The sequence below is a fragment of the Sapajus apella genome, unplaced genomic scaffold (genome assembly GCF_009761245.1).
Source record: "Sapajus apella isolate SASKATOON/1434 unplaced genomic scaffold, GSC_monkey_1.0 scaffold3, whole genome shotgun sequence".
Lineage (NCBI taxonomy): Eukaryota > Metazoa > Chordata > Mammalia > Primates > Cebidae > Sapajus > Sapajus apella.
The window spans coordinates 20,483,688-20,719,005 of record NW_022436943.1 but is presented as its reverse complement, the minus strand read 5'-3'; the positions used below and the strand labels follow the sequence as shown (position 1 = coordinate 20,719,005).

Genomic DNA, 235,318 nt, shown 5'->3' with positions numbered 1-235,318 from the left:
AGCCGAGATCGCGCCATTGCACTCCAGCCTGGGTAACAAGAGTGCAATGGCGCGATCTCGGCTCACCGCAACCTCCGCCTCCTGGGTTCAGGCAATTCTCCTGCCTCAGCCTCCTGAGTAGCTGGGATTACAGGCACGCACCACCACGCCCAGCTAATGTTTTGTATTTTTAGTAGAGACGGGGTTTCACCGTGTTGACCAGGATGGTCTCGATCTCTTTGACCTCGTGATCCACCCGCGTCGGCCTCCCAAAGTGCTGGGATTACAGGCTTGAGCCACCGCGCCCGGCCCCTAGATGTTAACTTTCTAGAGATCAGAGAGATCTCTTTGAAGCTCTCTGTTGTGCCTAGAGCAATGTTGTACTCAAGTTTGGAAGACAACAAATCCTTATTGGTCTATGTATGCTATTTTCAGTTAAAAATACCACATAGCAGGTAAAAAAAAAAAATATGTACAGACCAGTACTTAAAAACCCAAGAGAAGAAGCTGAGCTTCATTCATTTTAGTATCTTGCTAGTGATAAAATAGACTTGAAGCACAGAAGGTACCCAACAAATATTTGTTGAAAGAATGTGTCAGAAAAATGGACTAGACTAGAGAGGACCTCAATAAGCATTTTGGTTAATAGATTTTTAGTTAAGATTTGAAATTGTGATACAAAGGTATGGATAGGAAAGATCATAGCTGAAGTTGGAAAAAAATGATCTTTTTGCAGTTGAAAATTAGTTTCAAAAGTAGAAAAGAATAGAGCTAGAATAACTCCTATCACACTATGAATGGAATAGCCCTTCAATCAATGAAGTAGGTAAAGTTTGCTTTAAGTTCCTCACCTTTTTAAAGCCCCTCTTTCTTGGTGCTTCTTGTCTAGGATATTTTGTCTTCAATAAATCTTCACCTGTGACAGCCTACCTGTATGCTTTCTGATTATCTCAGGCAATGAGAAACTATCACTTTTTTCCCCTGAACACTTAGAAAATTTTATTTTTACTTCAAATAAAGCTAGCAAAAGCTAACTCGAAATGTACTTTCTCAATCTAGAACTCTTTCAAGGGAATTATTTTCTTATGTTTTTGATGAATATTATCATTTTCTTAGGATTACCAAATGTAGGAATTATTTTTATATGCTAAATTGTGGTAGGTCATTCCTCCGCTGGTCATGAAAGGAAGAAATGTCCCACATAGTGGAGGTGATAAACTGAGTTCTCACTGAGACTCAGAGTCTCATTTAGTTGTGTTCTGCAAATGAATGAGAACCAATGGCTCTCTCTCTGAAAGGGGTCTGGAATTTGGTGGGATTCAAGAGATTGGAGCTTTGAAACAAGAAGCTATATTTAGCTTGCTCCTGAGCAGATCCAGATCTATTCTGCACATTTTTGGAATGTGCAGAATAGATCTGGATCTGCTCAGGGGAATGGTGGATGAAGGGAATATAATGCAAAATGGAAAGAATCATGGATATGGTGTAATAAAACACCTATACAATATCTATTTCAATTAAGTACTAGTTTTGTGATCTTGACCAAGTCAGAAACATCTCTGAAACTTTGTTTTCCTTTTTGTATGATAAGGAGATTGGAAGATCTCAAATTCTTATTGATATATAAATGTTATTATCAGTTGCTATAAGTAAAATTTTGATACTGCAAAATAAATAGCACTCGAAGATAAATCCTCTCAGCAAGGCAGTTTACTTCTATAGAAAGATACGGTGCATGAATGGAGCAATGGTGCCTGTACAAGGAGGGGAAAAGGTACTTATGCCTGACGGGGGTCTCCTCTACTACTGTGCCGTTCCCCTATTGGCTAGGGTTAGACCACACAAGCTAGACTTATACCCATTGGCTATTTTAAAGAGAGCAGGGGTCCGAGCTGGAGTGGCAGGTTGGTGGTTTGGCGGGAAGGGTGATTAGGAGCAGGGCAGAGCAGGTAGCCAGGGGTGACCTAGATCAAAGGAGGTGACTGGAGCAGGTTACTGAGGCAGGTGACCATTATGAGTCGGACAGAGCTGGGGCCCCGGGGAACACATGTGTACTACAAGGAAGTTGAACTTTAAAATAGAGAATTAAAGAATAAGACAGCTGAACATACCGACATACTGATTCTTTGAAGAGAAACTTGGGGTTCACTATATCTAACACAGTTAATAAGATCACATGGCTGGTAAAAAAAATATGTGCAGATAAGTGCTTAAAAACATGAGAAGAAGCTGAACTTCATTCATTTAATAACTGGTAGTGATAAAATGGACTTGAGGCACAGAAGGTACTCAGCAAACATTTGTTGAATGAATGCATTCCGAAAAATTGACTAGACTGGAGAGAAAGTAAAGTCATGATACAGCGCCTAGACCAAAGAGACTCTCAAGCTGGGCATGTAGGCGGCAGAGGAAAGAACTTATCAAAGGCTGATAGGAAGAAGTCCTATTTATCCAGGGGTCAGAATCGGAAAAACTGCAGGAGCCAGGGTAGCTGTAGCATAAAAGTTCTGAAGATACCAATACCTGTAGAGAAGACTAGCAATCATGTTTTAGAAAATTAAGATTCACAATAGAAATGCGTACTCAAATATATGTTAACGTGTCTAAAACTTGAGTTTACATTCGAGGCAGCTATAATAAAAGGCAAGGCAAGGAAGGGGAGTGATGAGCCCATTTAAATCACCATTGGCTTTGGAATTTAACAGACAAGAGTATAACCAAGCTCTACCATTCACTAATGATACAAATATTGACAAAATATTAATTCTCTGAGACATCTAGAAAATGAAAATTTTTATTCTGTCGGATGAAGATTGTAGTATCTACTTTGTAGACATCTTTTGAAGATTCATGAATTTGTAAAAGGGACCTGGCCGGATGGGGTGGCTTACGCCTATAATCCCAGCACTTTGGGAGGCCGAGGCAGATGGATCACGAGGTCAGGACTTTGAGACCAGCCTGGCCAACATGGTGAAACCCCGTCTCCAAAAAAATTAAAAAATTACCCGGGCACGGTGGCGAGCGCCAGTAATCCCAGCTACTTGGGAGGCTAAGGTGGAAGAATCGCTTGAACCCCAGAGGCGGAAGTTGCAGTGAGCCGAGATCTCGCCACTGCACTCCAGTCTGGGCGACAGAACAAGACTTTCGTCAAAAAAAAAGGACCTAAAACATGCCTCACATGATTTATTCTTTATGACTATTATTATTTTTATTGTTTCTGTAGATTTTATTGCTGAATAACGTATGAGCCAATCAATATTCATCTTGCCTTCAGTGAAGTAACTTGTAATTTGCAAAATAATGGCGTCTTTATTCTCCTGTGTACTTTTTTCCTCGTTAATGCTCTTTTAAGCCCTTTCCTTCCCACCCAAAATTCTATTTTTGCCATAGTAGCACTAAGGGGGAAAAAAGGACCTTTCCTCACTCAGTCTAGAGTAGCTTAACAATAAAATTAATCCGAAATTTGCATAATACTGGTAGCTTGCCGGTAGATACGCTATAGTCAACAAACAATACAATTTGTTTATAACTCCTAAATCAGATTTTCAAAGAAATGTAGCTTTGGTGAATTGTAAGCAAAACCATTAAAATGGTCTGAGTTCGTTTTGAAGTTACCTTCATCTTCAGGATGTTTTAAACTCTGTTGGAGACTGGCGGACCTCATCCTGTCAGGTTATTCCCCAATTCAACTTCCCCGATCAAACATTATCAGGCCAGGCGACTGTTTCGGTTCAAGTATAGGCCCAGGGTAGGCAAAGAGTAGAAAACGGAGGGAGGACTGGGTGTCACTTCTACATTTTGACCCAAGCTTTCATATGAGGAAATTATTTTCAAGGGCTTACCGCAATAGCAGTTCCACAGGTAGAAAGTATTATTTCTCCAGAAAAAACGTGTCTGAATCTACGAAGCTGTGTGTGAAGAACAAGTCTAGGGAATACGCTCAGGTCAAGTCATGCGACCAAAGAGCGGAAAAGGGAGCGTCCTGCATGCAAGCGTGCTGGGCGTTTGTTTGGTTTGCTTGCTTGCTTAAAGTATCCGTTCGGAGGGATTGGCGGCTAGAAGTCAGAGGCACAGACTGATGAGGAAATGCTGAAGCGCAGCCCATGAGGTGCTGAGGTACTCAAAATAGGAGGATAAGGTATGAGGGAAAACAAGGTTGGAGTCTAACAAAGGCGCCTTTGCGTCGCAGAATGCAACCTGAAGCGGCTCGCGGCTCCCTGGGGAGTAACCTCGAGAGACACAGCGAGGTAGGCAGAGAACCCAGGAGCCGCGCCTCCGCCGCGGCCCCGCCCCCGCGGAGCCACGCCCCCCAGCACCGGAACCAATAGGAGCCCGGGATATTAGCGGGTGGGAGGTGCGGCTGGGTTGCTACAGCCAGAGCTGGGCGGTGGCGGGCGCTGCTGAAGGAGTCTCGCTGAGCTCAAGGCGGCGGCGCAATGGAGGGACTGGAAGGTGAGGAGAGGAAGGGATGCTGGCAGGGCGGCTGGAGCGGGCCCGGAGCAGCTGGGGTCCCTGGACACCAATAGCAGGGAGGCAAGGGCAAGCTTGGAGCGGCGGACTCCGCCACGTTCCCGCCGCGCCTGTGGAGGCCGGGGCCAAAGGGATCCGGCCAGCCCAGATGCGGTGGAGCGAACGCTCCCAGGCTGCCCCGCCTCGAGCGGTCTTCGGCTGGGCTTGTCCGCCCGGAGCCCGTTCCTGTTTCTGGCAGCGCGCCTGCACGTCTCTTCCTACAATTTTCTGATCTTGCCTGACTTCTGAGTGCCCTTTTAGTGATCCCAGTCTCTGGCCAGATTTTGTTTTCCTTGCAGACTGGACTCTATCCATTATTGTCCATAGCCTTAACATCGCCAGGCCAGTTTGTGCTGGAGCCCCGGGGTGTGTCTCCAGCCTCGAGCTCCTGACACCTTCCTGGGCCAATCTCCCTAGGTAACCGGTTTTTTTTTTACATTCCGACAGCCTTCTGTCGGAGGGATGTCAGAGCATCAACTAAGGAAGTGTCACTGGCCAGATTTAAAGCCGGTACGATAGATTACCAGAAGGATTTGATAGCTTCTTCACGACCGCTGTGTGAGGAAGAGCCTGTATTGGTTCCTTATCTTTGGGTTTATCTTTGTGCTGTAACCGTGACTCCAGATTTTGCTTTGTTCGCAGTTCTTTCACTTTTCCTCTATTCTATTTACCCATTTTATCCTGTGTAATGAAAGCATTCACCTAAAAACAAAGGAAGAAAAAACCCCACAATAACTAGCACTGGCAACAACAGTTACGAGATTTTATTTGTTATGATGAAGAACAAACCTACAGAATTGAGATCCTGTTGTCTTGACTTAGCCGCCCCCCCCAGCCCCGTCTGCTAATTTACATGGATTCAGTTGGAATTAAGAATGAGCAGAAGCGTTGAGTCTTGTGTATTGTTGCATGCCAGAGAGTAAAATATTGTACATTGTGTAATGAAGTGAAAAGTGGTAACCGGTAACTTTTTCAGTCATCTAAATTCATCGAAAAGCAAATGTAATAACATGAGTAGGAGTTTATTTCGTGCTTTTGCTCTGAGGTTAAGCTCTCATATTAAACACCTTGAAAATGATAAGTAAATAATTCGGATAATTTTCCATTTGTGGACAGCTGCAGTATGCTATGAAGGCCTTTTTTACTTACGTGTTTTTGGAAGATAATTAAAGTTTCCATAAAATAAGGAATTGTAATTATAGTACAGTATTTTTTAGTTTCAAGATACTTTTGTGTCTTGGTGGGATTAAAGCACAGTGGATAGGAGCATGGGTTCTGGAATTCCTTTAAGATTATCCTTATACATAATATAAGGTTTTATTATATATTATCTATGAAGTGTTTTGGAACAGTTTGCAGATTTTTATTTTATTCAACATTTGTTATTAAGAAAAAGATCATCATCTGATTTTTGCTTATGTATGTATGTTAAGCACCTAAAACAATGCCTGACACAAAGTAGGTCCTCAATAAATATTTGTTGTTAAATAAATGTCTATTATGGGCATCTTTTTAGGTTCTAGGATGCAGCAAAGAATAAAAACGATAAAGCTTTACTCTCATTGAACCTACGTTTCAGTGAACCTTACATTTTAACAGTGCCAAGATATTACTATTGAAACCTTAACTAGGAATGCTTTTCAAATGTAATGGAAACCTATAAGGATAATCAGTTGCATAGGAGAACAAATAGGTGGATTCTGTATTTATAGGCATGTTTTATGGGCCCAGTATATGATGTTAATAGTGCTTGCTCTTTTTGATTTTTTTTTTTTTTTACAAAATAAGATGGTATCATTAACTATAATGTATTTAATTATGATAAATTGGGTTAAAATATATGAAATTGCTCTAAATTATGTAGGGCAAAACAGTTGAATTTTAGTAATTTCAAGTGGTTCGATTTAATAAAAGCTCTGAGAGTTTTCTGTTTAAGTTAGGAAGGTGGTTTTTCCCCTTTCTCCTCCTCCACTCTCCCTCCTCTAAGAAATCACCCTTTGCAGATATCAAACTCTGAGTCTTAAGGTTACCATTCATTAATTCATTCATCTATGCTTTCGTTCTATAAACATATAGAAGTTTAAGTCTAGTACTTTGAAGATGTCTAATAAATATTATATTGCAGTATCCAGTAAGAAATAGTCAAAAGTTTGCTTAATGTGTGAGAGTAATTGAGTAAATATTGTATTCTGGCATTAGATATGTTTCTAGTTGAAACCAGTTACCAGACATTAATCTTGGCTGTAAAACTAGAAAATATATGGACTCTTGAAAAATTCTGTTGAAGATGATCTTACTCTTTTTTCATAACTTTTACATTATTTGTATGTAATCATATACCATTTATATTACTTGTGATCTTTTGGGTCTTTATGCTTCTTGAATATTCAGTCAATAGATGAGGTATTAGGCTCAAACACTATACTTTGAATCTAAGTACAAGTTATTTATGTTTTTGTATAATCAATATCTCAACAACTCTAAATTGTGTGGGTAATTTTAGCAAAGCTTAATTCCTTTTCATCTGAAAAGTTTAGCCCTACAAATCTAAGGATAATAGAGGTAGTTCTAGACTTGGGAGAGTTCCAATCTCTTATAAGCTATTTTTATTTGTAAAATGAAGAGGTGGTAAAATCTAAGCAGATTTTATCCTTGTATATAGTATTGTCATTCCCTTCATAACCCTGATAAATGCTTATAAAAATTGTGACTGAGATCAGACTGTCTGTTCCTCTTACGGATTGTTGACTTATTAGATTTTAGTACTGCCCTCTAAAACTTGATTGGAAGACTGATTGCTCTTCAGTGTAGCTCTTGGTTTAAAGACAGTCATGTCTCATCAAAATTTCTGTTTTGTTGGTGGGGCGTGGTGGCTCACGCCTGTAATCCTAGCACTTTGGGAGGCCGAGGCGGTTGGATCACCTGAGGTCAGGAGTTCAAGACCAACCTGGCCACCATGGTGAAACCCCATCTTTAAAAAAATAAATAAAGAAAGAAAAAATGTTTTGTTTATCTTTTTCTAGTATAAATGTATACTAATTGACTGAATAATTCTTCATCTTTATTTGTCTAGCATTTATTGCTTTGTGATACTGAGTTAGTTGCCAAATATTTTAATAGACAGTATATTGGAGAGGACTGTGTTTGAATCTTGCTTTCTTTTTAGTTTTATGATTTGGGGAGTTTACTTAATCTGAACCTTAATTTTCTCTGCTGTGAAAAAAATTGAGCTATTAAATATGTAACTACCTAAATTATATTAAATATTAAATGATGTAATATATATGTAAAGCATTTAACTAAATGCCTGATGCATAGGAGACCCTCTCAGTATGTGTGTTTGTTAAATGAGGAAAATCACAAAAGACATGTTAACAGGTCCAATATAGGTAAAACATAGCATGCTTGGGAGGAGAGAAAGAAATATTGAAGCCAGGTAAGAAAGGACTTTAAAGGTGATTGGTATTCATCAGCAGTGCCTCAGACTGTAGAAAGTCCTGGTAGGATTGGGATTCAAAAGAGAGCTTCAGATTTGACAATTAGTAAATTCATGGTAATTCCGTTTTAAAGTCTTTATTGTCTCCTTATTAAACAAACTTTTCCTGATTATCCATACTTCTCCAAGACGGCATTGTGACCATCTCTTCTGCCCTTACTCATTTTATCTTAATTCTGCTTATCACCATGTACTATTTTACATATTTGTTTTTATTTATTTATTTTTCCTATTAGATCAGTGAAAACTCTGTAAGATCAGTCTTTGTTTTTTATCATCACCCTGCCTCCTAGAACAGTTTCTGCCTCATGCTAGGTACTCAACAAATACTTACTGAATCAAGGAATGGATGTATTTCTTTCTTTTTTTTTTTTGAGGCAAGAGTTTTGCTCTTGTTGCCCAGGCTAGAGAGCAATGCCATGATCTCTGCTCACCGCAAACTCTGCCTCCTGGGTTGAAGCAATTCTCCTGCCTCAGCCTCCTGAGTAGGTGGGATTACAGGCATGTGCCACCGCACCCAGCTAATTTTGTATTTTTAGTAGAGATGGGGTTTCTCCATGTTGGTCAGGCTGGTCTCGAACTCCTGACCTCAGGTGATCCACCTGCCTCGGCCTCCCAAGGTGCTGGGATTATAGGCATGAGCCACTGCGTCTGGTAGAATGGATTTATTTCAATACGGTAGTTGGCCTGATAAAGTCTGCCTGCAATACAGACAGTGAGTAAATGAGAGGTAGGGAAGGACTAAGCAGAAAATGTAAGTCAGTGTTTCAAAAAATGTGCTCCTTAGGACACTGGTGGAGGACACTGGTCTTAGGAGTACAAAGGATAAAATAAATTTGGGGAAATAACAACATACTAAGTCTCTCTCTCTCTCTGTTTCTCTGTCTCTGTCTTTATGACTAAGGAAGTCTGCTCTAAGAGAACCCATTTAACTTTATTAATCTACCATTTTCCAAACACTTGGCCATGAAGCAAGGGATTCGAGAGTAATTCGTAGTATAAATATGGGTCATGTTCAGACTGGGTAGGAAGGGAAGTGCAGCCAGGTATTAGCTTATTAAGAAAAGCAAGTCGCTCTGAGATCAAGATACTAACTGAGAGAAAGGTAGAAGGTAGAATTCTACGGTTAAACAGGGAACATGAGTGTTTTAAAGTCCAGAGTTGGTTGTTTAGGCAGCAGTTTTGCCAAACTAGAGCACTAAAATGTGCTAGTGAAAGATGACTTCTTTCACTAAAAAGAAAGGTGAAAGGTGACTAAAATGCTTTGAAAAATGAGGTTGTGTGTAAAAGTAGGGTAGGCATTGACTAAGTTCAGACAAAAACTCTTCTAGGGTGAGCTGAAAAGGGTAAATCTTGTCAGATACTGGAGAATATTGATCTGAAAGTAGTTCAGTTTTGGAAAGGATATTGGGAAGAAAGTGGTATAACATATGTTGTGCCTTCAAAAGATAGGTTCATTGAGTATTAAAGGTTGAAGTCAAATGGGTGGTGATAGAATATTAAGATTTACTAGCAGTAAGGAGATAGACCTGCCACAAGGGAGGCCAGAATTGTTCTTAACTTCCAAGATTTATTTGAAAATGGTTCTCTCATAATTCTTAAATGTATGCATTTTAAAATGTCACAACTATTTAAATAAAATCATTATTTCTCATCACTTACAGTATTAGGTAAAGGTACCATTTCAAGTCTTATCATCATGCAGATTTTGAAGTTGCAAAATATAAGCAATGCATAACAGAATCAACAGTGTGTACCAGATGAATTTTGTAAGGAGAGATTGGCATCTTAAGAGTTCTAGAATATTAAAGTATTTTATTGACTTGGTTCTGTCCATTACCTTGAGTGCTTATTTTAATAGTATATGCTCTCTGGTATAACATTCACCACTCTGAATATCATATCTCTCTTGTATTTTTATAAGATGCAAAATTTGCTACTTTTTGCCATGTAGGAAAGGTTAGCAGAGTTTACTTGAATGCCTTGGAAAGTAGAATTTTTTTATTTTTGTAGGTTATGAAGCATTTTTATATGTAATAGTTGATCCTCTGAACTTTTAAGGTAAATTGAGCAGATATTAGCCTCATTTGCCTCATTTAACAGATGTTAAATTGAGTCTGCCTGTATGATTAGTAATACATTTCCTTCTAATTCATGTCTTAAAGGCTTTTCTAACAAGGAGTAGGTCCTTTCAGGTTCTCAGTTCTCTATGTAGATAAGTGGAAGTTAATTCCTCAGCATGGTATGTAGTACCTGAAGCATTCATTCTACCATCTGCAACTGGTTTAATCATTCTTATATATGAACTTCATTTTTAAAAAATCAGTAAGAAAGATGTCTTCCATGTACTTTTCTTACTAATGTGGTCTTAAGGTAGATTTTGTTAAATTACAGCATGTTATACATAAAAGGGGACCATATGTCATTTAACTTAAATTCCTTATTTTATATAAGAAAATCTAAACCTTAGAGAGCTTAAATATCTTGCCTGGGGATTCATAGTGCTCAGTGAGAGAGCTGGGGACTTGAAGTTAGATAATATAAGACAAATTCACTGCATTTTCAACTATACTGTCATGTCTTTTAATGAATTTAATTAGAGCAAAATATGGCTTTTGACTCTGAGGCCAAAGGTATTTATAATGATCTGGGTAGAAGTTTCCATTAATATGTTTTTTAAAAAAATTATTTTAGTAATAAAATTTGTATCCAGGCACATGATGATTATTTTAATTTTAATTGAGTGAAAGGTGTAGCCACTTCTTTATTATTTAGTTATGCCAATAAGGTCAGATATTTTAATTTCTTGGTCAAATTAATCTTAATATAATTATTACATATATAAAATAATTAACAATTCAAATAATACATGCAGTTTGCTTAATTTACCTTACAGCATTATACTTTCTAATATCTGGTGATAAAGAGAAAATGATTTTTTTTGCTCTGAAATCTTCACATCAAGTCAGTAAGTCACTGAACTGATTACCAGCAGTATTTTTTCATGCTTTAGAAATTAGTAAGATAAATTTTGTTTTTAACCTTAGTATTCTACCACAGAGATAGCCTTTAAATCAAGAGACTATGACAAATTGATTTTCTTAAAATAATTACAAGAAAACTAGGTATTTCCAACTAATCAGCTTGGTTATCCTTAAATTATGACTTTTCTTTGTTTATTGTGGTCTTTTTGCCCACTGATAACTCTTAAGCCCATTTTAGTTGATAATTTTGCTTATTTCAAAATGCAGTAAGAAATTTTTTTTTACAAGAACAGTCAACTTACCAATGAAACTAAGAGAAAACATTACAACGTGTAGTTTCACAATTTAAGCTATAGAAATTATTTGATTTATTTTTATTTTTTATTTTACTTTAAGTTCTGGGTTACATGTGCAGAACGTATAGTTTTGTTACATAGGTATACATGTGCCATGGTGGTTTGTAGTACCCATCAACCTGTCATCTAGGTTTTAAGCCCCGCATGCATTAGATATTTGTCCTAATGCTCTCCCTCCTCTTGCCCCCTACCCCATGACAGGTCCCGGTGTGTGCTATTCCCCTCCCTGTGTTCATGTATTCTCACTCACTCCCACTTATGAGTGAGAACATGCAGTGTTTGATTTTCTGCTCCTGTGTTAGTTTGCTGAGAATGATGGTTTCCAGCTTCACCCATGTCCCTGTAAAGGACATGAACTCATTCTTTTATATGGCTGCATAATCTTCCATGGTGTATATGTGCCACATTTTCTTTATCCAGTCTATCTCTGATTGGTATTTGGGTTGGTTCCAAGTCTTTGCTATTCTAAGTAGTGCTACAGTAAACATTTGTGTCCATGTGTCTTTATAGTAGAATGATTTATAATCCTTTCAGTATATACCAGTAATGTGATTGCTGGGTCAAGTGGTATTTCTGGTTCTAGATCCTCGTAGAATCACCACACTGACTTCCACAATGGTTAAACTAATTTACACTTCCACCAACAGTGTAAAAGCATCCGTATTTCTCCACATCCTCACCAGCATCTGTTGTTTCCTGACTTTCTAATGATTGCCATTCTAACTGGTGTGAGATGGTATTCTGTTTTGGAGAATGAAAGCATTGTCCAAATTGGAGAATTGTTACCTTGTTACTGGGTAGAAGTTCCCTCAGTAGGTCTTGACATCAGTACACATGCACATGCCATATTTTGTGAATTACAGTGCTATGCTCTATGACCAGCTAATATTAGAGGGCATTATAAATTTATATATATGTTATGTATATCTTTATTTTGGGTGAAGTAATGACATTCTTTTCCAAAAAGATTTTTTGAGGGATAATTGCTTTTGAATTATCCCAAAGTATCATTCTTTTAAAATGCTATTGTATCTTTTCGTGCCTTTTATTGATAATAATTTTTTTAAAAAACATTTTAAGCATGTTTGATAACTTCTGGAAATTAATTTCAAGAACTGGATTTTAGTATATGGTAATATTCTGGTTGCTGTTTTTTTTGTATAAAAATTGGTGATTTATTTCTTAGATCTATTTATTAAGTAAATTATATAGATTATGTTAGCTTTCCGAGAGGAATAATTATGTTATTCTTTTCTTGTGTTAATATTACTAAATGCATGCTTAGTATGTAGTTTTTCCATGTGCTGAATTTATTTTTCTCAATAATATATGGTGCTTTTTAATATTTTGTATTGATAAATTTTAAAATCATTGCTTAGTATTTAAAGGAATACATGAAAACCGTAAGCAAGTTTAATAGTTAGCATGTGATGTTATGTAGACCATCATTTTGAAGACATTCTTACCTGAATGAACCTAGTGGTTTCCATTTAGTAACTCTGGATTGTTAGTGGACTTAAGTGATTTAGATAAATGAGATTGTTCTCCCTAAATACCTTACCTCCTGGTATTGGAGAAGGGACAAATCAGGCAAATCTTAGCTTTGCTTTTGTAATGTTTACTGCTTAACTGCCACTATGCAACATTGCATCCATCTGAAATGACAGTTTGTCACTATCCACCAGTCAAATAGGGCAGTGGAGTAATAGGAAAATGAGAAAACAAAACAGTTCTTCTGTTACTGTATTTGAATGCATTCTTACCAATATCTATTTTGATTTGCCTGCTTAGTTCTCTGTGAACTCACTAAATGTCTTGGACCAGGCTATATGGAGTCATAATTGTACTTTTAAAAATTAGTTTGTTACTTCGAAAGGAAAATGTTTTATTTTATTTGTCTTTCATGTGATAAAAGAATTTTAGCATCTCTAAAATATTCATTAGAAAATATGGGGAAAATGTTACATGTTTAAGATTATTTTTAGGAAATTACAGGTATGAAAAGCTTATGTTTATTTTTTTGGAAAGAATGATAAAATGAATTATGTAGAATCAGAAATCATGTTTCTTTTTTATCTTTTTAGTAATAAAATTTGTTATATCCAGGTACACGATGGTTATATTAATTTTATTAATAATTGAGTGAAAGTTGTATCTATGCTACCTCTTTATATAATTTTGTTTGTAAGGTCAGAATATCTCCACTTACTAGTCCACTGACTCTTAATATAAGTATTATATGTATAAAATAATAATTCACATACTACATACAGTTTGTATAACTAGGTGATCTTAATCTTTGTGGTTTTTTTTTTTTTTTTTTTTTTTAAAGACAGAGTCTGGGTCTATCGCCCAGGCTGGTCTGCAGTGGCACGATCTTGGCTCACTGCAACCTCCACCACCCAGATTCAAGTGATTCTTCTGCCTCACCCTCCTGAGTAGCTGGGATTAAAGGCACCCACCACCATGCTAGGCTAATTTTTGTGTTTTTAGCAGTGACTGGGTTTCATCATGTTGGCCAGGCTGGTCTCGAACTCCTGACCTCAGGTGATCCACCTGCCTTGGCCTCCCAAAGTGCTGGGATTATGGGTATGAGCCACCTCGCCTGGCAGATCTTAATCTTAATGGGATTATACTTTCTATTGTCAGGTGATAAACAGAACGAGATTCCTTTTATTCTGGATTCTTCAAATCATCTCAGGAAGTCATTGAACTGATCACTAATGGTATTTCTTCATACCTTGGAAATTAATAAGATAAATTTTGTTCTTAAAATGTAATAATTTACCATAGAGATAGCCTATAGGTTAAGAGAGTACGACAGATTGATTTGCCTAAAATAATTACAAGTAAACTAGATATTTCCAACAATACCAGTTTGGATATCTTTAAATCATGAATATGTATCCTGACCTTTTCACCACTGGCAACTAAGTATTATGCTCATTTTAATAGATAATTTTGCATGTTTAAAAATGCAGTAAAACATTTTTCACGAAAACTAATAACTTACATATAAAGCTAAGAGAAAACATTAAAATGTGAAGTTTCAAAATTTTAAGCTACAGAAATTATTTATTAAATTCTTTCCTGTTTTAGAGAATGGAAGTGTTGTCCAAGTTGGAGAATTGTTACCTTGCAAGATTTGCGGAAGAACATTCTTTCCAGTAGCATTAGTGAGTAGACTGATTTTGTACCTTAACGGTTTTACACATCTGTAATTGTTCAGTAATTCTGGTCAATTCTTATGGAAAAAACTTAGCTGGAATAGTTTTTGAAGAGTTAATGGGTAATATTCTTTGTTCAAGTGTCTTGATTTCAGCTATGCCATTCTTCCAAAATTCTTTCTTTTCTTCAGAGTTTGGTCTTCAGGACTCTTCTATTAAAGTTTAAAGTTATTCCTAGTTTTATGAGACTTACCAAAAACAAGCAAAATCACACAAAACAGTACCTTAGAAATAAGTAATTATTTACAGATACAAAATAGTGTAATATCTGGGATTTGCTTTATAGTACTTCAGGAAAAAAGTAGGGATGAATGAAGCAAAATTGCCAAAGTGTTGGTAATTGTTGAAATTGGGTGATGAGTAGTAAATGGGAGTTAATTATCCTTTTTGTCAGTTCTTGTTTATGTTTGAAATATTTCAAAGGAAAAGTTTTTTTCAACATAAAAGTACACCTAAAACTTATTATGCATTCTTTAGATATGTTAGCTACTTAGTAAATATAAATAAAAGCACTTTTAACTAATCTTAATAAAAATCAGCTAACTAAATAGGTAATAATAAAAATTATGCCTATGTACCTTATGTATTTTAACCTCAAGCATAAACATTTATTAATACTTTGATGTAAGACATAATTTTTCTTTGAATGTGGCTTTACACATTAAAGTTCTGCCACAATCTGCTGTGCACCCTCTTACTATTTCTAGTTTGTTTCTTTAAAGCAAAGTGAGGAATTAATGATCCAAAGTGTCCTGATTGTTGGTACCTTTTAAACAGTGATGGCTTTTTTGTACTCTTTTAAAAACATCTTGCCCACACATTCAATGATTTTTTTTCTTATCATTTTGTTATTTTTCAGAGTTTTCACCCAAATTTCATGGCCAAAAAAAAAAGCCTTTTTTGGCCCTCATGTAGTATTTAACTGAATGATGTTATTAAAACAACTACATGTTATCATGAGTCATCATGTTGGGAAACCAGCACCACATATACTTGACATACATAACTCAGTGAGGAACATATGCATATGAGTCCATTAAATAATCATCTGCTATCCTCATTTTTTGTTAAATACTTAAGAGCTGTGATTATAATGCTTGTTTGTTGAAATGAAAACTGAAAATAAGCATGTAAAGCAGTTGATTACTAATTGTGTACTGAAAGCCTAAGAAGCTCCAAGACACCAAATAAACCAGTTTTGAGGTTTTGTTTTTCCCCAGAGAAAGTTTGACAGTTCTACCTTCTTCAGTGTTTATCAAAACACAAAAGAAAAAAGTGTGTTTAGTGTAACAGTGTCAGCGGTCATCATGCTTAATATAGTGGAGGGAGAATGTTTATCCAGTTGATTCATTGGAAGTCATTTAAGACAGCTTCCACTTGATTGTCCCTAAACTGAATGAATGAATGAATGAATTGACAACTCTATTTTTAAAAAAAGAAAACCTGTAAGAGTAGTGGAACACTAGATAGCTCAAGACAAATCCTAGGTGAAGAAAGCTGCAAAGTTTGAGATCCAGATTAGTGTGTGGGAAAGACACAAATCAGACCACCTGTACTATTATTTTGTGTTAAATTTATGTTAGCATATTACTATTATATTAACTTTAGGAATCCAAACTACTACTCATGTTAACTTTTGTAATCCTAAAACTAATGTATTCTTTTCATTTTCTTTTTCTAGTATCTATGCTCAGGCATTTAGTAAAGACATTTTCTTTCTTTTTCACTGTAGTGTCTTTGACTTTGCTACTATTTCTTATTCTTAGTGTTACAGGACAGAGAAATATGTTACAGGAAAGGGGTCCCAATCCAGACCCTAAGAGAGGGTTTTTGGACTTTGCGCCTGAAAGAATTTAGGGCACATTGGCAGTGCAAAGTGAAAGCAAGTTTATTAAGAAAGTGAAGGAATGAAAGAATGACTACTGCATAGACAGAGCAGCCCCTGGTGCTTCTGGTTGGGCGTTTTTATGGTTATTTCTTGATGATATGCTAAACAAGGGGTGGATTATTTATTCATGCCTCTCCTTTTTTAGACCATATAGGGTAACTTCCTGATGTTGCCATGACATTTATAAATGGTCAAGGTGCTGGTGGGAGTATAGCAGTGAAGATGACCAGAGGTCATTCTTGTCACCATTTTGGTTTTGGTGGGTTTTGGCCAGCTCCTTTACTGCAGCCTGCCCAGGGTCTTTATGACCTGTATTTGGTGCTGACCTCCTGTCTTATCCTGTGAATTAGTGGTCTAGGAATGCAGTCCTGTAGATTTCAGCTTCATTTTACCCAGCTCCTGTTGAAGATGGAGTTGCTCTGGTTCATACACTTCTGACATTTCTCATGTACAAACTAGGAGAAGAGTATTAAATAATAAAATGTTAGAAGAGTGTTTATAATTTCTTTTAGTGAGCAAGATAACTTAAAGCATGCGTTATATATATGTTTTAAAACTTAACTTTTGGTTAAGGCAAGGTGTATCTTATTTATTTTGCATTCAGATTTTTCAGTCGGTCTCAGAGTTTTAAACTGGTTTCAATGTAAATAAAGTTCTATAGTCTTACCTTCTGTAGAAAAGAAAATGATAGGCTGCATTTCTTCACCTTAACAGAAAAAACATGGACCCATTTGCCAGAAAACTGCCACTAAAAAACGGAAGACTTTTGATTCAAGCAGACAGAGAGCTGAAGGAACGGATATTCCAACAGTAAAACCTCTCAAACCGAGGGTAACTATATAACCTTTTGAACAGTATGAACCTTATGTGTGTTGAAAAATATTAAAATTATCTGTTACATTAAGATTAAGAATAAACACAATTATCTGCTACATTAAGATTAAAGAATAAATACAACTCTGTATTATGTGTTCAGCTTAGAAATTATCAGAAGCTTATAAAACAAATTTTATTTTAAATAAACTTTTAAACTCTTCAAAGGAGAGACCAAGGTGCTGTCTCCATCAATTACAGTGAGTTTGTTTTTTTGTTTGTTTGTTTTTTTTGAGAAGGAGTTTCACTCTATTTCCCAGGCTAGTGTGCAGTGGCATGATCTCGGCTCACTGCAACCTCTGCTGCCCAGGTTCAAGCAATTCTTATGCCTCAACCTCCTGAGTAGCTGGGATTACAGGCACCTGCCAGTGTGCCCGGCTAATTTTTGTTTTTATAGTAGAGATGGGGTTTCACCATCTTGGCCAGCTGGTCTTGAACTTCTGAACTCGTGAGCCACCCACCTCGGCCTCCCAAAGTGCTGGGATTAATAGCATGAGCCACTATGCCTGCCTACAGTGAGATTTTTATAGCATTGGAGAGCCAATTGCTACCCCACATTCTTTTCATTATTTAAAACTTTAGATATAAATTAAGTTTTGACTTATTACTATCTTCTACCATTTTGATAATCTCTAATGCAGAAAGTTAAGCAATTATTTATAGACATATTAGCGTAATAGATGCTGCTTATCTTGACTTAATGACTGGCAGGATTTGTAATCTATATTATGTTTCTAAGGAAATGTTTTGTCAGTTGTTCAGTGTCCACATATAGTTATTGTCAGCTTATTTTCTTTCTTGAAACCAAAGCTATGAAAGTATTGTGATAATCTCTCCTTAATATCTGTCATATATTATAGTAATCCCTTGGTTATCTGTAGGAGATTGGTTCCAGGACCAGCCTCTGATACCAGTGTCTGAATACTCAAATTCCTTATGGCATAGTATTTGCATGTAACTTATGCACATCCTCCCATATACTTTAAATTATGTCTAGATTACTTTTAATTTAATGCTATGTAAATAGTTGTTGAATTGTATCTTTATATTACTTTTTATTATTCTATGGTTATTTTTTATTTTTCTTTTCCTGAATGTTTTTGATTCATGGTTGAATCCATGGATGCACAAGCCACGAATGTGGAACCCGTGGGTAGTAAGGGCCGACTGTGTATTGCTAAGAATAAATTACATAAATACTTTATTCAGCATAGTTTTTAGGCATCATTTCATTGAAGTGGTCTAAGCTAAGTACCTGATTGGATAGGTTTTTGAAACAAAACCCTACTGTTAATGGTAATAACTTCTTCCAGTGGTATAAGAACATTTTCCTATGGGAAAATTAATCTTACTAATAAAATCATTTGATGATAGAAAAATTCGATGTTCATTTTTGTTTTTTACTGTGAGCATTTAAAGTAAGGGTGATGAAGTTTAAATAAGGTACATAAATCAATATATGAAGTTTTTCTTAGTTATCTGCTACCTATATTAGCTTTAATTTTCTTTAGTAGATATAATTGCCAAATCTTTGGAGGCAGTATAATATAGTGGGTGTTAAACTTGGCTCAAGAGTCAGACTGTCTGAATTTAACCTTCACTTTGCTACGTACCATGCTATTCTGGGCAAGTTAGTTAATGTAATTATGCTTATGCTCACTGTAAACTGGTGATAGTAGTAGTATTTATCTTTGTCATGTATGATTATTGTAGGAATTACATAAGATTATCCATGGCGATTTCAATGAATGTTAGTCATCCTATTTCTTTTATAAGGAATTGGGGTTGTAAACTTAAAAACTGAATTCTAGTAAAAAGCAAAGTAAAAACCATTACTTTGTATTAGGTGGTTTATTGCCTTGTTACCTAAAACTATGGCCCATAGAGCAGTAATAGCAGCAGTATTTGGGAACTTGTTAGACATGCAAAATCTCAGTCTCCTCCCAAAGGTACTGAATTAGAATCATTTTAAGAAATCTTGGGTGAGTCATATGCACATTAAAGTTTGAGAAGCAGTGTCTTAGAGGATTTGATTGCTGTAAGTGTAGTTCTTAATATATTTACCTGTATCAAGAAAATCCTACAAACTCATTAGCAGAGTGGGGCAAGGCAACCACAAACTTCATTTTTGGAAAAACAAAATGTAGGCATAATTCACAGATTACCCATAAGGACTGTCCAAAGCAGTTGAAATCCAGGAGAAATTACCCATAAGAGGAGGTACACAAAATTGCTTGGGGGCCTGTGGCTAGATTCTGGAAATCTGCCACCTTAAAGGTGAGGAGTTTCCTCATCTTAAAAGTGATTCCTTAAAGGTGAGAGATCTTATCAGACAGTGTATTTATCTCTTGTTTAGTACAGCAAAGGCAGAAACTGGGAGGAACTGTAGGAATTTGGATAGCTACCAGCTGGAATGAGCAAGGCTAAAATTGTACAAAAGCCAGGAAGGAGAGAATGGTGGGAGTAGGAACAGATAGTTGAGGAGGCCTAGCGGCAGAGGCCCTTAGAAAACATTAATGAAAATGCCTTTTCTGAAGATGAGGAGCCTAACCTAAAAGGCCATGTCCTTTTTTTGAAGTGATTCCCATAGGATCTGAGGGAAGCAGGATATAATCACACCAAGAAGCCTTATTTACAGGAACTAGTCTGTATCTGTTGCAACAGAGGAGGAGAGCTGCTGGTTTGTATAGCTACCCTGAGCCTGTTCTTCCTAAAAATTCTTGTAAATAGCTGTACCAGGAAATCCATGCTGAATAGTAGAAATGAATAATGGAAGTGATGCATAATAGAAAATTTATTAACTCAGCATTGATAAAAGATACCATGAGAATGAAGTTGGAAAAGAACAGCAAAACTTATTAGTAGATGATTAATAATCATTGTGGAACAGATGAATGTGGTGATCAGATATTTTGCTGTAAAATAAGAAACTTTAAACAGTAATCTCAGACATCTAAATTTACTGACATTTAGGATGTTTGCATCTATGTTCATAAGAGAAGTAGACCTGTAAGTCTTTTTGTCAAAGTTTTTGCTGCTCTCCAAACACTATTTGGAAAGTTGTTTCTTTGTTTTCTGTTCTCTGAAAGAGTTTGTGTAATATTGATGCTAGTTTTTCCTTATGTGTCTACAAAAATTAAAAGTTAAAGGCAGCTGAGCCAGGAGGTTTCTTTGTTGGAAGAAAAATATTTTTTAAAATAAATATGGCTATTATGAATTTATATTCTGGTATCTCTTTGTTGTGTTTTCTAAGGACATTGCCCATTTTGTCTTACCAAATTTATTGGCATAAAATTTCTTTATAATATCTTCTTTTCTGTCTCATATTTGTGTATTTTTCATTATTCCTTCATAATTTGTGTTCTCTTTTTTCCTTTTTTTTTTTTTTAAAGAGACGGGGATCTCACTATGTTGACCAGGCTGGCCATGAACTCCTGGCCACAGGTGATTCTCCTGTTTTCACCTCCCAAAGTGTTGGGTTTATAGGCATGAGCCACCACACCCAGCCATCTTTTCAAGTACCGTTTTTTGACTTTGTGGATTTAACACATAATTCTTTATTTTAAAAATACAGACATAATAGGAATAGTTGAGTATCTCAATAATATTACAAAATAAATCTCTGTAGCATGTGAGCCAGCATCATGTATAGTGGAAAGACACTGGAGGCAGTCCCATTAAAATCAAGGAGAAGACTAAACTGTAACCAATATAGTAAGTGCCAGCTGATACAGTTAGATAAGAAGAAGAAATTAGATGCATAGATGTATTAGTCCTTTTTCCTACTGCTGTTAAGAAATACCAGAGACTGGATAATTTATAAAGAAAAAGAGGTTTAATGGACTCGTAGTTCCATGTGGCTGGGGAGGCTTCACATCATGGTGAAAGGTGAAGAAGGAACAAATGCACATCTTACATGGTGGAAGACAAGAGCACGTGTGCAGGGGAACTGCCATTTTTAAATAAAAACTATCAGATCTTGCGAGACTTACTATCACGAGAAGAGCACAGGAAAAACCTGCCCTCATGTTCAGTTACCTACCAACGGGTCCCTCCCACATATGGGGATTATTAGAACTACAATTCAAGGTGAGATTTGTATGGGGACACAGCCAAACCATATCATTCTGTCCCTGGCTACTTCCAAATTTCATGTCCTCACATTTCAAAACCAATTATGCCTTCCCAGCAGTCCCCCAAAGTCTTAACTCATTTCAGCATTAACTCTAAAGTCCACAGTCCAAAGTCTCATCTGAAACAGGGCAGGTCCCTTCTGCATATGAGCCTCTAAAACAAAAAACAAATTAGTTACTTCCTGGATACAATAGGGTTACAGGCATTGGGTGAATACATTCATTCTAAATGGGAGGAATTGGCCAAAACAAAGGGGCTACAGGCTCCATGAAAGTCTGAAATCCAATAGGGCAGTCATTAAACCTTAAAGCTCCAAATGATTCCCTTTGACTCCATGTCTCACATCCAGGTCATTCTGGTGCAAAAGGTGGGCTCTCATGGCCTTGGGCAGCTCTGCCCCTGTGGCTTTGCAGGGTACAGCCCTTTCCCCGTGGCTGCTTTCTTGGGCTGACATTGAGTGTCTTCAGCTTTTCCAGGTACACAGTACAAGCTGTCCATGGATCTACAATTCTGGGATCTGGAGGTTGGTGGCCCTCTTCTCACAGCTCCACTAGGCAGTGCCCCAATAAGGGACTCTGTTTGGGGACTCCAGTCCCACATTTTTCTTCTCCAGTGCCCTAGTAGAGGTTCTCCATGAGAGCCCCACCCCTGCAGCAAACTTTTTCCTGGACATCCAGATGTTCCATACATCTTCTGATATCTAGGCAGAGGTTCCCAAACCTCAACTCTTGACTTCTGTGCACCTGCAGGCTCAACACCATGTGGGAGCTGCCAAGGCTTGGGGCTTGCCCCTCCGAAACCATGGCCCAGCTTGTACATTGGTCCCTTTTAGGCACTCCTGGAGCAGCTGGGATGCTGGGCTCCAAGTCCCTAGGCTGTACACAGCAGACGACCCTGGACCTGGCCCAAAAAACCATTTTTCCTTCCTAGGCCTTGGCACCTGTGATGGGAGGGGCTGCCATGAAGCTCTCTGATATGCCCTGGAGACATTTTTCTCATTTTTTTGGTGATTAACATTCTACTCCTTGTTACTTATGCACATTTCTGCAGCAGGCTTGAATTTTTTTCCCCAGAAAATGGCTTTTTCTTTTATATTACATCAGGCTGAAAATGTTCCAAACTTGTGTATTCTGCTTCCTCTTGAATACTTTGCTTCCCAGAAACTTCTTCCACCAGATAACCTAAATCATCTCTCAAGTTCAAAGCCAGAGATATCTATGGCAAGAGCAAAATGCTGCTAGTCTCTTTGCTAAAGCATAACAAGAGTCACCTTTGCTTCCGTTCCCAAGAAATTCTTTATTTCCATCTAAGACCACCTTAGCCTAGACTTTGTTGTCATATCACTACTGGCATTTTGGTCAAAGTCATTCAACAATTTTCCAGGAAGTTCCAAACTTCCCCACGTCTTCTTGTCTTCTAAGCCCTCCAGGTCTCTAGGAACTTCCAAACTTTCCCAAATTTTTCTGTCTTCTTCTGAGCCCTCCAAACTGTTTCAACCTCTGCTTGTTAACCAGTTCCAAAGTCACTTCTACATTTCTGGTTACTTTATAGCAGTACCCCACTCTACCAGTACCAATTTACTGTATTTTTTAAGTCAATTTTCATACTGCTGTGAAGAAATACCTGTGACTGGGCAATTTATAAAGAAATAGAGGTTTAATGGGCTCACAGTTTCACATGGCTTGGGAGGCTTCACAATCATGGTGGATGGTAAAATAGGATCAGAGGAATGTCTTACATGATGGCAGGCAAGAGTGTGTGTGCAGGGGAACTGCCCTTTGTAAAACCATCAGATCTCATGAGACTTATTCACTGTCATGAGAACAGCATGGGAAATACCTGCCTCCATGATTCAATTACCTCTCACTGAGTACCTCCCATAACACATGGGGATTATGGGAGCTACAATTCAAGATGAGATTTAGGTGGGGATACTGCCAAACTGTATCAATAGATATTTGAAATGACTAAGTAAAACCATTGTTATTAGAAGATAAGATATACCTGGAAAACTCAAGAGAATGAAGTGAGAAATTACTAAAAACAATAGGAATAAAAGGAAGTAATGCTGTAAGGTTACTATGCAAAAATTACTACGCTTCATATACTCAACAGACAGGCTCTTGAGACAACAATGAGGAAAGGACCTTCTGTAGAAGAACAACACAAAATATGAAATATTTAGGAATAAACTTTATAATAAAGATACAAGACTTCCACAAAGAAAAAAGAATACTACTGAAAGATGCAAATGAACTGTTTTTCAAATGGAAATAAATCTCATGTTTTTGTAGAGGTAGACTCAACCTAATAAAAATTTTAAGTTTGTCAGGTTGTTTATAAATGTGATTCTTACTTTTTAAAAATTTGACAAGTTGATTCAGAAGTTTATATGGAAAATTTTATATACATGAATAACTAGAAAAAGATTGAAAAAGCTTAATAAAATTGGATTACCCTATCAGGTATTAAAATATAAAGTCTCAATATTGAAAATACTGGTGCTAACACAGGATGATCAAAACCATGGAACAGAAGAGAAAGTTTAGTAATAGGCCCAAATTCAGAAGGGAATTTAGTATATGATAAAGGCATTATTTCAATTCTGTTGTGGGTGGGGGAAGAATCAAAGTATAGGACAACTGCATAGCCCTGTTACAAAAGAAAAAAGAAAATTTGATTCAATTTGTTACTCCACACAACAGAATAAATTCTACATGCATAAAATATTTTAAAAATTTTAATTGAAAGTGAAAGTTGTAGAAGTAAACATGGGAAAAATTTATTTTTCCTTGGTATGAGGTTGGGCCTGGCTTATGCAGATCCAGAGACCATAAAGGATCAGTAAATTAAACTGTAATTTAAAAATAATTATTCATATTACAAGATGACCCATAGATAAGATCAAAAGACAGATTGTTGGTGGGAGGGAGGGAATAGTTTCCTATAAAAAAAAAATACTAGAAATTTTTGCATAAAAGACCAATAACTCAACAAGTTGACCAGGAATATAAACAGTCCTCAGAAAAAGCAATACATTAAATGGTTCTTAACAATATAAAAAGGTGCTCACTGTCAATCATTATAAGAGAAAATCCAATTAAATCCACAGAGTGAGGACTATTTTTCATATTTCAAATCAGTTCAAATCTCAAATAATACTAGAGGATCTGTAGGAAAACAGGGAAGTACACTGTCTTAGTCTCTTTTCTGCTGCTATAATAGAAGACCACAAACTGGGTAATTTATAAAGAAGAGAAATGTATTTCTCACAGTTCTGGAGGCTGGGAAGTCCAGGACCATAGTGCTGGCATCTAGTGAGGGCCTTCTTGCTAAAAAATCTCATGAGAGCAGGCATGCGTGTGAGACAGAGAATATGGGGGCCAAACTTACTCTTTTATCAGGAGACCAACTACCACAATAACTAATCTGCTACTGGGATAATGCCATTAATCCATCATGAGGGTGGAACCATAATGACTTAATCACCTTTCACACATCCCACCTCATACTACTGTTATAATAGCAATTGCATTTTAACATGAGTTTTGGAGGGAACATTCAACCACAGCAACAGTATTAGTGGGAGAATAAATAGATGTAACACCTACAGAAGCCACTTTAGCAGTGTCTTTTGCAATGAGAATTGCATTAAGAAATTGAATATAAAATTGCAGTGCGGTTGCATAAAATTTCTCTTTAAAATTATAAATTTGGGAAGAATATCATTTAAGGACTCCTGATATGAGAATATTTAAAATGATATGGCATTTTCTGATGTTTTATTTCAATATACTAAAAAGATACTGTTTCTTGATTTACTTATAGCCAGAACCACCAAAGAAACCATCTAACTGGAGAAGAAAACATGAAGAATTCATTGCCACCATAAGAGCAGCTAAAGGCCTTGATCAGGCCCTCAAAGAGGGTGGCAAACTTCCTCCTCCTCCTCCACCTTCGTATGATCCTGGTATATGGAATATTGTTGACAGAAATATTCATGTGGAAAGAAAATAATGATAGGGTTTTTATAAATTTTAACTTGTTAAGCTTAACTTATAATCACGGAGTCTTATAAAGTATAATTTTTAAACGTTTTGGTATAAAACAGTGGTGGTAATCTAGGCATGTAGGCTTATAAGGACATTAATTTGGAACATAGAAGTGTATTGTGTTTTTATTTTAATACTTTTTTTTAAACACAAAGCATTATAATATTTAAAAAAATATTATAGTAACTATTAAATGTGAGCACTCCAGGAAATATTTTAGCCATGCTCACTGCAGATTAAAATGTAGTCATTGAATAGGAGTCATATAATTATGTTGCCTGGTTCCTTGATATCTTCTCGTGGGATTGGTGAAAAACTTATAATTTTTCTAAAATGTATAATTCATGTGGCTAGACTACATTTATGCCTGAAATTTGTATGTTGTTAATTTTTTTTTCATTGAGCAGATAAAAGTTGCTTGATTCATTGTTACCAAAAGCAAAGCAAGATTTTTGCAACCCTGTATGAGATACTGAAATACATAAAGACTTAAGGTGACAAAGTTGACACTTTTGACATTTGTTATTAGAGCAGCCTAAAGAGGTTGTTAATTTAACAGGTTAGCTGCGTTAATATTATGTTAGTACTCTAGATTGGGATTTATTTTCTAGCAAAGAGAAAGTTCTTTAGCAAATCTAGACATGATCATTTTTGGAATTTTATTATAGAAGAGAGATTAGCAAACTTTCTATAAAGGACTGCATAGTAAGCATCTTAGGTTTTGTATGCCATAAAGTTTCTGTTGCAACAAATAAGCCATAGACAATATATAAATGAATGAGCATAGCTGTGTTTCCATAAAACCTCATTTACAAAGAAAGGCAACAAGCAGACTGGATTTGGCTCATGGGTCATGCTTTTAGAAACCCAGTTCTAGAGTTTTAGTAATTAACTTATGTGAATGAATGTTTCTGGGATGCTTCAACTGATCCTGGGTCTTTTTTAATACTACCTTTATTTTCTTCACGAACTTGAGTTTTCTCTCTGCTTTGGAGGTATTTAGATATTGTGTCGTACTCTATATAGCGGCATTCCTCATGTCTAATATTTCTCGTTTCTCATGTCAGAGAGTGAGAGGGTACCAGTTCTTCAGGATCAGTTGGGCTGTAGAAGTTTTTTTTAATCTTGTGGGCCTGACAAAAACAACTTATTTCATTGTTATTAGAGGTTTTAGACCTATTCCAGTAGTAAGCACGACAAACTTCTGAGCTGCAGATGAATGTAAATTCTAAAGGGCAAACTCTCTGTCAAAAAGTAAACCGGTTAAAATAAATTAAGATTATTTTTTGATACTACTAAATTTTTACATTTATTCCCAGTGTCTCATTTAGTTATTTTACAGTGCTACAATATATGGTTCTGGGTTAATTTAGAAAGAAGTTTAATTTACAGTATGCTTTGCATTTTGGGAAGATATTTTATCTTGGAAACATTTGCTGTTTCTTAAATTTGAATTATGTCAGTTAGATATATTTTAATCACTTCTTCCATCTGTTGGGACTTTTAAGAGAAAATGCCACTTTAAAGATGAGTAAACGATTTCTTGAGAGTTTTCCATTAGATGAAATAAAAAAATTTTAATAGATGAGTTCATATTTTAAAATGTATTTTAATGTCATGTGTTATTACTTTCTAACTAGTCTGCTACATAAAATATCTGTTATAAATGAAAACATAGAGGCAAAGAAGAAATAACATTTTTTCTGTTTTTTTTTGTACTAAGGATTTATCTTTTGTTCTTTTTCCTTCACAAATTTGATTCAAAGCTAGGAAAAAATTGGGATTCATCATGTACTAGCAGACTTTTTTTTTTTTTTTTTGTCTTTACTAAGTTTAGACAAGTCAAGCTGGGTAGTTATAAGGATATGGGAGTTTTTTCTTATCAGACATTATTGCTTATATTTCTTGAATGACTGCATAGAAACTTATGATTTTTAATGTCTGTTTCAAGTACTATGCTGTTAATCTGTTTCTGTTTTTATCTGTTATAGATTATATTCAGTGTCCATATTGTCAGAGGAGATTTAATGAAAATGCAGCTGATAGACATATAAATTTCTGTAAAGAACAGGCAGCACGTATTAGTAATAAAGGCAAATATTCTACAGATACCAAAGGAAAACCAACATCTCGGACACAGGTGATAAGCTCACTTTTAATAATTGTTATGAATGAGAAACTGGCTCATTGATATTTATAGATTTTTGTTTATGCTTTTCATGACATTAGACTTTTTCTCGCCTGAGATATATATATATACGTTTTTAGATTATTTTATATATATATAAAATGTTTTATATGTGTGTGTGTGTGTGTGTGTGTGTGTGTGTGTGTGTGTATATATATATATATAAACATTTTTAGATTATATTCTTGGTCTTTTCTCAGATCTATATTAAGAATATTTTCTCCCATTCTGTGACTTGGCTTTTCATTTTCTTAAGGGTGTCTTTTGAAAAGCAAAAGTTTTAAAATTTGATTAAGTCCAATTTATTCTTTATGATTTATGTTCCCTATGTTGTATCAAAGAAATCTTTGCCTATACCAGGATTGCAAAGATTTTTCTCCCATGTCTTCTAGAAGTCTTATGCTTTTAGCTCTTATGTCTGTAAATAATTTCAGGCTAATATTTGTGTATATGTGAAGTAAGGGGTAGTTTTCCTTTTATTGTCTATGTGGATATTCTATTCTTTTAGTGTGATTTATTTAAAGGACTTTTCTTTCCCCAATGAATTGCCTACGCATCTTGGATGAAAATCAGTTGAATATAAATGTGTGGATTTATTTCAGGACATGATATTCTGTTCCATTGATTTATATCCCTGTCCTTTAGTCAATACTGCATTATCAGTATACTTAATAGTGTACCTTAATAAGTCTTGGTCGGGCGTGGTGGCTCACACCTGTAATCCCAGCATTTTGGGAGGCAGAGGCGGGTGGATCACAAGGTCAAGAGATCAAGACCATCCTGGTCAACATGGAGAAAACCCCATCTCTACTAAAAAAAAAAAAAAAAATACAAAAAAAAAAATTAGCTGGGCATGGTGGCACATGCCTGTAATCCCAGCTACTCAGGAGGCTGAGGCAGGAGAATTGCCTGAACCCAGGAGGCGGAGGTTGCGGTGAGCCGAGATCGCGCCATTGCACTCCAGCCTGGGTAACAAGAGAGAAACTCCGTCTCAAAAAAAAAAAGTCTTAAAATCAAGTTGTCTAAATTTTTCTACTTGAATTCCTTTTAAAATTTGCTTTGGCTATTCTTGATTTACATTTACATATACATTTTATAATTGACTTGTCATCTACAAAAAATGACTTCTAGTATTTGACTGAGATATTTATTTATTTATGAGACAGAGTGAGACTCTTCTCACTCTGTCGCCTGGACTTGTGTGATCTCGGCCCATTGCAACCTCCACCTCCCAGGTTCAAGTGATTCTTCTGCCTCAGCCTCCTGAGTAGCTGGGATTACAGGCACATGCCACCATGTGCAGCTAAGTTTTTGTATTTTTATTAGAGACAGGGTTTCACCATTTTGGCCAGGCTGGTCTTGAACTCCTGACCTTGTGATTCACCCTTCTCAGCCTCCCAAAGTGCTGGGATTATAGGTGTGAGCCACCAAGCCTGGCCTTTGACTAAGATTATATTAAATTCATAAATCAATTTGGGGAGATTGACATTGTAACAATATTGAATTGTTCACTTCATGAACTTGTTATATTTTCTGATCATTTAGGTTTTCTTTATCAGTGTTTTGTAGTTTACATTATATAGGTCATACACATATTTTGTTAGATTTTTCTAAGTATATCATGTATTTGGATGATCTTATAAATGGAATTTTATTTTATTTCATTTTTAGTTGTTTTTCGCTTGTTTAGAAAAACTGAGGATTTTTGTATATTAATCTCATACCTTGCTATTTTGTTAAATTCATTTACTAATAATAGTCTTGTAGATTTCTTAGGACTTTTCTATGTATACTGTCATGTTAACTGTAAATAAGGACAGTTTTATTTTCTTCCCTCCAACATTTTTGGATTTTATTTCTTTTTTGTGATTTACTACACAGGCTAGACTAATGTTGAATAGAGGTGATGAGAGTGGACCTCCTTGCTTTGTTTTTCTTTTCTTAGGTGAAAAGCATTGTTTTTTATCATTGTGTATGATGTTCCATCAGTTATTGAGGGAAAAATGTTAAAATTATGACCTTTTTACATTTCTCTTTAGTTTTGCCAGCTTTTGATTCAAAATTTTGAATTTCTCTTATTGTTTGCATATGTGTTTATGAATTGTTATGTCTTCCCCATTTATTGACCCTTTTATCATTATGAAGTGTTCCTTTTTGTCTGTGACAATATTCTTCATGTTGCAATTTCATGTGATAAGAATATAGCCATTTTAGCATAATTATGCTCCCTTCTTTTCTTTCTGTTCTTTAACTTATATTTGTGTTTTTGCATTGCTATAATTGGTTCTTGTATTTCTTTTTTAAAAATTGAATCTAGTAACTTAATCTTGTCGGTTGAAATGCTTGTCACTTACATTTGATACAGTTATTATTGATTTGGTTATGTTTAGGTCTGTAATCTGTTTTCTCTTTGTGTAAAAAATTCATTGCTGCTCATTTCTCAGCAGTGCTAGTGGCTTTGTGGTTTGGTCCTCGGACTGGCAGTTGCCACTGGTGCTGAGCTACTAGTAAGCCCTATTGGTCAGCTCGTTGGAGCTTAAACTCATTATCACCTCTCCAACTCACTGGCAAAAAAAAAAAAAAAAAAAAAAAATGATTGAAGCGGATCACCCAGGAAAGCGCTTCATTGGTGGGCTTAATATGGAAACAAATGAGAAAGCTCTTGAAGCAGTCTTTGGCTAATATAAACGAATAGTGAAGTCCTCTCGATGAAAGACCGTAAAACCAACAAATGAAGAGGATTTGCTTTTGTCACTTTTGAAAACCCAGAAGACGCTAAGGATGCAGCCAGAGACATGAATGTAAAGTCATTAGATGGAAAAGCCATCAAGATGGAACAAGCCACCAAACCATCATTTGAAAGTGGTAGATGTGGATTGCCTCCACCTCCAAGAAGTAGAAGCCCTCCAAGAGGTCTTAGAAGTGGAAGTGGAGGAGCCACAGGACCTCCAACATGGGGGAGGACACATGGATGATGGTGGCAATTCCATGAATTTTAATAAGAGTTCTTCCAGAGGACGACTCCCAGTAAAAAGAGGACCACCACCAAGAAGTAGAGGTCCTCCTCCTAAGAGATCTACACCTTCAGGACCAGTTCACAGCAGTGGTGGAATGGGAGGAAGAGCTGCTGTATCATGTGGAAGAGATAGTTACAGAGGTCCACCTTGAAGGGAACCGCTGCCCTCTCATAGAGATGTTTATTTGTCCCCAAGAGATGATGGGTATTCTACTATAGAAAGCTATTCAAGCAGAGATTACCCAAGCTCTCCTGATACAACAGATTATGTACCACCACCACGAGATTATACTTACCGTGATTATAGTCATTCCAGTTTATGTGGTGACTATCCATCAAGAGGCTATAGAGATAGAGATGGTTATGGTCATGATCATGACTATTCAGAACACCCAAGTGGAGGTTCCTAGAGAGATTCACATGAGAGTTACCTTAATTCACATAGTGCTCCACCTATAGGAAGACCCATGCCATCTTATGGTGGAAGCAGTCACTATGATGATTTTAGTAGCTCACGTGACACATATGGTAGAAGTCAGGACAGTTAAGCAGCTGAAGTGATCTCTACTCAAATGGTCATGGTTGGGTTGGCACACAAGAAAAAGAGGGCTTCCCTCTTCTATGAAAAAGGGAGTACCCTCCTCCCTGTGATTCCTACAGTAGTTCAAGCCATGGAGCACCAAGAGGTGGTGGCCCTGGAGGAAGCCAGTCTGATAGAAGGGGAGGCAGAAACAGATACTAGAAACAAACAAAACTCTGGACCAAATCCCAGTTCAAAGAAACAAAAAGTTTAAACTATTCTGTCATAACTACCCAAGGACTACTAAAAGGAAAAATTGTGTTACCTTTTTTTTTTTTTTTTTTTGACTGAGTCTCGCACTGTCACCCAGGCTAGAATGCAGTGGCACAATCTCAGCTTACTGCAACCTCGTCCTTATGGTTTCAAGCTATTCTCCTGCCTCAGCCACCCAAGTAACTGGGATTACAGGTGCCCATCACCATGCCCAGCTAATTTTTTTTTGTATTTTTGTTAGAGACGAGGCTTCATCATCTTGCCCAGGCTGGTATTGAACTCCTGACTTCGTGATCCACCTGCCTTGTGATCAAAGTGCTAGGATTGCAGGTGTGAGCCACCTCACCCGGCCTGTGTTACCTTTTTTTAAATAAGTTCCCCTCTGTAATTTTTATGTTCTTGTGAGGAAAAAAGTAAAACATGTTTAATTTTATTTGGCTTTATGACATTGCTTTTCAACAAGCAAATGTTAAATGTGTTGAGACTTGTTGTACTAGTGTTGTAACTTTCCAAGTAAAAGTGTCCCTGAAGGCCACTTCCTATCTGATTTTTCCCAGTAAATGAGGCAAGCGATTCCAAGATCTTTCACAAAACATCTAGCCATCTAAAATAGAGAGATGAATCATTCTGCCTATACAAACAAACTCGCTATTAGATGGGGGTTGGGGTATGCTACTCATAAAATTTCAGGGTGTCTTCCAGTCGAAATCTCAATGTTCTCATTATGAAAAACCTGAAATCAGATGCCTATGTAAGGAAAGTGCCTTTCACCCAGTAAACTCAAAAAAGCAAATGGATAATGCTGGTCATTTTGCCTTTCTGACATTTTCTTGGGAGTCAGCAAGAAAGAATCCCCTTTCCCCTCTCCCAATAGGACCATTTAAGTGTGTGTTAAACAACTACAGAACACTAAATAAAAAGTTTGGCCAAAAACAAGCATGAAGCTGCAAAGGTGCTTGCTCTTACTGTTTGAAATTTTTGCAACTCAGTAGTGTCTCACTTTCAAAGGAACAGCTTGATTGCAAAGAAGAAAATAAGTAAGCGATGAAGTTATCTCCAACTTCCTAAAGGCTTATGACATATTGAAAGTAAATCTATCAGCATTCATCAGATTTAAAACATCAAATGCCTGTGAAACAGCAAAGATGGTAAGCAAAGCAAACTAGTTTTTCCATCTAAATAGAAATTGAACACTTCCTTCCTCATAGTACAGTGAAACATACTATACCTCATAGCAATGGAAATGCCTTCTAGATTAAAAAAAAAACAACAACAACTACTTTTGGAAAAAACAAATATTCAACAGCATATTAGAAGACCTCCAAATTCAACACTTAGATTTTTTTTTTTTTTTAAGCATGTGCGACACCTGAAGGCTTTAATAATAGAGCTGTTATTTACCAGTAGAGATCTGGGGCTTGGGAGAGGGTATTTTTTCAAAGTCCATTTTTGATGAAGACCTTTAAACATGCTTCATATGTTTTAACATTTTTTTTTCAAATCAGTCCTTTAGTCAGCATAGGAAATGGCTTAAGTTTGTGTTCCCTCTTTTTCCTCTGTAAACCATTGTAAGCTTGACATTTAATAGGATGCCTGACTTATTTTTAGTCTATGAAACTACACTGTATGGAGAAAATCTTTTGTAAGTGGTCTTTAAAAAGCAAAACCTGAGGCAGCATGACCCAGGTCCAGCTATGAAGTTGAAAAAGATGCTCTTGAATATAGTAAACTTGAAGACCTCCAACTAAAAATCTTTATATTGCACTTATTCCTTCAAATAAGTTTTGTTGGTTTAACTTATGGATTTAATGTGGCAGTGCACCATTGGAACAGAATGATAATCCATAAGCCATGCAACTTAACCGTTTAAGCCATTCCAGTTCATCCCAAGCCAGTGAATCTTCCACCACTTAAAAGAAGTACTAGAACATAAAATATATTAAGCTGCAAGTCTGAACTTGCCTTTTCTTTCTGGAAAAGAGGATAGTAATAAGCAAGTTTTAAAGAATTTCCTTAAGAGAGATAACTAGTCTTCATTTGTTTAACTTTTGCAGATTGAGAAATATGCTCATTATGGTGGTGAAGCACTGATTTATTCAGTTTTAGAGAAATGTAATACCTAAGTTTTTGTAAGCCATTAAGTTGTTAATTTCTATTAGGTATATAAAAATCTTTAGTCTTCAGTATGTAATGGTACCAGGAACCCTTCTGCTATGTCCTGCCTGAAGACTTGACCTCTCAATGTGTAATAGGCCACATCAGCATACTTTGTTTATGCTAACCCTTTTGCTCCTTTTTGATTGCTTTCATAATTTTAGTGGATCAGCAGTCCTGTTTCCTAATCTAATTTTATTAATTGTGTTTTTATATACATACCTCTGATAGTTTGACAAATCTTTGTTAGATCTTATTTTCCCTGTTGCTATAATTTTAAGAGTCTTTTAAAATGTCTTTATTTATTTATTTTTAGTGGCCCAGATGTCCTTTTAAACCAGAAGCATCTCTAATGTTTTAAAAAAATCAGTATCATTATATGTTTTATCTCCTGAAGTCTCATAGACATTTGTTAATTTGAAAGACGTTTACTGAAGGTTTTGATTTTCTATTTTGCAGGTGCTGGTATAGTTGTGCAAAATATGCATGCTACTTTTTTGTGTGTGACCCTTTATCAAGGTTTAATTTTTTTTTTAATTCACATACTGAGTTAGTTATAATGTTTGATTTCAAAATTGGTTTTAGTCTGCTGTTTTTGGTAGTAGTGCATCTTAAATTTTATATTGATTATTGGTTATAAAATATGATTTTCATTTTGAAAATGATATTTAAAATTAATTTTCACATGAAATCTTGATAACTTATTGTGCTAAATTCCAAGCACATATGCAAGTATGATTTTCACCTTATGGTTGAAGCACTGGGCTAGAACCAGCATGAGTGTTAAATTCCTGCTCTGTTGTGAAATTGGGGCCTAACTCTGGGCAAGTTCATTTTGTTCTGTTGAAGCAGGTGATTTATGAGATACTTTTATACAGGGAAATGAGCAAAATTTGACTCAAAAAGAGAAAATAAAATTAATAATGACGTCTCTTTAGAGAGAGTAGAGAAATTTAAAAATCCAAGATAAACTGAAATATCCACTCTTATGTCAATCCATACTCCATTAATTTAAGATGGTCTGGTGAGAATAGAGAGGCCATAATTAGCTCTTTCTCTTCATGTCAGGGAAATCCGTAAGGCAGCTCTTATAAAACTTGTCCAAGTAGAGGGTAATATTGTGAATTTTTATCAATAGGAAATATGACTGAATTAATGTATATGGAATATAAAACCACATCCAGGAACGTGTAAAAATCTTGACCTTTAAAACTGCATCACCAAGTGAGCTTCACTAGTGTTTCTAAGGTTTTCTACTAATGTTTGTTTGGCGTTTAAAATCGTAACTTGAGGAAGTATTTTGCATCAGACCTTTTTTCTATTTCCTGTGAACTGGAAAATTTGCTCTTAGTTTGTTTTAGCAGTAGAACATCTGAGAGGGAGTCTGTTTTGGGAAACCTTTGAGGTGACATATTTTAATCTCTACTTCCTCAATTTGTGTAATTCAGTAGCTAATAAAAAGACTGTTCATTTAAGGGAATGAGAGCTGTTTCTTTCCTTTTTTTTTTTTTTAGTGTGGTATAATACATGTAACATAAACTTTACCATCTTTGCCATTTTTAAGTGTACAATTCAGTATATACTTACAAGTGTATTAATGATGTACAACCATCATCACCATTCATCTCCATAGTTCTTTTCATCTTGTAAGACTGAAATTCTAAACCCAAAGAATCTTAACTTTTGAACCACTACTTTACAATTCATAATCAAAAAGTGATGCTGACTTAAAAAAATTTTTTTTCATTATTTTAGTATAAGCCACCTGCACTTAAAAAGTCAAATTCTCCTGGAACTGCATCATCAGGATCTTCACGATTACCGCAGCCAAGTGGCACTAGCAAAAGTGTTGTAGGTAATGACAGCCATAAAGTAAATTGATTTGTTTTTAAACCATGTTGGTAGAGAAGGAAATAAGGATATTGGTCTATTCTGGAGTATTAGGATAGATTTCTAATTAAGAAGAGATATAGAGGATAAGTAATTATTTATAAAAATAAAATAACTTTCAGTAGTTTCTACTTTTAACTTTTTTTTTTTTTTTTTTTGAGTTGGAGTCTCGCTTTGTCTCCCAGGCTGGAGTGCAGTAGCATGATCTCAGCTCTCTGCAACCTCCCGCTCCCGGGTTCAAGTGAGTCTCGTGCCTCAGCCTCCCAAGTAGCTGTGACTATAGGCATATGCCACCACGCCCAGCTAATTTTTTGTATTTTAGTAGAGATGGGATTTCACTGTGTTGGCCAGGATGGTCTAGATCTCCTAACCTCATGATCTGCCCACCTCAGCCTCCCAAAGTGCTGGGATTACTGGCATGAGCCACTGTGCCTGGCCACGTTTTTGTTGTTTTTAGCTTAAATGTTTGTCCCTGATGTTGTTACTGATATGTCATCTATTCAGAATAGTCAGATAAGTTCTTTCTTGATTCTTTGATCTGGTATTTTCCTCTCATTTTATGCTAGCTCTTCATAGCTTTCTGAACTTTGCTATTGTTCTTAGCAGACAAATACTTAAGAGTTAGAAGAAGATATTGACCACTGACATGTACCTTTGTTTATATATAAATTGTAAGAAAGAAATTTAGAAATTAGAAATCAAGGATGCTATATGTTGTTTCTTGGAAATATCGGTTAAAAAATGTCTTTAATGGTGATTTATAGTTACAAAGATTATTACTAAAGCATTGTTTTCTTTGCTAGATGCTCTGTTTTATGTAACTTTTTTTGAGTATTGTTAAAAGTAATGCTTTTTTTTAATTATAAGGTATGCCTTCAGGTAAAGTGTCTTCAAATACCAGCTCTTTGGGAAACAAACTTCAGACCTTATCTCCCTCTCATAAAGGGATAGCAGCCCCTCATGCAGGGTAAGTCTACATTGGATATAATTTATTATTGGTGTGTAGTTAAATGATATTAAGGTTTTATTATGCTTTGATAATTGGCTTTTCGTTAATCTTCATTTTCTAAGTTCATTTGTCTTTTAACATTTTGCTGGTCAGGAGCACACTCATTGCTGTTGAGTATCTAAATTTGCATAACCATTTTAGAACCTAATCTGGTATTTATTAAAAGCCTTAGAAATCATAGTTTAAATTGAATAATTTTACTTCTGGGAATTTAGTCTAAGGAAATTTGAAATATTGAAGATTTTTTATTTCTATATTTTATATTAACTGTAATTTACTAACTACCATGTGTCAGGCCCTGTGCTAGACATTTTGCATATATTTTTGTTAAAACCACTTCATAATCATAGAATAAGAAGATCAGAGAAGCTGTTTACTCAAAGCCACATAGCTGTTAAAAGCTAGAAGCAAGTTTGATTGTAAACATTAGATTCTTTTTACATTTTTTTATAAAAACATTAAAAATAAATAAAATCTCCATGTGTACCTAAGCAGCTGCTTTGCCAAGACTCCCCATGTCTGTGTGTCAAATTGAAGGCCCCAGTGGAGTAGGTTTACGAGGGCATCTCCTGACCCAAGGGTTGCAAGTCACACGTTCGCCCACAGCTTCCCTGGGCCAGGCAGGTTCCCTTGGCTCTGTGTTGCTCCCAGGTGGGCTGTTGTCCTGCCTTTCTTTTCTTTGTTTTTTGTGGATCAAGTTGTTTCCTTGATTAGTCCCAATGCAGGTAAATGGATGTTTCAGTTGAAGGTGCTGTATTTACTTGCCTCTTTTCATATTATTTTCAAGTTTAAGTTATCTGTGGCTCACGTTCATTTTGGCTTTTATGTAGGAAGTACATGCAAAGATATCTGTCAAATGATGGTAACTACCTTTTGCTTCTAAATTCAGATTACGTAGAAAGTGGAAAACCTAAATGAAATGTAATGTAATTATCATTATAGAAAAGGAAAAAACAATCAACCAACAATATCTTATGAGTTAAGTGATTTTTCTTATCGCTGTGCTTCCAAAAAGAGAGGCTATCCATAAGAAAGAGACAGGTTATCAGTAGATCAGGTAGTTGAAAAGTAAAATATTCTCATCTTTTAGCTGATTTGATTTATTTTCTTCTCCAATGAATTGACTCATTGGATGGTTAAGTGAAATGTAGACATAGCAATATGTGCTTTAATTTTACAAAATCATTTTACCATATCACAGAGAATTGCCCTCCATGTCAGGTAATAATGTTTGTTCATAGTGTTGTTTATAGTTTCATTTACAGTTGATCATGGATTAAAAGCTGATATTTTTCAGTACTTCTGTATACTAGCAGTTTTATCAGTTGGCAATATTAAATTGTACTGACACAGTATTCCTAGATAGGACATGTAAAACTGGCTGATATAATGAAGAGAGGCACTGACCTTGGAGTTAGGAGACTAAGTTTCTGCATCATACTCTGCCACTAAATAGCTTTGGGCATATATCTCTCTGTCTGCCTCTGATAATATCTATGACTCTGCTTAGACCTTGCAACTGATCCAAGAAAATCTGACCAACATACCTGGTTACTAATGGAAAATATGCTTTTGCTAACAAGCAGAGATTTTGAGTACAGTAATTTTGTGAGTTGTACATTACTTATAATGCCATGAAGAATACATACTTTTGGTTGTCCCACATCATATATAACTGTCAATTATATCTGTTCAAATTCTGATTGTCCATTCTGTATAAGATACTTACAGATTAAAAAAAGGTTTCCAACTACTGGAAAGAGAGTGGTGGAGCTCATTTCTACTAATATATTACTATATTAACTGGAACATTACAGTGTTACTATATTAAATTAGAATCATTCAATGTTACTATATTAAATTAGCTGTCTGTTTGGTGGCTGAGTTCCTTTTTCTTTCTTTCTTTTTTTTTTTTTTTTTTTTTTAAGAATTATCGAGTAATGATTTGTTTCTCTTGCTAGATTGTAAGCTCCATGATGACAAATACTATGTCTGCCTTGCTTCCATTTGTAACTGTAAAATCTAGCAGAATGCCTAGGCTAAAAAAAATTTTTTGGTGAATAAATGAAAAAAGGTAATTAATAAATTAATTCCCTCATTGTTAATCTATTGGCACATCATGGAATTATTGTCCTGTTACAAGTTAAAGAATTGTTTGAAGTTTGTATAACAACTTTTTATTTTGATTTGTAGGAATGATTCAGGATTGGGTAAAGGTTGAATTAAAACATTTGATCAGGTGTAATGCTCAATAAATCGAGTATTTGCTGAGATTAGTAAATGCCATTATTTCAGTGGATTGCAATTGTTTAAAGTCTGGTGTATGTAATCTTTATTGTAGTCCATTTTAATCAGGCATACCAACAATCTGTAATAGAATTGTGCCACAAAGAAATTTATTTTTACATTTGGAAAAATTCTCATATGTTTGATTGTTTACTTCTAGTTTGTGTATTAGGCCAGGCGCAGTGGCTCACACCTGTAATACCAAAACTGTCGGAGGGCGGGGTGGGAGAGTCACTTGAGCCCAGGAGTTTGAGACCTGCCTGGGCAACATAGCAGTACCTCACTCATGTCCATTAAAGATAAAATAAAATCCCGAGGTCAGGAGTTTGAGACAAGCCTGACCAATATGGTGAGACCTTGTCTCCACTAAAAGTACAAAAATTAGCTGGGGGTGGTGGTGGGACCTTGTAATCCCAGCTACTCATGAGTCTGAGGCAGGAAAATCACTTGAACCTGCGAAGTGGAGGTTGCAGTGAGCCGAGATCACACCATTGTACTCCAGCCTGAGCAACAGAGGGAGTCTCCCTCTCAAAAAACAAACACCTTTTTAAACCTTTTTTAAAATATAAAAAAGCAAATCAATAAATTTGTAGGTCAATTTTAACAGATTTGTTTAAAAAAAAATACAAGTGGAAAGTTTTTCCTTTGTTCTAAATGATCATTCTCTTTTTTTTTTTTTTGGGATGGAATTTCACTCTTGTTGCCCAGGCTGGAGTACCGTGGTGTGATCTTGGCTCCCTGCAGCCTCAGCCTCCTGGGTTCAAGTGATTCTCCTGCCTCAGCCTCTCCAGTAGCTGGGATTACAGGCATGTGCCACTACATCTGGCAACTTTTTTATTTTTGGTAGAGACGAGGTTTCACCATGTTAGTCAGGCTGGTCTCAAACTCCTGACCTCAAGTGATCTACCTGCCTCGGCCTCCCAAAGTGCTGGGATTACAGATGTGAGCCACTGTGTTGGCCAAAAGATGATTATCTTTAATCCTAGGAAATTTTAAAAGTATAGTAAAACACAGATCTTTTAAATAAATATTGCCCCATTTCAATTGTGTCATGGAGTTGACACAGTTATATCTTGGGAACTCTGTTTTCTTAATGATTTATTACCAGTTTAAATGACTATTTCAGCTAATAATTTTCAGTAGCTAAACAACCAAATTTCAGAGATTTACCTCCTTTTAGTTACTATGAAAAACACATTTACTTTAGAGATCAACTGTAATACACATAAAATTAGAGCAACCAAATGTATGTACAGAGCATGTTTTAATTAAAAAATTATATTTTCTTTCTCATACCTTATTAAAAACATTAAGAAGTAAATATCTTTAGCACTGGAGTACATTTTTGTATGAGTAGGAAACATGCTATTTTCATAATCCAGTTTTTTGGTGTGTGTATTAAATTTGCGTGGAGCTTTATGTAAATTTTTATCAAATTTTATTGTTGATTTAGAAATGCTTGTACTAACCTAGAATTCCAGAGCTTGGCTTATTTGGGTAACAATAGTTGAAGATTTTGGGTAGGAAGCTAACTTTGCTATGGAATTGAGATACTAATTAGTAGTGTAAGATTGATGAATTTAGGATCAAAAGTAGAGGTATGACACATTTCAAAACTTTGCCTTAGAGAAGTGGGTGTTCAATCTTTTGGGCCACATTGAAAGAATAATTGTCTTGGGCCACGTGTAAAATACACAAACACTAATGATAGCTGATGAGCTAAAAAAAAATATGCAAAAAAATTTCATCACCTTTTAAGAAAGTTTACAAATTTGTTCTGGGCTGCATTCAGAGCCAGCTTGGGTGGCATGTGGCTTGCTAGCTGCAGGTTAAAAAAGATTGCCTTATGGCATTATAACTAAAGAGGTATACAAAGGTGCAAAATACCATCTGCTAAATTCTTTTCCCAATATTTTTTCAGAAATCATATTTTTCTTATATCTCAATCTATAGTGCTTGCTACAGTTCTACAAGGTACCTATTAAGCCAGACTAAAATTACTTATTTCCTAAGTGAATTCACTCTCCTGGTATCAACAGTAAACGACTTTTCCTATGTTAAAGTTTATTTCAAATCAGGAATAGGTTGATATCGTCACCATACTCATTCAGCTATGAGTGTTTTGTAAGCCTGCAAATGTGTTTTATGTATAAAATCTTGATTATTGGAATTTATAGATTTTTTTTGATAGATAGCTTAATGGCAACTTAGAATATAAATTATGAAGTGATTTTAGTTTAAAAAATAGCATTCATTTTCAAAATCGGAAAATATTGGCAATCTTTTTATATATGTAATATTTCCATTAGATAATTACCTTTAGATTTTTATTAGATTTTACACATCTTTCTTCAATTGAACTTTGTTGTATCACATGTAGGATTTAACCATTTCTTTTTCTTTCTTTCTTTTTTTTTTTGAGAAGGAGTATCTCTCTGTCACCCAGGCTGGAGTGCAGTGGCACAATCTTCACTTACTGCAACCTCCGCCTCCCGGGTTTAAGCAGTTCTCTGCCTCAGCCTCCCGAGTAGCTGGGATTACAGGTGTGTGCCACCATGTCCAGCTAATTTTTGTATTTTTAGTAGAGATGGGTTTTCACCATCTTGGCTAGGCTGGTATTGAACTCCTGACCTTGTGATCCACCTGCGTCGGTCTCCCAAAGTGCAGGGATTACAGGCGTGAGCCACTGCACCAGGTGACCATTTCTTATATAAGAGGAATATGTTTTTAAAATATAGTTAAAAGTTTTCTAAATTTTAATTTCAGTAACTTTTTTCTGAGAAAGAAATCTTTTATTCCTTGTTTTCAGAATCACAGGTTCCTTTTCTAAGATAACCACTGTTTGGAACAAACATGTTTTGATAATTAAGGATTTAGAATAAAATCAGATTGTTTAATTAAAATTTCAATAGGTGGCTTTCTTAGTAATTTTTAACAAATTAAAAACATTTTAATTTAAAATATTTTAGAAATTATACTTAATATATTTATTTAATGAAGTCTGCTTTTAAGAACTTTAAATCCTCACATAAACACCACCACCTGCAAAGTATGAATGTCAATTTTTTCAACAAAATGCCTGCTGTGTATAAGCTACTGAAAGAAGACAAATATTAACAAAATGTGTCCCTCCTCTTAGATATCTGTAATCTAGAAAGATGAACACATTCCTTTCAGACACTAAACTGCCTAAGAATGAGCATCAGATCTATCTTATTTACCACCACATCCCCAGAATGTTCCACAGTGCCTGACATGTAGTAGATGACCAGGGTTTATAGTCAGTGTAAGTGAAGAAATGAGTGAGCAAACATCTCTTAAAAAGAATGGACTTTTAAAGTTAGCAAGCAGTGATGTGTTATTCAGTAGGCAAATAAGATAGTTTCCTAATTTCCTAACTCAATTTTCCCTGCTCCCTATTATGACTAGATGTTGATTGGTGATAATTCATATGATTCAGTTATTTGGTTGGCTGATTCCTGCAGTTTGTCCTGCTATCCTCTAGATGGAAATCCTTTATAATTTTGGTTAAATTGTGTGTTTGTGTGTGTGCGTGTGTGTGTGTGCATGTGTGTGTGTATGTGTGTTTAGATGGAATGGCCCCTTACCATTATTATATGTGATTTTTAGAATTGCCATCCTTGTTTTTTCCATGCAGAGTCCTGTTTTACTTTGGATAAATTTCAGAAATAAAGTCACTTTTTTCTTAGAAAGTCGGTGAGGTTAGAAAGTCAGATGAGGTAAATGTTATTTATTCAGTTCCTTATTTTTGGAATTTTAAAAAGCAAGCAAATAGATAATATGAAGATTAGAGAAAGTTTTTATGAATTCAGGGAGGAAGAAAAATTATTCGTGAATAACAACGTTCATTTCACTTACAGCTTCATGAATTTTTTTATTTTTACTTTTGAAATAGTTGTCCTTCCTAAGTTTCTTCATTGATTCCATTGCCCTGCTATGTGTAATTTGACATTTGTTTGGATGCGTAGGGTAGCCTGCATAGTCAGAATCTGCAGATCTAATAGTGCACATTTTATGAACTCACTCTGAGGATTCTTTTGAACATTAGTTCTTACCTTGACAGTCTGATAAAATTAAGGGCTTGGGGAGTAGATTTCTGACGAACCAGAATAATGCCTTAAAAAAAAAAGACTTTATAAAAGGAAACAAACAGTAGCAATCTCCTTATGGGTACACCTTTGTATATTTTAATAGTAATATGGACAAGTTAGGCCCTCCGCTTCGAACTGGAAGACATGTTCAAAGGTTGTATGACAGTGATACAAAATCAGACAGTGCCATCAAAAGACATGAGTTATTACCTATTTACAAGTAAGTATTTGTAACTCAGTTTGGTTTAATATTTTTCAGATATTTTCTTAAAAGCTTTATATAATGGAGTACTATACTATTACTGTCTTATACTTAAATCTGTTTAATAATTTCTAAGCCAAAATGTGGCAAATAATCCAGAATTTAAAACATTTTGAGATTATACATTTTATTCCATTAAATATTAATTTTTAGAGGTTTTAAATTGCAGTCACATTTAATAATTGTTTTTATTAAGTTTTTCTTTAGGAGTAATTAGGATTTTTTTATAGTTTTAAAAAGTAGAGTTTAAGAAAAATAATGTCTCATATAGTATATGATATTGTTAGATTATCTTTTAGATAAGCAAATGGTGAACTATTATAGAAAGCCAGGAGGAAAAAAAAAAGATTTTAGGGAACTTTCAATCCAAGGGTCCTTAATCTTTTCTTAAATGGTTGTAAATTCCACCTACAACCTGGAAAGAGTATGACACTGCTGAATAACTCTTCTCTCAGTTCTGGCCTGGCTGGCTGAAAAGAGTGTGGCAATGGCAGTTATTTTGAAACTCTACAGCATGAATCTTCAAGGTTTACTAATTTGGGTCTCAATTCTAGCCCTCATTTTAAATATGAAATTAAGGCCTAAAAATTAATTTACCTATTAATGGTGGAATATATATTATTAAACAGAGTAAGTTAGTTAACTTTTAAACCAACACCTACTACAACAGTCTGCTCACTATGTAGGTAGGAAAAGTAATAATAAACTTAACTAGATAAACAAAGATAGGAAAAGTCTTTGAGATACTAGCAGCAGCCATTTGTTATTTTTAAGTAGTTAATGTTAAATCCTAGCAGGAAGAGTTTATGCCATAAGCTGTTTTTCATTGTGTTGCTTCTACTGTCAGGACCCTCTGAAGCGGATCTCACAGTAACAGTGACTAGCAGTAAGATGGATTGAGTACAATTCCAAAATTAAACCTTCTTTAATTATTCATATGAGCTGTAGCAGGTAGATTCTAGATACACAGTAAGAGTAATGCTTTTCAGATTCTGAACAGGAGGAAAAATTTGTGGCCTGTGTAAGACTGGGGCAAGATGTTTTAAGTGATCAAGACAGATAGTTGTGCTTCCCAGTCTAAATGATTCTTGACATTCAGATTTCACCTCTTAAAAGATGTTACTAAAAATAAATGACAGGTATTTAATATTGGTAACTATTAATGATGATAATCTCTTATATTTTCCTCTAAATATAAGCATTTTGAACAACCTTAAGTTACTGATATGGTGACATTATGTGTATGTTCATGGGTGTGTTTGTATTGTATGTATAACTTATGCACTTAACCACCCACCCCCGCCCCCGCAAAAAAAGTATTCTTCCTATTTAAATACCATTCTTTGACAATGATTTCTTAGAGACTGAATTTCTAGAAAGGGACTCTAGTAGTTCTACAATAAAAAAAGGCTATACAAAAGAGTAGAGTACACCTCATGGCTGGACTTGGAGTGAGCATTTGAAGAGGTGCAGGGCATTCCATTCATGCACCGAGGTGATTCTTTTCTTGCTGAAGTTTAGAAGTAATTTAAAGAAGCAACCATGCAAAGCAACCACTTTGAATGACAGCATTGTATATTGAGTATGAGTTCTGTAATATATCCCACTTAAGTTCAAGTACTGCTCTGGCCACATAATAGCTTCACAATTTATATAATCTCTCTAAACAGACTTCAACTTTAAAATAGGCGTAATATCTTCTGAGATCTGGGGGACATTAAATAAGGTATGTGTAGTACCTGGCTTCATATTTGTCATGTAGTGGATCTTTGAAAGGTAGTGGATGTTGTTATTACCTGCATGTACTTTGGAAGCAGCTATTTACAATTTTAGGGTACTCTCCTACTTTGCCATATAAGTAGAGTAAGAAGAATTTCAACCAAAGTTTAAGAATCTCTAATCTGGAGGTATATTTTAAAGTATTCTTCTTGTTCATATAACATAACACTGCTTACCTATGAAATGTAAAGATTTGATTAAAGTTCTGTAGAAAGGGAGGGAATTATGCTTTAATGAACATCTAAATCCTAGCTTTTCAACATACTAGCAGTGTCACCTTGGGTAAGTAACTTAGGGGCTCTTTACCTCATATGTCTCATCTGTAGATGGAGTTATTAATCCTCCTATTTCATAGGATTATTGGGATAAATAAATTCCTATGGGCAAAATAATTAGAATTGTATTTGGCATGGAATAAGCACTATTATATAAATGTAAACTTGTAGTGGCAATAGCAGTAGTAATAGTATTATCATAAACTATCTAAATATTTATATGAATTGTACTTTTTATCTCATAACCTTTCTATAAGTTATCATTTTATAAATGACGAGACTCAGACTCGCTGTCACAAAGCTGTCAGTAGCATTGACATTTGCATCTAAATTCATCTGAATTCCCAAGCCTCTACTTTTAGTGTTATATCATCATTTAGCTTTCTAAACTCTCTTTGATTCTTAAAGTTTCAAAATGGAGAGTCAGAGATGATCCAACCAGAAGTCCCTCTGATTTTAGATTGCCCAGGGAATATTATATTAACTCATTTATTTTAGTTGCTGCTTTTAAGAACTTTCATAAAATGAATATTATCCTTTAATGTGACTACCAAAAGAAATTCTTTTTTAACCACAACATATATGCCTAGAATAATGATAAAATGTGTGTTTATTTAATAGTTATCTATAAGCATTTACCAGAATATATGTTTTTAGGGAAATAAAAATTTAAACTTTTTAAAAATGTGTCTTTCAGAATGATTACTTTAAAAATTTCATGTAAAGCATATATACATATTTAGTTGATTTTATTTACTGTGAGGATAGGGTTAGTAACTGCAAAGTTATTTGGCTTATCTTTAATATTAACTACTATCTGTTTTCAGATTTAAATTAATTATTGGGACTTTAGTCTTTTGAACTTCTCTGAAGCTTCTAAGCATTCTTTCTAATCATGTGAATATGTAATTTGAGAAATAGATGCTCACTGTTCAATACTTTTCTATTATTTTTTCTCTTTTTTTAGAGCTAATGTCAAACCTCGAAATTCCACACCACCTAGTTTGGCAAGAAATCCGGCCCCAGGTGTGCTTACAAACAAAAGAAAAACATATACTGAGAGCTACATAGCCAGGTATGTTTAACTCTGCTATCATAATAACTAAAATAAAAATGAGTATAGGATAGTTTTCCAAGGACCATATACAAACTAAGTAACAAACTATTTATAGAAAGCCTGATTTTTTTCTTTTAATCGAGCTTTTATGTTGTACACTATTAATGGATTTGGGCAAAGTAATCTGAAAACCTTCTGTAAAGGTTTAGCCCATTCTACATGCCACTAAGAACGTATGTGATTTATGGGAAGACGTCAAAATGAGTTTGGAAGAAGTTGTTTCGAAACTTCAAGGATGACTTTGAGGGACTATGACTTCAGTGGAGGAGGTAACTGCAGATGTGCTGAAAATAGCAAAATAACTAGAATCAGAAGGGAAGCCTGAAGATGTCATTGAACTGCTGCAATCTCAGGATAAAACTGAAATGAATGAGGAGTTGCGGTGGCTCACATCTGTAATTCCAGCACTTTGGGAGGCCGAGGTGGGTGGATCACCTAAGGTCAGGAGTTCAAGACGAACCTGGCCAACATGGTGAAACCCTGTCTCTACTAAAAGTACAAAAATTAGGTGGGCATGGTAGCGCGTGCCTGTAGTCCCAGCTACTCCGGAGGCCAAGGCAGGATAATTGCTTGAACCTGGAAGGTGAAGGTTGCAGTGAGCCGAGAAGATGGGGCCACTGCACTCCAGCCAGGGTGACAGAGTGAGAAAAAAAAAAAGAAAAAAGAAGAAAAGAAAGATAGAAAGGGGTTTCTTTACATGAAATCTACTCCTGGTGAAGATGCTGTGAACATCGTTGAAATGACAACAAAGGATTTAGAATATTTCATAAAATTAGTTGATAAACCAAAGCAGAGTTCGAGACAACTGACCCCAATTTCAAAAGAAATTCTGTGGGTAAAATGCTATCAAATAGCATCACATGCTACAGAGAAATGATTCATAAAAGGAAGTCAATCGATGTGGCACACTTGCTTCATTATTTTATTTTAAGAAATTGCCACAGCCACCTGGACCTTCAGCAGCCACCATCCTTGATCAGTCAGCAGGAATCAGCATTTAGGCAAAACCTTCTACTTGAAGAAAGTTTACAACTCCCTGAAAACTCAAGATGATTGTTAGAATTTTTTAGCAATAAAATATTTTTAAATTGTGTATATGTATACATTATTGTTTTAGACATAATACTGTTGCACACTTAAATAGATTACAGTATAATATAAAATTTTATTATGTACTGGGAAACCAAAAAAATTTATGTAATTTACTTTATTGTAATATTTGCATTTTAGCAGTGGTTTGGAACCAAACCTGCAGTGTCTCTAAGGTATGTCTCTACATACCTTCTTTATAAAATAAAAACTTTAATATTATGAAGCTGTCTTGTACAGCTATCTATTCTCCTCAAAATTAATGTATAAATTTGTGAAATTTTCGAACAAAATTTGTGAATCTTGACAAGTTGTTTACAAAATGTATATGAAGCACAACAGCCTAATATTAGCCAGGACAAGTTAAAGAGAAAAATGTGTGAATGATGTATGAAGCTGTAGTAATTAAGGCAGTGTGATATTGATTCAAGAATAGATAAACAGAACAATAGATCACAATGCAGTGTTAATCAAGAGACCCCAGCCTCATAAGTAACTGGAAATTTGCCACATTTCAGAAGTAGCAATACAGATTTGGGAAGTGGGAGTACTCGGACTATTGGGCATCCATATGTGGAGAAAAACTTTCTACCTCATATCAGGTATAAAACAGTCAGTTACATGTCAACAAAATTAGGCCTAAATGTGGAAAGGAAAGCTATCCAGATTTTAGAATAAAACGTAAGAAAGTCTCATTTTCATCTGGGTTAGGAAAGGATTTCTTTAATAATTTAGCAAATGCAAATTACATAGCAAAAAATTGATATATTTGACCCTGTCTAAATGCAAACTAGTGCTATAAAAAACTCCATAGTTAAAATGAAATAGCATGATTGCTTGAGAGAGGATACTTACTATATACATAAACCAACAAATTATTGTCTAGGAATTGTCGGGAGTTTCTACAAATAAAGTTTTAAAAAAAACATACAGTAGAAAATGGCTTTGGGTTTTGGTGGGAGATGGGAATAGGGAATAGTCAATTCACAATAGAAGAAATCCAAATGGCAAAAATAAACAACACAAACATGAAAAAATATTGAGTCTCACAAACAATCAGGAAATGTACATTAAATCAGTGGTAGACTAAACTACCATCCATTTCACTCTCGTCAGGTCAGCAAAAGCAAAAAACTCTTGACAGCGCAAATGGTGTTAGAAAATGTAAGGAATCAAGATATTACCACTGGGGGTATAAATTTGCCAACCACTATGCAAAGAAATTAGACAGTATCTATTTATGTTGAAGTTTTGATATTTGTTAATGTTAGTATGTGTGTTGAGTTCCTTGAGTGTGTGTACTCTAGCATTGAAATGACCTTTTATTTTTTGAAATAGTTCTTACATATGTCATTGACAATAAAGCTGACTTATTTTCCCTTGGCACTCTTTCTTGCCTGGGGTTATGTATTCTAATGCATTAGTATCTTCTTTGTAGTTTAAAAGAATTATGCTTATGCTATAAATTTGCTCTCAATATCTAAGAGAGTATGTTTCTTGATGCGGAAGTTTGTAGTAATTCTACAGCCTCTCTCTAGTGGAGCTTAAAGAGGAGGGAAAGAAGTACCATAAAATGCTGACATTTAGCCTTATTTTTGTCTCTTTTGAATCCCTAGTACCTTTCATTAGAAAGTCCAGTTTTTGTTTGTTTTTATTACTCCTAAACTGCTTGTATGAAAGATGCACCCAAACTGGGTAGCACCTAGAATTCTTCAATAACTACCTCTGGAAAAAAAAAGGAGGTTTTTTTTTTTTTTTTTTTCCCAGTAATGTCATGTTTATAATCCTCCTAGTGATTAAGATTTCCCTTTCCAGGGACTTTAAAGTAAGTGTCATATTCTCAGAAGAACACATGCCACTAGGGAATGTAAACATGTTTTTATAGGAATCAAATAGCTGTTCTTCCAATTAATTATTTCGTCAGTAGAATCTGCATTTATTTAATGTCTGACATCTGTGATAAAACCTTTATAATCTCAAGCTTTTTGCTCTAAAATTTTGTTACAGTGCATAGTTTAGCATCTATTTTACTTTTATTAACATGTTTTGTTAATAGAGGCCTCCCTGTGAGGGTATGCATAAGAGCTTGTTTTAAGTATTTATTGCATCACAATAATTTAATATAATTAAATAATAAAATTAAATACTACAGGTATCACCTTACAATCCTTGTAACCAAGGAGAGAGACTTGAAACCTAAGGATTTCTGTTTTTCTTCAGGGTTGGGTTTCAGTTTTCCCTTTAGAGATAGGTTTGCAGAAAGGACATCATAAATGTTCATTCTGCTCCCAGTGTAGTAAATTCCTAGCACAAAGAAATGGAAGGCAGTGTGGTTTGGATTTCTGTCCCTGCTCAAATCTCATGTGAAATTGTAAACCCTCAATGTGGGATGAGAGGCCTGGTGATAGGCAATTGGATCAAGGGGGTGGACTTCCCCATTGCTGCTCTTGTGATAGTGAGTGAGTTCTCACTGGATCTGATTGTTTAAAAGTGTATAGCACCTGCCCCTTCTCTCTTCCTCCTGCTCCCACCGTGTAAATCATGCTTGCTTCCCCTTTGCCTTCTGCTGTGATTTTTAAGTTTCCTGAAACCTCCCCAGCCATACTTTCTGTACAGCCTGCAGAACTGTGAATCAATTAAACCTCTTTTCTTTATAAGTTACCCAGTCTCAGGTAGTTCTTTATAGCAATGTGAGAATGGACTAATACAGAAAGCATGGCTGCAATTAGCCATGATAAATTCTCCTAATGCAGATAAATATAATGTTAAAGAAAAAATTTTAGAATTATAGTATTTCCTAACAATGATTTTTTTTTTAATTTGAACTAAAGGAATATTTAAAATGAGATTAAGGAGGCTAATTGTTACACTTATGTCGTGTTTCTCCAGGGGTATGGGTTGAAAACTACTGATGTGAACTTTATCTTTTCATTCTTTCTTTACATTTTTAGACCAGATGGAGACTATGCATCTTCCCTTAATGGTGGAAATATTAAAGGCATTGAAGGAAATTCACCTGGAAACTTACCAAAATTCTGCCATGAGTGTGGGACTAAATACCCTGTAGAATGGGCCAAGTTCTGCTGTGAATGTGGCATTCGAAGAATGATTCTATGAATAGAATCTCAAAAAAAAAAAGCCAAGTTCAGAGTTTATGATTATTGCTGTTTAGATAGCTAGAGCACTCACTTCCTGTAGTTATTTTGTGCTAAAAATACTCAAAATACCATTTCCAGTAATTTTGGAGCATAATCTTTTGGCTATATAATATAATGTGTGTGTATTTATATGTGTACATATACTGTATATACTAAATATCTCATATCCCAGACTGTGCCATTCAAGGAAATAATGACTTATCAGTCAGAAAATAATTTCAAATGGAATGATTAATTTAGGTGTTACTTTTCTGTTGTTAAACCGCATTAAGTACATTTCCATTAACTCTCATACTCTAGTGCTTAGCCCTTCAAGCTTTAGGATAATTATAACTTTGAGCAAAAAATTTGAATAAACATTTGTATCTAGCTTAAGATAGTATCATAGTAGGTTAGATGCTGGGAATTTTGTAATTAAAGAGAATGGTTTTAGTTACCATTAGGTATGTAAGGTCACTTTCCTGTAGAGCATGTCAACTTATTTTATAAATCCTAAAAACTAAGAGAAAAAACACCCCTCTATTAGTTATATAATTTAATCATCTTACTCATTTTGTAAAAATGTAATTATGCAATTTCCTTTTCAAAAATACAAGACTAAAAATACAAATCTTACTCTATTTATAACTGAATGATTTTTTTTACTTCTGTATCTATTGGTTGAACATATTTTTTTTACTTTCAACTGTTTTTCCAAATTTTACTTTTTTCTTCCTTTTTCATAACCTGTGAAGAGTAGTTTTAATTTGCTATTTGATTTTTTGCTGTATTTGAAAATGGAATTATTTAGTATAGAAAGCACAAAATTCCCGGCAAAATCTTACATGTTTAAAAACATTTAATTTTTTGTATCTGAATTTAGAATAAATTATTTTAATGCATTTTGAAACAAATCACCTCACCTAATCATAATGGTTGTGGTAACTAACCATTAGTACAGAGCATGCAGATAAAAAGTATTTGAATTTTTTTTTCCTGGAAGTAGATGTAGTTGTGAGTAGGTTAAGAGAATATCCAATTTTGCTACTCATAGTTTATTCTTTAATGTATAATGTTGAAACACCATTCATGTCACAATAAGGACCCACTAAAAATGTATTGTTTAAAGCATAATTTACTTATCTAATTAAACATACACAAAAATTTAGTTATTTTTTCTCTTTAATCTGACTACAATACAGCTCTTAATCATTGTCACTTTCAGTATAGCATAGTAATTAGTAGTAGATTTCCTTGATGGCAGCAATTCTGTAATTTCTGTTCAATCAAACCTAAGAGCTTTGATCTTACTGTAAGGTACAATCAAATCTTTTATATAATTCCTAGATTTTGTTTATGATTCTGATCAACTATAAGACACAATGTGAAGATTTGTGGCTTACATTTTTCTAAAATTTATTAACATTGTTTATTTGGGGCAGGAGTTATAAACTTAATAGGAATTGTCATTTTACTTACCTTATAGTTTCTTTCCTGGCTTTTTACTAGTATTTTCCCCCCAGTTATCTTTATTCGGTCGTATTGGTCAAAACAAACAAATAGTCCAACTGAAATAAACTGTAATGAATTTAGAAGACAAATGCACATATTAGATTTCCATTTCAATCACTTCTGTCCTGTTATAAATCATATGAAGAACTTTAAACTCTTGTTTTATCTAAGGCTAAGCACTGCTTTTTTCCAAAGTATTTTTTTTAAGACCACATAATTTTTTTGTCTGCTCAAGGAAGGGATAGATAAGTAATTGGCACATATTTGTTTCTCACTGAATTTTACAGTAGTAAATAAATGTTATAATGTACTACATGGAGATCAGCTGGTAAGAAAACATCCAGTTCCAGAGCCCAGATATTATTATTAACAGTGGGTGAAATAGATTTATGACTCCTGAAATATGTTGTGACAATGTATTTAAATACATTTTTGTATTACTTGCATATTTTATTCTCACACTGATTTATTGTGCAATAGTTCTGTTTTTTAAAAAATTGTCCTATGCATCATGTATTTTATTTTTATTTATTTTCACAAGTATTTGACAGTATGGTAGAAAAAAATGATTGTAAGCTTAAATTAAAAATGTAAAAATTACTTATGTATTATTCTGAAATGCATTAGGTTGAAGAAGTAAGATGATATGGTGACTATTATTTCTTGTCCACTATATGTTTGTTTTTTCACCAATGTCTTCATATTTGAAACTATTCAATAAAGACATGAAACATAAAAATGCTAGTTCATATTCACTGATATCTTTTGGCCACACATAGAAAGATAGGAATACCCCCAAAAAAGATAGGAACCCAATGAAATATAAAAAAATATTTGAAGTAAAAAATTCAGATTTAAAAAAAAAAAGTAGTTTTTCATTGGCTGTATTCTTATGCCATCAGCTTTTAAAAATGTATTACCATTTTATTGAAGTGTTTTCTGACATCAAAGTATTAGAAATGTTTTTGTTACAAGTTTTTTGAGGCATTATCTTCATAGACAATACATTTAGCATATTTGTGATGTCAAGGTTAATAGGAAACATGGACATTCTACTTAATGATACAGTTTAATGGCAAAAGATATCTGTGATGAATATTTAATATTTTAGACCACCATATTTAAAATTTAAAAAGAACTTAGTGAAAATTTCAGATTAGACATGTTTAATTTGTGCTCAATTTTCCATAGGCTAGAGGTGAACACTTAACCATGAGTAGAAGCTCTGGAGATGAAAAAATGTCAGAAAAATACAAAGAATCATCAGAGCACTTGGGTATTTATTTTCATTGTATGTGTGTGTATTTTACATTGTAAGTATGTTTTAGTACTAAGATAGGTTGATTTCTTTCAAATGAGTATTATTGAATAGAGCTATGGAGAAACTAAAGTAAATCCATAATAATTTTTATTTTCATTTAGAAAAAATTCAGTTAAATGTTACTCAGGATGCTCCTTATTTTAAACACAATTTTGCTTAGCTTGTATGTGAATTGCCCTTTGGCCACTAGAGGGTGCATTTGGATAATTATTTCATAATAGTACTGGCCTATTGTTTTTAAAGGCCTCTCAGCAATATAGATAGGATTTTTGACAACACAAAATTGCAGAGATTTATAAAAGTAGTTTTCTTTGCTTTGTTGTGATTTTAATAAGGTGTTTATATCTTAGAAATTTTGCCCAGCTCAACTGGGTCACCAGCATTGCAGTAATTGATAGAGATATTTAATAATTACACTTCACAATATTTTGTTAGCAAAATTATGCCTCTCAAGCATATCGCTTATGGATGTTACATGGATTAGTAAATATTCCTTGAAATATTACTTTAATATTTCATCTTAGTTCTATTACAGTTTAGTAGATTATAGTCTGATTTAAGATAAGGATATTTTTTTCCCCAATCCTTTAGCCTGATTTAACTTTATCTAACACATGAGAGTGTAGTCTGTTTACATATGAGCTAATAATTGGTTAGGCCAACTACTGTAAGGTGCACAAAGCTAAAGCTTCATGCTTACCATTAAAAAATGCTTTATGTGCTCTTCATGTTATGCAATGGTGGGGATCAAGAGAATAAGATGTGATGAAGTGTCTGCCCTCAAGTTGATACAATTCATTTCGAGAAACTGATATATAAATAGACAGTTACAATGTGGGACAAAAATAAGTGATTTACTTTAATGGAACGTTTGTTTATCATGAAGGTACCAACAAAGTGTAACAGAAATTTAGTGGGAGCTTCATATAACCATAAATTATACAGCTCACCATTTCCTATTTTCTTTTTTCTTCCTTGTCCCAGTGCTTGAGAGGAAACCAGAGTATGAACAAGAACTGTTTTACCTTTTAGTGGAGAAAGGACAATTTCCAGTGGAAACAATGTATGTGTGGTCCATTTGATCTGTATAATGGGAACTGTTTCCGTAGTCCTGAGGACTGAGGAAAAGAGATGTTGAGTAAAAGTTACTGATAATTCCAGTTGTTCAATCTTATCTCACTTAGTCCTCTCTTTCTTTCTCTGCCCAAATACCTCTATTTCTGCCCCTCCTTTCAATTTGCAGCACTGACACTGGGGATGGGAGACAGCCAGTAGTGCTGAGTACTGTCGAGTACAGTTAACAGTGAAATGCTGCTTTTCACTCATCAAATCATCAATCTTAAATTGTGATAAAACTGAAAACCTGTCATGGGGCATTAAGATGAATGCCCTTATGTACTGATGGTGGAACTATAAGTTGATCATACTTTTTGAAAAGGTCGACTAAATTTACATTAAAAGCCTTTAAAACATTTGTGCTTCATAACCTAATAATTATATTTCTAAGACACACTTAGGAAGTATAGGAAAATATGCAGAATATGATTAACAATACTATATAGTGATGAAATTGAAGAAACTATAGTAAATTGGCCATTAAAGCAATTTTCAATAATTTTAATGTCATAACAAGTTAATTGCTAAGATAAAAATTTTCAAATAATGTTTGTATATAAAATATTCTAATCATGTAAAAAAGTATATAGAAAAAAGACTGGAACTATATTTCTCAATATATTGTGCTTATTTTTACCAAGGATATTTGGTAAGTCATCTTTTATATTTTTTTATATTGTCAACTTATAAATGCACATTGCCATTATAATTTTTAAAAAGCAAATAGGTTTCTGTTTTTCCAGGTTAATCGTGCTCATCTGGAAACAGTTAATCTGAAACTGCCATCTTTTACGTTGTTTTCTAATATTCACAAATGTCATGTGATCTAGTTAAGGTAGTTTGTTTTTAAAATAACTGTATTGCTGAAAGTGGCCTGTTAACCTAGGTATAATTTTAATGAAATTATTTTTCCTAAATTTCATTCAAGAGGACATTCTATTTTTTGAATTTTAAAATTTTTATTATTTTTTTAATAAGAATTTATTTTGCACATTTTAAAAATTGCAATTTTCAGGATGGGTAAGAAAAACATTTTTCTAATACTGAAATAAGCATGTCTTTGGTATAGAAATCACACCCTATGTGTGATCTTTAACCAAAAAAACTAATCAAGAACTATTATGTAATATGCTAAACAAAACTATTATTTGCCCATTCATCTGTCCCCTTTCATGGCCCCATTGTTATGCTTTAGAATACAGTTCTGTACACGTCTGTATCTACAAGGAATTAAGATGCCATATCAAAGGTGTCCAGAAGTTATATATGGTAGAGAATTAGTTGGCTTAATCCTTGACACATAACACAAAACACCAAAAGCAATGTAAGATACAGGACAAGTGAAAATAGAACATTGTCACTAAGGTCAAATAATATAAAAACAATCACATCATTTAAGTTTGATGCATTGGAAACAAAGTAACTTCTTTATTATGTAAACAACTTGCAAAGCTCAAAAGGTAATAGCACAGAGCCATAAATTTGATGAGGCACTTTAAAGACAGCAATCAAACATAAAAGTATCAAATACCAAAAAAAATTGTAAAAGCAGTAACCATATAAATAAATGGGAATATATGCAGTCTTTCTAGTCTTTCATTTTCTGAAGGAAAGCCTTCTACAAAAAAAGAAGCACAAATATGTGTATATTTTTAAAAGCTGTCATCAAAGTTAAGATCTGCATAAAGAGAATGTTTTCCTTGTTAGTAAAAGTTTGGATTCAAACATTTCCTAGAGAAACAATTACAATCTTCATGTTATATATAGGAAGAAAAATAGCTTTTAATTATGTTTGTCAACTTTTTGATTCAACAAACATTTAGTGACTGTTATGTGAACGGTTTTAGGTGCTGAGAATATAGAAGTAAATAGAAGTAAATCAAAAACAATCATTAGCTCTAGAGTACTGAACCTAATGGAACTGAATCTATCACTGGCAACCTTAAAATCACCTCCATATGTCCTTAAGCTGAAGCTCAACTTCAAACTCTGATATGCTTGGCATCCTGTTGCAAAACAAATAATGATCTACCTAGTTTGCCACTGGTAGCACTTTGGCACTATTAATATGAACTATCAACTGATGAAATTAACTTTCATTAAAGATTATACAAAAGTTTAGAGACTAGAAAATATGAATGGATAAACAAGTACTGGTTAACAATAAAAATAGCATCAGCATTCTGCTTTCACAAAAGCCAAGAAAATCAAGAAAAATTTCATTCTGAGTATATAGAGAACTGCTGGAAAGAGATCACAAATATCATATATGAGGAAGAATGACTTATTACACAATCACTTTAACAACTAAGCATGTCAAATCAGTCATCAGGTCTCAAATAATCATAGCCTTCTTTCAAGAAGTCCTTCCAGGTTTTAAGGAAACGCATTTTCTGTACATTTGAAGATAAGCTCTTCCACTTGAGCTGATACTGCAGATGTGACATCAAGAAAGTTGGTTAATGAAAATGCCACATTTCTGATCTGCAGCTCCACTTTCTCCTGTGGGTCCTCCGTTTAGCCATTGCTCCTGCTCAGAACTTGACCAGCCCAAACCCACTGGATGCCTGGAGAAGATGGTGAAAGGTGTCTGAAGATGAGGGAAAATTGGGAGGTTCTGGGAACTGGTTAAGAAATCCACAACTCCTCAAGGTCAGTCATCGGGAAGAGCTAGGAGCTCAGAATCCAACCAGCAAGAGGAAATTCTAACACAGGTTTGTTTTTTTTCTTACTCTTTTTATCACCTCTGATTTTAAGAGTGCGGGTAATACAAATAAAGTTTTACTCCATAGAACATAGAATAAAAACAGTTGATCTAAATATTTAAGAGCTATTTTGCCATGCTATTGTTGAATTGGGAGGAATGTATATTTACATTTCTGTATATGAACATGTGTATGAAATATTTAGATCTGTTTTCATATATTTGCCTATTTAAAGCTTAATTTTTAAAAAAGTTTAATTATTTATCTTCTAATTATTGTCAAGGAGAACATTTCAAGAACTAGAAAGTTTTAAAAATATATATTTTTACTTATCTTCTCAAACTTATTATAGGGAAAACTCATATAAACTCTGCAAAAAACATTGAGAACTCTAAATTTTATTTTAATCATTAATTCTTTATGATTCACTTTGGAAACATGCTATTTAATTAACTATTAATTTGAAAATTCAAAAATAGTTTAAACACCATTTGAATAAGCCCTATACCCTCTCTGAGCCAGTCTATTCTCATACCATTTCCTTTTAGTAAACACAGTTATGTTTCTCCCTCTGAAATCAGTAGAAAGTTTGTTTCTCACTGATGTCATTACCAGAAAGCTATTTTTGAGGAGAAAGAGGCCTTATCATTTATTGGCTCAGTTACTTCAACATAATTTTAGTAGAAAACATTGGACAATATTAAACACTGCCCAACTCGTGTCTACTAGAAATATTTTGATTTGTGATATATTTAAAATCTAAATATTGTTATTGTCTGTAACGGGCATTTGTCACTGTTATGGCTAGTACCTTTTGAGAATCCTGTTTTGTGAATTTCCCATGGTGAAAATCTCACTGCATCAAAATTGTACCGAGAATTTATAGTTTTCTATACTTTACTACAGCTAGGGAGTAGTCATGTGACTTGGGAAATACTGAACAGACTTGGATTCTGAAAACAAGTAATGTGAAATTGACACTGCAGCTTCCATTTCCTAGTGAGGATGGTGAAGTTTATTGAAGAGACACTGAGCTTCTAAGGTAGCTGTGGCAGAGCATCAAGAAGTGACACCCTTATTGCAACATGTGGCCTGTTCCCCATGGTAATATTTTAACTGACTGTCCTCCCCTCCAAGTTTGGAGGCTGTTCAGCCAGAAACAGTGCCAAGTTGGTAATTATAACTTGGGCATTATTTGTGGCTGAACAGCCTCCAAACTTGATTATCTGGCTCTCCCAGAGATTCTGTGCATTTCCCAATAGATTTTAATTATTATTATTATTATTTTGCTTAAACTAACTAGACTGGGATCTGCTATTTGCACTCAAAACTCTTCAACAATCGAATTTGGTATAACTTGTGCTTTCCTTTTACAGTGGCTGTGGTAATAGGGGATATGTCAAAATCATATTTTACAGAAAATAATGTTTGATATACTGAAACAAAACATCTTCCTTAACCCAATCATGGTGTTAGATAAACACAAACTGAATTTAAGAAGTATGCTTTGAGTATAATTATATGTATCTTGCAGGATGAATTTGAGGATTATCAGTAACATGTATAAAATCTTTGCCACAATGTCTGACACTTAATAGGCCTCAGTAAATGTCATGAATTATTTATTATATAATGTTAGATATCAAATATTGTTTTATTTTAATTCCCACCAAGCACTATTTTAGATGCAGTGAACAAAGCAGTAAAAAAATTTCTGCTTTTTTGAAGTTCACATTCTAATGGATGAAGATTTAAAATAAATATGACAAACAAGTAAATGTGCTTTATATAAAATTCTGACAATGCTATGAAAAAAACCATGTGGGATTAGAATGCAAATGTGAGGGAGAGTGGAAGAGGGTTACAATTTTAGATAGGGTGTTCAGGGACAATTTCATTGAAAAAAGTGATATTTAAGCATGGATCTGAAAGAGGAGTAAGTCATTTTTGTACCTCCTTTTTGCTTACTAGTTTATTGGATTAATTTCCTTTAACACTTAGTACTTTCTGTTAGGGTATTAAATATGGTTGAAATGTGAAAATGGACAAGAGAGGAAAGAGTATTTCATGAAAAGAGTTAAACAAGCTCACAGCTCTGTGGTGGCAGCCCAATACCTCTGGAATGGTGTGTGCATGGAGAAGAGTAGAAAATTAGTCATGTAACCAGGCAGCCAGATTATGTATGCTTTAGAAGCCATTCATATGACTTTGGCTTACTCAGAGTAAGATGGGAATAGGAGATGGCATAATCTGGCTTAAACATATGATCTGAGTATACCTTTTAGACCCTAAATTAGTGAGACATAAAAGCAAGAGAAAATTATTGTCTCCCATTCCTCCCTAAAGTGGTCACAGGTATTGATGAGATTAAGTGTTGTTAGTACTCAGTTTTAAAAAAGTATTACATGATATAATATAGAGTTGAAGCAAACTGAGACTCCTCCCTGACCTGAGTATAAAACAAAATGATCAGTTTTCTTAATAGTGCCCTCCAGTCCTCTAAGCTCTCATCCTCAGGCCCACTTATTAGAAATAAAGCCCTATTTGTTATTGACTCAACTACTTTGTCTTGCTTAGGATGTAAAGATTAGTCATTAATTCTAGTTTCTTAATATATTACCTAATGCTCATAAATTTGCTTTTCATTCTCATTTCCTCATTCATCAATGTAAAATAATCTCAATAAACTTTTATATGTAAGGGACAGAAATCCTTTTAGATACCTTGAGAAAAAGGGTTTGACAGAAGGTACATGTGGATTAGAACTGGAAGGTCATTAAGTCCTGAGAAAGTTCCAGGACTGGTACATCTGTGGGCCTCTATGCCTCTCTTAGCTCATCTGTCCATTCTCTGTTGTCTTCTTCACTCACTGTGGTCAACTTTTTTGCTTCTCTTTTCTTTCAGCTTGCCAGTGCCCAACTTAATTAAACCTTGAAACTTCCTTTCCATTTCAGGGTGATTTGGAGCAAATTCATGTGTTGTGGTTGTAATTCCTGGCATAGAGCACCTAAATCAGCACATCTTTTCAAGCTGCATGACATATATCACAGGTCATTAGCCAGTCTGTTAATTGGTTGCACTTAGGGGAATTGCCCTATTCTCTCTTCCCTTTAGTTGGTACAGAGGAATGAGTTCACATGATTAAAGAGGATGGCTACTTAGAAGAATAAATAGTGCAGGATCCTTTTCAGGTCAATGTCGACATGCCAAGGAAAGATTGACATATTTCAATAACAAGTATTTGTTTACATTTTAAGAGTCAAACTAGAAAATTTGAAATTTGGTTGAAGTGAAAATGTAGAAATGTATCATAACTCTTTATTAATTTAGTGTTAAGTTTCTTAACAGCAGTAGCATGACAAATCCCTGAGAAATATGCAAACCTTCTGATGAGGGGGCAATGGGTAATTTTAAAAGGCAAATTCAATATATCTATTATCTTTATAATACAAACAACAGAAAGTAAGTTGACAAAACCTTGGCTGGGGAGTCTATGCAGAAGATAAATTAAGAATTTTAAAAGTGAGATTTCAAAAGTTTCTACATTCACAGAAGGCATGATCTCTATTTTGTAAATGTCATTACCATCTTTGTAGAAAATCTCAATCCACAAAAAGCTAGAACTAATAAGTGAGTTAAATAATCCTATATCCATAGAATATAAGGACAATATACAAAAGTGGGTCATTCTTATATATCAAGTATGAATTCTGAATTTGAATATTAAAATGCCATTTGTAAAAGCACACATGCACATACAAACCCAAATAAATAGTTATGCGTCTATCCAACAAAATAGATGTAGAATATGTATGCTGAAAACTATAAAACACTAAAGAAAGAACTCAAAAACTAAATAGAGAAACATATCATGTTTCTTAATGCCAAGGAAAAACGGAATACAGGTGTCATTTCTCCCCCAATTTAATCTATAGACTCCTTGCAATCTCTGTTTAAATTCTGACAGGGTTTTTAATGATTTGACAGACTGATTCTAAAATGTATATAGAAAGGTAAAGCAACTAGAATAGCCGAAACAACTTTGAAAAATAAAAACTGGAGAACTCAAATGACCCAATTTCTAGAAATGTTATAAAGCCATAGTAATCAAGACTACAGTTTTGGAGAAAGGATACATAGATCATCAGAACAGAGCAGATCATCCACAAATATGTACACATAAATATAATCTACCAAAATTTGCAATAGTGCGAAGGCAATTCATTTGAGAGAGTACAGTCTTTTCAACAAGTGGTGATGAAACAATTGGATGTCCATATGCGTAAAATGAAACTTGATACACATTTTATGTCTCATACACAAATAAGTCATGAACCTAAATGTAAAACATAAAACTATAAAACTTCTAGAACAATGGTTCCAAGTGGGGGTGATTTTTTGTCTCCCAGAGACAATGTATGGAGACATTTTTGACTGTCAGTACTTGCCTGGGGAGGTCACTGGCATCTAGTGGGTGGAGACCAGGAATGCCACTAAATATCCCACAATGCACAGCACAGTCCCCTTCACACATACAAAATGCCAATTTCTAGTCTGGATAAATATACCATGGTTATATAAGTATCCCTTAGATGAAAGAAAACTTGGTAAAGGATATATGGGAATGCTTTGTACTCCCTTTGCAACTCTTCAGGGCAATAGACTATACTTGAAAGTCAAACACTTGATTATTTCCTAATTTACTTATGTGAAGGCATCATGTATTGTAGCAGAAGTATTCTGCCTTGATGCCTTACAAAATCACTTTGATAAATGTGTAAATATTGCCAGTCATATATTTTATGTAAAAATTTGAGACCAATAAAATATTTTCAAATGTCTCCTATTTGAAGGAGTTTTCCCGTTTCATCTAACCTAATACCACCTTTCTCCACCAATCTATTTTATGTTCTCAGCATGGAACTTTTTTCTGACTGTTTTCCCTTTTCGAGGTATATGCTCCATGAAGGCAGGGACTTTGTTGTATTCCCAGGACCAGAACTGGGACACTAGATACTTCTCACAGGACCAGAACTGGCATGCTAGAGATGGATGCTTCATAAATATTTGTCGAGTGAATAAATTATATGTATCTGTATTGCATCTTCCCAATAAGTGGTCCATATTCAAAAGCTGGAGCTTCAGTAAACCGCTATTTAGCTGTGAAAAGATTAGTCTCAATCCTAGTATTAAATTTATCCTGAGTGAAAGTAGCACTTTTCTCTTAAGCAGCGAGATGCATTAGTCTTTACATTCAGATTTTTCATGAAAAAGAAAATCCATTTTCTTTTTTCATTTTCTTCAGGTCCAGGCATGCCAGGCAAGAAGGAGGTGACAGGGTAGATAATGGTCACTTTGTAGTTTTCTGGAAGATAATGCTGGTTCTACCAGAAGGCTTTTACCTCACTTGATTGGATGCTTTTCAAGCGAAACTCCTTCCATTTGTGATAGTATTTGGACCATTTCCAGAATATGTTATAAGGTTTTCCTTCCAACTAAATTTTCAGGGTAAAGTTCCCATTTGAATCAGATTATTTCAAATATAATAGAATTTATGATAAGCATTGAAGATGGAAATTGGCAAACATATGTCCCCCTCCCAGAGGTAGCAGGTGGTTATTAAGAGTTACTTGCTGAGCTAAGAGGTGGAGGCACACATGAAGCAATGATCAGCTCCACCTGGGAAAGCCTGGGAAGGCTTCAGAAAGATGGAAACCCTTAGACTGATGAAAAAGAATAAATCAGCAATCAACAATAGCAAACCCTAAATTTTAATGCTGCCACTTGTCTTAACTTTATTCATGTAAAATATGAATATGAAATTAGTTCACTTTTAGAACAGTATCTTAAGCAACACTAACCTCTCCCCCATTTAGAAAATTGCTGCCTTCTATAGAAAAATGCATTTCATTCTTACCAATTTTTATGTAAAGCAAACCCCAGATTATTCCCAAGACAAAATGATGATTTAGCACCTTTCTCAAATATTAACTTTGTGAGTCTATGAATGCATGTATTTTTATATTCAGACATTGAAAACTGTTAGAATTTGCAATTATCAATGTACCTACTTATTTCACTGTCTTATCCTATGATATTTCCATAGATTCTGTTATTTGGTCAGAATCAAAGCTAAAAGATGTTGCACAATAAATGAAATTTAGAAATTAATGAAAATTCTACCATATCACTCTGAATGCACCCAATTCCATGCATAGATATTTTGAATAAACAAAGTTGTTGGGCCATAATGTCCTAAATTAGTTATGTTTGGGGCCCTATCATACCATATTTAAGTAAGTTACATTTCATTGTAGAAATATGTTTTCTAGATTATTTAAATGGATATTAATAACAGAATGGCACAATGCAATTCCTGTTAACTTATTAACTAACATATGTTTAGCTTTTCCCATTAGGAGCTAAAGAGAAGACAAAGATTATAATTCTTCTAGGGTAGGTAAAACATTTCAAATGAACAGATTATTTAAATTGTATTTAAGATAAATTACTAAAATGAATCTGGTCAAATAATATTGATGCAGGTTTAAATACTATGAACACTAAGGGAACATATATTAATATTATCTAGAATTATCATTGAAGTCATTAGCAGTTGAGGAAAAGGAATTGAGATGCCCCTTGAACCTTAAGCAGAATTGGCGTAGAATTTGCAACAACATTCTAAGCAGTAAAAATGTGATGAATGAATATTGCATGTACTCAGTACAATAAAGATTATCTGACTTATAGTACAAGATATGTGTTTCTAGAGAAATATTTATGCAGAGTGATAGGGTTGACAAAATGTCCTTCTTAAGCTGGCTATCAATGAAAATACAGCCTAAAGCAAAGAAACTTTTCTAGTTCGGGTTTCCCATAGATCAACTTTAAGAAAATTATCTTAATCCTGAAAAGAGTATTTCCTTCAGCATATTCACTGAAAACCTGTTTTAAAATACTTTTAACTGAGACCCTTTTTAAAGCAGAATTCTCCTTGCTGTTATATTAGCTTTAATACTGTGAATTGTATTAACCTTGTGCTAGGTTAGGGTTTTTTAATGTAAAAATATGTTATATAATCAAATAAGTTTTAGAAATGCTATATTACTGTTAAATTTTTTTCACAGCTACATGAATGAGTTTTCAGAGCCTTTAATATATGAGAGAGGACGATCCAAGATGGCCGTTTAGGAACAGCTCAGGATTGCAGCTCCCAGTGAAAGTGCAGAGGGTGAGTGGACGCCGCATTTTTATTGCCCACAGACTAGGAAATTCCCGGGCGGAGGTGCTCCACGGTCGCCAGCGCGGCTGTGCCAGCCGGGGCCGCTGCTTTGCCCCGTGTGGCTGCTTTGTCGGCGCCCCGGAGCCACAGCTCTCTGTACAAAATACACCGGTCCGGGGGCCCTTTTGGCTGGCGATTGGAGCCACGAGAAGTCGCCCATACACCAGTTCAAAAAGGGGACTGAGCAGAGAACCGGGACAGTAGATTCCAGGGCAAAAAAAAAAAAAAAGCGCCACAAACCTCAGTGCCGCTGTTTAAGCCAGCGCAGTGAGTGGCCGCAGGGGAAAACAAACAGACCCCGGCGCCTATTCAACAGGCGACTGGAACACCAACTTAAAAAAGGCTCTGAGGCAGGGAGCCAGGCGATCAGGCTCAGCTGGTCCCACCCCCACAAAAGAACAGCAACCAGAAACTCTGGATTGAGAGTTTCACAGCAAGCGCAGCTGAACCCGGGAAGGTCCAGCTCTGTGGGGGAGGGGTGTCTGCCATTAACGAGGCAGCCTGCCGTTGCCAAGGCAACCCGCCACAGCAGAGACTCCGCCCCAACAGAGGCGGGCCACCATCGCCAAAGCAGTTCTAACTACACCCATATAAACAGGACTGCAGGGAAGTTCACTCGGCAGCTGGGCGGAGCCCACAGCAGCTCAGCAAAGCTGCTATAGGCCGACAGTGACTAGGCTGCCTCCTTGCTGGGCTGGGCAGGTCTGAAGGAAAAAAAAAAAAAAAAGGCGGCAGCATAACGGAGACTCATAAATAAAGCCCTAAATCCCTGGGACAGAGCACCTGGGAACAAAAAGCAGTTTATCAGTTCTGCTGCAGCAGACCTAAAAGTACCTGCCCAGCATCTCTGAATGAACAACAACAGAGCTCACAGCTCACCATTTGAGCTCCCATAAAGAAGAGACCGTCTCCTCAAGCAGCTCCCTGACCCCTATATATCCAAAAAGACACCTCATAAAAGAGAGATCAGATTGACACTAGGCGGGTATCCTTCTGGGACAAAGATAGCAGAAGAAGAAAACTGGTAACAACCCTTGCTGTTCAGCAGCTGCTGCAGGTGAACCCCAGGCAAGCAGGGCCTGGAGTGAACCTCAGCAGACCTACAGCAGAGGGGCCAGACTGTCAGAAGGAAAACCAAGAAACAGAAATAATCTCATCATCAACAAACAGAATGTCAATCTGAAAGATTTGAGACCCAATCTGAATGCCAACAACTACAAAGTCGACAGGTGGATAAATCGTTAAAGATGGGAAGAAACCAGCGCAAAAAGGATGAAAACACCCGAAACCAGAACGCCTCTCCTCTTAAAAGGGATCACAACTCCTCACCAGCAAGGGAACAAGATTGGATGGAGAACGAGTGTGATGAAATGACAGAATCAGACTTCAGAAGGTGGGTAGTAAGAAACTTCTGTGAACTTAAAGAACATGTTCTAACCAAATGCAAAGAAGCTAAGAACCTTGAAAAAAGATTTGATGAAATGCTAACAAGAATGGACAAAATAGAAAGGAATATAAGTGAATTAATGGAGCTGAAAAACGCAACACGAGAACTTCGTGAAGCATGCACAAGTATCAACAGCCGCATTGACCAAGCAGAAGAAAGGATATCAGAGGTCGAAGATCAACTCAATGAAATAAAACGGGAAGGCAAGACTGGAGAAAAAAGGGTAAAAAGGAATGAACAAAGTCTCCAAGAAATGTGGGACTATGTGAAAAGACCTAATCTACGTTTGATAGGCGTACCCGAATGCGACGAAGAGAATGAATCCAAGCTGGAAAATACTCTGCAGGATATTATCCAGGAAAACTTCCCCAACCCAGCAAGGCAGGCAAACATTCAAGTCCAGGAAATACAGAGAACACCACAAAGATATTCGTCAAGAAGAGCAACCCCAAGGCACATAATCGTCAGATTCACCAGGGTCGAAATGAAGGAGAAAATACTAAGGGCAGCCAGAGAGAAAGGTCTGGTTACCCATAAAGGGAAGCCCATCAGACTCACAGCAGATCTCTCAGCAGAAACCCTACAAGCCAGAAGAGAATGGGGGCCAATATTCAACATCCTTAAAGAAAAGAACTTTCAACCCAGAATCTCCTATCCAGCCAAACTAAGCTTCATAAGTGAAGGAAAAATAAAATCCTTTGGGAACATGCAAGTACTCAGAGATTTCGTCACCACCAGGCCAGCTCTACAAGAGCTCCTGAAAGAGGCTCTACACATATAAAAGAACAACAAGTACCAGCTCAACTAAAGGGCAAAACAGCCAGCTAGCACCAAAATGGCAGTATCAAATTCACACATAACAATATTAACCCTAAATGTAAATGGACTAAATGCCCCAATCAAAAGACACAGACTGGCAAATTGGATAAAAAGACAAAACCCATCGGTGTGCTGTATCCAGGAAACCCATCTCACATGCAAGGATACACAAAGGCTCAAAATAAAGGGATGGAGGAAGATTTACCAAGCAAATGGAGAGCAAAAAAAAGCAGGAGTTGCAATTCTCATCTCTGATAAATTAGACTTTAAAGCAACAAAGATCATAAGAGACAAAGAGGGACATTACATAATGGTAAAAGGATCAATGCAACAAGAAGAGCTAACGATCCTAAATATATACGCACCCAATACAGGAGCACCCAGATACATAAGGCAAGTTCTTAATGACTTACAAAGAGACTTAGACTCCTACACAATAATAGTGGGAGACTTTAACACCCCATTGTCAACATTAGACAGATCAACCAGACAGAAAATTAACAAGGATATCCAGGACTTGAACTCAGACCTGGACCAAGCAAACCTAATAGACATTTACAGAACTCTCCACCCCAAATCCACAGAATATACATTCTTCTCAGCACCACATCACACCTACTCTAAAATTGACCACATAATTGGGAGTAAATCACTCCTCAGCAAATGCAAAAGAACGGAAATCGTAACAAACAGTCTCTCAGACCACAGTGCAATCAAGTTAGAACTCAGAATTCAAAAACTAACTCAGAACCGCACAGCTTCATGGAAACTGAACAACTTGCTCTTGAATGATGACTGGATAAACAATGAAATGAAGGCAGAAATAAAGATGTTCTTCGAAACCAATGAGAATGAAGACACAACATACCAGAATCTCTGGGACACATTTAAAGCAGTCTCTAGAGGAAAATATATAGCAATAAGTGCCCACATGAGAAGCAAGGAGAGATCAAAAATTGATACCCTATCGTCAAAACTGAAAGAGCTAGAGGAGCAAGATCAAAAAAACTCAAAGTCTAGCAGAAGACAAGAAATAGCTAAGATTAGAGCAGAACTGAAGGAGATAGAGACACAAAAAAACCCTTCAAAAAATCAATAAATCCAGGAGCTGGTTTTTTGAAAAGATCAACAAAATAGACAGACCACTAGCCAGATTAATAAAAGGAAAAGAGAGAATACCCAAATTGATGCGATAAAAAACGATAAAGGGGATATCACCACAGATTCCACAGAAATTCAAACCATCATCAGAGATTATTACAAACAACTCTATGCACACAAACTAATAAACCTGGAAGAAATGGATAAATTCCTGGACACTTGCCTCCTGCCAAGCCTAAACCAGGAAGAAGCCGAAACCCTGAACAGACCCATAACAAGGTCTGAGGTTGAGGCAGCAATTAAGAGCTTACCACCCAAAGAAAGCCCAGGTCCAGATGGGTTCACAGCTGAATTCTACCAGACATACAAAGAGGAGCTGGTACCATTTCTTCTGAAACTATTCCAAACAATACAAAAAGAGGGAATTCTTCCCAAATCATTTTATGACACCAACATCATCCTGATTCCAAAACCTGGCAGAGACTCAACAAGAAATGAAAACTTCAGGCCAATATCCATGATGAACATAGATGCAAAAATCTTCAATAAAATACTGACAAGCCGATTGCAACAGCACATCAAAAAGCTTATCCACCATGATGAAGTAGGCTTCATCCTGGGGATGCAAGGCTGGTTCAACATATGCAAGTCTATAAACGTAATTCACCACATAAACAGAACCAAAGACAAAAACCACATGATTATCTCAATTGATGCAGAGAAGGCCTTTGACAAAATTCAACAGCCCTTTATGCTAAAAACCCTCAATAAGCTAGGTATCAATGGAATGTATCTCAAAATAATAAAAGCTATTTATGACAAACCAACAGCCAATATCATACTGAATGGGCAAAAACTGGAAGCATTCCCCTTGAAATGTGGCACCAGACAAGGATGCCCACTCCCACCACTGCTATTCAATATAGTATTAGAAGTTCTAGCCAGAGCAATCAGGCAAGAAAAAGAAATAAAGGGCATTCAAATAGGAAAGGAGGAAGTCAAATTGTCTCTATTTGCAGACGACATGATTGTATATCTAGAAGACCCCATCGTCTCAGCCCCAAACCTCCTGAAACTGATAAGCAAGTTCAGCAAAGTCTCAGGATACAAAATCAATGTGCAAAAATCACATGCATTCCTATACACCAATACAGACTTAAAGAGAGCCAAATCAAGAACAAACTTCCATTCACAATTGCCACAAGAGAATAAAATACCTAGGAATACAACTAACAAGGAATGTAAAGGACCTCTTCAAGGAAACTACAAGCCACTGCTCAACGAAATAAGAGAGGACACAAACAGATGGAGAAACATCCCATGTTCATGGTTAGGAAGAATCAATATCGTGAAAATGGCCATACTGCCCAAAGTAATTTACAGATTCAATGCTATCCCCATCAAGCTACCAATGACCTTCTTTGCAGAACTGGAAAAAACCACCTTAAACTTCATATGGAACCAAAAGAGAGCCCGCATAGCCAAGTCAATTCTGAGCAAAAAGAACAAAGCGGAGGGTGTCACACTACCAGACTTCAAACTATACTACAAGTCTACAGTAATCAAAACAGCATGGTACTGGTACCAAAACAGAGATATAGACCAATGGAACAGAACAGAGGTCTCAGAGGCAACACAACATATCTACAACCACCTGATCTTTGACAAACCAGACAAAAACAAGCAATGGGGAAAGGATTCCCTGTTCAATAAATGGTGTTGGGAAAGCTGGCTAGCCATGTGCAGAAAGCAGAAACTGGACCCCTTCCTGACACCTTACACTAAAATTAACTCCAGATGGATTAAAGACTTAAACATAAGACCTAACACCATAAAAACCCTAGAAGAAAATCTAGGCAAAACCATTCAGGACGTAGGTGTAGGCAAGGACTTCATGACTAAAACACCAAAAGCATTGACAACAAAAGCCAAAATAGACAAATGGGACCCAATCAAACTCCACAGCTTCTGCACAGCAAAAGAAACAGTCATTAGAGTGAATTGGCAACCAACAGAATGGGAAAAAATTTTTGCAGTTTACCCATCTGACAAAGGGCTGATATCCAGAATTTACAAAGAACTAAAACAGATTTACAAGAAAAAAACTAACAAGCCCATTCAAAAGTGGGCAAAGGATATGAACAGACACTTTACAAAAGAAGGCATACATGAGGCCAACAAACATATGAAAAAATGCTCATCATCACTGGTCATCAGAGAAATGCAAATCAAAACTACATTGAGATACCATCTCACGCCAGTTAGAATGGCGATCATTAAAAAATCTGGAGACGACAGATGCTGGAGAGGATGTGGAGAAATAGGAACACTTTTACACTGTTGGTGGGAGTGTAAATTAGTTCAACCATTGTGGAAGACAGTGTGGCGATTCCTCAAGGACATAGAAATAGAAATTCCATTTGACCCAGCAATCCCATTACTGGGTATATATCCAAAGGATTACAAATCGTTCTACTATAAGGACACGTGCACACGAATGTTCATTGCAGCACTGTTTACAATAGCAAAGACCTGGAACCAACCCAAATGCCCATCGACGATAGACTGGATAGGGAAAATGTGGCACATATACACCATGGAATATTTTGCAGCCATCAAAAACGATGAGTTTGGGTCCTTTGTAGGGACATGGATGAAACTGGAAACCATCATTCTCAGCAAACTGACAGAAGAGCAGAAGATCAAACACTGCATGTTCTCACTCATAGGCAGGTGTTGAACAATGAGAACACATGGACACAGGGAGGGGAGCACTACACACTGGGGTCAGTTGGGGGGAAATAGGGGAGGGACGGTGAGGGGTGGGAAGCTGGTGAGGGATAGCAAGGGGAGAAATGCCAGATGTAGGTGATGGGGAGGAAGGCAGCAAATCACACTGCCACGTGTGTTCCTATGCAACAATTTTGCATGTTCTTCACATGTACCCCAAAACCTAAAATGCAATAAAATAAATAAATGGGAAAAAATATATATATATGAATTGCAAACCTCCAAGAGAAAATTTAACTTACCTATTCCATGCTCATACATAGGAAGAATCAATATTGTAAAAATGGCCATACTGCCCAAAGTAATTTATAAATTCAATGTTTTCCTCATCAAGCTATCATTGACTTTCTTCACAGAATTAGAAAAAAGCTACTTTAAATTTCATATTAAAACAAAAAAGAGCCCATGTAGCCAAGAGAATCCTAAGCAAGAAGAACAAACCTCGAGGCATCACACTACCTGACTTCAAACTATATTACAAGGCTACAGTAACCAAAGTAACCAAAACAGCATGGTACCAAAACAGATATATAGACCAATGGAATAGAACAGAAGCCCCAGAAATAACACCACACGTCTACAACCATCTGACCTTTGATAAACTTGACAAAAACAAGCAATGGGGGAAAGGATTTCCTATTTAATAAATGGTGTTTGGAAAACTGGCTAGCCATATGCTGAAAACTGAAACTGGACCCCTTCCTTACACCTTATACAAAAATTAACTCAAGATGGATTAAAGACTTAAATATAAGATCTAAAAGCATAAAAACCCCAGAAGAAAATCTAGGCAATACTATTTAGCACGTAGGCATAGGCAAATATTTCATGACTAAAACTCCAAAAGCAATGGCAATAAAAGCCAAAATTGAAAAATGGGATCTAATTAAACTAAAGAGCTTCTGCACAGAAAAAGAAAACTATCATCAGAGTGAAGAGGCAACCTACAGAATGGGGTAAAATATTGCAATCTATCCATCTGACAAAGGGCTAATATCCAGAATCTGCAAATAACCTAAAAAATTTTTCAAGAGAAAGACAACTCCATCAAAAAGTAGGGTGAAGGATATGAACAGACTCTTCCCAAAAGAAGACATTTATGCGGCCAACAAATACATGAAGAAAAACTCACCACCACTGGTCATTAGAGAAATGCAAACCAAACCAGGATGACATACCTCATTTTTTTTTTTTCTTTTTGTAGCATTGACAAGGATTAGTGTTTCTTGGGACAAAATTTAGAAAATGCTGATTTAAAGCATCTACATATGCATTTGAAAGAAAACATTTATTGAGATAAGTCTCTGAGACACTTAAAATATCCAAGCTATTATTAACCAACCTACCTTCCTAGTGGCTAGGAAACAAAGAAGGGAAATAAAACCATAGTGTGTGGGTAATTTTTCCAAATGTTTGGCACACGTTAAAAGCTGAATACACTGTTTGAGTCCAATTTTCTCAAAAATTCAAATCTATTATAACAAATAACAGAAACCAAGGAAGAAAATTTTAATAACGTTTTCAAACAAGCATTTAAAAAAAAAATACTGTGCCACAATCTCAAAGAGAGTATATTTTTAATACTATTAGGGAGCATTGTAGATAGCCTTCAAGGAAACATTTTCAAGGACTGTTTCAAGAGTTTACCTTTAGAAATGTAAATTTCCTCATTTCTCTAACTAATGGTTTACCAACGGCTCCAGTGCGTAGGGTAGAAGTGTACCACATATTTGACCACGTTTTATGATGGAAGGAGCATAGCCTACTTAGAAATTGAAGAAAGAAAGCTTGGAGAAGAATCATTTGCTTCTAAAAAGTATTAGTCAGCTATTTTTGAAGTTAACAGTGACAACTAAACAGAAAAAACACTTGACTCAAAGTCCTGTTAATGGGGCAATTCAGTAAATTCTATGCAAGTGTATATAATTCTATACGGCTAATGCACCAGTGAAGGTAAAATGTCATATGGGTCAGGGAAAGTGAGAGAAGGCAGGAAAGTGTTACCAACACACAGTGAGAGTGTCACTGGAGCATCTTCTATAGATCAGCGTGTAACTAGATGGTGATGACACCGAGAAAGAACATGAAGTATGTGAATTCGGTGCAATGCAAACTGAAAGCTATTTGTGGATTTTGGCCTGCTTACAATAGTATTTCCCTTTCCCTTTACCAGTGAATGAAGACTGCAGACATTTCCAAACAGGTTTCTTTTGAAAGACTAAAAAGAATTTTTTTTTTGGCTGCATTTTTAAAATTATTTAATTATTTATTTATTTTAATTTATTTATTTTACTTTAGGTACATTCTATATCTGGCATTTCTCCCCATGTTATCCCTTCCCAACCTCCCCCCCCCCCCCCCCCCCCCATGTCTCTCCCCCGCCCCTCGCAATTGTCCCCAGTGTGTGATGCTCCTCTCCCTGAGTCCACGTGTTGTTCTCGTTGTTCAACACCCACTTATGAGTGAGAACATATGGTGTTTGGCTTTCTGTTCTTGTGTCAGTTTGCTGAGAATGATGGTTTCCAGATTCATCCAAGTCCCTGCAAAGGACTCGAACTCATTGTTTTTTATGGCTGCATAGTATTCCATGGTGTATATGTACCACATTTTCTTTTTCCAATCTATCATTGATGGGCATTTGGGTTGGTTCCAGGTCTTTGCTATTGTACACAGGGCTGTAGTGAACATACATGTGCATGTGTCTTTATAGCAGAATGATTTATAGTTCTTTGAGTATATACCCAGTAGTGGGATTGCTGGGTCAAATGGAATTTCTATTTCTAGATCCTTGAGAAATCACCACACTGTCTTCCACAATGGTTGAACTAATTTACACTCCCACCAACTGTGTAAGAGTGTTCCTGTTTCTCCACATCCTCTCCAGCATCTGTTGCAGGTAAAGTCTCATGCTGATTCTTGGTAATAGGCTACTAAAGGTCATATATTCAATGAAAGCAGGAAATCAAATAGCAGCATAATATTAAAAATCTCATCTTAAAAATTCTGTTGGGATTTATTAACTGAATGTGGCAGTGTTAATACATAGGTCATTTATTTTATCAAAGGAGAAATGTTATCCAAAGTAGGCAATTTGTAATGCTGTATGAAAATATTTTATATACAGATATAGTGTCAAAATTAAATACATATATTTCATTAATTAAAAGGTAAACATATATTATTATCTTAAAAATATACCTCCCAAATTGCAACTTATTTAGACAAGTTATATTCTATATAAATGACAAAGTAACTCAGTGCTAAAGTTTAGCATCCTTAGATTAGGTAAATTTATTTATTTGTTTCTTTTTTGAAATTGTCCTTTTTCATGTCAAAACATTTGCTATACCATTTATTGAAGGCACTGTGTTACACATTCATGATTAATTACATCTCTTGAAATCTCTCTTACATATCTTGGAATTTGTTATGCTGTTGCTTCCTTGAGGTATATGACTCTCTTATTCTCATGGGCATTATTCATATATCATTGTTAACCCTAAAACATCTCCAGCACAGAAGATGACAATTTCCACTCTTAATGCAGTATAATAGATTCATAGTGAACCATAAAATTATTTTGACAGTAAAGCAATGTCAATTTTGAGTCTTTGAAACCTTTAATACTTCATAGATTTAATGCCTTCTCTTGAAATATTTAAACAGGTTTGAAAAGTATTATTGCAACTGATACCTTACATGGATTGTCTTACAAAAATCAGTACAGAATTATACTGATTGATGTATGTTCGCATACATATGAAATAGTTTGTTGACTGCATCATTCAGTTTCCATTGTTTGTATCCATCTTCTAGTAAGACATGATGTATTTCTCAATTGAACTAATCCATTTTGACCAGGATACATTCAGTAACTTCTGGGAGGCATTCCACTCTGAAAAACTGCACAAGCAGATAGATTCTTGGAGGATGCAACTAAAGTTCATGTTTCTATATTGTCACTCCATATTTTTCAGTGTTCTTTAGTGCCACTCAAAATCTTATTCCAACAAGTTTTTATCTCTTGTAGTAGTCTCTTTAGGAAACATGAGTCATTCAGTTTTTTCTGTTCCTTTAAAGATTTATTTTCTTCCTAGAGAATAGATTTTAAGAAGTTTAAACTTCACATTTTTACAAAAATATGTATTTTAAAATACTCAAATTTTCATATTACTTTATATTGAAAACTGGTGCAATGAAAAGGTAGAATCTCGTGTGACATTTTAAAAATGATGATTTCTGACTATCATTATGATAACTTGGAAAATTTAAGGTTGATTAAATTCAAGGAGATTAAAGATTTAGGATTCTCCAAAGAGCTACATCAGCTGACTGCCATTTTCACACTTTAACAGTGGACATAATAATACTGTTTGAACTTTCATTATAGTTGTAGATTACTTAGTTGAGTTTCTTTAATGTAGAAAAATGTATTTTTAGTGGAAAGAATAATTGACTCTGAAAATAGATTATTTTGGCAAAGATAATTAATAGGGATATATACATAACAGATGGAGCTTGTGCCCTAAGCTCTACCCCAACAATTAACCTTCACCAGAATATGTCAGATGCCTGCCTCATAAGCTAGGTTTTAGCACCTAATGAGAATCTTAAAAAGAGCTACCTGTACAACAAATAGGAAGAAAGAGATACCTGGCATGAAAAGACATGTAAAGGAGTAGCTCTGCATAGACTCAGTAATATTTCTCTGAGTCCTCTGAACTGTGAGAATGGGAACAGTGCAGGGTAGATTAATTCTTCACTTAGATAACAACTAGTTAATCACAAATATAAAGCATACCAGTGACCTTTATCCCTTTCTAGACCAAAAGGTGATATCAGTTGTTTGTTTTACACTATTTGCAGTTGAGCCCAGACTTGAGGCTTAAAATCAATATAGTGCTTTCAACAATCAATACTAAGTAATTGGATTGCAAGCAATATAAAACCTATAATAACTAGTTATTATAACTAGTTATTGGGTAACTAGATAATTTAGATAACAAGTTATTGGGTATTCTCTAAGTTATGTATTGTGCTCAGTGTTTTACATACTTCATTTTATTTGCTTAACAATCTTTTGAACTTGATGATTTAAACTCATATCACAGATGAAGAAACTAATCTGCAAGGAACATAAATAAGCTGCTAAGGTCGTATGTCAAGTAAACATAATGACAGAATCTTGAGTTTCTCTCTCCTATTTTTAATTTGGCTACAGACTCATATCTCTTTTTGTCATGCATTTAGTAACACTAGCACATACTTTTTAAAGAATACATTTCAAACATTAAATGACAGATCTCAAAGGGAAATATAAAGGCAAACTTTTCATATTCTTTCCAATAAGGGGTCCCAGACAATTTGTTAAGTGCAAATTGAAATTTTTAAGTGCAAATACATAATGTGAAATATATATCACATCTATATATTTCAAATCTTGCCTAAGCAGATTTGAAATATATAGATGTGAACATTTCATACTTTTCCTCAGAGACCAAGAATAAGCATTCACTGAAAAGACAAAAATAGGGAATCTTGTTTTTACGCCTGTAAGCCTGGGAATACAGTTGTTTTCTTTCTTTTCTGAACTTTCTTTCCAAATTCTCTTAGTCAAAAGTCTTCAGAGTGTTTATATTGCTTTTAGCTCCTGTATTTATTTCAGATGTTCCACTTTGTATGGAATCCCTAGAGTTTCCTAAGTCCCAGAGTGTACAGACTGACTTTGCTTTTCTGAAAAGAGTAAGGAATTTCCATGTTGCCATAAAGCTATTGGTCAAGTAATGGAAATGTAAAACAAGCCATCACTTTTATGAACGAGATATGCTCATTTTTCTATGCCTCAGCCTAATTAATGCCTATATCATATTAAAGTTTAGTCAGATTCAGTTAAGTATTCTGCCTTATTAAGTCATTCATAAATATTTTTCATATTATTGTATAATTTCTCTAATAATATCTAGTAGTATACATATAAATATATAGTGTTTGTATACTATTATATATTATCTATACTGTACAATCTACACTAATAAAAGAGGTATAAGATAGGTCCTTATTGTTTAATGTTTATTTCTTTACAAAGTAACAGGGGTGATTATTTTTCTTCATGCATTTGTCATCTATTTTATTTTCTCCTATATAAATTATTTGTTCATGTCTTTTACTGCTAGCTACAATATTTTAATGTTGCTGCCTTTTTAAAAAGTTATGCTTTGATTTTTGCCCTAACAGCTTGTATTTTAAAATAATGGGTTTATAAAATGCAATTTAAAAGACTCCCAGTTTTGAGGGGCACCTCACTTTTCCTTTTATCAATGTTATAATAAATCATTTCAAAGCCAGCTATAAAAAAGAAACAATTCAAAATGAAAAATTAAGAATTAAGGTGAGTAAAGAGCTGATGAACCATAAGTAAAATTATATAATTATTCTCACCAAACTCTTTGTTGGTTGGGCTTCACCCAGGGCAGGTGGTTTTCTTTCTTTAACCTTAAAAACAAAGTCACATTTATAATACTGAATAGTTCTTCATTGATCCTCCAATTGTTTGTAATTGCTAATTTTCATATTACCTTCAACTTGTCTAATCTATTTGAGACTCTACTTTAAATTTCTTATTGTTAAGACAGCAAAATATTAATATGATTTAGAAATGGAATGTCAGGAAGAAGCAAGAGAGTTCAATCTTCTGAATACCCAGGATCCATAATTTTGTAGATATGCCTAGCACTGTGTTAACTGCTGTGAGGTATGAAAAATTAACATAGTAGGGTATACTAGCAGAGATAAAACTTAAATTTTAATTAATATAAAAATAAAGTTAACAAGAAATTGTTAAATCCTGGCCATACATTTTATTAAGCTACACTTATCAGAAACAAAACGAAATAAAACAATGGTAATAGTAATAGTAAAAAGCTTGTAACATCCCTGTCTCATGAAGAAAATTTAATGTAGCTGACTGCTTTAATACCTTGCCTTGTTATTTCAAGAAAAAGGTGACTTGTGTCAAATTAATTAATGTTGTAGTATAATTTAATTTAAATTATTTGCATATTTTATTTATCTATAGTTAGTTAATTTTGGAACATGATGACCCACAGAAAGCTCAACACATAAGAGAAAGAATCACAAATATTTAACATACTAAGACCTTTACCCCTTCCTAGACCAAGAGGTGATATCAGTTGTCTGTTTTACACTCTTTTCAGTTGAGACGAGACTGGAGGCTTATAATCAACATAGTGTTTTCAACAGTCACAACTAATTAATTGGATGTACAAGCAACATAAAACCTATCTACATTAGACAGTACTTTGAAATCACTGTAAGTAGGAATGAAGAATGGTAGACTAGAGTAGGAAGTCTTTATGAATCTTGAGCTAAGCCTTGAAGGCATAGAACCAAATAGACCTAATTTATAGGAAAAAAAAGTAGAAATGCCCTCTCAGGAACAAAGGTAAGGGCCCAAGATTGGAAATAAGCTTGGCAAATCCAGCACACCAAGAGGACACTGGCTTCCATCAAGCACATAAAGCAATGATAAATGAGGTTGCCCAAGTTATACAATAGATAATCTACATTTTTATCACTGTCAATAGGGTTCAAAGATAATCTTACCATTTTACCTTCTATGGGAAACTACTGCTCAAACAAAACAAAATTCTTATTAAGTCATAAAAATTTTATTTAGGAAAACATTTAAAACCATAAAATAACCTTTTGATATTGTGTGTCAGTTGGTAAAATCTATAAAGAGGTGAATAATAAAAATAAAATAAAACATTGTATTAATCATTGAAAGCTTTTTATTATTAAGCACTTTATATGTGTTATGTCATTTAATCCTTTCAAATCCTACAATGTAGACACTATATTTTTCTGCATATGTAGATAAGAAAGCTGCTGTCTAGTCTCTAGATAATGTCTTCCATATTTGGTTTTGTTGTTTTAGTTCATAACCACTAGTGGAAAAGTAGGAAAAAATTAGTCCTATTTGTATCAAAATTATTTAAATAAAGGGAAGTTGTTGGACATGTATATGCCTAATTTAAGCATATAAAGATATTTGTTAAATACATTTGATTTTCTGTTTTATTGACTAGGAGTTCTTATAAATGTATACAAATATGGATAAAAACTATTAATATGTTTTAGAGATAGAAATTTACCATTCTCCACCCAATATATCACACTAGTATCCTTGGAAGTTATTATGGCAATGAAGCATTTATTTATTTATTTGTTACTCCCCTTTCACAAACATTTCACTCTAGCCAAGAGATACATAGGTATTTCCAAACTGAGTCTTTCCTCTTCTAGAATTGAGTAAAAAATACTTCAAATCTAGATGATAATAAGCACTTAGGATTCTATGATAATGGATATGATCATCAGAGAATTGTAGTATCTTGGCACAGGAGTGGTTTATATTTTTATTTAAAGTAAATAGTCCTTAGCTTACCTTGCTGGTGCAGTTCAACAGTACTGTTGTGCCTTGTGAAACTTTTAATAAGTGGAGATCGAAATCACCAGTGCTATTCATTTTAAGAAATTGCCTCAACTTGCGAGCAGCACGGAATAAAAACATACCTTCCTATTATAGGAAAAAGTCAGAAGGGCTGTGGTTCAAATAAAATATTAAGAAATGATCAGCTTTCTTAAGGAGCCTAGAGCCTGAGCTGTATTGCTGAGTAATGCCCCACCTCCACCCCAGCTTTCTATTCCAGCTAATCACGTTACTGACAAGTTACAGAACTAAAACTGTTTAGCTCCTAGGTGACAGCATGAAGTGCATAGAACTTGGTTTAATGATTATCTTGACTTTTAAAGTTTCTTTCCTCTATTATGCCTATGTGATTTTATCGCTTGTGGGTGAACATGTTATAAGATCATTTGATTTTAAGCATAATAACCAAAGGAGAAGGCTTCTGGAAGCAACAATGTATTATAAGAGGTATGTATGGTTTTTCTTAGTATTTCTTGCGTCTTCTGACCTATGGATGAATAGCTGATAATAGGAAAATAAAGGACTGCAGTCACCTAAAATGTAAGTTTCTCAGATAATTAAATTAAGAAATTAAAAATTTATTTTTAAATCTAAAAAAGAAAGCTAAGGACTAAAAAAAGAATTTATGAGGCTAACTTAGCTACTGTGAATTTTAAAAAGACTATCAAATAGCACACTAGTTTCCATAGGGAGAAATGGCATAAACTTTTTAGGTTTTTCAAAGTGTAATATTATATGCCAACTAGAGGTGATAATCATTTAGTGATAAGCAAATATTGAAAGAAACATCTTCAAGATGCTTCCAGCTAAATTATACAAATGACTTATATTTGTATGTGTGCAAGCAATCACATTAACAAGTATTTTTCTGTATAAGAAATTTAGAGGCTGGGTGCGGTGGCTCACACCTGTAATCCCAGCACTTTGGGATGCTGAGGTGGGCAGATCATGAGGTCAGGAGATCCAGATCATCCTGGTCAACATGGTGAAACCCAGTCTCTACTAAAAAATAGAAAAATTAGGTGAGTGTGGTGGCACATGCCTGTAGTCAAAGCTGCTCGGAAGGCTGAGGCAGGAGAATTGTTTGAACCTGGGAGGCAGAGGTTGCAGTGAACCATGATTGCACCATTGCACTTCAGCTTGGTGACAGAGTGAGATTTTGTCTCAAAAATAAAAAAAAAAAAAACAATACAAGAAATTTAGAAATAAGAGACAGATGTGTCTTTGAATTCAACAATTATAGTATTTTCAAGGTAAAAAATAGAATAGTAAAACAGAAAAGAAAATTGTTATTTAATAAGCACAGGGCTATTTGTAAAATGAAAATATAAAAGAGGACCATAGTATGATTTAATCAGTGGGAATTATGTGGCCAGACTGCATATATTAATAGTATTCATGTAATTGTCTAACAGAGGCACAAAAAAATATAAGCTTTTATAAAATCAAGCTTGAATGACAAACTCCAAATAATTATCATTACCTTATTATCATCACATAAATGTCTTTTAAAAAAGTTAAATTCATTATTCAGGCAATTGCTACCAATTTCTTTCATGCTGTCCTGTAATAAATAACATAAAATAATATGGTTAAAACTGAGTACTTTTCTAATATCTAGTAATGATAAAAATAATAATCTTATAATATCTGGTATTTATATGTGCATTTTACGGAAAATAACTTTTGCCTGGCTTAGCTTACTATACATGAAGCATAGTTTTCTATAGTTGAAGGATAAATAAGTGTATACACAAACCCTCCCATATTAGAGCCCCTCCCAGATCCTATAATTGAATCCCAGAATTCACTAAGATAATCTGGCTCATGTAGGGAAATAAAAGTACCTACTTTAGAAATTGTGCTATATAGACAAAGTACTATAAAATGTGAGATCATTAAGTTGAGATGTATTTAAGAGATTATTCAGTCCAATTTCCTGCCATCAACAACAAGAAAAGAAGTCTATATCAGAATGGAGGGATCCATACAAAGCTCAACACATAAGAGAAAGAATCACAAATATATAACATACCTAAGACATTTACCCCTTCCTAGACCAAGAGGTGATATTGCTTGTGTCTTTTACACTCTCTTCAGCTGAGCCGAGACTGCAGGCTTATAACTAATGTACTATTTTCAACAGTCACAACTAATAATTTGGATGTGCAAGCAACATAAAACCTGTCTGCATTAGACAGTACTTTGAAACTGACAGCGCAAATGAAGGTTGAAATTTATTCACATTTTTAGCAATCCAATTTTCTGGGATAGTTGAGGTAGAATTTTCCTGGGAAACATTGTAATTGGATGTGTGTGTATTATAAACATAGGAATGGGAAAGCAGACTGGTATATACTCTTTTTTTTTTTTTTTATTTCTAAGGAATGTAGTAAAAGAAGGTAGCGATTACCTAAATCAGTAATATAGTTGATATTAGGAAAACTCCCTAAGGTTTTAGATTTTCTTATGCACTGGGTTGGACTGGCTCTGTCCAGCAAACCAGCAATTCCATGCTATCAGAGTTTCTAGGACTGAAAACAATCTTAGCCTATATAATGTCACCAGAGAAACATGATAAGAAGTGGAGCAATGACAGGATTTGGTCATGGGCTTTGAATCCTCATCTGCCTCTCAGAAAAGTATTCATTGCTCTTATCACCTGTGAAAAGCAGAAATGATCTCTGGGTTTACCCTGATTTTAAAATGTATATGCTATCAGTTTTATCTGCAAGAAATGTCTGAATACAAACATCTCAAGTGTAAAAGATACATTTTCAATGACTATCTTCACATTGCCATTTTACATATTCCTGAAAATGTAGTAGATAATTAATATTTGCCTATTAAGTCATTTTCATGTTGACTTCCACTTACCCCAAGGACCATAAATCATACATAATTTTTTCTTTGATAAAACATAGAGTATTTAATTTTTGCCATGTCATCCTTCAAAAAAGGTGAAAAATGTGCAGTTAATCTATATGATATCTTCCAGTTCACCAAAATATCATATCAGACTATATGTCACATAATGAGTGCCAATTTCTTACAACAGTTTAACAAATTGCATGACACATGAATATTTAAAAAGCCATAGTGGTTAGGCTGCTGTTCTAGGTTATTAATAAAACTTATTTGTGGCAGAGCCACAAAAAGATAATGTTATACCAGTTGATTTGTTTGCCTAATGTTTGATACAGAATGTAAATATGTTACTATACCCTTAAAAGGTTGACTCCTTTAGAGGTCACAGTTATTAATTCATTGACATTAGTATATTTTATTAATGCATCCATTATAGATCTATATGACTGCCAATTACTGTTGCTTTCTAAAATTCTTTTCATTCATGCCATACCAAAAGCATGGCTCAGAGTAAGAATTATAGATACATGGTATTGGAAAGAAACTTAGATGGCCATTTTTTTATTTAGTAAAGAATATAATTACTTAACCAAAGTCACAATAATTGTTTTTTATTCACGTCGCATATGTCAAGATGCATATAAGAAACAAATCACGGCCAGACGTGGTGGCTTATACCTGTAATCCCAGCACTTTGGGAGGCCAAGGCAGGCAGACTGCGAGGTTAGGAGTTAGAGACCAGCCTGGCCAACATGGTGAAGCTTTATCTCTAGTTTAAAAAAAAAAAAAAATCCAGGCGTGGTGGCACATGCCTGTAATCCCAGCTACTTGGGAGGCTGAGACAGGAGAATTGCTTGAACCTGGGAGGCAGAGGTTGCAGGGAGCAGAAATTGCACCACTGCCCTCCAGCCTGGGTGACAGAGCAGAACTCTGTCTTGGGGAAAAAAAAAAAGAAACAAATCACATGTCATATATATCAAGATGCGTATAAGAAACAAATTTCTTCAAAATTTTTATGAATATGGAAAATCAAAAGAGAAAAGCCAAGATTATACAGACTGAATTATAGTATTTTCTACTATAAAAGATGACATTGTAGAAGTTCTTTTTTTTTAGGTGAAGCTATTTTTAATACTTTTGTCTTTTAACTCTCATACTAGAGGAAAAGTGATTTTAAGACTAAAATTTTCTTATATACTATAATTACATACAAATTCATTAGAGCACTCTGAATTTGACTATATTTTATCTTTACATTGAGTTTTATACTTTACGGTGAGTTTTATGCTTTCATTTCTTTTCATGCTTTTAGTGTATTTTTCTTTCTCTATTTTTAAACATTTATTTTAAGTTCAGAGGTACAAGTGTAGGCTTGTTACAGAGGTAAACTTGTGTCATGGGGATTTGTTGTATAGATTATTTCATCACCCAGGTATTAAGCCTAGTACTCATTAGTTGTTTTTTGATCCTCTACCTCCTCCTACCCACCATCCTCCAAAAGGTCCCCAGTATGTATTGTTCCCCTGTATGTGTCCATATATTCTCATCATTTAGTTGCCACTTATAAGTGAGAACATGTGGTATTTGGTTTTCTGTTCCTGTATTTCTTTGCTAAGGATAATGGCCTCCAGTTCCATCCATGTCTCTGCAAAGGACATGATCTCATTCTTTTTTATGGCTGCATAGTGTTTCATGGTGTATATGTACCACGTTTTCTTTATCTAGTCTATCATTGGTGGGCATTTAGGTTGGTTCCATGCCTTTGCCACTGTGAACAGTGCTGCAATGAACATACACATGCATGTGTCTTTGTAACAGAATGATTTCTATTTCTTTGGGTATATACCCAGTAATGGGACTGCTGGGTTGAATGGTATGTCTGTCTTTAGGTCTTTGAGAAATTGCCACACCATCTTCCACAATGGCTTAACTGATTTACATTCCCACCAACAGTGTGTAAGCATTCCCTTTTCGTTGCAACCTTGACAGCATGTTATTTTTTGACATTTTAGTAATAGCCATTCTGACTGGTGTGATATGGTATTCCATATTTCTCAGAGGTTTTGTTCATTCCTTTTCATTCTTTCTTCTCTATTCTTGTCTGCCTCTCATATTTCATAAAGTCAGTCTTCAGGCTCTGAAATTCTTTCTTCCTTTTTGTCTATTCTGCTATTAATACTTGTAATTGCATTATGAAATTCTTGCAGTGTGTTTTATCAGAAGAATTAAGTTTTTCTCTATACTGGCTATTTCAAATTCTTGCTGGAGAGGTAATGAGGTCACTTGCAAGAAAGAGGGCACTTAGGCTTTTTGAATTTTCAGCATTCTTGCTCTGATTCCTTCTCATCTTTGTGGGCTTATCTACCTTCAGTCTTTGAGATTGAGTTTTTTTTTTTTTTTTTTTCTTGGCACAATCTGGTCATTTTTCCATAGGGCTGCTGTGGTTTGCTGTGGGTCTGCTCCAGTCCCCAGTTGCCTTGGATTTTCCAGAAGCTGACAGTATCACCAGTGAAGGTTGCAAAACAGCTCAGTTGGTAGCCTACCACTTCCTCTAGAAGCTCCAGCCCAGGGAGGTATGAACCTGTTGCCAGGTGGAACGCACCTGCAGAAGGTGACTGGAGTTCCTGGCTGGGAGATCTTGCCCAGTCAGGAGAAAGACGATTGGGGACTCTCTTAAAGAAACAGTCTGTCCCTGCTTTTGTAGAGCAGCTGTACAGTACTGGGGTACTGCTTCATTGCTAGTTGGTTTGAGCTCTCCAAAGCCTGCAGGCTGGACAGGCTCAGACCCAAATAGCAGAGATGGCCAGCCCACCCCTCCCTCTGAGACCTTGTCCCAGGGAGTTTACAAATCTCTGCAGGCCAGAGAACACCAGCAGGAATGGCTGGAGGCCCTGGTTGGGAGGTCCTGCCCAATAAGGAGGGATGACTCAGTGACCTGCTTAGATGCAGCCTGGTCATGTGTTGGTAGAGCAGTCGTGCCTTACTGGGCGATCCCTTCTGCCCCTGATAGGTTTGGACTCTCCCAAGCCTTCAGGCTGAAAAAGGTGACTCACTCAAACAGTGAAGATGGCGACTTGCCCCTCTCCCTGAGAACTCTGTCCCAGGTAGGCACAACACTGCTGCAGGTGGCTGGCTGGAATTCCAATCCAATGGGTCTTATCCTTTGAGGCACCATGGAAGTGGGGCCCACAGACTATCATTGCTTGGCCCCCTGGATTCAGCCTCTTTCCTAAGGGTATGCACAGGGATCTAATGTCCCGCTTTGCTGGAGCTACAGTTATTTTTGCTGGGAATCTCCAATGTGTGCCTGAACAGCTGCTCTGCCAAGACTCCTGGTATCTCTGTGTGTTAGACTGAAAGCCCACTGGTGGAGCGGGTTCAGGAGGGGATCTCCTAACTCAAGGTGGCAAAGATCTGTGGGAAGAATGTGGTTTCCAGGGTCACATGTTCACTCTCCGCTTCCCTAGGCAGGGGGAATTCACCTGGCTGGGTGTCACTCCCAGGTGGGCTGTGGTCCTGCCTTCCTTTTCTCTGTTCTCCATGGGTCAAATTGTTTCCTTGATTAATCCCAATGAGAGTACTTGGATGTTTCAGCTGAAGGTGCTGTATTTACTCTCCCCTTTTGTTCCTCTTTGTGAGAGCTACTCACCCTATCTACTTCTAGTTGGTCATCCTGGCCACTTCTCCACTCCTTTTCTTTCAAGTTCTTCAAATACATAATGTTCTTTACATTTGTGAATTAGATCGTCTTTAATTTCAGCATAGTTTTCTTCTATCTTTGCATTTTTAAATTACATTTTAAGTCTCTTCTTTAGAAACACTAATTACATAAAAATGAATCTTCCATTGAACTTTTCTTGTGTGTGTGTGTGTATATATATATATATATATACACACACACACACACACACACACACACACACACACACACACACACATACACACAATTTCGTTTTGTATGGTTTTGCCCACCATGTCTTTTGTATGCCTGTTTTAATGGAGTATTCATTTCTGGTTTTTATTTTGGTCTCTATATTTCCCCTAAATCCAAAGAACATTTGTTTCTTTCTGTTTTCTTTCATACTGTATTGTTTTTAGTTCTTTTTACTTTGGTTTCTTAAAGACTTCATATTTTCCATTGCTTTCATGGATAACTAAACTTTGGTCTAGATACTTCATTTTCCTTTTGCCTATTTTTGTGTTAATTCATTTGTTTATTTATTTTGATAGTATGAGTGCATAATGTTTCCTTTTAACTTTTATGATTATTTTTGAAGGGATGCTAAAGTAGAGTAGATTATTGTTCAGCCAATATTTGACATCTAACTCACCAAATAAGAGGATGTATTCATTCCATATGGCTGATGTAACAAATTACCAAAAACTTGGAGGCTCAAAACAATAAAAAATTATTATCTCACATTTCTAGAGGTTCTGGGAGAGCATGCACTGTTTGCCTCTTCTATCTTCTGGTGTTTGCCAGCGTTCTTTGGTGTGTTCCTTGGCTTGTGGCCTCGTGGCTCCAGTCTCTGCCTCCGTCTTCACCTCACTTCCTTTTTGTGTAATCCAAAATAATCTTATCACATCAACATTCTTAATTCAATCACATCTGCAGGCTCTTTTACCTTATACATTTCCAGAGATCAGAATTTTATATCTGGATGGCCACTATTTGGCCTACTATAGAGAAGTATTCTTCTCTGTCCATTAATGTTGAGTTTGTCCAAAAGACATGTGGCAAGAAATTGAGGCTTTCTGTATAGTTTTTATGGGTCAAGAATTTGGAAGATGCTAAACTGGGAGCTTCTGGTTCAACTTCTTCCATGAGGAGGCAGTCAAGATGTTGACCATGTCAGTAGTCACCTGGACTTGATCAGGACTGAAGGGTCTATTCTCAAGATGACTCATTCATATAGGTATTGGCAGAATGCCTCAATTTCTCACCACAGGAGCCTCTGTACAGGCTTTCTTACAAGATGGTTTCTGTCCTTACAAGATAGTTTCTGACTTTCCCCCAAATATCAATGTAAGAGAAACCGAGGAGGAAGCCATATGTCTTTCCTGCCATTTCTACATACATTCTTTCCTGCCATTTCTACATTCAATTACCTTGCAGTGAGTCACTAATTCCACTCCACACTCAAGAGGAGGGAATTTAAACTCTACCTCTTGTTAGGTGGAGTATCAAGGAATTTGTGGGCATATGTTAAAACTTCCACACAGCTGCTCCTTCTATCTTGTGGCTTGTAATGAAACACATGGAGATAATTGAACCCAGCCCAACTGCATACCTGTGAACCTAAGGTAAATGCATGTTACTGAATGCCTTTCTGTCTGTCTCTCTCTCTCTCTCTGCATGTATTTGTAACAAAAACTGACAGATACAGAACTATTGCTTTTTAGATCAACTAACTGTCCAAAAATAAAGCTGGAAAAAGGTAAAGGTAATGAAATGAAACAGCTGTTCATTCTTACCCAATTTCTAGATTCTCTGTCATAGGACAGTTTTCTTCTTAATTTTTTTCCTATTTTTCTTTTCAGGAGAAAAAGTCAATATGGCTCACAGTTACTCTTCATGGTTACATGTGCTAGAGCTAGCAAGCTAATGTTTAATTATTGCTCATAGCTGATTGCTGCTTCCTTTCTGTTTGTTTGTTTGTTTGTTTGTTTGTTTGTTTTTCTTTCTTTTAGTAGAGCTGGGTCTAAGGATTGGAAAGTTTTGGCAAAGAATATATTCAGTCTCATGTCTCTTGCTAGAAATAAACTTGGTCCCTGTAGAAATATTCTTCATTTCTTTATTGCTTTCTTTCTTTTTTCTTTTTCTTTTCTTTTTTTTTTTTTTTTTTTTGAGATGGAGTCTCACTGTAGCCCAGGTTGGAGTGCAGTGCCATAATGTGCTCACTACAACCTCCACCTCCTGGGTTCAAGCAATTTTCCTGCCTCAGCTTCCTGAGTAGCCAAATTCCAGATATGCATCACCACACCCAGCTAATTTTTGTATTTGTAGTAAAGGTGGTTTTGCCATGTTGGCAAGGCTGGTCTCAAACTCCTGACCTCAAGTAAAGTAAAAATATTTTTCATTTCTGATTATCACTATGACAACCCATCCATGGCCCAAACCTCTTGCCATATGAAGCCTCATTTAGGGGATCTTTTAAAATGTGCTGCTTATTTTTTAGAAAATCTGTACTCTGTATGAAATTTGAAAAAGGCATATATTGTTCCTGGAATTCCGTTATTTTACCACTTGTCAAACATCTTAGCAGATTATAGTATGACTTAATAGTTAATTCTTAGTTTAAATTAAAGTTATTTATTCTTTGATCAAATACTTGAGCATTTACTATGCGCCATTTAGTATTAGGAAATACAATAGGAGTCAAAATCATACATGGCTCTTTCCCTCAAGAAGTTTACTATTTAGTGGCAAAGATATTAATTCAATAATAGCAATAAACTCCCAATTTGATAACTGTTATAAATACAATATATATGCTGCCATGAAAGCCTACACAAGAAGATTTTACTTAAAAGCCTGAATGAATACTTCCTGGAGAAGGGTACACTTCAAAAGAGGTCTGTATAATAAGTACCCTAGGGAAAAGGGGGATTCAGTAGTAAACAGTATATATGACTGCTTTGAAGAAAGAGGGAACATTGCCTGTATGTGGCAGAAAGAAGAGAGCAAGGGAAAGTAGGAATATGGCTGAGAGAGGAAGAGATAGAACTGGTTCCACATAAAGTCAGGGGGCTGGAAGAGATCAAATTATGTGCGGCCTTAAGGACATTTTAAGAAGTTTTATATCAATCCTAAAAGCAATAATTAATGTATTTCTACTTACAAACAGGGGAATAATTTTTCAGGTTTATTTTTTTCAATAATCATATTAACAGCCACATGCTGGATGGTTTGGAGAGGCTCAAGAAAGTATATAGGTCAGTCTTTATGAGGCTATTACATAGTCATTGCTTTAGATAATGGTTTATTGCACTTAATGGTAAGAGAGATTCTAAAAATATGTGAATAGATCTGAGAAACAGGAAGCAAATTTAATGTGATTTTAAAATAAAAATTAACCAAGATGGACATGTCAAGGATAATTCTCGGGTCATCTGGTGTTTACAATAAGAGTCAGATGCTCCTTGACTTACAATTAGTTTACATTCCAATAAACCCATTGTAAATTCAAAAATTATAAGTCCAACCATGGTAAGTTGGTTGCCATCTGTATTGTGTTGCCATTGAGATAGGAAATAGAAGAAGAGTGGAGGGGATAAATTACATCTTAGACTTTAAACAGATGATATTTGAGCTGACTTTCAAAGATTCAGGAAAGATGTCAAGTAGACAAATAGTGAAGCCAGAGAGTTAGAAGGAAAGCCAAGAGAGCAGATCGTTTTGAGGAAGTGGTGGTCCATAGTAAATGCTAACTTAAAGGTCAAGTAAATTGAGTCTTGTTCAAAATTTATCTACATAAAGAAAACAAAGCTAAAGTAGAAAATAAATCTAATGATGGAATGGTAAAATAGATGAGGGAAAATAAAATCAAATATTAAGCAGATATTATATTTGTTTTCAGGTAATGTTTATAAACAAGTGATATATCTGCAATAAAACATTAAGAGTAAAAAGTACTGTGCAGAAGCATATATTTAAATGTGAATGCATATGTACATACATAAACACACATATATAGCAGAAGCTTTTAAAATTAACTTTCATTTACCTGACTTGCTGGGATGATCAATAGTTTCTATTCTTTTTGTCAAAACATATTAACTAATGCCCAAAGAACAATAAAGACCCCCAACTAGTAGTTTCGTTTCTGATGTGCTCATATATTTTTTCTCCCACCACTTCAGTTGCTTATTTACTAAGTCAATTCCTTAATACTAAGTTATATTTAGCATTTAATTGTAATACATAATACTATATAAACCAATGAAATACTGGTATAAAAATATGTTTTGAGAACGTCTACTTTTCAGTTTGGCGTGTAAGAATCTTAGAAGTTGCCAATCCATACTAACAAGTAAAAAGGTGAATCCATTAAAAAATCAACAACTCTTCTTAGATCAGAGAAGTGAGGTCACAGGGCAAACCACTGCCCTAAAGTTGGAGAGACAGAGAAGAGCCCCAAATTAGAGAAACAGAATCACAACTTACTGAAGCAGAGATCCATGAGCAGAATCCTCCATAGCAACCGTTGTGGGGGTAGAAAAAATTAAACTGTAATTGGCAAATTGCTGAAGGCTCAGTGTGAAACAACTTTGAGAGCTAAACACTCCAAGGGTCCCCAGTCATAGTGGGTGGCTACATACTTTTATGAGTTTCACCTTCAGGATCTCTATCCACTAGGTCCTCACAGTAAGTATCAGATGAGAAAGTCCTCTTGCGCTTCTGGTTGGGGGGGTGTGGAACTATTATAAAATAAGTCAGAGGTGGAGGATTACTTGAGCCTAGAAGTCTGAGACCAGCCTGGGAAACACAGTGGGACCCTATCTTTACAAATAATTACCAAAAAATAAGCCAGGCATGGTGGCACATGCTGGTGGTCCCAGCTACTCAGGAGACTGAGGTAGGAACATCACTTGAACCCGGGAGGTCAAGGCTGCAGTGGCCCAGGATTTACATCACTGCATTCCAGCCTGGGTGACAATAAGACCCTGTCTCAATAATAATAATAAAATAATAATAATAATAATAATTGTTAAAAAGCTGAATAGTCTGCTCTTCTTTAAAGGGCCCACCCTCAAGGGAGACTATTTTACCGCTAGAGCCTAACCTTCTGAGGTTTTATCAGAGTCTGACCTGCCTGAGGGAAAAAATACCCAACTCCAGGGTCTTCTAGCCTTTCACATGTTGGAAGGCCGTCCTGTACCACCTAAGGAGGGGAAAAAAAAGAGCAGCACTGGTAAAGTTCACAGTCCAGGGCACAGGCTCACCAAAAGACTAAGACCTAATCACAGGCTTATAAAACACATTCCCTTTTTCTACACCTTTATTATGACATCACTAAAGGCCATTTATCACAGTTTATTTGCCCAGAACATTATAATCAGTTATTAAAAAAAATTACAAGGCATACCAAAGTTGAAAAATACAGTTTGAAGAGCCAGAGCAAGCATAAGGACCATACTTATACATGGCCGTGATGTTGGAATTATGAGAACAGAAATCTTTTTAAACATCTATGATTAATATGCTCAGAGCTTTAAAGAAAAAATTGACAACAGAGAAGAACAGATAGAAAATGTAAGCAGAGAGATTACAATTCTAGGAAAAAAAATTTTAAATGCTGGTGATCAAAAATAGAAATAATTTTTTCATAAGGTATAAGAAAGTGGTACAGTTTCAGTTTTCTGCATATGGCTAGCCAGTTTCCCCAACACCATTTATTAAATACAAAATCCTTATCCATTGCTTGTTTTTGTCAGGTTTGTCAAAGATCAGATGGTTGTAGATGTGTGGTGTTATTTCTGGGGATTCTGCTCTGTTCCAGTGATCTATATATCTGTTTGGGTATCAGCACCATGCTGTTTGGTTACATCCACTTTTGAAAACCAGCACAAGACAAGGATGCCCTCTCTCAGCACTCCTATTTAACATAGTATTGGAAGTTCTGTCCAGGGAAATAGGGAAGAGAAAGAAAGAAAGCATATTTAAATAGGAAGAGAGAAAGTCAAATTATCTCTGTTTGCAGATTACATGATTGTATATTGAGGAAACCCCATTGTCTCAGCCTCAAAACTCCTTAATCTGATAAGAAACTTCAGCAAAGTCTCAGTATACAAAATCAATGTGCAAAATTCACAAGCATTCATATACACCAATGATAGCCAAATCATGAGCAAACCCCCATTCACAATTGCTACAAAGAGAATAAAATACCTAAAAATACAGCTTACAAGGGATGTGAAGGACCTCTTCAAGGAGAACCACAAACTACTGCTCAAGGAAATAAGAGAGGACACAAACATTCCATGCTCATGGATAGGAAGAATTAATATCATGAAAATGGCCATACTGCCCAAAGTAATTTATAGATTCAATGTTATTCCCATCAAGCTACCACTGACTTTTTTCACAGAATTAGAAAAAAACTACTTTAAATTTCATGTGGAACCAAAAAAGAGCCCTCATAGGCAAGACAATCCTAAGCCAAAAGAACAAAGCTGGAGGCATCACGCTACCTAACTTCAAACTATGCTACAAGGTTTTGCTCACCTTTTAATCAGGTTTTTGTTGTTGTTTTGTTTTGCCGTTGAGCTGTATGAATTCCTTGTATGTTGTGGAAATTAAACCCTTGTTGGATAAATAATTCGCACATATTTTGTCCCATTCTACAGGTTTTCTTTCCACTCTGTTGATAGTTTCCATTGCTGTGTAGGTTTTTAGTTTAATAAAGTCATGTTTGTTTATTTTTGTTTTTGTTACTTGTGCTTTTGAAATCTCAGCCACAAAATCTATCCCTAAAAATATTCTGAAGCATTTCTTCTATATTCTCTTCTAGTAGTTTTATATTTCTGGGTTTTATGTCTAAGTCTTTTATCTATTTTGAGTTGATTTTTATATATGGTGAGAGGGGTCTAGTTTCATTTTTCTGCATATGAACATCCAGTTTTTCCAGCACTTTTTATTAAAGAGACCATCATCTTCCCATGTATGTTCTTGCATATTTGTCAAAAATAAGTTGGCTTTAAATATGTGGATTTATTTCTAGCTTCTCTATTCTGTTCCCTTGGTCTATGTGCCTGTCTTTATATCAGCGCTATGTTGTTTTGGCTACTACAGCTTTGTAGTATATTTTGAAGTCAGGCAGTGTGGGACCTCCAGCTTTGTTATTTTTGCTCAGTATTGCTTTTGCTATTCAAGTCTTTTCTGTTTCCATACAAATTTTAAGATTGTTTTTTCTCTTTCTGTGAAAAACATCATTGGTATTGTGATAGGGATTGCATTAAATTTGTAGATTGCTTTGAGTAGTATGATCATTTTAACAATATTAATTTTTCCTATTCATAGGTATATTAGGTCTTTACAGTTGTTTGTGTTCTCTTCAGTCTTTCATTAGTGTTTTGTAGTTTTCATTGTAGAGATCTTCACCTCCTTGGTTAACTTTATTCATAGGTTTTTATTTTATTTTTCTGCTAGAAATTGTAAATCAGATTGCTTTCTTGATTTCTCTTTCAGCCTGTTAATTATGGTTTAAAGAAATGCTACTGATTCTCATATGCTAATTTTGTATCTGGCAACTTTACTGAATTCATTTATCAGTTCTGAGAGTTTTCTGGTGGAGTACTTAGATTTTTCTATGTATAATCATGTCATCTGCAAAGAGGGACAATTTATTTCTTATTTTCCAAATTGGAAGCCCTTTATTTCTTTGTCTTGCATAATTGCTCTGGCTAAGACTTCTAGTGCTATGTTGAATAGGAGTGGTGAAAGTGGGCACCCTTGTCTTATTCCAGTTTTTATAAGAAAGGCTTTCAGTTTCCTCATTCTATAAGTTGATAGCTATGGGTTAATAGTATGTGGACTTTTTGAGTTGAAATATTTTTTTTCTATGCCAATTTATTAAGACATTTCATCATAAAGAGTTCCTGATTTATATCAAATGCTTTTTTTCTGTGTCAATTGAGATAATCATATGGTTTTTGCTCTTCAATCTTTTGAAGTAATGTATCATATTTATTGATTTGTGTATGTTGAACCTTCTTTGCATCCTTGGGATAAATGCCACTTTATCATGCTCTATTAATTTTTAGATGTGTTGCTAGATTCAGTTTGTTAGTATTTTGTTGAGAAGTTTTGCATGTTTGTTTATCAGAGATATTGGCTTGTAGTTTTCCTTTTAGGTATCTCTTTGTCTGGTTTTGTTATGAGGGTAATGCTGGCTTTGCAGAATGAATTAAGAACTCTCCTCTTCATTTTTTTTTTTTTTTTAAGAATAGATTGAGAAGAATTGGCATTTGTTCTGCTTTAAAATTTTGGTAGAGCTCAGAAATAAAGCCATCTGGTCCTGGGCTTTTCTTTTTTGAGAGACATTTTATTATTGATTCAATCTTGTTACTCGTTATTGGTCTCTTGTTCTGTCTTGTTATTTATTCCTGTTCTGTCTTACAGAGTAGGTGTATTTAGGAATTGATTCATTTCCTCTAGGCTTTCCACTTTGCTACTGTGTAGTTGCTCAAAATAATCTCTGATAATCCTTTGTATTTCTGTGGTATCAGTTAAATTGTGTACATTTTTGTTTCTGATTTACTTATTTGGATCTTCTCTCTTTCTTTGTTAGGTAGTCCAGCTAGTGGTTTATTGATTTTATGTTTTCAAGAAATAACCTTTTTGATTTGTTAATTCTTTTTATTGTTTAGTTTAGTTTAGATTTTAGTTTTTATTTCCTTCATTTCTGCTCTGATCTTTATTTTTTCCTTCTTTGTATTAATTTTGGGCTTGGTTTCCTCTTGCTTTTATAGTTAGGCTTGTGGTGCACTGTAAGGATATTTATTTGAAATCTTTCAACTTTTTTGATGTATATGGTTATTCCTATAAATTCCCTTTTAGCATTACTCTTACTTTGTGTCATAGGTTTGGGTATGTTGTGTTTACATTTTTATTTGTTTCAGAATTTTTTCATTTTTATCTTAATTTTGTCATTAATGCAATGATCACTTGGAAGCCTGTTGCTTTATTTCAATAAAGTTTCCAAAATTTCTCTTATTATTAATCTGTAGTTTTATTCCATTGTACTCTGGGAAGATGCTCAATATAAGTTTGATTTTTAAAAAATTTTGAGACCTGTTTTGTAGACTAGCATATGGTTTATCCTGCAGAATGTTCTATGTGCTGGTGAAAAGAATGTGTATTCTGAGCTGTTGGATAAAATATTATCTAAATATCTGCTAGGTTTACTTGGTGGGTAGTGCCGATTAAGTCCAATGTTTCTTTGTTATTTTTCTCTCAACACTGAAAGTGGGGTGTTGAAATTTCCAGCTCTTACTGTATTGGAGTCTGTCTCTGTCTTTAGCTCTAATAATATTTGCTTTATATATCTTAGTGCTCCAGTGTTGAGTACATATACATTTACAATTGTTGTATCCTGTTAATGAATTGATCCTTTCATCATTACATACTAACTCTTTTTATCTCTTGTTATGTTCTTTGACTTAAAGTTTACTTTGTCCGATATAAGTATAGCTACTCCTGCAAGGTTTTGGCTTTCATATGCACGGGATATTGTTTTCTGTCAGTTCACTTTCAGTCTATTTGTATCTGATATAGTTTGGCTGTGTCCCTACCCAAATCTCGTCTTGAATTGTAGCTCCCATAATTCCCATCTGTTGTGAGAGGGACCCATTGGGAGATAATTGACTCATAATTGTGGATCTTTCCTGTGACGTTCTTGTGATAGTGAATAAGTCTCATGAGATCTGATAGTTTTATAAACGAGAGTTTCCCTACACAAGCTCTATTGCCAGCCCTCATATAAGATGTCCCTTTGTTCTTCCTTCATTTTCCACCATGATTATGAGATCTTCCCATTCATGTGGAACTGTGAGTTCATTAAACCTCTTTTCTTTATAAATTATTCAGTCTTGCTATGTCTTAATTAGCAGCATGAAGACAGAGTAATACAGTGTCTTTACACATGATATGACTTTTTTTTTGTGGCAGCATTTGGTTGGGTCTTTTGTGTTTTCTTTTCTATCCATTCAGCCAGTCTATATCTTATAATTATAGCATTTAAATAATATACATTCAACGTTGCTAATGATAGCTGAGAACTTACTACTGTCATTTTGATAGCTGTTCTCTGAATGTTCTGTACATCCTTTGTTCCTTTTTCCTCTTTTACTATTTATCTTTACAATTCAGTCATTTTCTGTAGTTAAAAGCTTTGATTTCTTTTCGTTTTCATTAGTGTGTCTGCTCTACCTATGAGTTTAATTCTTTCTTGTGCTTTCTAAATAGTAGACATCATCATTTTACTTATAGACATTGTACTCCCTGAAGCATTTCTTATATGATTGATCTAGTAGTAATGAATTTCCTTCAGTTTTTGCTTGTCTGAAAAAGATTTTATTTCCCCATCCTTTTTAAGGGATAGTTTTCCTGTGTTTAGCATTCTTCATTGGGATTTTTCTTTCATCACTTGGAATATAGTATCTCATGCTCTCCTGGCCTGTAAGATTTTTACTGAGAAATCTGCTACTAGTCTGATGGGATTTCATCTACATGTGACTTGATGTTTTTCTATTGCTATTTTTAAAATTCTCCCTCTATCTTAAGCCTTTGATAGTGTAACTTTAATGTGCCTCAGAGAATTTGTATTGAATCTATTAGTAGATATTTTAGCTTCCTATATCTAGATGTCTATATCTTGCATAAGATGGAAGAAGTTTTCAGATATTATTTCAATAAAAAGATTGTCTATGGCATTTCCCTTTTCTTATTCTTCTGGAAATTATAAAATTCAAATATTATTTTGCTTTATGGTATCCTATATGTCATGTAGGTTTTCTTCATTCTCTTTTATTCTTTTATTCTCCCCACATTTTAAAAAAATCTGGTTCTGTTATTTTAAGAAACCAAGTTCAAAAATTCTTCTTCTTGAATTACTCTATTGTTGAGTCTCTAGATTGTATTTTTTTATTTCATCCATCTAATTATTTAGTTCCAGAATTTCTGTTGGTTTTTTTTTATGACATATGTTTCTCTTTCTTGAAATTCTCATTGAGGACATGAATTGCCTTCCCAATGGCTTTTTTTTTTTTTTAATTGTCTATCTGTATCCTCTTGTATCTCACTGCATTTCCTTAAGAACATTATTTTTAATTCCTTTTCAGGGTTTTTAACAGATGTACATTTCTTTGGGATATTCTACTGAAGAATTATTGTGCTCCTTCATAAGTGTCATTTTTTTCTTAAATGTTCATATTTCTTATGCTCGTGTCCTTACCTTAGCTGTGCATCTATTTTAACAGTTCTCTTTCAGTTTCATGTATTGGCTTCTTTCATATAGAAAGAATTTTCCTGTAGCTGTATTTAAATTATTGTTTCAGGAGGATGTTTTAGCTTTATTTCTGGATTGGCACAGTAGTGTCGTCTCTATATGATGTATTTGGATGCAATCAATGTCAGCACTGCCTGAGAATTCTTCATTGGCTTGGGCTCTGGTTGTTAGTAAAAATTATGGTGAGATGGGCCTGTCCTCATGCCACCACATGGTGCACATGAGCACTGTCAGCGGTGAGTAGAATTGGCCAATATGCAGGCCCTGCACAGCATTTGCTGGTGCCCTTGATGGCAGGATGGGCTAATCCTCAAGCCTCAAGCTTATTTTTCTTATTCTTAATTGATATAAAAGTGAATACCTTCAAATAATAATGGCAACCATATATTCAATTATGCTTATATATGTTTATGTATACATGAAATGAATAATAGCAGTGATAAAAGGGCTAGGAGGGAGACATTAGTAATATTTTGTTATTATAAATTACTTGTACCTCTATGAAGTGGTATAGTATTATTTGGAAGTAGATTTAGATTGGTATTAAATGCAGTGTATTCATATAAAAATGAAATAAGGACATCACTATAGATCCCATGGACATTAAACAGATAATAAACAAATATGAGCAACTCTAAGTCCATAGATATGATAATTTACATGAAATGCACCAATGACAATCTGCCAAAACTCACACAAAAAGACATAGAAAATCTAAATAGGCCTATATCTATTCAATAAATTGAATCAAAAATGATGTTACAAAACAAAAATACTAATCCCAGATGAGTTTATTGGTTAATTCTATCAAACATTTAAGGACAATATTATATCAATGTTCCACAATATCTTACAGAAGACAGAAGCAGGAGGAACACTTCACAACTCACTCTATACAGCCAGCATTACTCTAATATCAAAAGTCAAAGACATTACAAGAGAAGAAAACTATAGATGAGTACCTCTTATAAACATAGATACAAAAATCCCCAACATAAAAATGTATACTTTTATACATTAATGAATTCAATTTGCTATTGAGGATAGCACCTGTGTTCTACACCACAATTAAGTGGATTTTTATCTGAGGTATTGAAAGCTAATTCAACATTGGAATATCATTTAATCCAATCCATCACATCAATAGGCCAATGAAGAAAAATCACACAATCATATCAATAAATGCAGAAAAAGCATTTGACAACATTCAACACCCATTCATGATAAACATTTTTAACACATTAGGAATAGAGAGGGACTTCCTCAACTTAATAAAGGACATCTACAAAAGTCCTATAGCTAATATCATACTTAATAATGAGAAATTTGAAGCCTTCCTGATAACAAAGCAAAGCTATCCCCCTTCACTTCTGCTTTCAACATCTTACTGGAACACTTAGCTATTGCAATATGACAAAAAAGGAAATAAAATGTATCTGGTTTGATAAGAACAAAATAATGTTGTCTTTGTTTGCAGATGATAAAATTGTCCGTGTAGAATTTTTTTTTAATAAGTGAAAAAAAATCTGAGAACTAATAAGCAACTATATAAAAGTTGCAGGATTCAAGAGAAATAAGTCAATCACTTTTCTATGTACCATTAATGAACAAGTGGAATTTGAAATTAAAAATACGTTATCACTTACATTAGCAGCCTTAAAAATAAAATACTTAGGTGTAAATCTAAAAAAAGTGTCCAAGATCTTATATGAGGAAAACTACAAAACTCTGATAAATAATATGAAAAAATAAATGAAGAGATATTTCAGGTCGTGGGTAGGAAGACTCAATGTTGACATGATGTTAGTTCTTTCCAGCTGGACATACAGACTCAATGCAATTTCAAACAAAATTCCAGGAAGTTATTTTGTAGAAATTGACAAATTGGTTCTAAAGTTTGTGTTAAGAGGAAAAAGATCCAGAAGAGTGAATTCAATATTGAAAAACAAGAGCAAAGTTAGAGGACTGACACTACTCAATCTCAAAACCTACTATAAAGATACAGTAATCAAGACGCTATAGTATTAGTGAAAAAACACAGACAAATAGATCAATGGAACAGAAGATGAGCTCAGAAATAGACTCATATAAGTATAGTCAATTGATCTTTGACAAAGAAGCAAAGGCAATAAAATGGAGCAGTCTCTTTTCAACAAATGGTGGTAAGACAACTGGACATGCATATCCTCACCCCTAAAATTAATGTATACACAGACCCTGAACCCTTCCCAAAATTAGCGCAAAATAGATCACAGACTTCAATGTAAAATGCAAAATTACGAAAATCCTACAAAATGACATGGGAGAAATCCTTGATGAACTTGAACATGGAGATGACATTTTAAATAAAACACTAAAGGCGTGACCCATGAAAGACGTGACTGATAAGCTGAACTCCATTAAAATTCAAAACTTCTGGTTTGCAAAAGACTGCAGCAAGAGAATGAGAATACAAGCCACAGATTGTAAGAAATATTTACAAAGGACATATCCGATAAAAGAATATTATCCAAATATTACACAGAACTCTTAAAACTCTACAATAAGAAAATTTACAACCTAACAAAAAATGGACAAAAAGTCTGAACAAGCACGTCAGCAAAGAAGATACACAGACAGAAAAAAGCATATGAAATGCTATTGAACAGCATATGCCATCAGGGAAATGCAAATTAAAACAACAATGAGATATCACGACACCCTATTAGAATAGCCAAGATCCAAAACACTGACCACACTAAATGCTGGCAGGGATGTAGAGCCACAAGAACCCTCATTCATTGCTATTGGGAATGTAAAATGGTACAGCCACTTTGAAAGACAGTTTGGTGATCTTCTACCAAACTAAACAATCTCCTGCCATACAGTGCAGCAATCCTTGCTATTACCCAAAGAATTAAGAAAATTCTGGCCACACAAACTCCCCAGGTGAATAATTATAGCAGCTTTATTCATAATGACCAAAACTTGGAAGTAATGAATATGTCCTTCAGTAGGTGAATGAAACTGTGGTACTTGCAGACAATGGAATATTTTTCAGTTCTAAAATGAAATGAGCTATCAAACAATGAGAAAACATGGAGGAATCTTAAACGCATATTCCTAAGTGAAAGAAGCCAATATGAAAAAGGATATATACAGTTTGAGTCCAACTATGTAACATCCTGGAAAAAGTAAAACTAGAGACAGCAAAAAGATTAGCAGTTGACAGGATTTAAGAAGGAGCAAAGGGATGAATAGGAGAGGAACAAAGAATGAATAGTGAAGTTTTTAGGGCAGTGAATCTATTGTGTAATATAATTTGGATGGAAGACATCTGTCAAAACCCAAGAGTGTACAACACCAAGAGTGAATCTGAGTCTAAACTATGGACTTTGGGTGACAATGATATGTACAATCAATGATTATAACAAGTGTACCACTATGGGAGCAGCTGTTGATAGTGGGGGAATTTGTCTGTGGGGACAAAGAATATATGGGACCTCTGTACTTTCAGCTCAGTAGCCTATGCCTATGCATGTTAGGTCTGCAGGCATAGAAAGCACACAAATACACATGCATATATAGGGTTTTATGAGGGTATTTTCCTTTTTCATTTTAAAGAACAGGATCACAATGTACACATTACACTTAAACTTTTGTATCATTCTCATTTTGCTTTATATCATGACCATCATTCTAGGTCACATATAATAGAACAATTTTTTATAATTGCATAATATTCCACATTAAGTGTATTCCACAAATTATTCAATGCTTCTCTTATTGATGACTCATCAAATATTTGCTCCTACCAACAATTCTATAACAGACATCTTTGTGTCTATATTTGTGTGTATGTGTTTATTATTTCATTTTATATTAATGCTTGCATTTCTGTAGACTTAGTTCCTGAAAGTGAGATTTACTCAATAAAATGATATAAGTATTTTAAAAATAATTTGTGCTTCTACCATCAAATAAAGAAGCCCATTCTGTTACATTTTTATCCGCATCAGATTTCATCAGTCTTTATCATTTTTATGAATCTTGAGAATTGAAAAATTATGCCTCATTATAGCTTAAATTTGCATTTTTGTAACTACTTGAAGATGAACATTATTTTGTGTTAATTAATAATTTGCATCTTCTTTTCTATGAATAGTCTGTTCTTATCCACTTTCTTATATGCTCTTTGTCTTTTAATGACTGGTTGATATTTTTATATGAGAAATTTTAAAAACTTTCAATATTTTACTTTAGGTTTATCTCTTATATAGTGCATACAGTGTGAGTGAGTGTGTATATGTGTATGTTTCTCTTATATAGTGCATACAGTGTGAGTGTGTGTGTATCTCATATAGTTCATACAGTGTGAGTGTGTGTATGTGTGTGTCTCATATAGTGCATACAGTGTGTGCATATTTGTGTTTGTGTGAGTGTGAAAAACCAGGTATTTCAGAGTTAAAGATTGTTTACATTTATTGTCAGATATAAATTCTATTTCTTTTTGTTCCTTTTCCTTAATTTTGGTATGGAAGTGACTACATTTTATTTTCCTTTTCCTATTGTAATTTGAAAGACTATAATTCTTTTAAAAGTGTTTTCAAACAATTATTAAAATTACATTCTCTACCACTCTAATTGGTATACATATACATTAATTATTCTAATATCAGGGAGGGATGGGAGGGACTTATCACCTTTTTTACTTTCTCAGTTTTTCTATAACCAGACACTTTATATCCTTAGTTATTAGGTGAAACATGTTATTTTTGTGTTTAAATATTTCTAATAACTATCTAGAAGCCACTAAATGCTGCAGCATTTAATAGTAACTGTTTCATAACGCCATTTCTCTATTATTGCTATTCATTGATATCTTGTTCAAATGGAGTAATCTAAAAGTCAGGTTTTCATTGAATAAAGAAGCAGTATGCTTGCTGGCCTATGTGCATCTTTATTTTTCTTGGTACAATAATACAATTTGCCTGGGTCTAAGACTGTGAACCCACAGTCACAAACCTTAGCAGTTATCACAAAATTCAGTAGAGATTGTTCAACTGGAGATAAACAATGGTAAAAAATTAGAGGTTAACCTAATTTTATCCTTTTGTTGACATATTTCCCCTCTCTTCCAGGAAGGATGCTTCTTTGAAAAAATTCACCTTGATATATCCTAGTGTTTGTCTCTTACTGTCGAGTCATAATCAACAAGTTTAAGATTTTAATGCAGAAATAGACCTCTTTTCTATTCTGAACTTTTGTTTCTATTTAATTGGTTATTTTCTCTTCAGAAATGCTTATTATTTATAGATTAGCTCTCTGCTCTGTCTATGGTATCAATCAATTTCTCTTGATTATATGTATATACACATACACAGACCAATATGCAAGCACATACATAGGTATATGTGTAGGTATACACACACACACACACGCAAGATAGGTAGGAATATAATATGTAGACATATATACAAATTATTTCCTTTTGCTTTTTAGGAGACCTTTACACTTTTGTCTATCCAGTGATTATATCATAAAATCACTCCTCTTTTTTATATATACATTATTATTATTAAATTCTTTAACTTTCTATCTGATGGAGATAAACTCCTCTCAAAGAGCCATGTAATTTCTGAAATTTCTCATTGTGTTATCTAATGTGTGTTCTATAATAAACCCTTCAGGTTCTTCTTCTTGGTCTCCACAACTTGTCATAGAAATGGTGAACTTCATGAAATCACCACTTTCCTAGGTAAAGCTATTTCTCCAGTGGGAAGCACTGATGTTCCCACTCCAGTTGTGGAGAAGAGACAGATCTTATTATGTCAAAAAGTGTTTTTCTAGCTGTGTTTGGAGCTGTTGGAGCTCCAAAAACTTCTAATGCAATAGACATTGGGTTTTCATTCCATATCTTTCCTGTTTATCCCCTTCCATTATTTAACATTAATTTTTTTAATGAAAGTTAATACCACTTGCACTGCTGGCTTGAGCTTTGATTGGTCTAAAACTTAGATGTAATTTAATAAAAGTTATCACATCTCTCTGACTAGGGCAACTTGCTCAATTAACCAAGGTCAAACGCAGTCAAGACCTTGGTGTTCCACTGGCAAAAGATTGTTTCATAAGTAATCCAATCAGAGTACATCTAAGACCTTAGTTTATTATAAGCAAGGGAATGATCATTCTCCTGGATATGAAAGGAGAAAGAAACTCTTGTGGCTACTAGGTTACATGAAGATGACTGTCACATGGAGAAATGTAGAGCCAAAAATATTGCAAAAAAAATAAAGCTGAAGTTCTAAGCTACAATTAAAATATTCAGTTGGGGTCTTTTGAGTTATACAGGCCATTAATTAACTATTTAATGTTTAAGTCCATTTTTGTTCAGTTTTCTACTAATTATACATGAAAGTATACTGACACAAATGCTTACACCTGCTGAGGAGGCACACCTTTAGCCTGGAAGATTCAAAAGCTAATACCCTGTGCCTGGCTGCTCTAAAAACTGCTCCCCTTTCCATTGCAGCCACTGTTACAAATGAAAGGCTTGTTTTTGCTGTACCCTCACATGGTTGGGGGAATACACTCATAGTCCTCTCTTAGCTGAGATTTTTAAAGGAAGTCATATCCAGCCCAAAAGAGAGGAGGAAGTTCCTTCTCCTCCTGTGAGAGAAAATCTGTCATATTTCCTATCCCAGGAACCCTTCTTTCTAGAATAATGAGCAGTGTAAGCAATACCTAACAACTATCACCACCACCATTACATTCCACAATCCCAGGGAAACCAGATTCACAAAAACACTAAGTGGAAAAACTAATGATTGGCAGGGCTAGAATGCAAATATGGATTTGCCTGCTTATTCAAAGCCTATGCTTCTTCTGTTAACCGAGTTTGTCATAAAAGTAATGTAAGCTTGATTCAAAATTTTCAATAAACAGTGTTTAATAGAAAAGTTGAAAACATAAGTTCTAGCAAGATCCAGGACAACACATTATTTTCTGAATCCTGAACCCTGACCATATGCATAGCCTGTAATACATTTTGTTTGCTAAGTCATTCATGTGTCTACTTTAAAAAAATGTATTGGATGTACATGCATATTCAGATTTTATGCATAAAATGTAGAATGAAACCTTCCTTAGTAGTGTTCAAGATAAAGTGCAACAGAAGACTACTTTTGACTTGTATTATGAATAAAGTAGAACCTGAACTTGATCTTAAGTGATACAGTAAGTCCTCATCTAACATCACTGATAGGTTCTTGGAAACTGCAGCTTTAAGTGAAATCTTGTACAAAGAAACCAGTTTTACCATAGGCTAATTGATACAAAAAAGAGTTAAGATCCTGTGGCATATTTCTGGTCACAAAACATCACCAAACTTCTATATAAAGACCCAAAACATTTCTAATATTAAACACTGAAATAAATGTGAGCTACACGTACATTTAAGAAAGATTAACTAAAACAAGATAGTTATCCATGTTTTTGTGAATCAGTGAGTGTTGATGGTCATAGTGGTGATTAAGTAGAAATAAATGTTTGCAAAGCTAACTTCCTCCCACCACACAGTTAAAAAAAGAATTACAAACAAACAAGGGTGGCTCACAGCTGGATGAGCACTTTCATCTTGCAGCATTTATCATGTATTTGTATGATGACCATCTACTTAACAAATGTTTATTTGGCAATAATTTACATTGATTGATTTGTTCATTTTCCAAACTGCTTATTCCAGTTCAGGGCTGCAGGTGGCTGGAGCCTATCGCAGTGGCTCAGAGTACAAAGCATGGACTAGCCCTGGATAGGACACCCTCCATCACAGAGTGCTTTCATGCACACCTATACTCAGACTAAGACCATGTAGACATACCCATTCTCCTAAAGAGCACACCTTTGGGATGTGACAGGAAACCAAAGTACCCAGAGAAAACCCATGCAGACATGGTGACAATGTGCTAACTCTACACAGACAGTGGCCCAGGGCCAGAAATGGATTTTTTTTCTCATCGGTGTCATAACAAATGTCATTGAACAAAGGATGTTACTCAATTACCTGCTGTCTTTAAATGTGGGTGTGGGAAGATTTGTGGAGTAAGATAGGGGAAGTAGAAAATTCCAGAATGAGGAAACATAAAGCAAAGGCACTGCAGTACAAAAATGTGTAGCATATTTTGGAAACAGTAAGTAATCCAAGTTGATTGTGGTGTTGACCATGTAAGGGACCATACAGAGTGACAAGTAGACTAGAAATGTAAAGAACAGATTTTTCTTCTCCAATGCCCACACAAGGAATTAGTCCTGCAATCACCAATGAGTGGTAAGCCAAGAAAAGTTGTTGAGCGGGGATATGGCATGATATGAACCCTGCTTTGTGATGATTAAGTACATGTTTGGGAAGTGCTCATAATATATTTCTGACTGAGATGCCTATCTACTTTGCCTGGAGAAGCCAATTAGGTAGAGGGTAGATGTGAATTATGGGAGAAACACTGTGAGGAGGAACAAAGGCAGAAGAATCAGAAGGAAGGCTGTTTGTGAGAATTCTGCCCTGTTGGAATATGCACCTGGGGTAAATCCAGCTGAATAAAGGTGTTGGATCCAATTTGGACAAGTTAGGCAAACAAGCATTATTTAGTTTGGAATGCCATTGTGAAAAAAATTATAAAGTAATAAACCCCAACCTTATTAATCATGTTCTACATTTTCTACCAAAAGAGCAGAGAAAAGAAAAAGGAGCTCAACTGTGTTTACCCAAACATTTTGGATTTCATTACTTATAATAATTCTCAATGGATAAGTTTTGAGAAGGCAAGAGATACCAAGTATTTGCAAAGACTAAGACAACAGAGCTTTATCATACCCTGTAGTCCTGTCTCTCCTTCATCTGCTGCCCAACATTGCTAGGTTAACAAGAAGGAAGAAAAGTCTCTGGAATTTTTTAACTTTAGCATTCTTTGTTATGACAGTAAATATATATTAATTATGTTCTAACATGTATGAAATAGGATATATTTAATACAATTTAATATCCCAAAAGTTTTTTGTACTAAATTTTATGTTAACTAAGGAGAATATATACTATGAATTAACAATTGTATTTTAATTAATAAAAGCTCTGCATCTAAAAATGTGACTGTATTAATTTCCCAGTCCTTCCTATGACCAAGAATAGCTCAGTTCTCATGCAATTTATGGCACTGTGCTCGTCATTTAACTTACACTCATAACATAGCATGCATTTTAATGCTTTTCTCTGTAGTACATAAAACAATGGCAGAAATAGGAAGTTAATATTTTAACAATTAATATTGATGGAATCCACTGTAGAGAACACCAGGAAATAAACAGCAAGCAAAGAATGACAATGACTATATTCTTAAATATGATGTTGCAGAATAATATCATCATGAAAGTTACCTCTAAATGCTTTTTTATGCACAAGAGTTAGAAAACTTGTGATTGTGAGTTTTCATTTGTGAAAATACCTCTATAAAATTTCTTTGATGAAGTTCTACTTAAAAAAAATCAATTGGTGAAATTCACTAGAAAATCTAATAATGTAATGAATACAGAACAAAAGAGTGTCTCATGAAAGGGTAAGGAAAAAATCTTAGTTGTCAACCATCCTTTAACTTGTATAAAGTTGTATATGCACTGAATTTCTTTTTCTGGTGGTAATATATATTTTCTATTTAAGGGTAATGAACAAATCTTAATCATTAAACTCATACTTTAACTTGTGTAATGTTGTGTATGCACTGCATTTCTTTTTCTGTAGGTAACATTTTTTTTTTATTCATGAAATTTCTTTTCCAGCTTTACCAACACACCTTAGGTACACAACATGGAATTTTATTAATTTATTTTAATCAAGGTGTGGTTATGTAAGGTTGGAGATAAGAAATGGCATTCCAGGAATTATATAATTAAACAATTGGCAGATTTGCCTAGCTATCAGTGTTCATGTTAAATACAGACACTGCATAACTAATGAAAACCTGACCACACATAGTACCAGACCCTATATATGTGATACTTTTCTTCCTATGCATACATACCAATGATAAAAATTTAATTTATAAGTTAGGCACAGTAAGAGATTAACAACAATAACCAATAATGAAATAGAGCAATTATGACAATATTTCAGCATTACTGCTCTTATTTTGTTGGGCCATTATGAAGTAAAATAAGAGTGACTTGAACATAAGCACTGAGATACCTCTGCCATCCATCTGATCATCTGAAAGGCTACTATGAGACTAATGGGCAGGTATCATCCACAGCCTGGTTCTGCTGGACAAGGGGATGATTCATGCCTTGGATGGGATAAAGTGAGACAGTGCAAGATTTCATTATGCTGCTCGGAACGGCATGCAATTCAAAATTTATGAATTGTTTGTTTCAGAAATTTTCCATCTAATATTTTTGAACCTTGGTTGATGTTGGGTAACTGAAACCACAGAAAGTGAAATGTTGGATAAGAGGGGACTAATGTAAATGTAAAATCATATTGTGTAAGTTTGAATTTTGGAAGAATTTTGCTCTCATAAATCAAGCAATTTCTAGCCATTTTCAAATATTACAGGTTTTTATTTGCATCTGTTCTTAAGGATATGAGATAGGAAATTTAGAGAGCATTGTTGTAGACATTATTTCTAACATGAATAATATTACAAGAACTATCACTTGTTGAATGCTTAAGTTCCAAGCATTGTTCTATGAGCTTTACATATATTAGCCCATTTAATTTATTTAAAATAACCTCATGAATTATGGTTACTAATTTTATCCTCACTTTAGAAATAAGAAAACTAAGGCACAGAAAAGTTAAGTGATTTATCCAGTACAGGTCTTGACAACAATAGACACCTATAAAAAAGGGAATTCTAAAAGTGTCTTCCTTCTTCACTAGGAGGGATTTTGTAATTACGTTGTGGCATTAGCATTTAACTTAGCAGTTTCCCCGTTTTCTCTCCAGGTGCTGAGGGCCATTTCAGTTCTACTCTTCCTTTTGGGAAACTACCTTTAAGAACTCCATGCATTCACTTAGTATTACTCCTTTTTATTTGCTTGTTCCTAGTACAAGAACTACATTTTATCAATCCTCAAGTTTTCCATTGTATTTTCATGTAATAAAAAATTACTGATTGAATGACAGTGTCATCAATCACTCACATACTCCCAAACTTTCAGAAAACATCAGTTGCCATCTGTAAATTTTACTGTGGTTTTTAAAAAGAAACATGCCATACCCAACAGTGCCAACTACAAATGCTGAAATAACTTATCTTTCTGAATGCTTTTCATCTTCAATTTATTTTATATGGCCCACATGAATTGTCTTCCTTTTTTTTTTTTTTTTGTTTTGGTTCTGAAAGAAAGGGTTAAACAGAGAATTAACTTTCAGGTTGGTCTTTATTCTGAGCTATCTTGTAAAAAGGGTATTTTTTTAAATTTATTTTTGAAATTTCAGCTTTTATTTTAGGTTCAAGGGGTACATGTGCAGTTTTGTTACATGGGAATATTTTGTGATGTTGAGGTTTGGGGTGCAATTGATCCCATTACTCAGGCAGTGAGCATAGTATTTATTAGGTAGTTTCTCAGCTCTTCCTCCCAAGTAGTCCCCCATGTCTGTTGTTCCCATCTTTATGTCCAAGTGCATCCAATGTTCAGCTCCCACTTACAAGTGAAAAATACATGGTATTTGTTACTCTGTTTCTCTATTAATTCAATTAGGATAATGGCCTCTAACTATATCCATGTTGCTGCAAAGGACATGATTTTGTAGCCATGAAGAATTATCTTTCTAAATCCCAGATTTAATTCTACCATGCTGCAGTTTAAAAGCCTGATGGCTCCTTATTATCTAGTCCTAAAAGATCAGGTTCACATTCCTCAGCCTGGCATGTAAGGTCTTGCAAGATCTAGTCATACCCTACCTTCCAACTTTTCTACACCCAAATCTCCAGTAGAGCTATGCGGGGCCATTGACTTTAATTACCAAGCCCCCAGGTCAAATTAGTTGGTATCCCTAAACATTTTCAGCTGTAATTATCACCATTATCCCATTGCATTGCAATTCTTTATTTAAGAGTCTATCTCTCTTTCAAAACTAAACTTCACAGTCTGGTAAATTGGTCTTCTTTATACCTGTGCTCATTATTTAACAGCTTACACACAATCTTTAACAGGCATTTCATAATTGCATGTAAAATTGCATGGCAAGGCAGGATTCCAAGCTTTGACTCAAATAGTCCTCTCTGATGAAATGGCATTCCCTTTCATTTTTGCCTCCTTAAGACATATACATTCTTTAAAATCCTATTAAAATTGTAATTCCACACTGAGTAGAGTTCTTGAAGAGGGGAACACATCATTCAGATTTTAGTTGATGAGTTACATTAGCAGATGCTTAACAAATGTGTAAACTAACAAAACTATTAAGGAACCATTTATTAAATAAGGAATCCTTTCCCCATTGCTTATTTTTGTCAGGTTTGCCAAAGATCAGATAGCTATACACGTGTGATCTTATTTGTGAGTTCTCTATTCTGTTCCATTGGTCTATGTGTTGATTCGGTACCAGTACCATGCTATTTTGGTTGCCATGGCCTTGTAGTATAGTTTGAAGCTGGGTAGTATGATGCCTTCAGCTTTGTACTTTTAGCTTAGAATTGTCTTGACTACACTGGCTCTTTTTTGAATCCATATTACTTTTATGGTAGTTTCTTTTTCTAATTTTGTGAAGAATGTTAATAGTAATTTAATGAGAGTAGCACTGGATCTATAAATTACTTTAGGCAGTATGGCCATTTTCACGATATTGATTCTTCCTGTCCATGAGCTTGAAATATTTTTATATTTGTTTGTGTCTCCCCTGATTTACTTGAGTAGCGGTTTGTAGTTCTCCTTGAAGAGGTCTTCACTTCCCCTTGTTAGCTGTATTCCTAGGTATTCTCTTTGTAGCAGTTGTGAATGGGGGTTCATTCATGATTCGGCTTTCTCCTTGTGTATTGTTGGTGTATAGGAATGCTTGTGATTTTTGCACACTGATTTTGTTTCCTGAGACTTTGCTGAGGTTGCTTATCAGCAGAAGCTTTTGGGCTGAGACTATGGGGTTTTCTAGATATAAAATCATGTCATTTGCAAACAGTTTGACTTCCTTTCTTCCTATTTGAATGTTCTTTATTTCTCTCTTTTGCCCATTACCCTGGCCAGAACTTCCAATACTATGTTGAATAGGAGTGGTGAGAGAGGGCATTTTTGTCTTGTGCTAGTTTTCAAGGGGAATGCTTCTAGCTTTTGCTCATTCAGTATGATAGTGGCTGAGGGTTTTTCAAAAATGGCTATTGTTATTTTGAGGCATGCTCCATCAATACTGAGATTATTGAGAGTTTTTAGCATGAAGGGATGTTGAATTTTATCAAAGGCCTTTTCTACATCTATTGAGACAATCATGTGGTTTTTGTCTTTAGTTCTGTTTGTGTGATGAATTACGTTCATTGATTTTTGTATGTTGAAACAGACTTACATCCCAGAGATGAAGCCACCTTGATCATGTTGGATAGCTTTTTGATGTGCTCCTGGATTTGGTTTGACAGTATTTTACTAAGAATTTTTGTATCGACGTTCATCAGAGATATTGGCCTGAAGTTTTCTTTTTGTTGTAGTATCTCTGTCAGATTTTGGTATGAGGATGATGCTGGCTTCATAAAATGAGTTAGGGAGGAGTCCCTCCTTTTTAATTTTTGGAATAGTTTCAGAAGAAATGTTACCATCTCCTCTTTATACCTCTGGTAGAATTGGGAAACTACCTTTAAGGACTCCATGCATTCACTTAGTATTTATTAGGTTTTTTTTTGGTGGTGGTGGTGGTGGTGGTAGGCTATTTATTATTGCCTCAATTTCAGAACTTGTTATTGGCCTATTCAGGGATTCAACTTCTTCCTGGTTCAGCCTTGGGAGGGTGTATGTCTCCAGGAATTTATCCATTTCTTCTAGATTTTCTAGTTTATTTGCATAGAGGTGTTTATGGTATTCTCTGATGGTTGTTTGTATTTCTGTGGGATCAGTGATGATATCTACCTTATCATTTTATTTCTATGGATATCAGTGATGATATCCACCTTATCATTTTATTTTATCATTTATTGTATTCTTCTCCTTTTTCTTCTTTGTTAATCTAGCTAGCAGTCTATTTTATTAAATTTTTTCAAAAATCAACTCCTGGATTCATTAATATTTTGAAGGGTTTTTTTAATGTCTATGTTTGCTTCTGTTCTACTCTAATCTTGGTTATTTTTTGTCTTCTGCTAGCTTCAGGGTTTGTTTGCTCTTGATTCTCTAGTTCTTTTTGTTGTGATGTTAGAATATCTATTAGAGATGTTTTTAGCTTTTTGATGTGGGCATTTAGTTTTATAAATTTCCCTTTTAACACTACTGTAGCTGCATCCCAGAGATTCTGGTACATTGTCTCTTTGTTCTTATTGATTTCAAAAAACTTCTTGATTTCTGCCTCAAGTTTATTATTTACTCAGGAGATATTCAGGAGCAGGTTATTGAATTTCCATGTAATTGTGTGGTTTTAAGTGAGTTTCTTAAAGTTGAGTTATAATTTGTTTGTGTTGTGGTCTAAGAGACTGTAGTGATTTTAGTTCTTCGGCATTTGCTGAGGAGTGTTTTGCTTCCAACGATGTGATTATTTTACAGTAAGTGCCAGGTGGTGCCAAGAAGAATGTACATTCTGTTATTTTGGAGTGGAGAGTTCTGTAGATATCTATCAGGTCCACCTTATCAAAAGCCGAGTTCAAGTCCTGAATATCCTTGTTAATTTTCTGCCTCAATGTTCTGTCTAATATTGACAGTGCAGTGTTAAATTCTCTCACTATTATTCTGTAGGAGCCTAAATCTCTTTGCTTGTCTCTAAGAATGTGTTTTATGAATCTGGGTGCTCCTGTATTGGGTGCACACATATTTAGAATAGTTAGCTCTTCTTGTTGAATTGAAACCTTTACAATTATGTAATGCCCTTCTTTATCTTTTTTTAATCTGTATTGGTTTAAGTCAGTTTTGTCATAAACTAGGATTGCAATCCCTGCTTTTTTCTGTTTTCCATTTGCTTGGAAGATTTTTCTGTTTTGAGCTTATGTGTGTCTTTGCATATGAGATGGGTCTCTTGAATACAGCAGGCCAGTGTTTCTTGACTCTATCTAGCTTGCTACTCTATGCCTTTTAACTGGGTGCATGTAGCCCATTTACGTTTAAGGTTAATATTGCTATATGTGAATTTGATCCTGTCATCATGATGCTAGCTGGGTATTTTGCAGACTTGTTGATGTAGTTGATTCGTAGTGTCATTGGTTTGTGTACTTCAGTGTGTTTTATAGTGTCTGGTATGATTTTTCCTTTCCATGTTTAGTGCTTCCTTCAGGAACTCTTCTTTCATGACAGGCCTGGTGGTGACAAATTTCCTCAGCATTTGCTTGTCTGAAGAGGATTTTATTTCTTTTTTGCTTATGAAGCTTAGTTTTACTGGATATGAAATTCTGGGTTAGAAATATTTTTCTCTTAAGAGTTTTGAATACTGGCCCCCAATCTCTTCTGGCTTATAGGGTTTCTGCTGAGAAGTCCACCATTATTCCGATGGGCTTCCCTTTGGCCTTCCTCTCTGGCTGCCCTTAAAATTTTTTCTTTCATTTCATCCATGGAGAATCTGATGATCATGTGTTTTGGAGTGGTTCTTCTCATGGAGTATCTTACTGGGGCTCTCTGTATTTCCTGAATTTGAATGTTCTCCTGTCTTTCTAGGTTGAAGAGATTCTCCTGGATGATATCCTGAAGCATGTTTTCCAACTTAGTTCCATTCTCCCTGTCTCTTTCATGTACCCTAATCAGGTGTAGGTTCTGTGTTTTTATATAATCACATAGTTCTTGCAGGTTCTGTTCATTTCTTTTCATACTTTTTTCTTCAATTTTGTGTCTTATTTCAGCAAGATAGTCCTCAAGTTCTGAAATGCTTTCCTCCACCTGGTCTATTCAGCTATTGATACTTGTGGTTGCATTGGGAAGTTCTTGTGTTGTATTTTTCAGCTCCATCAGGTCATTTATGCTTCTCTCTAAACTGATTATTTTGGTTAACAGCTCCTATAATGTTTTATTGTGTTTCTTAACTTCTTTGCATTGGGTTAGAACATGCTCCTTTAACTCAGTGAAGTTCATTGTTACCTGCCTTCTGAAGCTTACCTCTGCTAGTTTATCCATCTCAGCCTCAGCCCAGTTCTGTACCCTTGTTGGAAAGGTGTTGCCATCATTTGGAGAAGAGGTACTCTGGCTTTTTTCAGTTTTCAGTGTTTTTTCATTGATTCTTTCTCATCTTGCTGAGATTATCTATCTTTGATTTTTGAGGCTGCTGACCGTTGAATGGGGTTTTTGTGGGTATTTTTTTTTTTTTTTACCTTTAACAGTCAGGCCCTTCTTCCATAAGGCTGCTGTGGTTTGCTGGGCGTCCACTCCAGGCTCTATTTGCCTGGGTCTCTCCTGTTTCTGGGGGTGTCACCAGTGGAGGCTGCAGAACAGCAAAGATGGCTGTCTGCTCCTTCCTCTGGGAGCTCTGTCCCAGGGGGTTATTGGTCTCATATTAGTGGGAATGCTTCTGTTTAAGTTATCTGGTGACCCCTGTTGGGGGTGGTCTCAACCAGTAAGAAGAACAGAATCAGGGACCCACTTAATGAAGCACTCTGGCTGGAATTTCACTTGTCTGAAATGTCTGGATTCCTCAGAGCCAGCAGGGGAAAATACTAAGTCTGTTGATTCATGGAGACAACAGCCGCTTCTCACTGCAGAAGCTCCATCCCAGGGGGATCAGGGTTTTGTCCGTAAACCCCTAGCTCAAGTTGCTGAAATTCCCAGAGGGAGGCCACATCCAGTGAGGATTGATTGGTCCAGGTGTAGCCTAAACAGGCAGTCTGGTCATGATCTGCCACTGCTGCTGTGTTATGCTGTGGAGAATTCCTCCTAGATCCAAACCACCTGATCCCCAAGCACCAGCAAGGACAAAGGCAAACTGGAGCTGCGGTGAAGGTTGCTGTCCCTCTTCTAAGCTCAGTCATCTTAGGCAGCAGGCAGCCACAGTGATGGTGGCTTCTCCTCCCTCTAGGAACTCGGTGGTCTTAGGCAGCCCTCAGTTAAGCAGGCACTGAGAGAGTCTGCACAGCTCTCTGCTTGGAACCCAAGACCTTGTTGGCATAGGCTTACAAGGGGAATCTCCTGATCTGCAGGTTGCACAGATCCACGGAAAAAGTGCACTGGCAACTAAGTGTACTGCTAGGCAGCACAATCACTCACTGCCTCCCTGGGGATGGGAGTCCCACTTAGCCCCTGTGGCTCCCAGGTAGGCCATTACTCCATCTTGATTGTTTTGCTTTCTGTCAGTTGTGCCAACCATCTAGTCAGTCCCAATGACAGAACCTGGATACCTTAGTTGCCAGTGCAAGATTCATTTGCTGTTTTTGTTATTCTTGGCGGGAGCCTCCAACTGCAGCTGTTTCTAGTCAGCCATTTTGGCTCAGCCCTCACTCATTAGTCTTAAGGTTAATATGCAGTGGTGTTTATACACTATACTACAAGCAGCAATATAATTAGCAATTAACATATGTGCCAACTGTAAATTCAGAATCACAAGTGTTTATATGCTGTATTTATAACTGTTTTACTATTTACTTGAGCTTTGTGTATCAATTTCAACTACAGAACCCATAGGATTTAATTAATGAGACAATGTGAGAGATGAAGTATGAGATGGAATATATTAGAAGATTCTGGTGAGTGGAAGTGGGGTGGTAACAGACAGATAAAATATAAAGATTTACTAAATAAATATGTAAAGCAAAGAAATGTAATCAAGTATGGTAAACCAAACTGTCAGAAGAGAGTGTTTTGTTTTGAGAACATAACTCTAAATACTACCTGGTTAAGCAAAAATAAGCCATTGGGTAGACTGCAAGTAAATGTATGAGTAGCACATAAACCAATAGTGAGAAGTCACTGATATAGCCAACATGGTAAAGACTACAAGTCACATAATGATTTTATAATGTCACTATTATGAACTGAATATTTGTGTTTCCTCAAAATACATATGTTGAAATCCTAACCCCCAATGTATTGGCATTAGAAAGTGAGGCCTTTGGGAGGTAATTACGTCATGAGGGTGAACCTCTAATGAATGGTTAGCAGTGCCCTTATAAAGAGACATCAGAGAGCTCTCTAGCCATCTGAAACTTTCACATTCTGCCACATAAAGATATGAGAAGCTGTCAATCAGCAATGTAGAAGGGCTCCTTCACCAGAAACCAACCACACTGCCCCCATTCTTGGACTTTCAGCCTCCAGAATTACAAGGAATAAATTTCTGTTGTTTATAAGCCACCAAAGTACCAAAGTTCATGGTACTTTGATATGGCAGCCAGAGTGTCTAACACAGTCACTTATGTATATCAAAATCTTTACAACATAATTTTGAATTATACTACATGCATAATATAACATATAATTTTATGTTACACTGTGATTTTATAACTTTAAAATACCATTTAAGTTTTTTTCAATGTAAATATAAAGGATGTTCATTGATTCATTCAGTCAATAAATATTTATGAAGGGTCTCGTCTGTACTAGTAACATTCTAGATGCTGGGGATTACCAAAACAGAGAGTTTCTGCCCTAAAAATATGATAATTTCAGACAGTAGTAAGAACCATGAGGAAAATAAAAGAATATAATTTGAAGAGGCCACTCTAATTCTACAAGGAACTAAGTTTTGTGTCATCAATTGACCTTTTACTACAGTGTCTGCATTTTTCTCTTCGTTGGTTGGATTTTATATCCAGTAGTGCCCCCTCCCGCCGCTGCTCTCCTTCAAAAGGTTCACGAGTTCTCTATTGCCTGAATTCTGACATACATAAATTTCTGCCCGTGCACTTTATATTTGACAATAACTTGTCAAGTATCAAATTCCTAAGTCACATTTTTATCTCTCAGAATTTTGTGAGAGATAAAATGGACATTATTCCATTATCTTTTGCATTTAGCTATGGGAAATCTGAAGCCACTTTGATTCTCCTCCAAATGACTTGCCATTTCCACCTTTAGAATTATTCTTCCTTGCTCTTGGAATTCAGTCACTTTACCAAGATATAACTTAGTAACAATCATGTTGAATTAATTTTTTATAGTACCTGATATGCTATTTAGCACTGTTCATTCAATTTTTCCTTAATTTGTGGGAAAACTCCTCTATCATAGTTTATTTTATGCTTCCATGTGATGAATTTTCTTTGGTAGCAACAATTATCGATAAAATGGCTCACTATTATCTCTTCTTATCTCTTATTGTTTCAGCAACTGTTGATATTTGTATTTTAACTTTGCATTTAAGGTGAGTATAGCAAATCTATTTTATATATTTTTTTGTTTATTCTTGTTATTGCTAACATTTTTGTCATGTCTCAAATGGAGGGAGTGCACTATTTTTGATTTCAATGTATTTTCTTGGTTGTACAATATCCTTTTTCATCTTATTCTATTATCACCTACTCTTTGATATTCTTTGGTAAAATTAATGTGTACTTTAAAACTATGGTTGAAGTACAAATGAAGGTTTTATTCTCTTGCTTGGTGGCCAGTCCCTCCCAGAATGGACTCTTCAATTCTGTTTATAGTCTTTTTACTGTGGCATTTCTGTATGGTTGTCATGTTATTTTGTCTTAAATTTAAAGTGGACCACTCTGTGCTGATATTTATTTGACTCCATATCTAATGATCCTCTTCTCATTTATCACAGTCTCTTTGTTGTTGAATTTCTAAGTGAAGCCACAGTATTGCCTGCTCTGTGTGCTCTTAGAAGGCCTGGGAACACAGCTATATGGGAAGGGGTATGCAGCAGTTGTAGTGCACTGAGAAGTGGGAAAAGCTCTGGTCAATTTTATTGGTGGACAAGGACTGTGCTCTTTCTTTTTATTAAAGACTATTTTATAGAGCAGTTTTAGTTTCACAAAAAATGAGAAGATATAAAGATTTCTCATATATATCATGATACTGTGAAATACAGTTATGTATTACTTAATGATGGGAGATATATTCTGAGATATGTGTCATTAAGTAATGGTGCCATTAGATGATTTCATCATTGCACAAACATCGGAGAACCCAAACCTAGATGGCATAGCCTACTGCATACCTAGGCTATATGGTATTACCTATTGCTCTCAGGCTACAAACCAATACAGCATGCACTGAATACTATAGACAATAATAACACAATGTTAAGTATTTGTGTATCTAAACATATCTAAATATAGAACAGATACAGTAAAATTAAAGTATAAAATATTAAAAATAGTATACTTGTATAGGGCACCTTCCATGAATGAAGTTTGCAGAACTGCAAGCTGCTCTGGATGAGTCAGTGAGTGATTGATAAGTGAATGTGAAGGCCTAGGACATTACTGTACATTACTGTGTTGTACCTTTATATGACTGGTAGTGCAATGGGTTTGTTTACATCAATGTCATCTCAAACAGGTGAGTAATGCATTCTAAGACATTACCACAACTATGATGTCACCAGGCAATGTGATATGGATGTTTCAACTCCATTATAATCTTATGGAACCACCATGGTATATGTGGTTCCTCATTGACTGAAACGTTGTGTCATATGACTGTTCATGTTTGGTTTTTGTCCCAGATTCCTGACACACAACCTTTAAAATCCTTGAAATCTCCAAAGGGATGTCTTTTTATGTGCTAATAAGATGACTGGTGTCTGGTAGCCCCTAGGTAGCCCCTAGCCCCAGTGCCAGTCCCAGCCACTAGGATAACAAGGTGTAATTATAGGGTTGGGACTTTCAGCACCACTCCCCCAACCTCTGGAGAGAAGAGAGGGTCTGAAGGTTATGTTGATCACCAATGGCCAATGATTTAATCGGTCGTGCCTAACTCTCTAGAGAGCTTACAAATAGCTGAACATGTGGGAGTATTCGGAGGGTGGCACACCCAGAGAGGGTATGAAAGCTGCTCACCTGTTCTCCCATAGCTCGCCCATCTGTACCTTTGTGATATCATTTATAATAAAGGATAAATATTAGTATTTTCCTGAATTCTGAGACCTGATCTAGAAAATTTATTAAACCCCAGGAGCAGATTGTGGGATCCCCAATTTACAGCCATGGGTCAGAAGCACAGGTTAGACAACCTAGGGTTTATGATTGGCATCTGAAATGGGGGTGGAGCAGGAGTCATGAAGACAGCCTCAAGCTGTGCTATATGATGCTCTTTCCAGGTAGATAGTGTCATAATTGAATTGTCAGCCAGTTTTTGGACTTTGCAGAATTGATCGCTTGCTTAGAGTATGAGCGGGGAACCCCCACATTTGGTCACAGAAGTCTTCTGTGTTGATTATTGTTGAGGGAGAACACAGGAAAACTGGTTTTTTTCCACAGATACTTTCTGTCCCCACACATGTGTAGCTTTCCCTGTTATCAACACTATGCTGTCTTTTTAACAATTTACCTTTTGTTAAAGTACATTATGGTGTATGGTGAGCTGGCCTGCACGAGAAAAGAGTGGTCATTTGGTTTTCAAGCTTCCTCCCAATTGAGAAAGTAGTGTTTTGCTTTTCATAGAGACTACCATATTTAGGGGTCATTTCCCCAATTCACTTGCTTTTCCCTAGTAGACATTTCCACTGCCTCTCTTCAAAGTGGAGTGTTAGTGAAAGTTTTTTCAAGATGTTGTCCGCTTTTGCCACCATTTATTTGAGTTTCCTAGGGCTTCCTTTACAATTGTCCATCAACGCGGTGGCTTAAAACAACAGAAATTTACTCTCTCACAGTTCTGGAAGCCAAAAGTCTGACATCAAAGTGTTGGCAAGTTGGTTCCTTCTGGAGGCTCTGTGGGTAAAACCATTTCATGACTTTCTCCTAGTTTTTGGTGGCTGCTGGCAACCCTTAGTGTTCCTTGGCCTGGCCAAGGAACATAATGCATTATGTTGCATAAAATTAACCATCAAACTCATATGACCTTATTATCTTTTTAATACCTATGGAATCAGTAGTTATGGCTTTCTTTCTACTTCTTATATTAGTAATTTTTGTCTTCTTTCTTTTTTTCATGGTCAGCCTGGCTGGAGCCTTATTAATGTTATTGATCTTTTCAAAGAACCAGTTTGGGGTTCATTGATTTTCCTCTGTTAATTTCTTATTCTCAATTTCATCTCCAATTTCATTATTCATTTTCTTCTGGTTTAGTTTTAATTTTCTCTCTCATATCTGTTTTCCTAAGGTGGAAGCTTAGGCTATTGATTGTACATCGTTTTTTTCTTTTCTTTCTATGCATTTAAAACGCTAATCATTGCTCTCACTGTATCACACAAATATGTATTTTCTTTTCATTTAATTCAAAATATTTTAAAATGTCTTTTGAGACTTTTTGTTCGAGCCATATGTTATCAAAAATGTGTTTTTAATCTCTAAACATTTGGGAATTTTCCATCTATTTTTCTTATTTTATTAATTTCTACTTTAATTACATTTTGGTTGACAGCATGCTGTGCATGACCTGTACTTTATAAAAATTTGTTATGATGTATTTTATGGCTCAGTACATATTCAATCTTGGGAAATATTCCATATGAACTTGAGAAAAATGTGTATTATGCTGTTGTTTGCTGCAGTATTTTATAAATGTCAATTAGATCAAATTGATTCATGGTGCTTTCAAGTTGGCAACCTTACTGATTTTCTCTCTGCTGAATCTGTCAATTACTGACAGAAGGCTGTGAAGTTTCCAACTATAATAATAGATATGTGTATTTCTTGCAGTTTATCAGTTTTTGCTTCACAGAGTTTGATGTTGTTAGATACATACAGAGCAAGGATTCTTTTTTTTTTCACTGTCACAGAGTTGCATTAATTTTGTAGAGAGACTATTTACAATAGTTTCGTCTCTGTTTCTCAGATGACCAATTCATTGCTCAAAATTGTCAGTTCACTTTGAGCAGTAATAACACGCTCAGAAAATCACTAAACAAACTAGGTAAGAAATCTAGGTTCTTTCATTCATATATATATATGAAGAAATCTAGGTTCTTTCATATATGTGTGTGTGTGTGTGTGTGTGTGTGTGAGAGAACCTAGATTTCTTACCTAGTTTAGTGATTTTCTCAGTGTGTTATTACTGCTCAAAGTGAACTGACAATTATATATATATATATATATATAATAATATATATATATAATTGTACTTTAGGTTCTGGGGTACATGTGTAACATGCAGGATTGTTGCATAGGTTCCTACATGGCAATGTGGTTGGTTGCCTCCGTCCCCCCATCACCTATATCTGGCATTTCTCCCCATGTTATCTCTCCCCAACCTCCTGACCCCCTACTGTCCCTCCCCTATTCCCCCGAACAGACCCTAGCGTGTGATGCTCCACTCCCTGTGTCCCTGTGTTCTCATTCAACACCCGCCTATAAGTGAGAACATGCAGTGTTTGATTTTCTGTTCTTCTGTCAGTTTGCTGAGAATGATGGTTTCCAGATTCATCCATGTCCCTACAAAGGACCCAAACTCATCGTTTTTTATGGCTGCATAGTATTCCATAGTGTATATGTGCCACATTTTCTTTGTCCAGTTTATCATCAATGGGCATTTGGGCTGGTTCTAGGTCTTTGCTATTGTAAACAGTGTCACAATGAATATACATGTGCATGTGTCTTTATAATAGAATGATTTATAACCCTTTGGATATATACCCAGTAATGGGATTGCTGGGTCAAATGGAATTTCTATTTCTAGGTCCTTGAGGAATTGCCACACTGTCTTCCACAATGGTTGAATTAATTTACACTCCCACCAACAGTATAAAAGTGTTCCTATTTCTCTACATCCTCTCCAGCATCTGTTGTCTCCAGATTTTTTAATGATCACTATTCTAACTGGCATGAGATGGTATCTCAATGTAGTTTTGATTTGCATTTCTCTGATAACCAGTGATAATGGGCATTTTTTAATATGTTTGTTGGCCTCATAAATGTCTTCTTTTGAAAAATGTTTGTTCATGTCATTTGCCCACTTTTGAATGGGTTTGTTTGTTTTTTTCTTCTAAATCTGTTTTAGTTCTTTGTAGATTCTGAATATTAGCCCTTTGTCAGATGGGTAGATTGCAAAATTTTTTTCCCATTCTGTTGGTTGCTTGTTCACCCTAATGATTGTTTCCTTTGCAGTTCAGAAGCTCTGGAGTTTAATTAGATCCCCTTTGTCTATTTTGGCTTTTGTTGCCAATGCTTTTGGTGTTTGGGTCATGAAGTCCTTGCCTACACCTACGTCCTGAATGGCTTTGCCTAGGTTTTCTTCCAGGGTTTTTATGGTGTTAGATCTTATATTTAAGTCTTTAATCCATCTGGGTTTAATTTTAGTGTAACGTGTCAGGAAGGGGTCCAGTTTGTGCTTTCTGCACATGGCTAGCCAGTTTTCCCAACACCATTTATTAAACAGGGAATCCTTTCCCCATTGCTTGTTTTTGTCAGGTTTGTCAAAGGTCAACGTTGCCTCCGAGGCCTCTGTTCTGTTCCATTGGTCTATATCTCTGTTTTGGTACAGTACCATGCTGTTTTGATTCCTGTAGCCTTGTGGTATAGTTTGAAGTCAGGTAGCATGATGCCTCCAGCTTTGTTCTTTTTGCTTATTGTCTTGGGTATGCAGGCTCTCTTTTGGTTCCACATGAAGTTTAAGGTGCTTTTTTCCAGTTCTGTGAAGAGGGTCATAGGTAGCTTGATGGGTATAGAGTTGAATCTATAAATTACTTTGGGCAGTATGGCTGTTTTCACAATATTGGTTCTTCCTAACCATGAGCATGGAATGTTTTTCCATCTGTTTGTGTCGTCTCTTATTTCCTTGAGCAGTGGTTTGCAGTTCTCCTTGAAGAGGTCCTTACATCCTTTGTTAGGTGTATTCCTAGGTATTTTATTCTCGTTGTAGCAATTGTGAATGGGATTTCACTCTTGATTTGGCTCTCTTTAAGTCTGTTATTGGTGTGTAGGAATGTTCGTGATTGAGGAAGGATTCTTATGTCTTCTTGGAGAACTGACCCTTTATTATTATGTAATGCTCCCTCTCCATATCCATGATAGTCCACCTTGCTCTGAAGTTGGCTTTGACTGAAATGAATATAGCTACTCCCTTTTTGATTAGTGTTAACATCGTGTATCATTCCCCATCCTTTTACTTTTAATCTATGTGTATATTTACATTTCAAGTAGTTTTCTTGTAGACAACATATAGTAGGGTTTTTAAAATCTACTCAGGCAGTCTCTGTCTTTTAATTTTTATAACTGAAAAAGTTATTCCTAAACCAAAAAGCCTTTCCTCTTAAAAGGCAATGTCTCTTGTTAAATTGCAACTGATTAGTCATGCTACTGAGTCATATAAACAGGAAGTTTATATTTTACTCTAGCATAACTTGATATTAATAAACTAATTTTTATTGTAATCAATTTACATTTTCTTTTCTGTTTTAATTATAATTATTTAAACATTGTCCATTTATTTACACATATTTTTGAAGCAATATTTGACTAGAATTTGATCCTTCTTTGGCTACTTCTGTTAGCAAACCATTCAAATGCAAGACCAAATCCTGATAGGTACTTGGAGAGAAAGACTTTATTAAAAATTTTTTCAAAGAAGGAAAAGGTACCAGGTTTGAATTGAGACAGATAACTCAAGTACCATTAAAGAGGCCAAATGTGCAGAGGAGGCAGGAAGATTAGCCAGACCCCACTGAAGGCTGCAGAAGTGGTCCCAGTGAGATCTGACAACTACTTGAACTAAGATTGGTAGTAGAACTCTACAGAGTAAATAAAGAATACAGTTGTTAATATGATATACTAAAATACAGAATTTGGTGATGGATGAGATGAAGACTATCAAAGATGATTTCAGGCTTTCAGAATTGAAAGACTGGGAAAATACTAAAATTACCTAAGATAGAGAATTTAGAAGCAGGAACAGGCTAACCGTGATGGTAATTAATTCACTATTATGCATGAGGTGCCATAGTACATCTGGGTAGAGATCTCTACTTGATATTTGATTTAAATGGTCCTAAAGCTCATGGGAGAAATGTAAACTTCAGGTTATAGGAGACCTGTCAATGCAAAGACAGAAGTTGAATCTCTGAAAGTCTCTAGAATACAGTCAGAATTAAAAATTTTGAAAGTTGTAAAAGTATATTATAACCTATTAGTCATTAGATTTATAAGTTTATAACTTAAAATAAAGGGACAGCCTACAATTAGACTGAGTTATTCCTAAAAAATGGCCATTTCTAACAGCCTTTATATTTTGAAACAGCCTCTGCTCTGGTGACTAAGAGTTACATAGTTTAACATGTGTTATATTCAGGTAAAATAACTTTTTATGGATAAAAAATATTGTATAACATCCCAAACTGGTTCACATTGATATCAAAAAGTTCCTGACATTTGATTCATAACAAATTTCCGAGGCAACATATGTTCCAAAAAAGGCTTTCTAGATTATTTGAAATTAGTTCTGGGTCCTCATTAATTTATAGTGTTGACTAACAATCCATAAATTATTTATTGAATATTTGAAAAACTAAGATGCTGGGCTAATTGTGAGATACAAAGATGACTCAAACATAAAATCTGTCTTTAATATACATATAGACTAATTTGGAGAAATAAGAAACATACTTAAATATACAAGGAGTGGAGAGTTAGAAATCATAGATAATTTTAAAATAAAATAAGGAAAAAGTTCCATTTGCAATAGCATTAAACAGAAAAGATACTTAGGAATAAATTTAACAAAAGAAGGGTAAAACCTATATTCTGAAAACTATAAAATATTGTTAAAAGAAATTTTAAAAGATACAAATAAATGGAAAAAAAACCCCATGTTCATGGATGATAAGCATTTTTAAACATTATTAAGAAGATGATATTCCCAAATTAATTTATGCATGAAACAAAATCACTATCAGAATCCCAGCTGACTTATTTGTAGAAATTTGACAAGCTGATTCTAAAACTCATTTGGAATTGCAGGGGACCTGAAATAACCAAAACAATCTCAAAAAGAAAAGACAAAATAGAAGGATTCACACTTCCTGATTTTAAAGCTTATCCAAAGAAAGAGTTTGGTACTGACTCACGATAGATATATAGATCAACAAAATGGAATTGGAGAGTCCAGAAATAAACCCATACATCTCTGGTCAAGTGATGTTTGATGAGGATGCCAAGATTATTCAAGGGGGAAAAACCAGTCCTTTCTTCTCCAAGTATTGCTTATTTGTGGCTTTATAGGAAAACTGTTTCTGTATAAATTTCACATCAGCTCCTGATCCTTCCCACCTTGGTGCCCACATTGTACCCTCTGAAATTTTATTCTTTAGATGTCACTACATAAAAATAAAGTTATTTATCAAAATTAAGAAAATTGTGAATGAAAAGGTGTTTTAAACAGATAGGACAACTACAGAGTTATACTTAAGCCAGGCACAGTGACTCATGTCTGTAATCCCAGCACTTTGGGAGGCTGAGGCAGGCAGATTGCTTGAAGTCAGGAGTTCAAGAACAGCCTGACCAAAATGGCAAAACCCATCTCTACTAAAAAGTAAAAAATTATCTGGGTGTGGTGGCACATGCCTGTAATTCCAGCTACTTGAGAGGCTGAAGCACAAGAATCGCCTGAACCTAGGAGGTGGACATTGCAGTAAGCTGAGATCACACCACTGCTTTCCAGTCTGGGTGATGGAATGAGACTGTCTCTAAATAAATAAATAAATAAATAAATAAAGTTATACTTAATATATTATAATGTGCTCTTACCAAATGATGAGAATATCATCAAAATCTAATGGGAGAATGAAAACTGATCTTGAGAGCTATAACAAAGAGAATACCCTTAAATTCCCTGCCACTTCTCTATTGTCTGTCATTGCTTCTGTCCATGCCACTCACTGGACCATACTTACTAGTATATGGAGTCACATGGTTTAGTAATTGCACAGACATGTGATATCACCAGAGAGCTTCAGATTCCATTTAAATTATAAACATATTTAATATACTAATCCCAAGAAAAGGTAGGTAATCCATAAGATAAATAACAGTAATTTCATCAGTATAAAAGATTTTAAGAAAATAAAAACATAATTGAAGGACAAAACTGATTTCAAAACTAAATACCAAAATATAGTAATTGAGACAGTGGTCCTGGCATAGGGATTATATATCAATGGGTTATCATTGAGAGGTCAGAAGTAAACCAGTGCATTTGAGTTCAATTAATTTTCAACAAGGATGCCAAGACATTCAGTGAGGGAGAATAGAATTTTCAATATTATGCTGCAACAACTGGATAGCCACATGAAAAAGAATGAAGTTGGACCCCTACCTCACACCATATACATAAATTAACTCAATATGAATCAAAGACCAACATATGAGACTAAAACTATAATGCTCTTAGAATAAAAAATAGGTGTAAATCTTTGTTGTCTGGATTAAGCAATAGTTTCTTTGGTATGAAAACAAAAACATGAGCAACAAGAGTAAGTGAACTGGAAAAAAAATTAAAATGTCACAACAATTAAAAATGTCCTTAAAAGGACACTATCAAGAAAATAAAAAGTATAAATGATGGGAGGAAAAATTATAATATCTGATAAAGGTCTAGCATCCAGAGCACATAAAGAACTCTTACAACAGTAAAAATGAAAAGAAAACCCAGTTTAAAAGTGGTTGAATGATTTGAATAAAGATTTCTGCAAAAGATGATATACAAAATGGCTAATAATAACAGCCAATAATGAAAAGATGCTCTTGACATCATTAGTCATCAAGGAAATAGATATCAATATCACTATGAGATACTACTTCACACCCACAGAGATAGCTGGAATAAAAAGTTAGATGATAACAAGTTTGGTGAGAATGTAGAGAAATCAGAGCTTCCATAAAATACTGGTAGAAATATAAATGGTACAGCCTCTTTAGAAACAGTTTGCATGTCCTCAAAAAGTTTAACAGAGTTCCATACAGTCCAACAATTTGACTACTAGGTTCATACCAAGAGAACTGCATAAAAAGTTGCATAGCCAAATAATGGAAAATGCAAATGGCCAGAAATTGATGAATGGATAAACAAAATGTGGCATATCCATGCACAATTTTATTCAGCCATAAAGACAAATAAAATACTAACTCCTGTTATCATACAGATTAATCTTAAAAACATTAAGCAAGGCAAACAAAGTCAATACAAAAAGCTGCATTTCATACATATGAATTATATATATAAGACATATATGTAATGTCCAGAATAGGCACATTTCTAGAGACAGAAAGCAGAGTAGTGGCTGCCAGAGACTGGTGATGGGAAATAAAGAGTTACTGCCAATAGGTAGAATATTTTTTTTGGCAATGATGAAAATATTCTAGAATTAGATAGTGATAATGATTGCATAATTTATTGCAGGCATATCTCAGAGATATTGTGGGTTTGGTTCCACTGCAATAAAGCAAGTATCACAATAAAGTGAGTCACACAATGTTGTTTGGTTTCCCAGCACATAAAAGTTATGTTTGCACTATACTGTAGTCTATAATGTGTACAATAGACTTATGTCTAAAATAAGATATATAAAACAATGCGTATATCTTAATTTAAAAAGAATTCATTGCTGAAAAATTCTGACAATTATTTGAGCCTTCAGGGTGTTGTCAACTTTTTTGCTGGTGGAGGGTCTTGCTTCAACGTCAGTGGTTGCTGACTGATCAGAGTGGTGGTTGCTGAAGGTTAGATGGCTGTAGTAATTTTTAAAAAAAGGCAACAATAAAGTGTGCCACATAGATGAACTCTCTCTTTCACAAAGATTCCTCTGTAGCGTGTGATCCTGTTTGAAAGCATTTTATCCACAGTATAACTTCTTTCAAAATTAGAGGAAATTCTCTCAAATCCTTCCATTGCTTTAACAACTAATTTTATGTTATATTCTAAATCTTTTCTTGTCATTTCAACAATGTTTACAGCATCTTTACTCCAAGAAAATTCACTTCAAAAAACCACTTTCTTTGCTCATCATGAGAAGCAACTCCTCATCCATTCCAGTTTTATCCTGAGATTTCAGCATGTCAGTCACATCTTCCGGCTCCACTTCTAATTTTAATTCTCTTGCTATTTCCGCTGTATCTGCATTTACTTTCTCTACTGAAGTCTTGAACCCCTCAAAGTCATCCATGAGGGATGAAATCAACTTTTTCCAAACTCCTCTTAATGTGGATATTTTGACCTCCTCTCATGAATCACAAATGTTTTTAAGGGCATCTATTACGGAATAATGAATCCTATTCACAAAGTTTCGATTCTTTGCCCAGATCCATTAGAAGAATCATTTATCTTTGGCAGCTATAGCTTTCCAAACGTATTTCTTAAATAATAAGACTTGAAAGTTGAAATTACTCTTTGATTCATGGGCTGAAAAATAGATGTTATAGTAGCAGTTATGAAAACATTACTATCCATCAGCACTCTTGGGTAACCAGTTTTGCATTGTCAATGAGCAGTAGCAATACTTTGCTAAAACTTAAAATTACCAGCTGCATTTGTCCCTAACAAGAGTCAGTTTTTTCTCTTAAGCTTCGAAGCCAGGCATTGACTTCTCTTCTTTAGCTATGAAAGTTCTAGATGTCACCTATTTTCCACAGAAGGATGTTTCATCTACATTGAAAAATCTGTTGTTTAGTGTAGCGACTTTTATTAATTATCTTAGCTAGGCCTTCTGGATAACTTGCTGAAATGTCTGCATTAGCACTTGCTGCTTCATGTTACGCTTGCATGTTATGAAGATGGCTTTTTTTCCTTAAGCTTAATAAACGAACGACATCTGCTAGTTTCAAACTTTTCTTCTGCAGTTTCCTCACCTCTCTCAGCCTTCACAGAATTGAAGAGAGTTAGAAACTTGCTCTGAATTAGGTTTTGCCTTAAGAGAATGTTGTGAGTGGTTTAATCTTTTATCCAGGCCACTAAAACATTCTCCATGTCAGTAACAGGCCTGTTTTGCTTTCTGATCATTGGTATGTTCACTGGAATGGCACTTTTTTCTTCAATAACTTTTCTTTTTAAAAAAATGTTTATAGATTTAGTGGGTATATGTGCAGGTTTGTTACATGGATATTTTGAGTAGTGGTGGAGTTTGGGATTCTAGTGAGCCCATCATCCCAACAGTGAACATTGTATCCAATAGCTAATTTTTTAACCCTCAATCTCCTTCTACTCTCCCTGCTTTTAGAATACCTATGTATGACCATATGTACCTTTCCTTTGCATCCACCACTTAGCTAACTGTTTTGTGCAAGAGGCCTAGCTTTCAGCCTATCTCAGCTTAGAACACACATTCCTCACTAAGCTGTATCATTTCTAACTTTCAGCTTAAAGTGATAAATGTGTGACTCTTCCTTTCACTTGAACATATTATTGTTTCTCAAAGAATAGGGAGGTTCAAAGGGAAGGGAGACAGATGGGGAATGGCCAGTTGGTGGAGCAGTCAGAGCACACAAGTATTTACTGATTAAGTTTGCTGTCTTATATGAGCATGAGTGATGATCCCCCAAAACATTTACAATAGTGAAATCAAAGGTCACTAATCAAAGAGCACGTAACTGATATAATAATAATTTAAAAGTTTGAAATATTACAAGAATTACCAACAGGGACAGTAAGTGTGCACATTCTGTTGGAAAAATGGTGCCAACAGGCTTACTTGATATACGGTTGCCACAATCTTCACTTTGTAAAAAACAAACAAACAAACACACCCAACATCTGCAAAGTGCAATAAAGTGAGGCACATTAAAATGAGTTGTGCCTGAAGATGCTGAATTGTATATGTTAAAAGGATAATTTTGATCTCAATGAGAAACAATTAAATAATGAAAATATAAATGATGAATAAACTTAAAAACATCCAATGTTTCTAGCAAAAGATAATTGCACTGGAAGATAATTTTAAAAATAAAAATAAAAGCTGACAAGAATATTGATCTCATATACTGCTGTGAGAACTGTAAACTGAGTTATCCTTTCTCAAAAATAATTTGGTGATAGTATCAAGATGCTTAAATGATGATTCGGTTTCATTTTGTCATCCCAATTCTAGGAATCTGCATTCCATATTTGGCAGAACCACCTTTTCCCTCTGAGGTGGGTAGAAATAATGAGTCTCATCCTTACCCTGGGTCCAATTTGGACTCTACTATTATAGTCAGCATTATTTCTGTTTTCTTACTTCCTCTACTCTACTCCATGGCCACTGGACAGAAATGTGAGAGGTTCTATCTATGTTTTGTTTTTATCTCATTCTTTGTAAATTGTCATTGTATGTGTATTATTACTAATGTACATGGAAGTACTACAACATGTAAATATCTACAAATCAATGCTAAATGTATATTGGAAGTGCAGGCTTATCCAATTGTACTGAAGGGGTATACTATCTAAAAATATTGGAGATCGGCTCAATTTCCCACAACATGTTGTCTCTACACAGGCTAAAATGGCTACTTTACTACTTCTAGAACACCATTTACATCTTTTCATTTCTGAGCTTGGTTTACAACCAGTCTGTTTGTTAGATGATAAGCTAACATGTAACAATCAGGCAGTCACTCTTCCCACTTTTAAAATTGTAACTTCTGTATGTACCACCAACCCTTAACCCCCACCAAAATGTAAGCTTCTTAAAAGAAGGATCTGTACTTGGTCCATCATTGTCCCTATACCCAAATCCAACATCACCCACACAAATGGGTTTTCCATAGTAATTTGTACATATCAGGTCCTAAATAAATGTTAGCTGAATGAATACACTATCACAAAGATTGTCACTGGGAGGTAGGAGGGTGCAGTAGAGAGCATAGACAAAGATACTGGCTTGGTCACTCACAAACTGGATAACCCTGAGCCTCAGATTCTTCTGTTATGAAACGGCGGTAGTAAGAGTGTCTTTCTCAAGGAGTGTTGTAAAGATTAAATTAGTTAACAAATGGAAAGCACTGAGAACATAATAAGCACTTCATAGCTGTTAGTATTATGGTCTCCCCAAGACTTAAACACTGTAATGTTTGCAAAGCATCTAGTACACGCTGAGTGAATGAGTAACTAAATCTGTTCTACCAGTCATGTTGATATTAATAATTCATAAAGACTTTCTTTCTCCTTCCCTCAAATGTATCACCTTCTATGTACAGAAAACATTCTTAAAGTTGCTGTGGAGCTATTCAGTTGGACTGATTAGCTGTGTTCTCTTCCATGCCTTGTGAATTAACCTCCTTAAAAAGAATAGCTATGTTTCATTTGTTGAAAATAGTACCACTGGTGCTGCTGATGTACTTGTTCCTGTTTTGTGTGTTAATGTGATAAGCTCCTCTATAGTCCCCCACCAAAAAAAAATGTATCATGACTCTGTTGGATAAAACTCTCCTTTTATTGAATTTTTAATAGCATCTTCTTTTGCAGTTTTACACACATATAGTTATTTATAAACGTTGAACTAGCACTAGTTTTTCTGTCCAATAAAATTAAAATTATACGAGAAATATTATCTTAACTCAAAAGATTAATCTAGTAGCATCATCTAATGCAGACAATGTCCAAATTAGCAATAAATGTAAATGGAGCAATTAGCATTTACTGTGCACTATTTTTTTTTCTCGTCAATGGGCAAAATCAGGGACCTCTGGATTACAATTTACAGTGTAGTATAATATTTCTTTGAAGTTCTCATATTCCTACAAGAGGTATAACACTAAATTCCTCAAGGCATCATGACACTTTGGTATGAGTATGTGGAAGAGACAGTAGAGTAAAAGAGGGGACAGATTAGACAATTTCTCCCATCTTATGAACATTTGAAAGAGTTTTCCTTTGCTATTTGGAGTTTCAATCTGATTGAAAAAAGACAGATTATCTGTTAAAACAATTCATCAATCATATTGTGTTGACATAGTTCTGAAACCTTAGAAAAAATTAACTCTTGCAGATAACATGGTTGTCTATGTAGAAAATTCCAAATAATCAACAACAGACTTCTGGAACAAACAAGTGATTATAGTAAGTTTGCAGGACACAGGTTAATATACAAAAATCAATTGCTTTCCTATATGCCAGCAATAAACAACTAAAATTTGAAATTAGAAACACACAATTTACAATAGCACTAAAATATGAAATACTTAGGTATAAGTGTAACAAGATATTTACAGTATTTATATGATGCAAAGCACAAAGCTCTGATGAAAGTTTGCATTTTCAATCACATCTATCACATCTTCTTTTGCAGAGTTTTACACACATATAATTATTTAGAAATGTTGCCAAATTAATACTCATTGGTTCTCTGTCTAGATAATATAATTAAATGATGAAAAAAATTTTAAAAAAGATAGTTCATAGTAATGGATAAAAAGACTCAATATTGTTAATATGTCCATTAAGATGTGAGTTCAGATACTGCAGCAAAGCAGATATACAAATGGCAAGAAGTATCTGAAAAGATGGTCAACATCATATGTCATTATGTAATGGAAAATTAAAACAACACTGAGGTATGACTACAAACCTATTAAAGTATGGTCAAAATCTGAAACATTGATAATACCAAAGGCTGGCAAGGATGGAAGGCATTAGGATCTCATTCATTTTTGGTAAGAATGCAAAATGGTACAGCCACTTTGGAAGAAAGTTTGGCAGTTTTGTACAAAGCTAAACACAGTCTTACCATATGATCCAGCAGTCATACTTGTAGCTATTTACTTGAGTTGAAAACTTATGTCCACACAAAATCCTGCATGTACATGTTTACAGAAGCTTTATTCATAATTTCTAAATATTGGAAGCAACTGAGACATATTTTTCAATCATTGAAGAAATAAACTAATTGTGGTATATGCATTTAAATAGGCTGTTATCCAACAATAAGAAAAAATGAACTATGACGGTGCAAAAAAAAAAAAAAAAAAACATAGGGGAAGCTGTGATTCACATTGCTAAGTGAAAGAATCCAGTCTAAAGAGGCTGCATACAGACTGCATGATTCCAACTGTGTGACATTCTAAAGAGGGAAAAACTATAGAGAAATAAACAAATCAGTGGTTACTAGGAGTTCAGGGGAAGAAAGGGAAGGATGAGTCAGTTGATAGAGGATTTGAATAATACCTTATGATTTGTATGATATGTAATCATGGATACGTGATGTTATACATTTCTCAAAACCCAAAAATGTGTAAAACATAAGGAATGAACCCTAATGTTCACTATGCACTTCAATAATAATGTGTCAGTGCTGGCTCATCAATTGTAATAAATGTACCATACTGATGTAAGATGATAAGGGAAACAGTGCAGAGAAAGGGAAAGTATATGGGAATTTTCTACTTTCTGTTCAAATTTTCTAGAAACCTAAAATGGCTCTAAGGTATAAAATCTATTAATTAGTAAAGCTTTACCCACCATGAATAGAACATTTAACTCACGGCAAAGTATAGATAACACATAGATGTAAAATACACACATATAAATAACCATGCATATACATACACACATTCAGATAAAATATGCATCTATTCACCATAAGTTTTAAATATTTACTCTGTTATTTTCCCTCTCTTAATGTAATGCTTCTACAGGGACTAACATGGTAAATGGGAGGTGAGTAAATGCAGGCAGTGATACTGAATTATGCTTAGGAGAAATTTAGTAGTGAAGGGAAATAGGACTGAAATGAGTAGTTGTGAGAATCTTAAGAGTTTAGGAAAGAATTATTTTTAAGCTACATAATTATGTCAACTATAAAAATATATGGTTAGTAGCTCATTGAAATTTATTCTATAGTTATTTCACTTTCTTGTCAAGAAAGATGAATACTTGATTATAAAACTGCATACCAAAATAGTTCTTATTTGCCCAATGCATGAAAAGGTGAGAAAAACAAAATAGGCACATACCAATAATTGATCGATGCTGATCATTAGAACACTCTCATATTGTTTGCCATCTTTACCTTCAATATCACAATCAGATGATGCTACTGGCAACAGAACAAGGATCAGGGGAGGAAGTCCAAAGATATACCTAAAAGAAACTAAATTCAACAGTAAATAAGAATTTGCTAAATGTTATATCATACTGCATTTGATTGTGGGGTTTCATGGATGGGACCACTTATTTCTAATACTTTAAAAATACATCTCAGTTTAGAGATAATACAGGAAGAGCCCCAAAAGTTGAACTTATGTAACAACCAAAGTGGAACAGCATTTTGGAGTGTAGCGTCCTTTCACTTTTTTATTTTGCAATTACTCATTAGAAAAATGCAAAGCAAGTGTGACGAAATCAGAGATTGCTTTTGAAAAACACTCCAAGATGTTATTCAATTTGGATTTATGTTAAACATCCCTGTAAGGAAAGGAATCTACAGGTACAGAGGTGCACTATAGTTTGAAGAGTTATTGTTGGAATTTTATGATGTACTGCAAGTAATTGTATATTTTTGTAAGACTTGATTGTCGTCTGTATGTCTATTTGCTTCTTGGAGGCAGCACTATGGGAGGTTAATCTCCCTGGGATTGTACTATAAATGTACTCTTTCTTTATAATAATGAACCCTGAAGGGTTTACAATCCCAAAACTCTTACAAAGGTTATATTTGTATTTTGGGACTCCTTTCCTATTCTTTCACTATCTTCTGTCTGAGTGGCCAGAGACTCAGATTCTTTTCAAACACAGTGCTGTCCAGCTTCTTGCCATGTTAGAAAAACTCAGTCAATAAACTCATATCCTGGTAACCAATGATTTCTATCTGTTTTTAATAACTCTTCCCAGTTAGGAGCAATTGTCTAATCAAAAGGACTGAAAAAATAAATGTTATTATTTCAGGCAGAAAGATGGAAAGCCAGTGATTCCCACAAACATTAAAATCTGGTCATTCAGGAATCTATTTCTTCATAAACCTGCCATAGTGTCTTGTTTGTATCTTTTTGTAAATTCTGAGGTATGTTGACAATATATTTTCTGTGAATTTCTCAAATGAACTTTAATTGTACTTGAATACAAGCCATTTCGCTTGTGCGCCTTCTCTGATTAAGACTACAAAAAATACTCCTTGAGTCCCAATGAACTAATATTCTGACAACAGCCTGAAGACTGTTAAGGGTAGTTTAAGGTTTCCAGTAATATTGTTATCTATTATATGGTGATCTGTCATGTAAAAAATCAATAGCACTCCCAGATAAATCAAGTGACCCATATTGGTACAAATAGAGAAAATTGCCTGAGTAGCAGTTATGAAAACAAACATAAATCTAACTTCTCATTTGCATTTGTAACAACATCATAAGAGAAATAAAAATCTAAGATTTTTATTTATATAAATCTATTCATAACTCTGCCACTAAGTGCCTATATGCATGATGAGCATGAATTAACTTAGGAGACAAGTAATGATGATGACACTAGTTACCTTTAATTAGTACCTACCATGTGCCAGCAATTTCATATATAAAATCTCTCTCTTTCTCTCTCTCTCTCTATATATATATGTGTATATGTGTGTGTGTGTGTGTGTGTGTGTGTGTATGCGCGTGTGTGTAATTTATAAATATCAAAAAAGTCCTACAAGTTAGTCTTTCTGTAACACATACATAGTAGGTACCAGGTCTGGATGCTAACCTGAATTTGTTGCTTTACCAGGATTTGATTAGAAATGGCCGTAATTATTGATAATATGTAATTACGTTTGTCCTCTGAATGAAGTTTTGCCTCTCTCTTCTACTACTGTTCCTTCATCCTAAAGATTCTCATTGATCAATTGCTAATTAAAAAAATTGGTAATTAAACAAGTGTACACTCATAGATTTAAGGAGTACCAGAGTATATTACTAATAATACATATTTAATATACTGTACAGTGGTGAAGTCTGGGCTTTTAGTGTACCTACCACTTGAATAGTTAACATTGTACCAATAGGCAATTTTTCAATCCTTATGCTTCTCCTATTCTCCCACCTTTAAGAGTCTCCAGTGTGTATTATTCCACTCTGTATATCCATCTGTACTACTGTTTAGTTCCCAGTTATTAGTAAGAACTTGCAGTATTTGACTTTCTGAGTCAATCTACTTAGATAATGTCTCCAGTTTCATCCATTTTGCTGCAAAAGACATGATTTAACTCTTTCTTATGGCTGAGTAGTATTCCATGGTATACATATACCACATTTTCTTTTTTCCCTCCCCTCTCTTTTTGAGACAGGGTCTCATTCTGCTTCCCAGGCTGGAGTACAGGGGCATGATCATAGCTCACTGAAGCCTCAAACTCCTGGGCTCAAGTGACCCTCCTGCCTCAGCATCCTGAGTAGCTAGGAATACAGTTGTGAACCACCATGCCCAGCTAATTTTTAAAAATTTGTTTTTAGAGGAAGGGTCCCACTCTTTTGCGTGGGCTGGTCTTGAACTCCTGGGCTCAAGCAATCCTCCTGCCTCAGCCTCCAAGTGTCAGAGTGACAAGCATAAGCCACCACACCCAGCCATACCACATTTTCTTTATTCAGTCCTCTGTTGATGAACATTTGGATGATCAACTGCTAGTTATTTACCAGATTCTGACCTTGTAATCACATTTGTATGGATTGTATGGAATCATACTTTTTATTTTTTCTGTCATCTTAAGGTGTCCAAAAGGTATACTTGGGGAAGAATAGATGATAGGGAAAAAATTATATAACATATAACTTGAAATGAGCTTAAAGGAGAATATAATAAAATAATTAAATGCGAGAGTGAAAGAGATACTTTTACCATTATCATATATGTTATTTCAAAGATCCACCTTCTGTTTTAATACATGTAGTTATTTTACTTTCTATGAGTACTAGCTGTCTTTTTCACTCCAATTTTCAGTAATTAAGTGCTTGCTCCCCAAATTCATATCAACCTATTTATTCACTGGGTGGCATTTTCTCCATTTTTTTTTCCAGTGAAAGTTTGGTGTAAAATTCAGTCTTTTTGTGTATTACATGTGCTTTCTCAATTTTAAAACATAATTTGCCTTGTCTGTAGAGAGTGTTTTATGTTGCCATTGCTGTCATTGGATAATTAGCCCCAGACACTCTATGACAATGCAAAGCACAGAGGTTTTGGAATATAGACACTTGAGACTTTTGTCTTGTTATGACAATGGTTTGTGTGACTGTGTAAGTGACAGAGCATCTCTTAAGCTCCTCTTTCCTGATTTCCAAAATGAAAACTTTAGAGTAAATGATCTTTTTCTTCTTGCAGATACCTTATTCTAAGAATCTACCTGGCTATTCAAATGCAGAAACCCTTTAGATCTGAAATTGCCTCAGAGACAATGCTGCAAACATACCCAGGGCCTTGGACCTACATCTCATAGATTCCCAGCTCTCTCATTAATGATGTGTAGCTTGGTAGTTTGGTCTGTAATGGAAGACCTTTCTCCTATATCACATAGGGAGTAACATATTAAGATTGGCTGGTTTGAGAGTGCTTTTGACATTGTTGTCACACCAACTCCCCAACAGCCTTAACTTTTCATTAGATTACAGAAAAGATAAACAATATGGAATATGCAAGGCAAGCATGGGCTTGTGGGATTGCCCTTATATCTTCTGAAGGGATTGAAACTGGAAATTTGTTTTCAGTAGAGAATTTGGTTAAACCAGAATGAGGTCTATCTAAAAATTCTTGTTGATTTTTAATGTAAGCCAAATAATACATTCAATACTCAGCTACTTAAGTTAGAGGAGTCAAAGTGAAGATCGTTTTCATCCATCAACTCCATCTTTATCAGTCTTTAAAACCAGTGTTTACTGAATGTCTATTGCATAGACTTATTTTCACTAATAATTTAATTCCATAACCACTTCATGAGGAAGTAGTTAAGTACTACAAGTTATTCCCAATTATAGATGCAGACTGTGGGGTACCAAGACATTTATATAGGCAAATTCCTTTTGTTTTGTTTTTTTTTTGCTTTGCTTTTTTTTTTTTTTTTTTTTGAGATGGAGTCTCACTCTGACACCCAGGCTGGAGTGCAGTGGTGTGATCTCAGCTCACTGCAGCCTCAGCCTCTAAGGTTCAAGCAATTCTCCTGCCTCAGCCTCCCTGAGTAGCTGGGATTATAGGCAGCCACCACAATGCCCAGCTATTTTTTTTTTTTTTTTATGGAGTCTAGCTTTGTTGCCAGGCTGGAGTGCAGTAGCACGATCTAGGCTCACTGCAACCTCTGCCTCCCTGGTTCGAGTGATTCTGCTGCCTCAGCCTCCTAAGTGGCTGGGATTACAGGCATGCGCCACCATGCTGGGCTAATTTTTTTGTTTTTTTTTTTTGTAGAGATGGGGTTTCACCATCTTGGCCAGGCTGTTCTTGAACTCTGGACCTCATGATCCACCTGCCTTGGCCTCCCAAAGTGCTGGGATTATAGGTGCCCACCACCACACCCGGCTAATTATTTTATATTTTTAGTAGAGACAGTGTTTCATCATGTTGGCCAGACTGGTCTCAAACACCTGACCTGAGGTGATCCACCTGCCTTGGCCTCCCCAAGTGCTGGGATTATAGGCTTGAGCCACCATGCTTGGCCAGAAAATTCCTAAATATAATATAGATATGGGATTCAAATCCAAATTTATCAGGTTGAAGAGTCTAGAACCTCAGCTTTTAGACACTAAACTACACTGCTTCCACAAAAAAATAACCATATATGTATAGTCAAGGGGAATGAAGAAAAATCCATCTTCCTCTGCATGAACCTCACTAAGGTACTGCCTGGCCAAGCTGTGAAACTGCATCATGTGCTCCTATTTCATAAAAAGACACTAAATATTTCTTCTTCTTATAGTAGGTTATGTGTCAGGGTTAAAACAAACAAAAAAAGCCACAAACATGAGTGTGAACATGACATGTAAATTTGTTCTATGAAATGGCCTTTTCCATTTTTAAAAAAATATTCAAACACTGATTTGGTGCAGCTTGTAATTCTCCTTTATACCTGCTCAGGCTTTCTAATATTAGTTCTCTATTATTACTTTTTGAGACAGGGCATCACTCTGTTGCCTAGGCTGAAGTATAGTGGTAAGATCATGGCTCATGGCAGCCTTGACCTCTAGGTTCAAGCAATCTTCTTGTCTCAGCCTCCTGATCATAGTCTGTTTTTATTGCTATTCAACTTTTTGGTCCTAAAATATGATGAAATTACCCAAACCAGATAAGACAGTTGGAGACCACATAGAAGGTCCTCAACTACTTCAACTCTCAAAAGAAATGGCAAAGAAAAAAGAATAAAGAGTAACCTTATGTGCACTCTTGATGGAATAAGCTTCTGGTGAAATCTCTTGAAATTTCAGGAAGCCATGCATTATAATCATTATTATTAGAATTCTAATATTTTGTCTGCTAATGAACACTTACAGCCCATGATTCATATAGCTGCACTTCAGAAAGTAAAGGCTCTTTCTGAAAAATGCACACACTAGCTTCCTTTTCTCAGTTTACCTTTCTACCTTAAATCAGAGATGTGGCAAGGATTAGAGCCAAGGGTGGTCCAGAAAGAAGAAACTGCAGGAGAACTATGAACATTGCAAGGAAAATAGCGTTGAGCTCAATTATTAGTTTTAAATTAAGCTCCGAGAGGACACTCCTTACAATTATTCCATAATTATGTTGGATATTCTTCCCATTCTCCCTATCTTTGTTTTGTTACTGAGTACTTTGTTTTGGTACTCCTTGGTTATGTCAATTATTGGTTCTTTACCCACGATAGTGGAAAGGAGTCTTGATCTAACGGAGTAGCCATCAAAAGAAAGAGAAGTCCGTTTCCTATTCCCGTACCCTCCCCCCAGCTGTCCTCTTGCTTGAGGAAGTACTTACTGTAAAGCATTCCAATTTTTCTAAGCAGATCTTTTCCCTTTTTAAATTCTTTTCCTCTTTTTTTATTCCGGTAAGTTTTTTTTTTTTTTTTTTTTTGGCCTTTTACATTAGCCATACATGACTGCCATCCGAATCCAACCCTCCTGAATTCTGCCCCTTTCCATTCTAAATCCGTAAACTGCACAAATAAGACATATTAGGTCTCATCACTGGTCTAGAAGTTAGAGTCATGCCTATTTAATCCTGCCTCCATCAAGAAGCTCCTGTAGGAAAAAAATATAGAAGCTGACCTTTCTCAGCGCCAGCCGCAGGACTGGTTTCCCAGCAATAGGCGCAAGGTACAACCCTTGTTGGAAACTCCCAGCCTTACTCAGGGGGAAAAACGGGGTTTTCCGGAGACCTGTTCCCCTAGGGTTTAAAAGCGCGTCCCGTGGGAGCTTCGCTTTCACTTCTCTAGGGAGTTCTGAGCTGCAAGAGCCCAGCTACTCGCGGAACCCCGGCCGCCTGCATGAGTAACTTGGGGCTGCCAGAAGCACACGAAGGGCGGACAGATGGACAGAGAGCCATTGGCTGCCTCTGAGACCGGCTACTGGCTGCCACCGCTGAGCGGCGCGGAGGCTGGAGCGTTCCGTCTCGGGACAGAAATCAGGCGTTGGGACTGCTGCTAGGGACAGCAGCAGTTTCAGGTTCGAGAGGCTATGGGCCAGGATACTCAGGCGCGCCTGGCAGCTGCCCATGGGAGAGCCAGTGCTCTCCTCAGGTGCAAAGTGCAAGGCTCGGCTATTCCCGGACGTGCCTTGGTGCAGGGGCCCCCAGTGCGTCCCAGACTGCCCCGGCGCGCCGGGCGCGCGAACTTGTGCGCAAGGGAGAAGAGCGCTTACCATGGAACATGGTCTGCGGGAGGCAGGCGTAGTCATGATGACCGCAACTGGAGCGGGAGCAAGCTCTCACCGTCCATAGTCACTCCCAGAGCCCTGGTCTTCCGCGGAGTTGCCGAGCCTGTGAGTTTGTGCTGGGCAGGGTGATCTCTGCAGCTGGTTCCTCTTACCCACGCCGCGCCTGCTGTTTCATCCATCCCAGTGGGGGCGTCACACACCACGGCCTGGCTCCGCGCTTTGCCTTTTCCATAACTTCCGTAGGACCCGCCGGCAGCGTACTTTCAGTTTCTACTTTGCGCTTGGTCTGCAGGTTCAATCTGGGATCATCAGCAGGGAACCTTCATTATCCCCTCTCTCCTGGGCACCTGCTTCCCCCGCACCTGGAGGAGAATCAGAGCAGGGAGCGAATTTCCATATCACCGCGGGAGAATCCAGCTGGCCTGAATCAAAATGATTCTGAGTAAAAGTCTTTCCAGATGACCTCTCCAAGCTTTGGCAATGCTTGGCGACTGACAGCTAGAACCATGAGTTGTTACTATGTGCACTTAAGCCACAAGTGTGCAGGACCCAAGCTGGGTTATTGGAAGCGGACAACACCAAAGAGGCGTTGCTGCGGATGTGGTGGACGATGCCAAGTCGTCTTGTAAAAAAAAGGAAGTGAAGAATGATTAAGAGGGTCACACCCTCTACCACTCCAGCCTCTCTAATCAGTCTCTTTCCGCTCTGTCTTCTGTACATGCACCTGCTCAGGTGAGACCTCAAGGAAAAATAATCCCGTGGGTCCATCTTATCTGGTAAGTGTTATATTTGGAAGATCAAACCTCAAATTAAATGCAGGACGTGGAAACTGGCAGTAATATTTAATAACTACGACTTGCACATGCACACTTATCTGAATTGGCTAATAAACTATCCATCTTGAATATGTGCCACTGAGATGTTAATTTTTTCCTGGGTCTGAAATATGTAGCTTATTTGCTACATTACTTTGATTTCTGCTGTTCTGCAGAATCACCGCTTAGACGAAGGTGGATAATGTAAACTAGTAACAACAATGATAATAATAACGACCATTTATCTAGCATTTGCTTTACGCCAGTATTGTGCTAAGCATTTTGTGTATATCATCTCATGCAAAACTTTGTGTGAGACAGACCATTTGCTTATGTGCACTTTATAGGTGTGGGGACTGAGACTTCCTTAAATAACTTGCCAAAGTTCACTTAGCTAACTGAGCTTAGACACAGATTTGCTGTGTTTGGGCTGTAGAAACTCCTGCTTGGAACTCCTGTGAATAAAGTAATAATGTGCACATTGATGCCGGGAGGGAGACGACAGCATGTGTGTGCCTTTGCCTCCGTGTGGGGACTTCAGGAAAGGTTTCTGGAGTTTGTGACTTATAAATTGAAACTTGAAGAGGAATGAACTTGGGACTGGTAAGGAGTATGCCACATTCTGTTATAGTGTGAACAAGGAAGAGGAAAAGAGGAGGGAAGGAGAAAGAAAATGAGGATGACAACAAACTAGTGAGAACAGAGTTACTCAAGCCTGAATTTTAGATCTTTGATTCCTGTTTTCGTCTTGCTTCCCACATCCAATCCATAGAGAAGTCCTCTCTGCTTCACCTTCAAAATAAACCCTAAGGTGGTCTAAGGGATCTTCTGGCTTTCATTTTTACCCGAAACCCCTTCATTCTTCTCAGAGCAGCAGGATATCTGATTCCACTTTGTGCCCCGCCCTCTGACGACTTTCCACTGGCTACCAGGCCCCCAGGGCCCTGGTGATCTGGGCCCTGCTGCCCTCTCTGACGTTTCCTGGCATCACATCACTATCCTCCAGCCACACTGGCCTTTCTCTTCCAGCCCCGCATCCACTTAGTATGGTCCCTAGTCCGTGGCTGGCATTCAATAAGTACTGCGAGTGACAGAGTAAGAGAGAACGGGTGAATGGGAATGCATGAGTGAATATGTGCGAAAGAGAAAGTGCATGGAAGAAGAAAATAGAAAAAAGAGAAAGAGAAGGGGGGAAGCAAATGGAAACAGGAGACAGAGTGGAGTGAGAAAAGCCATGTGTTTCCATTTCTCTGGAACCTAGAGTGGGAGTTGGGGAGGGGGACAGACACGACACTGGAGTGACTTTTAAAAATGAGTTCTATAATGAAACATGCCTAGCTTGGGGATTCATTTATTTATTTAAAATCCCTGACAGCAGCACTGAGGTATGTAACTGTTCATAGCCTGTACCTCCCCACCAACCCTTTTTTTTTTTTTTTTGAACTTTCCAGGAGCAAAGTAAAAGAGTAACTATCAATAACTTGCACAAAAGGAAATCCTTTCTTTTTATCACAATCACCATAAATCCGGGCAGAATAAGGGTTGTGCATACCTGAACTTTTGGGAAGCATGAGGGGAAATTATTCAGAGCTGCAGGAGAGGCAATGCAAATGTTACACTGGATTCTGCCCCCAATTATGAAGAATATCTCTGAGGAGAATATTCATAAAGCTTTGGGAATTGTTATATGAAATGGGCACATTCTAAAAACATCAAGTAATGACTTTTCTGTCTATAATATCCTTTAGAAAAAAATCCAAAATGAAGTCTTCAAATAGTTTTTGACATTTTGATAAAGTGAATATTATTTTTTATAAGGTAGATGAACAAGGATAAAATGTTTTCTAAATGTTTAAAATGTTATTGTTTTATGATTAAAGAAATGGAGTGGTTACTACTATTATGTTTGCTCATAGACTCAATGAACTGGGCAGAAAAGCCTTTAAGGGGGACAAAATAGTAGATATATTTTACGAATAATACTAAATAAATGTTAAAAGGGAAGACAACATTCTCTGAATGATGAATACAATGTAATAGAAGTACAAATAAAATTAAATGATATCAATTTAAAGAGAAAATTATTGAACATTAACCAATGTCTTTTAATGTTCTACAATTTTCAGTCAGAATAGTCAATTATTGTTAACCAGAAAATACTTTCTTGATTAATATCTGAAGTATTTTTACTCAACCTAATGTGACTACTTTTTACAGTCTGTGAACTGAATTAATATCTGAACTATTTTTACTCAACCTTATATGACTACTTTTTATAGTCTGTGATCTGAATTCTATCAATCATTCTAACTAAGGGTAGTATGAAGTTATTTTTATTTAACTTTCCAGTAATAATATTCAACATATTTCAAACACACACACAGCCGCACAGCCAACATTGTGGATATGTGATCTGTGTAGTTATGTAGTTGCACAAGGGCTTGTCCTTCATTTGATGCTCTGCTGTCACCGTATTGAAATTCTTTATTTTTAAATAAAGGGACTCTTATTTTCACTTTGCAATGGGTTTCACAAATTCTATAATTGGCCATGCACACTCACACGTGTTAAGTTACACATTGTGGACAGTACTGCATGTCTTTTAGGTGATTTCAGTTTGGTAGGAAAAACAGATGTTAAATGCTTAATTTCAAAGATAAAAATATTATTAAAAGAGAAACGCAATTTTTAAAAAAAATCAGAAGTTTAAAGTAATATAGACCCATTTTTATAGTTAAAGATCCAAATAGGTTAATTTACCTGTTCAATGAACAAACAGCTATGAGAGGATTATCTGTAATTTAATAAAATTTAAATTTTATCAAATGACTAATGAACATCTATTTACATGGTCATGGTTTTTTTAATGGCAATCTGAAATAAACCATAAATTTAACATAATGCAACATTCAAATTCCTAATACTTAACTTAGAATTTTACAGTTATAGTCATAATCAGGATATGTTTATTTTTCATATTATATTCAACTGATATTAGGCTAGTTTTGTCAGGTTTTGTTAGTTTCATAAAAGGAATTGGGAATTCTTTTGTTTTCTAAAACTTCCAACTGTTTAAACATTATGTGAACTATTTGTTTCTGGAAGACTTACTAGAGTTCAACAATAAAACTTGATTCCATGGTTGAAACCCAGGGGTAGGATAAGACTGGCAGTTTTAAGCATTACAAGTGTGAAAATGAAAAAAGGTTTATTTTGAAGGCCAAAACAAAATGGACGTGTCAGACTGTCAGAACTTTGCTGGAGATGGGTATGTTAGCATACCACTAATGGTCAGAGCCATGGAAAAGAATGCACTTACTCAACCTGCATGTTAGAAGGCAGAAGAGAGAACTAATGCTAGCAGTAATCTTGAGGCATGAGCAACCCTAAAAAGTAGTTGGCGAAAGGGGTGCCCATCAACGAAACAGACAAATACATAGTAGGCAGCAAACTGAGAAGTCAGAAGTCAGGGTTCAAGAAGGCAACAGATAATAGAATTTCAAAATAGAATAAGTAGTCAGTATTTCCAGATGTCACAAAGAGGTTGAAATGAAAAGTGTGTCTGTTGAAGATGGAGATTGGAAAGTATGTTTGTTGAATTTAGCAGAGCAGAAATTGTCCATGGTCCTCATGGCAACAGTTTGAGAAAAGCAGTATAGATGCAAGCAGTATTTTAGTTTGCAGGGGTTGAGACCAGAGAAGTAAAGAGATTACAACTTTTACAAAATGTTAGATAAGAGTAAAAGGAATAGACTCATGATTTGTAAGACATGGAAGCTTTTATTTTCAATTATGAGAAACATTTGAGCATATTTATATATTAATTGATAAAATTAGGTTCTGCAGAACAGGGAAAGAATGGAACCAAGAAACCCAAGATACTCCATTGACTTTATTTTTCTTATTCTCCCTCCATTTCTCCCTCCTCTTTAATTTCAGTTCCAAAGTTCTATAATTCTAAACAATCAGAATCTACTCTATATCTAGGGCCTAAATTTATGTTCTTAACTGAAATGTTCCCATCAGCAATCGTCTACTTCTGGATTGAGTGTTGGCTTGTCTAAGAAAGAAGTCTAATACTTCCCAAATCGCCTTTCAGAGAGGGCAGCTGTAACTTTTACAGGCATTGCATTATCCAATCCCTTCATATGCTAATGTTGCATTGTTGGCAATCAGAGGTTTCTTTTACATACAGTCTTGCATCATTTAACAGTGTATTCTGAGAAATAATAAATTAACCTTGCTTACTATAACTTTTTAACTTTATAAACCTTTAAATTTTTTTCAACTTTTGACTGGTGTCATAACATTTAGCCTAAAACACAAACACATTGTACAGCTGTTCAAAATATTTTCTTTCTTTATATCCTGATTCTATAAGATTTTTTTTTTTTTTACTTTTTAAATGTTTTTGTTAGAAACTAAGACACAAACACACACATTAGCTTAGCCCTACACGGGGTCAGAATCATCATCACTGTCTTCCATCTCCACATCTTGTCCCACTGGAAGGTCTTCAGGGACAACAGCATGCATGGAGCTGTAATTTCCTATGATAACAATGTCTTCTACTGGACTACCTCCTGAAGGAGCTGCCTTAGGCTGTTTTACAGTTAACTATTTTTTTTTAATAAGTAGAAGGATAAGGATAAGGATAATAAGTCTAAAATAATAACAAAAGTATAGTAAAAACATAAACCAATAACATAATTGTTATGTTATGTACATAACAGTATTATATGTGCTATATGTACAATATTGTATGTGCTATACTTTTTATATTATACATACAATATTATATTATATATACAATAATATTATACATGCAATATTGTATGTACTGTACAGTATTGTATGTGCTATACTTTTATAAGACTGGAAGTGCTGTAGGTTTGTTTACACCAGCATCACCACAAACATGAGTAATGAGTTGTGCTAAGTTGTTACAATGGCTACAGTGTCACTAGGTGATAGGCATTTTTCAACTCCACTGTAATCTTAGACCACCATCCTATATGCAGTTCTTTGTTATACAGTGCATGATTGTACTAGATTTTGGAGGGACTATACTTTTAACCACTGCCTTTATAGAAGACTAGTTAGAAAAGAATACACCTACAACAATCTTTTTCATGCAAACTGAAAAAAATGTAAAGATATTGTGCTTAAATCACAGGATAGATTCTCTTTATATGATCCAGTGAATACATGTCATATTGTTCTTATGAGATCTTAGAGAGAGCAGTCACTATCTTATTCAACCTGGAATTCTGTATAGTCAACAGAATACCTTTCAGTTTACAAATTCTAACCAAGTATGACTTGTGGAAAAGGGAGACATCAGACTGCATAAGTCTTGACTTGCTGTTATTACACAAAAGCAGTATCTGTGCGAACTTGTGTTAAAGTCCAGGACAAAACCAACTACTGATTAATATTGATATCTCTAAAGTTTTGATAAGGTTGTTAAAATTCTAATATTTAATATAGACTTAGACTTCTTTTCCTACTATGGAAGGCTGTCTTCTCGAAATCACTTTATTGTTAGATTAGAAATTGACCCAATCTACGTTTCCTTCAGGCAAGCCAGGTTTGGTCCAAGCCAAGTTTGTCATTGCCTTAGACTATGTTCAGACTACTAGTACATCCATTAACTCATATACAATGTAAAATGATTAGGTTTATTGCAACAGTAATGAAATATTAATCTAGAAAAATATTGTATGTCTCTGAGTTTCTAGGGTAGAAGTCATTGTTCTATGCCAATAATGTGTCAATTAACTGGCATCCTAAAAACCTGCAACTACCATTAATGTTCTCTCCAAATAATTTAATATATTTGCTGGCATTTATATATACACACTTCAATGAGAAAAGCACAAATATGGAAATTTTTAAGAAATGAAAATACTAAGCCATGGAGTTTCATTTGCCAATGATTTCTTTTTCAAACCATGGCACAGTGTGTCATATATTTCTTGAGTAACACGTTTTATTGAATGGCGGCTGTATGCTTTCATTTTTTTGTTTCTTTTTGTATGCTAACACTTCTCCCCTATGTTTTACTAAAATGTTTTTCAATTATGTATTTCTCATTTAATGTTTTTAATTTTTTACATTGACTGATAAAATTGTATGTTTTCAAGTATATATAAATTGTGAAATGAATAATCTACTAATTGTCATATGCATTATCTCACATAGTTATCATTTTTGTGATAAGAACACTTTCTTTCACTCTCATCATTTTTCAAGACTATATCATTATTAACTATGTCATCATATCGTACACTAGACATCTTGAACTTATTCCTTCTGTCTAACTGAAATGTTGTATCCTTGGACAAACATCTCCTCAATTTCCCTCATAATCACTCCAGCCCCTGGTAACCATGATTCTGCTCTTGACTTCTAGGAGATCAACTTTTTTAGATTCCACATATGAATGAATGTGATCAGTCAGTATTTGTCCTTCTGTGCCTGGCTTATTTCACTTAATATAATATCCTCCAGGATCATGAATTTTATTGCAAACCACAGAATTTCATTCTTTTTATAGCTGGATAATATTCCTTTGTGTATATACAACATATTTTCTTTATTCATTTATCCACTGATGGACATTTAGATTGATTCTACATATTGTCCATTATGAAAATGATGCTATAAAAACAGGAGAGCAGATATCTGTTTGACATAATGATTTCATTTCCTTTGGATGTATACCAAGTAGTGGGATTATTGGGTTATATGGTAGTTCCGTTTTTATTTTTTTTGAGAAACTTTCACAACATTTTTCCATAATAACTGTATTAATTTACATTCCTACCAACAGTGTGCAAGTGTTGCCTTCTCTTCACATTCTCATTGAATTTATTATTTTATGTCTTTTTATAATGACCATCCTAACAGGAGTTAGGTGATGCCTCATTATGGTTTTAGTTTGTATTGCCCTAATGATTAGTAATGTTGAACTTTTTTACATGTATATGTTGATCATTTGCATGTTTTCTTTGAGGAATGTCTATTCAGATCCTTTACCCATTTTAAAATCAAGTTATTTATTTACTGGCTATTGAGTTGTTTGAATTCCTTATATATTTTTTATATTAACCTCTTAACAGATTTATCATTTATAAATATTTTCTTCCATTTTATAGGTGTCTCCTCCCCCTGTTGATTGTTTTGTTGTTTGTATAGAAGCTTTTTAGTTTGACATAGTCCTATATTTTCAATTTTTGCTTTTGTAGCCTGTGTATTTGGAGTCATATCCAAAAGGTCATTGACCAGAGCCATGTCATGGAGTTTTTCTCCTGTTTTCTTCTGGTAGTTTCATAGTTTCAGGTCTTATATTTAAATCTTTAATCCATTTTGAGTTAATTTTGTTATATGATCTGAGATAAGAATCTAATTTCATTCTTCTGCATTTGAATATCTAGTTTTCCTGAAATCATTTATTGAAGAGATTGTGTTTTCCCTATTGTGTGTTTTTGGCTCCTTTGTCAAAAATTAGTTGGTTATAAATATGTGGATTTTTGTCTGGGCTTACTGTTTTGTTCCATTGGTATATGTTTTGTTTTTATGCCAATACCATGATGGGTTTTGGTTACTATAGCTTTGTAATATATTTTGAAGTCAGATAGTGTGATGCCTTTTGCTTTGTTCTTTTTGCTCAAGATTGCTTCTGCTCTTTGGGGTCCTTTGAGATTTCATACAAATTTTAAGATTTCTCTTTGTATTTCTGTAAAAAGTGTCATTAGTAATTTGACAAAGATTGTGTTTTATCTGTAGATTGCTTTTAGTAGTGTTGATTTTTTTTTTTTGAGACAGGAGTTTCACTCTTATTACCCAGGCTGGAGTGCAATGGCACGATCTCGGCTCACCGCAACCTCCGCCTCCTGGGTTCAGGCAATTCTCCTGCCTCAACTTCCTGAGTAGCTGGGATTACAGGCACACACCACCATGCCCAACTAATGCTTTTTGTATTTTTAGTAGAGAATGGGTTTTACCATGTTGACCAGGATGGTCTCGATCTCTTGACCTAGTGATCCACCCGCCTCAGCCTCCCAAAGTGCTGGGATTACAGGCTTGAGCCACCGCACCCGGCAGTAGTGTTGATATTTTCACTATGTTAATTCTTCCAATCCGTAAGCATTTGATATCTTCCCATCTGTTTGTTTTCCTCAATTTATTTCATCAACGTTTTACAGTTTGCAGTATATATATCTTTCACCCCCTTGATTAAATTTAATCCTGAGTATTTAATTCCTTTTGTAGCTATTGTAAATGGGATTGATTTCTTGATTTTTTTTAGATTGTTTGCTGCTAGGGTATAAAAATGATAATGATTTTTGGATCTTAATTTTGTATCCTCCAACTTTACTGAATTTCTTTATTAGTTCAAACAGATTATATGTGTATGGTTTCTGTATACAAGACCATGTCATTTGCAAACAGGGAAAATTTAACTCCTTTCTTTCCAGTTTGGATCCTTTCATTTCTTTCTTTTGCCTAATTGTTCTGGCTAGGACCTCCAGTCCTATATAAATGGATGTGCCAAGGATGCTCATCCTTGTCATGTTCTAGATTTAGAGAAAAACCTTTCAAGTTTTCCCCGTTAAGTATAATGCTAGCTGTGGTTTTGCCATATATGACCTTTACTGTATTGAGATACATTCATTTTATACCTAATTTTTTTAAATGGATGTTGCACTTTGCCACTTTTTCTGCATCTATAAATGATGGTATGGTTCTTGCCTTTAGTTCTGTTAATATGATGTACCACAGTTATTGATTTATGAATGTTGTACCATCGCTGCATCCCCAGGATGAATCCTACTAGATCTTGGTGAATGATTTTTTTAAATGTAGTATTGAATTTGGTTTGCTAGTATTTTGTTGAGGATTGCATCTATGCTCATCAGGGATATTTGCCTGTAGTTTACTTTTTTTTTTATTTTTTTATTTTTTGTAGTGTCCTTCTCTGGTTTTGGTATCAAGGTAATGCTGGCCTCATAAAATGAATTTGGAAGTACTATGTCCTCCTCAGTTATTTAGAGTAGCTTGAAAAGAATTGGTATTAGTTCTTCTTTGAATGTTTGATAGAATTAACCAATGATGCCACCTGGTCCTAGGTTTTATTTAATGTGAGGCTTCTTTATTACTGATTCAATCTCCTTACGTGTTTTTGATTTGTTAAAATTTTCTACTTCTTGGTAAATTGATAATCTTGGTAGGAGGTATGCATTGAGAAATTTATCCATTTTTTCTAGATTATCCAATTTGTTATTTTGTAATTGTTCATAACAGTCTTATATGATCCTTTGTATTTTTGTTATATTGGTTGTAATGTCTCTTGTTTTTTATTTTGGATTTTATTTTACTTTGTTTATTTATTTATTTTTATTTTACTTTAAGTTCTAGTGTACATGTGCAGATCTCGCAGGATTGTTACATAGGTATACACACACCATGGTGGTTTGCTGCCTCAATTTCCCCATCACCTACCTTAGGTATTTCTGCTAATGTTATCTCTCCTCAATCTCCCCATCCCCTGCTATCCCTCTGCTACTCCCCATCCCCCAACAGAACCCAGTGTGTGATATTGCCCTGTGTCCATGTGTTCTCATTGTTTGACACCCACTTATGAGTGAGAACATGTGATGTTTGGTTTTCTGTTCTTGTGTCAGTTTGCTGAGAATGATGGTTTCCAGCTTCATCCATGTCCTTGCAAAGGACATGAGCTCATCCTTTTTTATGGTTGCATAGTATTCCATGGAGTATATGTTTCACATTTTCTTTATTCAGCCTATCTTTGATGGGCATTTGGGTTGGTTCCAGGTCTTTGCTATTGTAAACACTGCCACAATGAACATATGTGTGCATATGTCTTTAAAATAGATTGATTTATAATCCTTTGGGTATATACCCAGTAATAGAATTGCTGGGTCAAATGGTATTTCTATTTCTAGATCCTTGAGGAATTGCCACACTATCTTCCACAGTGGTTGAACTAATTTACACTCCCACCAACAGTGTAAAAGTTTTCCTATTTCTCCATATCCTCTCCACCATTGTCTGTAGATTTTTTTAATGATCACCATTCTAAATGGCATGAGATATGACCAGTGATGATGAGCATTTTTTCGTATTGTTGGCTACATAAATGTCTTCTTTTGAAAAGTGTCTGTTCATATCTTTTGCCCACTTTTTGATAGGGTTGTTTGTTTGTTTCTTGGATATTTGTTTTCATTCTTTGTAGATTCTGGATATTACCCCTTTCTCAGCTGGGTAGCTTGCAAATTTTTTTTCCTATTCTGTTGGTTGCCAGTTCACTCTAATGATTGTTTCTTTTGCTGTGCAGAAGCTATTAAGTTTAATTAGATCCCATTTGTCTATTTTGGCGTTTGTTGCCATTGCTTTTGGTATTTTAGTCATGAAGTCCTTGCCTATGCCTAGTCCTGAATGGTATTGCCTAGGTTTTCTTTTAGGGTTTTTCTGGTATTAGGTCTTATGTTTAAGTCTTTACTACATCTGGAGTTAATTTTTGTGTAAGGTGTAAGAAAGGGGTCCAGTTTCTGTTTTCTGCACATGGCTAGCCAATTTTCCCAACAGCATTTATTAAACAGGGAATCCTTTCCCCATTGCTTGTTTTTGTTTGGTTTGTCAAAGATCAGATGGTTATAGATGTGTGGCATTACTTCCGGGAACTCTGTTCTGTTCCATTGGTCTATATCTCTGATTTGGTACCAGTACCATGATGTTTTGATTACTGTAGCCTTGTAGTATAGTTTGAACTCATGTAGCATGATGCCTCCAGCTTTTTTTTTTTTTTCCTTAGGATTGTCTTGGCTATGAGGGCTCTTTTTTGGTTCCATATGAAGTTTAAGGTGTTTTTTTTTTCCCAGTTGTGTGAAGAAGATCAATGGTATTTTGATGGGGATAGCATTGAATCTATAAATTACTTTGGGCAGTATGGCCATTTTCACGATATTGATTCTTCCTAACCATGAGTATGGAATGTTTTTCCATTTGTTTCTGTCCTCTCTCATTTCCTTGAACAGTGGTTTGTAGTTCTCCTTGAAAAGGTCCTTCACATCCTTTGTTAGTTGTATTCCTAGGTATTTTATTCTCTTTACAGCAATTGTGCATGGGAGTTCACTGATGATGTGGTTCTCTGTTTGTCTGTTATTGGTGTGTAGGAATGTTTGTGATTTTTGCACATTGATTTTGTATCCTAAGACTTTGCTGAAGTTGCTTATCATCTTAAGCAGATTTTGGCCTGAGACAGTGGGGTCTTCTAAATATACAATCATGTCATCTCCAAATAGAGACAATTTGATTTCCTCTTTTTCCAATTGAATACCCTTTATTTCTTTCTCTTGCCTGATTGTTCTGGCTAGAACTTCCAATACTATGTTGAATAGGAATGGTGAGAGAGGACACCCTTGTCTAGTGCCAGTTTTCAAAGGGAATGCTTCCAGTTTTTGCCCATTCAGTATGAGATTGGCTGTGGGTTTGTCATAAATAGCTTTTATTAAGAGTTTTAGCATAAATGGCTGTTGAATTTTGTCAAAGGCCTTCTCTGTATCTATTGAGATAATCATGTGGTTTTTGTCTTTGGTTCTGTTTATGTGATGGATTACGTTTACAGATTTGCGTATGTTGAACCAGCCTTGTATCCCCAGGATGAAGTCTACTTGATTGTGATGGATAAGCTTTTTGATGTGCTGTTGCATTCATTTGCCATATTTTATTGAAGAGTTTTGCATTGATATTCCTCATGAATATTGGCCAGAAATTTTCTTTTTTAGTTGTATCTCTGCCAGGGTTTGGTATCAGGATGATGTTGGTCTGACAAAATGAGTTAGGGAGGATTCTCTTTTTTTTGTATTGTTTGGATTAATTCCAGAAGAAATGGTACCAGCTCCTCTTTGTATATCTGGTAGAATTTGGCTGTGAATGCATCTAGACCTGGACTTTTTTTTATTGGTAGGCTATTAATTACTGCCTCAACTTCAGACCTTGTTATTGGTCTATTCAGGGTTTCAACTTCTTCCTGGTTTTGTCTTGGGAGAATGTAAGTGTCCATGAATTTATTCATTTCTTCTAAATTTACTGGTATGTGTGCATAAAGTTTGTAGTAATCTCTGATGGAAGTTTGTATTTCTGTGGAGTCTGTGGTGATATCCCCTTTATCATTTTTTATTATGTCTATTCAATTCTTCTCTCTTTTCTTTTTTATTAGTTTGATTAGTGTTCTATCTATTTTTTGGTAAGGTTTTAGCCGTATTGAAACTTCCTATATATTGTTTGTTTATTTTCTTCTGCTGCTTCCAATATTCTCTCTTTGTCCTTGATTATTCATAGTTTTGCCATATATGTTGGAGTAGTCTTATTTGAATTAAATCTGTTTGGAAACCTTTGATCTTGCCATGCCTGGATATTTACAACTACGTTCAGGTCTAGAAAGTTTTCTGCTACTATTACTTTAAGTAAGATTTCTGCTTCTTTATTTTTTTCTTTTCTCTCTTGAAGTCTAATGCCTTGAACATTTAATGTTCTTTTGAGACTATTTCATAAATGCTGTAATATTTATTTTTTTTTCTCTGATGGTGTATTGTCAAATAACCTAACTGAATTCAAAGATTCTTTTCCCTACCTGATCAGTTCTGCTATTCATGCCCTCAATTGCATTTTAAAATTTCTTTTATTGTATTTTCAACTCCAGAATTTCTGTCTGTTTTTTTTTATTACTTCAATTTTTCTACCAAATTTTTCATTTTGGTCACATTGTTTTTCTCATTTTATTGAATTGTGTTTCTGAATTTTCCTAAAGTACTCTAAGCGTCGGTAAAAATACTTATTTTTGAATTATTTGTTTAGTCGTTCACACATGTCCATTTATTTAGCATCTAATACTGGCACCTTATTTTGTCTCTTTAGTGATATATTTCCCTGATTGTCTGTGATCCTTCTGGTTGTGTATTTAAAGTAGGTACTCATTTTATTCTTTATAGATTGTGTTCTTTTTTTTTCTTGGAAAACTCAGTGATAAGCATAGCACACTGAAGTATGCAAGAATTTGGGGAAATTGTGACTTACTTGCTGCCTCCAAATGCTTGAGGCCCACTGTGGTTGGTGCAGCACTGGGATGGACTAGGAACCAGGGGCAGATGAAGCCAGTGCAGTGGTAAAGTGCACCAGGATTTTAATGCAGCTGTGGCTGACATGGCACTGCCAGAAACCTGAAGCCTGCTATGACAGACACAGTGCTAGAATGAGCTGGAAGACCAGGGCCACTGAGGCCTGTCTTCTACTGAGGGCTGTCTGGAGCCTTGGTCTGCTGACATCAGCCAGTGGTGTAGGCTAGGGATTGAATTTGTCACATAAGACTGAACCCTGAGGCTGTGTGGTCCTGCTGGTTATGAGGGCAGGCAGGCCTATAAGTTAATTTCAGGGGTGCAATCTGGTATATGGGACCATGGGGTTCTCCCAAGTACTGGTTTTACAGTGGTGAGCCCTGTGTTGGGGTCTAAGGCAGAGTCCTGTGCTTACTTCCTTCTATTTACTCCAAGTGTACAATATCTCTCTACATGCTGTGCTGCCTGGGTTTGGGGAAGGGATGATGCAAACAATCCAAAACTGTCCTTCCTACCCTCTTCAATGCATCTTTTCTCATTATTGCACTACAGTGAGAACTATGATCTCTCACCTTGCTTCTCTAGCTCTTATGAAAGTATGTGAAGAGTTATTCAAATCGATGTGTCTGCAGAGGGATTATCACTGGAGAGTTCTACCCTGCAATTTTGTTCCCTACCTGGATACATTATGAATAACTATAAAGCTATCATTTAAATGAAAAATCAGCAGAAGAATGTAATTGTGGAGGCTAAGAAGTTCCACAATAGGACATTTATTGGCAACCTGGAGAGCCAGGAAAGCCAGTAGTATGGCTTAGTTTAAATCTGAAAGCCTCACAAGCAGGGAAGCTAATGGTGTATACCTATCAGTACAAGGCCTAAAGCCTAAGAACCTTGGGGCCACTGGTCCTGGACTCTCAGTCTCAGAGTCCAAAGTCTGATAAATCTGGAATTCTCATTTCCAAGGGAAGGAAAATAAGTGTTTCCCAGTTACAGAAGTGAGAAAGAGATAATTTGTCTTCCCTCTATTTTTGGTAACCAAATAGTGTTGTTGTTGTTGTTGTTTTCCTGATCTTCCTTGGGAATGCATTGCTTTCATCAGTATAATGTAAATTTTTATATTTTTTGTTATTTTCCTCATTTCAAAATGATATTTTGAATTATTTTCATTCTCTGAGAGCTTTATATTTTTATATAAATTAGTAAAGTATGATCACTTTGATTCTATTTGTAAACAAATAGAAGCTTTTATAACCTTTCTATTTTAAAATAAACTTTATAAAATAGGGCTCTTTTTTTGGAAAGGGAGTTTCACTCTTTTTGGCTAGGCTGGAGTGCAGTGGTACGATGTTGGCTTACTGCAACCTCCACCTCCTGGGTTCATGTGATTTTCCTGCCTCAGCCCCTAAGTAGCTGGGATTACAGGCACATGCCACCACCCCCGGCTAATTTATTATTATTATTATTATTATTATTTTTGTATTTTTAGCAGAGATGGGGTTTTGTCTTGTTGGCCAGGCTCGTCTCAAACTCCTGGCCTCAGGTGATCCTTTCACCTCAGCCTGGAATTAGAGGTGTGAGCCACTGCACCTGGCTGAAATTAGGGCTATTTACCAAACACAAATATGTCTGTCTATATTAAGCTATTTGAATTTTATTTTTAAGTTTTTCAATACATGTAGTTTTCCCTTTATTTGTATGGTCCTACAATAAGTCCTAACTGAAAAACAAGGCAAAAACAAAAATATCGTACGTTCAGGTGTTTCGATCATTTAAGAATGAGCCAATGGTTGAGACAAGAGGTTTTTGCAGTCATTCTCCAATATTTACCAGATTTAAATCAGTGATTTTAAAATAAAATCCAAAACCAACCAAATCCCCAAACATAAAACAATAAAATGAAAGACTTCCAACAGCCCATGGGTCAGTATTACAAGGTAAAAAAGAAAAAAAAAAATCAAGGAAAACTCCAGAGGTTAAATCTAGAAAACATCAGGAGATACCAAGCAGGTCAAATTTATAGTTTTTTGCTTGTTGTTGTTTTAATCTCGACTAAAACTACTGTCTTCTTTATGACTATTTTTTTTTCTGAGTCTTTTTAGGTGCTTAATACCCTTAATAAATATTTGTTTTCTTGGCCTGAATTTGAATTCATACAACCTTCTTTTCTTCATCCTGTAACATATTTAATGAATATTAAACTGCAAAAGGAAATAATTGAACTCTATGACAAACCTGTTCCTAGAAGGAGACTTCTTTGGAAGGTCTCTTTCAGTATTTTCCCATTGTTTTGGTGCAGCTACTTCAATATGCTGTATCAGGAAATGGGATTAACTGGAATTTTGATTATCATGATAGTAAGTATTGGTTCAAACAGTGTGTGTTTCCCAAACATTTTATTGAAAAGACAATGAGTTTCTTCCTGTGAAAAATCACTACCAAAGTTTTTGCATAGCTATTTTTTCTAACAGTTCACATTTTTCATTACTAGAATTAAAAGCCAGGCTGGATGCAGTGGCTCACGCCTGTAATCCCAGAATTTTAGGAGGCTGAGGTGGATGGATCACAAGGTCAGGAGTTCAAGGCCAGCCTGGCCAACCTGGTGAAACCCAGTCTCTACTAAAAATACAAAAATTAGCCAGCATGGTGGTACATACCTGTAATCCCAACTACTTGGCAGGCTAAGGTAGGAAAATTGCTTGCACCCAGGAGGCAGAGATTGCAGTGAGCTGAGATTGCACCACTGCATTCCTGCCTGGGCAACAAAGCACGACTCCTCCAAAAAAAAAAAGTGGTCGAAGGGAGGACTGAAATAAAGGCCAAATGGCAAAGACACATAATGGTAATCAGGTTTACTACTTACTGTCTTATCACATTTCTTGAATAGTTTTTATCTCCTTACTACTATAAATGTACTATATGTACTCTATGAAGAATCAAACTAAATTTTATAAGGATTGCTTCTATTGTCCTGCACTTCATCGATCAGACTCATTCTTCTTTCTGGAAATAGTGAAGTTCACCTTATAAATGTGCTCAAGTCTCTCCAATCCTCTTTTAATCCAACAAACAGCTATCAAGTAATTTTATGTGCCATACACTGTTGTAGGTACTCAAGGTATATCAGTGTCCAAAAGAAAAAAACAATTTCTTTGAAATTGAGTTTACATATTAGTGAAAGAGCTAGGCAGCATATAATAAAGAATATAAATTATCTAAAATTCTAGATAGTTATTAAGTTCTATGGGGAAAAATGTAGAATCAGGGTAGGGAATTTGTGTGGGGGATGTGGAGGAAGAGCGTTATGATTTTAAATAGGCCTTAGTGGGAAAGTGACATTTGAGCAAAGACATGAGTAATGTGAGTGAGTGAGTCATGTGGATGTGAAGAAGTTATCTTCTACAGAAAGCAAAGTCAGCACTAGAGCCCTAGGGCAAGTGAATGCCTGGAAACTTTGAGCTGTCTGCTCTCAATTACTTTCCTTTCTCTTTCTGTTCTTATATACTGGTCTCATTCTGTGTAGCTGACACTTACTGTTTCTGCTCCTATTATTCTCCATTCCACTACATCCTGCTTCTGTCTACCATGTCAGAAATCACCAACAAACTAGTTGGCTAGCTATTTTTGATGTTACTACTTAAATAGCCATTTAAACATTATAAAAAAGAACAAGCAAAATATAAATGTTTAATAAAAGAAATTATAATTTTAAAAATAAAGCTTCATATAATTAGTGACAATCATGCTGTTGATACATGACTACATAATTGCCCTCTGCACACATAAATGTTTATGTGCAGTGTGATACCACATGACAGTGTTTCAATGAATGACCACATATATGACAGTGGTCCCATAAGATTATAACACTGTATTTTTACTGTACCTTTTATGTTTATGTATGTTTAGATACACAAATACTTATCATTGTGTTACAACTGCTTACAGTATTTAGTACAGCAACATGCTATACCTCTAGGTTCATGCAAGGACACTCTGTGATTGCACAATGACAAAATTGTCTAATGATGCATTTCTTAGAACAAATAGCTGTCATTTAGTGATGTATGACTGTACATATATATTTTCAATCCAAAAGAGATGATATTATACATATTGTTTTGCAACATGGTTTGTTTTCCATCAATGATCTCCAATTTATATGTCAATAAGTTCTTTATCTAATGTCTGAATGGTTAAATTTCTAAAATTGCTCCCAAATGTTAATTGTATTGGAGTTCTTTTTGTTTTGTTTTGTTTTGTTTTGTTTTGTTGTTTTTTAGTGGATTATTGTATTGGCAACTACCATTTGGGCACTAGAAGTGTTAAACATTTCTGGACCAATTCTGTGGTTATAACTAGAAAAGTTATCAGTTTGTATTCACATTTCCAATCATATTTTAATTGATAGTTTAGTTTTTTTACTTCATTTAAAATAATAACTTTGCTCTTTTCACTTTCATTTAAAATATTAATTTAATTACTTATTAATAATAGGTACTTATAAAGTTCTTATAAAATATCAATATTGATATTACACCAAACAATATAACTTATAAAGGAAGTTTAAGTTGTCTTCATAGGTATTTCTGTTCCTTGAATGCATCTGATATGGTTTGGCTGTGTCCTCACCCAAATCTCATCCTGAATTTTAATTCCCATAATCTCCACATATCATTAGAGGGAACAGGTGGAAATAATTGAATCATGGGTGCAGTTTCCCTCATACCGCCTTGTGATAGTGAGTTCTCACAAGATTTGATGGGCTTATAAGGGGCTTCCCCCTTTGCTGGGCACTCATTCTTCTCCTTCCTGCTGCCATGTGAAGAATAATGTGTTTGCTTTCCCTTCTGGCATGATGTAAGTTTCCTGAGGCCTCTCCAACCACACTGAACTCTGAGTAAATTAAATATCTTTCCTTTATAAATTACCTCTGTACTTTTAGCCTAGAGTTACCTTTCCCACTCCATGCTTGAAGTTAACTAAGGTTTTATTTCCTCAGGGATGTTTTGTTTTAAGTTACTTGTATGGATTAGGTCTTTATTCTCTCATATACCTATTGGAGATAGTGCAGTTGTTTTGACAATTGTATGCCCACAGTGGATCTTTGAAAGCACAGACTTCTCTTTTGTTTGTGGTATCTTTTGAATCTAGCACAATACCTATCTTGCTTCAGGTGTCTAAGGTAAGTTTGTTGAACAAATGGGTGGCTACTTCTACTGTTACATGTCAAACTATATAATAAATATAGTTTGACTTTCACAGTGTCCTGAGGCAGATACCTATCTCGTTTGTGGTTCTATTCTCAATTTAATACAGTCCCTGGATATCATGGTTACTCAGTAAAGGTATAATCAATATCACATTTAAATGTATTAATTCATTCTGTTATCATCGGCTGGCAACTGGGATATAGATTAAAGTACCATACTACTAAGAAATTCTAGATGTAGACTGACTCTCCTTTTGGACATATTAAATTTAGTCATATATTTAAACAACGAACCCAACATTATGATTCCATCATGCATATCTGATATCAACAGTGGTATCTAGTGTATATGGCTATGCTCAAAAGGCAGCTCTAAGTATAAGAAATAATTCCTATCTTGGGATATTTAATATTCAGAAATCTCATACAATCTAGGTAGGATAATATTATTAATGCAAAACAAGACTTTATTTTAAAAAATGGTCTCCAGATGGATTTAATGTCAGCCTAATGTGTGTGTGTGTGTGTGTGTGTGTGTGTGTGTGTGTGTGTGTTTTGTATTATAGTGAGAAATAGAAATAATAAAATAGGACTGTAAAGAGGAAGAAAATTCAGCTAAGTATGAACTAGCTTCTATTGTTTAACATTTATTTAAACATTTCCATTTAAATAACATGATTAAATTGGAAAAGTTTTTATTTTAATTATTAGATCAGCTTTAGATTTTAATCTCTTCCTATTCCTTCTCAAAAACAAATGAGTTCGTGTCCTTGGTAGGGACATGGATGAACCTGGAAACCATCATTCTCAGGAAACTGACACAAGAACAGAAAATCAAACACCACATGTTCTCACTCATAGGCAAGTGTTGAGAATGTGAACACGTGGACACAGAGAGGGGAGCATCACACGCTGGGGTCTGTTGGTGGGGGCTAGGGGAGGGACAGTGGGAGGGATGGCGGGGAGGGATAACATGGGGAGAAATGTCACGTATAGGTGATAAGGGAATGGAGGCAGCAAACCACCTTGCCATGAATGTACCTATGCAACAATCTTGCATGATCTGCAAATGTGCCCTAGAATCTAAAGCACAATAAGAAACAAACAAACAAATCATTTTAAATTGAGGATCCTGGCCCTAGAAAGTATTCCAGAATCACTTGTTTTTATTTGCCACGTTTGGTTTGTTGGAATTATTTGTTATAGCAATATTTATAATGACCAATAGTGGTTTCTATTAGCACTGTAAATAGAATTTTATAAGTTTCTTGGCAGATGGAAGGTTATGTTGCACAAATTGAGTCCATAAAATATGTTCTATAAACTAGTGTAGGTGTTAGTTTTGAACTTTATTTATATTTTAGAATTGTGAATTTAAAATATTCTAACTGTAATACAATAATAGTAGGAGGGACTTCATAACCCTACTTTCAACAGTGGATAGATCAACTGGACTGAAAACCAACAAAGAAGCATTGGACTTAAATTGCACGATGGATCAAACGGACCTAACTGATATTTACAGAACATTTCATCCAACAGCTGTAATATACACAGTCTTCTCAGTAGTGCATGAAGCATTCTTTACAGCAGATCATACGTTAGGTCACAAAATAAATTTTAACAAACTTAAGAAGATAGAGATTCGGTCAAGAATCTTTTCTGACCACAATGGTATTAGATTAGAAATTAATATTGAATAGCAGTGGTGAGAGAGGGCATCCATGTCTGGTGCCACATTTCAAGGGGAATGCTTCCAGTTTTTGCCCATTCAGTATGATATTGGCTGTTGGTTTGTCATAAATGGCTTTTATTATTTTGAGATACGTTCCATCAATACCTAGCTTATTGAGGGTTTTTAGCATAAAGGGCTGTTGAATTTTGTCAAAGGCCTTCTCTGCATCAATTGAGATAATCATGTGGTTTTTTGTCTTTGGTTCTGTTTATGTGGTGAATTACATTTATAGACTTGCGTATGTTGAACCAGCCTTGCATCTCCGGGATGAAGCCTACTTGATCATGGTGGATAAGCTTTTTGATGTGCTGTTGCAATTGGCTTGTCAGTATTTTATTGAAGATTTTTGCATCTATGTTCATCATGAATATTGGCCTGAAGTTTTATTTTCTGGTTGAGTCTCTGCCGGATTTTGGTATCAGGATGATGTTGGTGTCATAAAATGATTTGGGAAGAATCCCTCTTTTTGTATTGTTTGGAATAGTTTCAGAAGAAATGGTACCAGCTCCTCTTTGTATGTCTGGTAGAATTCGGCTGTGAACCCATCTGGACCTGGGCTTTTTTTGGGTGGTAAGCTCTTAATTGCTGCCTCAACCTCAGACCTTGTTATGGGTCTGTTCAGGGTTTCGGCTTCTTCCTAGTTTAGGCTTGGGAGGAGGCAAGTGTCCAGAAATTTACCCATTTCTTCCAGGTTTATTAGTTTATGTGCATAGAGTTGTTTGTAATAATCTCTGATGATGGTTTGAATTTCTGTGGAATCTGTGGTGATATCCCCTTTATCGTTTTTTATTGCATCAATTTGGTTATTCTCTCTTTTCTTTTTTATTAATCTGGCTAGTGGTCTGTCTATTTTGTTGATCTTTTCAAAAAACCAGTTCCTGGATGCAACAATTTTGCATGTTCTTCACATGTACCCCAAAACCTAAAATGCAATAAAATAAATAAATGGGAAAAAAAGTAAAATAAATAAATTAATTAATTAATAATAAGAGGAAGCCCAGAAATTTTATAAATACATGGAAATTAAACAACATGCTTTTGAATAAATACTGAGTAAATGAATAAATTACAAGGGATATTAAAAAATTATTGAGATAAATGACAATGGAAACACAACATACCAAAAGCTATGGGATATAGCAAAGCAGTTCTAATAGGAAATTTTATAGCAGTAAATGCCTACATCAAAATATAAGAAAGATTTAAAATAAACAACCTAACATTACAACTCAAGAAACTAGAAACAGTAAGCCCAAAATTGGTCAAAGGAAGGAAATAATAAAGATAAGTGCAATAATAAATGAAGGAGAGACTAAACACACACAAAAGATCAACAAAACAAAGTGTTGGCTTTCATAACTTAGTTGAAAGAATGATAGAGAAGGAAAGGCAAAAGGCAACAAATGGGCTTTGAAGTAACTTGGAGATATTTAAAAACCACATAAAAGAAGGAGAAAATATTTTACTTCAGGAATTCAACATCAAGAATCCTACTCCCTTTGTGAAATCAGAAACGGTTTGCATGTACTTCATGGACCTTGGAAAGAGAGAAGGCATACTGTTGATGGTCACCAGCTCACTGAAGGCTGCAGCCTGTAGGAACCCGTCTCATCAGAGTAACTGGAAAGAGTCCACAGTATCCAAAAGCAATGATCTCAATGGTATGAATAGTTAGGAAAAAATGTTTTGCAACTTCCTGTCTCAGCTACAATATTAACTTTGAATTTTGTCATATGGTTGACTAAGTTGCTTTATAAGACTAAACTTTATACAATGTATACATAAACATATGACTTCCTTCTCCTAAAATTAACATAACAGATGTTCTCAAATGTGTTGTGAAGTTGACATTCCTAATTACATATATATATATGAATATATATGTATTTTAAGACAAACAAAAATTGTAATATTATCTCAACATGTTTTGAAATATGTGTACATTATGGCTAAATCTTTATTTATAGCTTTATTACTCCCTGCAACAGTATCTTCTTTTATTTCCCAGTCCCCAGTTTTTCCATTTTGTTTACAGTAGCCAGAGCAATCTATCAAAATGCATATTTGATAACAGCATTCTTTGGTAATTACCATTATCTTTATAGTGACAAAGGTCACTGTTTAAGTGTCCTCTCTTTAGTTCCTACACCTATTTCTTACCATTCTTTATCTCCCAGCTAAATATCTTGGAGAATTCCAACTGCATTATCCACCGTATTAGTCTGTTCTCACGTTGCTAACAAAGACATACCTGATACTGGGTAACATATAAAGGGAAAAGGTTTAATGGACTCACAGTTCCACATGGCTGGGGAGACTTCACAGTTATGGCAGAAGACAAAGGAAGAGCAAAGGGATGTCTTACATGGCTGCAGGCAGGAGAGTTTGTGCAGGAAAACTCCTGTTTATGAAACCATCAGATCTCTTCAGATGTGTTCAACACCATGAGAACAGTATGGGGAAAACTGTCCCCATAATGCAATTTCTTCTCGTGTCCCTGTTCTTGACACATGGGGATTATTACAATTCAATGTGAGATTTGAGTGGGGACACAGAGCCAAACAATATAATCCACTTTTATGTCTCTCTTTACTCGCCTGCTTTTTTGACAAGAAATATCTTCATCAGCCTTTCCTTCCTCTCTCCCTCCCTGCTTCCCTCTTTCCTTCCTTCCTTCCTTCCTTCCTTCCTTCCTTCCTTTTCTTTTTTTTACTTGTTTTTCTTCTTTATTTCCTTTGCCAATTTGAAAGACTGGCAAGGAGAGTAATGCTGGAATTGGAAACACGTATAACTAATACCAGCCATATAATTGTGAGCAGAAGTTGCACGCCTTCTGAACCAAGGCAGAAAAAGATTATATGTGATTCTCAGACCTCTTCTCAGCCTCATAAGCTAAGAAGGGCACAGGTTCCAGATGGAACAGTATAAGTTGGTGGGGCCTTCCTCCATCTGGATCCTTAAGTAACTTTGTGAAATGGAGCCCCTCTCCAACCTGTGATAAACTTGTACCACAAAGGAGAACTTAATTTTCTTGTGCTAAAATACTGAGATATGGAGATTAACATGTGCTGCATTATAAGCTAGGTTATTATAAAGATATTATTGCAAATTACTTTTAATATTCATTTTTGTCATTATTAGAAAATTTGAAGTTTCATATATTTATTGAACATTTATATGCCATTTATATATTTATCATACTTAGTTCTTTGGTAAAATTCTGTTTATGTCCTTTGCCTATTTTTCTACTAGGCTGTTTATGTTGATTTATGAAACATATTTATATATTAGGCTACAGTAACCCTTTAATGTCATTGGTACTGAAATAGTGTTTCCAGTTTATTAAGTGCATTTTGTTATTTTTATGATGTATTTTGGGTCCAAAGGTTTAAAAATTATACACTGAGTAATCTATGAATATTATTTTATGATTCTAAAATAATATTTTATTATTCTAAAATCTGATGGTTTGATTTTTCTCTGGATTGACTATTTTCTATTTTTTTAAAACTTGAAATTCTATACTCCATTATGATTTATATATTTGCATGCTATCTGGTCAGAATATAGCTTTGTAATGAATACATTTATCTTAGAACTGACTTGGCTTTTTCTCCTAAATTAAAAAGACAACTCTGATGATATGCTTTTGAGTTATTCCTTAAGCTACCTTCTAATGATATTAAATATCCATTCTGAGGATTCAGGACACCTGTCCATTTGGCTCTCCCCTGGAAGTCTACTCCAGGGATGCAGAGCTCACCAAAGTAGTATAGGCAGGAAGCAAGGACCTCTGTGGAAGTGAAAAGGGGAAATGCCTGACTCAGCGATGCAAGTGGGCTGTGAGTAGAACAGGAAACAGTTCTCTTCCTCAGTAGCCCTTTAGTTAGCAATTTATTTCTTCACTGAGTCATTCAGACTTTTCTGTGGTAGTAAAATAAATTGAAAATCAAGAAACATTTTACCAGGCAAATGAGAAACACTTTAGTTTTTTTTTTTTTTTTTTTTTTGGCAGTTGTATAATTGAAATAATAAGTAATTTACAGTCATTGAGACTTTCATTATACTTAGAGAAAAACACACCACAGGTAGTAAAAACTTGCCTCACTATATTTTTCATCACATGTTTTGTGTTCTAAAATTTATATTAGGGTATAATACTTGGTTCTCTCACCAAGTACATGTAGATGTTCCTACTTTAACACAAAGGTCTAATGAGGACCACAAGATCTATAAAAGCCAATAAAACTGAAATTCTACAAATCTTACTCAGAAATGTGTAATTAGAAGTATGTCTGAGTTATGATGGTGGGGTATGGAATTCTGTGTGCATGCTTTCATAAGAAAGGGAGAGAGAGAGAGAGAGGGAGGGAGAGAGAGAGAGAGAGGAGACAGAGTGAAAGGAAGATATATATATATATAAATAGAGATGATAAAGACTGAGAGACAGAGAAACAGAGGACACTGAGAGAATCAGAGAAAGATTGTGAGAAAAAGCTAGAGACAGACAGAGATAGGCAGCAAGAGAGTCAGAAAGACAGAGAGACACACAAACAGAGAAACAGGACAGAGAGAAAGAGAGAGGATAGACAGAGGGAGAGACATTGACAGAGACAGAGACATAGGCATACATACAGGGAACCCAACCAGATGCAGCCTGATCAGAGGCAGGTTTACTTACCAAGTCACTAGTCTTCTGCTTTAATAGTAGGTCTTCCTTATTCACGAAATGGACATTCCAGCATCTCACCTTAGCAAGACTCACCTTACAAAAAATTTTCAATGGCTCTGGGTTGTGACAGTTTTGGGAAAGAAGGAAGACGGATATTCTTAGTACCACCACTCAGAGAGCTGGTAATAGCAGCCACTTACCAGTTTTGGTTTTTTTTTTTTTTTTTTTTTTTTTTTTTTGCATTCATAGAAAACACCAGACTCTGCCATGCTAGCTCAAAATATTACTCTTACTTTGATCTCCTAGCAAGTTGGTAATGAAACTCTACATGGAATTGGTCCGTTGGAGAGAAGTAAATATTGGAGAGAAGTAAAAATGATGGGCATTAATTCTATCAGTTTTGGTTTTGTGAATTTCCTTGTGTTTTAATATCTAGTGGAAGGTGACAAAAAACACTTACATGCATAAATGATATTTTGTGCATTAAATAATAGTTTCCCAAATATTGAGAGTTATATTTCTAATCTTAATGCACAAACCATTTTTAAACATCTTATTTCATTTTTCCAATTTTATCTTTTGGAAGATTATTAATTATCTACTATGTTTCAGGTATAGCCCTAAACAGTGGGGATAAATCAGTCAACAAATCAGCAAATATTTGTGCCTTTATTGAGCTTCTATTATGTTATGGGGAGACAGACAATGAAACATAATACATGATTAAGTTGCATGGCATTTAAGAAGGTTATAAGTACCATGAAGAAAAGTAAAGCATCTTAAGGTGGCTAGGGAATAACCAGAGGGTTAAGGGTTGCAGTGGGACTCTGGAGTTAATTGAAGGTAGAGTCATAAAGATTTGTTAACAGATTGGATGTAGGACATAGAATAGCAAGTGCAAAGGCCCTGAGATACTGTAAATAGTTTCCTCATTTATTTCAAGAACACCAGGAAATCTATTGTGGCTGAAGAAGAAAGATCAAGGGGAAGAGAAGTAACAGAGGAGATCAGAGGGGTAATGGTGGGGCCAGAAATGTAGGGCTTTCTAGGCAATTTTAAGAATCTGGCAGGACGTATTTAATGCAGTGGTTTAGGCAGAAGAATGGCATGATATTGCTGACACTTTAAAGTGACCACTCTGGTTGCATTGCTGAGAACAGGCTGGAGTGGGTAAAGGGTGAAAGCAGAAAAACCAATTAGGAGGATGGTGTGATAAACCAGGTAAAAGAAGTTAGTGCTTATTGCAGGGTGGTAACAGTGAGGATATTAGAAAGAGGCAAGATCCTATGATTATTTGAAGGTAGAGTAACCAGAATTTGTTATCATATTAGATATAGGGTGTGAAGAACAGAGAAGAATAAAAAATAAGTCCAAGGTTTTATATGTGAGCACCTGAGTGATGGTAATTTCATTAACGGAGATAAGAAAGGGGAGCGGTATTTGGAAGAGAAGTAAAGCCCTGTTTGTATAGGTTCAGTAAATGTGTAGGTATCATTTTAGATCTTCAGGTATATGAATGTGGAATTCAAGGGAGAATTGTTAGCTGCAGATGCAAATTTGAAGGTTGTTTGTGACTGGGTGATGCTGAAAGCTGTGAGTCAAGATATAATGATCGATGCAGTGAAGGTAGGTAGAGGAGAGGCTAAAGCACCGAGCTGTGAGGCACTTGGGCATTAAAGGTCTGGGAGAAGAGGAAAGGCTTACACAGGAAACTGTATCGGAGTAACCAGTAGCGGAGGAATACAATAAGGAGCTTGTCTTGGAAGCCAAGTAAAGAATAATTTTAAATGCTTCTAGCTAATCAAATAAGGTGGAAACTAGAAATTTGCCAGTGCTTTAGCAATATGGTTTAGCAGTACATGACACCAATATGCCTTGATCAAAGTCTTCAGTGACTTCCATATTGGTGTAGAGCGACAAGAGTAGGAGAAAGAGAGGAATACAAAAGTACAAGAAGCAGATAAATGAATGCATGTTTCATTAAAAAAAAAAAAAAACTAGTTTCAGCGGGCATGGTGGCCCACACCTGTAATTCAGCACGTTGGGAGGCCAAGGTGGGTGGGTCACCTGAGGTCAGGAGTTCGAGACCAGCCTAGCCAACATGGGGAAACTCTGTCTCTATTAAAAATACAACATTAGCCTGGCGTGGTGGCACATACCTGTAATCCCAGAGACTTGGGAGGCTAAAGCAAGAGAATAACCTAAACCTGGGAGTCGGCAGGTGAGGTGAACTGAGATCATACCATTGCACTGCAGCCTGGGCAAAAAGTGAAATTCCATCAAAAAAAAAAAAAAAAAAAAAAAAGCTTCATATGGTAGAAGTAACAATACACTTGTATGCTGATGGAAATGATAAAATATAGAGGTGGAGAAGTTGATGTTGTGGGAGAAAGAGGAAAGATTTAGGGAGCTGGTTCTTTGAATAGGTTAAACATAACCCAAGGCAACATAGTGAATAGTTGAGGAGTTGGCCATGGGTAAGAATGCAGGTAGTTTATCTATAATAAAGGAAGGCAGAGTGAAGGTAGTTATTAGGGGCAAATATAATTATGGGAGCTAGTTAGAGTGTCTTCTGATTGCTTCAGTTTATTTTTATTTTTATTTTCAGCTAGACAGCAGAGCCATTGGCTAAGAGTGACAATAGGAGAGGTATTGAGCATGAGGAGGGAGAAAGACATTTATGAAAATAGTCATCCAGAGAATGTATTAGATAATCAGCATGCACAAGTAATATGGAGATGGGGCTGCATGAAGGGTGTCCTTCTGGCCATTGTTGCTCAGGGTAGTTCAGTACTTTTAGGCTGGTCAAACGTTATTATTGAGTTCTACTCTTAGTCTCTCTCCTCTACTCCTCTGTTTCCCAAGGAGTCCAGCCAGAACCTCTGTCTCTTTTCCTGCCTAAACTGAGCTGCTTGCACTCCTGTGATTTATATACTATCCTGTCTCCAGTTGTTCACACTTTGTAACTTCCTCCATTATTAGTTATTATATTAAGAATTAATGTTGTCCATAGAGGTTATGATTGGCTAACCTCCTTGGATATATAAATAGATTTAAAAGAAGGAACTGTTATCTCCGAATCAAGTTTGTGAGTTGGAATTATGAAAACATGATTATAAGTTAATATATCCATTTAAAAATAAACATTATATAGCATCTGGCCATAAAAACCTTTTATTCTGGATATTTAATGAAGAAGCAAGAAGGATATATACTTTTGTGAATGTATAGGAAACGTCTCTTTTATCTATTTCTGTTCTTAGGTGGCTAGGAAAGAAAATGAGGGCTAGAGGATCCCCCTAAAAGAGAAGTATTTTATCAACTTAGCAGAATATGAACACCTTATGGCTGTAGCGAAATAGTACCAGATGAGCAAAGCCAAACGCAAGAATTTGCAGTGCCAGTTTCCACTGAATCCCCAAATCACCACTGACACACTGACAGGTCTTGATTCCAAGCTCAATGTTTTAGTGTGAGGTGAGCAAGTGTTTCACTAATACTCTAAAATCTAAGGCAAATTGAACAAAAATCATGAAGAGTTAAGAATTACTCTTGCAAGTATAATGAAGAGTGGAACGGGTAAGAGAAGTCAGGAGAAACCAAAGAAACCGTGGACTCAAAGTCAGAAGTCCTGAGTTTTAATTTTGGCTTTGCCTTTGACTAGAAACCTTAAACAAATCCTGTAATCAATAAAGCCCTGAACTTCTTATTTGAAAATGCACCCTTGAGTTAGATGTCTTCTAAAGACTCTTCTAGCACTAAAAGTAATTCTATGAAGTTAATTTTTATTAACTTGTCCTATCTATTAAAATATAATGATAAAATGTCTTTATGCTTATCTTAATGTATTTTGTTTTTTAATTTTTAAAGAAAACAAGTCTTTAGTTTTGGATAAAATGTTTTATTTTTGTTAATAAATCCAAAGGATTATAAAATTAACACTTTTAAAAACAGCATGGAAAACTAAAAAATAAGAAAGTGGGAAGGAAGAAAGTACATGCAATCTTAGCTCTTCCTAGTAACATTTGATGTCTATAAGGCTACTATATAACAGGTGCTATTGTGAATGAAATATCTTTGTTTTATTTTAACTAGTTGTTTACTTACATAGAAAGGCTACATTTAAAAATACTAATTTCTTAACTGATTGTCTTTGCTGAACTCTCTATTTTTTTTTTTTTTTTCCTTTGAGACGGAGTTTCGCTCTTGTTACCCAGGCTGGAGTGCAATGGCGCGATCTCGGCTCACTGCAACCTCCGCCTCCTGGGTTCACGCAATTCTCCTGCCTCAGCCTCCTGAGTAGCTGGGATTACAGGCACGCGCCACCATGCCCAGCTAATGTTTTTTGTTTTTTTTAGTAGAGACGGGGTTTCACCGTGTTGACCAGGATGGTCTCGATCTCTTGACCTCGTGATCCACCCACCTCGGCCTCCCAAAGTGCTGGGATTACAGGCTTGAGCCACCGCGCCCGGCCTGAACTCTCTATTTTAAGCTACTTTTAGTCAATATTCTTGTTTCCTTATATAGCAAACTATTTTATCTACAAATAAAATTTCACAATTTTTGAGTCCTTATGTAATGCCTCCTTTTGATTGTTTATACTTAACATTTTTAGAAAAATTTTTTCAGTGATTTATTTGACTAGCATTCTTTGAACAATATTAATAGTAATGGGGAGATATAAAATTTCTGGCTGTTTAAGATTTCTTTCTTTAAAAAACATGCTAAAAGTCTTTATTAAGAAGTTTTTTAAAATGTTGTATAAGCATTTGATGACTTTTTAGAACGTATGTGACTACAGATTCTTTTCCTCATTCTATTTATGGGAGAAATTGTATTAACAAACCTTCTAGCATTAAACCATTTTACACTCTGCAATGAACATCGGTTGATCATATAACAGAATTTCAGTACAGCAATGCATTACAAATATTAACATCTTATTACTAATTTTTGCTCTTAAATTTATGTTGAAATGGGTCTGTGGTTTTATTATTTGTAGGTTGTTTCGGTTGAGTTTTGCTCCAGTGTCCCATAAACTTTTTATAAAATCGTGTGAAGGCTTCCTTCTTCCTCTGAGCTCATAGAAGTAAACTCTTCCTTGAAACCTGAAAGAATTCTTCTATAACATTTTGTTGTTCTGTAATAGCTTTGTCTGCTTTCTTTTATTATTGATTTGTTTTGGTTCACTTATATTTTTACAGGAAAAAATTGTCTTTCAAACAGATTTTTAAAGTTACATACACAGAGTTGAATACGCAAAGTTAATAACTTTCCTGAGAAGTTGAAAAAATGGGGAATTATCTATATGATAGTTTATAGTATTGTATAACTTTATAATTTCCTTGACACTACAGTTCCTGCTTAAATTTCTCCTCTTTCCTGAGATAAATCTATTTGCAAAGAATATGCTTAATCTATGTTTCACATGCGGTGCTTTCTGCCATATTTTTAAAACAATTTTTTTGCTTGTATTCATCTTTGAATAAAAACTGTACAAGACAGCTTTTTTCCCCAAAATAGCAGGGATAGATCTTTCATGGTTTCTTTTGTTTACCTGGCTGCCATTTCAATTCATCCTTCAAATTTAAATATAAATTCAGTTATGCTGCACCTGGGCAGGTAGGAAAAGAGCTATGGCCATGAAAAGCTTTATTTCTGCACTTTTTCTATATATATTTGCTGGGACAGAATGCACCAAATTTCAGTTCTAGTGTGTTGTGTGAGCTCTAGTGTGTGTGGGTTGGTAGAGGGAGCTAGGAGGTGAAGAGGGAAGTGGGTTGTGTGTGGCCTGCATTGAAGGTACTAAGGAACATGCCTTTGATTTTGGATTATTCAGGTACATTAACTAGATAGGTTAGAAGTCAGGTTGGATAAAAGCCCTGGGCCTATGGGCTTTCAGTATGGTGAGGCTACAATTTCCCCCTGTTTCTTGCATAACTTTTACATATGTGAAAATTGCTCACCCTTGCCTCAAAAGTATCTGGACTCTGAGGATCCCTTTCCCACTGCCATGCTGAAAAAAGTGTTACTTTTAAGAAGAGTGCATCAATGAAAAGCAAACAATAACAATACACTGAGGAGTGGCTGTTCATTTTTCTGAATTTCCTTAGCTTGGGGCAGGGACAGTCTATGGCAGAAACCCATTTCTCCCAAGGCTGCCTGTGATGTCAGCCTGTTCTCCAATTACTTACTGTAAGTGAGAAGTGGCAGAATTTGCTTTAATTACTTCCCTGAAAACTGCACATTTTCACGAAGGGAAGTTGCACGTCAATCTTTGATGGTTTTTCTTCACACTGATTCAAATTTACTGTATCTAGCAGCAACTCCTGCCAGAAAGTTGTGATACAGGGTAAGTGTCCCTTATCTGAAATGCTTGGGACCACAGTGTTTCAGAGTTTGGGTTTTCTTTTGGATTTTGAAATATTCAAATATACATAATGAGATATCTTGGGGATGGGATCTGCATCTAAACATAAAATTCACTGGTTTCATATACGCCCCATGACCATGGTCTGAAGATAATTGCTCTTAATAATGTTGTGCATGAAAAAAATGTTGTGTACATTAAATCATCAGCAAGGAAAAGTGTCACTAACTCAGCCACTCATGTGGACAATCTGAGGTTGTTTGGTTTAACGGTCATGCTGTGCTCAGAAAAGATACATTGCAGCAGGAGAGTGTTGGGGGAGTCTTTTTTCTCTTGGGGATGCTTGAGAAACTTTGCACTGTGTGTCTATGCTTTGACTGCAACCCACCACATGAAATCAGGTGTGAAACTTTCCACTTGTGGTGTCACATCAGCGCTCAAAATTTTCAGATTTTGGAGTATTTTGGATTTTGAATTTTTGGATGAGGGGTTCTCAACCTGTGTATTTACTGGTTTTAGAATTGATAAACATTTTCTTTCTCATTTGTATTCATTTTTGGTTATCTCTCTCAGTTTCTCAGAGGAGTCTTTTATAAGAAATTCTCATAAGAAGCAACCTATATTTTTTCTTTTATATAAAAATGAGTGAATAAAACATCTATAGGGTGCTTGATTATTTGAACCCTGAGACAGTTAATATTTCATGTAGCGGTTCTCAAAGTATGTTCTACAGAAGTCAGTTCCAAATCATGTCAACAGCATTTATAGGAGAAAAAGTTTCCATGCCCAAAAAGTGTTAATAATGGAAGCGAAAACAAAATTAAACATGATTATTTACTGAAGGACTTTTTTTTCCAGATAGAGAGGTTTTTGTTAATTTTTTATTTTTTTTAACCTTTATATTAGGTTTGGAGTTATATAGGAAGATTTGTTTCATAGGTAAACAGGTGTCACGGGAGTTCGTTTTACATATTATTTCATCACCCAGCTATTAAGCGCAGGACCCAATAGTTATCTTTTCTGCTCCTCTCCCTCCTTCTACTCTTCACCCTCAAGTAGACCCCAGTGTCTGTTGTTTCTTATTGAAGGACTTTTCGAAACCGTGAATATGCAAAAGAACACTGAACTTACAAGACAGACATAATATGCAGCATTTCCTAGAACTTATTTAATTCAGTGCCTTTATTTTTTTCTATAAATTATCAAAAAGAAAAAATAAATTAGTATAACAAACACTAGAAACTACTGGTATAACAGCATCATTTCCTAATTATAGGTGAAGGAGTTAAGAAGAAATAAAAAATCTTCTAAATGTTAGTCTTACAAATGTAATTATAAAAATAATTCCTTCCTCTCTTCTCTGGTATCCATGCAGCAAATATTTGCCCCATGCTTAATTCATGATCCCATAAATGTGTGAAAGGAAATTTTAATATGAGAGAAATTATAGGTTCACCTGCTACTTTATAAGGATATTGTGAGAACTAAATGAAGAATGCATGTAAAGTGCTATAAAAATCCCATTGCTTTACGTTGAAACCTATAGATCAACACTTTTAAAACATGCTCTTGTAATATACAGATGTATTGTGAGTCATTGTGAGATATTTTGCAAGTTACTAATATTTCTAAGTTTGTGATATTACATGGTTTTTAAAAATATAAAACATAACATCTAGGTTATGCTTATATTGATGTCATTGTCACTGATTTCTGACATAATCTCTCAAGTGAGAGTAAGAGGGAAAATGTTTTAACTACTCTGTTAGAAATTCACCTGGGAATGGATTGTCGTTGCTATTTAGCATATGCTGTGATTTGAATGTGTATCCCAAAGTCCACGTGTTAGAAACAATCCCAATGCAATGGTGTTGAGAGGTGTGACCCTTAAGCTAAAACTAAGCCATGCCCTCATAAGTGGCTTAATACCATTATTGCAGGACTGCATTCCTGATCAAAGCATGAGGTTGGCCTCCTTCCCTTTCTCTCACCTAAGTGGTCTTTTGCCCTTCTGCCATAGGATGATGCAGCAAGAGGGCTCTCACCAGGTACTAGCTCCTTGATCTTGGACTTCTCAACCTCCAGAACTTTAAGAAAATATATTTCTGTTTATTATAAATTATTCAGTCTCAAATATTCTGTTACAGAAGCACAGAATGAACTAAGACAGCATATGAGCTGCAACCTGTAAAGGTTGTGAATTAAAGCAGCAGAACCCTCTATCTTGAAGCAGCAACTTTTCACAGTTTTGATCTAGAGCAACCCCATAACTGCCCAATGTGGTGACTTGTAATATTGCTGAGACATGGCTTTGAGTCACATGTGTTGTGAGGTTGCATAGCAGGATGTGTCATTTGGTTCTTGGCAGATGTATGATTTAGGAGAAAGTCTGAAGTTTATGCCAGTAGTCCTGATGAAGACACTCATTTGGCTACTATAATTTTTTGTGATTAGAATGTGAAAATTTTTAGAAGATAATTTTTGTTTGCATAAGTTCATGTTAACAGAAACTATTGTGCTACATTTTCCACAGCAGCTTTTTCTTTAGGGGCTAAAGAATTTTGTATATGGGAAAAGTTATAAGGTAGCTGAAACTAATGGCCTGTGAGAATGAAATCAGGCAATACTGAAGAATAGATATGAACACACATATGCACACATTTACTGTGGAGATGTCAATCTCAGTGTTTAAAGGTGTAAAGGCACACTGACTTTTCTACTTAGTTGCATTTTAGCAAATTTTGTGATTAAGGGCAGACTTGTTCTACCTTTTGACTAACCTAAGGACATCTAGAAGAAGGGCATTGTGCCTACATATTAGCAGCTCATTACATTACATTGTGACATTGCACAGCTCCTTTGGACAGATTTCATTAAGGCATACTCTCTTGCAGACACTAGAAACAAGAAGCCAAGTAGAGTTTGTATGCTAATTCTCCATATTGAATTGTCTCTTATTTATTTTGATTGGCAGATATTCTTTTAGATGCAGAAAAAGTATCAAAATGATGACAGAATCTTATTGTTTCATGCTTCCTTTTTGGAAAACATGTTGCAACACAGCACCTTTTACCTATGCCTACCAAGTGCTACTCCTTTTATAGTTAGTTCGACTAGCTGTTCAGGGAGTGAGCCCTGCCAATGGCTGCTTCGGAATTTAGTGCGTTTTGTTTGAAAAACAACATTTAGTCATGACATCCAGAATCTCAGAAAGACCCACAGATTTTATTTAATATATAATGTGTCTGATAGGACTCTGTATTAATGGAAATGCAAAACTAATTGCTGTTAATTTGTAATGTACATGAGTTTTACAGTTTTAGAATGTTTTTCTCATACTAATTCTCAATATTGTTGTAGTAGAAATAATTCAGAGTTATATGCTTGGATACAGGTATCTCAACTGAACCTTTGGTATTAGGCTGACTGAGGTCTTGTTGGAATCTGGGGATTGAGCAGAGTTGTTGAGAACACTGACCTCACTGTCAAAATTGGCCCATTGGAGGGTGTTCAGGTGGTGACTGGAGTAACTGGAATACTGAATCCCTCTTGTTCTTAACTCTGGAGGTGTGCACACCAAGTGATACCATCCTGCAGGTGGGGCACAAAAGGTGTGATTCGCAGCATGGTTGGAAAGGTGGTGCCAGACAGTCTTTCCTAGAGAGCTAAGGCTTGACAGCAGGACCCTCATCCTATGGTACAGATGCAAAAAGAAAAGGACTGACCTACATATGGTCTCTGGTCTCTGGCACATAACCCAGAGTTCAGAAAAGTCTTCAAGTCCTAGTGGGAAACAAAGTGTTAGGCAAAGGGACAGGGCAGACTATGGAGTGGGAGTCAGTATTTCAGGAGAAAATCGGGTCCTGTGCATAGAGGATCAGTCACTAGGGCTTGGCAATGGCACAGTACTTCCTGGCATCATTGTGTGAGTACTCAGTCCTAGAGTCCAGTAGTCATGGCAAGAGCCTATAGACAATGTTTAGATGACAACACCTCATCCAGTTAAAGGGCAGAGGCTGCACATTAGGATTTTCTCAGGAGATTTTAGGGTTAAAAAGTGTATCACTGGAATATCTCATTCTGCTGGCTACTCTGCTTGCTCTGGTTAATAGGAAAATTAGGTAAAACGATAAGTTGTTGGGACACATTTGTTGTAATAATAAAAATGTTATTACGTAGCATCTTCATTGTTCTTGATGCCCTGTTTGTTGGAATATTTTGTACTATTGTGAGCCCCAGGATGTTTTACCAATTTCCATTTTATTTTATAGAATTTTTTTTTAAATTTTAAAATTTTGCACTATTTAAAAATGTACAATTTGTTTCTAACAGATTTTGCCTTTTCTGTTTTTTTTTTTTTTTTTTTTTTGCTAGGTTGTTTCCAACCACATTGTCTACAATTATGGCAATCAATAGGCATCAAAGAGTTGAATAAAAAGAATCTTTCTTTATATCATCATCATCATCAATCACTGTCATCACCATATCATAATGGGTATCATATCTTAAAAATAGAAAGACTTTCATATTCTTCAGGAAGTAATTTGAATGTAGATCATAGCTTTTTATTTTATTTAAAAATGTTTAGCATGAACTAATATGAAAATTATATTTTATTCAACCACCAGAGGGAGCTCCCAAATATATGGATTCTAAAAGGGAAGGAGTAGTAATTAAGTAGGCAGCTTTCTATGTTTTTTAGTTGAAAATCAGAGATTTAATCAGCTGTGTGTCACGGTTTTGTGGGATCATGTGTTGGGTTTTAGTACATCAAGTGCTTAAAATCTTGTCCTACTATAGATCATCTTAATTGTTATTGAATAATAATCTTGTTTTTATATTTTTTTAAAAGTTTGAGTAATTGTGTTATTTTAACTTTATATTCTAATTTTGGACAATATTGATTAATGCCATGCTTTGCAAATATAATTATACTTCCTGACTTCCTCTCTTAGGTATTCATTTTTCTTAAGTTGTGTTTTTATACTGTCAAATTTATGATACATTCTTTTTTGTAACCATAAATTCAATGCTGACACATCTCGTTTTTGTATTTATTTGCTTTGATGTATTGCTTGACTTGTTAAATTTTATTTTTAAATAGTTTATTTGAGAAGAGTCTTTGGGATCTAGAATCCTTGATATCTTTCATGTTTGGGAAGGACTGCTTGCTGCTTTACACATGTATGACATATAGAGTGGGCATAACATTGTGAGGTCATATTTTCTTTCTCTCATCTATGATTTAATATTCTCCCTAGGAGAATGAAGTCTTCCAATTTTTTTTTCACTAATATTATGTGGGCATGGAATGGGAGGAAAGGAAATTATCCAGTTGTTTCCTGGAGGCAGAGCAAGTCCCTGCAGAGCTGGCTGCCCTCAGTGATGATGAGTTTTATATCTCCCAAAACATCCCAATTCTTAAATGTCTAGCATCTTGTAAGTAACCTTCCCAGTCATGTTTCATCATAGCTTGCTGAGTTCTGTCTCTCCTCTTTTATATGGATTTATTGAGATACAATTGATTAAAAAAACTGTGCAATTTGATATAATTGATAAATTAGAAACTATGTAATTTGATGTGTTTGGACGTATGTATACATTGGCAATGCTATCACCACAATCAAGATAATAAACATATCTATCATCTCCAAATGTTTTCCTCTGTCCCCTTGACCCAGCACTTTTTTTGTGGTAAAAGCACTTAGCATGGCAATCTGGGGAGAAGCAGTCCCTGGAACCATTATCTTTATCTGTTGTCTCTGTACCCTACTTTAAAATGTCTGAAAGTTTTCTTACACAGTATGTGGAAATTATCAGTCACAAAGGTTAAACAAATTGCCCAAGGCCAAGGAGTAGATGAGTGAGAGACTTGGGAGTGGATCCAGAACTTTTAACTGTTCAGTTGATATATTGCCTTCCATTGCTTCAAAAAGCTGCGAGCTGCCCTGCTTCTTCCCAACACACTTGACTCAAGTCAGGTATTTAAATTCCCATTTCTAAGCTGAAGTCAATGGTATTTCCATAACTAGGATGTTTGTTGCCACAACAGAAAAAATGACTTATAAGCAATGAATAGAGGTGAAATATATTCATTAAGAGTCAGTGCTGATACATTCCATCTTTCTTCACTTCCTTTAACTTCTTATTTTCTCCAGGCTGCTTACAAATGTATTCAATGTGTTAACAAAAAATTTAATAAAGACAGTGCCAGAATATCAGCATTTGGAAAAAAGAAAAATACTTTCTATTTGGTGTTAGCATAACTGTCCATTTTAATTAGGTGTATATCTCTCTGTGGATAATTAAAATGCTATCTGTAAATAAAGTAAAATATTAAATATATGATGTCACCATTTTGATTTATGTTTTTCCACAAAGCACAACCACTGTCTAACAAATGTGGATTTGACAGATTGATAATTATGGTCTCTGCCAGGTCAAATGAGCTCATTTCCCTTAAAACCTTAAAAGCTTGAGCAATAATATGGTCTCCCAGACACAAAGAGGAAACAGCAAGCCTCTTGACTCCATCGTGATTGTTTCCTGGGCAAGCGTGTTTCCCAGCTGCAATCACAGATGCCCAAAATCTATGCCAGTGTCAGGCCCTGCCATGCTGTAGCTCCCTTCAGGGGGCATCTCAACCGCTATTTTCCCCTCCTCTAGTCCTCTACTGAACCTGCCACACCTTCTAAGAAAACCAGAGGGCAGGTTCTGTGCTACTGCATGGACCCTCCACACACTGTAACCTGCAGGAATGTAGACATTTGACTGCTGCCTCCTCAGTTTACCACAGGGGGCAGACACTGACTGAAAAAGAGGTCCAAGAAATAAATTCCCACGGAACAGCAGGGAGATGCAAAATGTAAATAAATAAAATAAATCTTAAAACATGTACTCTGGTGCCGCCTTTAATAGTACATATCATGAGATAGGGTTTATTTCACTTATTTACAAATAAACAACTCTTCATTATTGCTGAAGATGTAGGAACTTAAGGTTTAAAGTTAGGGTGACTTAAAATTTCTCTGCAGAGAATGACTTCTGCGTAGTGTTTACTTTTTTACATTTTGAGTTTCAAATTTAATGCTTCTATGAATATGTTTCACTCAAATGTTCCAGCGTTGTTATAATACCCTAAATGAATAATGCATTTCTTAGAAAAGATCTTTTCCGAAGGAGAAAGCACTATGAACATTCACTTTATCTTCCTTTACCAGTCAATGATTTTTATCCTTTACTACACTTTTAAAATACCTAACAAAGGTGGATAAAACATTTTTATTCTTAATCAGTGGAGCTACATGCAAAATTCAAAACTCAAATCTGTGGGAAGCATTATGAAGAAATATTACTACTCTTTGTCAGTCTGCACAGACTTGTCTACACTATCCTAACATTGTTTTTAGCATGGTAGAGACAAGGATAAACCATGAAGCCTACCTGTTGGGATCTGAAATATTGCTTCACCACTTCCTATCTTGAGCATATTAGTTAATTTTTCTGTACCTCAGTTTTCTCATGTCTACAATGGAGGTAATAATATTACTTGTGTTGTTATGAAGACCAAATGAGTTACTATTTATAAATTATGCCTACTAATTAAAAAAATAGAACAGTGCCCAATGGTTTTATTTTTTAATAAAAGAAAACACATATTTTTTTACAGCATCACTACCTCCAGATCAATATTGCCATATTACTGATCAGGTCTCTTTTCCTTGCCTATCCAGAATGTTTGTGTTAGAGTTCCATTTGATAGTGAGAGGCATTAGGAAGTTCTGGGTCAATTTTCTCATCTGTAAAATGGTGATGATGATCTTGTCTTGGAGGTCTAATGTGAAATGGAATGAAGTTGCATAATTGAAGTGCTTAGCAAAGGATCTTACTGGGAGAAGGCACTCAATAAACGCTCACTGATAAATAGAAATAACTGCGCAAATTCATATAAGCTCAAGATTCAAGAAGATAAAAAGACTATCATAGGAACCATTTTTTATTGAAAGGGTCAGATTGTTTTATCCTTTTATTATCAGACTCAAATTAGAAATTTTCAATTCCTACTTTCTAAAGGGACTATTCAGAGAGAATTTCTGAAAAATTTCATCCCTCCAGGGTTTTATAGTCATTTCTTGACTTACACACAATGAAAATAACAATAGATTTCTATTTACTGGGAAAGCCATGTAGAAATACTGCTAAGGTTTACTTAGAGGCAAACAAAAGAGGTTGAGCTCCTTTTGTATTCCTTGCTTATTTGTGTTACTCAGTGGTGAAGAATAGCCACTTATTATTTCCTTTGTGGGAATGATTCTGGAAAATGAAAAACATTTGTCTAAGTACAAGTCAATTGCTAAAATCATGTGCTATGTCAATTTCAGATAGCAGGCATCATGTCAATTTAAAAAAAAAAAACAAACTGGATTTTAGTGTCAGATCACTGGAAATGAGCCTGAAAAACCTCCCCTCATACATTATGACATATTCAGTTAATACCTTTACAAATATCTATTGCTGCTGCATAAGACTTTAGATACCCATAGGCAAATCCAGATAATTAAAAATTTCCTTAGTTCTAGTAAAAAATAAACATGATACTAGAACTAAGGACTTGGTGGATGGCGGAACAGGTTGGACTTAGGAATGTAAGTTTTTAGGAACACATGAGTCCACTGAGTTATGACAAAGTATCTGGGAAAACCCCTGTAGTGGCCACTTGGTAGGCAATGAGCAGGCTCTGATGAAAGGTTCAGCCAGTAAGCAAGATATGCATGGGAATAGGAAGCTGAGAAGTACTGGCCAGGAAGGCCTACTCTCAGTGCAGTCCCTCTAGCACCATATAGAAACCATTCTGTCACAGAATTTTGAGTTTAGGGAAACTACCCTAATACCCAGGAAGACTGGTAAGGACAAGACAGAACAAAGACCTGATTCGAAAGATACAGCGTTACTAGAGCATGATTCAGTTACTAAAATTGAGTTATAATACAATAGTCTAAAACTGAAGATTAAACCATAACATAATAACAAGATTTAAAATGTACCTGCTTAAGGAAAAGATAGGTTTTAAAATCTAGGTTAAGGCTGAACCAGCGGGTGAACACCTTACTGTGAAGCCTAATTAACACTACAATCACCAATATCTTACAACAAATAAATGTGTGAGTGAGTTTCATAGAATGGTTTCTTTTAATGTCCCTCAGAAATGAAGATGTCCTAGAAAACCACAGTGTAGTTCAGCAAATGTCAAAAAAGACCCATTCAGAAGGTATTCCTTGGATCTCTGTGACCTGCTTTTATGCTAAGGAGTTTTTGCTTTGTGCTGGTGGTGCCAAGACTAGAGTCTGGGCCACACATCTCCTTTTATGAAGAGCAAAAGTTAGATTCATAAATATACATGAATATGGAAGACTGGGGATGGGCAATAAAATAGTTTTCATTACCTAAATCAGGAAGTGAATGATGGAGGCAAAGTAGGTGTGCAGTCTTCAGGGGGCACACAATTTAGATTGCTTTTCTCTTTGTTGAACATATTGTTTTGGGTGCCACCAGTAGAATTAAGAGGGCTGCTGACATTCTTTCTGGCATAAACAGTTCACATTAAGCACAAAGTTGACAGCATAAAGGATGACTCCTGACATAGGTGGGTCCCAGTGGCACCATGCATTTCTCTCTGGTGTGGGCAGCTATGCGTATGGTAAAACCCTCATCCTGTGAAGGCTTTGTTTCTCTTTCAAGAGAAGACAACACAGAAGAAATGGAAGAGAGGCAAAGGCTGGTAGTTGAATTTTTATGCAGGGTTCTGATGCTCTATTTCCCTCAAAATAACTGGATCTCTGATCTGATAATTTTAAAATCACATTAAAATACAAAATTATTTAAATGCTGACATCAGAATTGTCCTTTATTACTAAATGCAGAGTGGAAAAAAAATAGAATAGTTTTCTTTTTTCCAAGAGAAAATATTATTGCTGAAAAACCCTAAACCAGGCCAAATTATTGGTCGTGTGTTTTGGCAACAGAAGGTTCTTTCCTCACATGCAGATTCTCAGAAAATACTCTGCCTGTATTCACTTTTGAAAAAAATATTTCACTGAGAGATTAATTAAAATAGATATCACAAAAAATGAGGAAGTTACAGTATACAGCTGGTAAGCACTGAAACTGAGCATTGTCATATTTAATCAACAGCTATAAAATTCATGTAAATATAAAAACAATTATAAATAAAAAGATACATTGTATATATTAATATTAAATTGGACCTAAGAATCCAGAATATTGTTTATTAAAACTAACAAGTGGATTTGGGTTGGTGGCTTGGGTAGGGGAAGTAAAGCCTGCTTCATTTCTCATCTATCATAAGAGGAAGTCAATAGATAACACTTCTGTACTGATGTAGAAAAATTTAAATGTACATATTGCAGTATATGTTTTAAATATTAAATTATTAAGTAATCAGTAGAAACATAAAACAGGGTAGCTTCTAAGCCACTATAGAAATTAAGCAAACAAATATATCCATATAGGAAAAAATAAGTAAAAGGAAACAGAAAGAAACCACAAAATAAACTGTGCATGAAACACAGTGATATTCATGTGATTAAATATTCCAGGTACAACCATAAATTTAAAAAAGATTAAACCCACTATTAAGTCACAAAGATTGAAATGTGGCAACTCCAATGTATCTAAATATGTGCTATACACAAGAATTATCCCCCAAAAAATAACAAAAAAGTAAACAATGAAAGGATTGACAAAGGTGTATTCAGCAAATAACTAAATAAAGGAGTGAGACTATTAATATCCATTAAAACATAATTCCAAAACAAAACCAGCAAAGGGAAGAAAGATAAAAGATATTACCCACACTGAAGATATAATAGAATCAAACTCCAAGGAGCAAATAACATGGTTTTGACATATAAAGGACAGAAATTGCTAGAGAAGAAGGAAAAACAGTAAAACAATGTAATTATTTCAGGACATGTTATCACTACTTTCAATTTTTGATAGATGATTAGATATAAAATAAATAAGCATATATAACAGATTTAATTATTATGATGACAATTGACATGTCTTTCTTTAAAAATGTTTCATCCTTTTCATTTTTCTTAAAATGTTTATCAAATTGATGATACAGTAGTGAAATGGGAAAAGTCCCCTTGCCCCCTTCTCAGGGTGTGCGACAGGAGGACTGGCTGGCTTCTTCAGTGCCTCGCTGCTCAAATCTCCAGGGGAGCATACAGCCTGCCAGGTGTGGGGCTCCGACCGCATGGCAGTGTCTAAGGGTGAATGTTTCCAGCTCCTCAAGCCCCAGTGGGTCTGTGTTACCGTGTGCTCTTTTAGTTTTGCCATCTATAGGCTTTCATTAGTCAGCTCAATTAGACCTCTGCCTTGTCGCAAGGACGGGGGCTTTTTGTATCCTGGGTTCTCGCTTTGGTGTACCAGAAGAATCGGATCACACCTGGGCTTGGAGAATGAGTGCAAGGTCCTATTGGGTGGAAGTAGCTCTCAGCAGATGGGGGAGCCAGAGGGAGATGGTGTTCCCTGGAGTTGACCTCTCTGCAGGCTGGGCTCTCCTTTGACTACTCCAGCCAAGCCCCGCATAGTCCCCACTGCTGATGGCCTGCCTGCCTGCCGGTGTCCCTAGTGTGCTCTTCTGCCGGCATGCTCCCCTCAACATCCAGTCGCTTGTGTCTTCTTCTGCCGGTGTGTTCCTCACGAGGTCCAGCCACTCGTGTGTCTGCCTACTGGGGTCTCCGGTCGTATTTATAGGCCCAGTATAGGGTGTGGTGGACCAGGGTGGTCTTGGAAAATGCAACATTTGGGAGTGAAGGCAGGAGTACCTGTCTTCACCTAAGTCTGCGGGCACAGGTCCCAGGGTGAAGCCCTAGCCAGGAGCCACGCCCTCCTCTAGCCACCACTTCCGTTTCCCGCTTCTGTATCATTTAAAGGGACCACGCTTTTCCCTTTCCAGTACTGCCATTATCAGTAGGCCATACAAGAAATCCCAATAAATTCTCCAATTTGGGAAATGTACAAGTCATATTTTAGAATAAAACTTGAATAAAACTCAAAATCAAACAATAATACTCACAATTCTTAGAAATAAAAAGTTATCCTCTAAGGAACTCTTGAATCAAAGATGAATTTAAAATTAAAATTGCAGGGTTGCTATTTCTGGCAATAATGCAGAATATATGTCTGGAAAAGCCTCACTACAATGCACATTTTTATGTGGATAAAATAAAGCCACTCTTTTTTTTTTTTTAATGTGTTCACTATAATGTAAGGGGATCGTTGTGAGTAAAAAAATACAAAAGAATAAGCAAATTGGGAAATAGAACTGAAATCCATAACTACGCAGCAGAACAGTTTCAGAAAACCAGGAAGCTTTCCCAGCAGATCAGGCTTTGGACCTAGGCAAAGAAAGAGAGGTTGAAAATAAAGCTCTTGAAGAAAGTTGAAAATTAAAAGAGCTAAAATATTAACAAAAGAGTAGATGTAAAAAAGCCAAGCTAAACAAACAAAAACAACAACAAACAAAAAATTCTTAGGAAGAAAGGTAGAATACAAAAATGCTTATTTGTTTCAGTTAGTATTTTCAGTGAGCAAACAATAAACAAAAACGTTCTGGGAGTGTGTAACCACATTGGTTTGGAGTTCAAATTTACACTATTTCTGTGGGTTAGGGAAACACAAGCTGAGAAATGAACTTAAGCTCTCCCAAAAGCAACCAAAATTATAGCATGCATAGCAAAAGACAAGTAAACAAACAGAAAAAGAGAACCAACTAAACATCATGAAATAAGATGCTGAATTACGTTAGAAGGAAAATATAAATCTTCTGGAAAGGGATGTAGCCTAACCCAGGCCTGGTGAAAATTCCACAGAAAAGTTCTACTGAATATAAAGTCACAATAAAAATTAAAAGAAAATTAGCCACACTGAATGAGAACAACAGCAACAGAAAATATGATAAATAATGATATGCTATAAAAATAAATATTTTATAAAGAAACCAAAAGAATTTGTTGCAAAAAATATAATTGAACGTATGTCTAATAGACATATTATTTTTAGAAAAAAATAATGGAGACAAGGAAAGAGAGGATCTATTTAAAGTGATAAAGCCTAAGATTTTTACTAATCCATCAATGGCATGAATCTTTGTAGTAAAGAAGCATAAATAAGTCTTTTTTAAACTTTTAAGTTCAGGGGTACAAGTACAGGTTTGTTACATAGGTAAACTTGTGTCATGGGGGTTTGTTGTACAGATCCTTTCATGACCCAGATATTAAAACTAGTTGTTTTTTATCCTCTACCTCTCCTACGCTCAACTCTCTGAAAGGCCCCAGTGTGTGTTGCTCTCTGCCATGTGTCCATGGGTTCTCATCATTTAGTTTCATTTATAAGTGAGAACATGTGGTATTTGGTTTTCTGTTCCTGTGTTAGTTTACTAAGGATAATGGCCCCTAGTTCCATCCATAGACAGAGTATGAATGAGTCTTAAGCAGATATAACAAAGATGAAATGTATACCGAAATTCATCATTGTTTTCTAACAGATCACCAAAGGTAGAGAGATCTTTAAAAAGCCACAGAAAAATGAGCCTACACGCGTACAAAATTGATGGCAAATTTCTTTTTCTTTTTTTTTTTCCTGAGAGGCAACCTCTGCCTCCCAGGTTCAAGTGATTCTCCTCCCTCAGCTTCCCAAGTAACTGGGATTACAGGCATGAGTCACCATGCCCAGCTAATTTTGTATTTTCAGTAGAGAGGGGTTTCTCTATGTTGGTCAGGCTGGTCTCAAACTCCTGACCTCAGGTGATCCATCCACCTAGGCCTCCCAAAGTACTGGGATTACAGGCATGAGCCACCTCCCCCAGCCGAAAGAAGAGAAATTAACCTTAGAGAAAGGTATAAAAAGAAATAAAATATACTATAAAAGCAGGACAAACAGCCAACACAAAATAAAATTGTAGAAAGATTCCAAATATATCGATAATCACAATAAATATGAATGGATGACTCTCACCACTGAAAATAGATTTACAGATTATGTTAAAAATTATCAACTACATGCAAGTTAAACCCAGTAACTTAAGGTTCCAAAAAGAATTCAAAAGGAAAAAGTATCAAGAAGAAATTAACCAAAAGGGTTTATTATTGACATATTACCATCAACAACTTATGTTTAAGTAAAAACAGAGAAATAAAGAGAGCCACTACTTAAATATTAAATATTGAATTAATCAAGTTACCATATATTTGTTGGCCAATTCCTGTGTACAACTGGCAGTTAATATGCCCTTGTGGCTCTCGCCAGGCGTCCTCGTGGAAGTGACATCGTCTTTAAACCCTGCGTGGCAATCCCTGACGCACCGCCGTGATGCCCAGGGAAGACAGGGCGACCTGGAAGTCCAACTACTTCCTTAAGATCATCCAACTATTGGATGATTATCCGAAATGCTTCATCGTGGGAGCAGACAATGTGGGCTCCAAGCAGATGCAGCAGATCCGCATGTCCCTCCGTGGGCCTAAGGCCGTGGTGCTGATGGGCAAGAACACCATGATGCGCAAGGCCATCCGAGGGCACCTGGAAAACAGCCCAGCTCTGGAGAAACTGCTGCCTCAATCCGGGGGAATGTGGGCTTTGTGTTCACCAAGGAGGACCTCACTGAGATCAGGGACATGCTGCTGGCCAATAAGGTCCCAGCTGCTGCCCGTGCTGGTGCCATTGCCCCATGTGAAGTCACTGTGCCAGCCCAGAACACCGGTCTGGGGCCCGAGAAGACCTCCTTTTTCCAGGATTTAGGTATCACCACCAAAATCTCCAGGGGCACCATTGAAATCCTGAGTGATGTGCAGCTGATCAAGACTGGAGACAAAGTGGGAGCCAGCGAAGCCACGCTGCTGAACATGCTCAACATCTCTCCCTTCTCCTTTGGGCTGGTCATCCAGCAGGTGTTCGACAATGGCAGCATCTACAACCCTGAAGTGCTTGACATCACAGAGGAAACTCTGCACTCTCGCTTCCTGGAGGGCGTCCGCAATGTTGCCAGTGTCTGTCTGCAGATTGGCTACTCAACTGTTGCATCAGTACCCCATTCTATCATCAATGGGTACAAACGAGTCCTGGCCTTGTCTGTGGAGACTGATTACACCTTCCCACTTGCCGAAAAGGTCAAGGCCTTCTTGGCTGATCCATCTGCCTTTGCAGCTGCTGCCCCTGTGGCTGCTGCCACCACGGCTGCTCCTGCTGCTGCCGCAGCCCCAGCTAAGGTTGAAGCCAAGGAAGAGTCGGAGGAGTCGGACGAGGATATGGGATTTGGTCTCTTTGACTAATCACCAGAAAGCAACCAACTTAGCTAGCTTTATTTGCAAAACAAGGAAATAAAAGTCTTCTTTAAAAAAAAAAATGCCCTTGTGTATTTTCTCTTGTATGTTTTTCTTTTATAAATTGTTGAAATTCCTTTTTCTATTCTGAATATTAACCATTTATAGTTAAATGCATTGCAAATATTCCTCAGTATGCGTTTGTCTTTTCAAACATTTGTATCCTGTTTGATGATTGGTTCAGTTTTCTCTTCAACTAACCTTGAGTATAGTGCTCAGATCCTTACTGAAATGAAATGGTATCCAAATACCTCACAATATGCAGCACATATTAAGGACAAACTTACCACGTACAGTTGATGGTGGTGAAGTGCTTAGTGAGGCAGGTGTTTGGAGCACTTGATGCCTGCTGTGTTTAACTATTATGGCTGCAATAATTACTAAAAACAATGTGGCATGAGACGGCTGCTCCTCAGTGCAAGGAAGCACTTTTAGAAAGAAAATACCTCAGGTTCTTAACCTTTCAGGTGATGGGACTCTCAGACAGGTCCCACTTGTAGAAACAGATAATTCCTCTAGCAAATCTAAATCTATCTCTTATTTATTAATGTGCTATGATAGTACCTCTGAAAAACCAGAAACTAAAGTTAATTGTATGGATTGTAGAGAGTGGGTCTGCAGCCTTATTAAGTATCCCAGGTGAAGTTAGGGCATTGATTGAGAAGGAGTAGGGCCCTGAGGCTTGGAATAGAGATAATTGGGAAAACTTGGATGATGTTGATGATTAAACCAGATCATTCTAAATTTTCTTTGCTAGTGGAAGCAGCCCTTCTTCCTGTGCTTGAAGGCATCAGCCTTTTTCTATTAATGATTCTTTAATAATTTCTCTTGGTGAAATTCTAAGAGGAGATGTTTCTTCTTCTCAAGATTTACCCCAAGAATCTTATGATTAGTGTCAATTTTCAGCATACCCCAGAAGGATGTGTACAAAGTGACTTGGAAGGAAGTAGCTTGTACTCCAAAATGAATTGCAAAATTCATATAAATGGATAGGACCACATATATTGACATATGTACATCTAACACAGGTTCATGTGCTAGTTTGGCAGGAGGAAGGGACTCTAACATTTTACCTGATGGGTTAGGTGAAACTTAGACATAGTGGAAATTCAATGATGTTGAGACAGAAGAATATCCTGCATGTAATATAGAGGAAAGAATCCAAAGGTTTAGAGAAATAGACAAATTGCAATGCTTTTATCACATGCAACTAGTTCTTCTCACATTTTGTTTTTTCCTGAAGGGGCCCAAATAGCACTCCCTTCATTAATTTACTGACAAATTTCATTAGTAAGGGGATGTCCATATTTTTGAAATATGGGGATGCCTTCTATAAGCCAGGTATAATGCTGGGAGATGCCATCCTTGAGTTGGGCTTTCCATAAAGATAATGAAACATTTAACTGCCAGAGGCTAGGTGGGCACATTCAGTGTAATGTGCATTGGGGTTGAAGTATTTACCCACAGAGAACTCAATCAGGAGTCAATCACAAGTCCCTAAAACAAACTAAATGTGCAACCCAGTACAACATTATTTTATATATATAATAAGATAAACTTCAGGTTAAAGGTCAAATCCATATCTGAGTTACCACAATGGAGAATCACGTCCTCTCCCCTAATTCTAGAATTAAGTCAGTTTAGAGAACTCAAGCCTCTTGATTGAAGTAGAGGTTTGCTCTACTACCATAGGAATCTGCCATTTCTCTTCCTCTGGCACCGTCAAAAGTGATCTGAGGACAATTACTAAGGAGATTGTGCATTGGAGAAAACGATACATCTAAACTTTTGGGGTACTCGCAATACCAATGTGCAATTACAATAGATAAGAAATGGAGGTGTGTACCAAGTATGAATTACCCAGTGTTCAGTAAGACCATGGACCCATTCTGTGTGGTTCTCTATACCCTAGATGTATAATTAAAATGGACCTACTTGACACTGGCATTGGCAGAATCACCAAACTGGCTCTCTAAGCAAGGGAGTGAGGGTTATTAGGATAGAAAGGATCAGTGAAAGCTGCTGGAGCTTCCCCTCCCTGCCAGGTCTCATAGGTAGAATATTGAACCCGAAACAACACTGTTCTCTTTTGGAAATAGCAGGAATGATTGTAACCCATGAAAGACCTCAAAGATGCAGGGCAGTGATGCTGTTTATATTCTCATTGATATGTTCCTGTTGGTCCATATAAAATGTCATGGTTCTTTGAAAAGGACTGTATTATTTTAAACCACATCAGGTGATAATCACAGTTGGGCTCCTTTTCCAAAGGCAGATTTTTTCTAAGCTTTTCCTCAGAAATTCTGACCAGCCATGACTTTGAAGAATCTGTTTTGGATGAAGTGGACTTAATATATGATGGGAGTGGATCTAAGAAGTTCGAGGCTTGAAGTGGATAATTTGGGTATTCTGCAAAGACCTCCTTAATATATTTTATTTACTATTTTTATGTGCCATGGCTGTATTGGTAGGCTATTAATTGCTGCCTCAACTTCAGACCTTGTTACTGGTCTATTCAGGGATTCAACTTTTTCCTGGTTTAGTCTTGGAGGGTGTAAGTGTCTAGGAATGTATCAATTTCTTCTAGATTTTCTAGTTTATTTGCATAGAAGTATTTATAGTATTCTCTCATGGTAGTTTGTATTTCTATGAGGTCAGTGGTGATATCTCCTTTATGATTTTTTATTTTGTCTATTCTTCTCTTTTTCTTCTTTATTAGTCTAGGTAATGGTTTACCTATTTTGTTAACTTTTTTCTTTTTTTAAAGCTTCTGGATTCATTGATTTTTTTTTGGAGGGTTTTTTGTGTCTCCTCTTTAAATTCTGCTCTGATGTTAGTTATTTCTTGCCTTCTGCTAGCTTTTGGAATTGTTTTCTCTTGCCTGTCTAGCTATTTTAATTGTGATGTTAAGGTGTTGATTTGAGATCTTTCTAGCTTTATGAAGTGCTATTTATTTCCCTCTTAACACTGCTTTAGCTGTGTCCCAGAGATTCTGGGACGTTGTATCTTTGTTCTCATTGATTTCAAAGAAGTTCTTGATTTCTGCCTGAATTTCATTATTTATCCAGGAGTCATTCAGGAGCAGCTTGTATGTATAATTTCCATGTAATCGTGTGGCTTTGAGTGAGTTTATTAACCCTGAGTTCTAATTTAATTTCACTGTGGTCTGAGCAACTGTTTGTTATAATTTCAGTTCTTTTGCATTTACTGATGAGTGTTTTACGTCCATGTATGTGGTTGATTGTAGAATAAGTGTCATGTGGCACTGAGAAGAATGTATACTCTGTTGATTTGTGGCAGAGATTTCTGTAGATGTCTCTAAGGTCCACTTGATGCAGAGCTGAGTTCAAGTCTTGAATATCCTTGTTTATTTTCTGTCTCTGATCTGTCTAATATTGACAATGGGATATTAAAACTTCCCAATTTTATTGTGTGGGAGTCTGAGTCTCTTTGTAGACCTTGTTTTATGAATCTGGGTGCTCCTGTATTGGGTGCACATATATTTAGGATAGTTTAGGATTGTTGAATTGTTTCCTTTACCGTTATGTTATGCCCTTCTTTGTCTTTTCTTGATCTTTGCTGGTTTAAAGTCTGTTTTGTCAGAGACTAGGATTGCAACCCCTGATTTTTTTTTCTTTCCATTTGCTTGGTAAATTTTTCTCCATCCCTTTATTTTGAGCCTATGTGTATCTTTACATGTGAGATGGTTCTCCTGAATATAGCACACCAATGGGTCTTGACCCTTTATTAATTTACTAGTGTGTATCTTTCAGTCCATTTACATTTAAGGTTAGTATTGTCATATGTAAATTTGATCCTGTCATAATGCTATCTGGTTATTTTCCACACTAATTGATACAGTTTCTTCATAATGTCATTCGTCTTTGTATTTTGGTGTGTTTTTGCAGTGGTTGGTACCAGTTTTTCCTTTCCATATTTACTGCTTCCTTCAGGAGCTCTTGCAAGGCAGTGCCAGTGGTAATGAATTCCATCAGCATTTGCTTGTCTGGAAAGGATTTTGTCTTTCAATTATGAAACTTAGTTTGGCAGGGTGTGAAATTCTGGGTTGAAAATTCTTTTCTTTAAGAATGTTGAATATTGACCTCCAATCTCTTCTGGCTTATAGAGCTTCTGCTGAGAGGTCTGCTGTTAGTCTGATGGGCTTTGCTTTGTAGGTGACCTGGCCTTTCCAGGCAGAGACTCTTGTTCTTTTCCCTTCCTTTCTCCCAACTAAATGGAGCCTCCTGCCTGTGCTGAGCCACCTGGAGTTGGGAGTGTGATGAGGCAAGCACCCTTGTGTCCACCAACACTCAGACCTGCACTGGGCGGAACCTGAAGCCAGCATAGCTCTGGGTCTTGCCCAAGGCCCTGCTCTTTAATGTGATAAGTTTCCCCAGGCTCCAGAAATGTCCAGAGATGTTGTCTGGGGGCCAGAGATTGGAGTCAAACATCTTAGCAGTTTACCTGATTTTCTAGTCTACTATATCTAAGCTCATATCACACTACAATACAGAGTTCCTGCTCTTCCTTCCCCTTTCCTTAAGAAGAGGAACCTCTTCCCGTGGCCACCACCACCACTGATCCACAAGGGTTTTGTCAGGCCACTGCATGTGTTCATTTAAAACCCTGAGCTCTTCTGTCAGCTCATGGTGAATGCCGCCAAGCCTGGGATTCACACTTCAGCTTAGATGCCTCCCTTCTGTCCCCGGATATGTAAAAAAAATGGTGTCCAAAAGCGTTAGCATGGACTTGGGGACCCTAACAGCCTTCTTGTTGCTTTACCTCATTTTAGCTTAGCTGGTACCTAAGGTACAAGTAAATGTCCCCTTTCTTTTCCCTCTGCTTTTCTCAAACAAGAAAGAGTCTTGTAGTTACTACAGCAGGGAATGTGCTATGTCATCCCTGAAGTCAGCACGTCTCAGAGCTCAAGGCCCACCGCATACTCCCTGGGTATCACTGCTGGTTATTCAGGGCCCAAGAGCTCTTTGGCAGGATGAATCCTGCCAGGACTGGGTCCTTCTCTTCAAGGCAGTGGTTTCATTTTTGGCTAAGGGTGTGCCTAGATATGTTGTCCAGGTGGAAGGGCCAGGAATGGGAATATTATTACTCTTCCTGGTGACCTATCCTACTGTGGCTGAACTGGTACCAAGATGCAAGACAAAGTCCTCTTTACCCTTTATTCTCTTCTCCTTAAGAAGAAGGAAGGCGTCACTGTTGTTGCTGTGAGTTGCAGTACCTCCGACTGGGGGAGAGATGATGTAAGCGTTCACTTAGCCATGCCAGCTGATATCTCTGAGGTCACATGCCCCCCATTTCTCTGACTCTAAGCTCAGCCTAGCACTAAGAGTTGCCTCCAAGTTGTAGTTTTTGTGTCATAGACTGCTTTTCAAGTTTACATAGAACCCAAGAGCACTTCAGCCCACAGTGGTGAGGCTTGCTGAGAAACTTAAGTTCTAGATACGGGGATAGGCAATTCTCCCCTGGCTAGGGCTGGTCCAAATGCTCCCTTTGTGCATGGGTGCTGATTGCACCCAGCAGGGCTTTATTCTCTGCTATGACAGGGTAGCACTACGTTCAATGTAAAGACGCCAGTCATTGCATTGTCCCTCCCCAAAGTGCAAACAATCTCTGCCTGTGCCACCCAGCCACTTTCAGGGATCACGGAGGGTGGTGGTAGTGATTCGATACTGTCTCTCTGGCTCTCCTCAATGTCTCTTTTGGAAATATGAAGTTAAAATAAGGTACTGTGATTGGTCACCTGACTTTTTGTACTTTTAAAGGCGCTTTTCTGTGTGCAGATAGTTGTAAAAATCTGGTATTCTTGTGGGGAGGATGAATGGTATAGGCTTCCTTTTCACCATCTTGTTCCAGCCCTCTCAAATTATATAAAAATTTAAAGTAATTTCCAAATGATTCTAAAATAATCTGAAAGATATAACAGATAATAATTACTATTCACCATACTGAGATTATATCAAGAATTTTATTGAAATTATTGTATAAACTTCACTTCTAATAAATTTGTAATTTTTTAAAAACTATACTTATGATTAAAGATATTTTTTACAAAGCAAAAAGTAAAATAAGTTCACAGAAAGTTTCTCATCAAAAAATATTAAGAGAAGGATGTCCTATAATTAATTAAAATAATAATGACAAACATTTATATAGCATGTTACATATACACAATGATGGTATACACATATATTGCTATGTAAATGATTATATGTGTGTAAATGTAATACAACTTCTCTAAAAATTATGTGCAGGGTTAGAGAGGTATAAATTTATGTATAGATAAGTTACTTGTTCAAGGTCTTACAGGACAAAATTGGTAGAGTTGGGATTTAAACACAGGTATTTTGGACTCGTTCTCTGTTTTTAGTCACTTTGGAATGCATACATATATGCTAAAAGTATCTTACCAAAAACAAGAAAAAATTAGAGCTCACCTCTGACAGGTAAATTTGTCATGTGAAACATGCATATTTCTACTGAAAGAGATATTTCAAAATTTTTGAGCAACGACACTTACAGAAAATATTGTATATCTGTTCAAAATGATCACCCTGAGGAATAGCACTCACATGAATGTAGGAACAGAACTCATAGATGTACAATTCTTGGGTTTATTAAAACCATCTATCTCAAAATCATGTGTGGTGACAGTTATCTCTGTATTTTCAATTGCCATTATTGCAGAGCCAGTCCTCAATACGTACTAAAAATTGAAATGAGAGTTATTCTTTGCTCTTCTTCATCTTCCTCTTTATTTTCTAAAGTGTATGGCAGCATTGAACAGGAATTTATTAAATTTTTAAAACTTGGGGGCCAAAATAAGGTTACAGATGTCTTACTGAAAAATTTCTCCTTTAGTTTCACCCAGATACAGAAACATAACCACTATAAAATATCTTTATTCTTGGTATTATATTATATGATTCATGGTCACTCTGGGTATTTGAGTTTCCTACAGAATTACTACGGACATTTAACCTGCCCCTAACATTCAATCTGTCAAGTGCTGAAATGAAATGGGTGTTGATATGAAGGCCAGGTTAGACTCAGTTATAAAATTTTAGCACCTTTTTTGAAAATCTTCTCAATTACATTTTCCCAAAAGGCAACACTGAAGAAAAGTATGTTCTTATGTAAAACAAATATCATGATTCTAGTCTTATTATATTTTTCTTTGAAAAATATTTTGATACCAGAGATTACTTAAATTTTGATCATTAGAACTTCATTTAATATCCCTTTTATCCTAAATATTAAAACAAGTAAATCATTGTTAACCGTGTGCATTCTTGCTTAAAATAATGAAGACAATGGCAATTTTAGTTATATTTAATAAAAATTGTACTTATTAGCACATATATTGTTCCTTATATGTATGCTGTGATAGTTATATAAGTTTATTGTGATCAAGTGCTTCTCATTATCTATATTTTTTCATATAATTTATGAAAAATAAATCAAGTTAATAGTTAATATTTACATATTTTTCAGAGATGATTCTGTTATAATATGTAAGTAGGAAGACCAGAGAGTAACATCTTATATGTGTTGTCTTAATATGATCATCTTAATCTTAAAGCCAGGTTCACTGAAAAGTGAGAAGAAATAGAGTTAAATACAATAAAAATAAATGTTTTTCATTTGGTATGGAGGGAGGATTACCAATGAGTGTAATGATTATGTATCTCTACTGATGAAAAATGATCGAGTGGTGAGGAGTGAACATTCTGGCAGGAAGCAGAAAGCAGACACATAACTCACAAACCAGACAGTGAGAGAGAAGCCCCTGAATAAAAATAAGCTTAGACATTGTGAGTGGATGGCAGAGTGTGGTGGCAGAGGCTGCCACCCCTGTAGGAAGGGCAATGGCATCAGGTCTCTGAGCACATTTCATCTGCAGATACTAAAAAGCCCCATAAATGTGAATGAATGTTTTGCTGCAGAAAAGTGATGGGATTGTTTCCAGGAAGAATAACAGAGAAGCATTTTAAAGCAGGAAAATATAGTTTCACTTTCTCCTCATGTATACTTAATATAATGTGGGCTTAGCTTGGCATTCAGTATGAATAAAAATACAAAACTCATCTAATCTGTGTGCATACGGACAGCATTTGGCATACAAGTAACTGAGGCCCAGAGAGGCTAAGTGGCTTTCCAAGGTCCTGAAGTTCGGTGGTGGCAAAGTTTAAACTAATGACAATACTTTTGAGATGTCAGATTATGTACACCTGTTTGTATTTGGATATTGACGTTCCATCTCCATGCTTTTATACAAATTATAAATGTCTCAATTAGGAGATATATTTATAATCTTTACTGTATTTTTTATGTTCCGTAATTTAACTTCGAACATTTATTGCATGCCTAATATGTACAACCTGTGTGATAGAAAATAATAGAATTGAAAGAAACACTGTGCTCTACTGAAAAGAGTTTATAAATTAGTAAGATAATCTGATGTAGAAGTAAGTACAGTCCTCAGTTGCTTAACAAGGACATGTTCTGAGAAACATCATTAGGCAATCTAATTGTCAATTGAACATAGAGTGTACTCACACAAACCTAGATGGTATAACCTACTACACACCTAGGTTATATGATCCCACCTACTGCACTTAGGCTACAAACCTGTACAGCATGTTACTGTGCTGAATTCTGTAGGCATCTGTAACACAATGGTAAGTATGTGTGTATCTAAACATATCTAAACATAGAAAAGGTACAGTAAAAATACAGTATTATAATCTGTCCTATATGAGGTCTGTTATTGACTGAGATGTCATTATGGGGCACATAACTGTATACACAGTCTACCAATAGTGTGTTTCCAAACTTGTCTGATCATGGAACTTACGATATATCAAAAATGCTCATTCATGTGTCTCTGTCTTGGAGATTCAGATTCTTAGGTCTGGGGTAGAGGCTTTTAACATTATTTAATAAAAATTCCAGTTGATTTTCATTATCAAGAAATTTGGGAAACATTGTCACAGTTCCCAGATTTGTCTGTACATTGGAATATGGAAAGAACTTTAAAAATTATAAATCCCTCTGTCCCACCCATCCTCAATCCTGGTGATCATAATCCTACATTTTGTTCTAAGACACAAACAAGTTTGGAGACTACTACTTTACTGTGCTGTGGGATCTGGTACTCAAGGATGGTGTCATAAAGTAAATACCATTCAATATGTTCTTAAACTAATATGTATTGAAAACCTACAATGTTAGAAACATTTTTCATATATTATGTCTTTTAATCTTCAAAATAAATCTATCAGGTTAATATGATTATTAATTGTATTTTATAGATTACAAAGTTTATTAAGAAACCTCATTCAAATTCATAGAGTTTGAAAGTGACTAAGCAGGTACATAAAACTAAATTTGTCTGAAGTCAGAGCTTGAGCCTGTGTCATTGTGCCAGACTGACTTTCAGAGGCAGCTTGAAGGATGGAGAGGCTTGCAACTGACAGAAATTGTGATGGAAGACATTCCAAGGAGAAACATCAATGTCAGCAAGGGGAGAAGGGTGCTAAGCCAAGTTGGAAAGCTTGGCTCCAGATAATGGAGGCCTTAACTTCATGAACTGCTTGGCTAATTATCAGATGATTGATTGATTGACTCATTTATTAATTCAGTACATTGCTGTTTTATAATGACAAGTATTACATATTTAAAATTTTTGAAAAATAATCACTATTGGACTGAATGTCATAGGTTGAATACTTATCTGGACTTTAGAGGTTAAACCTGTTTCAATTTTTATTTTCTTGTTTCTATATAATGTAATGTTATAGAGACCACACTGAGACCCATGCCATAAATGCAGGAAGGGTGCTGAAAAGTGATGAATAATCACTTTGGCTGGGACCTTAAATGACCAGAGATAAATGGTTTAAAAAATACAGGGATGATGTTTGTTCTTCCTAGCAAGTGGGACTTTAGAGCTGTTTAGGCTAGACAAACTGTGTTAGCATTTATTCTAAAATAAAATGCTTACAATAGGTAATGACTTTCTATCCAGAGCCCTTATTTTTTAGGATAACTTAAGTTCTTCTGATTATCAAAGAGAAAATGCAATTGGTTGTTGGTTGTCTAAAAATTGCTAATCTCTCTTATCACAGGAAGTAGTTATCATAAGACCTACAGACAAAACTAGCCACTAGAAAATAGAGAATATTTTGAGAGGGAGCGGAAGTTTATCTTCAAAGCTCTGAATCTTGACTATTTGAGGGCAGAGTTTCTTGGGCACAGAATCATTTTCTTTGTTGATTATTAAGTTGCTTTCCTTTATGTTAGTCATGTGCACAGGGGACCTGTATTTTATCAACATCATCCAACAAGCCCTAAAATGATACAACAAAATGACTCTGTAAGATTACTGTGCCAATTATTTGTTTCTGTATAAAGAAATGAAATGTCCATGGTATGATAATTTTAATGTTCAGTATCATATTCTTTAACATTTAGAAATTTCTAGGTGCATTCAATTGTTGTTTATTCATCCAACATATATCTTTATGTATCAGCAATGTTCCAGGAAGTGTGCCATGTGATGAGGACAGAGAGAAAACAAAAGAGAATATTTCCTGTTCTCATCCATCTTACACTCTAGAGTGAAAAACTATCAAACGATTATACAAGCATATAACTAACACATGTTAAATGTCATTTGTTCAATTACATAATAAATACAATAGTATACTCATTAAATAATTCCCAATTCAGTAGGAGAAATATATTGCAATCTACCAGTTTTTTATTGACACAAAAATGACAAAGATTTATGGTTCAGATGAGAGAGTCCAAATTTAAATAGATATCTATGTGGGGAACTACACTGGTAATGAGAGTAGATTTAAAATCTACTAAGAAATAGTTGGTTTATTTAATAAATGTTCTTGGTATGCTTTGTCAAAATTTTATAAAAATTCCAGAAAACCATTTATGTATACATAACATATATAATATATATTAATATGTATTCTTTTCTGTACTATTCTCTGGACGTGATCTTTCATGTCTCCAAACCTTTGCTTATACCATTTTTGTATCATATATATGTACATACAAACATATATGATAACGTTAAAATTTTATAAAAAACCAGAAAACCATTTATGTATATATGCATATATGATATATATATTAATACATTAATATCTGTAACATACATATGTTTATACTATATTATATATGGTATATATTTGTAATATATGTATGTATTATATATAATATATAATATTAACATATGTAATATATAACATATATTAATATACATATGTATATTACATATATTATGTGCATATGTATATATTATATATAACTATATGCATTATAACATATTATAATATATACATATGTATATAATATATTACATGCACATATGCATATAACATATGAATATATACATACATGTATACAATATATGTATGTATATATATGCATATATACACATAGCATATGTATACATGTGTAGGTATATGTATGCATATATGCATACATATATGTATATGTTACATATATTACATATATTATAAACCATATAGACATATAGTAATACAAGTATATATTATATATAAGTATATATGACATATACATATATAATATAATATAAATATATATTATACATATATAATATATGTATAAGATACATACACATATTAATATAAGTATATATGATATATGCTTATATTAATATAAGAATATATACATAGTTTTCTCGTATTTTATAAAATTTTAACATATATCATATATGTATACATATGATATAAAAATGGCATAAGCCAAGGTTTGGAGACATGAAAGATCATGTCCAGAGAATAGTGAATAGGGTGAAGTAGGAGGAGAGTAGGAGGTTTAGAATTGTAAGGCGTAGGAATAAAAGATAGTTAAGGGACAAAACTTAAAAGGCATGGAATACCAAGGAGCCTGGAATTTATTTCTTATGCATAGAAAATCATGCAATGTTTTGAGTGAATGCCAGGGTCATGCCTTCCTTTTAAGAAAGACAAGTCTAGTGGATATATAGAAATAAGACTGAAATTGACTGTAAAGATGGATGAGAAGATGAGACAAGGTGCATGCACTAGTTAGGCAGTCATAGTACTAACACAGATGAGAAATACAGAAGTTTGCCTCATTATGGAGAGGTGCTGAGAACAAAAAGGACTAAAAATATTCAAAAATACATAGTAGAAAGCCAAGTTTCACTGTGGATTTCAAGGGAGTTTTCACAAAGCAATATACCACAAAAATCTCTCAGCCAAGTTCTGCGATGTCAAGTGTAACAGACTCGATAATTGCATATTTATCCAACATGGAGACAAGATGGCTTCTGATCTAGTGTTACACCAATAAAAGCAGGTCATAGATCAGCAAGAGCTGTTAAATCAGATCAAGTACATGCTGCATGTGTGTGCCTGTGTTTATGGTCACACTAGGTTTATGAAGTTGAAATCCAACCTATGGTACCATAGTATCATAAATAGCTCCAAACTAGGCTTAATGAAGAGTAACATTTCTATCTTGGATGTTATAGTATACTTAAATGTAAGGTAACAGCGCTCTGGAGCTGTTCCTATTTGGTCATCTTGGCGGAAGACCAAAATTCTGTTTTTCAATTAAGGTGACATTCTAAGTTAATGAAGGTTAGGACTTCAACAAGTGAATTTTGGTGGACCACAATTCAGCCCATGGCAATGACCTTTGGCCACACACCCAACAATGTGATATGGTTGTTCTCCTAATAGCTAGCACCCTCAGTGCTGGGGTGGATGGTGGGGTATCTGCCAAGCCCACCTTTCTTTCAGTTGACCTGCCCCTTTATGGAGTCACTTTTGTGTCCTGTGAACCTGCTCCCCTTGTGCATAGTTTACTGTACCACAGCAGTCGTGTGATTCAACTGAGTTAGTCATATTCTTCTTGGAATTTGGAGACTGGGGGACCAAGAGCCACTGATTTGTATAGGCTGAATTATTGACGTGTAGGCAAATAAATTCAGGAGCTCTGGGATAGCTCTCCAGTCCATGGCCTTTGCCCTACCCACTCCATAGCTGCTGGTATTCTTCTTGGGATTCTATGAGAAAGCCCATTATACTTTCAACAAATTCTTCTCTCCCACCCCCATCTCCCTCTGTCTTTCCCTACCTTACTCTCTCTTTTTCTTTTTTCTTTTCCTCCCTCCCTTTTTCCCTCCTTCCCTCCCTCCCTTCCACCATTCCTCCCTCCCTCCCTCCTTCTTTCCCTCCCTCCTTCCTTCCTTCCTTCCCTCCTTCTTCTTTCTTATTCTTTTTGTGTGTATTCATCTTGAGCTTGTTTAAAATTTATTTATCTTTCTTATAACAATAAAAATCTGGGTTAAGAAAAGGGTGGCTTACTAGACTTGTCATCATTAAACTTTTTTAACACACACTTTTCTCTGAATCCCAATATATAGAAAAATATAAGCAGAGTCTACAATAATGAAAGAAGGAGGTGGGTGCCATCCCAGGTGCTGCTCAGTTTTTCCTTACTCCTTACCATCTCCATCCCCATAGGCATCCTATCGCTGAGGGATCTCTCTTGAACCCTGGGTCCTTGGCTTGAAAACCATCATGGTGTCTCACGCAGCTCCCAATCCTTGGGGCTTTAAAAATATTCCTCTATTTGTCATTAAAAAATCCACTGGTTTTGTAGAAAGTAACTGGGTTTGGGAAAATTATTTTCTATTTATGAATAACCATTTTCAAAATATGGCCCCCTAAGAAGTTAGAACCAATGAGTTTCCAGATAGATGAAAACATGCCTTGAGATTTCTAAGTAGAAATCCAAGAGTATAACTTGCCCCAAATCCTTAAAACACAAGGATTTCTGACTGTGCTTACTGTTTGTTCAAATTTGTGGGGGTTGTCATTTTCAGTATTGTGGAGTTTGATAAATGAAGGATAGTATATCCTAATTACAAGTAATTGATCATCAGTATACGAGAACAGTTTTTTTTTCCTAAAAAAATCATGTGAATGAAATTGTTATTAAGTGAGCAACATATGCTGATAATATCTTTCCCTTATTTTTGTGAAGAGAAATTTAATGTAGGCTGTCTGCAACTCTTAAGACATGCAGGGAATGTAAGAATGAATAAAATGATCTCATTAATGGGTCCTTGTTTTAATTATAAAATTTAAACACTAGTATTAAACAAGGATATTACATTCTTCTTCCTGAATGAGGTATGTATGATGGGTTGTATGCAGAGGTGGAATTAGGGTCTCCATGTGACAAGGGTAAGGATATATCAGTTGGGACATAATCAGCATTTCAAAAAAACTCTCGTTTTCTGTAGGCACTCCTGACTTGCTCCATGGTTCTCATTTTCAATAGAAATGTGCCATGATATCTCATCTTTAATTGATTATTCTTGTTTTTGAATTTTAAAAAATCACCAGCCAAGAACTGAACTGCCTTTGGTCATCTAAGGAAACTACTGGGCTTTACTTTCCTTTTCTGTAAAATAAAGCCTCTAGGTTATAATATTTTATTTTTCTACAGATTTTGGAGAGCACATGCTATAAATCAACTTCTGATCAATGATGTTGTGTTGCTTCAGTCCAGGTGCCACTTTTCATGTAGAGCACATGGCAACCTAGATTTGGTAAGTCAGTATTTTAATCAATTATACTCATTGCAATTAATTAGTATGATGGCCAGATTTTACTAAGCATACCGAGTTTAATTTACATACATATAAATCACTGACAAATTCCTTTGGCCTTTCAATATGAGAGATACAAAACTCTCAATAATCTTCAGAGTACATTTCCATTTTGAAAAATAAATTAGCCAGAAACCAAAACAATTTTTTAAAAAGGCATCTATAGTGAGGAAGAGAATGTTATAACATTAAACATTTTTTAGAAAAAGGGCTTTTACAGAACAGGGTCTGGCTGTGCTGCCTCGGCTTGAGTGCAGTGGTCAATCATAACTCACTGCAACCTCAAGCAATCCTCCCACCCTCAGCCTCCCAAGTAGCTAGGACTAGAGGCATGAGCCACAATGCCCAGATAAGTTCTCTTAATTTACTTTTTGTAGAGACAGGGTCTTGCTATTCTGCCCAGGATGACCTTGAACTATCCTCAAGCAGTCTTCCCACCTCAGCCTCCCAAGGGGCTGGGATTACAAGAATCAGCAGCTGTGTCAGGCAATAGATCTTGTTTCTAAATGTCATCCTTCATTTACCAATCTACAGTAGCCACCAGTGACTTTTAACCCTAATTACTTTAGTTTAATTATCTTCACAGAATTTATCACTGTCCCATGCTTTTTGATTATTGATACATTTATTCTATGTATCTCTACTAAAATAGCCTTCATTATTATGGGAACATTACCTTATGCATGTCAATTGTATTCTCAATGTTTAGTATAGTGTCTAGCACACAGCGGAGATGCAGTTGATATTTGTTAAAGAAATGAGTAATAGTGTCCTGCCTATCTCAAAAGAGAAGTACAAGAATGTACTGATTAAGAATTAATTTACCAGAAGATGACAACCCAGTTTCAAATCCAAGCAGGATTAGCTACATAATTGAAGAACCTAATACAAAATTAAAATGCGGGACACATTATTCAATATGTATTAAGAAAATTGACACACCAACGGTACAGCATTAATTAGTGTGGACCTGTTTAAAGGATGAGTTCTTTTCAAAGCAGCTGCATAGGTTACATGGCCATGAAGCTGGCTGTAAATGATTTCGGGCAAGATGCTTTAATTTTCTGTATCTTTGTTTGCATATCTATTATATTTCTTTAAATGTTAGTGTGACAATTAAATAAATTAATGTATGTGAAATTCTTAGAATAGTGCATGGTACACAAAAAGTATTGTGTAAATATTCGCTCTTTTTATAATAAATATATATTATTACATAATATAATAACAATAATATTATTATTCCTTGAATACATACTAAATAGCAAAGGCTTAATAAATTGTATTGAAAAGAAAAGAAGGAAAATCCAAGTTGTCATATTTAAGCTGTCTGCATGTATAAGACGTAGCTTTGCAAAAAGTTTTTTCTTTAAAAAAAAGAAAGTTTTTTACCTTGATTGAATTATTAGTCATTATTAGTCATTATTAATGCATTATTAATGTGACCTAGAAAAATTTTAAACTCAGAAGATCTTAAAACAGGAAAAGAATCAATTGAGAATGATTAAAATCATAGTTTTTAAATAAAATTTTGTATATTTAATACAATTATTTTTAGTATGCAAGCACATACATACATTGTTTATAATGATTTTATGGAATATGAGATAAGGTTCTGGGGTTAATTTCTAATGACTTCCTGATAAGGAATTGGCAGATTTATTTTGCCAGGTGAAATTAAGGGAAATGCTTGTATTTAACTCATCACCTTCTGCCATTTATTTTACCACCTGACCCTTTACATGTCCCAAATCTATTTTTTAGCATTGATCTTTTCTTGAATAAGAGTCTGTCATTGTTTTAAATTATAAAATATAGAAAAATTTGATGATGATAGATGACAGATGTATCAAATCTAAAATGTCATATTTGTTTTAGAATATTAAAAATGCAGATTCGATTAATTCAGCCATTCAACAATTTTTTCAGCTTCTACTATGTTTTAGGTGCTGTTCCAGTTGCAGAAGGTGAAACACAACAATGAACCAATATTCTTTGATCCCAGGATTTTACATTCTAACGGGGAAAACATGCAGTAAACCAAAATAACAATACAAAACAACTTCATAATGTGTCAGAGATTGAGAAGTGGTATGGAGAAATTTAAACCGGCTAAGGGGCAAGAGTAACAGGGAGGCCATTTTAGGGAAGGGTGGTCAAGGAAGTGCTCTCTGATGAGGTGACAATGGGGCAGAGTTTGAAAAGAGGAAGGTCAGAAAACCATCCTAAAAGATGGAAGGGTGATTCCATGGCTTGCGAAGGGGTCAGAGTAACTGGGTTTTATTCTGAGAGTTGCAGGAAGCCAATGGGATTATTATTATTATTATTATTATTTTTTAATTGAGACGGAGTCTGCTCTGTGGCCAGGCTGGAGTGCAGTGGCACGATCTCGGCTCACCGCAACCTCTGACTCCCTGGTTCAAGGAATTCTCCTGCCTCAGCCTCCCAAGTAGTTGGGACTACAGGCATGTGCCACCACGCCCAAATAATTTTTGTATTTTAGTAGAGACCGGGTTTCACCATGTTGGCCAGGCTCGTCTCGATGGTCTTGACCTCGTCACCTCGTGATCCGCCCGCCTCGGCCTTGCAAAGTGCTGGGATTGCAGGCGTGAGCCACCGCTCCCAGCCAGGATTTTTAAAGCAAAGTAGTGACGTGATTGAACTAAGCCTTTAAAGGAAATAAATCTCAATACTGGTTGTAGGACAGACGCTAGGGACAAAGGTGGAGACGGGGATGAGCAAGAAAGCTGCTGCACGGGTCCAGGCAAGAGGTAGTGGTTAAATAACCTTAGCCAGGATGGTGGTAAAATTGATAGGTTGTGATTTAACTCTACATATACTGTATTTTGCTATTAGAACCTTCAAAATCAGCTGATGGATTGGATATAAGGTGTGAGAGACAACGAGGAACTGGGGATGCCACCAAGGATTTTCATTTGAGCACCTGGATAAAAGAAATTGTTATTAATAAAAAATTCTGAGGAATGCTGGTAAAGGAGAGGTTTAAAATTTTTTAATTTTTAAGGTTTTTTTTCTGGGGGTCAGGGGGCTGTTCTTCAGAAAATCAAGTGGTCAGTTTTAGAAATGTTAACTTTCAAATGTTGAATTTTAAAGAATTCAAAAGTTGGAGATTTCAAAATATTTCAGAAATTTGGGGCTTCTCTGTATGATGCAGAAGAAACTACTAGCCTTAATGTAGTGCTATCATCCCTATGTGTCTTTTTTTGTTTTTCCATGTAACTGTGCATCCAAAAGTGTATATATTGCATATTTTCAACCTTATGTAATGGACATTATACTGGATTGATAGTATTGCATTTTTAACTCTCTCACTATTATATTGTATAAAATTTATCTGGGCTTTGTATGTATTTATATTACTTATTTCAACTATAGTACACTATGCCATTGAATGAACATTATCATTACATTATTTTTACGACAGATATTTAAGCACTTTCCTCTTTACATCGTAAAGTGCTACAGGTATCATTGTATATGTATTTCTGAGCACCTATGTTAGAGTTTTTTTTAAGAATTATATCTGGATAATAAATTACTGAATTGAAGAATATAGACATCTTCAGCTAGACATGGTATAACTGTTCTTACATGTGTTACATAAACTCATTCTCCCATTAGCCTCCAGAGTTGATAATTATTCATACCACCATCCATGTGATTTTAATCTTGTCAGACTTTTTTGTCTGTTGCCAGTTGGATGCATTGGAAAAGATACTCACTGCGTTTTAGTCTGCATTTCTTCTATTTCTACCGAGTTGGGCATTGTTTTATGCTATTTTTATGAATATTCTATTGTCATTTTCTGTAAATTTCCTGTTTATAACATCTGCTGATCTTTCTATTGAATTGTTTATAGTTTTTTTCTAATTAATTTGTAAGAAAAAATTACAAAGTAATTAGAAAAAAATTAATTAGAAAAATTAATTTTCTAATTAATTTTTTAAATTACTTTGTTTCTGGATGCTAATTCTTGATGCTTAGCTGTATCATGAATAATATCCCGAGTCTATTGCTTTCCTTATTTGTTTTGGATGTCTTTGTCATGAAGATCTAGAAGGAAGTAAAAACCCCAAATGGCTTAGACAAAGTATAATATATAATTTTCTTATACAGCAAGAATTCTTGAGTAGCTGTCTTAAGGATTTAGTCAACTCAGTGGTTTCCATAATCAACAAGGATCTGGGTTCTTTCCGCTATTCAGCTCAGTCAGCCTTAATGTTTCTCTTTCATTCTTTAGCTTGTTCCCTTCTTTCCCATTGGGTGGCTGCCATATGGCATCACATGCAAACATGAAAAGAACTAGTTGAAAAGCTACTGGCTCTACATGTTGAAAGCAACAAATCTTTCTGAGGAACATCATTACATTTCTCAGTCTCACTGGCTACCCAAAAGCCAATTGTGTGTGAAAAGAATCACAAAAGTCAGTGATTAACTTAGTCTTCTTTAGAATTTTCTGCTGAGCTGAAAATGGTGTCCTCTACTTTTAGAGATAATAATCTAACACCACAAGAATTCTGTTAGCAAGGAAGTTGGAAAAGATGTCTACTTTGTAGACAAGACCATTGGATACTGAGATTTTGTTCCTTGTTGGTGGCTATTGTAAATAAATCCCTGGTTAATTATATTTTATAAGCATTTATTACTGATTTAAACTGATACTGATGATTATATGTTGATCTTTTTATAAGGAACCTGGCTGAATTTCCCTTTTAACCAAATAAGATAATAGTTTTGTATGGAACTTTTATGAGTATTGTATATTTGAAGGAACATTTTGTATTTTTCTTTTTATTATTTATTGTCTTTGTTTTATTGTATTGGCTAGGACTTTTGATGTGATGTTATAGCACCTTTGTCTTGTTTTCAATTTTAATGGGAACTTTTCTTTTCTGAATGGACTCATATGCTAGAACTGATTTCAATCAGAGGACATTTCTAAGAGATGTATATCATACCCATGTATATAAAATTTGTAATGATTGTGCACAGAAGAAATTGACATTTAGTAAGGCCTTAGGATTCCTATTGGAAGAAGTTTCCAAGTAATGGCTTGCCAACTTCTCTGTAAGTATATTGTAAGAATAGTTCAAGGTTACCTCAAAAACAGAACCCTTCTATCCCTGGCTTGTACTCACAGAATTAGACATTCCTTTTACTCACAATTATGATAAGCAGTAATAAAACTGCTGACACATTTATGTATTTATTTTCTTCATTGAACAAACATTTTAAGAAGTCACTAACTCTGGGATAAACTTTGGGAACTCATTATATATTCTATGTGGAGATATAAATACGTACACATATTAATAGTTACAGAATTACACCATAACTGCTACAAAGAGCTATATAAAAAGTTTCAGGGAAAAAATACTGAAAAATATACCCACAAGTAAAATGTAAGGAAACAGAGGATGCGAATCAGCGAACTGATCCATTATAGCGAGTGTGCAGTGAAGAACAGCAGCAGAGTCAAAGGTTGCAAACTGATGCTGATGTGAAAAATGACACTTTTGTTCTTCAGCAAACACTTAGGGTTTCTTATTCCATCCAAATCCTGAGGAAAATGAAGGCTTTCGTGTGCTCCAGGAAGTCCAACAGCCATTGCTCTGCCTCTTTTTGTTCTTTGGTTACCTGCGGTTGCTTTGCTACAACCAGGATTTCAAGTTGGTTGATGCTTCTAAGACAATGTCTGAGAGTGTAGCAGAAAGAAAAGGAAACGGGATTGGGGGCTGGGTAAGAAGAAATATGTTGTATTGTTTTTTTTTTCTTTCTTCATTCTGGATCCCAGATCCAGGGAGTTTATCACAAATGCTTTTATGATCCATGAAACCTAATGTTTCTATAGTAGAATACTGTCTTAGTATGTAATTAATGAAGAAGCCCTCATGCTGTTCTAGTCTTGTTTATAGCATTAAAATCCAGGTAAAAATTTCTTATTCTGGCAACCCACAATCACCTTTGATACACGCTATTCATGATGTGCCCCATTTACAAAAGGAAATAAAGGATTCAGACTAAGTCTTGTACTTATAGTTGAAACTCAGCAAGGGTTGATTTCTGAAGGTTTTACATACTGTGAATCCAAGTCCATCTGGACCAAAAGATAAAGCTTTTCATAGATCATGCAAATGACATGCATGGATTACATTCCAGAATTGCCATTAAAAGGCTTTTAACAAGTTGTAGATGTTCAGTATCATCCTAAGGTTTTCACTACCCTGTGACTCCTTAGAGAATTAAATTACCATCTGAGAACTTCAATAAGCCAGTGTTCAATTAGTATCTTTGTTTGTTTTCCGTTAGTCTTGTCAAAAGAAAGATTAATGTGCAGTTCACTCAGTACAGCTTTTCTTAAAAGCAATATAATGTCTAACTCGAAATTCCATTTAGATGCAGGGAAACTTATTTTTTTTTTTATACTGTGTGATGATCATTTCACCTTTCCTCCCAATTCTTTCACTCTTTTTTTCCCTTGTAAGCAAACATTTAATCCTGCTTAACCCTCCTTCTGCACCATCCCTAATCCTGTGTTGCTGAATACTATAATATTTGAGTTTTACTGCCTAGGTGAAAGAAAAACTATTTCTGCAAAGGTGGAAGCTAAAAGAAAAAAACTGTAGGATCATTTTGCAAATGGAATCACTAAAGAGCCATGCATCTTGCTGGGTAATAGCACAGAACCTTTAAATCACAGAAATTAGAGACAGGAGACCTGTCAGGTCACCTTGTCCACCTGCAATAGCAGCTTTATGTATTTTGTGTGAAATCACATGCAGTGAAGCATTTACCAGAGCCCTGGGGAGAATCTAGTCCTCAGTAATACATCTCCCTGTTGAGAAAATGTCATAGAGAACAGTCCACCTTTTCTGTTGCCTAATTTCACATTGTTCTGCTTTGTTATATCATTTAAAAATGCAGCCACACATTCTTTTGCTCCTCCATCTTTAAAATCTACAACCATATAATATTACATTATTATTGTCTTTCTTTGTAATTATTTGAGCCAAGCTATACAATTTGCATCTTAAAGTACTAACTTAATCAATCACCATTGCACCATGTAGTGACTTTCTAAAGGGTTATTCACCACACTCCCATTTACTCTGATCTGAAGCTGTATTTCTTATAATTTTATTTTTTCATGTGTGTTTTTAGATTCAAAAAATTTGCTCAATTCTTATGGACAATGAAAATGATTCTCAAGTTAGTGACTGGACATCACAATTCCATTAAGATTCAGATAACTCCTATAGCCATGATTTATTTTATGTACTACACAAGTTTCTAGGACACCATCAAGTTTAGTATCTCACAAATCTAAATACCTCCTGGTGTGTCAGGTTGTCCAAGTAAAACCACCTTTGCAAAACTGTGACAGAAAAAGAAATCTGACATGGCTGATGCCATCTTGCTTCTGGACTCACAGGCTGGCTGTCTTCACTGAATTCCTAGGCATGGGCCAAGCTAACTTTGGAAGAAATTTAATTTATAGTTTAAATGTTAATAGCCCTTCCCCAAACTAAGCTGCCCTTGTAAAATTAATGAAAGATCCCCCAAGTTAGGAGGATGAGAATGACCTGAATTCTACTATGATGCAGATTTAACTAAATAATTGCCAGCCATTATTCAGGAGGTCACAAGATTTGCAACTTCCTCAATTACTCCTGTAAATGACATCATTATTGTAGTATAGTAACTAGCCAAGCATGGTGGCCTGCACCGGTAGTCACGGCTACTCAGGAAGCTAAGGTGGGAAGATTGCTTGAGCCTGGGAGATCAAGTCTGCAGTGAGCTGTGGTTGTGCCACTGCACTCCAGCCTGGGCAACATAATGAGACACTATCTCAAAGAGAGAGAGAGAGAGAGTGAGAGAAAGAGAGGGAGAGAGAACCTGAGACCATGCTTTTGAGATGTCTTTTCATGCTTCTGCATTTCTGACTACCTAATGACCCCATCCAGACCTGTTACTCAACCAGTCCTGTGGCCCCCACTCAGAAGCAGAGCCAGCACCACAGGACTGTATTCTACATCTTCCCTATTATTGCATCCCCAATCAATTAGCAGCACTCATGCCTTAGCCCTCTGCTTACCAAAGTATCTTTGAAAAACCCCTAACCTCTGCGCCTGTGGCGAGATTGATTTGAGTCATAACTCCATTTCCATGTGGAGTGGCTGGTCTCATGTCAATTAAACTGTTTACTGCAATGCTATGGTCTCTCTGAATTGATTTTGTTTTTGCAGTAGGCAGGAAGAACTCACTGGGCAGTTACACAATTGTTATGTCTGAAAGAACACCGTTTAATAACTCTTGGGCACAGCTATATGACTGACTCTTTCTTGATAAATTATTTCATCTACATGTGTTTCAAAATGTACTACACTACCTTCTGGAAGATAAAACATAACAATTTGCACATCCAAAAACCCTACTTCTCCTAGGTAGGAAATGGAGACAATCTCCACTCAGGTGTCTAGGGTGAGCAAAAGTCAGTTGAGGGTAAAGACCTGTCTTTGATTCCAAGATGCAGTGTGTTGGAAGGTGGAGATGCTCTTGTAATTATTCCTTCTCCACCCACCACCAGCACCCCAACACCATTGTGCTGGCCTCAAGTGGATGCACTGCTCGCTGTTTGACATCCTGCCCAAGCATGCAGTCTTTCTCACAATGCCCCAGGGGAAGGCTGCAACATTTAGATAAGACTTTAGTAAATGCTTTTGGACAACCACAGGAACATACACACGGAAAATCAGACGTGCAGATTATAGCTTGAATTATTAGAATGGTAGATCGCATTCCATGTTAGTTTTCGACCTAACTCTGTCATATGGTTTGGCTGTGTCCCCACCCAAATGTCATCTTGAATTGTAGCTCCCATTAATTCCCAAGTGTTGTGGGAGGGACTCAGTGGGAGATAATTGAATCATGGGGTGGTTTCTCTCACACTATTCTTGTGGTAGTGAATAAGTCTCACAAGATCTAAAGGTTTTATAAGGGGTTTCCTCTTTCACTTGGCTCTCATTCTCTCTTGCCTGCCACCATGTAAGACATGACTTTTGCTTTCTGCAATTGGGAGATCTCCCCAGCTACATGGAACTCAGAGTTCATTAAATCTCTCTCTCTTTTTTTTTTTTTTTAAATAAATTACCCAGTCTCAGGTACACCTTTATCAGCAGCATGAGACCAGACTAATACACTCTACTTAAGAGATTTTCTTCTTCCACCCAGGGCCCAAAGTATAGATATTATGATGACTCAAATTTAAGACTCTTCTGAACCTAGTAAGATTAATGCTGAGAGAGGAGTTACTTGTCCTACCTTCTGGAAACTTTGGTGAAGCTAGGAGCTGTACGTGCCCATGCATACCAGATGGACAAGTATAGTAAGTTTTATGCATTCTTTTTTTTCTCAGAGGGGATTAAACTCCCCACAAAACCTGACAAACTTGTCTCAACTTGCATTACTCTATAACGAAAAAATGGAGAGTGGCTGCAGGAGCGGTGGGAGGGAGAGAATGGCTGGTGGGCAGAGAGAGAGAAAAGGAAAGAGAATTATGTGTTGAGTGCTTACCCAGCAGGCATGTACTTTATGTACATTATCTCATTTACTCATTACCTAAATGATTTCCAGGTAGGTAAACGGAAAACAGCTCTGTCTGACTCCCTGGCTTATACCCTTCCATCCACACAATGCTGCACCATTTTTCAAAGACATGAGGTTTAATGAGACAATAATGTTGGTAAAGTGTTCTAATTTCCTTTGAGAAAAGGAGCCATAAAATTTTATTGTTATTGTTACACTTATTATTGAAGCTCAATGAATGCTTTAGTGGTGTCATTGGTGTAACTAATATTACACTCATTTGTTTCATTTAGGGAACTAAAGTCTAAAAATAAGAACAAGCAGTTTTAGTGTGCTTTAGATTCAGCTGGTTATCAAGTGCCACTTTGCAGATGGAGACCTTGAGGACTAACTCAACAAGCCAACAACCAAGGTAGAAGATGGTTTTGAGGGCAAAAGTGAAAAGTATAACCAGTAGGTGCTCTTTCTAATGCTTGGCTTTCCCTAGGGGTGAGAAAGGGGTGGATTAAAGGGGAAAGGCCTGAAACATTGTATCCTCTGTCTATAACTGTTAAAGAAGGAATGTAGCAATAATTCCTTTGCTTGTTTGTGGAAATAACAGTGGATTCAGTTTAGATAATTTGCTTCTCCAGAAGGGCAGACATCTTCCCCTTTCTATGAAAGAGTTTATTGTGTTAATTATATAAAACAAAATTATGTCAAGGACAGGAAGGCACTGCAAAATGACATGGAGTCATGCATATATTAAAGCACAAACAGGAACCTGGGCATGATTAATTTTAGTTTTTGCCATTTTACAAAGTCTTTATAGTGGGAAAGAATTCAATTTCCTCCTAAAATCTGCATTTTTGGTTAAATAATCCCAGCTCTAATTCTAATTTAAGAATGAAAGAATGAGAATTTCACCTGCATTTTATGTGGCAGTTATGTGTTTAATTATCATTTGTCTAAGCTTGGACTTTGTTTTCACATTTTTTCTGACATGTGCTACATTTGAAGAAATGTAGAATTCTGGACTTTATTCAGACCTGATCTCTGATGAAAGCAGAAAGGAATGTCCATATGATTCACTTTCCTTGTCTTCAGCAAAGAAAACAGACCTAGAGAAAACAAGTGCCTCAGGTGAGATCTTACAGTTGGTTAGCAGTGCTTGAAATTTAATGTAAGTCCCCCTTCCACTACTCCGTTTGTCCATTTTATTCATCATGAATTTGTGTAGACAAGTCTTTCTGTTAATTTACTTTACCTTAAATTTGTCTAATATTTTTCCTAAAAGGGCAATACAGAATGAAGATAAGGACCCCTTTGCTGTCTATTCCTACATTTAGGGAAGGTAGAAAGCACCTAGTTACCTTTGCAGCTCTTCTCTGTGTCCTTCTCTGTGACACCACTGTGTGATAACAAAACCAAGCCTATGCCTTGCATCGAGGCACACTGGGGATAAAAACCTCATTGACTGATACAAAATATGCAAGCACAAATTATTCCTTCATTGTAATCCATAAAGCATTTCCCTACCACCAACCTCCACATCTCCTCTTTTTCTTGTCTAATCTTGCTTTCCTACAGAAAATGTTCAGCAATAAGAGTTGGGGAAAACAGGAGGGAAAATATAGGAAGTGGTTAGGAGAAAGGCAAGATAGACTCCAGCAAATGATTTTTAAGCATGCCTGGAAACGGTTGGCATCTCAAGCTAGAGATAAATTCATTGTCTTGAGTTCACAGCACTTGCCTTTTATTTTCTGGAAGTCATACTTCCCAGTGGAATAAAAAATGTCCCCAATTTTGGTAATCTCACTTTTTTCATGGAAAGAAAAAATTTCTCATTATCACCTCCTCTCCACACTCCTAACCCACCTCCCAGGAATCTTGTTCTCTTTAATCAATCTACTTCCTGCAATTGAAAAAAAATGAAGGAAGTCTTTTTATTTGGCTAGATTATAATTTAGTTTATAGAAAGGAATATTTTATTTTTTAACCCAAAACTATAATACAATATATAATAGAGAGGAGGTGTTAAAAGTATCTGATGAGTGAGTGGATTGATTGGATCAAGAGTTTAGTAATCATTTTTTCATTACCTACACTGGTCAGCCTTTTTGGGAGGGGAAGAGAGTTGCTGTGATAAGAGTTTGCTGTAGTTTAATGGAAGAGACATACAGGTAAACAATCAAATAGTGCAACATGACAAATGTTCTTAAGAGACAGGAACAAAGAACTGTGGAATCTTTGAGAAGAGAATGACAGATTTTCCTGGGGTGTCAGGAAAGACTTGTAGCAATATCAGCATTTGAGTTGGATCTCAAAAACTAAGACTGTCCTAGGGTTGTTAAAACGGACAAAAGTGGGAAAAAAAAAAGCTTTCAAGCTTGTGCAGGCTAGGAGGCTACAGAAACTTGGCATGTTTGATGAACATTTAGAAATTCAGTGTGGCAGGAGCCTTGAGGGAAGTGGCAGGAGCCTTGAGGGAAGTGGCAGGAGCCTTGAGGGAAGTGGCAAGAGATGTTTTATACTGGAACCAGGGTCTGAAAAGTCTTGAATGTCAATGTGGGGAGGTTGAATTTTATTTTCTGGCAGCAGGCAACCAAGAGAGGCTTTAAACCTGGGAAGTTACATACTTGATTTTTTTATTTTTAAGAAAGAAACCTAGAAATGATATCTATAAGAGTCTTGTTACAGAAACCAGTTAGGGAGTAATTTTAATAGTTCAAGTGAGATGCCTTATTCAGTTTAGGCTGCTCTCACAATGTACTGTAAACTGGGTCATTTATAAATAACAGAAATTTATTTATCATAGTTCTTGAGGCTGGAAGTGTGCGATCAGGGCATCAGCAAGGACGTAGTCTGCTGAGGGCTGTCATCCAGGTTACAGACTGCTGACTTTTGCTGTGTCCTCACATGGCAGAAAGAGGACAAGAGAGCTCTCTGGCTTCTTCCTTTAAGGGCACTGATAATCTCATTTGTGAGGGATCCACCCTGGTGACCTAATTACCTCCTAAATGTACCACCTCCAAATACTATAACAGTGGGATTAGGGGCTTAAGTATGAATCTGGGAGCATACAAAAATTGAGCTCATTGCAGGTAAAATGAAGATTTTCAGTGGCAGGGGAGATAGGAAGTAGAGGTCCCTAGCACAGACTCAGCAGATTCCAGTGACTGAGTGAGAGGGGAGTTGAATGTTCAGCACTGAAAGTTTGGGGAAACAGAAGGGAAGAAGCTGCAGTAGAACTGAGGTTCTTATAGCAGAAAGTCAATAAATTAACCTGAGAACATAGGATACAGATAAGGTTTTCACTTATTCAACACACCTTTCATTAAACATTCTCGGTGTATTAGGACCTACTTAGAAACCTTATGAAGGAGGAATATTTCGTACCATCATAGAGCACATTGTTTAGTGGGGCTATATAGATTTAAAAGTTAATTATGTTGTGGTAACTACAATGATAGCTAAATATGGCCAGCCTTTATAGTGATTATTATGTTTTTGACACTATTCTAAATATTTTACATGAACTACTTCTTTTAATCTTGAAAACATTCTTAAAAAGGAGAAGCTGTTATGATTCCCACTATACATGTGAGAAACTGAAGCACAAAGAGGTTACGTAATTTGTCCAAAGTCATACAATTGGTAATGCAAGAGCCAATATTGAAGCCCAAGCAGTGTGACTCCAGTCCGTGCCAGTGAACACAAAACTGAATTCCTCTGATAGAATTATACGTAGAATAGTGTGTGTGTGTATGTGTGTGTGTGTGTGTGTGTGTGTGTGTGTGTTATGAACTTTGTTGTCAATATTAAGTTGGAGCTGTACAATATCAAAGTTTATTGTTCCAGCAGACAATTAGAAATGTTGACTTAGAGGCTGGAAAATAGATGAAAGCTAAAGGCATAGTTGAAATCTGCAATGGGAGTATATCTACAAGGGAGAGTATTTTTTTCCACCATTAGAAGGTCATAGCTCTGGGACCCCATACATAAGGGATATATGAACAACATGAAAGAGCAGGAATGGTCAGAAGATTGCTAGACTATGTGGTGAGTAGAATATACAGATATCAGAATACCGTTTCTTTTTTTTTTTTTTTTTTTTATTTTTTTTGATGGCAATAAAGAACAAATATATATTTTGCTGGGGAGCTGATGATACTGTCTTTGTAATTCTTCCACATCGGGAAGATTATCTTTCTTTTTTTTTTTCCCATTTATTTATTTTATTGCATTTTAGGTTTTGGGGTACATGTGAAGAACATGCAAAATTGTTGCATAGGAACACACATGGCAGTGTGATTTGCTGCCTTCCTCCCCATCACCTACATCTGGCATTTTCTTGAAAGAGGAAGATACAACGAACAGTGCCAAGTGCTGCAGCAAAGTTATGTAGGACTGAATATAGATGGTTGAATTTAGCAATTGGAAGGTTATTATTGGTTTTAATGAGAATAGTTTTTGTTGTTTGATAGTGAAGGTAGGCACATTTAAGAGGCTGAGAATGAAAGATCATGCAGAGGGATTTATACTTTTTGTTTGAAGAAGGCAGGTTCCAGAACAAAGGAATTTACAGTCTGTTAATGCCAGATTATCAAACAGAATTTGGAAATAGTGTGGAGGAGGAAGGAAACAGAGAGATCATTTGCAAATGCCATTCTTAGAAAGCAGCTAAAGGAATAAGTCAGCCCACATGTAAAAGGTGGTCAATCACAGTGCTTGTAACTTTTACTTCAACTTCATTATACAGCAATTCACAAATGCATCCATAATATACCTTATTCATTCACTCATTCGTTTGTTCAGTAAACATTAAGCACTTGGAAAGCACTATTCATGCAGACTGCATGCATGTACAAGTGTTGGCATGTGTTCAGGAGAATGGAGGAGAAAAAGGGTGGTAGGAGAGACGGCTGACCTGAAAGCTTGCCTGGCATGAAGATCAACATCATAAAGCCAGGGAGAGCCAGGCAATCCTGCTCATTAAACTCTGTAAAGTGCAATGGGCTTAGAGTATTTGGGGGTTGACAGGTAACATTGTCATTATTGACAGAAGACATGAAAGCCAAAATCAAGAGCTGAGGATAAAGATGTAGCTTTGTATTAGATTTTATTTCTTAAAATTTAAAAACTGTATATTTGCATTAAAAAGTAAAAAATAAGAGCTAGCAATACTAATATCATATTGTTTCTCTCTTTGAAAAAATGCCTGATCATCATATCGATGAATGCAGAATGCATATCCCATACAGAAATTATTTTATTAGCAAATTTTCTTTTTCTCAAGCTAACATCTTAATATTTTATATTTTTTGTTCTTTTTGTCATTGATAATAGCTGTCCATCATGCATGCAGATGGCATTAACCAAATGTAGTTTCCCATGCAATACTGTTGATAGAGATGGTTCAAGGAATAGAAGATCTCTTTTTGGATCTTGACTCAGCTCAGGTGATATAATTACTTCTAAAACAAATTTACTGTCATGCAATAGAGAAACAGACAAAACTGCAATAAAAATAGATCTATGAACCCTTCATAACTATAGTTTTTCAGGGAGGACCATTGGAAAGATTTTTTTAAACATCATAAGAAAAAGTGAAATGAATGGGAGTCAGGAAAAGGCTAGGCAAGGAGACGGGGGGAGAAGAGATGAACAGAACATATTGGTAAGAGGAGCTGCAGAATGAGAACTTCTGTTGCAAATTTTCAGCAGTGCCTGTTTGAATAAACACAGAATGCCTATAATGTTTCTGGTTTTCCTATTATGGCAGGTGGTATAGAAAGTGTTAATTTGGTATAGATTAAAACTTGGGACACCAAATATCATTGTTTCATTTTTCTGTGATGCCCCTTGCCCGATAAAGAAAGAAAACAAAGCTACTCATCATTTGCTATAAGACAATCAGCACCAAAAAAAAAAAAAACAACAAAAAAACAAAAAACAAAACAAGACAAAACAGAATTAATTCAGACTTTTTAGTTTCTGGTGGAAAATGTGTATGGATGTGTATGGCTGAGAAATGGGAAGATTTCCTGAAAAATATGGAGGGGAAGGGAAACCAACCTGTTGTTTGATGGAGGTCATCTTATAAGCTGGTAAGATGTAAGATGGTGTTTCAGGGTGCACCCATGCTTGGTGAGAAGTTATCAAAGAATTTGGGTTATGTGTCCCTGTGATTTGGGGGACACATGACAGACACTAACTTCTAGACAGGTTGGTTTGTTGGTAACTAAGTAAGGAGGCCACAGTGGGAGCCAGTCTCAACCGCACCAATGATGGATGACGGAGGGAGATGTCTTGAGATGATCTCACTCAGAGTGAAGGGTATGCTTCAAAAGGAGCCTGGGAAATTTCCAGATGCAGAAGTGAAAGGTGTTGGGCTGTTATAGGCTGCTAGCCAGCCTGAAGGAGACATTTTCACCTCCAGGAAACTGTAATTGGAGGTCCCCACTGATGACAGACAATTCTGAGAAATCCACAAAAGCACCTTGTGAGAGAAAGAGCCAGAAGATCAAATTAAAATCCTGCCAGTCTCTTAGTATCTTTGCTGTCTCCTATCCTCTCCCTGTCACCCCAATTTGCTCATTCTGAAGGGGCCAGAAACTAGAGCAAGTATGGAAGAAACAACAAGCCAGTACCTCCTACCTAAGACAGGCCCAAGCTGAGGAGTTCGGATGTTTTTAATTGGTAGAAAGTTGAGTTTTAATGTTGGACTTTGCTGGTCATATTAATAATTATTTATTATGCAGTAGCTAGTGTTAACAGGAATGGTAAGTAAAAACACAGTTGCTTTCTGTTAGTATCCTACCAAGTCCATGTCATTCCAAAAGAGAGTAAGTCAGTATTCTATGATCTCACTAGGTACCTTATCTTACTGATGTCTAAAAGATAATGAGTAATACAATGGAAAGGTCTTTCAGATTATTTAAAAGAAAAAGAGTTGGAGATTGGAGTTTAAGTATCAGATCTCTTTATTGGCCATGATGCCTCTCTAAGCCTTAATTTTCTCATATGCAAAGTGAAATCATAATTGCCTACTTCACCGAGCCTCCTTAATCCCTAGTTTTTAGATTATGTTTTCTATTTAATGTACTAAAATGTGTGATTAAAAATATGTATTTCTCTCTGTGATGCCATTTTCAATTGTGTCTTCAGTTCTCTGGTCTTATTCATTAATTTCACTTGTAGTCTCCCTATGTGCCCTCTTTATCTGTGAATCTATTTTATTTGTGTTTAGTGAGATTGGACCATATTTCTTTATTGTACCCTCTTTCTTCATGTGCCATTTTTTATTTCTTTGAGTTCCTGACTTTTAAAAATTATAACAACTTAGCCATTTAACAAGACATTCTCAAAATGATGACAAATGGTGTGTATACATAGTAATATATATGTGAATATATATATATATATATATATATATATATATTTATTTATGTATAAACTACTGGCATTATATCCATCTATCTCCAGCCATCTCTTCCCTCCCCCCAACCTCTGCTCTTTCCCTGTCTTTCTTCCCATCTCTCTCTCTCTCTGTCCTTCCGAACTCTTGAGCCCTTCAATATTTAATATCACCTTCAAAAGGTGATTTGGAAAGATCTGCTTTCCTCAGTCTCTTCTTTATCTACTTCTTTTCACCAAATTTTCTTTTTTCTCCTCTTTCAAAATGATTTTGTAATCTGTCTACCCTCTCAACTGATTGTGCTACTTTTTATATTTTACCTAAATTATTACCTAAAATCATAATGTACACACTCATCTCCTGGCTTTCATGCTCTGATCTGTACTGCTAATTGTTAACTTTCTAGAGTGAACACCTGATTCTCTCATTTCCTGATTTAAAACTTTCATATTTTTCCATTTTATATTTAGGACAATTTCCAGATTCTGACTTTGCACAGCCCTTGAGGCTGTTTATAATGTGCCATAATTTGCCTTTCCTATGCCACCTCTGGTGCTCTCTACTCTGGTCAGACTGTTTTGCTCCTGTTTTCCACGCATGTCATGAAGCTTCATACCTCCCAGCTTCTGCTCATACAGCTCCTTCTGCCTAGATTACTCCTTCCATTCTTATCTAGTTGTCAATTCTTGTTCCTCACATTCTGTTCAAACATCAAATATCAAATACCCTTTCTATGCAGCTTTTCACAGAGCCCTAAACAAAATTATTATTAATCACCCGCATTGTGCTTCCCTCTACTCTCCCACTCATCATTTTTTTAAAGTTAGTAGTCCTTGTGATCTCCCAGAGATAATCAGGGCCTAAGAGCTGAAAATATGTCTGTTCATACTTTTAAACTCTCATAGACAAAGCAAATGACAAATGTTAATTACTAAAATGGGTAGTAATGTATTTTCAGTATCAGACAAATGTATGCATTAGGGTTTTACATGCAGTAAAAAAACTTAATTGCAACATTACATTGTAATTTTCCAGAAGAGACGTGCTTTATTCATTGCAGGTTCTTTGATGTCTAGAGCTGTGCTTGCCCCTGCAGATGCTCAAGAACTCTTTGCTGACCTGCAAAATAAATTAATGAATGAAGAAACAACTCTTTAAGAAATGGACTATCATGATTCCCATAGCACAGATATGGAGCACGAAGCAAATGAAGTCAAGGGATTTGATTGTTACTCCTAAAGTATGTGGTGGTTGAAAGCATAAGTGCTAACACCATAGTCAATGCTTTTAAAACATTAATACAACGCTGTTTTATCCAGCTGGACTGGGAAATGGCAGTTATTTTAGAAGTGAACTTTGGAAAGGTGGCAGCACAGAAATTAGTCCCTACACAGAGCCAAACAAAAAGCAAGCAACAAAACACACCACCACCACCACCACCACCATTTTAATCTGAAATGAGATTTAAATGCTGCAAGAATTTTTAAGTGAATTTAATTATTACCAGTAGAAATTAAAAATTAGAAGAGTAAGTAGGATTTCAGAACCCCCTCCACTTTAATCCACACACACACACACACACACACACACACCAAGGGACAGTGCTTTAATGCTCAGAGCCTGCTGGCCAGCGTCTGTTGCCAATTAAAGGCTGGGCTTTATCATTGGAAGCAATTGTTGTTCTTTCTATTGCAATGAAAAATATTGAGTTGTATTTTAGACACATAGAAAAAATAAACAAAAAGACATTTAACTATGTCTTCAAATATTTCACTCTATTATATTCCTCACATACTAGGATTTCCAAGAGAACTAGTAGAAATACTGCTTTAAAATATTATCTTAAAAGCGTAGAGCCTATCTCTCACTATTAGAGGTAAAGTTTGCAAAGCTGTGTGCTATGGGAAAGAGATTTGTTTTACATTTATTAAAAGATAAAAAGTCTAGTTAATTATCAATAAAGCTCTCTCAGTGAAAATCTAAAGTAGCAAGAGATAACAAACTGCGTAGATACTGAAGATTTAAAAAATTTTTGAGAGGCACCAATTTCGTCATTTTCCTTTTAACTCACTTGTGCCTTCAATGGCATAGAAGAATGTTTAAGAATCCAGCTCCAGCCCCAGGTTGCCTTAGTTCACGTTATGGGTCATACACACAATAACTACAGTATCTTGGGCAAGTTACTTAATCTCTTTGTGCCTCAGCTTACACATATATGTAGAGGTAACAGTAGAGCCTCCTAATGTCATTATAAGGATTCCATAAGTTAGAATCCAAAACACTTAGAATATTGCCTGTCATGTGAAACCAGCTAATTATTATTAATTGTTATTATTTGTAGAGAAGAGGAATTGAGCCAAAAGAAAAATGTAGTTCTTATGACAAGCTAGATCTCAATGTCTTCATTTACCCATTGGATTTGATTAAGTGTTAGTAAGTGAAGTATGAGCCTATTAGCTGGGCACTGTGGAAGGCAGTGGGCATGTAAGAATGAATAGGGAATGGGCTTTGTCCTCAAATGACAAGCCATACAGACTCAACAACCTGTAATCACATGCACACCCAAAGCTGATGCATTTTAAATTGTTTGTAAAAGCCCCCATGAAATTCTATCAGCTGACATGAAAATAGCTTTCCATTAATTCAAGAGAATTCACATCTCTTTCCTCCCTGCTTCATAGCAGCCCCTGCAACAGAGGGAACTGAATTTATCCCTCCTTTCATCATTTTTCCTTATTTCACATCTGTAGAAAGAGGGGACACTTAGATCTCTGAATAAAGATTCTGAAAGCACTTACGAAATAGTCCTTAAATAAAAACTTCCGTTAATTCAGTGCAAAAGCTGGTTGTTTCTGCAAACTTCCAGAAAAGCAGGTTGGTAAGCAGATAAACTCTTCTACCCAGTGCCATCAAACTGCCCATTTAAACTTGGAAAGATTGATGTGTGTTGTGCCTTCCCGTTTGGGAATGCTGCAATTTACGTCTTTACTCTTGCAAGACTAGCCCAACCTGGTGAAAACACCACTATGATTATCTTAATAGTGCTGAATCAGATTAGGCTTTTTGGTAAGGGCTGTTGGAGTCTGTCAAGGGAATGACTTTCTCTTACTTGACAGCACAGAGGTAGAATTTGGTGCCTTGAGTCCTAGTATTAGGGTTTTAAAAAATTATTTTTGTTTTTTAGAAACGGAGTCATGCTAAGTTGGCCAGGCTGGCCTCCAACTCCTGGCTTCAAGCAATCCTAACACCTTAGCCTCCCAAAGTGCTAAGATTACAGGCATGAGCCACTGTGCCCGGCCCCAGGGCATAGGGTTTTAATGACATTGTGTGTTCTTCTGTAATGGGCCAGCACTTAAGAAGTTTTCATTTGAGCATGAATGAGAAATGTGGAACTGTAATATCAGTAAGTGACATAGTTTTTACAGATCATGCCAACTATGTTTTCATGTTATACTTAAGATATTACATATTAGAATTGTTTTTGCCTGAATGTTATTTTCCCCTCTCTACATCAGTGGAACTATTATTGTTCTAGCACTGTGTGACATTGTAATTTTACATAGTACCATAATTGTTGTATATTTCTGTGAATTTTAAACTTGTCTTTGCAGAATGGGGACAAAGAGGACACTAAAGCAAAATGCACTAAGGACATCCTAAATTCTCCTTCACCCTCAAAATAATATAATCACCCATTAGTTCTCCATAAAAATTCATTCAGCAGAGCAGGGAGAAGTCTGGCATTTCATATTTAGCTACCGCTGAGAATATGCTAAAAGCTTTTTCTCAGACACACTGTCATTTCTAAAAATGTCAGGCTTACAGACATGACATGCTCCAGAAACTCTCTTTAATTTGAATAATAACTAACAGCCTGTCACATGCTAAGCCACTGGAACTATTTGCTACTCAGTTCTAAGTAAAGAAAACAAGAAGCTCTTCCCAAGCTTCTTCTATTTTCCTCCCCACCTCCCACCAACAAAACATTCTATTTTCTATCACACAAAAAGTTATGAGTATTTCAAGTCTCTTATGATACATTATTGTGTGTTGTTTTATTTCGGTTATTACAGGCTTCTTCTGTATTATTCCTTAATAGCATCTTCTTATTGGATGCATAATTTTGTGTCTCTCTTTGGAGAAAGCATGAAATTACTGTATTAATATTTATTTTATAAAGGAAAACAAGATATCAAGGAGAGACTGTTAGCATTTCATGTGGATAATGTGAAGAATCTTATGTGTGTTTCATCAACCGCCATGAAGGTTTGATATTTCCCTTATTATGGATTCTGGGAAACATTGTCTTGAAGATAAGATGCCCCCTCTTTCTTTCAGGAAATGAGAACTCAATAAGGAACAATATTGATCCGAGTCATGCTTCTGGGAATTGTAAGGCTTTATGCCCTTCATTAAACATGGTCAGTGGGGGTCTAGATTCTCCTGAGTTACAGGCAATTATATATGAGTGGTTTTATTTACCACTAAACGGTAGGTGCCTGATAGTTTAGGAAAGTTTCCTTGATATTGGGTGCCAAGTCTTCATTTAAATTCCTTCAGTATCTTCAGTGACTACCTAGGCAGCTTCTTCTACCCCATTGCCTGTAAGCAGAGCCTGGCTCTTGGAAAAAGGTAAACTAAGACAGACAGGATAGACATTGGTGGCACACAGTATTCATAGACCAAACAGGTATTTTCAAAAGGCACTTGGAAGGATGTTGCTGTTGCCAGTGAGATATTCTAACCTGGTAGTTTAAATGTAGGGTGAGTGATGCAAAGGACTGGGGACAGGGAAGATGCTATTTCAGGGAGAATGCGTGACAGCATCAGACCTTCTGAGGTCCAAGGTCTGATTACATTGTGACAGTGATGGCAGCAACAACATTCATACCAGACTAGTATGAGACCTGATTTTGGTGGTGATTCTGGTCATTTAGTGTATTTTAGTTTCTAACACTCATCCAAGCCTGAAAATTCATTTACCTCATGAATTCTGGAAAAGCCAATATGCATATCACACATTCATTTTCTGCTTAAAAAAATATTACAAAAGGTTCACATAGGTCTAATCACCTGTGTTGGTTCTTTTTTTTTTTTTTTTTTTAATTTCTGATCTGTCACAGATGGATCCCTTCATTACATTAAGGAAAAAAAATTAGAAAAATCGAGTTAAGAAAAAAATAAGCTCTAGTTTTTAAAACTAGATTCATTAAGCTTAAAATTAAATGTTGTGGTAATCTTCAATGGCAATAAAAGTTTCTAAATGGTTAATCTCAATTTCTGTGCTTTTCTTATTGTTGGTCAGAAACAAGCAGTTTGTGCACTGGCAGACCACAATTCGATTAGTACTGTAATAAGAAATCAAAATTTAACTCTGCCTGAAACATACTTTTAAGAAACAGAGGAATAGGGAGAATGGGGAGGAGGATAAAAGGTAAAAACAGGAAGACAGAAAGCTGAAGAATCATAAAGATTAAGGAAGGTGAAGACTTGAACCAAAACTAGTATAGACATTGCCACAGGCACCTTAGACAAAAGAGTATATCGGTACCCTAATGAGAATTTGAGCCTGTGATTATGCAGTTGCATTTAGAAAGTTGTATCTATATCTTCCCATTGCAATGCTACTTGGATGTTCCAAAATGTATTTTGTGTTTTATTGACAATTGGCATATGACTTTATTTCAGACAACTACTTCTAGCCTCCTCAAATTTCCTCCCAAGTATTTCTGGGAGTCCCAAACTTGTACCTCCCTTGAACTCATGGTCAAAATCAGAAATGATGGGATATTTCCATCAGAAGCATATTTGCATGAGGAGAAAAAGATCCTTGGGAGAGAAGTTATACCAACACAAACCTGAGCAGGCAACCAAATCTCAGATGGGCAGAAGTAATGAAGCTGAGAACAGTTGTGACTCTCACTTGCTTAGGCCGAGATGATTGTCTGGATCCTACAAAAAAAGATAACTGTATATAAAAGTTAAAAAAAATATCTATTTTACTAGAAAACACAAGTTACTGGGATATAAACTATAGAGTTTTGTTCCCTTTCTAAGAGAAGAGAAGAGAAGAGAAGGAATGTATTCTCCCCAACTTTGCCCAACAGAATGCTGCATAATTTTGGCCACATGAGAGATGTCTACTAAATACAGAGTCCTGCACTGTGGGTCCAGCAATGTCCAAGAGAGGAGAGAAAAGTGCTCAGATTAATGGTACACCTGCCCAAGATGGGGAATGCCTGTTGAGATAGTGTCTTACTGGATGGAACAATAGCCAGCTGATATACATAGTCAACATCTCATGTACAGGGCAGAAATACTAGGGAAGCAATACCATGGGACCATTCCAAATCTACTCTAGGAGTGAGACAGTTTTGGGTATGCCTGATGAGCTAGTGTGATGGTTTCCAGGAGGCAATTTTCATGAGATGTTTTGTTGTTGCTGTTGTCTTGAAAAAGAGATAGTGAGGAGGAAAGAAAGTGGAGAGGGTCATGTTGCCTTTTCAGATATTGATTCATTTTATTATTGCTTGGGCTAAATGTTGAGAGAAGCAAAATAAAAAGATGCTATTATTTTTGAGGGATTCTGTGAAGATAGGCAGTGATAAGATCATATCTCCTTGCACAGTGATAATTGTGAACCAGAGACAAGAAGAAACAATTAACTCCCAGTAAGGCCAGAGTGTAGAGCTGACTCTGGGATGTGCTGGGAAACCTTGGTGTGTGCTCAAGAGATCATGCCCATTTACTTGATTATGACATTAAAGTGAAAATGATACTACTAGTCTGTACTGTCTCTGATTTCTCATATCTTAAAGTCATCATCTTCATACATTTTAAATCTAAACATAAGAGCAATCTGTGCACACTACCTGTAATCTGAGTTATATGCCTTCTTATAGTTAGGACATAAAACATTATATTTCTTTTAATTCATATGTTTGAAATAGCTTTGGTGTTCTTGAAAACCTGCAGTTTCAAAGTTATATGATCGTTCTCTTCCTCCCACTCTGTTGTTAGGTAAAAAAATAATAAATCCAGAATAATAGAAACATTTTATAGAAAAGCAGATATATTGAGAACTAAGTCTGTAAACATGGAAAAACATAGCAATTTTAGAGAATCAACAACCCAATGAAATAGCAAACATTTCACAAAGGAGAATTTTGGAGGTGGAAGTCGGGAACAGAATAAATAGTTTGGCACTAAAATGGCATGTTATGTAAGAATTAGGGTACATTGTGCCAGGTAACCAATGTGAATGGAAAATAATATTTAAATTTGTCCTACTGCTTCCTTTTTGTGTTACAATTCACAGATTTGAAATGTGCCTCAAAGCAGGATAGCATTGATTATTTCACTACCTACTTGCTTTTGTTCCTTTTGATCTGTTTTTTTATAAGTGTTTCTCCATGTGCACTATTAACATTTTGACTCAGGCAATTCTTCACTGTACAGGACCGTATGTGGCAGGCTATATTGTTTTTCTGGCCCCAGAATGCTAAAAACCAAAATAAAACCCTAGCTATTAGGATGATCAAAATATTTTCTCACAGATTCCCAAATACTCCTTTGGAGAAACATTTATTTCTCCCTTATTTATCACACCCAGTCCTCTTTAAGATGCCGTTTATGAGTCTGCAAGTGAAGCTATTTAATATTTATTGAGTACTTACTCTATGTCAACACTGTGCTAAGACCTATATGGAAATAATTTCATTTATTTTTCTCAGAAAACTATGAATTTCATGCTATTATTTTCTTCATCTTACAATTGGGAAAACTAAGCTTAGGGACATTAAATTGCTTAAATCCACAGAGTGGCTAAGTGATCTGTTTTTACATCTGAATACAGACTGTCAGAGTCCTCACCTGCAGAGTGATCTTTAAAGGGCAGTTTGTCCATGAAAAATTAGTGGAACAGAAAAGGGCTGGAAAGGGAAAAGCATCCAAACATTCTTTTCAGCTCTTCCTTCATTGTACGTAGGCCTTGACCAAAATGTGTGCTTTTGAATGCTCTAGGGGAATGAGCAGCACAACTATACAGAATAGAAACATAATAAACATCACTTCAATAAGGTAAGCAAAGCTAATTATCAGCAGTTAGATCACGTTCATAGTATATACCTAATATATATGATGTGATGTGAATAGCTCTTTACTTCTGGGTTCTTCCACCAAACCTGTGACTCCAGTCTAATCATGAGAAATATATCAGATAAACTCCAACTGAAGGACATTCTACAAGCTACCTGACCAGTATTCTCCTAAACCCAAGGTCATCAAAGACAAGGAAAGCATGAGGAACTGCTGCATCCAAGAGGAGCTTAAGGAGGCATGGCAGCTAAATGCAATGTGATATCCTGGAAAAGGATGTTAGATTAAAACCATTAAAATAGTAAGGACTCTAGTCGGTAATGATATATCAATATTTGTTCATTGACCCAATTACACTGGGGTCACACAGCTGTCTCTCTCTCTCTCTCTCTGTGTGTGTGTGTGTGTGTGTGTGTGTGTGTGTGTGTGTGTGTAATATTGCCTTTCTAAAATCTAAAATATTTGGAACTCCAAAACTCTTTTTTTTCCAAGGGTGTTCATCTAGTAATTGTGGAATTTTGGAATCTATCCCATAGGGTTTTGTGAGAATTATATGAGATAATTCACATGACAGACTTATGCCCCATTACATGGCACATAATATATGCCTAAAATAGAAATGTTATAATTGTTATTATCAGTTACATTTCCTAACATTCCATGAATCAAACAAATTCTCTTCCCTGTATCCTGAAATACTAGGAGGTCTCAGCTATTTGGAGAAGTTGGAGGAGTTCTAGTACCCCAAACCAAGAAACATACTTTTCTAGTGAGGACCCATGTCCCTAATTACATACACTTTCATTATGTGGTCATTTGAGAGAAACTGGCTTGTGTCCATGCGTTTAAGGTCTTATGTTATTGATTGGATCTGTGCAAGAATGTGATTGACTGGTTGAATCGTGTTGAGCAGAAAGATGTCCCAAATATGTGGCTTAATTTTTTAAATTTTTAAATTTTGTAATTTTAAAACATTTTTTCTGGGTACCTCATAGGTATATATATTTATGGAGTATATGGGGTATTTTCATACAGGCATACAATCTTGTAGGTATTTTTAAATGTACAATTAAATTATGATTAACTAAAGTTATCCTGTTGTGCTATCAGATACTAGATCTTGTTTATTCTATTTTTTGTACCCATTAACCATTCCCACCACCCCACCCCTACTCTTCCCCAACTATCCCTCCCAACCTCTGATAACTATTATTCTACTCTCTATCTTTAGGAGTTCAATTGTTTTAATTTTTAGTTTCTAGGAACAAGTGAGAACATGCAACACTTGACTTTCTTTGCCTGGCTTTTTTCACTTTGCGTCATGACCTCCAGTTCCATCCATGTTGTTGCAAATGACAGAATCTCATTATTTTCAATGGCTGAATAGTAGTACTCTATTGTGTATATGTACCACATTGTCTTTTTTTAAAAAAATTACTTTTCCATTGAGGTACATTTGGTATTTGGTTACATAAGTTCTTCAGTGGAGATGTGCGAGTTCCTGGTGCACCCATCACCCGAGCAGTATGTGCTGCCCTGTATTTGTTGTCTTTTATCCCTCTCCCCCATCCCACTCTTCCTCGCAAGTCTCCAAAGACTACCGTATCATTCTTTTTTTTTTTTTTTTCTTTGAGATGGAGTCTTGCTGTCTTGTTCAGTCTGGAGCGTGCAGTGGCATGATCTCGGCTCACTGCAAACTCCACCTCCTGGGTTCAAGAAATTCTCCTGCCTCAGCCTCCTGAGTACTGTATTATTCTTAAGTCTTTGCATCCTCATAGCATAGCTCCCACGTATCAGTGGGAAACTCAGGAATGAAAAACCACCCTGTCTTTATCCATTCATCTATTGATAGACACTTAGGTTGCTTCCAAATGTTGGCTATTGTGAATAATGCTGCAATAAAATGCGAGTGCAGTTATCTCTTAAATATACTGATTTTCTTTCTTTTGAGTATATCTCTAGCAGTTGGATCACTGGATTATATAGTAGCTCTATTTTTAGTTTTCTTGAGAAACCACTAAACTGTTCTCCATAGTAGTTGTACTAATTTACATTCTCACCAACAGCATATGAGGATTCCCTTTTCTCCACATCCTCACCAGCATTTGTTATTGCCTGTCTTTTGGATGAAAGCCATTTTAACTGGGGTGAGATGATATCTCACTGCAGTTTTGATTTGATAATCCATCATGAAAGAAATGTTGAGAAGCTTTACATATGCCATTTTCCATTTCATGTCTTCTTTTGAGAAATGTCTATTAAGATTTTTTGCCCGTTTTTAAATTGGTTTATTAGATTTTTTTCCCTATAGAATTGCTTTAGCTCCTTATGTGTTCTGGTTACTAATCTCTGGTCAGATGGATAGTTTGCAAATATTTTCTGCTATTCTGTGGGTTGTCTCTTCACTTTGTTCATTGTATTCTTCACTGTGCAGAAGCTTTTTAACGTGTTTTGATACCATTTGTCCATTTTTGTTTGGATTGCCTGTGCTCATGGGGTATTACTCAAGAAATCTTTGCTTAGCTTAATGTTCTGGAGAGTTTTTCCCAAGTTTTCTCACAGTCGTTTTATACTTTTACATGTTACATTTAAGCCTTTAATCCATTTTCATTTGAAATTTATATATGGTGAAAGATGAAGGTCTAGTTTCATTCTTCTGCATATGGATATCCAGTCTTCCCAGGACCATTTATTGAAAAGACTGTTCTTTCTGCAATGGATGTTTTTGGCACCTTTGTCAAAGATGAGTTCACTAAAAATGTATGCACTTGCTTCTGGGTTCTCTATTCTGTTCCATTGATCTATTTGTCTGTTTTTATGCTAGTACCATACTGTATTGATTACCACAGCTCTGTAGTATAATTTGAAGTCAGGTAATCTAGTTCCTCCTGTTTTGTTCTTTTTGCTCAGTATAGCTTTGGCTATTCTGTGTGACTTAATTTCTATATCACAAATTGTGCTTTCTCCAATATTTTAATATGCTTTGAAGCATACTTATTCTGAATCTGAAAGGAATCAGGCATGTCAGTGTCATCAGGGCTTTATAGCTCTTGTTTTAAATGATGTAATTAGTCACTAAGAACTTTTCTTTCCCACAAGAGTTACAAGAGAACAGAAAGTGGAATGAATTCATCTCTAGATCATCACCTTGTTTTGGCAGTGATCCAGGTGGCACCACATTTATTTTCATGTAGAGATAACCAAACACAATGAGGACATATACATTGTTGTCCTTTCTTTGGACCTGACTCAGATGCTTCCTTTTTTCCTGTTTATAAGCCCTGGTATTCAGACGGACTTGATATTGACCCAACACCCACAGTTATGGTTCATTGCCAAGAGAGCCTGACTAGGGGACATATTTTCCGCATGTTTTTGACTGAACCTGGCAGTCTTAGTGCATGTGATTCTTCCTGCTCTGAAAACAAAATTCCTTTATTATGACTCTCTTTTCTTTCTTCTCTTGTGTCAATTGCCTTTCCACTACTTTCACTGGTCTTACTATCTTTCCCTTGTCGTTAAGTCATGTTTTGATTTCAGAGGTTTGTCCCTTTGGGAGAGAGCCATTGCTGTGTGATGGAAGCAAACGCTCCAAAGACAGCTTAGATCATTATTTCTTGAGAGGGGAAGTCTTCAAAGGCATAAATGTTGCTCTCGACTTTGTACCTTGAGACTACTAAATTAGAGAAGATCTACTTTGCTATTTATAAACCTGTGTTCTTCATATTATTTCAAATGAATTGTAGAGCTTCAGCTTGTATTGGCTGTGTGTGTGTACTATTGTGATATAGAGGCCATGCGTCTTGCAGGCAAATACGATGGCCATGTCTGAAATAAGTGTAGCTGTACATAGCTGTAATGGATTCAGCCAGTTGTACATGGAAACAGAGGAAGAAGCAACTACATGATTTAGTCTCAGTTCAATATCCTTAGCTCTCCCATGTGATTTCATGTCTTTTAAGTCCTGTTCCATTTAATAGTTGGGAGCATGAAATCCTGCTCAGTAGAATTTAACATAAAGGTTTTGGCCTCTGTTACAAGGTATTTATGTTGTGTGTGATTGTGGGATCTGAAAGTAAGTTTTAAAGAGTAGGAGGGATAACTAGGAAGACGTGGGTCTGAGGTAGGTAGAGGTGGCGTTACTAGGAGGAAATAATGAAATGATGAAAGGAAACCTGGGTACTATAAATTCATTACTGCTTATTTTATAGCATTGCATGGATCTTTACCTCTCCTGAAATCATCTTTGTCATCTGGCAAAATTGATCCGTTCACACTTCCAGTTTAAAAAATAAAAGGAAAGTAAAAAAGGAAGTTACTATAAACCATCTTTAAAGGCCATTTCTAAAGGTGTAGGTTATTTCTTTTAAAGAAAGAAGAAGAGAGTTACATGTATAAGTGGACAGGAAATCTTAAATGTATTCCTAACTCTACTGATAATTAAACTTGAGTATAGCCTTCAGTGTGTGACTTGTAACCATCATTATTTTTGGTACGCGTGGAATTACTTCACTGATTTGTTGTTAACTGTTCACTATTAACTTTCTGCTCCCTTTTGAGTAAAAAGAGGATCTTAGCCCTTTCCCTGCTCTGAACTTAGCTTCCACTACAAGCAAGACTACACATGAAAGAGGATTTCTCTAAAAGAAAGAACTGTTGTCACTGCTATAATTGCAAAAATAGAAAAAACGTATTAGTTTATGCAGATAATTCATGTAAAATTGCACCTTAAGCTCAGAAATTATTAGAATCAATGATGTTGTTCTTTTAATTTTCCAGATGAATCCCGATATTTATTATACTACATTAATGATCTTCATTCAAGTTTAATGTCAAAAGATTTTTGTTCTGAAATTAAAAAACAACCTATACCAAACTTTATAATAAACTAAATTTGGTGATTTAAAAACATTGAAATGCTGTGATAGACAGATTGCTTTATAGGAAGAGAAAATTTGACCAATGCAAGAGAGAGGTTCTGTGAGCATTTGTTTGGAAGCCGAGCATCTGTTTAGTTGGTTTATTTTTCTTCTTTTTAGATCTATCAAAAAGTAACTCTTTATAAGTGCAAGTTCCAAGGGAACTCTTAAAAGATCCACATTTCTGTCCATTTGTTTTACAAAAAGAATTATTTTAAAAGCAAATGCCATATAACATACTTACTAAAAAAAAAAAAACCCTATATACTGATATTTCAAAAATTTTACTGGTTTTAAGACAGGATTCAAAATGGATTACCAAAAGCAATTTTCAGTTCCAATTATTGTGAAAAGTAGGGATGCCAATATTACCCCCTTTGCTGCCACCTGTTGTTTCATCAAAGAAATGACTCACTTGTAATAGTTATTTTCTTTAAGATAAATTACTCATCAAAATTGTTATTTCCAGTATTAAAATCAGATTATCTTCAGGATTTTTTTTTTTTGTACAGAGAATTTTTTTTGTTTCTAACAGTTGGCGAAACAGGTTTTCAAGTAGTCGCACGTGACAGCCAGACATTTAGACTATCCCTTTGGCAAATACAATAGACATTTGAAAAGGTTGAAAAGACAGAAATAAAGAAGCCTATGATTCCTAAACAAGAAGTACACGATACCTGAAAGGGCTTTGTAAACTAAGCTTCATAATGTAAAAGCACTTAGCTTAATAACAACATTCTTAGCCCTGGAAGTAAAATGTAAAATAAAATCTCCTTCTGCCCATCCTCCTATACCCTCCAATTGTTGTATATCAGGTATGAAAACTGATAAAAACTGGAAATATAGAGATGAATATAACATGGTCCTTTAAAAATTATTTATTTGTTTGTTTTTGAAGCAGGGTCTTGCTATATTGTCCACGGTGGTCTCAAATTCCTGAACTCAAGTGATCCTCCTGCCATGGCCTCCCAAAGTGTTGGGATTACAGGCTTGAGCCACCGCACCTGGACAGGTCCCTGTTTCTGAGCAATTCAGAAATTAAAAGAAAAGACAGATTACGTTGAGAGAAGAAAGTCCCTTGTTCATGTTGCAACTGGATGTATTGGTGATGAATTAGGAAATCAAGATAGGAGACTGATAGTAATTCTGCTATGATAAAAACATCAGTAAAAAGGACAGTATTGGTGACAGAAATGGAGAAGAGACTATAAATGAAATAATTGAAAGGCTGAGATTTGGTGACTAAAAGAGCTGAGAGAAAATAGATTATTCCAAGTTCAGAATGAGGGAGATTAGAAAAGGTTGTTGATTGGTTGGCAGGAAAAAAAATGGTTCTTTAGCTGTATTTCATTTACCAGAAGACCTATACAACTATTGCAGCTATCTAAAGTATAACCCATTCCCTCATTCCCCAAAACAGCGAAACCACAATAATAAGCAAATAGGAATTATATGACAAACAGTTGAGTAGCTCCAAAATAGGTATAACAAACATATCTTAAAGTAGGCTCTTATAGTCTATCCATGTTAGATTATGTTTGTCTCTTGCCAAGAAGGTATTTACTTTTATTTTAGAAACAATTTTAACTTTAATGCACGGTAGATTAGTATGAAGAAGGTCAGGAAGCAATTTCTGGAGGCGAACATGCAGGTAAGAGTAACGGCTGAAAATCTAACTTTCTAAGTATGTTAAGCTAAATTTCTTTGTTTGTTATTTTGATTTTTAAATTTTCGCCTGACTCTATTTCATTCATCTAGCCTTAGACTAATGTTTCAAGCCAGGAAAGCTCAGTTTCTCAATGTCCTGACACAAGGTGGTCCATGATCTACTGGGAAGGGTGCTGTGTCCACTCTGCTTCTAGTGCCGGGTACTGGTGCACTGAATGACAGCCAACTACACATTAACTACAGCAACAATGTAAATGCTCATGTGGCACTAAGTAGGTTAACTGTTCTAAGTACCTTATGTACTTATTGAATCTTCCCCATCACCCTGTGAGGTGAATGCTGTCAGTACACTGGCTTTACAGATAAGGAATGGGACACAGAGACCACACAGAAAAGAGGTGGATTTAAGATGCAAATCCAGTAGGTTGGGGGCCAGAGCCTGTGCTCTTACCCACATACACTACAGTTTCTCAGCGTTGACCACCAGAAAAGACTCCTTCCAAAGTGAATTGGGTTAGTAATTTTGAAGTAATTCAGTTTGCAAGCTACAGACATTTAAAGCTAAAGACATTAGGTCAAGGGTGGTATTTTGTTTCAAACCAGTTTCATTTTATGGTGGCAGTGGTTTATACCATGCGTTACTTTCTCATCGCTGACATTACAGGTAGATACCAGAATTCAGTGCATTAACCCATTTCTTGGTAAATGGGTATATATTCATAAAGTGTTACTATGTGTTCTTCTTGTCAAATTACTCTCTCATTATCAGTTAATATGCCCCCTGCTCCCCTATTTCTGATTACCCACTGTTACATGGCTTGAGATGGATTTCTCACATACATTTTATTTTTTATTAGTTTTTAACTTTTATTTTAGGTTCATGGATACAAGTGCAGGTTTGATACATAGGCAAACTTTTTTCATGGGGGCTTGTTGTACAGATTATTTCATCACCCAAGTATTAAGCCTAGTACTCACAGATTTTAAATGTTAAATTACTCTTCATGAAAGATGATTTGGAAAGTGTCATCTAGCCATCTTTTGTAGTTTTCTTTCTGAAGCTTGTAAAAATTTTCTCTTTCTCCTTGTGTGTCTGGAATGTTAACATGCAATGTTAAGGAGTGTGTGTGTGTGTGTGTGTGTGTGTCCATTAATATGGCCCAGGGCACATTGTCTTTTTTGATCTGAAGACTCAACGAATTATAGTAGCTTTCTCCTCTTTTTTTTCTTTTTTAATTTTGTCTAATGATTCATTTCCTGTCTGTACTCTGGCAGCCCCTTGAAGACACCTATTATATTCTCCCTAGATCTTCCAGATCTGTTCACCTGCCTCATGTCCTTTCACCTATAAATTCTAGCTCTGTAGAACTTCACTTTTTGTTGATTTTTTTCCTCTTAATCTTCGAAAACCCTAAATGGCTCCTTAACATGCGTCATTCTTTCTTTCCTTTCATTTAAAAATTTAACTTCTTAAAAAGTAGAAATCATAATTTTTGTTAACTCTAAAAAGTATTTTTGGAACTGTAATTGTCTCCTTGAAGACCCTCATTTTTT

General features: G+C 35.6%; 2 protein-coding genes, 2 long non-coding RNA genes and 2 pseudogenes across 8 annotated transcripts; 5 read left to right on the top strand and 1 right to left on the bottom strand.

Moving 5' to 3' along the window:
* The first annotated feature begins 4,313 nt into the window (after positions 1-4,313).
* On the top strand, positions 4,314-55,865 carry ZC2HC1A (zinc finger C2HC-type containing 1A). 2 transcript variants are annotated; one of them, XM_032250790.1, is made up of 10 exons: positions 4,314-4,431; positions 14,424-14,500; positions 17,154-17,270; positions 25,275-25,416; positions 27,490-27,638; positions 35,405-35,504; positions 36,407-36,506; positions 43,050-43,166; positions 46,230-46,337; positions 50,420-55,865. In XM_032250790.1, the coding sequence occupies exons 1-10, from the start codon at positions 4,416-4,418 to the stop codon at positions 50,583-50,585; spliced, it is 1,092 nt and encodes a 363-aa protein (XP_032106681.1). In that variant the 5' UTR covers positions 4,314-4,415; the 3' UTR covers positions 50,586-55,865. The 2 variants fall into 2 exon arrangements, with proteins under 2 accessions (XP_032106681.1, XP_032106673.1); XM_032250782.1 differs by lacking the exon at positions 43,050-43,166.
* LOC116531838 lies at positions 29,027-31,610 on the top strand (annotated as a pseudogene).
* Positions 55,866-73,693: 17,828 nt separating the features above from the next.
* IL7 (interleukin 7) lies at positions 73,694-140,835 on the bottom strand. 2 transcript variants are annotated; one of them, XM_032250753.1, is made up of 6 exons: positions 139,995-140,835; positions 133,176-133,312; positions 80,697-80,777; positions 79,169-79,300; positions 77,140-77,193; positions 73,694-74,794 (listed from the first exon to the last, which is right to left on the bottom strand). In XM_032250753.1, exons 1-6 carry the CDS (start codon positions 140,002-140,004, stop codon positions 74,675-74,677), a joined length of 534 nt encoding a protein of 177 aa, XP_032106644.1. In that variant the 5' UTR covers positions 140,005-140,835; the 3' UTR covers positions 73,694-74,674. The 2 variants fall into 2 exon arrangements, with proteins under 2 accessions (XP_032106644.1, XP_032106643.1); XM_032250752.1 differs by lacking the exons at positions 133,176-133,312; positions 139,995-140,835 and adding an exon at positions 82,091-82,416.
* Positions 140,706-179,566, top strand: LOC116531835. Its single transcript, XR_004260613.1, has 2 exons — positions 140,706-140,785; positions 176,330-179,566. It is a non-coding gene; the product is annotated as an uncharacterized LOC116531835 (long non-coding RNA).
* Positions 179,567-186,270: 6,704 nt separating this feature from the next.
* LOC116531802 lies at positions 186,271-187,385 on the top strand (annotated as a pseudogene). Its single transcript, XR_004260595.1, has one exon. The product of XR_004260595.1 is annotated as a 60S acidic ribosomal protein P0 pseudogene (transcript).
* A 4,133-nt stretch (positions 187,386-191,518) lies between these two features.
* Positions 191,519-217,573, top strand: LOC116531796. Of its 2 annotated transcripts, XR_004260589.1 has the most exons (4): positions 191,519-192,620; positions 211,328-211,481; positions 211,975-212,134; positions 217,010-217,573. It is a non-coding gene; the product is annotated as an uncharacterized LOC116531796 (long non-coding RNA). The 2 variants fall into 2 exon arrangements; XR_004260588.1 differs by lacking the exon at positions 211,328-211,481 and having other exon boundaries at positions 191,526-192,620; positions 217,010-217,572.
* The last annotated feature ends 17,745 nt before the right edge of the window (positions 217,574-235,318 follow it).

Coding starts and splice junctions, on each gene's coding strand:
- ZC2HC1A (XM_032250790.1), top strand. Junction 17,271..25,274: donor TAAAACCTCTCAAACCGAGG/GTAACTATATAA, acceptor ATTTACTTATAG/CCAGAACCACCAAAGAAACC. Junction 27,639..35,404: donor AACCAACATCTCGGACACAG/GTGATAAGCTCA, acceptor TCATTATTTTAG/TATAAGCCACCTGCACTTAA.
- IL7 (XM_032250753.1), bottom strand. Junction 80,778..133,175: donor TCAGCATCGATCAATTATTG/GTATGTGCCTAT, acceptor TATTTATTACAG/GACAGCATGAAAGAAATTGG. Junction 79,301..80,696: donor ATTTATGTGATGATAATAAG/GTAATGATAATT, acceptor TTCCTATAATAG/GAAGGTATGTTTTTATTCCG.